Source organism: Hermetia illucens, chromosome 6 (assembly GCF_905115235.1).
Source record: "Hermetia illucens chromosome 6, iHerIll2.2.curated.20191125, whole genome shotgun sequence".
In the NCBI taxonomy this organism is placed as follows: domain Eukaryota; kingdom Metazoa; phylum Arthropoda; class Insecta; order Diptera; family Stratiomyidae; genus Hermetia; species Hermetia illucens.
In genome coordinates, this window is record NC_051854.1 from 77946161 (window position 1) to 78189953 (window position 243793).

General features: G+C 42.7%; 3 protein-coding genes across 3 annotated transcripts; 2 read left to right on the plus strand and 1 right to left on the minus strand.

The window, feature by feature from the left end:
* Nucleotides 1–72305: 72305 nt before the first annotated feature.
* On the plus strand, nt 72306–85062 carry LOC119659563 (E3 ubiquitin-protein ligase RNF169-like). Its single transcript, XM_038067713.1, has 4 exons — nt 72306–73258; nt 82312–82464; nt 82529–83168; nt 83240–85062. The coding sequence occupies exons 1-4, from the start codon at nt 72823–72825 to the stop codon at nt 84021–84023; spliced, it is 2013 nt and encodes a 670-aa protein (XP_037923641.1). The 5' UTR covers nt 72306–72822; the 3' UTR covers nt 84024–85062.
* A 4857-nt stretch (nt 85063–89919) lies between these two features.
* LOC119659730 (coiled-coil domain-containing protein 39) lies at nt 89920–104151 on the plus strand. Its single transcript, XM_038067986.1, has 10 exons — nt 89920–90165; nt 90235–90382; nt 90436–91007; nt 91071–91400; nt 91460–91561; nt 91621–91842; nt 96873–97443; nt 97503–97668; nt 103529–103920; nt 103975–104151. The coding sequence occupies exons 1-10, from the start codon at nt 89944–89946 to the stop codon at nt 104127–104129; spliced, it is 2880 nt and encodes a 959-aa protein (XP_037923914.1). The 5' UTR covers nt 89920–89943; the 3' UTR covers nt 104130–104151.
* A 4774-nt stretch (nt 104152–108925) lies between these two features.
* Nucleotides 108926–224016, minus strand: LOC119659157 (fibroblast growth factor receptor 3-like). The gene is made up of 4 exons (XM_038067107.1): nt 223097–224016; nt 124880–125061; nt 110758–110953; nt 108926–110639 (listed from the first exon to the last, which is right to left on the minus strand). The coding sequence occupies exons 1-4, from the start codon at nt 223342–223344 to the stop codon at nt 110270–110272; spliced, it is 996 nt and encodes a 331-aa protein (XP_037923035.1). The 5' UTR covers nt 223345–224016; the 3' UTR covers nt 108926–110269.
* Between the last annotated feature and the right edge of the window lie 19777 nt (nt 224017–243793).

Here is a 243793-nt window from a genome sequence, read left to right on the forward strand (position 1 = left end):
GAAGGAAATTTTTATTTCCAAACCGGGAAAACCACCTACACAGACGTAAAAAGCTTCCGACCAATCAGTCCAACTTCCTTTCTGCTAAAAGGCCTGGAAAGACTAGTAAATCGGTTTATAACGGCTACGATGACATGCTTACCAGAGTGGCAAATCCACAAAAATAGCAGTCCATGGCTAACGCTTAAAATTGAGAAGCCAATGTGCGATAAACAATATCCCTTAGGCGCATTCATGGACATCGAAGGTGCCGCGCATTCGCGGCGATTCGTAACGCGGCAGAACCACTGTTAATCAGTTGGAGAAAGATCCGCATGTTAATCGAACAGAAGTCTATTAAGGCAGGGTGTCTTAGTGGTTGCCCACAGGGAGGAGTTCTCTCTCCTCTGTTATCGCTGCTGGTTTTCAGATTGCTCTGGTGATGCAACCAACAACATCAAACCGCACTGGTCAGACGGGAAGAGTATAGATAGGAGAATACAACTTTAAGACCGTTGGTAATTTCTCCTATCTGGGGTCGAAAATAACAACCGATAACAGCTACGATGACGAAATCCGCACATGGTTGTTGGCAGCCAACAGAGCCTATTTCAACTTACAAAAACTGTTCCGCTCGAAACTTCTTACCATAGGGTCAAAGCTCTTACTGTACAAGACAATGATCTTGCCAGTTCTCATGTATTCCCCGGAGACTTGGGTTCTTAGCCGCGTTCGAGAGAAGAATCCTGCGAAGAATTTTTGGCCCCCTATATGAGGATGGACGATTCCGTAGCCTACATAACGACGAAATCTATGAGCGATACCATGACCGTTAGGATGTGGATAAAATCCAGTGGACGGGTCACTTAATCCGTATGGATGATGATGATCCAGCCCGCAACGTTTATAAGGACAATATCTATGGTAGAAAAAGAGGACGAGGCAGACCCTGCCTGAGATGGAACGATGGCGTAGGTCAGGATGCCAGACAGCTTTTAGAGATATCGAATTGGTGGACCTCTTTGCAAAACCGGGATGTTTGGAGTTCCTTATTAAGGTAGGCCTAGACCGAATACCGGTTGTTGCGCCGTTGATGATGATGATGATGCAGGACTGCGCTATGTAAGACCCGGGGACTTTCACCAAAATGGAATCATTGGATGTATACATCTATAATGAAACCCGTTTTGATGTACACATGCATCTTCTAGTGGCCGAGACTGAATTTTGCTAACAGAGGGAAGCTGCTAACGCAGATTCAGAGGCTCAGTTTCCTTAGTATTACTGGAGCAATGAGTAGTCCGCCGACCGTAGCACTCGAAGCTATTCTAAATTTATCCCCAATTCATTTGGAGGTGAAACGAAAAGCAGCAAACGACGCATATGGGGTTGATAATATTGGCCCGTGGAAAGGCGGCCAATCATGCGGTCATGCATCCATCTGGAAATTTCTTGGCAAACATCAGGTGGTTCTGTTGCCCGCCGTTCATATGGTTTACAGATTTGTCTTCGAAAAGACATACTCCGTCGTAATCGCCAAAAGAGAGAATGTTCGATAAATGGCCACGAGTCTTTTGGGATTACAGACTTAATAATCTTCGCCAACGGGTCAGTCATGGAAAACGGATAGGGGGCAGGGGTATTCTGGGGGAATCCGATTATGGAGCTGGCTCGACCCTTCACAAAAATGACGATCATATTCCAGGCAGAGATATATACCAGTGTATTGGCAGCAGAAGAATGTTTGCGACAAAAATGGAGGGTTCGCATCATTCAAATCTGTTCCGACAGTCAGGCAGCATTTTCGGTACTAAACAGCAACGATATATCGAGCCAGTTGATATGAAGTTGTCATCAGGTGCTGCTGAAACTTGGCAGACGAAACGAAACATTCCTGGGTGTCAGGTACTCAAACATCGTTGGTAACGAGGAACAGACTGGCTAGCCAAGGTTCTGAATCCACAATGGTGAGGCCAGAACCAACTTTTGGCATCCGAACATCTACTGTTAAGTTTACTCTGAAGGGGAAAATGGCAAGGATTTACGCACCCGAGTGGAGAAATTTGAACTTCTGTTGGCAGGCGAAAATCTTGGTGAAAGAACCCGGGGCTGCAAGAACAGCATTTTGGCTCTGCCTTAAGAAGTTGGACATAAAAACCCTATTAGTGCTTTTAACGGTTTTGGGGTATCGACTTTTTGCAGCTGAAACTAGCACACCTAGCATTTCTTCGCATTGAGTTATTGTAGCGCTTGGAGGGCATGGTAATTGTATATGTAAATCCAACCTCCGGAAACTTAATCGCTCGTTGAATGACTTGATTTCCGCACGTCACCTTGCCAATTACATTTGAAGCCTAGGGACCACTCTTACTGTTGTGACACCGATTATGGCCACTTCGGCTCCTCAATCTCATTTCTTAATCGCATCAAAGACTTTCCTATATGCTGAGCATCTACGGCTACCTACGAAGTGCCGACAGTCGACGCCCTTGTCCCTCTTGCAAAGCATACATTTAGTGTTAGCCTTGCATTCCCTCAATATATGACCCTCTCCCCTACACTTTCTGCCCCACTTGGCATCTAAAGCAGCGCTTAAGGGACACCTGCTCCCTAAGTCGACAAGCAACCCAACCTATTTTTAATTTACCAAACGCCAGCAGTATGCAAATATCATCAGCCGGTATGCTTATAATTGCCCTTTGCGTGCCCCAATACGTCTTCCTGAGTCCACTAATGGCGTTCTCTTGCCAACCGTGTGGTCCGAAGTATTTTGCTAGGGTTCCAGGAATATTCTCCTTCGTCGTGACTTCATCATATGCCATATGTCATTATATGACAATCTCCTCCTTTTTGGCCCGTACTCCTTACGCCTAAGGACTTCCACCCCTTTCCGAGAAATTTGCGGCCGGCTCCAGCATCAAATCTCCTTTTTGGGAACGCCTGATTCGGTTGACGCTTTCTCCAAGGTCCATCAATTCCGCATCGGATTTGACCTTCCTTAGAATATCGGCGTATGTACTTATCAGCTCAGAGTTAATGATTAATTCAGTCCAGCGCCCTACACACTGCTTTATGCAGATGATGTTGATGCTGTTTTCTTAGCATCTGATAGCAAAAATGGTTCCGAGCAGCTTTTCCAAAAATGGAACGATCGCCTCATGCAACCCGGTCTCAGATTGAATCTAAACAAAACTGAATTTTTGACGACCGATCCCCATGAAACAGGCACAATCATTGTCAGGGGTAGTGATCTGCCCAGAACTGAGCAATTTAAATAACACGGATCAACGCTATCAGCAAATAGGGAACTGTGGGCTGAAATTGCTTCACGCATTAACGCAACCTGGATGAAGTGGTATTAAACTACTGGTGTTCTTTGTGATGGACGTATCAACGAACGTCTCAAATCTAAAATTTACCGCAATGTCCACCGTCCTATCGCTCTCTATGGTTCTGAGTGTTGCCAACTATAAAAGACAATGAACGACGTCTTCCGGTAATAGGGACGAGGACGTTGCGTTGGGCTAGTGGCGTGACACGGTTTGATCACGTCCGAAACGAGGATATCCGCGATCGTTGTGGGGTTGCATCGATCGTGGAAAAATTGCGAGAAAGGCGTCTTCGATAGTGTGGTCACGTAACTCGTGCTAACGAGAATTCACTTGTCAAGATTGGTCTGAACATTGAAGTCGATGGTAAACGACCAAAGGGCAGGTTGAAACAACAGTGGCTTGATACGCTGGATGAGGATTCAAAAGCCTCGAGATTGCACCCAGATCAGGCCTTCGATAGAGCCAAATGGCGAGACCGATCATGGCGAGCCGACCCCACTTGTGAACGGGACAAAGGTTGGAGAAAAAAGAAGACTTTTGCTTGTCGCGTTTTTCTTTCCACCAACCTTGATCCGTGCTTCGTCGGTTCCTTTTCATGGCGCTGCGGTTTCCACACTTTTGGTAATTTCGGTGACCTTTCACTTCCCGTTGACAGGCCTTTTGGTCCTGCAAGGATCTAAAAGAATCATTCAGTTACTCTCTACTCCTCTTTTCTGACACCTAAAGTCTAACAAATGCATAAACCCAGGATGGAGTCCTGTCCCCAAGGAAGTAGTGAGCCTTATGCAGTCTCAGCCTTCAGTCTCAGAAGACAAGGATAATATTGCAGATAGTACCACTTCGGATTGGCTATCCTGAGATTATAGTTGAGCAAAATTCCTATGTCAAAGGAACAAATGCGTTAAGCTAGCATTGGTAATGTAATGTTGAAATCATATGGATGTTGGGTCATGACGAACTCTTACCAGTTAAACAACGTGAGGTATGGACGATGTCAGTACCGTCAGAAGTCATATATATACGGTTATAGTCTCATATCAGGCTGACATTCACAAGGAAAATGTTCCCCAGTTATGCGCATAAATTATGTTCATATGCACATTTGATTTTGCGAAAATTTAATAGAAACATTTAATTACCAACAAGTTATGTGACAAATTGCCTTTTCAGGAATAATTTGCGTGTTTGCTTTTAATTAAATTTCAATATTTGCTATCACGACCAGGATAAAGTGACGCCACCACACTGTTAAGCTACATATAATTTTGCGTAGGCGCACATTTAAACGTTTCACATTAATCGTATCGTCATAAAAAATGTGTTTTGTGTCGATTTCTTGAGTGGCTACATCTTCGGACAAGCTCCTTGCAGATGTAGAAACAAGCCTGGACGTAAATGACGACATCTTCGATTGAAGACGTACGATGTTGCTAAAAGACGCGTCGCCATTCTCGCGTCCTAGCCCCTTCCCATTCGATTTTCCATGCCAGTCAGCCAATATTCCTGCAAAATATAATAAACGCATGTATACGAGCGCGCGAAAATTAATTTTCATAATTAATGGCACTGAATTAATTTTATTACAAACCGTGCAGTGCGCTAGTGCGAGAACAAGCGCGAAAGCGAGTGTTGAGACTGAATGGCGATGCGGGGTTCAGTTGGTAATCTGAATATCGGAAGATGGGAATCTGAGTATTGCTAGGAAGTGTCATTCTTTCGAAAACACTGAGGCTAACATAAGACCGAGATCCAAACTAGGTTCTTGCAGCTTTTCACATCCGTAGAGATGTATCGACGGCTTTACTCAATCGAAGCCCTCCCCTGACAACCAACGCTGTAGCCACTCACCTCCATCCTATTTGTGATATAATGTATGACCAGAATTTTCCATAAATTTTCCCTCGCCAGTGAACGTCTTCCCCTTCTCCGCCTAACTCGCCAACCAATATGCACTTGGCTTTCCTCAACCCGCTTCACCCCTTCTTCATTATGAAAATTTATGAACAGCCATTCCTGATTTCTGCTGTAATTTACACAAATTCACGTTCTTGCCTCTCCGCGCCAATGTTTTTATTTATCAAATGTTTTTTAATTACTACACGGCGACGAAGAAATACCAATAATAACGATAACAGTGCCAGCAACAAGAATAAGACGACACAACCAAAAAGGCTATTATAGGAAAAGGAGCACAGAAAAAATGCAGAAAGTTTTGCTGAGGATTCCTCTTTAGCAGGGCATAATTAAAATTTTGTAACCCGGCGCAGCGGGTGGACTACTACGGTCGAATAAAATGTACGATAATAGATTGTAAGTCACTCTTGCTTTTATTTATGTCACGGGGCACGAAATAGAAGTTAAGACAAGGAGGAAGGGAGCAAGTGGCAGGAGGCGCAGCGGGCTGCAATGTTAGCAATTACAACCACAGCATTTCCCGCTTCGAATGCGAGATCTCAAAACTTTCAACGACATTAGCAGCTAACTCGGTGCTCTAAACAAATTTTAGGGTCTATTAATCTTTATATGGAGAAGTCCAAAATGATTTGCAATGACTACGAAGAAAGAGAAGAAAGACGTACGATTAAGTGCAACAGTTGGATGCGCGCCTAAGACGGGACAAAATGTACTAACTGGTCCTCCAAGTTGGGGGTTGGGTAGGGCTGACAACCCTACACGGAAAACCGATGTTACGAAGCCACGAAAGGAGCCTCGGCAGGATGGATTTTACAGCGACGAACGCGGCAACGACAACGGATTAACGATTTGCGCATTTTCTCATGGAACGTGCACTCCCTGTACAGACCGAATGCTGCTGAGCAGCTAGCCGATACCCTGTCACAATATAAGGCTGATCTAACAGCACTAGAACAGATGCGATGGACAGGAGAAGAACCGCTACACCATATATTATAGCGGTCATCCAGTAAACCATGTGCTCGGAATAGGTTTCTGAGTCAGTCAAAAAATGAAACCTGCTGTTATCGGCTTTGAAAACATAAGGGAACGGCTATGCACTCTGCGTTTGCGAGGCAAGTTTAGAAATTATATGCCTCATAAACGTTCACGCCCCTACAGAGAAGACTGCGAATCGGATAAGGATACCTTCTACGAGGCAGTTGAGCGGACCCACGAAGCCTGTGCCAAGTCCGATATCAAAATCATACTTGGGGATTTCAACAGTCAAGTAGGGACGGAGCCCGTATTCAGGCGATACGTTGGTTCCCATAGCTTACATAGGGTATCACGCGAAATGTTTGCTAGAAGTACCTTGTTTGCGCGGTCCACAAACATACTTGGGTCTCTCCAGACGGGACTACTTTCAACCAAATTGACCACGTGCTGATTGAACGCGCCACTTATCAGCCTTGATGAATGTCAGAACACATAGAGGGGTCAATATAGACTCGGATCACTATCTCGTTGGCATAGTGCTCCGAGTTTGAATTACGACACCACCTACAATCCCCTCTAACGATCAGGTGAGAGTGAATACCGAAGTCATTCACAACACAGCCCTCCGCAACACCTATAAGGGCGAAACCGATGCCGTAATAACCGCAGTGAACAGAGCTCCTGAGTAATGTTGCATTCTCGAAGAACGCGGGCACGCGCAGTGACTTATCACGAACTCCGTCGAACGGAGAAGCGACGTCACAGACGGAAAAGGAAGCTTCGGGGAACGGGGGGAGCGATGGGTTGAGTAGTTTGATGAGCTACTGAACAACCAGAACATCGGCGAGTTGGAGGTCCCGCCAACTGAAGACGACGGACAAATACTGTCACCACCAAACATAGAAGAAACAGTCCGTTCAATTCATCGGCTTAAAAATCATAAGTAGCCAGGAGCCGATGGAATTACAGCCGAATTAGTTAAATATGGGGGCGACCAATTACACCAAGTGGTTCATCAACTGACGCTGAAAGTATGGGACCGGGAATCAATGCCTGACGAGGCAACGAGGCATTATCTGTCTCATACATAAAAAAGAGGATATCACACAACGCAGCAATTATAGAGGTATCACTTTTCTGAGTACCATCTATAAGATATTCTCCGCTATCCTGCTAGGCCGGATAGCCCCATACGTCCAGAATATCATTGGCCCATAATTAAGAGGCTTCACTCCAGGCAAATCAGCAACAGATCCGATTTTCTCTCTGCGGCAAACGATGGAAAAACTCTTGGAATATGGACAACAGTTGCACCATCTATCCACCGACTTTAAAGCCACCTATGATAGCGCAGCCAGGGTAAAACTGTGCACGGCCATGAGAGAATTCGGTATCCCGACGAAATTAATAAGACTGACTAGGCTGACCCTGACCAATGTGCGAGGCCAAACAAAAGCAGCAGAATCACTCTCAAGACCATTCGACATCAACAACGGTCTACGACAAGGGGATGCCCTATCATGAGTCCTCTTTAACCTGGCCCTCGAGAAAGTGATCCGTGATGCTGAGGTAAATGCAAGAGGTACGATCCTCTTTAAGTTCACCCAAATACTGATCTATGCTGACTATATCGACATAATGGGAAGAACCACCCGAGATGTAGAAACATCAATGAAGGCAACACAAAGTATACGGTGGGAACGTCAGCACCAAAAACCAACCAACAACATCAAACCGCACTAGTCAAACAGGAAGAATAAGGATAAGAGAATACAACTTTGAGACCATGGGTAATTTCTCCTATCTAGGGTCGAAAATCACAACCGATAACAGCTACGATGATGAAATCCGCGCACGGTTGTTGTCAGCCAACAGAGCCTATTTCGGATTACAAAAATTGTTCCGCTCGAATCGTCTCACCATAGGGTCAAAGCTCTTACTGTACAAGACAATGATCTTGCCAGTCCTCATGTATTCCTCGGAAACTTGGGTTCTTAGCAAGAAAAATTGCGAACTCTTGGCCGCGTTCGAGAGAAGAATCCTCCGAAAAATGTTTGGCCCCCTACATAACGACGAAATCTATGAGCGATACCATGACCGTCCGGTTGTGGATAAAATCCGGCTCAATACGTTACGGTGGGCGGGTCACATAATCCGTATGGATGAGGATGATCCCACCCGGAAAATCTCTAAGGGCAATATCTATGGTAGAGAAAGAGGACGAGGCAGACCCTGCCTAAGATGGAGCGATGGCGTAGGTCAGGATGCCAAATAGCTTTTAAAGATATCGAATTGGTGGACCTCGATGCAAAACCGGGATGTCTAGAGTTCCTTATTAAGGCAGGCTTAGACCGAATACCGACTGTTGCGCCGTTGATGATGATGAGTTGGATGATACTGCCAGAGCGCTTTCAAATGAAGGGAAACTCAAACCATCTGGTTACAAAAATCTATTGTCCTGCAAAAAGGTAATACCTCACAGCCCATAGTATCCTACAGCTTCTTCCTTGTGAAAGCAACATGAAAAGGTCGCTTAAGGTTAACAACATGGAATATAAAAAGGTGGCGAATACGTAGGAAAGGCATAAGCTTTGGGGCAGCTCCGAAATCAACGAAAGAGGTGAGTCATTCTTTGATTTTATTATTACTTCAAATCTATCGGTGTGTAACAGGGGCAGTACACCAACCTTTCATTTCCCCTGCTCGGAGAACTGTAGCGGTTGGGAGGAGGTCCTTGATATCACCCTAATAACCGACGACGGGATTCTTAGGGTGGAGGACTGGAGAGTGTCTGACCAGAGATCCTTCTCTGACCACAGTTGGATACTCTTCAGTCTAGATCTAGCCGCAGAGGTCTCCAAGCCCTTTAGAGACCCCAGGAGGATCGACTGGAGAAAGTTTGGTCAGGTAATTAAGAACAAACTCTCCGGTGCGCAAATTGGTAGGATTGGCACGACAGAGGAACTGGAGTCAAAGGTCGGGGCTCTGGAGAAGGCTTTTGATACCGCCTTCAAAGTCTCGTACCCTGCTAAGTACAGCAAAAAGACCCTGCCACCGTGGTGGAACGAAGATCTCTCTAGTCTCAGGAAGCTGAGCAGAGAAATCTTCAACATCTGCTACAGGCAAAAATACTGGCAGCCATACAAGGACTGCCTAAAGAAGTACAAGTCGGCCATCAGGACCGCCAAGAGGCGGTCTTGGCTAGACTATTGTCAGAAAATTGAAAGCACTAGTGAATCTGCGAGACTCAATAAGATTCTGTCCAAGGAACATAAGAGTCCATCCTTCCTTAAAAAGTCGGAAGGCTCCTGGACGGAATCTTCTAGTGGAACCTTGGAGCTGCTGGTGCAAACGCACTTTCCCTCCAGCGAGGAGGACTGTGAGTCAGAACCTCGCTTGGAGGGTTTGCGGCAACCCCAGCTGTGCGAGACTATCAAATCGGTAATTACCGGGGATAGGATCGGCTGGGCTATAAACAGCTTCTCCGCATACAAATCTCCAGGCCCAGATCGCATAATGCCAGTCATGCTACAGCAGCAGGAAAGGGTTGTGCCGTGGCTTGTTGAGATTTACCGGAGCTGCATCACTTTAGGATACGTACCGCAGTTCTGGAGGCGCGCACGGGTGGTTTTCATACCGAAAGCGGGCAGGCGAGGTCATGAGTCCGCGAAGGACTTTCGGCCAATCAGCCTGACCTCTTTCGTGCTGAAGACCCTAGAACGCGTCCTGGACATTCACTTAAGGCCGATTATGGAGAGAACGCATTTCTCTAAGTCCCAGCATGCCTACTTCAAAGGAAAAACCACAGAAACCGCCCTCCACGAGGTAACTGGCACGGTTGAGCGGTCGCTGCAGTACAAGCAGTATACCCTTGCTGCCTTCTTGGATATATAAGCTTTCAACAACGTCAGTACCAACACCATCAAGGAAGCCTTGACCGGTATTGGATTGGAGGGGTATCTCACGCATTGGATTATATCCATGCTGAGTACCAGGATAATCCAGTCCGATCTGGGAGGCAACCACTTGACCAGAGCTGTGAACAGAGGCACGCCCCAGGGTGGTGCCATCTCACCAGTGCTCTGGTTAATAGTAATGGACAAAATTTTACGTACATTGGACAGCAGCGGGGTGAAGGTGGTGGCGTATGCCGACGACTTGGTGATATTAGTATCAGGGATGTTTCTGTCCATTATGAGCGACATCATGGAAGGAGCGTTGCGAAAGGTGTGCCTGTGGGCCGCAAGATGCGGACTCAGCATAAACCCAACCAAAACGCAACTGATGCTATTCACCACCAAGACAAGGATACCTGAATTCCATCTACCACGGCTGAATGAACAAAGATTGTTTCTTTCCTCTAATGTAAAGTATCTGGGTGTAATCCTGGATCCTAAGCTAAATTGGAGGTTGAACATAGAACTGAGGGTTAAGAAGGCCTGTATAGCCTTCTATGCCTATAAGAGAACCTTTGCCAAGAAATGGGGTCTCCGGCCGAGGATGGTTCTCTGGATGTACACCGCTGTAGTGCGTCCGATCCTAACGTACGGATCTATTGTATGATGGCAGGCTTTGAAGAAGAAATACAATAGAACGAAGCTTAATAGGATTCAAAAAACCGCGTGTGCAGGTGCTACGGGGGCTCTGCAGTCCTGCCCGGTAGATGCTCTCAATGTAGTCCTGCATCTCCTCCCCCTAGACCTCCACATCAAATATGTTCCAGCGTGCAGTGCCATCAGACTACGTAAGTCCGGATGCTGGGCAGCGAAGTCCTACGGCCACAGCAACATTCTAGATGAAATACCTCGAGAAATCTGGGCATCCCCCACGGACTATGTCACACGCAAGCTGAACTTCACGAGAAACTTTGCTGTGGACCTTCCAACCAGGGCAAAGTGGAAGACCGGCGGCGTGTTGCAAGACTATGACACGGTATTCTTTACGGACGGATCAAAGATGGCCTATGGAGTCGGCGCGGGGGTTTTCTCGAATACACACGGTGTATCCAAGTCGTATGGTCTCCCAGGTTTCACCAGTGTATTCCAGGCGGAAGTACTGGCGATATTGGAAGTCTGTCGATGGTTGGAGCGTGATTCGAGCCCCAAGCGTAACATAGCCATTCTGACCGACAGCCAAGCGGCCATCAAGGCCTTGTACTCAACGACGACATCTTCCCGGTTGGTGGGGCAGTGCAGAGACACGCTCAACCATCTGGGCGGCACGCTCAAGATCACTCTCCTCTGGGTTCCTGGGCATAGGAACATAGAGGGGAATGAGCGGGCTGACGGATTGGCCAGGCAAGGCTCTGCTCTTGGCAGTCCCTCGGAGAATACAGTCGGTGTTCCGCTGGCGGCTGTCGGGGGCCGAGTCTACTCGCACTACCTAGCAGCCGCGAGCCTGAGATGGCGAAGGCTTACAAGCTGTGCCAAATCAAGGAGAATTTGGCCCGCTTATAACATAGCCCGATCACGAGAGCTCCTGTGCCAGACGCGTGCAAATGCATTCAAGATTACGGCGGTCTGCACGGGGACCATGCCGCTAGGCTCGGCTTACCCTACAACTCGCATTGCCGAAGCTGCGGAGAAGGAAGGGAAACCCTCATGCACTTTCTCTGCGATTGCCCAGCTCTGGCTCGAGTCAGGCTGCGGACACTGGGTAAACCATTCTTTGGGGACCTCAGTAAGATTTCTAGCTGCAGGGTCGGAGAGCTGCTTTCCATCGTGAATGCTACGGGCTGGCTCTGAAGATCCGAGCCAACTGGACTCTGCTTCCCTGTTCCTATAACAACAGTCACGGTCTTAGGAGTTTGTGGCATCAAAACGGTGCACCAAAGCGCTAATTGGGCTCCTCGGAGCGGCCACTGATACCTACCTAGCTACCTACGTAGGAACGATGGGACCTAACCCACGTGAGGTGAGTTTCATCTCAATTCAAAATAAAGAAAACTTGCACGCATTTCTGTCCATCAACATTCTCCCATTATTCGTGCACAACATAATTTTACAAGTGTGATGTGCTGGATAGTGCAGCCTTAATGTGGAGAAGAATCGAAGGCCGTTCCTGACAATCTCACCCCACTAAAGCGACCTTTCTTCTTCAACGATAAGTGGGAGGTTGCACGACTGACCCGGAACATGGTGCTTTCTCTGGTTTCCAAAAGAGCGGCGTAATGTTCAATTCCTGGAACAACTTAGTGTCCAGAAGAACCTCAACGCCTCCATCTTTAAGCTTTTAGGCAACAATCAGAAAAAAGGGCTGATGCACTGGGAGCTTTCGTCACTATCGACGTTCCTGAACTGGATATTAAGAAGGTTCGGGAGCAAACAAGCTGAAGGGTGGAAACTGTCACATTACAAGTATTGGTTCCTAAAACCATCGCAGGAGACGTGCAGGCATCTTGATCTGAATTGTAGATTAGGTGCCACATTTCCCAAATAAATTTGCAGTATTGTAAAGCAGTGACTGCACTTATCATTCTGTATGTACCTCATACAACAATCACGGGTTATTGGTGGGGAAATTAAGGGATTAAATTTTCGAAATGCTGATCTGATGTATGTCAACCGAAGGGATAGACCTCCATAACGGTTAATATATATATATATGGTTGCCATTCAAACTTCAGCTCCCCCCACGACTTTCCGAGACGGTTGCCCTCTTCCTCTACTGTTTTGCGACAAGTGCCCTTGGGAGGCCCATTCGTCGACCATCCTGGGAGAGTGGCTTGCACTGCATAGGTTAGTTCGCAATGCAATTGTGACTCCTCTTTAATGTGTAACCTATCCTCTGCCATTTCCATCTTCCTATCACATCTCGTCAAACCTGTGCGCCGACCAAGTTGTTCGTTTCAGTTAGTGCCTGGTCAGCAAACTTAGATGATAAAACGCAGACAAGTATTGACAAAAGCTTGGAGGTTTGAAGTAAGACTTGAGTTCACTTTCCATGTGCCACTCCCATACAGCAACACAGAAAAAACACTAGCACAGAACAGTCTCAACTTGATACTTACGATGGAATAACTTCATTTCTGGATTTTAACAGAGCAGCGAAAGCGGATCTAGCGCTATTATTGCGTCGGGCAACACCTTGTTCGGTGTCCGCAGAAACCACGCTTCCTAGATATACAAATTGATCGTCCCCTTCGATGCTGTGCCCATTAATTGCGATGGTCCGTTAGATTGAGAACCTTGTTTTCATTGATGTTTAACTCCAGTCCAACTCTACTTACCTCTCTTTTCAAATCCAAAGCCATTTGGCCAAGGTCCATGACCCGGTGAGAGAGCAAACAGATATCATCAACGCAGTCGAGGTTTTTAAAGAAAGATGACATCGTCCATTGAATTCCTCTATGTCCTCCGGAAAACGAAGCATGAAGCACTTCACCGATGACAAGAAGAAATACCTCCGGTGACAGGATGCAACTCTGGTAGACTCCGCTTTGGACCTCGAAATCCTCCGAGATTTTAGCTCTGATAGTAGCTATTAGCTCCGCAGATACACCCCTGTTCCCGCTATCGAAAGTTTAATTCCGCGCAAACCGCGCACTGCAAAGTGATCCGCAGGGTGTTGATGTGGTCAATGCTAGAAAATCCACTGCGGAAACCACCCTACTCTCCGTCGATCAAACTTTGGAGATGTTCTTTAATGCGTTCCAAAGTAATTACTGAGAAGACAGAGAGCACGTAGATACCCGTCCAATTGCCACAATCAAAACGGGTCCCCTTCTTTGGTATCTTGACGATCACCACTTCTTCTACTCTCTGGGAAAAGTCTCGGATTCCCAAGATTCCTTATTCTCGTGCTGGTTATTTAGACTTTGTGTCGTTTACGGATTCAAAAAGCCTTCCCACAGGTGGACGAAAGAATTGAATTTGGGGAGTGACGCTCTGTCCCCTACAAGTAGGGAAATATAGCAGTAGCAATATCCAAACGAAGAAAAGTGACGTTCGAGACTGAAGTTAGTAGCACATTTGTTACGCACATTCAGAAGAGAACTCCTAAATCCATACCTAATAGAAGTCGATCTGATTAGATGTTCCAGAGTAACCTCTGCAGTAGCTGTCAGCAATAACCCGGCGCGTCTACTTCCACTAGGCTTTCTAGAATACAAAAACACAGTGCCACAAGAGCGAAGGAGTACTTCTTAATTAAAAATTATGCAGCTGTAAGAACAATCCACCGCATATTGTCTGTGTGAAGGATGTTGGGCAATCCCGAGTATAACAGCTTTTATAATTCAGTCTGCAAAATTATCTATTGAAACCTTGAATTAAAGTACTACTACGTAGCAGACTACCGGTCTTATTCTACAGAGAATCTAGGAGGATGATCGAGTTAAAATACTGTGGGTGATGTAGCAATGCACACACTCTGCAATTAAACGTATCAACGCTGAGAAGCGGGCCTGAGATATTGCTTTCAGCCTTGGTCGTCTTTCGGTCCGGTTGGATAAGAGGAGTAATCGTGGGGTTTTTTCTATATATAATTGCCATAAACTGTTATATGAAGCATGGCGCGTCAACCGTCACCATTCACCGCCGCTATCAAATCCTGGCAATCTACTTCAGCTCCCTCCACACTTTTCCGAGATGCTTCCAGGCTTCCCCTACTGTTTACCCCACATAACTCAGAACGGGGGTCAAATTGATAATTTTTAACTCTAGTTGACTACCGTGGACACATTCTCAAGGTAACTAACATAGCAATTATGATTCTAAAGTTCAAGTTACGCTCAAATCCACTACAAAAGTAACCAATTAGTTTTACTAATTAATTACTCTCTTGAATCGGATGCCCAGCAGCAATTACACTTTCTTCGATCATTAACAAATGCATGATTTTCAGCTCCCATAAACGTGCACAAATGAGGCATGTGGACCACAACTACGTACTAACATTTGCTTTGCTCAGTAGTAACCCGAAAACTAACTTACATTTCAAATCAAAATAATTTGTTTCAATGTAAATTACATTCCAGGTGTTTTTCTAGGCTTTTGTGTTTTTTTCACCAAGTAACTGGACGAATATTAGCTTGAATCCACAATATCTACTAATATTAATGGACTCCTAGCCACATTTTTTCAATCCAATCAATATCCATTTGCCTGCATAGTTTTACCAGTTTCTCTATTGCTCGGCCAACCTGTCCAACATTAAAATAAGAAATAGTTGCTCCTTTCCTTCTTTTTGTGTTGGCTGGTCGTGGCTTCCACAATAACATCGTGGCCTTAACAGGTGATTTATTTTCTCATAATTTCTTAGTACAGGTCATTTATCATCCAACGGCCAGATAGAACCTTAGAGGATCGTCGAATTGACATCGAACATAATTGTGTAGCCTCTGAGCCCCAATGCGTGCACAGTGCTTATGGTCAAAAGTTTCTGGACATCTCAGACGTTGAAACAAGAAGTATTAGAAGAATTGCACAGGTAGTCCACTAGCGAGCACTGGATCTGACCTTACATGCGGTGTGAGCATTCTAAAAGCACATTCGCTTTCTACTCCTCAGCGTATTTTTTCCCAGGAAAGGTCACCAAATCTATCCTTTCCCAGAAGCTATTTCGGGACTTTTTTTAGAAATAGGGCGCGAACTATTAACATGCTTCGGTAAGATATTCCCAGCAAAATATTCAATAGAGAAGAATCGACGATTCTAACCTGATAAACACTCGATCATAGCTTCAAAGATTAACTATATAAAGCGATCCATCTCAGAATCAATCCGGGAAAGGAATTCGAGAGATGGCATGTGTTCGATCATTATTCATAACGCGTTTAACTGCCTACCAGCCCACAGACAAGAAGTAACCAAGGTTTAGCGAGTGTCCTAATCCGAAAGCGTTGGCCAGATCTCGCTCTGATTGATTCTGGGTGATCCATGACATCTCGGCAAAGAATGATGACCATTTGTATGACTAATGTAATGCGATCTTGGATAAGTCAAATATGTTGCCGGTAACAAATGATCCCTCATTAAAGACTAATCGATGGACCGAAGCATGTGTACGTTTTAATTGTTTCATTCGTGCAGAAAAAAAAAAGAAATAGCGATTACCTAGGTCAACCACACATCGAGTGATGTTCTCCGGAGAATACACAAACGTTTTTTACTCCTGAAACAGTCAATCAGAAAAGGCGTCCGTACCAATTAGGGTACTTTGTTATTCACTAGTAGCAGAATCGATTATAGCATGCTATACATATGTACATTTGTGATAAATCCTTTTCAAAAACTGGGGAGAAGGTAGACCTACTGAGTTAACTGGCAGCAAAAGAGGCAGTAACATAGATAGCATCCATGTTTAAATTTGAACAGAAATTAAGATGTCCTGAAGAGATCATAAAGTGTATTATGGTGCTTAGAGCCAGCAGGCTAGCGTATCTTGCTTCACAATTACCTGACGCGAATTTTAAATATCAGTCAAGAAGGCAAAACCAGCAAGACCTATTTCACAGCGAAGATTTAAAATACGTGACACTAAACAGCGCAGCAATCATCAGAAGATGATAAAAGAAGTGATGATGGTCTTGTAATGACTATGGGTATTAAAAGGCCCACTGTTGTCAACCAAGAAGGCACGCTTGTAATGCCGTACGCATAATAAAAACTGATGGAATAACTATGAAAGTCCGCTTGTAAATAATGAAGTTCCACTAAAGTGTACCATCGACACGCGCTTTCACGCCTCTCACGTCACACACAAAAACTTCACGCGTCCTTAACTTGGTATATTGAGACCGTATCCGAATTTGAAGAACCTAAATGAGAAGAGAAATATCACGACATTTACCGAAACAAGACGACACAACCTTGGCAATAATAATGTAACCAACCCTGTACCAGCGCGTGGAGCACACATACATTGCATCCTTCACTTGACTTCATTCCTCTTCCAGCCTCAGCTGTTAATGCGGCGTCCCCTTTGAGGCTCGCATCTATCCCTGACGCCTCTGGACCGCATTTTTGCAAGATGTCTCAGCGAAATGACAAAGGATCTCTTCCCTTCCTCAATTCTCCAATAATTAGCAGAAACTCAGCATTATTTTTACGTTAGAGCATCTCTGAATAATGCGACTTCGACCAACTCCGATGGTCTCTTGGCCGTCGCACAACCTAATATTCGCTGCGTTCCATATAATTGAACCTGTCCAAGATAGCCGGCTCCCAACTTCGTTTTGGTATATCGGATACAGATACATCAGTGTCTCATTTTTATTCCTGGCTAGACTCCATGCCCACTTTTCTTCTTTGTTACACGGCCTTTCACCATAAAGTAAGTGTTCCCAAGTCTCATTCTTATCTTCCCTAGTAGAGTAGAGTTTTTCTTCCGTAATTTCGTTAGCATACCTCAAGAGCTTTGTCAATTTTGTGTACATCCCTAAGATTGCCTTCTAGAAGTCTCTGCATCTGCGGGTCTCTGCGCCTATACGCTGAAATGCATTGCCGTCCGAGCTTCTGAGAAGTGTCCCTCTCTATCTGTGTTTTAAAAGATAATCTCTTTATAAATAAATGTGTTCTTTTTAAATAATAAATGTATTATTTGAAGAAATATTCTTTCGTTCTCCACTTCACGCTGTGAGTTGGGGATAAGCGGCGACTAAAGGGGGTAAAATTTGTGGGGTAGCAACCTAAAAATTTTGAAATACCTCGGATTAGGAATACCCTCACGACTACGATCTTTGGCTATGGAAACAGTCGGTCCACAGAATGCTCGCTTTTCCAACTCGAACGAGAATCTGGACGATATGAGCTAGATATTCTGTGGTTAAGCGAGATAAGACAGTACTCATCTCCCTTTTGTGGCAATGAAAAGTCGACTGATACGCGAATCCGGAGTCGAGTTGTTTCTGATGATTACGCAGGGCGCTCTTTTAAACTGGAAACCAGTTTCTGGCAGGATTTTGACTGCAAGATTTCGGTCCAGGTTAAAGAATATCACAATTATACAGTGCTACGCACCAACGGAAACGTCCGATATAGTGGAGAAGGATACTTTCAACGAGCAATTACACACAGTTTAGGAAAGGCTTCCTAAAAGTGATACTCTGATCGTGATGAGTGATCTGAACACGAGTTGGATTTCAATTGACTGACACCGTACAAGCAATCAGATTGACCACTTTGCGATCGGTAGAAGATTTAGGAGTTGTCTCCTGAATATACATAACAAGGAAAGCGCTAACATCGCTCTCGAAAGGGATCACCCTCTCGGCCATGAGTTCGCAATTTTCCTTGCTAAGAACCGAAGCTTCCGAGGAATACATGAAGACTGGCAAGATTTTAGTCTTGTAAAGTAAGCGCTTTGACCTTATGGTGAGACGTTTTGAGCAGAACAGTCTTTGTAATCTGAAATAGGCTCTGTTCGCAGTCAACAACCATGCGTAGATTTCATCGTCGTAGCTCTTATCAGTTATGAATTTCGACCCTAGATAGGAGAAATTATCAACGGTCTCAAAGCCAGCACCATAAAGCTGGCGTTATATCACTCTCTGGTGGCCGCTTACTTGGTCCCTTGTGTGTGGCGTCCGCCACTTCTAGCAGGGTTTGAATTTGTGGCCCCCTAAGTTCAATGTCAACTGTTTGTATGATCCAACTGTTGCTTGACAGTGGAAGAGTCATCTTGCTGATCTCACGGCAGATAGACTAAGTAGTCCGCCTGAGAATTACGTCAAGCATTGGGCCGCTATGAAAAATTATCTTTTCTCGGGTGCTACACAAGTCATTCACCACGTTCTGAAATGGCATCGGCAGGGGTGAAAGCTCCTATTAGCCACTGCGCTCCCAAGAAATTCAGCGTAGTATACGCCGTGACAAGACAGATGCCGCAGATCGTAATAATATCACACATATGTACCGCATCACGAAAGAGCTTGCATGTAGTCTTTCTTCTGAAACGGCTAGTCACCGTAACATCCGGAGACGGACTGTTAAAAGTAGAAAAGAAATTATTTCGGCCATCAATACCCTCAAACGGAATGCGGACGGTCTCCCCGCAGAATGATTTATCGCTGCACGCGCAGTTAGATCTGCTACTTCCGCTCGTACCGAAATCTTGGGAGTCCGAGACGTCTACCAAACAGTGGAAGAAGGAAATGAGCTTCAAAGTCCCAAAGAAGGGGACTCCTTTTCAGTGTAACCATTGTGTGTTCCCTGACGTTGCAAAGATAACCTCTGCAAATAATCCTGTAACTTCTCATCGATAGCCACATTCCAAAAGACGTCATAAGATCTAACTGCTAAAACTTGAAAATGGATTAAGAAGCGTAAGGAACTGATAATCCGCAGATCTTCCCAGTCTAGCTCTCATCTTGAATGCGACAATTCAAAGGGTATTTGCGTACTCCCTGTCGTGAAAAAGATAATAGCTAAAATTATCCTGCTTGTGAACGAGACAAAGCCTAAGCACATCATCAAAACAGCACGAGAGCTTTACCAACAGAGGACCGACCGGTTTTCCTTCTAAATCCTCCAGTACCGACTGCATTAATAACCTTCAAAGAATTATGCAAAATGTCACGTGATGAATCGAAGAAAAATCTCAGACAAATTTGAGGCGATATGGGAGAGTCCACCAGGATTGCATCTTTCCACGAATAATTTTTATTCTCGCTGCGACACATCGTTCATACTGGAATGGACCGTAACATCCTTCCTGAAACACCTCGGCAACGATGACGCAATTTGCAAGCTCTTTCATGGAGTCATGAAGTTGTCCAAATAGCTCTGAATTTAGAAGAGATGGCAGACTGAATCGGACTGAAGACAAACACCAAAAAATCAGGGTTCTCAATCTAACATGTCATCACGCTATACTTGTCTACAAGCGCTTTAAGCGGAACAGTTTTTGTAAGGTGAAATAGGTTCTATTGGCAGCCAGCAACCGTGCGAAGATTCTATCGTCATAACTGTTATCGGTTGTGAATTTCGACCCTAGATATCTCCTATCTCAGTATCTCGAGTTTTTTCTTGCCGTAATGTCAATATCGTCAGCATAGGCCAATAATTGGATAGACTTTAAGAAGATGGTACCTCTCACATTTACATCTGCATTGCGAAACACTTTTCCCAGGACCAGGTTAAAGAGGACGCATGACAGAGCATCACCTTGTCTTAGACCGTTGTAGCTGCTAAATGGTCTCCAGAGTGATCCTGTTGCTTTTATCTAGCCTCGCACATTGGTCAGGATCAACCTAGTCAGTCTTACTAATTTCGCCAGGATACCGAATTCTCTCATGCCTATGTTGCATTGGAGTCGATGAAAAGATGGTGCAACTGATGCCTCTATTGCAACAGTTTTTCCATCGCTTGCCGCAAAGAGAAAATTTGATCTGTTGCTGATTTGCCTGTAGTGAAGCCTTTTTGTTATGGGCCAATGATGTTCTGGGCGTATGGGGCTATCTGACCTAGCAAAATAGTGGAAAATAACTTATAGATGGTATTCAGCAACGTGATACCTGAATAATTGCTGCACTGCGTGATATCCCCGTTTCTATGTACGGGATAGATAATGCCTCGTTGCCAATCGTCAGGCATTGATTCACTGTCCCACGCTTTCAGCATAGGTTGATGAACCGATTGGTGTAGTTGGTCGCCTCCATATTTAACTAGTTCGACTGTAATTACATCGGATCCTGGCGATTTATGATTTTTAGGCCGATGGATTGCACGGATTGTCTTTGCCATGCTTGGTGGTGGTAACATTTGTCCGTCGTATTCAATTGGTGAGACCTCCAACTCACTAATATCTCGGTTATTGAGCGGATCATCAAAATACTCAACCCATCGCTCCTATATGCCCATTCTGTCGGAAATCAGATTTTCCTCTTTGTTTCGGCAAGATGCCTGCTGACTTGTTGGTAAAACCTCCGAAACTGGTACGACCACCCTCTGCACTTTTTGAGTTCGCAGACATGTTGATTCTCCCAGACTTCCTTTCTCGTTCTCTGAAGTCGCTTCTACACTCGACTGCCGAAATGAGGGATGTTTCCCCACAGAGTGGAAATTACAAAAGCTTATATTGATCCTGAAGCCACGTATGCCAATAGGTGAGCCAACATGCTATAGACCTGTCTTCAGAATACAAAAAGGTTCCTGGGCGGATAATCTATAACTGGATATATACAATAATTGATAGAAACGTTTGTTTTTCAAATGGACTGTTGGAATGCTACTAAAATAGTTAGTCAATTTCTCAATAAATTCTTTAACGAAATACTACGCACTGGTGACTCTCAACATCAAAAACAAGTTCAATTCTGCCAGGTGGACCTATATAATCGAAGTCCTCATTGCAGCGGAAACGTCAAACGATATATAAAGTATAATCTTCGACTATTTCCGCAAGGGAAAGCTACTTTACAATTCGGAGGAAGCGTCGAAGACGTACAATATAACGGCAAGTGTTCCACAGGGGTCTCCTCTGCTACGAAACATAATGTATAATGGCGTTCGATGACCTTGTTGTCGTCGGATACGCAAACGATCTGCACGATCAAGCCTTGGGTTGAAGACTTCGGGTTGAAACTTGCCGCTGCCCCTACCAGATGGCGTTGTAAGAGGCAACATGTGAAATTGCCGGGATGATCACACCACATATTTTAACCGGGAACCCGCTTGAACGAGACGTAGGAAGTAGGCCCAACCAAATAAACTGTGCGAATGAATTCATTGACTGGATGGCAAATAGCATTGGGGGCGTGTGCTGGTGCGTTTTCGTGATGGAAAAGGAGTTTTTCCAGAACCAATCGTGGGGATTTTTCTTGCAGCTTGGTTTCCAAACGGTCTAATAACGATGAATAATATGCACATGTAATAGTTGCACCTTTTTCCAGATAGTCGATGGGAATTATTCCTTGCGAATCCCAAAAAAAGCCACCATAATCTGTCTTCGCCTTTTTTGATGCGGATTCCCCCTTGAAAACCCATTGTTTAGATTGTTTCTTGATCTCAGGAGTCTACTGGCGGATCGAAGTTTCATCCACAATGACGGAACGACTTTTAAAGTCCTGCGGATTTTTCTGAAACAGCTCCAAGCCATCCTCGCACCACTTCATACGATTTCGTTTTTGGTTAAGCGTGATGAACGATTTCTTGAGTATGAACCTCAACAGGGCGTCCAGAACGTTTAGCGTCAATTCTGCCCACATGGCCACTCGGAAAATTTTGAAACCACTTATAAACTGTTCTAATCGGAGATGCAGAGTCACTATAATACTTATCTAGCTGAAGAGTCTCCTGAGGCGTTTTGCCTTCTTTTTTCTTCTTCTTCTTCTTCTTTTTCGTCCATTTTTTGAAAATCACATCGCACATAGAAGGAAAGCTATTGCAATTAACACCACCATTTTTCCTAAGGTGAACAGCGCCAGGAAGCAATGTCAGAACAGTGATGCCGCGAATAGAGTGTGGAGAAAGTATGGAAGGTTTTAGTCGGTAAGAGTTCGGCATTCACGTGCAGGTGCGAATTCTTGTTGGATTTCCCCCAGTCAAAAAAACCAGGCAGACAGGCAAATAGACACTCCGTGCACCAGTTTTCCACAAAACCTTAAAAAAGAAATTATAAAAAAAACTTGTTTAACAGCTTTCTCACAATAGATTTGGGTGATCAAAGTAGCCTTAAAGAATATTCTTAAATTTGCTGCTGACAAAAGTTAGATAAACCTGTTGTGCAGTGGGTTGGAGATCCGTAGGAGAAAATATCTGGTACAAAGATTCTGCCTGCATTATTGATTAGAAATGTGCAATTCCATAGCCGATTCCGCCGAATTCCATAATCAATGTTGAAAAACCTTTTTTAGTGTAAATTTCTTTTCAACGTTGACGCAAATAACTAGATTTATAGATGTCTAACATAGCAATGAGTTGGCAATTTTTAATTAATATCTTTTCTCAGGTCGTAATCTGAAATAAATGATATTTTCGTTTGGACACAAACACCTTGACGACGCCCCCATCACTGCAGTAATAAAAATGTGAAACTGCATCCCTCATGTATTGAAAGGGCGTAAGATATAGATATAATAGAATCAGGACATAACAAACTGAAAAACCTTCAGACACTCGTGCCATAAAAGGACACTAACCTGGAAAATCCTCATAGATGAATAATGGCAACAATATGCTCCTTTTCTGTTTTTATCCGGGAGATGAAAAAAACGCCCGCTGGGTAATAAATATGTCGTTTCGTTCTAATAAAGAGATTTATCTGTCGAGGGCCAGGAGGTTCTGAATAAGTGCCATGATGTTTTTATATTAGTTTTTCCTAACAATGGCCACCCTATTGCGTTTTCTCTTGGATTCTCGCAGAGCAACGATGTACTTCCAGGCAATACCTCGTCTTTACAGATGTATCTAATGTCGTTTGCCTTGTTCTCGATTATTTCCGGTTTCCGTGTGTTTGGCACGCGGTCCGAAATAACAAAACCCGGAATTGCGTAGGTGTGAGGGGTTGTGAAAATAAGGAAAATTGATACTGAAATGCGAAATAATATTTATTGTTTCCGGTTGTTTACTTCTGTTATGTGCCATTGTGCAAAAATACGATTGGTCTACAACCATCACATATAAGGAAAATACCCTAAGATGGGGAGCTAGAAAAAAGCGAGCAGTTACAAAACATCTTTAGGTTTATATACAAATTACTCACCACTCTATATTTGGAAAGCTACAATAGCATTTACGACACCTGTTTCCAGATTTTTTATAGAGAAGCTCACTATAATTTCGAAGGAAAACATATCGAATCTGCCTGAACGTCCTCAACTGTTTGCGTCCTGCTTAATATATTTATACATCTGAATGGGGGGCACTTGAAACTCAGCAAGTTGTGATAACCAAGCGACAATTTTGGCTGTTAAAATGGCTGTCGCACGCGTCTCCTGGCGGGTGGCCACGCTCAATTCTGTTTCACTCCTATTGATATATACTCTGTGGCAAATTTTCATCTGTCGCACCTTTTATTGATCATTCTTACCACCGCCATTGAGATGATCCCCGAATAAATTTTTCAACGATGTCCGACTGTGCCCATTTGATTTAGCCTATTAGCGGTTGGGTGTCATATCCTGGTTTCCTCTTTTTTTCCGGCAATTAGGATACCCTCAGAAACCACTCGTTAAATTGTGCTCTGGAAAATTTTAAATTGACCGGAAAACGAGGACAAATAGAACAGAACAGCAGTGTCCTTTTCATAGAATGTTTGTAAAAGGAGACCCAAGAGTTTCGGTTACGGTATTTATCATCGGGAGTACCCATGTGAAGTTTTTCAAATATTACCACACAGTTTCCTAGGCATTGAGACTCTATACAGGGTTGAGGACAAGGTGAAACAAAGTCATAAAAGGGACATAAATTAACGCGACAGTGCCTTATATATAATAAGGTTTTATGCTATAACTTAATTAAAAATGAACTTTCCCTGAGGGTTGTTTGTTTTGGAGGCATAATTCAATTAGAGGACGCATAAGCTAGCGCTGGGACGCCACGTTGCTTTCATGGTGGAAATTGATGTTATTTATGACTAGAGTTCTATCTTTTTGTTTCCCATTCTTCATAGCTATTTTGTGCTTGGTTAGAATGATTAAGGAATTGTGGTTTGGTAATTAGTTTTTTATTAGATTGTAATAAATAAAATTTTAATCAGAGAGATAGAATTTCATTTATTTCCTGCCATTAATTCCACAAAATATAATAGACTCGTTTATGTCTATGCATGGTTGGGAAATTCCAGACGCCTTTTAGCTATTTTAGAAAGGAAAAAATACTACAAGTCTAAGTTACACAGATTTCACTTCTTTGTTGACAGTAAATGACATATCTGAATTCCAAGGTGGAGGCTCTTTGCTAAAGGAAACAAAAGCCCACTAAATCGATGGAACTAATAGATAAATGCATATAATCAATTTTACAGCATGTTAAATATAAATAATGAACTCGGGTCATTTTATGGTGAAAGAATGCTAACATTTAAAGCCTCATTGGCCACCCGTAAGAAGTGATTTGAATTTGACGCAGTCAATAAAGTTGGTTTATGTAGAAAAATAATAGAAGCGTCTTCTGTTTTCAAATAAAACCTTACTTTTACCAACATGTGACAAAATAAAATCAAACTTTTTAATCTCTATAAATACATATCTAATGATGAAATAAATCTTAAACGATATGTTTACTATCAAAATTTTTTTAGTACAGTTTTACTAAAGCTAGAATTGATAGGATCATTATTCTCAATAAATTGAAAATAAATAAAAAACCAATTAATGTTTATTAGAGAATAATTGACAAGCATTCGATTTATATGGACCACCAACATACTTCTATGCGAGGTCAATTCAAACATTAAGATTGGTTCAGGTCCTACCTAAACTTTCAGCGTTTCTTTCTTAGATACAAGTAGAAATCTTTGAAAGATGAAATGGGGTTCATATTCAATAAAACCACCCCTACTCTTCTGCCTCTAACACGGGACCACTTTGAAGTATTATTTCGCCGGGAGAGCCAGAGAGCGTACACCAGCACAACCTTATCGGGAAGTCGGCACGCTTTCGAGGCCCAATTTAGCTCCAGAAACATCTCTATATTATGCCATTTACCATGTTCTAATTCCCAACTATTATTTCATTTACCATGCTACACGTGTGCAACCTAGCATCTTTCTTTCAAAGCGTCGATCAAAATGTTTCCCTCTGAAATCATCGCCGTTGATTGCTGTCTTGCAAATCATGTCATAGTGGAACCAAGGGGAGGAGAGCACCAACCAATCGTGAATAAAATAGTGACGATTTCGTGAAAAAAGGGAAAACATGATCCACTTCACACGACTACCAACCATTACGCATATACGACGTGGAGTCGAACTAAACAAAGGTCAATAAAATGGAGTCAGCAAACCTAGTAAGCGGTTCATAAAAGACAAAACACTGAGTAATTGGTAAATTTATAAGAATACCATCCTGGAAGCAAGGGGGCTGATCGCTGTTACTGCCCCTCCCCCACCCAAAAGAAATCTTTATAATACACTGGACATTCGAGGAGACATACTGCAGTACTCCTCCCCACCCACTCCTTTCTCCTACTCTCTTAAGGCAAATTCCTTATCATCACCCAAAACCTGAGAATCACTTTCGACAATAAGCTCCGCTTTGACACCCATTGCCTGGACGTTACCAATCGAGCAGCAAAATTGTCAGGCTTCATACTTCGCTTCTCCTCTGATTTTGACTCCATCCAATTCTCCTTAGCTCTGTTCAATTCCCTCGTGAGGAATACCCTCGAGTACTACTCTGTGATCTGGTCACCTTCGCGTAATTGTGATCATCTCGCCCTTGAAAACATAAATTCACCCGCTTCCTCTTCTATAAGAAAAGCTTCCCTCGTGTGGGCTACCCCTCCCGCCCCCGATTTCTGAACCTTCCCTTCCTACAACAGCATATACCCTATCTGGATTTATGCACATTTTTTAAGTTTACCTTGGTGCTGATGGACTACTCTCCCGCTGCCATCCTACGTCTTATAACACACGAAACGCGGACATTTTCAACGTGCCTATTCAGAGCTCGAAGTCTACTTCCATTCCCCGATTCCTAGGCTTTACCGAAATGACAACGCACAACAGCTTCGTCTTTTTAACTTCTCCTCTTTAAGTAGTTTTAGGCGCTCCCTTTGCTTGTTTAGGCTCGCTTCCTGATTTTCGTACAGACGACTTACCTCATCGGTTAGAATATCTACTCGAATCATCCCCGCAATCACGCATGTTGCCTCATAAGATGTTGTTCTGTAGGGGCAACATGTTCGGAGAGCGCTTAATCGATATGCAATTTGAAGCTGTCTGCGATTTTCTCCGATTTTTATCGCCGACGCCCACACTGGTGCCGCGTATAAAAGGGGGGTCTGACGGTCTGGCGGTCTGTCTGTCTGTCTGTCTATCTGCCCGTCACACGCATTTTTCTCGTAGACTGTAGCAGCGATTAATACCAAATTTGGTGGAAAGATGGGAACTGTGAACACTCACGCATACAGTGAGTTACATCCTGTTACGTCGAATGTAAGGGGAGATCCCCATACATGCAAAAGAGGGGTGCACATTTTTTTTCCACCAAATATAGTCATGTGGGGTATCAAATAAAAAGTCTCGGTTAGTACTTTCCGAAGCTGGCCCTAGTTTTGACATTTTTTTGGAAAGGCGGGGAGTTCGAGAGGTCGAAAGTGATTATTTATTTAACGGGGCCATTCTCAGAAACTGCCCAACCGAAAAATCTGAAAAAAAAATCAAGAGTCTGCCACTATATGGTGGCTAGGTTCCGAAATACCTTTCATACCGATATCCCTTCAAATAAAGTTAATAATAGCATATTATTAAAATTTTTAGTAACTGGCTGCGGAACGCCTTATGTTCATCCTAGCACCACGAAATTTGCAACAATGTAGACTATAATATAGAGCTTGATGATTGGTGGAAATCGCACTATCACTAACAAAGTTATAATGGGTCAAATTTGTCACTTTTTGGAAATTCAAGATTCACCCGAAAGCACCCGAAAGTACACATTCTCAGATAATATATGAATATGTTACATACTAATGGGACAAATTCATACTCAAATGCCCTTATGAAAGAAATGCACAAAACCTTTCATGCCTGAAGCGTCCAGCTTCCGGTTTCCCGACTTCTTATTAGAATCGAGTCCATGTCTATCTGCTCGTCTGCTTGTCTGTCACCCGATTTATTCGGACACGGGTGGAGAAAAGTGAGATTAGACAGGAGAAAGGAGAGGGCGGCATACCGTTGTGGGAGTCAAACACTTACTGCATAAAAGCATTCACTTTCCCCCTCCCCCCCCGTTCGCGGGTCTTGTCCTACAGGTAGAAATACTGCATCTAGTTTTAAATAGTCTCCACCATTGGGTTAGTTGTAAGAAATGTCCTGGAGGAGGGTGAAGTTCCGGGAATTGAATGTGAAAGTGTTGGCACAAGTTCTTTGCATATTTCCTAAAATGAATGAAGAGCTGTGCACTCGATGCATGATGACTTTAAGGAAGTTGGATTTACGAAAGTCTGGTTGTAAAAAATTATTTAATGATCCACTAATCAGCATTCCTGAAGTCAGGTACCATTAACGATGGTAGCGTATGAGTGAATCCATGTGTTGTCTGTTGCCAATGCTGAAATGGGAGCATCTGATATTGACGCTCGGGACGTGGTAAAAGTAATAGTGGCAACCCCTTACATTGTAGGTAGGGATACTGGCCTAAAGTGGGAAGCTCTTCTGGTTATCAGCTAACAGTGAAGCATCTGATGGTAGAGAGGTCATTCGTCAAATATTTCTTTGAAACAATAAGCAGAGACAAATATACCAAACCTATCTGTCTGAGGGTTTGGAGGTGGTTAATGGATAAAAAGAGCGTTGCAGTGAAAAACTTGTCGGGGAAGATAATAACGGAGCTTGCGACAAAGGATATTGGTGATTGATTTTAATGGTATCTATCGGTCCGGATATTCAAATTGGAAAATTATGGCCTAAAGTAGTTGTGCAGTCTATGTCAAATAGAAGCACTATTGACAGATTGTATCCACGAAGAAGCAATTCCAACTGGTGTCTGTATGTCTGTTTCTCAATGCACACATACGACCTAGGAAACTTTCCGATATTATATACTGTACTTTAGACGGACCAATTAGGTGACCCAATGGAAAAAGGAGTAAAAGAAAACTTTGCTTTTCGCTTCATAAACGACAAATCGTAGCTCTTCCTTCTGGTGTATTCACCTCCAGTATTCCTCAATTCTTTCAAGTTTGATATCCTAGCCGATTCAAAAGCATTTCAAATTCAACTGGGAAAAGTGTCATACTCGGGAATGCAATAGAAAGATATCCATTTGATGCCCCATCAATACAAATCTCACAATTTCGCCCCCCTCCCTTTCACCCATGGATTCTGACAAATTTGCTCATGTTACGTAAAAGGAATTCCATCAATCGCAGACTATGCATTCCAGCCTGTCCAAATAACACGATGTCCTTGTTGTTCGGTCGTCTCTTTAGTTGCTTCCAATCTTTCAAATATCTTTTGTTGCTCCAATTCCCTCCATACGTGACATAGTGTAGGAACAGCGAACGGTTCCATGTTGGTATTCATGCGGCCAGTTCCAAGTTTCGCAGGCCCAGAGCAATAGAGGATGGATGTGCTTGTTCCCATGCTGTGCGTGAAATTGATCAGAGGAGTCCCTGCCGTTTGAACTATGACGCGATATGTCATCATATTTTTGTGTGTTTTGTACTTGAGCATCCTCTAACATTATGAACGCTATCAGCTATTAAACAAGAGATACTGCACCGGCCCTTGGGAGGAAGCCAGTCGACGAAAGGCAGTAGAAGCATCTCCTTGGGCTGCAAAGAAGAAAAAGAAAACTAATCTTGGCGTGGCTACTATTTGGATATGTATCATTCGTTGGGGTTGGAACTTGATGTAAAATAAGTTTCATTTCTGATTTCTTGTAGTAAGTGTTACTAACTCTCCAAAAGTCATACACAACAAATGTAGAGGGAAATAAATGTTGACTCAAAACTAAAATGAAACAGTCTCCCGGACTACCAACTGTTTAGAGAAATATAGAATCAACTTCAAATACTATAAAATTGAGTGGATTGATTGTTTTCACAGTCATTGGATATCAAATGTTTCTTTTGGTAACCCTTAAGCTAAATAGTTTGCCCACGCAAAACTCCTCGCCATATCCAGAAGTCCGACTGGAGCGACCGGTGATGAATGGCATCGATGCAATGCTGAGAAAAAATTTATCTATAATTTCCACGCTCCTTGAAATGGTGACGACAGAAATAATAAATAAAAATTGCAATCGATTTGAAGTAATTTAAAAGGATGATAAAAATTGCCAGTCAGACGGGCAGCGCAGGAATAGCTACAAAATGTTCAAACTGTGAAAGAATTTCATTTTTCTTGACCTCAAAACCAGATTGGCATCTTGCTATGGAATAAAGTGAATGGAAATACTCAAACATTGATCTGGTCATCATCATTAAATAGTGTTCTTAGACAAAGTGGAAAAGAGATGGTGGGAGCTCTCTTCCGAAAACTAATAGTGAAAAGAAGATACGAGGCTAGACTATGCATAGTATAGCCATAAGTTCTGTCAGTCAAACAAATCTTTATTTCTCACGAAGTAATAAATCAAACCACCATTAGAAAAGGAAAACATAGAACCTTCAAGCGAAATTTATTCAAAATGGCCACTGCTAGCAGCTATACAGTCCCAAAGTCTGTGAGGCCATGCATCGATCGCTTCACGCACGATGCTAGCCTTCAAACTCTCCAAACCGTGTAAGTTCGATCGCAGGCAGTCTCCTCTAACTTAACCCAAAGACTGTAGTCCCGAGGTTTCAAATCTGGGTGGTTATGAAATCAGGAACATGCGCCGCTAACCACTGCTGAATTATCTTAGGTTTGTGAGCAGGGCCGAGTCCTGCTGGAAGCAGCACGGCTTTCCAGCGAACAGAGATTCGCTTAATGGCTCGACTATATCCTCTGACATCTTTTCTTACACACTCGCATTGGTTTTGACACCGGCCTCGCAGAAATGAATATCAGTTACTCTGTGATATGAGACACCCCACCATACCATGCCAGAAGTCTGATGGTGACGACGTTGGACTCGCGAAGCATTTTTGTTTGGCTTCATAACAATTGTGAGCATATACTCGATAACTTTGTCGGATGAATTATTCTCGATGATAAAAAATTGTTCATTAGAAAATAGAATTTTGCAATATTTTTTACCGGGAAATCGTTGCAGAAGGGCAGTACACCGAGTTCGCCGTATTTCCTACAGTTTTGGCGTTAATATATGGCTAACATGCCGCCGGTACGCACCGAGACAGAGATCTTCTCGCAAAATACGGCTCATACTTCGAATTGAAACTCCCCCCCCACCAGTAACTTACTCCAAACTCCAATTTTATTTTATTTTGTATATATATATTTCGGGAGCAACTTACTCCCTTCATCAGTTCAAAGCTACTGAAAACAATTGCGATTGTACGTTTCTATTTATACTAAAAACACTAATTACCTAAATTACTTTTTAACAAAAAAAAACAACCTTAAATTATTAACCTAATTACCTGTTAATTACAGCGGCGAGTCTTATTAATTTTGAGGGACAATTACCGGAATCTGTGTTTAGTAACCGCGTCGCGTCTTCTCTCAAAATTTCTAAACTTTCCCAAGGGTCCAAGGTTGTCGTTCGGTTTGTATGCCGCAAGAGTTCAAGATTTTCGCATTGAATGGTATAGGCTTTCTCGACTATGTGCGTTGCCACTGATTTTGTTTGTTTCCGAACACTGCTTACCACTTCCATTGATGTGTTCATTAAATCTAGTCGTTATCAGGCGTTTCGTCTGTTCTATGTATATTTTATTACAGTCGCTACACATTATTCGGTAAATCCCGCTTTTTTCCTCCGCTTCCAAAGGATCCTTGACGCTTCCCAGGAAATTCCGTAAGGTAGACGATCGACTCGAACCTACGATTTTCAGTTGGTACTTTTCTTTCCGTTTCTGTTTCTGCTTGCGAAGAGGATTTCGACGAACACGCTCAAGCACAGCATGCACGACATTCGGGCGACGTACGGAGCGCGGGTGCCCCTACCGCGGCCTGTCAACCACATCAGCTGTTTCATGGTATCAAGCTAATCTCCTAAAACGAATCGTTCGTTTACTGGCAACTTTTTTAACAAACTATGAATCTTTCTCGACGTATTCCCACATTGGTGCAACGCAATATTCGCGATTCTTTTTTCGTAGTTACCAAACTTCATCGTGTTGTCGTTCACGCGCTACTAATCTTCGCAACCTGAAAGTTTGACGAACGTGGGGTATGGTTAGGTACTCACCGTGCGCAGTGTTACCAGTTTCGGTGGTCTAACGTTTCTCGCTATACGCATCGACTGACAGAACTTATGGCTATACTATGTAGTTCGGAACAACACCGATGAATACAATTGAACTCGCTACGAAGCTGCCTCGGAGATATTAGAATCAAAAACTGATCAGCATAGCCAGTTTTTACAGGGTTTTCCGCTTATAAGATTTCAACGAGTGTTAAGAATATAGCCGCGCAAACTCAACAACACAACAATTCAGGATGTCAAATTAATATTTCTTCCTAAACGAAAGCAAAGGGTCCGGAATGATTAGCGGATCGACTCATCAGGAGGCTAAGTTCGCTTCATTCATGGCATGGAATTGTCAGCATCCCTAAAGGAAGGGGAAATTGATGGTAATAGAGTTGACTGCAAAAGTTAAAAAGACGATTTCCTAGAAGACCTTGCTTTAATGTGTTTGTTTCGCATCCAGTTGATGTGCGGAAAGACGAATAAATTAATTTCCCTATTAAGGTTTTGTGGGAAACAAAACCTTGTTAAAGTCGATTCAGTATACGAGTATGTCTGCCTGTCTGTTTACCTGTCACACCCGATTTACTCGAAAATGGCTGAACCAATTACCACAAAATTTGCTGAGAAGATGTTGTCTGCGAATCCCTTTACATAACATGTTGCAAGTGTCACCATTTTGTGTTAAGTTCGAGGAAGCTCGCCATACATGCGAAAGGGGAGTGTAAGATTTTATTTCACAGAAGATAGTCATGTGGGTATTATATGAAAAGTTTCAATACAAACCTAAAGGCTCGATTGTTTAAGTATTAGGGTCGCGGCACCTAAAGCAATCCTAGATATAATATACCCCCTTTCTATTTGGAAGTAAAACGGAAAACAGCTAACGATGCACATTATAATTTAACTTGAATCCATTTACAAAAGCATTGGCAAGCATCAAGGGGTTGTGTTCTTTCCATAATCAGGAGAAGATACACCCAGTCATAATCACCGCAAGAAAACGATGGTCATCAGACGGCAAAGCATCTCATGGGATTACAAACATGGTAAACTTCACTTAGGACAACGGACTGCGCAAAGTTCAATGAACTTCTTGATAATAAAGTGAAGTTCCCTTGGTAACTAATAACTCCTTCGGTGATTGAAGCTCATTTGCAAAATCTAAACCACCGGCTTTTAGAAGAGGCTATTACATGAACAAACAAGATAAAACTGATCCTTAATGGAATCGAAAGCCGCAGACGAATTCTCAAATACGCTGGTGTAATGTGAATAAAGACCGGTGAAACTTCAGGAGGCGAGAATATAAGAAACTTGTAAGCAGTTTGAAGAAAGACTTAAGTGTACTATAAGGAACTGAAGGCGAAGGGAAGCTTCAAGGCTTGCAGGGCCCTTAAATGGGATGAGTCAGCCAAGCTTGGCTCTCTAAGGAAACCGGATAGGAGTTTCATCTACTAAAAAGTTAAGTCAGGGCAGACTCTCTTCAAAAACATCATCCGGAAGAATTGAATAAACTAGCGTTTTCTCCAGCAGCAAAATATTGCGAAAGAAGCTGTAAGATCGGTGGTTATCATGAAAAGACTAGGTATGGTTGCCATTCGCCTCTTGGTAAAGTATAGCGCTACTTTGGTGTGAAGCTCGGACGAATCTCCGCTAAGCGAGTCCACAATATGACGCAAAAAAGTGTTGGTGAAAACTTGGGTCTTTCGAGTACCAGTGCTCATCACTTTCCATGTGCTACTCCCATATAAGTATGTAGTAACACAAAAAAAAACATTAGCACAGAACAATCTCAACTTGATGTCGCTGTTGAGATAACTGCATTTTCAGATTTTAGACAAGGCAGCGAAAATGAACCTAGCGCTCTTAATGCGTCAGGCGACATCCAGTTCGTTCAACACGTGACATTTTGGGCCATTGTATGTCGCCCTGATTACAACTATTGGTTTCTCAGGAATTCCCTGCTGACTAGAACACACAGGACTTACTCCCTGTTCACATTGTCGAAAGCTTTCTCTAAATCGATGAAGAGCTAAACGCCTCGCTGATATAGGGAGAGTCCAGAAGGGAAGCCAGCCTGCTCCCTGTCGATCAAACTTTCGAAATGTTCTTTGATGCGTTCCAGCATTATTCCTGTCAAGATACACGAACGCTTCAGGAGGAATGAAGCCTGTCGTAAGAGTTTTCTCGAAATACCCATCATTTGGGTAGAATACGAAACCCAAGGGTTCTCGCCATGCGAAACAGATCGCACTGTATGATTTCGAGTCAATCTAATGATAACTGTGTCGATTCTCGGCACAACAGCAGCTGCATACATCACCTCATTAGTTACATAATGCAAGGCAACCAACGATCTTTTAGAAGATTTATTAAACTCGAAAGAGTTGAGTAATTCGCCGGCAAATACTGCGGCAAGAAGTGTAGACGCTGTCACTGTCCTTTGCTGTAATCCATTCAGAACATGAAATTGTCTGCTTGTAGTGACACTTGCGTCCGTGATGACAAAGCACTTGCCATACAGCATACTACACATCATCGCTACGAGGTGGCTGGGAAGCTCGTTCTTCAAGAGCCTGAAAATCAGTCCATCCAACCAGACGGTATCAAAGGCCTTCTCCATGTCTATAAGGCAAGCGCCTATGCACTCACCATTGTTAATCCGCCAGCAAATATCAGACGTTACCTTCGTTATTGCATGTATTGTGGAATGCCCGGATCGAAATCCGAATTGCGCATTCGACAATAATTCCTTCTTCTTGATATGTCCGTTCAAGGCTTTCAATACCAAAACCTCAAATACCTTGCTAATGTTAGTCAGCAAACTGATTGGGTGGTAGCTCTTCGCACTGATGGATCCTTCCCTCTCTTTAAAATCGAGAACACTTGGGCTTTCTTCCATTGTCCTGGAAAGAAAGAATTGTTCAATAAATTATTGAACAAAACGCAAAAATTACAAAAGGCGATGTCTGGTAAATGCCTGAGGACCACGTTGGGAATGCCATCCATACCGGATGATCTCTTATTGTTTACCCTTCTAAATATGGAAGTTAACTCCACAAATGAGACAAAGTAATCAAGCAGATTATCACTCGGTATGAAATCAGCCTGCAACGCAGAGCTAAACTGGAGAACTGTGGTGCCGTTCAGGCTATATTTGAAATTGTGGACATCCCGTTCAACAATTTCCGAAAGTCGCGTTGGCTCTAAGCCCGTTTTGGGCCGATGTACCGACTCAAAGTGCTCCCCTATAAGTTCGAGTTTCAGAGCACCATCTATCACGATGTAATTGCCTTGCGCCTCAGTAGTTACACTATTCGTGTCTATACCTGAGTCAATAAGATGTTGTATCTCGCTACCACCGACTTTAATTCACGGCACAGTTACTCGTGACTTTTTCCGGAATAAACATGGAATCTGAATCGCTTGGTGAAATACCCTGTAACTTCTCCCGCCATTGGGAGTTCACTTCATTCATATAATATTGACGGATAACATCCCGCGGGATCTTAAGAAGTGATTTGAACTCAACCAATATGGGATGATGACAGTCCCCATATCTCCGATAGATTTTGTTGACGCGAGTGAGCAGAAGGCTTTTCACTTTTTTCAACCGTTTTATGGCTGCAGGTTCATATCCTTCCATATTATTGCGAGGTTTAATCTTAGGGACGACTTGTTCAATTATATCCAACATCAAGTTCTCCAGCTTGAGAAGATACTTCCTCATTGCTCAAGTTCCTGTTACCTGTCTTCGTCCATCAAACAGAACTTCAATAAGAATAGCGTTATGGTCGCTATCGTAAGGAAGAGTCTGTAGTTTCCGTTGAGGATTCTTAAAATTAAAGTTCAGCCGCGCATTAGCGATGCACAAATCCAGATAGGAATTTGCCCTGGGCCAGGTTGGACTCTCTGACCCATATAATTCGCATTTATACTTAATCTGGTATTGCTCTACCCAAGATTTGAGGAATACCCCTCTGGGATTGTTTGTGGCGTTTAGCCACGAGGTAAGCTTAGCATTCAAGTCACCAGCTATAATATAATAATTATGCAGCCTGTTCAGTTCGAGTATCGTAAACAGAGAATCGAATTCCTCCTTGAACTTGGCTCGATTGTTTCCCACTGCATGAACTGACAGAATGTATAAATTCCCTCCTCTAGGCAGTGAAAACAGAATACAAGAGACTTCTTTACATTCAAAGGCCTCGGACTGAGGTGGCTTTCTGAAATCAAGACAATGTCAGGCTGTTGCCTGGCAGTGAAATCAAAGAGCTCCGCTCTTCGGTGGATTCCTATGATTGAATTCACATTAATCACGATAATCCGGAGACCATTCAGTAGTACCGCTGTGACTGCAGACCTAGCAGCAGGCATGCTGTTTGTGTAAGTATTCTGTTATACTGTTTATTTTTGTATTGTGTACGTGCAGTGTATGCTGCATGTTTTCACACATGGTTAATATTTTATTGAAGACGGTGTTCATCCCGCCACTTGCGCCTTTTTGGGACTTCTTAGCTCCCCCTTGTCAGAATATTTCTGCAACGGGATCCCCGAGACAATTGGTGCCGAAGGGACGGTACCGTTCAACGCTGCTGACACCTTCGTCCTTTGGGCCGATCTTGACGCCTGCTGCCTTGTGACCTTAATATTGCGGTATGCATGACATCCACGGTACGAAACCGGATGCCCTCGGCTTCCGCAGTTGACACAGAGAGTTTTTTCGTTGAACTCTGCTTTAGTCAGCGAACATTCGGCTGCGGTATAGCCTTTCCCGCACTTTACACATCGCAAGGTCATTTGACAGTTCACAGCCGAGTGACCATAGCACTGGCATCTTCGGCACTGGGCTTTTTCGCCCCTCAACAGGCGCTCAAAACGAATTGCCTGGTAATTAAGCGACCTGATTCCGATCAGATTGCTTCCCCGGCTCTCCAGGCTTATCTACACGCGGAAGTGCGGTAGGATTCGTTTTTCCTAAACGGATCTCCTCATACTAAAGCGTGACACTGAGAAGAACTTGATCTCAGTTCCCGTCTCCCGGAGCATTTTGAGCACCTCATCGGGCTCTTCTTCCACATCCAAGCCTTTCAGAAGGAAGGTTTGCACCTTCTCTTCCTTTGGAGTGTAGGTGAAGTGAGGAGCCTTCACTCGCTCGAGGACCTCCCGTGCTTTTTTATAATCTGTAATTTTACATTTGACATTGTTACATTTGACTTGGACTCTCTCGGCTCCCGTCTTTTTAATAACAAAATTCGAGAGCCCCGCGCTCCCATTAAGTAGAGTGGTTAAATCTCTACGACCTAATCCATAAATATTAATGGGGGGCACCCTTCCCCCCTTTTCTTTATTTCGACTAATTGTATCCCCAGTCGGACCATTTTTTAAATTGTCAATCCTACTTGCATTATTCTTTACATTAGTTAGCATTTTTTCTTCAATTTTGTTTTTCTTTTTTAATTTTTTAGAAACATAGAGCAAAAGCTCACCCAGTTTTTTTCTGGGGCATTTCCACCGCCACCATTGTCGGTGTCTTTCGTATCGTCAGCTTGATTGTTTTCTATCTCCTCCATGCGGACAGATTCCCTGCCGACAACTTGTTCGTCCTGAAGGCTGCCCGGCTCTTCCATGGCTGTAGGAGTTTTTGAAGAAAGCTTCACTTTTTTCCTGGCTACCTTTGGAGACGGCGGGCCCACCCCCCCAGCCATTAGCTGCTCCGTAAGCTTTCCATTTTTTTTTATCAATAATGTCATTTGATTTTTAAAATCTTCGAGTGTCTTGGCCAGCTCACCATTTCTTCTTTCAAGATTGGCTATCCTTACTTTGCCTCAAGACTCCTTGCCCATTTCTCGCGTCGACTGAGGTGGATGCCCTAGTATTTTTCCGAGACTTGTGACTCAATCCGATTGTCTTGTTTCTAACGACATTGTATACATTTTTTGGTCAGCCTGCCGTGGAACCTGTCACCAAAGAGGGCAGGTAGGATTTAGCATAGTAGAATAACTCCAACTCTACTCTATTTATCTCTTTCCCTGATCTCGGTAGACGTCTATTGAAGCAGAATGTCTTAGGGGCTGCCCATAGGGAGAAATTCTCTCTCCACTGTTATGGCTCTTGATAATGGGTACCCTTCGATAAGTCTTCGCGCAAGCATTTGCGGACGACCTAGCCGTAATAATTATCGGCAAGTTTGCGGACACAGTATGTGACCGCTTGAATGCAACTCTGCATGAAATTCACAGCTGGTGCCTCCGCAATGGACTCACGGTGAACGCTAGGAAGACTGGACTATTTATGTTCTTTAGAAACGTCAAGTGGGGCAGCTATACGCTACCCACCATAGCAGGGGCGGAAATCCAGCTGGCACAAACAGTCAAGTACTTAGGAGTACATTTCGACTCCAAGTTAAGGTGGAAGCATCATATCCATGAACAATATCAGAAATCCTCCAGATTGCTCTGGTGCTGTAGGAATGCGATAGGTAAGACCTGAGGACTTTCACCCAAACGGATATTCTGCATATGTGCATCCATAATAAAACCCCATGCATGCATCGTCTGGTGGCCAAGACTGAATTTTGCTAACAACAGGAAACTGCTAACGCAGATTCAGAGACTTGGTAGCCTAAGTATTACTGGAACAATGAGCACTACGCCGACTACGGCACTTGAAGCTATCCTAAATTTACTTGGAAGTGAAACGGAAAGCAGCCAACGACGCATATAGGCTCGATACCATTGTGGTGTGGAAAGGCGGCCAATCACACGGTCATGCGTCTATCTAGAAATTCCTTGAAGAACATCCGGTAGCCCTCATGCCGACCGATCATATGGTTTTCAGCTTCGTCTTTGAAAAGAAATACACTGTCGTAATCACCGAAAGAGAAGAATGGTTGAAAAGTGGCCATGAGTCTTTTCAGATTACAGACCTAATAATCTTCACCAACGGGTCAGTCATGGAGAATAGATCGGGCGCAGGGGTGTTCTCGGAGAATCCGATTATAGAACCGACCCCTCGAAAAAATGAAATGAAATGAATGATATATGCCATTTCATTAGCAGCAGAAGAATGTCTGCGACAAAAGTGGAGGGGTCGCACCATTCAAATCTGTTCCGACAGTCGGGGGCATTATCAGCACTAAATGGCAACGACATATCAAGCCAGTTGGTGTGAAATTGTCATCAGGTGCTGCTGAAACTTGGCCGACTGAATGAAACATTCCTGATGTGGGTGCGGGGGCACTTTTACATCGCTGGTAATGGGGAGACTGACAGACTGGCTCGCAGAGGGTCTGGATTCACAATGGTGGGGCCAGAACTAGCTCTTGGAATCCGACCATCTACTGTCAAGTCTATTCTGAAGGGTCAAATTGCAAGGATTCGCGCAAACGAGTGGAGAAATTTAGACTCTTGCCGGTGGACGAAACTCCTTGTGAAAGAGCCTAGGGTCGTTAGAGCGGTATTTTTGTTGTCCCTTAAGAAGTGGGGTGTCCGGATAGCTGAATGGTTAGAGCACAAGGCTGTCGTACGGGAGGTCGTGGTTCAAATCTCACTGGTGGCAGTGGGATTTGTATCGTAATTTGACGTCGGATACCAGTCGACTCAGCTGTGAATGAGTACCTGAGTCAAATCAGGATAATAATCTCGGGCGGGCGCAATGCTGACCACATTACCTCCTACAGTGCACTGTAGTGTCCCGTTACGGTCTTGAATGAAGTGCTCTAACACACTTCAAGGCCCTGATCCAATTGGATTGTTGCGCCAACGATTATTATTATTAAGAAGTGGGACATGAAAACCCTTCTAGGGCTTTTAACGGGACACTGCTCTTTAAACTACCATATGGAAAAGATTAGGGTAATGGTTTCGGCTATGTACAGCCAATGTGAGGAGGAGGAGGAGGAGACGGCCCTGTACTTTTTATGAATCTGCACACTCTCTGCCTCTGGTGAATGTTCTCAGGTTCGCTAAAGCCTGCGAACACCGTAGGCGGGAGGCCATTGAATAGGCAATTTACAGGGATTATACAACGGGCCTAACAATGGCCTGAGTGCTCGGAGCTGCGGCTTCCTCCAGTAAACTAAACTAACTAACTATCTTCACTGATCTCAGCATTTTATTTGTTGTTTTACTGAGAATAGTACAAAGTATGTTGCTTCAAACCCTCGTCCTTTGTCTGGGCTTAGGACCAGCATACTATGTTAATAGCATGGCGGAGTTAAAATCTTTTTTTCCATTACACTATTATTTGTAAAAAACTTTGCCATGCTAATCAGGCAAATATCGACGTTTCCTGAATTTTCATACTGAACGACTTACAAGCCAAGATATTCTTGGGGGTTTCTACCCGGAAAAACTGCGAAACTTTTATAAGGGAGGGAATTGCAAATATTAGTAAAAGTGAGTTGCAGACTCACAGAAATAAGGCAGTATGCGAGTGGCTCAAATACTGTCTCTCAAAAACGAAAGGCCAACTGAGGGTCGTCTATATTATGTCTACAATGTTTTGTCTATGCACTATATAATAAGATCATTAGTCAATTTTGTGGCCAAGTTCTACCCTCAACATATCAAATAGACCGACTCACTTATTCTACCATTAAATTTATTGTTCATACTCTACAATGGTAACAATGACTTTGAAAAGACATCGAATACGAAGAAAAAATAGTTGAAAAGCTTCTCGAATGGAAGCAATTTGTTGCCTTGGTGGTCTTTGCCCCAACCCCAACACCAGCATCGGCGATTCAGAAAAAAGTAACAAATTTATCACAAATCGACGTTCAATAGCCCTATAAATGATGGATCTGTAAAAAACCGGCCGCGCACTCCATAATCAAAGGTGAGAATCTTTTTACGCCGCATTCAAGGAGTTCTCGGATCGTTACGAGAAAGAACCAGAGAAGAATCAAATATGAATGCTATTTTGTCGATCAAAATTTCATCTATCCGTCCATATGAGGTTCGATGTCAATACAAAACATTAGGATAATGACGATGGCAGTCATCGTGATGATGTTGATGAACATGACGATGATGAAGGTGATGATGGCCGGGGCGATGACGAGAAGATGCTGGCGAGGAGGAAAGATCATCAATTCGCGCCAGAGATCAATCGCGGCGATCTTTACGAATCAGATTCGACTCGGATTCGAATCGATTGTAGCCTGAAAATGAATGATAATGGAGAAAAGAGAGGGTTCACTTCACTTTAATCCAATGAATGGCAACAGAAAAATCCGAAAAAATGGCTTGAAAATTGTGGAACTGAGGGTGTGTACATTTGGAATAAGATTACGAAGATGTGCCTAAGATATTATAAAGTGGCTTACAGTAAGGCTGTATCTGATTTTAGAAGCAAACAATTCTAGAAAAGTTAGAGACCTTCCTTCTTGCTCGAAAGATGCACAAATATAGATACATTTTCAATTGATAGTGCTCATACCATTTGAAAAAAGTAAAAGAATTCAAATCGAGTAAAGACCGCAAGATTGCTTACCCTAATCCCACCCTAAACCCTAACCATCTGCAACCTGAGCCTATCCTATCCGCGTGATGACTTCTCTTATGTAACAATCACAAATAATAATAGCACCAACAAAATACTCTTTGTCCGTTCAATCAATAAATTTTTAGTGAAGTTAATGAGTTTTGATCAAAATACAAATTAACAAAGATGATCTATAAATAAGTTACCCCGCCGTGAGTAGCACAGGTGTGAACTTTCCATCCAAGTCGGGCCAACAATGATGGTTTGATTCTTCAAAGAACCAGACACAGAGCAGAAGTTCTTATTCAACCAAAATTATTTAATTTCCTTTGAAGTTAGCCGCTCTTGACTACTAGTCTCGATTGTTGATTGGTCAATGTACGATCGAATCCTTTATGTAGAAAGTCGGTATCTTATCTAAGAACGCCGCAAGTGCCGCAAATATAGTAGCTCCTACCATTTTACAAATAGGGTTAATTATGGAAGTATTGAATGTTTTTCAGTAATTTTAATAATTTGAACATTAAGAGCTCTCCTAATGATATGAATAATTGCAGAAAAAACAGCTTCCCAATGCGGGAAGTAGTAATGGACATATACATACATGGACAACAGTACTACCCGGCAATAAGCCATCTTCAAAATTTTCAGTAAATTAGTTCATAAAAAATTGCATGAATTCTACTTTTTCTCACTTTAAAACTATTTTGAAATAAATATTCAATTTGCACCAATTCTGTTAAATTATTCAATTTGAATCAATTTACGGGATTGCGGCACATTTGATCTGCGAAGTTCGATGAACAAAGTGGATATGGTCATTAACTAAAGTTATTTACTTTCCCCAAATTGACCTTTCTTTATAGAACCAATTGAGAGTAAGTAAAAGCAAAGTGTGAAGTTAAGGTAGCTATCCCTAGCCATGGTTTCCAGTTATCTGCCTTCACTGTTTCCAACTGCATTGACTCAAGGACTATGCCCTCTTCCTCACATCGCCTGCAGCTAGCCGACCTCACCGACACAACTTTCTCTAAGTAATAGTTTTAGCCCAACAGTGCCAAGTTCAGCACTATTAAGGTTTTATGCTCTCTGTCACCTTGTTACAACTCTGCCATAGATTGTCAAGTCTATTTGAGGAACGAGTCACTATGTATAGTCTGAATGTAACCTCTTGGTGTTTCAGGGAATAATTTGTGTAAATTCGTTGTTGGAGGAACAGCATTTTTTTTTGGAGAAGGGTAGGTGAAAGCGTTTACGCACAGAGCTTTTGACCCCTGCAACAGTTCGCTGTAGGACTGCCAACTGAACACCTCCCTGTCATCAAAGAACTAGCCTGAAACCGTTTGACACATTACTTCGGGCTAGCCCTTCCGTTCTCCCGGTTTTGGAAGCCTTCAAGCCAGGGAATTCCTTTCGCCAACGGGGAGGGAGGGAGGCGAGTTGTCAATTCGGGGAACTCCTTACCCTTCAATCCCTCCACCGGTCGAGTTCAATCTTCTTTGCAATAAGAAGAGCCCGAACATAATGCGCTATACGATTCTATCTGACAATGTTGTCTGGAAAGAGCTCCCCTGTGTCTGCATAAAGCTGCTGACGAAAGCCGTCCCACATCTCGCAAGGGAAAAAGGTGTGTTCAGCGTCGTCCGCCACTCCATTGCAGAGTACACAATCAGAAGATCGCGCATTCCCAATCCTGTGCAGGCAACACTGAAAACCTCCATGCCCACTTAGAAGTTGGATAAGGAAGTAATCAATCTCACCGTGCATTCGGTTCAACCACGGGTCTAAATTGTCGACGAGCCACGCAGTCCATCTGCCCCTTGGCTCATTTTGCAAAGAAAGTTGCCACTCGGTAAAGGTTCGATGACGTTCTTCACGGAAAACCACCTCTCTTAAGTTCTCGCCCTTACGGAGACGTATCCTAGTAGATATAAGGCCCCCGACATTCGTCATTAGCCGACTCCAGAGCGCGACTCCAGCTGCAGCCCTGTCCGCTGCTGTTTTGATTTGCTAGAAGAAGCTCATCTTCGAGTCGAGCATTAAATCAATGTATTTAACCGCTGCTTTTGACTCTATAGTCAACTCGCCGATCGATATGGGACGCAGGATTCGGATTCTTCTTCCGGTCAAGACGACTACTTCGTTTTTTTCCAGCGAAAGACAGAAACCCTGAGCAGTCATCCATCCGCTTACCCGTCGCATCAATATGCCAAGGCTGCTTTGCGCCTGTTCAACAGTGCATTCGACAGCAAGTGCCGCAGCGTCGTCTGCATAACCGACCAGGTGCGACTCTTCGGGCATATCGAGTCTCAGCAAACTATCGTAGGAAGCGTTCCAGAGGTCCCCTCTAGGATGGATCCCTGTGCTACTCCGGACGTGATTTGCATCCTCCTTTGGTTCTCTAGCGTCTCATAGACCAGGGAGCGGCCTTTTAGCAAATCCCCCAATATCAAGCGTTATGTGGAGCCCTATCCGTCTAGATCGGCGGCTATGTGCCTCGACTCGATGGACTGCATCCCCGGCACCGCGGATCGCTTCAACGAGTCTACTCCTGATGAGCTCCTCGAGCACGTTCCCGGCCGTGTCAAGCATACACAGTGGTCGGTATGCAGACGGGAGCTCTAGGTCCCCTTTACCTTTGCTGATCAGCGCGAGTCTGGTCACTTTCCAGTGACAAGGAAAAATGCCCTCCTTCAATCAAGCATTGAACACTTCAAGCATCAATTCTGGCCGTTGGCGGAACACCAGTTTGTAAACTTCCACCGGGATGCCATCAGGACCTGGCGCCTTCTTGTTTTTCATATTGAGAACCGCTTCTTTGAGCTCTCTTATTGTGAAAAAGGGGCAATCCCCAACGTTTTCCGCGCAATTTACATTAACCCGTACAACATGTCTGAGGAACAATGCCCGCACAATGCGGTCCATCTGGCCGGTACTTAGTATACAGGGCCCCGCAGAGCTCCCATTTTCCGGGTAACAAGCTTATAGTCAAGTCCCCAGGGGTCCTCATTCACCTCGTGGACAAGGTTCTGCCTGCCGCAAGCTTTGCTTTTATTTAAACGCTGCGGAGTCTCCTTTTTGCTGATCTATACTGTGCCTTTATGGTGCATGCCTCCTCGTTGGCGTGCAAACCTTGTGCCAAACGGCGGAGCTTATGACACACCCTTCGTAGGCCGGCAATTTCGGCCGTCGACCAGCACATAGAAGGCTTATCGCGCCTGAGGCCCTTCCGGGGCATGGAAGCCTCACACGCCATCGTTATCAGGTTTATCACTTGTTGTTCATGTTCACCCTCGCGACATTCCACAGGCAGAGGGAACATCGCGTTGGTGCTCGCCGGCACGTAGCGTCAACCATTTCGAACGCGATATACTGGTGATCACTTGCCGAGAAGTCTTCTAGAAGTCACCACCAGTCCAGCGATGATGCCAGAAATTCCGACACAAAAGTGATGTCAGGAATGCTTCCTTCACAGCCTGGGCGCCGAAACGTTGACGTGGATCCCGTGTTTAAAACTATGAGCCCGTTCCTCGCCGCCACTTCCAGAATCCGTTTCCCTCTGGAGTCTAACTGAGGCATGCCCCATTCAGGAGCCCTGGCATTAAAATCATCGCCTACTAGGATTCGTTTCTCCGTGCTCGAAACGGTGTCCTCCAGAGCATCAAGTCGGCGCCGAAAGTCCGGCATCATCTCGTTCAGCGTCAGGTAAACCTTAAAAAAGTTATCCCTAAACACCGGATCCAGACAAACCCGTTCCCGCGGCCTTTGGCAAGAACACGAAGTCGAACGTCGTCCCGAACCCAGATGGCAGCCATGCCCGATAAGTCGAGATGCCATGAGGATGGGTCCTTGTTTCGATATTGCTCGCTAATCAGCACTAGATCAGTATTTATTTCCACAGCGAACTGTGCTAGCAACTAGTGAGGGGTTGCATTCCGGTGCATGTTAATTTATAAAATGCGGATCATGCCGTTCGAACCCTAGCCCTCTCCAGTTCCGCCCTGAAGATCGGACACCGTCCCGAGTGTGTGCGACGCTCTCACCAAACGCGCTACGATCGCTGCAGAGAACGCCACTCTCACTTTCATTGCAGGTCTTCGCTTGATGACCCATTTGGCCGTATCTCCGGCATACTGTCCTCCTGTCCGGTCCCTTACAAGCTGCTGACGTGTGTCCATAGTCTAGACACCTGTAGCACTTGATGCGGACTATCCGCATTCGCATCGTGCATACTGCCCATCCGATTTTGATTCTCCCGTTGCTAAGGAGTTTCCTTGCGTATTGCTCGGGAACTTCCACCACGAGCTTTTGGCCTCGAGCATTTACAGAGGTGATACCTACCCGGGCATTGGTTACCTCTGGGCATTCACGCTTTATCGTCTCCTCCACTTCGACCTTTTCTGTGAGGCAGTCAATATCCCGAATTTCTAGAGAGCACATGGGCTTTAGGCTGGAAACAAGAGCCTTCTCCCCCCAATAACCCCTTGACCGCTTCGCAGAACGTATTCTTGTGAGTCGTCCTTGGGCCCAGTTCGACGAGATCTCCGCCACTCCTCGTTTTCTATATGGAAGACACCTCTGCTCCGTTCTCTTCGGGTTTCATCCTGTAGCGGATTTCACTAAGGACTTCCGCAAATGTCTTGCCTTCCGTCGACTTAATGAGGAGAGACAGCGGTCTAATCCTTCTTCGCTTCCTCGTCTCTTCTGCTCCTGACTTTTGGTTGGTAGGCTCCTGGTCTTTGAACAGACATGTCTCTGGCGGCGTCCACTTTCCGCTTTTTCCCCAGTTCGCTTTGCAATGGGCTATCTACGGTCCGTTTGACGCAAGCAGCGTTCTCAGCGAGGAATGCGGCTGTTTCTGCTCTCCAATCGTCTTCCGCTACTATCCACGTTCGCCTATAGAAGGAGATGCGGTCCAATAGTTTCTCCAGTTCCATTAGCCCGTTTTTAACGCCTTTGCTGACGTTCCTTTAGAGGAACGTTGCCGACCGCATACGCTTCACTGCTACCGCGCATTTTCTGATGAGCCTTTCCTCTTCAGCTTTAGCTAGAACAGTCGACTGCACTTGCACTCGGTTCGTGTCCGAATCCATCTGCTCAGGACTAGTTATTCTGACTTAGCTTTCTTCCGGAACAGGGGCACTACAAAGTATTGGAGTTCCCATCCCCGCACGGTCAGTCGTGCTACTTGATAAGGCTTCCTCTTTATTTGGACGTCCCGGTGTCACATCGGGTATGTCAGTACTCGCTGCCTCTTTCACTGATCGCCGCAGTGAACGACACATTTCTGTGCTTCCCTGTTGTTTCGTCGATTTTTTTTATGAATTTATGTATATTTTCCATGGAAAACTAACCAGCGCATCGTGTGCAAGGGAGCGGGCCTCAATAGTCAGGAGCGGGTGTACTCTCGGGGAGACAGCGCCTACCCCAGGAATTCACGGACGAATCAGCGCTCGCTCAGGGCAACGCAGTCTACTAACACCAGAGCTACGTTCACTTCACCCCGTCGATGCCGGCAGAGAGTTGTCGACGGCTCCGGAGTCCCCCAGTGTGTCTACTGCCTGGGACGTAGGCATACTACCAGCTAGGGGGCAAGGACGTCACACCCCGCTGGAATTGCGAACAGTACTTGTGCAGGTTTAAATCGGACACCTCATCCCATGTCATGCCCGAACTGCGATAGAGCAATAGCCTAATGACAAATATTTGGGGGTCCTATATCTAGCAGACGGCAAATTCAAACCAATCTGTCCTGCTCTACGGTACAGAGGTATGGGCTGACGCTCTTGGCAACGAGGTATATCGTAAGCGTGTTGCGCTGGTACAGAGACTGGGAGCTTTACGGGTGGCGTCTACGTACCGCACTGTCTCTGAACGGGCCGTGATGGTGATCGCGGAAATGATGCCCTTGTCTCTTCTTGCTAAGCTCTCTGACGATGGGGATTTAGTTGGTACCGTTGCGGGAGTCCAACACTCTGTGCGTAAATGCAGTCCCAGAAGATTCCCGGAAGAAATAGAAGCTTAAAGGACACTCTAGCAGAGGTGCTAATACCAGAAAATTTTGCGACAAGAACGCTACCAAGTGAAGAGAATTGGGATATCAACAATTCCATGATGGGATCTATCCAGTTCAAACTAGGAAAGGCAGGTGAAGAAACCAGATGACGTTAGAGTGAGGTAACTCCTTGCCGTGATGTAGCAAGTTTAGTGACCCCAGTGAGACCACGGGGTTTAAAATTTACAGAAAGGAGTACTTGCCAATCGTAAAAGGTGACGAAAAGGGGTAAAGATTTGTGGGCTGGCAACCAACAAATCTCGAACCCCATCATAGTTTGGAAACGATTATTACACCTCGGAAGGTTGCTTCCATCAACGGTTTATGAATAGATTCTGGAATAGGATATAGGTGCTTCTCAGAATATTTACTGTGATTTATCCCTTAGTGGGACATTGCCCTCACGGCTACTTAAAATGTACTTCTGCTCCATACAGAACTGCCTGAGATGCTCGCAATCCTACTGTACCGTTTTTCGCCAAATGCCCTTGGTCCAACCCACAGGTCCTCGGGTGGGCATAACCAGGAATTTGTGGCCGAAAGTGGCAGTACTTCCGCATTCCGATCACACCGCGTACGGGTGCCAAATATTGCACCGACCAAGTTATTCATTTGTAATTGTATCAGGCCAGCGTACTTCGTGAGTGTGAGGATTACTTTCTATGTGGTACTCCAATATAGCAATATAGAAAGAACCCGAAGGACATTCCAAACTTCGTGTTGTCGCTCTTGGGGTTACGATAACTTCATTTCAACACTTTATACAAGGCAGTGAAAGCGAATCTTGCGCTGTTAATGCGGCGGACGAAATCTCTTTCGGTACCACCACCAAAAACCACGCTTACTAGATATATAAATTGATCAACTTTTCCGATGCTCTGCCCATTGCATATAGAAAGCGTGCGATGACCCGTCAGACTGAGAATCTTAATTTGGTTGGTGTTTATCTTGAGTCCAACTTTACTTGCCTCTCTTTCCAAATCCAGAGCGATTTAGCCAGAGTTCATGACACACTGAGAGAGCAAACAAATGTCATCAGCGTAATAGACGTGTTTGAGAAAATATATTAAAGTCCATTGAACTACTATTCCCCCGGACGAGGCAGCTCGAAGAACGCCATTGATAAAAGGGAAACGTAATATCGGTGACAAGATGCAACCCTGGCGGATTCCGCTTTACACCTCAATATTTTTCATATTTAGCTCTGATAATAGCTGTTAGTTTCTCCGAAATGCTCCTCCTCCGTAGAGAACTCCAAATACACTCTCTGTTCACACTATCACAAGTTTTCCTGAAGTCAATGAAGAACAGGAGAAGCGAAGATTAAAACTCAGCCAACTGATGTCCATATTCCAGCAGTTTTGCCGTCACTTATCGCAGAGAGAAAATCTGATCTGTTGCTGATTTGCCAGAAATCAAGCCTCTTTGGTATGAGCCAATAATGTTCTGAGCATATGGAGCTATCCGACCTAGCAAGATAGCGGAGAATATCTTATAGATGGTACTCAGCGAAGTGATACCTCTATACTTGCTGCACTGTATGATATCTCAATTTTTATGTATGGGGCAGATAATGCCTATTTGCCAATCGCCAAGCATTGATTCGCTGTCCCACATCTTGAGCATAAGCTGGTGTAATAGATCACTACCATATTTAACCAATTCGGCTGTAATTCCATCGGATCCTGGCAACTTATGGTTACTAAGCAGGTGGATTGCACGGACTGTTTCTTCTATACTTAGTAGTGGCAGTATTTGTCCGTCGTCTTGAATTGGCGGGAACTCCAACTCGTCGATGTTTTGGTTGTTGAGCAGTTCATCAAAATACTCAACGCATCACTCCAATATGCCCATTCTGTCGGAAATCAGATTTCCCTTTTTGTATCGAAAGGATGAGCATCGAGGTGTATAGGGCTTAATCCTGCTGACTTGTTGGTAAAACTTCCGCACCTGGTGCGTTTGCTCCCTGTACTCTTCGAGTGCACAGACCTGTTGGTTCTCCCAGGTCTTCTTCTTCCGTCTGTGAAGTCGCTTCTCCGCTAGACAGAGTTCTTGGTAGTTTACATCCATCATCAAACCAGCCGTTCGGACTTTTCTTGCGGTTGGGGCCAATTATGTTTGTGGCCGTATCAATGATAACGTTCGATTGTAACGATTGTGAAGATCATTTGTTAATGCTTCATCTCCAGGATCGCTGTTGACTGCGGTTATTGCGGCATCTATTTCCCCCTTATAGATGTTACGGAGAGCTGTGTTGTAAATGACTTCAGTATTCGCTCTCATTTGATTGTCAGAGGGGATTGTAGGTCGTGTTGTAATTCAAGCCCGGAGCACTATGCCAACGAGATGGTGATCCGAGTCTATATTGGCCCCCCTCTATGTTCTGACATCAAGGCTGAGAGGCGACGGCGTTCAAGCAGTACATGTTCGATTTGGTTGAAAGTGGTCCCGTCTGGAGAGGCCCATATATGTTTGTGGATCGGATCAAAACCAGGTACTTCCAACAACCATTTCGTGCGATATTGCTAACTGAATAATCCGCAGTCCGTTATCATTGGTATCTCTATGTAAGCTATGGTAGCCGATAAATCGCCTGAATACGGGCTCCGTCCCTACCCAAAAAATGGCAGCCTATAATTGCGTGATTCACCGACAGATCACATACCTTCTTTTGGAATGCGGCTTCAATAAGGAACGACAGCATGTTATTGACACCACTATTAGGAATGGATATAATCCTCAGACTATTGAGAAGCTGATCGTAAGGAGAATAAAGCAAAACAATAGGCATGCCTTACAACACTATTCTCGCAGCATAAAGAGGCCACCACGAAGCGGATCAGCATCTCATATTCCTATCTATTTAACAACATCAGGAATTGTATAAAAAGTTTCAACTGGAAGTTATAGGCTCAAATTAATCGTCCACCTTGCGGAATTTACTTAGAAACATCGAGGATCTTTGGCAGCGGAGGAAAAAGCGGGATCTGCCGAATAGCGTGCAGCGATTTTAATAAGATATACGTTTAGTCTGTCCTATACGCCTGATAACGAGTAGATTTAATGAACACATCAAAGAAGCGGTAAGTAATACCCGGAAACAAAAGTCGTGCATAAAATCATCAGTTACAGCGTACATAGAAGAAGGTCAAACCATTCAACGGAAAAGAGCTCTTGCATCATGCAGACACTTTTTTTTAAGAATTTAGGAGTCCTAAATCCGCATCTATTTGATACCGGACTGGACCAAATTGGTCTAGTGTCTCGCTCCGGCCAAGCTTTGGTGTGAACTGTGGGCGGATTTACGTTGAATATAATTCGCACCCTTGTCGTGTTTTGCGAATTATAAAAGGGAGTATAAAACATTTGCGAACAGCTTCGGTCACTATGCTTCCAAAGCAGAAGTGAGGCAGCGTCTGATGAATTGCCTCTGCCCTGGTACGAAATCGTAGCCGTCTTTTACTACAAAAGTTGTAGTTTGGAGAAAGCTACCCCTTATCAATTAATTTCAACTTGTTTTAAGTTAATCATAAAATAGATACGTAACAGTGGATACAATAATGCAAAGTTATGTGAAAGTCCTTCTATTATTGACGAAGATAAAAACCGTGCAAAGCTGAATTTTTAGCAACCTACAAATAAAATAATTTTAAAGTTGCTCACATAAGAAATACATAACAAAATAATTTAATAGTTCCCACAGTCGGTTCGGAAACTATTTCAATAATTTCGACGACGTAAATCCAACTACCACCTCAACACTTTATTGACAATTAATAGAAATAAACTCCAAACACGGCATGGCATCCTTTTTCTGCGTAGGTAGTTCTAATAAGACACAAAGCTTCTTAAATTCATATCAATTCACATCCACCGGGCTCAGTTAACTTTGAAAAGTCTACGAAAACGCACGACTGTAGCAATGTTCACATAACGGCCGCCATGTTGCCCAGCTGGCGTCCCCCGTTATTGAGCAGTTAATTAATTCCCCAAATATTATAAGAATTTCATTCATAAAATCCATGAAAAGCTGCTTTTAGACCCTGCGATTCGGATCGGAACCGCCTTAACAGCTAATATCATAAACAACACGCACCCAAAAGCAGTCTAGGAGCTTCACAGAACCATTAAAATAACAAACAAACAAGCCAAGATTATTGTATTATTCGGAATAATATTTGGGCTTCTACGGACCAATTTGGAAATTAGTTATTATTCATTTATGTGGAGACACCATGTTGAGTTGGTCGCAACGGGTTAAATTTCTTGTACGGAAAAGCGACAATTTGACGAGTTGAACAGGCCCCTAAAACATGAATTTCTATCATGGTTGGGGTAGCAATGGAATGAGGTTGGAGTGGCGCCAGACTTACATGATATAGTACCTTAATAGGGTTGTTTTGACAACTTTCTAATCATTGAAGTACTCTCGAGAAAGACTTCCTACCACAAAGAGACATAAATTTTCTTAGATAATAGAATAGATAATAGAGGCTATTCTTCAATTATGATAAACGTGTGATAAAATCAATTGATAACGAACCTGCTTTAAGGGGACGAAAAAATTGATTTCTATTTTGTCACGTCAATCAATTTCTGATATATTTATGAATACACACAGAAACTTACGCTGCTGCAACTATAATCTCATATGTATGTGGTGCAGTTACGGCTGTCAGATTGCATGGTCAGAAGATTCGCTTTCGCGTTATTGGCTTGAGTGAACAAAGAAATCCACCATGGAAAATTCCTCTAGAACGTCGGTGGGAGTCACTAAGGCAGGACATTGCTAGGCTGACTCAACTCAGCTCTGGCAATGCCAGCAGACGGGTGAAGAATAAAGTGCAGGGGGTTTACAGGAACTATGCCATCCCCAGTGAGTTACTCGTAGTTGAAATTCAGGACACACTAAAGCAGAAACTTTCGTATGCAGTCGGTATGGCGAAAGTCTGTCCAGACGCGTCCAGAATTCGACATACGCGAGAAACCAGCGGAGTTTTCAGATCTCTCAATGAATCCCAACAGAACGTCAAGAAAGCATAGTTTTTGGTAACGGAAGCAAAAAAATACTGGGATAGATTACCCGCCCAGCATGCGGAGTGGATGACAGCCGAAGGCACCTGCCATGCCAATATGCCTGGGATGAATTTTGCAGATTTTACCGAAGAGGAAGTTCGACGAGCCATAAACAGCTCGAATAACTGGAAAGGCCCAGGTCTAGATCGGGTGCAGAACCTCTGGTACAAAAAGTTCACCAGTATACATGGTCGATTGGCACAAAGCACAAACCAGGTCATTAGTCGGCCAAAAAAATTTCCACCCTTCCTCACTGCGAGGATTACCCCGAAGATACAAGACCGATTACTTGCTTATCAACCCTCTACAAATTCATAACGGCCATTATTAGTGGGATGGTCAATCTGCGCCTCAAGACCAACAACATTCTGTCCGAGGAGCAGAAGGGCTGCCGAGTCGGGTCAAGGGGTTGCAAAAAGCAACTCATTATATATCGATTATGCCAAGGCTTTCGATAGCGTCCCGCATACCTGGCTAATCGTTGTCCTTCATCTGTATCGCATTGATGCGAAACTAACAAAGTTTCTGGCGATAGTCATGGAAGGGTGGCATGCAACCTTATCAGTGCCTTCATCTGAGGGTGCTAATACCACAGAGCCCATCAATATATGGAGGAGCATCTTCCAGGGGAATTCATTGAGTCCCCTTTGGTTTTGCATGGCACTGAACCCCCTTTCGTGGCTACTGAATGATTCTGGAGGGCATGATTTTCCAATAAAGTATGGCGTACGTGCGAAGTGACGCACTTGATGTACTCAAATGACATCAAGTTGTATGCTGGTACTGATGACCATAATCGTGACATTCGGATGGAGTTTGGATTAGACAAATGTCGAATCCAAGCCATCCGCAAAGGTCATCACGAGCCGCATGCCGGACAGAGCATTGGTGACCTCAATACCGAAGCTATGTCCGAGACAGACTTTTACATGTACCTAAGAGTTCTGCAAGAAACCCATGCTCGAGTTGGTGATCTGAAGGATGCTCTTCTGTCTGAATTCCTGCGACGTGTAAAGCTGGTACTGAAATCGCATCTCTCGGGTAAGAATAAAATAAACGCATTGGATTTATTCGCTATCCCTTCACTGGCTTATGCATTCGGAATATTGCCGTGGACGAAGACCGACTTACGAAGGCCGATTTGGAAAACGTCCAGCGGCGGATACAGATAACTATGTCCAAATTCCGAATGCATACCGTGGAGCGTATGAACTTACCTCGTGCCGTCGGAAATAGGGGCGTGGTTGGCGTGGCGACACAACTTCATCGCCAAGTCGGCTCGCTGCACGCTTGTTTTTTTTGCAGCAAGGAGCAGGCGGGTCCCTTGCATGTGGCTGTCTGTGGGCTGACTCCACTTAACTTTAAGGATCGATCTTTCAATCCTCTGCGTGGGGTGAAGCCGGACCAAGACCGGATTGATGAATGGAAGAGGAAAGCAATGCACGGTAAACACGTCAATTGTCTTTGGCAGCCATTTGCCGAACAGATGGCTGTGTGCTGGGGGGCTCTTTGCTGAGACGGAGGAGTTCCATTCAGAACGGCGTGGTCCCCACCCGAGCTATACACCAAAGAACGGGTGGAGAACGACCAATACACAATGTGTGGTTCTGCGTTAAAGACATTGGATCATCTCATTTTTGGCTGCACTGTTATGGCACCGGTGCAATACATTGCCAGGCATAATGCTATACGTAAGGTGATCCATCAAAACCTTGCATTCAAGCATGGGCTGATCACGGGAACCTGCCCGGTTTAGCAATATGAGCCACAAGCAGTACTTGTTAGTTCTGCTTACAGCATGTATTGGGACCGGCAAGTTCTAAATGATCGCCATATTCCACACAACAAGCCTGGCGTACTGTTAGTTGACAAGACGGGTCGCTCCGTGTATATTATTGATGTTGCTATCTCCATAATAGCAACATCGAACGAAAGTACGTGTAGAAGAAGGTGAACTGTGAGCCACTTGCTCGGGAAATCAAAGAAATTTGGCGAATCGAGCAGGTGGTTGTAATTCCCATAATATTGTCAACCACAAGTATTGTACCTAAATCCCTCACGGCATCCCTTGGTGTCCTGGGACTCTCACAAAGTATGGTTCAAACCATGCAGAAGTACACCATTCTGCATACGTGCTCGATGTTGCGTGGAGTTGTCGACTGATTCTCCCATTGACCTACCACTGCCAACGCCCCTTATAATTTAAGTAGGTAGGATCTTCCGAGCCTAAATGCTGCTTAGTGCTAGTATTAGGTAAAATCCGGCATCTGCCGAGATTCTGACGGCCCACTTTGCGCAAGTGCCGAACACTGTCCCAGAACGTCTATAGAGGTTTCAGCACACTCCGCAAAGCACCTGCAAACAGTGTCCATAGATATCCCTAGCTTCCCTAGGTGATAGTTTAGTCGGCAGTGATTCACTATGATTCAGAGGCTCTTCTTGGTGAGGTTTTAACAGTCCTTTGTGCGCTTTGGTTCGTATCCCCCAATAAGCACCCTGGACTACTCCATTCCTGGTAGGCTCGCCCAGTATATTTCCCTCAGCCGTTCCTCTTCATATTATAATGTCACTAGCCATGAACCCAATTCTGATACCACAGAAGGTTCCTGGTCGGTATAAAAGCGTCCCTGCTCCCTTCTTGGCTAATTCGTCCCCTATCTCAGTGCCTTCCAATCCAACATGGCCTAGAACCCAGAGTATCCAAACCTTATTGAGCAACACGAGCGTATACAGTCTCTCAAAACATTCTCATACCATTTTAGTGCCTTGATCGCTACTTGGCTGTCAGTCAGAATAGCAATGTTCTGCCCCCTGTAGTTCCTTTGGAAATTAAAGGCGGCACATCTGTCTATTGGGTGTGTTTCCACCTGGAATATGCTAATGTGCTTACCCATTGAATCCATGTACATTTTCTTTGGACCAATTACCCCGGCATCCGCTCGCTGAGCTATGAAGGATCCGCAAACCAGGCCGTGCAGTTTTTGTAACTCTCTGATTTATGTGCTGAGTTCAGTTTTTTCTTCCTTGATCACCACCCTATAGGTAACCCTCGGCCTTACTATTGCAGTGTATATCCAAAGTAGTATCAAGTCATCAGAACCCTCGTGCCTTTCCGACCAGGGTTTCCGGCATGGATCCCCAGAGTTATTTTTAGTCTAGCGTAATTTCCAAATATTTGACCTGTGTTTTCATTTCACGTTCCTGTCATGTAACCTTGTTGTTCTCAAATGATCAAGCTTACGTTTCCTAGTGAATGGTACTATGGTGATTTTGGCTGGATCGATACACAGCCGTATTTGCCCCTACAGTTTAAAACAATGTCGTCCGCGTAACCCTGGACCATTTGTTAGCTCGTTCAAGAGTTAGTGCACTACCATACTCCAGATAAGCGATGATAGTACCCCGTCCTGTAGACAACCTTGAGTAGTATTCATGACAATAGAATGTACCTGTCGGGACTTCTATTTGTCTACTCCCTAACATTCAGCCCATCTTCGATATCCAAAAACACACACAGTGCTATTTCTTTTGTTTCTATGGCATTCCGTAATACATCCGTCAACGTCCCGGTATGCTTGTTGAAGCTGATGTAGGGGATTACGGTAGTGTTAACTCCCCACCTGAAGTCTCAGGTTCTCTCCGTATACCAGCTCCACAAGACTTACAGCAAGTTCTTCTCGATTATCTGTCCCGAGGCTAACTAGAACGAGTGACAGGACATGCGATTAAGAAAGGTCATCTTGGGCCTTATAGCGGCCTTCAGCGATGCCATAGAAACAAGAGAAATACCACTGTGTGCGTTTGTGGATCTCGAAAGAGCATTTGACAGCACATCGCACACAGAAATAGAAGATCCCCTGAGTCGCAAGAGAATGGGAAACACCTTGGCTTTCTGGATGGTCAAAATGCTATAAAGTAGGCATATAGAAGTGCCGACAGGTACAAATTCTATTGTCGTGAACACTACTCAAGGTTGTCTACAGGGCGGGTACTATCGCCGCTTATATGGAGTGTGAAAGTGGATGAACTCCTGGACGTGCTAACAAATACTGGAATACAAGTCCAAGATTACGTGGACGACATTGTTTTAATCTGTAGAGGCAAATATGAGGGTACGCTATGTGATAGAATCCAAACTAAACTAAGAGTTACTAGTGCCTGGTGCAGGCAGGAAGGTAGGACTGCGGATCTATCTAGCCAAAACCACCATAGTACAATTCGCTAGGAAATGTAAACTTGATCACCTGAGAGCCATAAGATTACATGACATGGAGGTGAAACGAGAAACACAGGTCAAATATTTGGGAATTACCCTCTAGAGTAAACTACCAAAAATTGCTCTGGAAAACACATATCGCACATTTGTCGGAAAGCCACGAGGGCTCTGATAACTTGTAGGTCCATAGCAGGAAAAAAATGGGGTTGCAGCTCGAAGATTTAGTATCTTTGGATATATACTGCAACAGTAAGGCCAATGATTACACATGGAGCACACAAGCCAGGGAATTACATAAACTCGAAAGACTGGCTTGCGTGTGTACCAGTAGGGCCATGAGGATATACCCAACGGCATCCCTGGAGATCCTTGTGGGATTAACCACTCTCCATCTGCACATACAGATGCAGGCAAGGAGGGCAATATTCAGGATGGCCGGGAGTATCAGTGAGGACGGGAGCTGTCTAAACCGAAAGAAGATGAATATTCTTTCTAGGCGGTACCCGAATTACTGATACCAAGGGATAACATGACAACGAGGTTTCACTTTGATAAGAAGTTTGAAACACGTTGGAGTAACAAGGCAAACTGGGAGAGCGTGGCTGGGACATACAGCTTAAACCAGCAACTGATTACTTGGTACACTGACGGATCCATCACAGCACAGGGAGCGGATGCCGGTGTCATTGGCTGAACGAAAATGTGCTTGCAGCCAATGGGTAGGTACACTAGCATATTACAGGCGGAAATATACGCCATAGACAGATCTACCGCCTTTAATCTCCAAAGGAACTACACGGGGCAGAACAGTGCTATTCTCACATACAGCCAAGCAGCGATCAAGACATTTAGGTCCAACCCGATGAACTCTAAACCGCTATGGGAATGCCTTGAGAGACTGAATACGCTTCGGTTTCATGACTATGACATTAAAAAATGAAGAAGAACGGTTGAGGGAACTATACTGGGCGGGCCTACCAGGGATGGAGCAGTCCAGGGTGCTTATTGGAGAATATGAACCCATGCGCACAAAGGATTGCTTAGACCTCTCAAAAAAGAACCTCCGAATCATAGTGTGAACTCTCACTGGACACTGTCCACTAAACTATCACCTAGGGAAGCCAGGTATATCTACGGACACTGCATGCAGGTTTTGTGCGGAGTGTGATGAAACCTCTATACACATTCTAGCACAGTGTCCGGCACTTGTGAAAAGTAAGTCGAAGCATCTGGGAGAACACATAATAAAGGGTGCAAAATTAAAAGATCTGAAAGTAGAGGATATACTGAGTTCATGACGGTTATAGGGTTGCTTGAGATATTATGATTAATAGGTACACTATACCAGCAAAAGGGGCACAATAGTTCTTTAAGGACGCGGTGCGACTTTCCCTTATCAGAATAATAACAATAGCACTTTCGACTCCAAGCAGAACTTTAAACCCCACTTAAAGTTACTCAGATGAACACAACGTTAGCAAGGATGCTTCCAAATACAACCCGAAACACAGTCGACGATTACCTTTGTCGCGAATCGTCAGCTCTGTTCTTTTAAACGCAGCACCAATGTGGGTATCAGCGATAAAAATCGTAGAAAATCACAGAAGAAAACTTGATCTCGGTTAAACACTCTATCAACGTGGTGCACCTACTGGACAGAATCTTATGAGGACAGGCTTATGAACTAAGAATGGCCGGTGGACAAATAGGCTTATACCAAACATAAATATGAGGCCTATGCGAAACCATGGTGAGATCAGTTACGATTTAACTCAGTTCTTAATAGGGGACGATGAATACAGGAAGTACCTCTCGGTTTCGATGAATCGACCTACGTGTGAAGGGGCAGTCGAAAATACAGAGCACGTACTCTTTACCTGACCAGGATTTGAAAACTCAAGGAGAAACCGCGAAACCGAAAATCTGGTAAGGTGCAATAAAATTCGCCATGGGAGTTGGCAATAGGTTGCAATAGGAAACGGATCCACCAGCGACCAAAAGAAGTAGAACAGGAGAGAAGGCATAAGAAGGAAGTGACTGCAATTAACGCCACCAGGCCCGTAGAGGGAAAACACCAGCCCGAGGAGAAAAGAAAATTATACGGAAAAACAGGTCTCGGAAAAATACGTGTGCCCCCATTACTCCCTTTTTTCATCGAAATTTCTATTCCGGGCCCCCGGGGAACTTCTAGTTAGCCCCCCCCCCCCCCCTTCTGGCAGCTCATGTAGAGTGAACAGTTAACGACCGGACAATCCCACCAAGCAATACCAGAACAGTAGTCCCGCTTGGAGATTGTGGCGAAACTATGGGAGGTTGTTTTTAAAAACAAAAGAATGTTTTTGTTTTCCTTTAAACGTTAAGTATCCCGTCTTTCCCTACTCACCCTAATAAATGCTTTACTTAACCATTTGCGCATTGCTACTGTTGTTCTATGAACTCATTACGGAATGCCAAGAATAAGTCAAACAATACCAAATCCTTCACCTGCAGCATTTGAGATTAGAAGGCAAAGGACCAGAACCTCCTAATGCTGCCCTTGCCTCTTGGCATTGAACACTCTCCCTATCAAAATGTACACATTTCGCCCCAAACTAAAATTATGTTCAATCCAACATTATGCGTTTCCAATGTATCAAACAATTTTATTGACAAATAATAAACCAATAAAACTTCCGGGGCAGTGAATTTGTGGACAATTTATAGCTCGCCAGGGATTGGGAAATAAAAATTTCATAACGACCGCAAAACTATTCTGACCTCCCAGCCATAAATTTTCACGTCGTCATCGGAATCGAATGTGCACTAAAAGGTGGGCGAGATGGTCACTCACTCCGCTTAGATTCAATTATGCTCATTAATATCATAAGCGGTACATACGCACCACGGACGACGCCATCTTGCAATTTTCAAAAGAAAGAAAACAAACACACGTGTCCGCAGCAACAAATATACCAAAGCATCAACATCTCCCGACACGTGTGCGTCGTGAGGATTCCGAGTCAGCACAAAAGCCAGACGCGGATTGCGAGATGTCGGGATTCTGGGCGGACCGGAATCAACACGGCCTTCGGACCAATCCAATCACTTCCGTAGGCACATGCTCGAGTTTAGTTCGCTGGCGAACCACATTTTCCTGTGTTTTGAGTGTAGTTTTGTTGCTCTCAAGACAGCTCAGCGGCATTTGTCGGGCGACGAGCATCTTGTCCGCGCAGTCGGAGGTGGGCGAATAACAACCTGACTTGCTGGGATCAGGGCGCTTCAAATTACGCGCGCAGTTCCCCGGGCGCAAACCGCTGGGAAGCTGAATGACTGGGCGGGCAATGCAGTTTGATGCCAAAGCGTACCATTGGGAGTACACGCCGAGCAGCGGTCGTCTATTGGGTTCGTGTTTCTTCCTTTTTCCCACAACTGTTAAGGAAATAGGAATTTCACTTTGTAGTCAATCAGGCCATCGCCCTTAGGCGATGTGCTTGGTGATGTGTAGGAAGTTATCACATAAATTCAACTTTGCTTTTGTTTACAGGAACTTTGTTTAACTATTTCAAGTTTGCATTGGGAGTATAATGGATGGTGCACCAGAAACATTTATTGAATATTAATGCCGGAAATATAGACTCACACCATTCATAAGTTCACAAAGAGACGCTTTTGCGCTTCCTCAATTACAGAATGATGAATGGCTAATTGCATACGAACTCATTCACCAGTGGAGTGCTGCGAGTACGTTCAAAATTCGGTTGAGACGGCAGCCTTGGATACAGGGCCGTGGAAAGTAAATCTACGCCCGAGGTGAAAATTAAGCGACCCCTCTATTCTCCCTTTAGCGTAAGTGCATCTTTATGTGTCGTTACTCCGAGGTCATGTCCAAGGGTAATCACCTTCTTTCCTCCCCCTTTCATCAGACCTGGCAAATCTACTTGCAAGTATACTGGACATCGCCTACGTTCGGTATTCGATGTTTACGCCTTTTGCCCCGTTAATTTCTATATTCACTTGAACATAACTCGAGATCCTTGAGACGTTTTATCATCATCATCAACGGTGCAACCACCGGTATTCAGTCTAGTCCTGCCTTACTCCTACTGGTCCACCAATTCGATATCCCTAAAAGCTGTCTAGCGTCCTGCCATACTCCATTGCTGCATCTCAGACAGGGTCTGCCTGGTCTTCTTTTTCTACCATAGATACTGTCCTTATAGACTTTCCGAGGAATACATAAGGTCTGGCAAGATCATAGTCTCGGACGGTCAGATCTTTGACCCTGAGTGAGACATTTCGAGCGAAACAGTTTTTGTAAGTTGATATACATAAGCTCTATTGGCTGCCAACAACCGTACGTGGATTTCATCATCGTAGCTGTTATCGGTTTGAGTTTCCACCGTAGATAGGAGAAATTTTCAACAGTTTCAAAGTTGAAGTCCCCCATCGTTATTGTTTTCGTTTGACCAGTGCGATTCGATGTTGTTCGTTCTTTTTTCTTTGACACTGACGTTGCCACCATGTACTTCTTCTTGCCTTCATTAATGTGCAGCCCGGGATCTCGCGCCGGCTGCTCGATCTGGATGAAGGTAGACTGTACATCTCCGGTTGTTGTTCCCATAATATCAATATCGTCAGCATAGGTCAACAGTTTGGTGGACTTAAAGAGGATCGTACCCCTCACATTTACCCCAGCATTACGAATCACTTTCTCCAGGGCCAGGTTAAAGAGGACACATGATAGGGCATCCCTTTGTCGCAGACCGTTGTTGATGCCGAATGGTCTTGAGAGTGATCCTGTTGCTTTAATCTGGCCTCGTACATTGGTCAGGGTCAGTCTAGTCAGTATTATCAATTAGAGAGAAAATCTGATCTGTTGCTGATTTGCCTGGAGTGAAGCCTCTTTGGTATGGGCCAATGATGTTGTGAGCGTTGAACATAAGTTGATGAACCACTTGGTGTAATTGGTCGTCTCCATATTTAACTAATCCGGCTGTAATTCCATCGGCTCCTGGCGACTTATGATTTTTAAGCCGATGAATTGCACGGACTGTTTCTTCTATACTTGGTGGTGGCAGTATTTATCCGTCATCTTCAGTTGGCGAGACCTCCAACTCGCCGATGTTCCGGTTGTTCAGTTGTTCATCAAAGTACTCAACCCATCGCTCCGATATGCCCACTTTATCATTTCGTGCGATACTACTAACTGAATAATCCGCAGTCCGTTATCATTGGTACCCTTATGTAAGCTATCGAAGCGACGTATCGCCTGAATACGGGCTCCGTCCCTACTTGACTGTTGAAACCTGCAAGAGTGATTTTAATATCATACTTGGGACAGACTTCAACAGTCTGCTCATCTACTTCATAAAAGGTATGCTTCTCCGACTCTGCAGTCTTCTCTGTGGGGGCGTGAACGTTAATGAGGCTTAAATTTCTAAATTTGTCTCGCAAACGAAGAGTGCACAGCCTTTCGCTTATGTTTTCAAAGCCGATAAGAGCAGGTTTCATCCTTTGGCTGACTAGAAAACCTGTACCTGAACAGCCTCCAGTTTGTACAGGGAGCGCACGGTCCATGAGAAAATGCGCAAAATCATTATTACTTTGTGGTTGCCGGGTTTGTCGTTGTAAAATCCATCCGAGGCTCCTTCTGTGGCTTCGTAACTTCAGTTTTCCGTGTAGGGTTGTTACCCAACCCTCAACCTCGAGGACCAGTTGGTATAATTTGTCCCGTTTTTAGGCGCTGAAGATTCGCCTTCATCCCTCTCCATCTGCAGTTTTTCATTAAGAAAGAACTCCCAGCAATCACCATGTGAAAGAGAAGATAGGGTTTGGGAGTGGAGCTGTTGGTGTTATTTCAGCGGGCGTTTCCTAGGTTTTGTGCTCCATCGTGGGTACCAATCCACTTTTCGCCCTGGGGCATATCATCATCATCATCATCAACGGCGCAAAAACCGGTATCCGGTCTAGGCCTGCCTTAATAAGGAACTCCAGACATCCCGGTTTTGCGCCGAGGTCCACCAATTTGATATCCCTAAAAGCTGTTTGGAGTCCTGGCCTACGCCATCGCTCCATCTTAGGCAGGGTCTGCCTCGTCTTCTTTTTCTACCATAGATATTGCCCTTATAGACTTTCCGGGTGGGATCATCCTCCTCCATACGGATATATACATATACTAACCTTTAACCGTCGACATTTTATCACCACAACTAATGCTACCTTGCTTCTCGTATATGACGTTCTACAATAGTGAGATACTTGTGGAGGCAATACTATTTGAGCCCACCATGATTGTCGTACCAAAGCCGAGTTTCATCTGGATCTCGGTTGTCGTCACCAAGAGACGAGAATATCAATCGTCATTAGGGAACACACAATTTGATTCTTTGTAGTGGCCCAAATTCAATGCATTTCTCAAATCTACAATTTGATGATTTCGAAAGTTAGATCGATTTATGAAGACCAAATCGCCAATCTCAAAGGTATCTAGGCGATTGGCAACCCAGAACTGCCATTATATGTATATGGGTCAACAAGACAGTGCTCGCCTGGAGGTTTACGAAGGTTGGATACCAACTGAAATTACATCCACTACTATAATGTAGCAAAGATATTCCCTACAATGCATACTTCGGACAACTCAGCAAATGTATCCGGCCCTGTCTTTACAACGAGCTGGAATAAAATTTGCCTTTGGGTCTGCATATCGTACGGTAAATTTCCAGTAGCCTTTCTCTGATTCCTGTGGGTAGTACCCATCTTCCAAGGCTCTGATGACAACTACGATTTGCTCTCTGCTGAAGGAAAAATCCTTAAATAATTTTCATAATTAGTTCAAATGGTCAACGAGCACATGGCTTTTAAGTGCCTTATGCCTTCGTGAACTATTCATGGACGATAAGGACTGTACAGAGAAAATGGAAGCAAGTGCGGACTCCTCTGCATTTTCAAACAAACCTAATTGTTTTAAAATCTCTTTTCCGTACCTTTGACGAATCTCCAGCCCGAGAGAGAATCAATCCTTTCGCATCCCGCTTCATCATCCCTCAAGTTTTAGCTATTTTGTTGTGTTTCTCTTTTCTACGTCGCTGAAAAAATCCAGCATATATGGAAAATCGCCCCCTTCTCCCCCGCTCTCCTGAGGCCTAAGCAACCTAAAAGTGTACCGCATACGTCTTGTGTTCGGCATCATCCTCATCTGAACCAATGTTCTGTGGGAGCAGATTGAAAATTATTATCGCATACCACTTCCGCATACATATGTGCTTCAAAGCTGTCAACAGAGAAGTGGAAAAATAGGGATTCCTCGGGGACCGGAATAAAAAGGTTGATGAGAAAATGGAATAATAGACCGAATCCGGATAATTTTCACATGTACATTTTTTACCACAGGTTCCGTTCTTCAACATAACTTTTACCCCAGGCCAGAATTTTCTCTCTACTTGGTGCTTTCCAACGGTAATGAAATCATCATCATAAGTTTGTCTTGCAATTGTATCAGGTGCCAGTCAGAAAGGAGGAACTGTTGCATCGTTAACTCAGTACTCAGCGAAGGAGGCAACAAGGACTGAAACGAGACACCGAGACGCGCACGGCCAAATAAACAAGAAGTGTTGCAAACTGATGCGGCTGCCAGTGCGGGGATGGTAACCCCACTACTCTGGATTGCTCCTCTTCTAGAAAAAAAAAAACGAGAGAAAATCGCTAAAACTGAATAGTTGATTCGGACATAAACCGAGTGGGAAGGCAGTTGAGTGTCCTTACTAGAGCCAAAGAAAGATTTATCAGGAAATGTGTGTGAAGTTCGTGCAATCTGCACCCTTTCTGCAGAAAAACGTCAGCAAAGGCCAGCAAAAGGGGCTGATGAAACTGGAAGAGCCGCACCTCTTTCTACAAGTGGACGTAGGCAGTAACCGAAAACGCATCAAAAGTAGAAAGAACCACGGTCCCCAATGAGAAAACAGAACACAACTGTATATGTATGTCTATGAATTGGGGCAGAGGCAAAGTCTCTTAACACCTAGAACCTAATAGTCCATTTTACATGATGCTTCCGTCTAACGAAGTGTATAGATACGTTTATGAATCGCAGGATTTCGGGTAGTGGATGTGAAGCTGACCGTTGCAACTGAAGCACATCGGCATGAAAGATTTAATGTCTCCTCCTCCATATTCGAGGCATTCACATACAAAATGCTCATTACAATTGTACAATTCCTATTCTGGACATTTGTCCAACTAGTGAATTATGGCCTGTTAGGATGCCTACAATATTTCTCCAAGTCTTCCTGCATTTCGACAGGATAAACTCTGTCGCATGGCAGCATTACCCAAAGCCACTGACACTTCAATTGCTGATTCCGGTCCGGATATGGGGCAAAATTGAACCCTCTTTTGTAAGGCATCCGAAGTTTCACTTCGCTCTACATCACAGTGACCACATACCCAGAGTAGTTCTATTCAATCTAAAAGTTTCTATATTCCTGAGCGATTTTTGAAATGATCAAAGGACTACTCAACGCCCTTAACGCTGCATGCCTATCGTTGCGGATGCTATTCAACAGCTCAGGATGCTGCCCTTTACATACACTTCAGCCTGAAAGACCGTTGCATATTTTCCCAAGAGAAAAGACCACTTCTCCCTTATATTCAGCAGCTAGATTCCTACTCTAGAACCCTATTCTATTTTGGACACATCGGTGTAGAAAATCTTATTGTATCCCGCCCGTTCATTCTAATTTTCACTGAGGATGGCTTACATTTCCTACCAAACTAATGTATCATCATCATCAACGGCGCAACAATCGGTATATGGTCTTGGCCTGCCTTAATAAGGAACTCTAGACATCCCGGTTTTACGCCGAGGTCGACCAATTCGATATACCTAAAAGCTATCTGGCGTCCTGACCTACGCCATCGCTCCATCTCAGAACGCTTCAAATCTACAATTTACCACATGTCGCCCGTCCTATCGCTCTCTGTGGTTCTGAGTGTTTGCCAACTATAAAAGACAATAAACAGCGTCTTGCGGTAATGGAGACAAAGATGTTGCGTTGGACTAGTGGCGTGAAACGTTTTGGTCACATCCAAAATGAGGATATCCGCGATCGACATGGGGTTGCACCGATTGTGGAAAAACTGCGAGAGAGGCGAATTCGATGGTATGGTCACATAATTCGCGCTAACAAGAATTCGCTTGCCAAGATTAGTGTGAACATGGAAATCGATGGTAAGCGGACAAAAGGCCGGCCGAACCAACGGCTTGATATTCTGGATGGGAATTTGAAATCCTCCCGATTGCATCCAGATCAGGCATTTGATAGAACCAAATGGCGAAACCAATCACGACAAGCCGACCCCGCTTGTGAACGGGACAAAGCCTGAAGCAAAAAAAAAGACTTTTGAATGTAATTAATTTGAAGGAGTTAGTTTTGAGAGTTGCGGAAGGCAATATTTGAGCTGCAAATCATAATTATTGATGTCCTTTGCATTAGTTCCGTCGATTCCATCCATAAAAATTGAATTTAATGCGGAGGCACACACTCTTAATTTCATGATTTTCATTGCATAAAATGCATCTTCCTAGAATACGCTAATTGCATAAACTTGAAGGTTATGTGTAATGCCGTGATTTTGTGTGTGAAATTATTGAATCAAATCTACATAGTTTCTAAGGCAAATTAATTTTCATCATAAAACAATTATCTAAACCCAAATTTCTCGGGGATTTCCCGTTCTTGGGAATTATTCTTGTCCGAAATCTAGGACATTGCGTAAATTTCATGTGCAAACCAACAGGGAATTTACCCCAGCAGATATCCAAACCTAGTACCTAATAGATGTACTTGGATGATATCAACGGGAAATTAGTAATGTTAAATCTGTGCTAAACGGAATGTCCCTAAATTTGTGAAATTATTTTGTTGAAAATAATGACAAATGATTTGAAGCCACTACAAACCTCCAGGACATTTTACAATTAATATTACGAAAGGATCCCATTCCCCATGGGAAACAGTTGTTGAAAATTGAGCTTATTAGCGCTAGGTATCAGGAGTCACTTTCCAAAGATAATATGGAATTTGCATTTGCATGGGTCTAGTTACCTTCTTGAATTTATTCTAAGCAATAAGTTGGAAATATATAACATAGGAGACACCCCAACATTCATGGCTAGCACTAGACAAAAGGTACTAGACGTAACTCTAGGGAATACGGGACGGGCTGGTCGGGAATTGGAGGGTGTCGGATGAACTCGCCATGTCGGATCACAGAATGATCAGATTTAACATTGAGGGCAACTCCGAAATAAAAAGAATAATAAGGAATCCGACGAGAGCGGATTGAGGTATGCAACGCACCTAACCGGGACGGTGGCATCAAGTCGTCATTGACGCATATGAGGTCAGCTGTCCAGCTAAGACAGTTAAGTCATCAAGGAATGTACCCTGGTAGAATAGGAACTTAGTCGGAATGAGAACAGAGGTACAAAAACTCTTCAACCAGGCAAAACAAACAGAGGACAAAAAAGACCGAGGTACAAAAATGCACTGACTACGTATAGCAACGCGATCAGGGAAGCAAAACGGAACAGCTTCAGGGAATTCTGTGAAGGGATCGAACAAACCACAGCACCAACCAGGCTTTAAAAACTGAAGCCAAAGACGGGGCAATATTTTCTGTCTGTTTGAAGAAGTAGGATGGGATATTTACCGAGAATGAAGAGGACAGAGAATATCTACTTCGCAGAACTCATTTCTTGGGATCCTACCCCACGACGGAAGGCGACAAGATTCTGCCTAACACCCCAACAACGAATAAAAGGGGAAGAAAGGAGAACCGGAAACTAACAAAAGAGGTATGCTCAGAAGTTAGGGTAAGGTGGGCAGTGGGTACTTTTAAACCACTGAAATCACCCGGATTAGAAGGCATCTTCCTAGTACTAATCCAGAGGGGCCTAGAAATCATCTTAGAATCTCTTCGAAGGGCGATAAGGGGCAGTATAGCCCTGGGATATATACCAAGGGCATGGAGGCGGGCAAAAATGATCTTTATTCCGAAAGCGGAGGCTCCTTTTCACCCTAAATCTGTGAGACCAATTTTCCTGACATTGTTCGTACTTAAAACGGTGAGGAAGGTCATAGACAACTATATTAGACCTAACTTTCTAAAGTGTAATTCCCTACATCAGTGTCAACACGCTTACCGGGCAGGACGGTCAACCGAAACTGCTCTGTATTAGTTGACGGATATATGTCATGAATACTACTCAAGGTTGTCAGCGCGGGGTACTTGGAATGTGGTAGTGGTTGAACTCCTGGACGAGCTAACAAATATTGGAATACAGGTCCAGAGTTACGGACGACATTGTTTTAACCAGTAGGGGCAAATATGAGGCTACCGTATGTGATAGAATCCAAACTTGATTAAGGGTTACTAGTGCTTGGTGCAGGAAGGCGGGGCTACATATCAGTCCAGTCATAACTATTATACCATAGTACCATTTACTAGGAAACGTAAGCTGAATCACCTGAGAGCCTTAAGGTTACATGACATGGAGGTGAAACAAGAAACAGAGGTCAAACAATTGGGGATTACGCTAGACCAAAAATTGCTTTGGAAGACTCATGCCGGAAACATTTGCCGGAAAGCTATAAGGGCTCTGATGACTGACAGAAAAAAAATGGGGTTGCATGGAGTATCAGTGAGGAGGGGAGCTGCCTAAATCGAAGGAAGATTGATATTCTTTCTAGGCGGTACCCCGAATTATTGATACCAAGGGATAACATGACAACAAGGTTTCACTTCGATAAGAAGTTTGAAACAGGTTGGAGAAACATAAGGGTTAAACCAGCAACTGACGGATCCCTCACAACAGAGGGAGCAGGTGCCGAGCTCATTGGTCTAAGGAAAGTGAACTTGGAGCCAATGATTAAGCACACTAGCATATACTAGGCGGAAACTACGGGGGGCAGAACATTGCTATTCTGACTGATGGCCAACCGGTGATCAAAGCATCATTCTCTTCAAGTCCACCCAACTACTGGCCTACGCTGACGACATCGACATCATGGGAAGAACAGCCCGAGATGTACAGTCTACCTTCATCTAGATCCAGCAGGCGGCGCGAGATTTTGGGGTGCACATTAATGAAGGCACATTAATGGTGGCAACGTCAGCTCCAAAATCAAAAGAACGAACAACATCGAATCGCACTGATCAAAACGAAAACAATGAAGATAGGATACTACCATTTTGAGACCGTTGAAAATTTCTCCTATCTAGAGTCGAAAATCACAACCGATAACAGCTATGACTATGATATCGGCCCATAGTTGTTGGCAGCTAACAGCTTTTCAGCTTGCAAAAACTGTTCCGCTCGAAACGTCTCACCATAGGGTCAAAGCTCTTGCTGTACAAGACTATGATCTTGCCAGTCCTTATGTATTCCTCGGAGACTTGGGTTCTTAGCAACAAGAATTGCGAACTCTTGGCCGCGTTCGAGAGAAGAATCCTTCGAAAAATTTTTGGCCCCCTACATGAGGAGGGACGATACCGTAGTCTACATAACGACGATATCTATGAGGGATACTATGACCGTCTGGTTGTGGATAAAATCCGGCTCAACAGGTTGCGGTGGGTGGATCATTTAATCCGCATGGATGTTGATGATCCCGCCCGGAAAGTCTATAAGGGCAATATCTATGGGAACAAAAGAAGACGAGACAAACCCTGCCTGAGATGGAGCGATGGCGTAGGTCAGGACGATAGACAGCTTTTCGGGATATCGAATTGGTGGACCTCTTTGCGAAACTGGGATGTCTGGAGTTCCTTATTAAGGCAGGCCTAGACCCGATACGATGATGATAAAGCAGGCGCCTCTACCGAAAGAGCCGTCCATCTGGCTCAATGCATCCTCAAAGCATGTGACGCGTCCATGCCTAGGAGGTGCTCATTCCCCAGTAGAAGACCAAACTACTGGTGGAATGATGAACTGACCGGTCTCCGATCAGCCTGCCACCGAGCGAGAAAAACGGCTCAGAGGGTGGTAGGTAGAGCCGATCAGGGGCAGAAAGAGTGCGCCTATAAGGCAGCCCGTAAACCCCTCAAGCTAGTTATCCAGCGAAGCAAGAGGAAATGCTTGAAGGAGCTCTGTTCGGAAGCCCGTGGGGGAGTGCTCATAGAATCGTGGTGGGATGATTCGGATCTCCGTAGACCACGTCTCCCACCCTCTTGCTGAAAATCATCCAGGGGTTAATCCCCCAGCAAGAGAAGAACTCCGACACATTCCAACCCCCTCTGAATGTAACGGTAATTCCGGCAGTCACCAGAGACGAGCTGCTGGAGATCTGCGGTAGAGTAGGAGACAATAAAGCGCCAGGCCTGGACGGAGTACCGAATAAGGCCCTTAAGCTTGCCGTGAAGTCCTAGCCGGACATGCTTGCTGAGTTGCGCGAAGCGTGCATGTCCGAGGAAATATTTCCAGCTGCATGGAAGCGGCAGAAGTTGGTACTTCAGCTCCGTATTGGGCCCACTACTGTGGAACATCATGTACAACGATGTACTTAATCTTCCCCTTCTGGATGAAGCCACAGTGGTGGGTGACGCTGAGGACATAGCGTTGGTTTTTGTCACAAAGCATTTCGAAGCGAGGCAATTAGTGTTGTTAAATGTAGGCTAGAGAGCTCTGGTCTGACACTTGTGGAAGAAAAAACAGAAGCGGTTCTCATCATAAGCGCGTTCTCATTATAGAAATTAGGCCTGTATTATAATTGGGAATCATATCATCACTTCCAAGTCAATCATCAAATACTTGGGGGTGGTGATAAGCAGGAAGCTCAACTATAAGCAGCACGTAAAGTATGTTTGCAATAAATTATCCACTGCTAGTATGGTCCTGGCGAGGACGATGCCGAACGTGGGAAGGCCACGGCATACCTCTCAGTTGCTTATAGCCAGGGTGGTGATCTCAATCATATGCGACCCCAGTTTGAAGGGAGGTGTTGCGGATGTCAGTTAACACTAACCAACTGAGTGCAGTCTACAGGAGGACAGCCCTGAGGGTATGCTTTGCCTTCAGGACTGTCTCAGATGATGCCGATATCTTGGCAGATGAGATGGTGAATATATATAATGCGAAGCCAATCGCTCCCTTATCGCAGACTAAAAACGCTGAGAGGGAGAGATCCATAAATAGATGGCAAGAGCATTGGAAACGCTCGGGAAAGGGTCGGTGGACTCACAGACTCATTCCTGCTATCAAGAAGCGGTTGGAAAGAAAGAAAGAAAGGAGAAATTTAGAAAAGACTCTAGGGGAGGTGCTGGTACCAGAAAATCATGTGCCGAAAATGCTAGCACATCAAGAAAAGTGGGATGCGGTCAACTCTACGATTGCATCTACCCAAGCCAAACTGCGAAAGGCAGAGGATAGGAGAAAATCGCGGTCACGTGCGCAGCGTATAGAAGAAAGGTTTAATCTAGAATGAACTGACTCCGCCCCGCGATGTAATACCTTAAGGTGGTTCTGCGGGGCAGGGAGGGAGTCGTGGATGGTTTTAGTGGGTAAAAATCCCACACGCTGGTGTCCATACCAATGTCTTTTGAAGATTTCCACATCCTAAAAAAAAAGACAGACAGACAGACAGACAGACGTTTCACACAAAACCTTCAAAAGACAAAATTTTATTTTTTAATGCGGAATAGTGAGTCTTTTATTCCTCATATACCGGTATTTCGAGGAACAGTTGTCCCACTCCTCAGTGAATTTTTGTTTGTCAGACACCCACTATTCGCCATTAAAAAACAAAATTTTGTCTTTTTTTTCATTATAAAATAAGCTGAAGAAACGACACGCACAACCGAAGAAATTTCAAAAATATCCGGAAAATTAACTGATCCGACTCCCACATTGAATTAATTCGAAAAATATAAATTCATAATTTTCAGTTGCCCCTTAAAGTATGTTATTTTGGAGCAAATAGTACTTTTCCAGAATCGTAGTAAAGCGCGTGCGTTGTTTACCGGCAAATTGACTGGTGTAAACAGCGTACGTTACATCGGACGTACGCGACAGCGTACACCGTAGTACCTCGTACTCTTTACGTGTGGAACTCGTCCTAATGCAACAGCATTACCAGCCCGGAAAGAGTTGAAACAAAACTGGAAAATTAGCGTAAATTGCAAGCGAGGATTTTTCGCAATGAGCAACTACAGATAATATAAAGGTTAAGGAAATGGCAATTTACAGATATCTGCTTTGATATTCGAATCACGAATTAAATCGAATTAATTAGCAAAAGCGCAAACCGTTAATCCAAGACTAACCGTTGATCCGTTCCGCCGCTGCGGCTCCGAAGAGTTGTGGCGAATTTCGCAATCGTGTAAAATCGCGCGGTCGCAAGAGTGTTATCTCCTGAAATATTCATTTTATACCTAGTCAGCCAGCGAAAAATGTCGAGAAGGGGGCTTGTCTGTGGCGTGTTGTTTGCAGAAATGTGAGAATCAGTGTCGAGTTTCTCCCAAAAGACAGTGTTGAATCCGGGAAGCGGTAGCGCAACCGGTGGTCGCTGCGCAGTTCGGTGTAGGAAGAAGAACCTTGTGGACAGGGAGACGACTTTGCTCCTAAATCGCGGGAATTTGGATACAAAACATTGACGTGAAGTTCCCCCATCCAAACAAAAGCAATTGAAAAACATAAACAGCTGCCGGCGATCGTGACTCGATGCCGAGCTCAACTGTCATTCGCCAAGTCGGAATTGTGTCTCAGCTAAATGCCAAGCACGCCGGCAGTGACCTTGTCCCAAGCCAGCGAAAGTGAGTTTGAAAAGACGCCGCGGGATCGAGTACCGGAAAATTTACTATCGCAACTGTCAACTCGCAACAATAGTCCCGACGGCCGATGTTTCCGCGTGAACCGGAATTGTTCGGCCAAGTTTCTGCCGACGACCTAACTTGCAACATTTGTCAGTCGATTTTCGTGGAGCCTGTGCTGCTGCCGTGCGGACATGGATTCTGCCTGAGCTGCTTCAACGGCGTCCTGCGGTTCAACGCGCTGACCTGTCCTTGCTGCCGAAAGCGATTCGGGACTTGGCTGCGGAAGGCGAACAAGGGCCAGACGCTCGTCGACCAGGCTCTCTGGCGATTCATCCAGACCAACTTCGCGGAGGAACTCGGGAAGGAGAACCTGCAACCGCGGTCCGGAGATCGAGCGGACTGCAGTGCACCCGAAGCGGAGACCCAGTCCCGGTGCATCGATGCACCTGGCGCACCAGCCGATGCAACAACCTCATCCAGCCCAACTGGAACGGCTGCCACTGCAGCGGCGCGGACAGCAGGTGATTTTGACAGGACTCAATTCAAATTTTCTCTCGTCCGAGTGTCCTGACACTGACACAGCGTAAAAGTGAAGGTTTTTACTCGAGCAAAATTGTCGCGTTCCTTTTGAAAGTTAGTGCATTGAGTGCGTGAATCTGGACGTAGAAAATGTAAAAATGTAAGGTCGCTACGATGCTGTTGCTGTGCGTTAACATCAATTTCGTCAGGATCCGACGAAGCGTGCCGGCTCCCAATTTGACCTTCCATTCATGAGAATTTTTACAATCGCTTCCTGGTTGTAGGTGGCGTACGCTGGGGTCAATAATTGACATGGGGACAAAAGTCGAGTCCCTTTACTGTACAGCATTTGCACGTAATTAATCGTGCGCCACGAAGTACTTCCTGAAAATCCGAGTTTCTTTTGAATATGGATAAACTGCAGTCATAAAACCAATTAATGCATTTACGCCAATGTTTGTAAACAAAATTGATGGGAGATGCTGTCGAGTTCTTCCGCTGCCGTTTTATTTTAAGAATTCTTCCAGTTGTATATGAACGAGCTAGAAATATCCTTTGACTGTTTACCTAAGGCAACCAATTAATCTCCAAATCTGAGCTGCCACGAATATTCTCATTGATTTTTTGCAACTGCGCTCGAATGTACATTGAGACACCTTATGGCATAGGAAAACTAAAAGCTTTCCCTTCGAAAGGAGGAACAAGTAAAATTACGTCGCTTCATACAGGGATTATCCATTCGCCTTATCGAAATTCTACTATGTTGACATGGTCCCAAAGGTTCTACAGCAACAATGTTATGCTTCCTTTTTGTTCTTAAAATTTTTTTTCTTTAGTCTTTGCCCCGTTCACAAAGGCTTGATCTGGATGCAGTCGCGAGGCTTTCAAATTCTCATCCAGTGTATAAAGCCACCGTCGTTTCGGCCAGCCTTTTGGTCGTTTGTCATCGACTTCGATGTTCAGACCAATCTTGGCAAGTGAATCCTCGTTAACGCAAATTATGTGACCATACCATCCAAGATGCCTCACGGTACAGCCTCGTATCGATCGCCGATATCCTCATTTCGGTTGTGATCATAACGCGCAATACACTACTAGTCCACTATTATTATTATTCCCTTTTACTGATTATAATGCTCCTGTTAACTATAGTATCTCAAGTAAGCCTACAACCGTTAGGAATTTTAGTATATTTCCAACTTCCAAATCTTTCAGTATCTAGTATTAAGTGTTCTTCCAGATGCCTCGACCCACTTTGCCCAAGTGGCAGACACTGTCCCAGAGCATGTGAGATTTCAACGCTCCGCATCGTAGACATCCCTAGCTTCCCTAAGTGATTGGTTAGCCGACCAGTGAGAATTCCCACTATAATTCGGAAGTTCTTCTTGGGAAGATTTAAGCAGTCCTTTGTGCACTCCCCCAATAAGCACCCTGGACTGCTCTATTCCTGGTAGAGCCGCCCAGTGGTCCCATTCACTTTTGAATGTCATAACCATGAATTCGATTCCGATTTCACAGAAAGGTTCTAGCCAATGTAAGAGCGTCCCTGCTACCTTCCTAGCTAGTTCATCCGCTGCGTCATTGCCTTCCAACCCAACATGGCCTGGAACCCAGAATATCCACCCCTTATTGAGCGAGCCGAACGTATTCAGTCTCTCAAGACATTCTCATACCGGTTTAGAGTTCATCTGGTTAGACATAAGTGCCTTGATCGCCTCAATGTTCTGCCCCCTGTTTAGTTAGGTTACTTTACTAGGGGGAGCCGCAGCTCCGAGCACTCACTCAATCAACGTAAATCGCCTATTCAGTGGCTTCCCGCCTACGGCGTTCGCAAGCTTTAGCGAATCTGAGCAGATTCTCCAGAGGCAGAGAGTGTGCAGATTCTTCATTGACGAAAACCTTGCCAAGGTGTCTTCATCTGAGATCTGAGGAGGCCGGGCAGCTGCATAAAAAGTGCAAGGCCGCCTCCTCACATTGGCTGCACATAGCCGAAACCACTACCCCATTCTTTTCCATATGGTCGTTTAAGGAGCAGTGTCCCATTAAAAGCCCTACTAGGGTTTTCATGTCCCACTTCTTAACGGACAACAAAAATGCCGCTCTAGTGACCCTAGGCTCTTTCATAAGGATTTTTGCCTGCCGGCAAGAGTCCAAATTTCTCCACTCGGCTGGGTAAATCGTTGCAATTTCACCCTTCAGAGTAGACTTGACAGTAGATGGTCGGATTCCAACAGCTGGTTCTGGCCCCACCATTGTGGATCCAGACCCTCGAAAAGCCAGTCTGTCAGCCTCCTCATTACCAGCGATGTTAGAGTGCCCCGGCACCCATATCAGGAATGTTTTGTTCAGTCGGCCAAGTTTCAGCAACACTTGATGACAACTCCACACCAACTGGCTTGATATGTCGTTGCTGTTTAGTGCTGATAATGCCGCCCGACTGTCGGAACAGATTCGAATGGTCCGACCCCTCCATTTTTGTCGCAGATATTTTTCTGCTTCCCATGAAATGGCATCTATCTCCGCCTGGAATATGGTCGACACTTTTCCGAGGGGTCGGGCCAGTTCCACAATCGGCTTCCCCGAGAACACCCTGCGCCCGATCCGCCCTCTATGACTGACCGTTTGGTGAAGATTATTAAGTCTGCAATCTGAAAAGACGGCAATTTGTCGACCATTCTTCTCTTTCAGTGATATCGACAGTGTATGTCTTTTCAAAGACGAATCTGGAAACCATATGATCGGTCGGCATCAGCTACCGGATGTTTGTCAAGGAATTTCCAGATAGACGCATGACCGTGTCATTGGCCGCCTTTTCACGCTCCAATGGTATTCAGCCTATATGCGTCATTGGCTGCTTTCCGTTTCACCTCCAAGTGAATGAGGGGTAAATTTAGAATAGCTTCAAGTGCCGCAATCGGCGTAGTACTCATTGCTCCAGTAATACCTAGGCTTCCTCTAAATTTGCGTTAGTAGCTTAATGCTGTTAGCAAAGTTCAGTCTCGGCCACCAGACGATGAATGCACACATCAAAATGGGTTTTATTATGGATGTATACATCCAGTGTATTCGTTTTGGTAAAATTCCCCAGGTCTTACCTATCGCATCTGCAGGATTTCTGATATTGTTGGTGGGTATGGTGCTTCCACGTTAACTTGGAGTCGAAATGTACTCCTAAATACTTGACGGCCAGCTGGATTTCCGCCCCTGCTAAGGTGGGTAGCATATACTTGCCCCACCTAACTTTCCTTGTGAACATAATTAGTCCAGTCTTCCTAGAGTTCACCGTGAGTCCATTGCAAAGGCACCTGTGGACTGTGGATTTCATGCAGAGTTCCGTTCAAGCGGTCACATACTGTGTCCGCAAACTTGCTGGTAATTATTCTGACTAGGTCGTCCGCAAATGCTTGTGCGAAGATTTTTTTGTCCTCCAGGAGCCACAGCAAGGTATCCATTACCAAGAGCCATAACAGTGCAGAGAAAACCCAGCCCCTGAGATATCCTGCTTCAATAGACTTCTGGCCGACCGATATGTGGATTTTTCTCCACTCTAACATGTGAAGGATCTAACTGATTAGCAGCGGTTCGATTTCACGCTGTCTTGCCGCGAATGAGGCATAATGAAGGCACCTTCGATGTCCATGAATGCGCATCCCCTTTTCAATGTTTGCTGTAAGTTCATGGAGCACTGCTGTCTTCGTGGATGTGCCTTTCTGGTAGGCGTGTTGCCTATGGTAAAGTGAACACTTAGAAATGTGTGTATCCCTTATGAACCGATCTACTAGTCATTTTAGCAGAAAACACATAGACTGATCGGTCGGAAGCTTTTCACGTCTGCGTAGGTGGGTTTGCCTGGTTTGGGAATGAATAAAACCTTCACATCAGGCCAGTTAATTGGAATATAAGCGTGTGCTAGGCATGCGTGATATATATTCCGAATATGTAGACCCAGGGCATCCATTCCCTCTATTACTAGCGCAGGAGAGATGCCATCCGGACCTACAGACTTGTATCAATGGAACGAGTTAAATGCCCATTTTACTCGCTCCAGTGATACTACTTTGCATGCCAGATTCTAGTCTCTCGGTTGAGGGCTGTATGCACCTGTTGGCCCCGAGATTAGATTTTGGATTCTGCCACTTCAAGCAAATGGTTTGTCGTTTCTTCAACGCTTTCTGTGTACCTTCCGTTCTGTAAATGTAAATAACACAATTTCTGGCTACTTTCTTTAACCAGAATCCGCTTCAGCTTTGAGGTTTCCTCATGAGAGTTATTCTCTTCGCAAAAGCGTCTCCGTGATGATCGTTTAGCCGATCTTAGAACCTTCTGTGCCTCTTTATAGCGATTCCAGCTAGCGTCTGAATCACACTTCAGAGCACGATTAAGAAGCATCCTTGCGGTTCTCTTCTGTTTTGCCAAATCCAAGTTCCATCATGGTGTTTTACTCTTCTTTGGTATCTTGAGCGGACATCTTTCTTGGAAAGCGTCTCTCATGCTAGTTGTCATTATCTGGGTTGTCTTCTCAATTCAAGCAATGCATTTGATGGGCTTCCCAGGGATCGTGGGGCGCTCCATTTTACCTTATATGTCACCCAATCTATCTTCCGCGGATTCCGAAATAGAGTGGGTGGAGGTGAATCCATGTCCATTATGAAATCAATGCGTCTGCGATCCGAGAGTGGGATATCGTTTGATACTCTCCGACCAGAGCCGCTGTGTCAGAGGATGCCACCGTGATGTCGATGACCTCTCGCCTGACCACGTTGAAGAAGATACCCTAGTAGTCTCGATCCTCTTGCATTGATGTTGGAACTTCCCCAACATATGCGGTGAGCGTTGACATCACATCCTCCACCCCCATGCCTCTACTTTTGGCATATTAGATAGCTCTGATCTCTTCTCCGTCATAGGGGAAATATGCAGAGCACCACAGTATCTCTTTATCTCCCTGCTAACTTTTTATGGTTAGTTTAGCCGATGTGGTGTCACTATCACATAAGTCGTCAACCAAATTAGCCTGGAAGTCTTTTGAGCCTGCAGGCGTAAGAGCGGCGTCGATCACTTCCATTGGCATACAACAGGTCAGCATGTTGGAAGTTTAGGCCTCTGCCCCATGTAGTTCTTTTGGGGACTAAACGAGGCACATCTGTCTATTGTGTACATTTCCGCCTGGAATATGCTAGTGTGCTTACCAATTGGCTTCACGCTTTTCCAGTTTGCCGTGTTACTCCAACGTATTTCAAACTATCGAACTGAAAGCTCGTTGTCATGTTATCCCTTGATATCATTTTTTTCGGGGCACCGCCTAGAGAGAATATTAATCTTCCTTCGATGTAGGCAGCTTCCCGCCGCACTGATACTTCCAGCCATCCTGAAAATTGCCGTTCTTGCCTGCATCTGTACGTGCAGATGGAGAGGGGTTAGTCCCATGAGGACCTTCAAAGATGGTGTTGGGCATGTTCTCATTGCCCCACTGCCAGTCTTTGTTGTTTGTTTAATTCCCTAACTTGTGTGCTGAGTTTAGTTCTTTCTGCTCAGATTATAATAATAATAATAGTCGTTGGCGCAACAATCCATATTGGATCAGGGCCTTGAAGTGTGTTAGAGCACATTCAAGACCGTAACGTAACACCAACAATGTGGTTAGCATTGCGCTCGTCCGAGATTTTTCCCTGATTTGACTCAGGTACTCATTCACAGCTGAGTTGAGTGGTTTCCGACGTCAAATCACGATACAAATCCTACTGCCACCAGTGAGATTTGAACCGCGACCTTCCGTACGATAGCCTTTTGCTCTAACCACTCACCTATCCGGACTCAGATTACCGCCCCATAGGTAATCATTGATCTTACTGTTGCAGTATATATCCAAAGTATTATATTCGGGGTGCAATCTCATTTTTTCCTGCTATGGGCCTGCAAGTCATCAGAGCCCTTGTAGTTTTCTGACATACGTCTTCCAGAGTAATTTTTGGTCTAGCGTAATTCCCAAATTTTTTATCTGTTTCTCCTTCATGTCATGCAACCTTATGACTCTCAGGTAATCAAGCTTACGTTTCCTAGTGAATGGTACTATTGTGGTTTCGGCTGGGCGGAGACGCAATCCCGCCATCCTGCACCAGGCACTAGTAACCTTTAATCCAGTTCGGATTCTATCACATAAGAGTAACCTAATATTTGCCCCTATGGACCTGTATTTCAATATTTGTTAGTTCGTCCAGGAGTTCGTCCACTACCACATTCCAAATAAGCGGCAATAGTACCCCACCCTGTGGACAACATTAAGTAGTACTCAATACACAATAGAATTTGTACCTGTCGGTACCTCTAATTGTTTGCTCTCTAGCATTTTGCCCATTCAGAAAGCTAGAGTTTTTCTCACTCCCTTGCGGCTCAGGGCATCTTGTATCCCTGTGTGCGATGTGCTGTCGAATGCTCCTTCGATATCTAAAAATGTACACAGTGCTATTTCTTTTGCTTCTATGGCATCCCGTAGTACATAGTTACCTGGACCCGCATATGGGCGACGCTTATGTTTTCTTGTGGGGTTCTTCATAAGCACTTTTATCACCGACTAAGAATTTAACCGGACGTAAGTTTCAGTCGTAGTATTGTTTAGATTTTGTTTTTGATATATTTAAATTTCTCTTAATTAAGTCTCGTGTGATATTTGCTCAAACCTATATCTGAATAGAGATGTAAGTGGCACTTGTTTTGTCGAGGTATGTACGGAACAGTTGTGAACGCGTATCACCAATTAGACAGCCATTATCGTTACGATCGATCAGGTCCGTGTTTCTCCATCCCATGTCCGAACAAGGTGTGGTCAGAGCCCATCTTGGCATTCAGATTATCGATCACTATCACAATGTCACGCTTAGGAAGCCTCTCCTGAACTGCTAAATCATAGTCAATCTCCAAGCTCCAACGCGTGTGTGGCTGTGAAATTTTGGATATAGTGGATGTAGAAGGGTCAGAATCTGAAGAATTTGCTCATCCTCCACTTCCACAATCATTGCCGACATTTACTAGTTTCACCAGTCAGCGCAACTGAAGTCGAGGGGGCAATAAAACGAATGAAATCGGGGAAAGCCACAGGACCTGATGACATCGCATCTGAGTTCTGGAAAGTGAAGAGCTGGGACCCAACATTATGGTTCAGTGAATTCCTTAATCGGGTTGTTCAGGAAGAAAGAACACCATCTGACTGGCAAGAAAGTATCACTGTTCCAATATGGAAAAAGAAAGGTAGTCCAGGAGAATGTTCAAACTACCGTCCGATCCGGTTACTTTCGTATACCATGAAGATTTTTGAACGCATTCTTGACAACCGTATTCGCGAAATCGTTGAAATAACCGTGAATCAAACCGGATCTGTCAAAAACTGCGGAACTATTGACGCAATACATGCTGCACGGTTACTCATGGAGAAAAATCGCCCTCTTTACATTGCACTTCTGGATCTAGAGAAAGCGTTTGACTCTATGCCACACGAAATCATCTGGTATGCTTTACGACAACACTTAGTACTAGAAGAACTCGTGCGCTGAGTTCAATTGTTCTACCACGATCCGAAAAGTAAACATCAAAGTCGATGAAGTATGGCGGGTGTATCAAAACCACTTCGTGTCTCTGTTTGTGTTCATCAAGGAAGTGCCCTCTCACCACTCCTCTTTGTTCTTATTAAGGATACCGTCAAACGGGACATCCAACGTCCAGCGCTCTACATACTGCTTTATGCAGATGATGTTTTCCTAGCATCTGATAGCAAAAATGATCTCGAGTAACTTGTCCAAAAATGGAATGATCGCCTCATGCAACACGGTCTCAAATTGAATCTGAATAGAACTGAATTTTTGACGACCGTTCCCAATGAAACAGGTGCAATCACTGTCAGCGGCAGTGATCTGCCCAGAACTGAGCGATTTAAATAACTCAGGTCAACGCTATCAGCCAATGGAGAACCTGGATGAAGTGGCGTTCTACAACTGGTATTCTTTGTGATGGACGTACCAACGAACGTCTCAAATCTAAAATTTACCGCAATGTCGTCCCTCCAGTCGCTCTCTATGGTTCTGAGTGTTGGCCGACTATAAAAGACAATGAACAGCGTCTTGCGGTAATGGAGGCGAAGATGTTACGTTGGACTAGTGACGTAACATGGTTTGATCGCATCCGAAATGAGGATATCCGTGATCGTTATGGGGTTGCAACGATCGTGAAAAAATTGCGACAGAGGCGTGTTCGATGGGTCGCGCAATTCGTGCTAACGAGAATTCACTTGCCAAAAATGGTCTGAACATCAAAGTCGATGGTAAACGACCAAAAGGCAGGCCGAAACAACAGTGGCTTGATACGCTGGATGGGGATTTAAAAGCCTCGAGATTGGATCCATATCAGGCATTCGATAGAGCCAAATGGCGAAACCAATCACGACGAGCCGACCCCGTTTGTGAACGGGACAAAGGCTGAAGAAAAAGAAGAAGAAGACAAGGCGACGCTGGAGTGTGTAGAAATCCACAAACCTCTCACCATTATCGTTACGATCGCCAGGACCGTGTTTCTCCATCACATGACATGGACAAGGTGTTGTCAGAGCCCATCTTGGCATTCAGATTATCCATTACGGTCACAATGTCACGCTTAGGAAGCCTCTTCGGAACTGCTAGACCATAGTCAATCTCCAAGCATCAATGTGTGTTTAGTTGTGAAATTTTGGATATAGTGGATGTAGAAGGGTCAGAATCTGTTTTGAAACCTTTTGACGTCGCTTACAAATATAACTGCTTCTACTTCAATCATTTTTCTCAAAGTTCGTACAAAGCTTGCCAGGAAGAGATCTTCTGTCGTCTGTTGGCATACGTCTTCTACATAACCTGCCACTGTTTAAAAACTCGTTTCCAGCTTCTTCATTCAAGAAACTCGTTCATAATAAATAGTATAAAATCGTCAACCAAGTTTCAAATTTGTTAATTTGTTAAGCTCGTCTCTGTTCAGATGTCTCATCCCTTTATTTTTGGATCTGCTCCAAGGTGTCCTGAATATGTTTCCTTTCCAGGGTTTCGGAGCATCAAACCACAGTTGAGTCAACCTGGCGAAATCCGTAAGGAATATGAAACTCAACTAGATGTCTTCCGAAAAGAATTGGAAATTGAACGGCAAAATGAGCTAAAAGCAACTTCTGCTTATATAGCGAAGATAATCGCAGAAGGTATACGAAAGCACTTTGGAGTGCCTGCTTAAAACAATACCTTTACATGTCGTTTTCGTTTCAGAACTAAATACATTACAACCTACTCCAAATCCCGGAAATCTACCTGAAACATCGAGCGAAACTATGCTAGTCGCGAATCCCGGTCATTCCTCATATGCCCTAAGTTCCACAAAAAAATCCAATAATTTATCCAGCATACAAGCAGAATCAAAAAAGAATGTAATTGGAGCCGCATCTTCAACCTCAATTTCGAATTCAGGAGCAAGTTCGTTTCATCAAAATAACGGAGAGGTCGCCAGTACGCAATCGGCAGCGCCATCAACAGCTACATTCCTAGCGCAATCAACAAAAAGCAACTTAATTAAAACGTTAGCCGTTCGACTTAACCGAGGGACAGATATTCTTAAGCAATCCGTACATAAGGCGATAATCGCGAAAATCCCGCAAAATTTCTTGACTAGGCCAAGGAACCGTGAAGTTTTAACCGTCCCTCCTACGAATACTCACCGCTTTCCTAGCAGAGACGCGAATAGTGCTGACAGTCTTAGATTAGAGATGTGCCATTTCAAACCAATAAGGACGGTGCCAACAACACCTAACAAGCAAAATAATAAGGAAATTCTACTTACGCCGAAGGCGAAGCGCGCCTTGGAGTCAAGATTCGATGATTGTGAACGGCGCTCGACCGATGTGAAACCTAGGTAAGAGCAATTTCAACGTATAAACTCACCCCTTTGAAGTGTTTTTATTCTCAACCCTTTTATTTTTGCAGTTTATTGCAACAACTTCTTTTGCAAAGCCCACGCAAGTCTGCGTTTTGTGTAGTTGGTGCTGCCACAACTTTGCAAAGTTCTAGCGGCATTTGCTTACTTCGGTCCTCGCGCTTTTCCAATCGGCAGAATAGAAACTTCCATGTGATTTCAGAAAGCCTTAAATCTGAAATTATTCGCAGAAATCCCGTAGTCCTCTTGAAACGTGTCGAATTAAGTATTTCTAAAGCCAAAAAATCACAAAGAACAAAGTCGAAACAATCAAAACTCGAAAGAAACTCAGATGTAGGGAGTAGCAGGCGTAGTGATGTCTTTAGAAAAAGCAAAACTCAATATAGATACCGCAACCATCGAATCGACAATAGCAATGTAGTTAATTTGGAGGCACTGGAGAAACTGATCAGTGAGCAAAAGCGCTGTGAGGAATTGATTGAACAGGAAAGGCGAGATTTTGAGTTAGCCAAGAAACTACAAGCGGAACTAGACGTGCATTCCCAACGATCCCCCGATCGCACAAATTCTCAGAAAAGGAAACGTGAATCGATGAATGGAAAGCTAAAATCGGAGTGCCCCAACCAGAATGGGAGTACGGAAGCGGGCCCTTCAGCGTCGGCTAAGCGCTGTCGACGAACTTGCGGCCGAACAGTAACATTTAGGGAGGTTGACGGGACGGGAAAAACCCAACACAAAAAGTCCAGTGCAGTGGACGTAGACAAAACTTGTACTACTTCTAATCTAAGACGATCAACACGGCGAATTAAGCCAACCAGAAGATATTTCCAATAAAGTACAGCGTCCGATTATCTCTCTCAACTTTGAATTGGAGGCATGAATAGGCTCCGGCAGTACGCCATTAAGTTTATGGTTTACGGCAAAGAAACAAAAGATGATGTTATTCATTTGAAACTCTGGATTCGTTTATTTGTTTAAAGGATTTTTGAGAGTGAGAAGCGTTATTTCCCTTCTTTAATTTCAATATGCCAAATTTAATTTCCGTATTGACACATTTACCACGCGTTAGCCAACACAGCCAATACAACAATCAGCTAACTTATGGCTAGCGTACTGTTGGGAACCCTCCTAAAGATGGCACAGCATCGACCGTTGCCTACGTTGTGAATTTTTGTGATATAATCGACTATCTTAGTTCAGTGAGTTCTACAGAAATTATCAGAACTAAAACGGAAGCGTCTGTGTCCCTTCATGACTAGATTGGACCCAAAGAAGCTTTGATTTTGTTCAGGCGGAAGGTTTTCTTTTAAACGGGCAGCCCTCGATTGGTCTACATCACGTCAATCCAACAATAACAAACAGCCAATTACTCTACAGAGATATTATAAGAGTGTGATATTGTCAAGATTGATATCTTTCTCATGTTTTAGTTTGTAGTAACACTTTGTGACTTACGTTCCTTTGAATTTTTTAGGATTTATATTTATTGATTGTAAGCCTTTGAGATTCGATCAATGGCAGCTGGGGCAATGACGCCTTGACATTTCAAGGAAACATGGTGGAATCTAGAACATTTAAATATATTAACCAATATATGAAAGAAACAACATTCCTCTAAGCACAGTAATTATTGTGAATTGAAACGTAGTGGTGTATCGATAATATACATTTGGTTTTTTATCCTATTCGAGTTATTTTTGGTGTCACACGATACGTGTCTAATGCTCATCGGTTTTGTGAGTGTACAGTCAAAAGAATTTTTTAAACGTAATCAGAATTGGAAAGCTACATCAGACACGATAAGTTTTCGTTTCTAAGTTTAGAATAAAGAATGAGAAATAAAGAATTAACTTATCATATATTTAAATTTGAACTTTGAGCATTTTTATTTTAGTTTTGTGATCAAAGGATAGTATAGGTCCCAGGGCGAAACGTGGATTGGTACCCACGATGGAGCATAATACCTAGGAAACGCCTGCTGAACCAACACCAACAGCTCTACTACCAAACCCTATCACCACCTCTACGTGACGATCACTGGGAGTTCTTTCTTCATGAAAAAGTGCAGACGGAGAACGATGAAGGCGAAACTCCCGCGCCTAAAAACGGAACAAAATGTGCCAACTGCTCCTCCAGGTTGGGGGTCGGGCAGGGTTGACAACCCTACATGGAAAACAACATGTTACGAAGCCACCGAAGGAGCCTCGGACAGGATGGATTTCAAAACGACGAACCCGGCAACGATAACGGATTAACGATTTGCGCATTTTTTCATGGAACGTGCGCTCCCTGTACAGACCGAATGCTGCTGAGCAGCTAGCCGTTACCCTGTCCCAATATAAGGCTGAGGTAACAGCATTGCTAGAGATGCGACGAACCACCATATATTATAGTGACCATCCAGTAAACCATGTGTCGGAGTAGGTTTCTTAGTCAGTCAAAAAATCGAACCTGCTGCTATCGCTTTTGAAAATATAAGCGAAAGGCTATGCAATTTGCGCTTGCGAGGCAAATTTAGAAATATAAGCCTCATTAACGTTCACGCCCCTACAGAGGAGATTACAGAGCCGGAGAAGGATACCTTCTACGAGGCAATAGAACGAACCCTCGAAGCCTGTCCCAGTTATGATATCAAAATCATACTTGGGGATTTTAACAGCCAAGTAGGGAAGGAGCCTGTATTCAGGCGATACGTTGGCTCCTCCAGTCTGCGTTTACGAGGCAAGTTCAGAAATATAAGCTTCATAAACGTTCACGCCCCTATAGAGGAGACTCCAGAGTCGGAGAAGGATACCTTCCACGAAACAGTTGAGCAGACCCTCGAAGCTTGTCCCAAGTATGATATAAAAATCATACTTGGAGATTTCAACAGTCAAGTAGGGGCGGAGCCCGTATTCAGGCGATACGTCGGCTCCCATAACTTACTCAGGGATAAAAATGATAACGAACTGCGGATTATTCAGTATCGCACGAAATGGTTGTTGGAAGTACCTGGCTTGTGCGGAAAGCGGTCCACAAACATACATGGGCCTCTCCAGATGGGACCACTTTCAATCAAGTTGGCCACGTGCTGATTGAATGCCGCCACCTCTTAGTCTTGATGAATGATAGAACTTATAGGGAGGCCAATAAAGACTTAGATCACTATCTCGTTGGCATAGTGCTCCGGGCTCGAATAACAACATCACCCAGAATCCCCTCTGACAATCAGGTGAGAGTTAACACTGAAGCCATCCACAATACAGCTCTATAAGAGGGAAATGGATGTCGCAATAACCGCAGCCAACAGAGATCCTGGAGATGAAGCATCAACAAATGATCTTCACAACCACCTGAAGAACGTTATCATTGATACGGCCACAAAGATAATTGGCCCCAGCCGAAAGAAAAGTCGGACCGGCTGATTTGACGATGAATATAAGCGAGGAACTGAAGAATGCCGCATACCGAGTAATGTTGCATTCTCAAAAAACGCGGACACGCAGAGAATTATCACGAACTCCGTCGAACGGAGAAGCGAATTCATCATCATCATCAACGGCGCAGCAACCGGTATCCGGTCTAGGCCTGCCTTAATAAGGAACTCCATACATCCCGGTTTTGCTCCGAGGTCCACTAATTTGATATCTCTAAAAACTGTCTGGCGTCTTGACTTACGCCATCGCTCGATCTCAGGCAGGGTCTGCCTCGTCATCTTTTTCTACTATAGATATGGCCCTTATAGACTTTCCGGGTTGGATCATCCTCATCCACACGGATTAAGTGACCCGCCCACCGCACCCTGTTGAGCCGGACTTTATTCACAACCTGACGGTCATGGTATCGCTCATAGATTTCGTCGTTGTGTAGACTACGGAATAGTCCAGCCCTATATTGGGGGCCAAAAATTCTTCGTAGGATTCTTCTCTCGAATGCGGCCAAGAGTTCCCAATTTTTCTTGCTAAGATCCCAAGTTTCCGAGGAATACATGAGGACTGGCAAGATCATTGTCTTGTACAGTAAGAGCTTTGACCCTATGGTGAAACGTTTCGAGCGAAGCAGTTTTTGTAAACTGAAATAGGTTCTGTTGGCTGCCAACAACGGTGTACGGATTTCATCATCGTAGCTATTATCGGTTGTGATTTGCGACCCTAGATAAGAGAAATTATCAACGGTCTCATAGTTGTAGCCTCTCGTCTTTATTCTTCTCGTTTGACCAGTGCGGTTTGATGTTGTTGGTTGGTTGGTTTTTGGTGTTGACGTTGCCACCATATACTTCGTCTTGCTTTCAATGATGTGCAGCCCAAGATCTCGCGTCGATTACCGCCTGCTCAATCTGGATGAAGGCAGTTTGTATGTCTCGGGTCGTTCTTCCCATGATATCGATATCGCCAGCATAGGCTGATAGGATCGTATCCTTTGCATTTACCTCAGCATCACGAATCACCTTTTCCAGGACCAGGTTAAAGACGACACACGATAGGACATCCCTTTGTCTTAGACCGTTGTTGGTTTTGAATGGTCTCGAGAGTGATCCTGGTGTTTTTATCTGGTCTTGCACGTGTACAGTTTTACCCCGACTATGCTATCGTAGGCGGCTTTAAAGTCAATGAAGAGATGGTGCAACAGTTTTTCCAACGCTTGCCGCACAGAGAACATCTAATCTGTTGCTGATTTGCCTGGAGTGAAGCCTCTTTGATATGGGCCAATGATCCACCGTCGGGCATTGATTCGCTGTCCCACACGTTGAGCACAAGTTGATGAACCACTTGGTTTAATTGGTCGCCTCCATATTTAACCAATTCGACTGTAATTCCATTGGCGCCTGGCGACTTATGATTTTTAAGCCGATGAATTCTACGGACTGTTTCTTCTACACTTGGCGGTGGCATTATTTGTCCGTCGTCTTCAATTGGCAGGACCTAAAACTCGCCGATGTTCTGTTTGTTCAGTACTTCAACAAAGTAATCAACCCATCGCTTCACTATGCCCATTCTGTCGGAAATCAGATTTCCATCTTTGTCTTGGCAGGATCAACATCGAGGTGTGTAAGGCTTCATCCTGCTGATTTTTTGGTAAAACTTCCACTTTCTGTGCCTGGTGCGATTGCTCCCTGTACTTTTCCAATTCACAGACCGGTTGGTTCTCGAAGGCTTCCTTTTTCCGTCTGTGAAGTCGCTTCTCCGCTCGACGAAGTTCGTGATAAGTCTCTGCGCGTGCCCACGTTCTTTGAGAATGCAGCATTCTTCCGTTCCGTTGCTAGCTGACATTCATCGCCAAACCAGGCGTTCCGACTCTTTTTGCGGCTGGAGTTTGTGGCCGTATGATAACGTTCTTCAGGTGATTGTGAAAATCATTGGTTGATGCTTCATCTCCAGGATCTGTGTTGACTGTGGTTATTGCGGCATCCATTTCCCTCTTATAGGTGTTGTGGTGGGCTGTGTTGTGGATGACTTCAGTGTTAGCTCTCACCTGATTGTCTGGGTGGTGTTGTTATTCGAGCCCAGAGCACTATGCACTATGTTCTGACATTCATCAAGGCTGAGAGGTGACGGCGTTCGATCAACACGTGGTCAATTTGGTTGAAAGTGATCCCGTCTGGAGAGGCCTACGTATGTTTGTGAACCGCTTTCCACGCAAACCAGGTACTTCCAACAACCATTTCGTGTGACATTGCTAATTGAATTATCCGCAGTCCGCTATCATTTGTATTATATTTTGATGTAAGCTATGGGAGCCAACGTATCACCTGAATACAGGCTCCCTTCCTTCCTTCCCTACTTGCCTGTTGAAACCCCCATGTATGATTTTGATATCATAACTGGGACAGGCTTCGAGGGTTCGTTCTATTGCCCCGTCGAAGGTATCCTTTTTCGGCTCTGCAATCTCCTCTGTAGGGGCGTGAGGCTTATATTTCTAAATTTGCCCCGCAAGCGCAAAGTGCATAGCCTTTCGCTTATGTTTTCAGAGCCGATAACAGCAGGTTTCGTTTTTTGGTTGACTAAGAAACCTATTCCGAGCACATGGTTTACTGGATGGCCACTATAATATAGGGTGTAGCGACTCTTCTCCAGGAAACCGGTCCCTGTCCAATGCATCTCCTGAAACGCAGTTACATCAGTCCTATATTGGGATAGGGTATCGGCTAGCTGCTCAGCAGCTTCATCTCTGTACAGGGAGCGGGATCGACTAGATCTTATATGACTATTCAAACTATTACATCCTTTGGTTCAGGTTTAAGATTATTCTAAAGTTTGTTAAACTTCGATTACATCACTGTTAATGTTACCAATCTCATCGTTACATATGTGGTTTGATGCCCCATTGCTTAGAAACTGACACTTATTGAACTTGATTTGAATGAATTGTTATTCGTCCTTGTTTTTGTCGAAATTTCGCCTGAAATCCTGGCCTCGGCGGCGGTCATTCAGGCATTATTATACTATTTATGAAGCTGACAAAACATTCGAGTTTCATATTATAAATGCCGAAGCACAACAGGATTTTCTATTGTAAATAAGACTGGAATCAAATCTGTAGACAACAAGGATATAACCATAGCAACTAAATGGTTTACATTTAGTTAGCGCCGCCATTTCAGCTACATATGTTCGTGTGCAATATCGATCAAATAACTTCGGGAAACATCAATATAACAGGCAATTCATAAATACGTCAACTTTTGTCAAGCAATAACTTAATTTCTATTTTTAAAAAAAATATCTTTGTTATCTTTATATAGAGAGAAGAAGCTACGGCCAAAAGAGAAGCAAATATGGCGCAAACCTACATTAAACAGGTGATGGAATCCATGGGGTGGACTGACGGGAATATGGTACCCGTAGCCAACGAGGAAAACCGGGGTCTATTGAATGCTATCAACGAACTCCTTAAGGACAAGGCTGAGAAAGCTGCTGCACTTGAAATCGTCCAATCGAGAGTTGGCAATTTAGCAGCTCATTTCAGCAATGCTGAGAGCAATATCGGTCAAAATGTGGTATGTTGCGGAACTCGTCAGTTTAGGTTTTCGTTTTAAGGATAATTAGTTTGTTTCCTTAAAATCCAGAAATTAGTGAACGCGCACCGGTCGCAACTCACAACGGAGTCTCATCTCTCAAAGCTGGCGGAGTACGATGATAACAAATACGTGAGTTTGTTGATGGACTTGGAAAAGGAGCACGAAGAGATCAAACAGTACGAGAGCACTACCGCATGTAGGAGCATTTTATTCAAATTAATTTCCAGCGGATGACATTTCTATTCCTAGCTCATATCAAACGGATTCGCAAAAATATCGAGAAACTCTCTGAGAAACTCGACTGGGCTAGGCAAACTCAAGCCGAATGGCAACAGGCCATGACCAAAGGAGATGAAGCCAATAAACTCATTGAACGTTATTGCAAGGAAGATGAAAGCAACGCTAAAAAGCTGGAAAACAAACGTCGGCTCATCCAGGATAATGTCAATAAACAGAAGAAGACCCTGATTGATTTATATGAAGAGCAGAAATCAGTGGAACAAGTCCTGCAACGTACGGCGCAGCTGTATCGTCAAGCGCACATGGAACGGCGTCAACTGATTCAAACCTGGAAGGACGCTGTGCAACAGATGTCTCAGCGTGAAAGTGATATAGAACAATGCGAAAAAGACTTGGAGGAAGCGAAAGCTTACTCAAAGGAAAAGCAGGCGGAACTGAAAGAACAGGAGCATTTTTTGAATCAGCAAGTCGCTGATAACAAAGAGGTCGAAAAAGCAATTGACGAATTGAACGACGAAATTTCCGATGCCAAAAACCGTCTAGCCGATGCTGTCGATCTAAATACTTTAAAGGCGAATGAAGTTAGATTATCATCTTTTCCAACGAGCATAACTATTGACTTGAACTTTCAACCTCAATTTTAGGTGCAAATTATTCAGAAGGAGCTCAGCGCTATGATGCAAAAGTTGCAGCAACAACGGCGCCAGAATAATAAAACGGTCACCGACAAGATGCGTATAGACCAAACTATGAAGGAAGTTGAAAAGCAAATCGATGAACTGGGACAGCGTTACAAGAAGTTCCAAAACGAGACCACTAGCTCCTCGGAACGCTTAGCACAACTGGACGAACTGCTGGAGGCGGAGGAGAAGATTAAATACCACTTAAGTCAGGAGACGGTTCGGCTCAACAACGTCTTCTATAGATCCCAGCAACAACTTGCAAACTTGAGGAGTGAAGAAAAGATCCTTAATGTACCAATGCTCTATATACTGCCTTCTATATTTTTAATTTCTGAACTTCTGATGTTTAGATTCAAAACCGTGGAGCTGAGGCATCCTTGGTAAATACGCGGAAATCATTAAAGGACGATGAAAAGGAGTTATCCCGGAAAATTGAACATTCATACAATATGGTAAGAACACTGTCAGATCTCAGGGGAAGCAGAGTTACACGTATCCTTTTCATTTTCAGGGATTTAAAGTGCAGCAACTGGAAATGAAAATCAGTAAGTTGATGGGTGTGCAAAAGGACATTGATCCAGAGAAGGAGGCTCGTATCACTGCGCTGGAGAAACATAATGATCGTGCCACCCAACAGCTGGATTTGCTACAGCTTCAAGTGAAACAAGTAGAAGATGACATGAGAAACCTGACTAGCAACTACAATCATGACATGCATGAAATGGAAAGGATGGTATGTTTCCTAGAGATAGATTCGATGACATTGCGTATATATAGGAATTGCGTTCAAATCTCACTGATTGCAGAGAAATTTGTAGCGTGATTGGATATCGGATAATAGTATACACAGTTGCGAATAAGCACCTGAATTTAAACAGGGTAGATTCCTGGGTGGGCGCAATTCTGGCCATATTGCCGCCTGATGTATAGAAACGAGGTGTTCTAGCTCGCTTCGGAAAGCACCTTTCCCTTGTTGTACTATGCTTTTATATTCCACCAAGCTTACCAGATGCAAGCAAGGCGTTGATGTTTACGCACGTAGGGTTCGACTCCCCAAATGGCACGACATCGAACTACCAAATAAACATCTTCCATTATCAGAGAACTAGCCTGGAATCGTTTGACACATTACCTCGTGGTTGCTCCCTCTCTCCCCCGGTCTAGTTAGCCTTCAAATTAAGGAATTCAGGAATGGAGAAAAAGATTTGTTAGTTCAAGGAAACCCTTGCCATCCGATATAACCACTGATCGAGCCCAATTTTCTTCGCGATAAGAAGAATGTAGTGCGCAACACGGTTCCGTAGTATATCTCTGAGAGCCTTATCTGCAGAGAGCTCCCCAGTGTCTGCATAAAGTCGTTGACGAAGTCGCTTTCGCAATATTTCACAAGAGGAAACTTGTGATCATTGCCGTCCCCCACTACATTGAACAACACATAGTTAAAAGATCATCCCTTTCCAACCTCGTGGAGATAAGACCAAAAACCTTCATGCCCGCTTAGAAGCTGTGTAAGAACGAATCTAACTTGCCGGTGAACCATATGGTCCACCTGCTTGTGTGTTGCGACAATAAGAAGACGTCTCTTGGTAGGTGTAGGATCTTCAACTCAACCCTACCCCCAAACTTCAGTTGCAACCTTGTCCCCTGCTACTGTGATTTGCTCGAAATAGTTCATCTTCGAATCAAACGTAACCTGTTACTTGACCATTGGTTTTAATTCAATAATCAACTTACCTACCGATATGGAACGCATTGTCGAAATTCTCGTTTTGATTAAGCTGAGGCTACTTCCATTTTATTTTCAGCGCAATACTGAAACCATGAGCATCCATCCGCTTACCCGCGGGATGAGCATGTCCCCTGAGCAGGAAACGGTCTCTCAGATAATACTTCAATATCCGCAAAAGATAGCTCGACACATGGAATGAATTCGTGTGCGCCCGTCCTCGATGAACCGCACCCACAACCTCCATAACAGCGTCTACCGTGGATACCTCTGCTCTAAAACTGGACTGTCTTGGGGGTAGGTTCTCTGCAGCACGTATCGTTTCAACTAGTTTACTCCTGATGAGCTTTTCGAGGATTTTCTCGAACTTGTCAAAATTACACAGTGGTCAGTATGCAAACTGTAGCTCAAGCGCTCAAGAGCCTTATCACTTAAGCGGCAAGAAAAAATGCCCTCTTTCAGGCGCCGAAAAAGGCTAGGCCAATGGTGGAACACCAGTTTATGTACTTCTGCTGATATACCATCAAGACTTGGCGCCTTCTTTTTTTTCATAGTGAGAACTAGCTCCAAAAACTCCTTCATGGTGAAAAGTGGACAATCTTCGACGCCTGCCGCGCCGTTATCATCAACCAATGTGGAATGGTTTTGGGAATAATATCTATATAGTGTGGTCCATCTGTTCGCTATAAAGTGAGCAAGGTTTCCGCGGAGCTCTAATTTTCTGGGTGAAAAATTCATAACCAAGTCCCCACAGATTCCCATTCATTTCGTCGACTAGGTTCTGCCAGACCAGAAGGCTTCTCGCGTTACATAGTCTCCCTTTAGCGGTATTCTGTTACTCTGATTCGTGCCTCCTCCCAGGGGTTTAAACGTTATGCCAAAAGCGGAGCTTATGATACTCCTGCAGATCGGTAATTTCGGCGTCTAGCTGCCACGCCACTAACCCTGAAATGTCAGTCAGAGCGACTTTGTCTATTCCAAGAACTTTGACGAGCGCCGCGCTGGTACGTCCGTGATGCTTCTCTCTCAGCCTAGGCACTGGAACATTGGCGTATATTTTGCATTTAAAACTACGTGCCCACGTTTCGCCACCATTTCGAGGATCCGTTTTTCGCTAGAGTCTGGGTGAGACATGCCCTATTCGAGTATCTTGGCATTGAAGACACCCCAGCCAGGATCCGGTTCCTCCGTGTTCAAAGCGGCGTCCTACAAAACCTTAAGCCTGCTTCGGTTTATTCGGTTTTAGATACACGCTAAAGCATGTTATCTGATCGAGTCCAAACAAAAGCATTCTTTCAACCTTGGGCAAGAAGCCGACGTCGGCTGCCATCCCGAATCTAGATGGTGGTGATACCCATTATCATCATCAACGGCGCAACAACCGGTATCCGGTCTAGGCCTGCCTTAATAGGGAACTCCAGACATCCCGGTTTTGCGCCGAGGTACACCAATTCGATATCCCTAAAAGCTGTCTGGCATCCTGGCCTACGCCATCGCTCCATCTTAGGCAGGGTCTGCCTCGCCTTCTTTTTCTACCATAGATATTGCCCTTATAGACTTTCCGGGTGGGATCATGCTCATCCATACGGATTAAGTGACCCGCCCACCGTAACCTATTGAGCCTGATTTTATCCACAACCGGACGGTCGGGGTATCGCTCATAGATTTCGTCATTGTGTAGGCTACGGAATCGTTCATCCTCATGTAGGGGGCAAAAATTCTACGGAGGATTCTTCTCTCGAACGCGGCCAAGAGTTCGCAATTTTTCTTGCTAAGAACCCAAGTTTCCGAGGAATACATGAGGATTGGCAAAATCATTGCCTTATACAGTAAAAGTTTTGACCCTATGGTGAGACGTTTCGAGGGGAACAATTTTTGTAATCTGAAATAGGCTCTGTTGGCTTACAACAACCGTGCGCGGATTTCATCATCGTAGCTATTAACGGTTGTGATTTTCGACCCTAGATAGGAGAAATTATCAACGGTCTCAAAGTTGTATTCTCCTATCCTTATTCTTCCTGTTTGACCAGTGCGGTTTGATGTTGTTGGTTGTTTGGTCTTCGGTGCTATCGTTGCCACCATATATTTTGTCTTGCCTTCATTGATGTGCAGCCCAAGATCTCGCGCCGCCTGCTCGATCTGGATGAAGGCAGTTTGTACGTCTCGGGTGGTTTTTCCCCATGATGTCGATATCGTCAACATAGGCCAGTAGTTGGGTGGACTTAAAGAGGATCGTACCGCTTGCATTTACATCAGCATCACGGATCACTTTCTCAACAAGGGGACGGCAAGGGGATGCCCTGTTCACACTATCGAAAACTTTTTTGAAATCAACGAAGGTCTAAACTTCGCATATTATTCCGAAACGATCCGTAAGGTGTTGGTACGATGAATGCGGGAGGATCCGGAGTGAAAACCAGCCTGCTCCTTGTCAACCAACTTTTCGAAATGTTTTTTGATGCGCTCCAGCATTATTGTAGCTATTATCTTCGCGACGACAGAGAGCACGCGGATAAACCTCCAATTGTCACACTCAGAATGAGTACCCTTCTTTGAAATCTTAGTGATTACCGCCTTCTTCCAGTCTCGTGGAGAGGTGTATTCCCAAGATTTCGGTACAAATTGAAGTGGTAGATATACAGTAACTCTGCTTTATAGCGTCTGAGTGCGTTGATGGTTGGAATGCTTTTTCTTGTGCTTGGAGGAACAGTCTGTATCCGAATGTTATAATGACTGGCCATTTCATCCACAAGAGGTGGAACCTCACCGGATGTGATACGATTAAGAACCGTGGTAAAGTGTTCTATCTACTTCCTCAGTTTCTCGTTATAGTGAATAAGAAATCGACTATTAACATCGTTCGCATTCGCCCATCTAAATATTTGCAACCAAATGCAAGCTCTTTTGTGATGCGATATACACTTCTGAAATCATTGCCTTCTGCACTATCTTCCGCTTCCTTAACCAGGGCAATTGCAAATTCCCTTTTGTCACAGCACACACTACATTGAACTTCCTTTCCTCCGGTATCGGAGTTCAAGTACATCACGCTCGTCACCACTCACAGCAGTCAGTAAAGCCTTTAACCACTTCCGTTCATCGATCCGCTTCTTCAATTCCGCAGTCAGCCAAATCTGATGACTCCCCTGTGTAACACCCGAGAAACGAGCATTTTTGATGACGTGCCCATGCTCATCGATATTCCGTTGATAATTTCTCCTATCTAGGGTCGCAAATCACAACCGATAATAGCTACGATGATGAAATCCGTACACCGGCCTATTTCAGCTTACAAAAACTGTTCCGCTCGAGACGTTTCACCATAGGGTCAAAGCTCTTACTGTACAAGACAATGATCTTGCCAATCCTCATGTATTCCTCGGAGACTTAGGTTCTTAGCAAGAAGAATTGCGAACTCTTAGCCGCGTTCGAGAGAAGAATCCTCGAAGAATTTTTGCCCCCTACATGAGGATGGACGATTCCGTAGCCTACACAATGACGAAATCTATGAGCGACACCATGACCGTCCGGTTGTAGATAAAATCCGGCTCAATAGGTTACGGTGGGCGGGTCACTTAATCCGTATGAATGAGCATGATCCCACCCGGAAAGTCTATAAGGGCAATATCTATGGTAGAAAAAGAAGACGAGGCAGACCCTGCCTAAGATGGAGCGATGGCGTAGGCCAGGATGCCAGACAGCTTTTAGGGATATCGAATTGGTGGACCTCGGCGCAAAACCGGGATGTCTGGAGTTCCTTGTTAAGGCAGGCCTAGACCGGATACCGGTTGTTGCGCCGTTGATGATGATACTTCTCCGCTATATGGGACGCCTCCGTTGGTGCATAGCACGGAACAATTGTGATTCTCCGTGACCAGAATCTTCCAGTCAGAAGCCTATCACAGATTGTCATGAACTGGAGCGATGGATCTAGGGATTTTCAATTCCGGATCACCCTCCTCTGATTTTTATAGCAACATTTTGACTCACTTCAGAGCACATGAGTGGAAACCCTAAATTTTCCAATTTTTCTCCAGGCTTTCATGATCAAGGAAAAAGAGACGTTCTATGAAGGGGGCAACAAGAAACTTAGAGATCTTACTGCTTCAAATCAAGAGAGGCTTGTCGAGCATAGTGTCCTTAAAATGCGTGTCAATCAAATGGAAAATCAAATTGCAAAGCATAACAACAAACTCTTCAATATTGAGAAACACCGCATGGAACTCGAGAAAACGGTAAATGAACGCGTAATCGACTTGAAGAGCCAGTTAAACTTGCTGAACATGAAACGGAAACACCTAATTGAGGAGCGAACCACTCTTAAAGCAGACATAGTCGAACGTCGTACCAGAATTGAAGCAATGAAGACTCGTTACAATCTAGCTATAGATCTGCTTGGGAAAAATGATGATGGAAGCACAGTGACGGTTACCCAGCTTCGTATCGAGACAGCTCAGGAGAAACAACTCCTACTACAAGAGGGCAACGAATTGAACGAGAAAGTGATAAAAGCCGAGAAGGACATAAAGGCAATGGAGAACACACTTTGTCTTATCAACTATTCGAACGATGCCTACAGGAAGAGTTTCGGACAAGCGGATGAGGACAGTAAGTTTTCTATAATATTTCTCAGAGAAAACATGGATTCAATATTTTTGGTTTTTTAGACCCACAGTTGATTGAGCTAAATGAGCTGAAGAAAACTTATTGCGAGATGCTCAGCAAGTTAAGATGCATGCACAATGAAATCAGCTCGAAGGAAGCTGAACTGGAAAACGCTTGTCAAAAACGAGAGAACGCTGAAAGGGAGTTGGATGAATTGAATCGTAACAGGCAAGTTACTTTGGCTACTTTCATTAACTAAGTTTTTGTGGGATCAGAAATTTCAAATAGTTAAAAAGGTCTGAGTAAATCTATTAGCTGGAATTTCTTTGGAAGGAATCACTTTCATCGAGGTACCGCCCATTATAGTTTGAACTAAAAAACTAGGGGATCAGCTTATCCTGGTTGCAAGTTTTATATGTCTTATCTGATCGTGTCCTTCTTCTAGGTAGTAGAAATTTCAAAATCAGTGACCTTAAGCTCCTGCTTAAGATCATCGTTGTTGCCAAATTCGGAATCCTCTACTCGACAATATAAAGGTTTGGTATGAGGAAGTACGGTATCTTCATCTAAAGTACTGTCCTGATTAGTCTTCAGATCAACTGCATTTACATACAAGAGCCATCTGTTGATGAGGATTTAGGAACACCAAATAAAGGTGAAACACCATAGTATAACACAGATTAGGCAAAACGAGGACACTCCTCAGCCAAGCTTTGAAAACCTATTCAGCTCTAGACTGAAATTCGTACAAAGATTATTATGGAAACATTCTTGCGAAGAGACTATCTTTGTCAACACGACCTCGAAGTTAAAATCGACTCCTGTCAAGGAACCCAGCCTGGAGCAGGATAATCTACTTTCACAGAACGGGAAGTATACAGTATACAGAAAGCAATGAGGAAACAATAAACCAGTTATGTAGTTGAAGCGAACTTCCCAAGCAGCATCCAAAACTACCGGTAAGCGCCGAAATTCATCCGAGTAAACAGGCCTCAACACAAAGACTGTCATTTGAGAAAACATCTGCAGGCCAAGATGACATCGTTTCTGCCCTAGTAACTGAGGAAGTGAAAGCTCTGGGTCTACACATTCAGAACATATAAATGCTTGGCGCACAGGTAGCATGTCTGTCCGAAAAGCCAATCCCCCGAGACGGCACTCAAGGAGCTTGCGGCAAAAAATGGAAAAGGCTATTCGAAAAGAAATACTCATAAAACCCATTTATGGACATCGAGGGTACTATGTCTTAGCGGCTAGGAACGATATCCAGAAATAAAACAAAACATGAAGGAGCAGAAGGAGAATAAAGTCACGGTGCAGGGCTTCGGAAACCCAATACCAGCGGTTTTTGGAAATGGTCAGGCGTCCTCCCGGTCGCCGATATCAGTGCTTCAGTAGCACTTTGGCTACTGTTGCATCTAATGATGCAAGCATGCAGGAGGAATTGGAACTAGCTCCATCGATAGACCCGTTCAAAAGAAGCTCATTCTTTGCAGATCCCCACCCACACGGGCTCAGTGGGAAGTGTGTAGCGGGAGTTTTCGATGAGGGGAATCATTAGTACCGAATCACCCGAGCGGTATTGGAGGCAACGATTAATCAGGAGCTGTCTTTATTGCCGTGGGCAAATAAAGAAGCTGTGTGAGTTCATAAAGCAGCGCAGGAATAATTATTAAAATATAAGCGCCATGACAAGAGGCATTCGTTCGGGGTACGACAAGACCCAGTTCGAAAGAGAGGGAGAGTTGTCGAAGGAAAAACTAAGCGAGACGATACAAATAACGCCTGTTCAAAATACGAAAGGGGATAAATCGGGGAAGAGGCTACAGAATAGGCTGAGAGAATCAACAGGGAAGCAACCCTCCAAAATAAAAAAGGACTGAAATCTAAAAAAAGTGGAGCACATGAGGACGATGTCAGAAGTTGTCGACGAAATTGCTGCAACCACGACTTCGGGAGAAGGGAGCGGATCTCTAAAACCGGATGCGGAAGCCGGGAGAAAAGCACCATTCCTAAAAAGCAGCGATCGGATGAAGATAAGACCGGAGGTAATTATAATTTTCAAACGAGGTGAAGGAACATATGCTGGCATTCTCAGAAGAGTGAAGACAGACTCGAAACTCACCAACTTTGGAGGTAATATCAGTCGCATTAGACGATCCCAAAAAGGAGACCTTCGCTGGACGGAAAATCAGTAGTGCAGGAAACCGCCACATGGGCTAGCAGACCGAGACCACTATGATCTGCAAAAGATATAGATGAGATTACCAGGAAGGAGCAGGTCCACGATGCCTTGAAGAAGTACATAGTTCGACCTTATCGAACTACAAGAGTAAGCGGTGAAAACGCTGTGGAAAGACTACGGGGCAACACAAACCGCCATCATCAGCCTACAGTAGAGATAGCACTCAACTGTTAATAACAGGGAGAGTGAGAATAGACTGGGCTATATGTTGGCTTAAGAAGTGAATGGCACAGACGCGATGCTTTAGATGCTTTGGTTTAAGTTACATTGCGAAGGCATGCACCAGTTCAAATGACAGGTCGAAGCAATGTAGGAGATGTGGAGTAGAAGGACATATCAGGAAGAACTGCGGAACTGCTACTGTGCAAAGGGAAAGAGGGTGTCTTCCATCGGCACATTGCCGGCAGGAGCAGGTGCCCGGAATACAGAAGAGCCCTGCACACAAATCGCTGATTAGCACACAGGTGGCGCGGGACCTACTCTCGCAAACCATCCTCGAGAAACACATCGATGTGACCATGATTAGTGAACCATATCAAAACCACGGTGGTGGCATTTGGGTCAAAGATTAAACGGGCCAAGCAGCGCTATGGGCTTGTGGAGAACAAGCTTTCTAGGAAATAATGGAGTACACGGAAAAAGGTTTCATCAGAACGAAGGTGAAAGGAATCCACATATACAGCTCCTATGCTCTGCCTAGCGCTCTGGTTTCGGATGCAAGAGGGTAGCAGGTGATTTTAATTCGGGGACTCTTGAATGGGGCAGTTAGACAACGAATGTGAGAGGATGTCTTCTTCTCGAAGCATTCTTGGAGTTAGACGTGGTACTCGCGAATATTGGGTCCTAATACACTTTCCGGGGAAGGGACCTATAGTGAACCTGAAAAACGTGAGATCCGCTTTAGTCAGTAGAATCGCTTGGCATGTCAGTGAGGATTATACTTATAGCGACCACCAGGCAATCTTCATAGAAATCAAGGGCGAATCGCCCAGAAGGCAATTGCTTCTCAGTAAGTAACCCAACTGCTAGTGGTACAACGAAATTACAAGTTTGCGATCCATATGTTCCCGTGGCCGTAGCCGCTTAAGAGAAGCCATTCGGAGGAGTAAAAAGAACTGCCCCAAACAGCTGTGTGTCAATATAAACCCTTGTGGGCCTACAAAGCCCCCTACAGAGTGGTAATGAAACGGTGGCAGAGATCACCCCATGTGACCTGCCTGCACCTCCTAAAAGGGATTGTTACCACTCTGTTCCCTCACCACGAAAATAATGGATAACCGTTTATCCAGCTAAATGTGGGCATGATACCTCCAATAATTGTGGAGGTGTGGCAGGAAATATGTGATAGAATCGGCGACAACAAGGCCCCAGGTTTGGATTCCTAACCGGGCTTTCAAACTGGCAGCGAAGATTAGGCGCAACCTTTTTTGTCAACACTTTTGAAGCATGCCTAAAAAAAGTAATATTCCCTGTCCAGTGGAAAAAGTAAAAGTTAGTATTGCTTCCCAAGTCCAGCTCGCCATCTGGAGACCCCGCACCATATAGTCTCATCTGCTGCTGGATACAATGGGGAAGATGAAGGAGATGCTCATTTACAACAGAATCCTACCCATCCTCGTTGGTTTTCGGTGTGCCCAATTTACGGTGGATGCAACAAGCAACTTGAACATAACTAAAGAGGCGTTGACTGCCATAGGTGTCTCCGAGTATCTAGTGAATCTAGTAAAAAATGACCTTTCAGAGAGGGCTCTCCGGTACGGCACGAATAAAAGAGTACATTGTCACAGCAGGGGTACACAGGGATCGGTGCTGGGCATCCTGTTGTGAAATATCATGTAGAATAGGGTACTTGCTCCTCCGATCTCTGGGGGAATGCGATTGTCGGCTTTGCAAATGATCTAGCTGTTGCTTTTACAGCAAAACACCCAAACTATGTGGAGGACGCGGAGGAAGCGGTCAGAACACTGTGAAAGTGCAAGTCGGTGAATATACAGTCGTATCAAAGACGGCTATCAAATATCTGAGCATGTGATGCTTCACTGCTCAAGCTTCGCAATGGAGAGGAGGAACCCGTTGGACGAGACCGTGAGTCCGGAGAAATTGATTGCGGAGATTCAGAGGTTGAAGGAGAACTGCCTTACATTTCCTCCGCAATCGGGACAATACAGAAGGAGTTGCTGAAGCAGGAAATTTTAAAGAAGGAGAACGAGTACCTAAAAGCAAACCCAGCCCACGAAGTAATACCTAAATGGCGGTCGCGGGACCGCGAGTTAGGGCTGAAGAGACCGGGATTGATTTTTAGTGGGTGCCCACACCCGCCCCTCTACTTCCGGCGTTTCTGCGGCGGAACTGGAGCCGATGAGCCTTTTTTAGATTTTTCACCTTCATATACGCACAAAAAAATATTATGTGAGGTCTACATATGTATATAGCTGCCACCAGTTTTTGCTGAAACTTCGCTGGCCAAACAAAACATTCCAGATGTGGTTACCAAGGTTCTCGTACAGTGTTGATAATGAAGAGGCTTACAAACCTACAACGCAACTCGGTCAAGCTCCATAATGATGGGATCAGAGCCAGTATTTGGCGTTAGGCCATCCACTGCCGAACGGTGAAGCTGCAAGACTTAGCAGAACGGTCAAATTTAACGTGCCAATTTTTTCGGTAGAAAGCCGAAGCTCTAGAGAGTCATTAGAACCTCAGTAAGTTTTTCTGTTTTTGTTTAGGGATTGCGGCTCATGGACTCGTCTTTTCAGGCTAAGGTTTATGGATTCGTCTAGTCGCTCCTTTTTATAATTAGTAATACACAACGTGGGTGCGAATTATATCGAATTTGCCATACTTCAGTCCAAAGCTTGGCAACAACTAGATTGTTTTGTTTAGGGATTGAGGGATTCTAAACCCGCATCAACTCGACCACGGTGCTCTCAGAGCAGAGATAAGGCAGCGCCTGATGGGCTCCCTCTGCCCTGAACGAAACCGTAAGCTGTCTTTGTCTGTGTGTCTCTTATTTTTTATTACTTGGATACGCGGTTTTTGAATGGGGCAATACTAATTCAAGTATCATATGACGAGAATCGCGGTAGTAATTTCGGCCATATGTATTCTATATTTTGTATGCGTCTGCCTCATATCCTCAGACCTTAGTCGAAGATTGGTTGGAACGGTTTAGTTTAACCTTTAAATTTGCCCTGGAAAGCACGCTTTAATTTATAAAAGCCTGCGTAAGCCACAGGCAAGAACTTGAATAGATAGTTTTAGGGTATAATACAATAATCCTAAGAAAAGACCTAACTGCTTGGAACTCTGCCATCACCATCCGAAGCAATTAATGCGATTCAATGGGCATTATACCAGAAGCAGCAGTACCCCTTAAGTACTTTCCTGGCGACATTGTTGGTCAAAGCTGTACATGAGGCTCTACGCTTTTGGTAGTACCTATATCAGATTTGGGAGTCACTTAACAAGGACCGTAAACAGAGGGATATCCTAGGGCAGTGCCATTTTAGGGAGACGCGACACAGGCGAAATGGAGGCGGAAATGTATGCCGAAAACGTGGACGAGACGTTTTCCACTGCTACTAGCAAAAAATTGAAAAAAGGCTACAAAACTCAGCATACCACCTGCACTATACCTAGGATAGCTCAAATTGCAGAGGAGGGGAGCGGAGTTTTCTCGAATAAACACAACATGTCTGAATTTTCAAGTCTTTCGCCGAAGTGAAGTCCGACTCCTCAGTGAAATATACGACGAATTAGCTAGAGTTGGTTTCTATTTCGCAACTAAGCATTTAACGGTAAGAAAGTCCAATAAAATCATCTTTTTCTTCTTTCTACTTCCAGAATGGATAATAATGATATTCTCATCAAAATACACAAAGAACTCACCGATCAAAAACAAAAAATCCAACGCGCCGAAAGAGAATTGAAAGCTGCTCATAAGGTCGCTCGTCAAAGATGTTGTGAAGGTGACAACTTCGTCCAATTCGAACGTGAATTAGACCTACGTGAACTAGAAGAAAAGAATACAACTGGCCTCCAACTTCTAGCTGATCTCGTAGAAATGAGCCCAGATTTAGCACCGGTCGTTTCCACATTGCTATACGAGAAGGGCATGAAAATCCCCCAAGTGAAACGGGTGAAACATATGTCTTCATATCAGAGCGACTACTCGGAAAGGACTATTCGCTCCGTTAGCCAAGCTAGCTTGGAAATCTTCAGTGCTTCATCGAGAGGTGAGGATGTTGTAAATTTATCCTGAATAATTATGTTGCCATTATTTACTTCAGCTTCAGTTTCAACGATTTCGACTTCCTCCAAAAGTGTATTGAGAAGATGTGCTATCGGCTCCGCCCAACCCAGTGTTGTGTCATTAGAATTTCCTGTGTTCTCAGGCAAGCTGTGTTCAGAAAAATCTGCTGGTTCAACGAAGAAATACCTTTAGATTGATCATTTCCAGGACTCTTTTCAACTGACTTAAATTGTGTTTGTGTTTGAAAATATAAATAAAATTATTAATTTACGAATACTTCTTTAGTTTTCGTCCTTAATAGGAGTTGTTCGAAAGAAATTGTACTTAAAATTTATTCAGCCAACCTTCGGGTTGAGTTTACCTCAACAGTATTACGTGCCGGTGGTTTAAAGTGAGTTCCCGGCGTTTAAGTTTAACTGCGCTGTCTTCTTAAAACACGGATTTCGTGACCATAATCAGGGCCCGGCTTTGACAAGCAACAACGCTAATAGTCTATACTGAGTGTATGGCTGAGCACTCATACTGGTGGATGCAAGACATACCTAAATCTCTACCGAATCAAGGAATATGGCACTCGGAGTCATAAGCGCAACTTCATGCTTCAAGCCCAAAGGTCTCTGTCCGCCATGTGGATGTAGCCACAACCCCTACGAAACTGTGAACAATGCATGTACATTACGAGCCATGTATTATACACATGGGACCCTCGTGCGCCCAAATATTCTTTAGCGGGCACCTGCTGTTACCTGCAAGTGTCGATGGTTCACACCCTCTTTCTCTTGGCACAGTAAGCAATAGATCAGCTCCACAGGTTTTGTTGATATGATTTTGGAACTGGTGAATGTATCCGCAATGTGATCAAATTCAATTCATCTAAAGCGCCACTTCAGTGTCACCTGCTCCCAATGCCGTTACAGAACTCAGCCTATTCTCACTCTCCCTACTTCGCGGTTATCTCCTTTATATCCTTGCGGACTATAGTGATCTCCAGCCTGCTAACCCCTATATCGGTTTTCTGTTCTAAGGACTTTCTAATTTGACTCAACAATTTGTCCGTCTACAGGCTTGCCGCTGGAAGGAAACTGCAAACCTTCAACGAATATTTACCTTGATTTTGCGTTGTCATCGTGTACAATTGCATTACATTAGCCACAGCCATGCAGCCAAGTTGTTGGTTGGCGTGAGATTGAACGTGTGTGGGCAAGTTGAGGTTGCCACAACCTGATCAACTTGTCCACACAGGTGCAATCTCGCTGCAACCGCAATTTGCCACCAAACGTGTAATCTCTCAAAGGCAGAGTTTAATTAAAGATTCATTTAGAATTGATCTTAATGGAACCTGTGAGCGAATGATGCTTCAAAGCTTCTCTGTAGAAAACTTGGTGGAAATACGCGCGTATGAGCTTTCTGGAAAATGTTTAATTCTTCTAAGCCACTTTCTCAAGGGCAGTGAAACGAATAAAAATATTACACAGGATGGACCAAAAGTCTTTTTACTTTTCACACTAGATAAATCGTGATGCTGAGGTAAATGCGAGAGGTACGATCGTCTTTAAGTCCACCCAACTACTGACCTATGCTGACGATATCGACATCATGGGAAGAACGACCCGAGATGTACAAACTGCCTTCATCCAGATCGAGCAGGCGGCGATTGATGCGAGATCTTGGGGTGCACATCAATGAAGGCAAGACAAAATATATGGTGGCAACATCAAACCGCACTGGTCAAATGGGAAGAATAAAGATAGGAGACTACAACTTTGAGACCGTTGATAATTTCTCCTATCTAGGGTCGAAAATCACAACCGATAACAGCTACGGCGATGAAATCCGCGCACGGTTGTTGGCAGCCAACAGACCCTATTTCAACTTACAAAAACTGTTCCTCTCGAAACATCTCACCATAGGGTCAAAACTTTTACTGTATAAGGCAATGATTTTGCCAAACCTCATGTATTCTTCGGAGACTTGAGTTCTTAGCAAGAAAAATTGCGAAGTCTTGGCTGCGTTCGAGAGAAGAATCCTCCGAAGAATTTTTGACCCCTTACATGAGGATAGATGATTCTGTAGCCTACATAACGATGAAATTTATAAGCGATATCATGACCGTCAGGTTGTGGATAAAATCCAGCTCAATAGGTTGCGGTGGGCAGGTCACTTAATCCGTATGGATGAGGATAATCCAGCCCGGAAAGTCTATAAGGGTAATATCTATAGTAGAAAAAGAAGACGAGGCAGACTCTGCCTGAGATGAAACGATGGCATAGGTCAGGACGTCAGACAGCTTTTAGGGATATCGACGTCTGGAGTTCCTTATTAAGGCAGGCCAAGACCGAATACCGGTTGTTGCACCGTTGATGATGATCTCGAGCAACTTGTCCAAAAATGGGAGGATAGCCACATGGAGAAGGGTCTCAGATTGAATCTAAACAAAACTGAATTTTTGACGACCGATCCCCATGAAACAGACTTAATCACACCTATCGCCCTCTATGGTTCTGAGTGTAGACCGACTATAAAAGACAATGAACGGTGTCTTGCGGTAATGAACGTCGGACTAGTGGCGTGGCACGTTTTGACCACACCCGAAATGAGGATATCCGCGATTGTTATGAGGTTGCATCGATCGTGGAAAAATTGCAAGAGAGGCATCTTCGACGGTATGGTCACGCGGTTCGCGCTAACGAGAATTCATTTGCCAAAATTGATCTGAACATCGACAACTATGACTTGATACGCTATAAGAGGATTTAAAAGCCTCGAAAGAGCATCCAGATCAGGCTTGATACTAGCCACATACGTGCAATAAAGTCTATATTGGTCCCCCTATATGTTCTGACATTCATCAAGGCTGAGAGGTGGCGGTGTTCGATCAACACGTGATCAATTTGGTTGAAAGTGATTCCATCTGGAGAGGCCCACGTATGTTTGTGGACCGCTTTCCGCGCAAACCAGGTACTTCCACCAACCATTTCGCATGACGCTGCTAATTGAATGATCCGCACTCCGTTATCATTGGTATTTTGGTGTAAGCTGTGGGAGCCAACGTATCGCCTGAATACGGGCTCCTTTCCTATTTGGCTGTTAAAATTCCCAAGTATGATTTTGATATCATATCTGGGACAGGTTTCGAGGGTTCGTTCTACTGCCTCGTAGAAGGTAGCTTCCTCCGAATCTGCAATCTCCTCTGTAGAGGCTTGAACCTTTATGAGGCTTATATTTTTAAACTCGCCTCGCAAACGCAAAGTGCATAGCCTTTCGCTTATATTTTCAAAGGCGATAACAGCAGGTTTCATTTTTGGCTGACTGAAATTTACTCCGAGCACATGGTTTACTGGATGGCCGCTATAATATATGGTGTAGCGGTTCTTCTCCAGGAAACCGGTCCCTGTCCATCGCATCTCTTGCAACGCTGTTACATCAGCCTTATATTGGGACAGAGTATCGGCTAGCTGCTCAGCAGCGTTCGGTCTGTACAGGGAGCGCATGTTCCACGAAAAAATGCGCAAATCGTTAATATGTTGTCATTGCCTGGTTCGTCGTTGTAAGATCCATCCTGTCTGAGGCTCCTTTCGTGGCTTGGTAATATCGGTTTTCCGTGTAGAGTTGTAAGCCCTACCCAACCCCCAAACTGGAGGACCAGTTGATACATTTTATTTTTTTACCTTTTAATAAACATGTAGAAATCTTTAATAATTTTTTTTAAATTTTACCCTATTTTGGTGTTTGTAGATAGTCTGCAAATATCCAGGTAAAAAATTTTAAGGGCAATAATTCGCGTTTCCGATCCTTGCCTTGCTTCTTAAGGGATCCGAGGAATTGAATTTTTTTGGCATCAATTTGATTGATCTACGTATAGTGTCGAATATATAGACAAAGTGATTTTTTGATATTCGGAGTCATTCGGAAATTATAGTGTTAAACAAGTGATAAGTCCCATGCCAGATTTATGTCGATTACCATAATAGAGCTCGTATTTATCGCTTCAAATGACGTTCGAATGACATCGCTAAAAAAGCAAAAATTGAAGCCAAGGCTGTACATGTGTTCCTTGAAGAAACCTATGGTTTATGGACTAGGTATAGCTGACTAATGATCAGTTAAGATTTTATGGCTGAAAATCGCATTCTACTTTTTAACTGCGTTTTTCTGGAAACTGCATGTTGAAAATCGGCCGCCACTATAGCCCAAAATCTATCCAATGAAATTCTTTGAAATTTTCAGAACTTATTCAGAACATATTTCTACGGTCCACAAACTAGGATAATTGCGATTTATGTGATAGTTTTTTTCTATTCACTAAAGAAACCTTGAAAAAACACCAAAATTCGCAAAAAAAGTTTAACAACGCAACGCAAAAATTTAGCTTTTAATATTTTTTAATAATCCTATTTTGCGGACTGTAGTTAAGTTCGTACGTTAAAATGCCGTTTACTTTTTTCTTTAAGATGATCACAGCGCCTTCTAGCGTGGCAGCAGCAAAACACCTTTTTTTGGAGATGGGTGTATAAATTGCTTTGTATTTCAATACTATATTTCAAACTATGCGATCTAGCTGGAAAAATTACTATGCATGCTCAAGATATTACTAAATCTATGGTGAAAAATGCGTATTTGTATCTTTATCCAGTTCTTCACAAAAAAATTCTAAAAAAAGCCAAGAAAATGTCCCTCACACGGGATGACTCCCTTAAATGTGGCTGAAAATTTCGGTCATAAATGGATGTAATTTAAATTTTTCAACTTGTCCACATTGGCCGCGACTGAATATTTTATAGATAAACGGTACCATATTCCCCCAGAATGGATACAAATTTTGCTTGCACTATTCCTCTGCAATGATATGCTGACGAAAGATTCGGATTCCTAAATTTTACAAGCCTCCAAGCCTGAAGTACTAGACATAGATAACACAGTCTCTGAAATAAACCGTATTGTTAATGAAATTTTCTGAACTAGAATCAAATATTTCCTTTTTATTTTCATTCTTTATTCAATAGCAAAAAATATAATTCCTGTCTTTATAATGGGTAGATATTTTCCTGTATCTTCTACGACTAAGTACAACAAAAAGAACGTTATCTTATGACATGTCGACTCTATCAAAATATAATGTACTTTACTATATAAGAGTATAAAAAATTGAATATCATAGACGTTAGTTTATAAACAGCGGAGTTATATGTATTTTACAAAACTTTCCATCGTGTAGGCGATTATGTCTCACTTTACTCACTTTACTAATTAAATGTTTAGAACAAAAAAGACGAAAACACCACTTTTACCTCCCAATGTTTTCTTGAAATTAAAATGATATTCGAACAAGAATAAAATACAATATTGAAATTAGTCAAATTCTCGAAAGCAAAAACTATGTATTTACAATTTTCATTTCAATAAGAAAATATATTCTCGTATATCGCGTTCCTAGCTCGGCAGTTCACTGAAATTAGTTTGCCCCTGAGTTTGTCGACAACAAATACAAGTGCAGGGTCCTTCGGAGTTGATAAAGATGAGGTCCTTCAATATAAATTACAATGAGATATGAAGTTACATAAATAAAGGCGTGATTGAAAATCAGTTATCCTTGCAAACTGATTCCCGTGACACTTTCATAATTCGGGTCAAGGGGGTGAAGCCACCTTCTGTATATGAAAGGAGGAAAAGCTACTTCTGCAGACGTAGGAAGGTTTTATACAATATTTAAATCGATACTTGTTGCCAAGCTCAGCACTTTCAACAATATTCGCAATCATGGCACATACTAATAACGCAGTTTTATAGAGTAAAATTATTTTTTCCGAATTTTGATAATTTTGGTTCGAATCTAGGTACGGGGGGTCGAAGACATCATTAAATATACAAATATCACAAGTCATCATGAATTAAAACTGACCCCCGTACAGAGCATCGTCTAACTTCAGTGAATTGGAATAACCGATTTGATTTAAATCTAAATTTTTAAATAAATAGCGCTTAGAAACTAATAGAGTAGCGTTTCAATAATAAAATAATAAACAATACTTAGACACATTCTCTCGTTTCATAACATTTAATAATACTTTCCGGGAAATTCAGGAGACTTTCTTTTATCTTTACACGTCTCCTTTTGCCGCTATATTTCCCTACATCCGCTACGCACTAAGATTATTATTAAATTCAATGTTATTACATAGCATAGTCTTTCTAAATGTTTTTAAACATACATATCAAAACAAATCATGTCTAATTACGCGATTTTCAGTTCTAGGTTTTTTTAGCTGAGTTTTCTTTTAAATTAAAAATTTGGTTTCCAAAATGCCTGGGGCTGTTTGCAGCTGAAAAAATTATCACACTTGACGTGGGCCCATCGAGTTTTGTCGCCCATAGTTCTCATTGGCGCAACCGTTGTTAACCATATTATTTTCTATTTGGCACTGATTCTTGCAACCATTCCTCCTCAAGCACCATGGCCTAATTAGACACCAAATACTTAGAACTACAATGGCTGCTGCGGCAGCTGACAGAACGGCGGCCAACGTATGATATAATGTTAGGGTTCTATCAATTTCTGTTGCTATTGGAGCGTTGAACAGACCAGCGTACATTTCCAAGTGATGTGCTGCTCCATTGAATTGTACGCGACATAAGTAGCGTCCATAGTTGTGGATTTGAACGTGTGATATTTTCAGGTAGGAACCGATGTTTTGCCCGTTTTCTCTGTAAAGATGGGAAATAATAGAATATTAGATGAATTGAAGACAAGAAATCAGAAAAGAGTCATTGACACTTAAACCAGGAATTACTGGAAATATTCACATTATCTTTACTTTATTACCTGAGAACTGTAATTTGTTCACCATCAATTTGTTCTTCAAGTCCATCCTTGATTTGAAACCACGAAATTTCACTTTTAGCGTCAGGAAGTCCAAGTTTTCCAACGAAAGCCTCACAATAGAATCGGACCGAATTTCCCAACTCGGCAACTTGATCATGGGGACGATATGTTGCCAACGGTATGTCTGGTAGGTTACCTGAAATGAATTCAATGGATTAATAAGATGATTCTGAACGAAAATGCATCTATCGATGGAAGAAAACGTAATACACACGTTTGCACTGGTAAAAAGTTCTTAGTCAAGAGTTACCGAGAACAAATGGAATAACAGGAAAACTCGATTCAAGAGAGAATACCCGCCTGACCTCCGAAAATTGATCAGAGACACCCTCAATATCTATTACAAGGACTGCTTGGAAATCTTTTAAACAAGAAGGCCATTAAGAATGTCAAGAAGAGATCCTGATTGCATTTTTGTCAATTCATCGTAAACATCTTTTCTAAGGAGATCGGACCGGGCCCGAACAGTGAGATACCAGAACTTTTAATGAACACGTATTTCTTCTTTAATACAGGCTATGTAGTAGCTGGAAAGGAAGCGTGTATTGTAAGTAACAATATGGTTGTCATTCAGCCATTGGTGGGGTATAGGGCCTCAACCATACCCACAGGCCATCATACACGGTCCGCTGAAATGCGCTACAACTCCTCCTCCGCCTGTATTCCACCTCAACTGTTCTGCGCCAATTACTCTTGGGGCGACCCACTCGTCGGCCATGTTGGGAGAGGGGATTCCCGTCCTTTCTGATTACATTGCCCATAGGTAGCTCGCTTGAGCGCCAACCAAATTCTTTGTTCGAAATAATATCAAACCAGAGTACCCCGATGAGGCTTGGAGCTTTTGAGTATCGGTGTGGGTAACTTTTTTATGCTACTTTCATATAGCAACACGGAAAGAGCGCAGAACAGCCCCAACTTGAACTTGATATTGACATAATTGCTTTTTCAGATTTTACACAAGGTAGCAAAGTGGATCTAGCGCTGTTAACGCGCCGAGCGACATTCAGTTCAATGCCACCGTTGACAGATATACAAATTGACCAACACTTTCGATGCTCTGTCCATTAACGTTGATGGGGAGAATGCAATGAACCGTCAGACTGAGAACCTTGATTTTGTCGGTCTTTATCTTCAGTCCGTCTACTCTACTTGTCTATCTTTCCAAATCCAGTGCCATTCAGCCAAGATACATGGCCCGGTGTGAGAACAAACGGATGTCATCAGCGTAGTCGCGATGACTGAGGAAATATGTTCTGTTTCATTCAACTCCTTCACTTCCTCTGGACAAGGCATCATGAAGACCGCCACCGATAACAAGAAGAAATAATATAGGTGACAAAATGCTACCCTGGCAGGCTCCGCTTTCGACCTCAAATTACTCTCAAATTCTATTTCGATGCAAAATCTGACATTTTGCGTCATCATATGATAATAGCTACTAATTTCCCAACACGCCAGATACACAAATACCAGATCTGTGGCAACTGCAGGGGCGGCGATGAATAACTCTGTGGGGAGGCCGTCCAGTCCAGCAGCTTGACTCCGTTTGAGTACATTAATGGCCGAGATGATTTCATTTTCATTTAGAAGCCATTTCATCCATAAGAGGCAAAGCATCACCGAATGTGACGCGGTTAAGAATCGTAATGAAGTGCTTCTTCCAACTCTACGACTATTAACGTCTTTCACAAGGCTATCGAATGGTTTGTGACCAAATGCAGGCTCTTGCGTGATGCCATATACCCTTCTGAAACTATTGCGTTCTCCTTACCCTCACCTTTTGTCACATCGAACACTACGATGAAGTCCCCGGGTTTTAACATGGTATCGAATTTCGCACGTCATCCGTGCCATTGCTCGCAGCAGTCAACAAAGCTTCCACGATTCCGCAGTCAGCCAGATCATGTGACGAGGGACGTAATCGAAGACCGAGCACCGGAAAGAAGACCGTTTTTTATGGCGGCTCAATGTTCATCATTACTCTTAAGCAACAAAGTAGCTTTCAGATTATCGATGTTGAACTTAATGGGTCGGTGGTTCTCCCGCCCTGCGAGAAGACACAACGCGCAATCAGAGCTAAGCGTCCATCAGATGGTGATTTCTTTCGAGGCCAGTATTAACGCTTCTCTTTATTACACATATTCAGAAAACAACTCCTAAATCTATTGCTGATGGAAAAGTGGTCAAACTGACTGCTCGAATAGTCTCCGTGAATTGGAACCCAATTGACTTTATGACAAGCTTGAACAATGTGCCACCAAAGATGAGGTGGTGGAAGTTTCAGAAATCCACAAACTTCCCACGATTACCGTTGCTGTCACCAAGACAGTGTTTCCCCATCATATGTCCGAGCAAGGTGTGGTCAGATCCCACTTTGGCATTCAGATCACATATCGCAATAACAATGTCACCTTTAGGAAGCTTCCGCTGAACTGTGTTTAATTGCTTGCAGAAAGCATCCTCTATATCGGAAGTCGTCGTTGGTGCGTAGCAATGTACAATTGTGATGCTTCATAACCTGAACTGGAATCTTGCAGTTAGAAGTCTGTGAGAAACCAGCTCCCAGGTCAGGAACCGCCGGATTCATGTCTGTTACTTTGGCTTTTCACAGTATAAAAGCACATTGCCGCAAGAGGGAGAAGAGTACTCTCCAGAGTCCCACCATTTTATTTCGCTTAGACCTAGAATGTCCAGTTTTTATCGATGGAAACCATGCCCAAGTTGGGGAGAGCGAACATTCTGAGGACCCTCACTATCGTTGTCGGGGAGCGTGTGCACATTCCAAAAACCAATCATAGTCCGTTTTCAGTAGCTAGAGCTCGAAGCCGCGAATTGAGTCCCCATCTGAGGCGTTGTTCACCCTTCTGTAGCCATAAAGTTTCAAAATTTGCAGGTTGCTAGCCAAAAAATGTCTACCCTGTTTAGTCGCCTTTTACGACAAGCAGGGAAGACTTTGAGTGTATGCTTAAGTCCCAACTCATAGCCGATTTAGCAAGGAGTCTTTTTGCTCTATTCTCCGGGTATTAATTAAAGATAAAATCCTAGATAAACTTCTAAAAAAAATGGGTTAAAGTAGTTATGTGTGCGGACAATGTGGCGAAATTGGTCCTCGAGGTTATCAGTGAGGTAATAAAGGATGCACTATAGTCATAGGTTGTAAGCTGCGGCCTCAATTTAATCCAAGAAAAATTAAAATTACGTACCCGGTTAAACGACCAGAAACTGACATTACTCACTAGTACGAAGTATCTTCGCGTAGTCCTGGATATGAAATCTAAGCGGAAACAAAACAAAGAACTGTGGACCAAGAAAGCCAATATACATAACATATACAAACCTGGAAAACTACTTTCAGCAGAAAAGGAGCGTACAATTAAAGATGGTTTTTTGAATGTGCATAGCCATAGTACATATAAAGAGCAGAATATGCCGGCATGTTTATAGAGGCTTTGAACGCTTACTGCAGCTCCTATGTCAACTATTATATTAAATATATCGCAGCATACATGAATGCTGGACAGTCAAATCTTACGAACCCAGCAATATTTAGGAACGGGGATCAACTCTAATATATATACCAGAAGTAGACTCAGTCTTACTAAAAGCTGTATCGCGAAACTTCAATTTTGACATTGTGTTCTCAGTGATGGATTGAAAAAGGCGCGCGCGGTCAAAACGAGGGCCTTTTCAGAGTCACTTAGCCTTTTGACTCACGTCAGCATTTTTCAAGCAGAGCTATTGCGGAAGTAGTATCTGAACGCTACCGTTTAGATATGACCTTCAGAGTCATACGTTATCATTGTATACAAAAATGTAACGAGTTTGTGACTTTAAGCCAACGCAACTAGACGGAGACGGAGAAGCATACTGCGGAATGGCAATGGAGGAGGAATGACTTGGCATAACCAAGAAGGAAGAATAGATATAGTGAAGTTTGACAGTTACTGCAGCTTATCACAGCAGCAATTATCGCGTGCAAACATGTCATACGTCAATCGAAAGGGGGGCTTGGAAGTACATTCCCCCAAAGACAATAGAGAAGCATGAAAGAGTGGATCCGACAGGAGGTGGATGAAATTCCTCTAGCAATGCTGCAAAAAGCAACAAATAACTTCAAAGCTCGGCTCAAGGCAGAGACGAGTGGTATTTGCTGACATTTAGTGCCAACTCATTAACAAACAAGTTGAAAACCGGGAGCGGGAGGCTTGAGAGGTTTTGTTGATTTTATATGATGTTCCCTACTAAAGCCTATGCTTCTGCGGATCAAGGGAGGTTCGCAGTTAACTTTTAAGTTGTAATAATATTCTCTTATTAACTTTATTTGATCAGGTATCGCAACGGAAAGTATTTTGAGGCTTAGATACGAATTGCGATTTTTTTCAGATTTTTCGGTTGGGTAGTTTCTGAGAATGCATACTTCAAATAATTGAGCCTTTCGGACCCCCGCACCCCTCGCCTTTGTAACCAATGTTAAAACTAATATTTGCTTTGAAAGTACTAATCGAGATCTTTCATGTGATGCTCCACATGACCATATTCGGTGAAACAAAATTTTGCATGCATCTTTTAGGTATACCCCTTTAAGTTGAATGCAGCAATGTACCAAATTTGTTACCAAATTTCGTGTCAACCGGTACAGTCGTTTCTAAGAAAAGTGCGTGTGATGGGCAGACGGACAGACAGATAGTGAATGGATTTTAATTAATTTTTGAATAAAAACCAGTGAACCAGAGTGTTTAGGTTCGATTATAGAAACACACAGTCTGTTGGGGCGGCTACAGAGGAAATCATCCTGGTAAAGCAAGGAAGCGCTAATGAAGAGCGAAGGAAAGTTGTTAATGAAGAATAAAAATAATAATGGACCCAGAATAGATCCTTAAAGTGCATCAGAGTCAAAGAAAACCGAGCGAGATAGGCAGCACCAAAAGAAACGCTGGAGAAATCATCGAGAGGGAGGAAGCGAGCCGAGGGATAGGGGAATGTTAGGTGAATCGAGTATGGATAAAAGTGTCATATGATTAGCATAGTCAAAGGATTTAGAGAAACCCGTATAGATAGCGTGTACTTCACACTGAAAACTTAGATATTTGGACACGAACTCGTTCAAATCTAGTAGTTTGGCACCAGTTGACCAACGTTTCACAAAGCCACGCAGCTCTTTAGCTAAAGTGAGTGGTTAGCCGATGGAGAACATATCTCTCAATGATTTTTGCGTAGCAGTAGAAGATGAAACTTGACAGTAATTCTCGACAAGAATACGATCGACACTTTTGTGTGTAGAAATAACGAGGACCTCTTTCCTTAGGCCAGGCAACCATCGAGGCTCTTGTTAAAAATAATACAGACATTGATGAGAGAGATTACCAATGAGGTACTTAAATCAAGAAGAAGTAAGAAGGGGTATTATTAAGAAAAGATCCAGTTGGAGTGGAAAAGAGGAAGAGGAATTATATTTTGAGCAAAAGTAATTAAAGACAGGAGCTCGCGAATACGATGAAAGCGGGAGAAGAACGGATGTGAGACTTGGAGGGCTTGCAATTTCCAGATGCCTTGACATTATTCCGTCCTGGGTTGTTATCGGTGACTTTACTAACGTTCGAAGAGTTTGAAAATGAGATGAGATCAGTGTGGATTCCAGAAGATTTGTTTTTCTTTTTGAGATGTAGTCTTTTTATGAATCACAATGGTGAGTCAGGATAGGTGCGAAAACAAGGATCTGGAGGACAAACGATAAAAACAAGTTAAATAGACTTGAATACATGGATTGCAAGGCTCGGTTGTGTGTTAAGATGGCAAAGATGAAATAAAGGACAAGATCAAGAGTCTGATTTAAGTGATTTCTAGTTGGGGTGAACTGAAGAGCTACACAGATGAAGGTGCATAGAGGACGAGAAGGATGGAACGAGCTGTCAGGAAGGGGGAGACGCGGGAATAATTGGCGAGGCGAGCACAGGGAGGTTAAAGGCACCACAAACTAGGAAGAGAGAGAGGGGAAAAGCAGAATTAGGATATCTGATAATCTGTCGAAGAATTTCGTGTAGAGATGAGAGGAGCTAAAACAAGGGCAATACACACAGGACTTGCGTTGGGCGAAGAAATGGGTAGGACATCGCAGTGGGTCTCTTCAACAAAATACAGAAATAGTTTCCACTAGCTTACTGCTGAGTTAACGTCGTGTTGTCGCGGTAAACTGAACAATATGGGAAATTTATTTAAAGCCACTATTATTTGAGTCGCCTTTCCCAGAGATACAGCCGAAAATAAGTGCTTTGACGAGCTGCTCAGAAAGCGGGTCAGCGAGTCAAGATACGATTCGCGTGCAATTTGAACCGTGGTTCAATGCCGTAAGGAGTGAAACATTCTTCAACTTCCTTACTGTAGCCACCGCCAGATAGCAAGGGCTGGCTACTTATACCACATCGAGGCAGATGTGAGTACCGTAAAACTCATCAAAAATTAACGAAGTTTTACTGCGCTTATCATGGAAAAATATTTATATGCCATAAATATAGGCTATGCCATTAGACGCACAACCCCTTGCACATTTTGTTTGGAAACGCGAAGCTTCAAGAAGAACTCCATGAATTCTGCCAATTGAATCTGAAAGTCAGAACCATGGAAACATTTCGCATAGAATTCAAGCCACCATATCACATTGTACATAAAATTCTAATGAGTTTGTTTCTAAGAAGGAAAAGCAGAGTTATTGTTATTTGAATGAACTATCAAACCTAGGCTTATCAGGAAAGATAAAAGAGATTAAAATGAATAGTTGAATTGGTTTATTAAAACTATTAAGAACCCCTTTATAGAGTTCCATATTGCCCATGTCTCAGCGATTAAGAAAACTACATTCTAATATTTTCATATGAATTCGTCACTCTTAACTAATGGGGCCAAAAAATGTCACCATTCCAGCTTTTCAAATTCACTTTTCCTTTAAACTTGATACGGCAAATAAACATTGGCGAGAAGAAAGAACGAAAAAAAACTGAAAAGGAGAACAATTTTTTCTAGTAACTGCCGACCATGGAAGCGGCACAAAGCTGTTTTGCTGGAATTTCTACAAAGTTAAAGCGTAAATGGAAATGACTCGTTGAATGTTTGGGTGAAATCCTGCAATTCAAAAACAAAGCATGATAAACTATATATGCACCGTAAAAACTTTCTAGGAGCTAAAGTGAGCAGAGCAGCGAAGAAATTAAACAAGAACTAAACGAAGCAAATCAACGTTTCTAACACAAGGATAATTGCATCCTTTCTCAAAATTTTCTAGAAATTCTATTTCAAGCTATAGCCATCAAAAGGAGAACAGCAAACGGCGCAATTTGTTCATTTGGGGCTGAGAAACACGCTTACAGGTTTCACTTTAACGATGTGGGAAGAAGCAGAGGATTTCCCGGAAACGAGAAATATCTTTTAGCACAGCAACTTCGATGAAACACAATTATAGAGCCATTCTCAGAATCCATGATTCTCTCTTGTTTCGTACAAACTAGAACGAATCCAAAGGTCATGTAATTTCCTCCAAAGTAGAAGGACGAAGTAAATGTAAAGAGAAGATATATGAGGGGCAAGAAGCAATACGACGCCCAACACAATCTGATGTACCTTTCGCGGAAAATGGAAAAATTCTTCTTGTATCCTTCTTTACGTAACGACAGCAAGAGAATATTCCCAGTATGTTGAACAAAGTTTGCCCCAGCTGAAAATTTCCCAGAATCGGAGCTATTTCAGTGGAAGAAACAGACGGGAAGGAAATCAGGAGCTTTCGTTTCTACTACAGCCTCTTTAGTGGAATAGAGTTCCTCGTAAAGCCAATGTAGAGGCAGCTGGGCGAAGTAATGATCACAGTTTAGGAGAATTCAGGTTAGTAGGCAATCCTGTCCTTCAGGGCTTTATCCCGGGGGTAACGCGCTTTACATGTTATTCAAACCACGACTTCCACAAATTTTCCTAATATTATTCGCTTTCTACTGATGACCGATTAATTTGAAACCAGAATATTTTAAAGATGAAAACTTGATTGTAGTTACGCTGGGGAATGCCTTTATATCATGGAAACGAATACCATATCCCAGCGAACAACTTCAAAAGTTTCTTATGCTAGGTTCCATTAGATCTGGGATCCTTCGGGGAACTTTGAAATAGCAGGCGAAGAATCCCAGTTATGAGAATCCTTCCATACTTCCAAACTTAATTATACTATTATGCGTCGCGATATCCAGAATTAAGGGTCGGGAACAGCAATCGTTTAAGTTGCCAGTTTCTTCCTGATGGAGTGTTGAAAACCCAGAAGTTGTACAATTATAACTTATGTTAATTATGGAAGGACAAAATCTAAAGCAAGAGGACCTTGCGCTAGAAAATTGCTGGAACATAGCAACGACATCAATACTATTATGTGATATCTGCAGACTGTGACGAATTCATGGTAACTAACTACCCCTAAGCTACTACACCCAACATTTCCTGGTATCAATCAATTCTCAGAGAAATTCCGATTGTGCGCAATAAAACACATTCCTGCTGCCGGCATGCAATATTCGCTATATCGCGGTTGATATTTCTTTCTGCGTAGAGAGGTGTGTGTATACTCTTTTAACGAACACAGGACATTTTGCGACTTCGGGGAACTGCTCATTATATGCGAAAGCAAGGAGCACCGAAGGAGGCTAGTTCTGCGAATTGTCGACACAAATGCTATTTGGGAGAGCGCAGATTGCCAATAAAACACATAGCTTGGGAAAAGCCTGAATTCGAGGAAAAGCAATTTCACAGCAAAATTTCCAACATGTATACATTTACAATACAAAAAACAAAGCTCTTTCATAGTGGGGTGTTCAGCCAAAGCTTTACGAAGAATTTCTCGGTCCCTAGAGTGGAAGTTTCGATGATCACAAAAGAAAATCTCTTAGAAATGCTTCATATGAACATAGGTATGTGAACGTACACATTTCAAGTCGACATCAACGTTATATTTTGTTAGCGTAGCATTCAGGGTATTTAAATCGATTTTGGGGAAAAAGCATATTTCAAGGCAAAACAAGTCCCAAGTTTTTAAATATGGAAAATATAGAGAAATGTTTAAGTAATCCCCAGCAGGTTTTAGTGTGGGATTAATGTTATAGTAGGACAAGGAGTGCGGAAGTTGTAAGGGTGTTCGTGCGCTTCCTGCTGTCACGAAGATAATAACTAAAATAATCCCGGGACGCATCAAAGATATTTTCATTCTGTATCCTTGTAGCGGGTAGAACGCTAGTCTCTTGATCTCGTTGCTCCGATTTCGAGTTGTCATGGATGTGCTGCCTTCGCTGAAACACGCATCTAAAGAAAGATGATAAAAAAGTTCACAGCTAGGTGATTGCACAACATATCGCAAGTGACATATCTCTCGAAGTACCACTTGTCATGTAATTCCTTGATAGACCAGTAGGTTCCTCCAAACTACAAACTTACCCCCTTCATCTGTACAAACCTAAGTAGCATTGAAAAATAAAAATTGTAGTATGGAGGAAGCTACTGGTCTATCAATTTTAGGCTAGACTACAAATTAGCAGACAATATCTAATCCCTTATGTAACTACTTCCTTAAAAAAGCAAAGACACTGTCTCGAAAATGTGGTAGAATACTATAGAGGCAAACAATTCATACCAGCGAAGGGCTATCAAACTAAGGCAGATAACTCCGTCAACTACGGCTAAAATATAAATATGGAATCTGTGAACCTTTCAAGTGGAAACAAACCACACACTTGGATTCAAATCACGGCTTTGAGCAATCAGTATATGATGTGGAATGAGCGTTAATGTAGAGGACCATAAAAAATCTATAGTATCTTACTATAGTCCTTTGTTTCCAACCGTATGTCCTAAGAAGAGGCAGTTTCCACAGGCTTGGACCGTACAACTTTTCAGACTCCAGCTGACAAGGCCCGTATTCCAGAAACTTAAGAGAAGCTCCCTTTCGAGACCTAAACCTTCAAATGAAACACAAAAAAGGTAAGGACAAGCCAGTTTCCAGCGCCTAAACCTATCTTCGGAGACATCTGGGAAGCTTAATTTGTGAAACCCACATTTAAACATACACTCACAAGAGCGACAAAACTTTTATGGAATGTTACTCAGGAAAGGATTGGATACTCTATTCTTCAAAGTGGGATGCGAATAAGGCATAGCAACACTTGGTTCACAAGAAGAAGGCATGTAACCTTAAACCTAAAGCCGAGGAACAAACTTGAAAAATCGATGTTATTTCTATTCACCAAAAAAAAACAGGTTTCTTTTGTAAAATCTTCAGCTCCAAGTTCAGAATGAGTATCCTGATTTACTAGCAGAGCAGACAAATTCGAAAAATGGCGAAAATTAGTCGTGCAGGCCTACCAGAATCTAAATGCAGTTAAACAGAAGTGTCCCACCAACACACGCTCCAATGCTTTTGTACCAGACAGATTCAGCAATATGAGAAGGTCAACTTTTTCTTGGAAAAAACAAGCATATTAGAAAACTGTAAGTGTCTTTGCAGCTTACAAAGCTTACAAAAACTGTTCTTATGTATTTCTCAGAAACTTTGGTTCTTAGGAACAAAAACAAATTGCGAACTCTTGGCTTCGTTCGAGAAAAGGATACTCCGAAGAATTTTTGACCCCCTACGTGAGGATGGACGATGCTGTAGCCTACATAACGACGAAATCTACGAGCAATACCACGACCGTCTGGTTGTGGATAAAATCCGGCTCAACATGAAGGATGATAATAATAATAATAATAATCGTTGGCGCAACAATCCATGTTGGATCAGGGCCTTGAAGTGTGTTAGAGCACTTCATTCAAGACCATAACGGTACACTAGGAGGCAATGTGGTCAGCATTGCGCTCGCCCGAGATTATTACCCTGATTTGACTCAGGTACTCATTCACAGCTGAGTCGACTGGTATCCGACGTCAAATCACGATACAAATTCCACTGCCACCAGTGAGATTTGAACCGCGACCTTCCGTACGACAGCCTTGCGCTCTAACCACTCAGCTATCCGGACACATGAAGGATGATCCAGCCCAGAAAGTCTGTAAGGGCAATATCTATGGTAGAAAAAGAAGACGAGGTAGACCCTGCCCGAGATGGATCGATAGCGTAGGTCACCAGACAGCTTTTAGGGATATCGAATTGGTGGACCTCGGCGCAAAACCGGGGTCTCTGCAGTTCCTTAGGCCTAGACTGAATGCGCCGTTGATGATAATGATGAAGTATCATTTCTACAGGGTGACAAATCGTAATAGGTTTCGACTTCAAAGAAAAAAAGCAGATTGCAACAAATTAAGTGGGCTTCTCCGTGGAAGCATGCATTGGCTAAACTCAGTTTGCTCAGGTGGAAGAACTAAGAGTTAAAACCTATCTGATATAACTTTCTTCAAAATCTTGTAAGGAGAAGAGGAGAGGGAAGCTGGAACTGGAGACGTGAACGGAACTCGCTTCATGCCAGCTTGTAAGATCAGATTTATGCTGGTCAAACACCGAACACTATACAAAGCGCTTAACCGAAAACAGAAAAACGTTTTTCACGAAAAACGACACTTTTTGCAGACATAGGCAATGCTGCACATCAAATGTAACTATTCTCAAATAAATTGAACGTACTTCAGTGGGATCCACACTGATAAATTGCTATGCGAACGCTCAAAATATCGGTTGAGAAAGTTAAAACTTGCAGTGAGTCTGGCATTTGAGTATATTTGGGCCTGGAACTGCTCGAACCAATTGTTCAATTCATGAAACGATAATAAGGTGTTTTTTTTAGAATTATGTGGTCCTAAGTCCGCATCAACTTAATGCTGGACCGAACCAAATGGGAAGCAACTTATTCCCTCTTTTTTTTTGGTCCACGGACCCCTCGTTTAGGGCTTAGCACTCAAACTTTCTAAAAATTAGGCGATGACACGGCTAGACAGATCGTCAGACGCTGCCTCACGATGCAGCGTGACCGTACGGCTCGCAGATGTTGACTACGAATTATATTGAGCGAAAATCCGCCTTATTGACCAAAGTTTGGCCAGAGCTGAAAATATTTTTTTTGTGAGAATCGTGGGGTCCAACTTACTCTCTCTCAGGGCAGAGATCAGATCAGGCAGCGTCTGACGATTTGCCTCTGCCTTGGTAAGAAACCTTTAAAGCCGTCATCGCCTGATTTTTAGATAAGAGGGTTCTTTGCTACTGCATCCTATACGGAATGATAACCCTAACTCGCAAGGTAGTTTCCGGTTGAATTTGGTCGGCGTCGATCAAATTAGATTTGATTATCTGTGCGTAAGGCCTGGATGAGGTGGTGTGTAAGAGAATGAAGATATAAAAAGTACTAAGAACTGTAAGCACTAATAGATCTTCTTCTGAAGCCTTTGTTTCATTCGATAGAGGAATCGGTTGATCTAGATCGGATTCGCGATTTTTTTCTATCACAGCCTTGGTGCGGGTTAAGTCAAAATACTCTCTTATCAGTATATAGCGTGGTGGTTTGTTACCATCGCCGTTTCGATCTTCCGTTGTATTAATCCACTAAACGCAATTTAAACGAATCAAAACTCCATGTTACTAAAATAATAGTTGAATAGATTACTTTTACTTTCGGTCACGCTGCTCCCAAGGCAGGGGTGAGACAGCGGCTGATGAATTGTCTCTGCCCTGGACGAAACCGTTATTCAACTTTTTCGTTCTTTTTTGAAAAACTTGTGTATTTAACTCAAAAAAGAGGAGTCCGTGGACTACAAAAGAGGAATCAAGTTGCTTCCCAAGTGGTCCTTTCCGTCACTAAGTGGGTGCGGACTCAGGACTCCCAGCATTCTCAACAAAAAAGTTGAATAGATATTTTGGACACTAAATTCCTATAAACGCTACTATCCGAATTTGCCTCAGTAATCTGTTGTTTGTAATCTGAAAATTAAACGATGGAATATCATCATTTTGAAAGTGGAGCATTATTCGATTACCTCCGTAATCCTAGGAATACCCATCATCCATTCGTTGTTTCGACCCGACAGAGAAGGGAAGAAAACAACAAATTTCACACATAATTGAACGCTTTCGGATACTCAAACTAAGAAAACCTTTGAACATGTACCATAGCCTTAAAAATTCCTATTTTCAGAGGCAAAATTGCCAAGCTTTTGTTCTATTCTACCGACGAGAAGAACAGGAAACCGTCCCCACATTTCAAATGGGACTTGCAGTAATGAACATTTACTTCATGTGAGAAGTCTATCCATGATTAGAGCTATTACACTGAAGATGAAAACATTTACATGGAGCTATGTGCGGAGCAGTCTTGAAAGATTTAGGTTATTTCTATACGAATGACCCAGAGCAAAACTTGTCATCAGAGTAGGACCCCCTGTTGGAAGTCCTATATTGAACATAGACACTCAGGATGGTTTTGTGACCACCTCAACACTTCATGTTCATTACAGACTGAATTCCAGTTCATGACAGAATAAATGTGTATGATCTAATGGTGTGTAATATATTTCTAAAGCTGTGCAAACAGAGCAGAAGATACAAGTTTGGTCAATAATAACATACAAGTGTTTTCAGTACGTATAGGTACCCATATAGAGATTCTCTATGTTTTTTTTAAATTTTCTTAGAAAATATGAGTGCAAAAACTGAAGACAATAAGCCTAAAAATCTCATGTTAAGTGCATGACAAACTAAAGTAATCTAAAAGAAGAAAGAAAAATACATTTTTCGTGTGAAAAACCTAGCAAAGACCGTTCTAATAACATAAAATACTTCCTGCCAAATATTTTAAATTGAGGGGCAAATTTTACAACCGGAATTATTCTTGAGGATTTCAAGAAACCAATCAAGAAATTCTACGAAAGATTCAAGTAGCTTCAGTTCAGCTTAAAACAAATCTCCAAGGAATATTCCCAAAGCAACAAGGATTGAAATTCGGAGTAAAAACTAATTTTGAAAGTTCGGTATTATATTCTGCCACGCGTGTTACGTTTTTTTCCCAAAGTTTCGCTGGAAATGTTCCCTTAGTCTCGTCATCTATTCTAATAAACTCACCTTGTACGTTAAGCAAGATGTGATGTGCTATCTTGTGTGTATCATTTCGTAAGACACATGTATAATTGCCAGCGTCAGCAGCTTGAACTTGTCTTGTATAAATTGTTTGATTAGATGCTTCTGGGTATAATATTAATGAAGATATTTCTGAGGTCCAGGGATACGCCTTGCCATCTTTGAGCCTGTAAAAAAATGAAAAAAATATATTAAAGTTAAGAATTTTAATTCAAACTAGAACTGGAGGAAAATATTGGGTTGGGGAAAAAGTAATGCCGTATTTGTGATCGAATTTTAACGCTTTATTTAACTTACTTAGAATTATCCGATTTAAGTCAAATATGCGCCGTTTTGTTCGCAAACTTGTTGCCATTTAGAAGACAACTCCGTTATCCCCCTCTTATAAAACTCCCCTCCTTATTTGCAAAAAACTCAGGCAGCCAGTTTTCGCAAGCCTCTTTTGCGGCGAACTTAGTAGCACCAAAAGCGTTTCGCATAGACCGGAAGAGATGGTAATCACTTGGTGCCAGGTCCGGACTATACGATAGGTGCGACAGGACATCCCATCCGAGCTTCCGTAGCTTCTGGCGGGTCATCAACGATGTGTGAGGCCGAGCGTTGTCCTGGTCGAACAGAACACCATTCCTATTGACCAATCCTGACCGCTTTTGGTCAATCGCCTGCTTAAAACGGTAGAGTTGCTCACAGTAGAGGACCGAATTGAGGGCCTGGCCATAGTTGAGCAGCTCATAGTGGATGATTCCCTTCCAATCCCACCAAACACACAGCAAAACCTTCCTGGCCGTCAATCCGGGCTTGCGATGATCTGGGCCGGCTTGCGCGTTTCGGCCACGATCTTTTTCGCTTGAGATTTTCGTACGTGATCCACTTTTCATCACCAGTCACCATCCGCTTCAAAAATGGGTCGAATTCGTTCGGTTTCAGCAGTGCATCGTAGGCGTTGATTCGGTCCAAGAGATTTTTTTCCGTCAACTCGTGTGGCACCCAAACATCCAGCTTTTTTTGGAATCCGATCTTCTGCAAATGGTTCCAAACGGTTTTATGGTCCTTACCCAATTCCTGGCCAGTCGAGCGAATGCTCACATGCCGCTCTATTTGGATGATTTCGACGATTTTATCGGTTTCTACGACGATTGGCCTACCAGTACGGGTTGTATCCTCGACATCCACTACACCAGAACGAAATCGATTGAACCGACGCTGTGCTGTGCGAATCGTTACAGTATCGAACTCATAAACTTCACAAATTTTTTTGGCCGCCTTCGTTGCATTTTTACCTCTCAGGTGGCAAAAACGTAAAATATGACGGATTTCTTCGTTGGTGGACTTCATTTTGACGCGCTATAATTTGAGACTGAAACGTACGATCATAAAACTGTCAAAGAGACACCTGTAGCCCAAATTGTCGTCTTCAAATCGCCGTATAGTATGACCCGATGTGATAAGTACGACACAAGATATGTTTAAGTGTCGCTATCTATTGACAAAATACGACATTACTTTTTCATCCTCTTAATATTTTAAATTGTTATCGGTACATCCTCTTTAACTTTTTGAATGCGAAATCTGAAAATCTGATTGTAGCACAGAAAACCTGATTATGGCACGGAAAACCCGCCTACATACTAAACATTTCCACGCGAAATGAGTGTTAGTCACGAAAGAAGAATTTTAAAGTCTCTTAATTTTTCAAGAAATTCATTGAAGTTCCCACATGAAGCTAGTTAGGAGCCTAAATTTGTCAATTATTCAATTCAAAATTGCATCTCATCTGAAGAATTAGTATTTAGACCGGCTATCCGATAACTAGTATTTTTTCTTAGCAATCTTCCTTGGCGAAATCTGTTTACTCAGGTGTAACATTATCGACGACCATTTTCACCGCTTGGAAATGTAATGCAAGATTGCGAGCGGCGATATCGAATAGCATGTCTGTTGCCGTTTGGACAGCTTTTACAAAATTATTACGAGCAGAAAACAACTCCCAAGACATGCTAACAAGTGTTTCTTCGGAAATGCGAAAACCCCATACACCCTTTTCAAAGCGAGGATTAGACACTTTAGGTAAGAAATTTTTTGAAAACGATAAAAATCGCCAGGTAATGCGATATGTTGAATGCGAGTTACGTGTACATTCGTTAACCCATTGAATAACACCGTTCCTATCTACACCCTTTCCGTACGTAAGAGGGTCTTATGGAAGAGCCACTTTGATAGCGTGCATTGGCGTGGTTAATAATAAGGAAATCCGAGAATTACTATCATAATAATGACATCAGCGTAACAAGATACGAATTCGCTTTTCAAAGAGGGCTTCACTTCTGTAGGGTGGCAAAACTCGTGAATTGACACCTCCAATATGGAAGATAATTGTTCACACGTTTTTTAATGTTAATTAATGGACAGCTCGATGGGTACATTTCACGTGCTTAACGATGAATTAATGAAATGAGTTATCCTTTCGTTTCCATTGTAAAATTTGAAAACCACGTGCTGGCTTGATAATGTTTTGCGAGAAATTCTTCGGAGGTTTATTTGATCGAATTAAACATTGTATGGGATCCAATTTAGCCGTTCCTGGATTGTAAAAACGCAGACATCATATCATTGTTGTTTTCATCGAATATAGTTATGTGGGATATCAAATGAAATGATTAGCACTTTCCAAATTAGGTCTTCGTTTTGAAACCAATTGCAAAACGGGAGAGTGAGGGGGTCATAAATGGGTCAAATTAAGGAGACATTCCTAGAAACTTCCCACCAGAAAAAATCTAAAAAAAAAATCATTATGACGTCTCTAAATGACATCTAGGCTCCGAACTACTCTCCATATATCCATGATATCTGCTAAAATAAAGTTAATAATAGTATACTAATCTATTTTTAAAATTTACTGAGAACCCTCTTTAACACCGCCATGCAATTAACATACATAGTATGCTGGTCCCAAGCCCAGGTAAAGGAGGAGGGTTTGAGACAACGTACTCTGTACTATCCTCAGTAAAACAAAAATAAAATACTGAGATCATGGAATGAGATAAATATAGTGTAGTTGGAGTTATTCCACTATGCTAAATCCTACCTGATCTCTCTTGGTGACAGGTTCCGCGACAGGCCGACCAAGCCGAGTCAGAAGCCTCGGAGAAATGCTAGGGCGTCCACCTCAGTCGATGTGGCAGGACGGGCCCCGGTCCTGTCGAGAAATGGGCAAAGGTTCTTGACGCATGGACGGCGTCAGGACGTAAGCAAGTTAGTCCGAACAAAATGAACAAAGCAAATACGTGTCTGCACGTTAAATGTCGGTACCCTAACGGCAAAGACCGAGGAAATCACAGGAGCCCTTCAGAAAAGGCGCATTGATATCTGCGCTCTGCAAGAAACCCGATGGTGTAGTGCCAAAAGCTGCGACATTGAACGCGAACGCGGTAAAAATGGTTATCTCTATTTTGGTAGCCCACACACTCAATATGGTGTTGGCATTTCCATCTCAGAGGGGTTCCGTGATGCCATTAAAGAAGTCGAATGATTTGATGATCGGCTGATGAAACTCACCATTATATCAGCTGATCACACTATTCACTTCTTCACTGCGTACGCACCACAGACAGGTCGGCCAGATGCAGAAAAAAATGTCTTCTGGCAACTTTTCGATGAAAAGACTTGCCACGTGCCTGCTGACGACTATATTATCATTGCTGGCGATCTTAATGGTCATGTGGGTGAAAAGGCAGGCGGTAGCAGGTGCCATGGGGGAAAGAGGTTCGGAGCGGGCAATGAGGGTGGCGAGCGTATAATCGATTTTACGGACACCCATGAACTTGTACTTATGAATACATAGTTCATCAAACAATTGTCTCATCTTCCTACATTTTATACTGGGAACAGTAAAACGCAAATCGAATTATATTCTCAAAAGACGTCGACATTTTACCGCTGTCACTGATTGCAAAGCCGTTCGCTATGAGAACATCGCTCCTCAACATCGTCCATTGATTGCCGTCCTGCGAATCAAGCCACAAATAAAACAGCATCAGGAACGCACTGGCCCGCGGCGCATTAAATTGTGGCGATTTGGCGAGAAGAAAGAAGAAACGATCTCACTCACACGATTAGCGAGCATTACGAATGTGGAAGAATCGTGGAATCAAATGAAAGACACGATCCACAAAGCAGCCTCTGAAGCCTTCGAGGTCACCAAGCCGAGTAAACGGTACATCAACCGAGATACTTGGCTTTAGAATGATGATGTGGAAATGAAGATCCGTGAAAAAAAACACCACTACCACAAACTTCTCGACGATGAAACGCTTGCAAATTGGCAAATTTATAAAAATGCCAACCGGGAAGGAAAGAAAGCAGTCGCTGCCACCCGAGCGAACCATTACAAAAATCTTTACGATAAACTGGACACTCGAGACAGGACTCATTTTCGGAAACTACCCAACCCAAAAATGTGAAAAAAATTCACAGCAGTTCGCTTATATGAAATCTAGAAATTGGCGCAAGTTTATTCTAAAAGTACCAAATTGCGCTAGCATAGAGGACAGTATCACGTATATGCATGCCATGTTTTATGGAAATCCGGTTATAATAGCAGTTCAAAATTATCAATTTTGGGCAAATAAGATAATAGATAATAATATATAATTGACATTCGAGTGAAATATTAATATTCCATTCCTGAAGAATCTACTTCTCTTCAACCTATTTTAAGGTTTTGTTGAAAACAAAACCTTATTAGAATCGATTCGATGTCCGTCTGTCTGTCACACCCGATTTACTTGGAAACCTACCAATTGTCAGGAAATTTGGTGACAATGTGTGGTCTATGAAACCCTTTACATACATGGGGTGGCATTACTTTGCACTGGGTTTAAGGGGGCTCCCCATACTTGTGAAAAGGGGGGTGTATTTTTTTTTCACAGAATATGGTCGTATTTGGTTTCAAATGAAAGGGCTCGATTAGTACTTTTCGAAACTGAGTGAAACATAACACGGCCTGAGTGCTCAGAAGCTGTAGCTTCTCCCCCACCATACACACACATACACGAGTGAAACATAGAGAAGTGAGGGCTCAAAATGTGTGCCTCAAAAAGTGTAACAGGTCTTGTTCTCAGAACCAATCCAATCGAAAAATCTGAAAAAAATCAGAATGACGCATCCATATGAAATCTAGGCTTCAAAATACATCTGCTCAAATAAAGATAATAATAGTATATTACCATATTTTAGAAATTCACCTCAAAATATGATACGGTTATAACTAATAACATAATGCATAGTTTTGGAAAGTTTGATAAAAATCCAACTATTATTAACACTTTACCGACCGGCGTCGACTCTCTTTTGGTTTAGATTTTGTATGATCAGACCAAATTGTCCGCTTTCTATTATACGATAATTAAACTTAAAATGCAATTGAATTTTTAACTATGTACACATGGAACTGTCAGGTACTCATCGTTCTTCACATAGGTAAACAAAAACCTTTTGTACTTGACTTGTCTAGCTTCCAGTTTCCCGACTTGTTACCTTGTTAACGTTAAAATCTTTTTCCCCCCAATATTAGCTAATAGTTCATCGTTGCTATTTAAAACTGATATCCAACCATTTCCTTAATCCTAACCATCGATATCGAACCACCCACTCACTTTGCAGTCAAAGCAGGCTCATTTCTATGACGTTATCGGTTATCCTAACTCGTTCTTTGAAGTATCATGACTTTTTGAATATTTTAATTAAATGGATAATATGTTAATCAAATGATTGATATTTTGCTAATATTGGTTTACCTATTTTAAGCATTTTTTGGATTTGTATTCACCAGACATGGTTGCAAATCCAGCCCTAATTATTACATTTGTATTTAAATTGAAAATTCCAAATGATTTCATTAATTAACGACTAAATAAATAGGAAAAACAGTACGATTTGAATTTTTAATTAAGCATGAAGAGTGTTTTGTAAACGCTTAGATAATAAGTTGGGATTTGTTTTTTACTTATTTCTAATCTCTCTCCCTCTATGGATTTTCGGTTATTACTCTTCCTGTTGGATACCAAAGACGAAGCGAACCTCTCCTTCCTCCTGGACAATTAGGTGAGGTGTCCAATTTAAACCTGTACAGGTATTGACGGTATCCTCCATGGTCGGTGAAAAACTGGGTGAGATTATAATTGATATCCCCATGCTTTCTCTCCAAACACTCCCCGATGGAAGGGATCAACTTGTGAGTCCAACGACCCTTTTCTGACTGGTCCCATCGCTGTTGCCATCTCCTTGAGGATCTCTCCCTTTCGGCTTTTTTCACCTGCGATAAGGGAAAGACGGACCTAGTGTTATAAATGTTCATCATTTCGGTTGCTAGGATGTCAATCGGCATCATTCCCGAGATGACGAACGTTGCATCGTCTGAGACGCTCCTGAAGGCAGAACACACCCTTAAGGCTGTTCTTCTGTAAACCGTACTCAGCTTATGTGTATTACCTAAAACCTGCAACGCTTTTCCCGAAACTGGGATTGCATACAGCATGATATGCTATGAGCGGCCTGCAAGTATGCCGCGGTCCTCCTACGATCGGCATCATCTTTGCCAGAGCCATACTCATGGTGGAAGCGTTTTCGCAAGTATGCTCTATGTGCTGCTTAAAATTGAGTTTTCCGTTTATCATCACCCCCAAGTATTTGATGGCCGGCTTGGAAGTGATGATACGATTCCTGATTCTAATGCATGCGTAATTTCTTTTGTGGCGTTTAGTGATGAAGACCGCTTCCGTCTTTTTCTCCGCGAGTGCCAGCCCAGCACTCTCTAACCAAGTCTTAACAACACCGATTGCTTCACTTGAGTACAACTCAGTATCCTCGAGATGTTTTGCGACCACAACCAGTGCTATATCATCGGCGTAACTCCCCCACCGTGGCTTCCTCCAGAACCGGAAGGTTAAGAGGCCCTGTGGGACACCTGCTAAGACAACGTACTCCTTGGGTTCATCATCGGATGCCATTTTGATGGACGGTTCCCCTGGAGGTTTGCCAGCCTTAAGCAGCAGTACCAGCTTCTGCCGACAAGTTTGAGGACGATATACCGAGTCCAGATCCGTCGCTTTGCTATCGACTATTCGACTGCAGATCTCCAGCAGATCGATCGGCGTCATATTTAGGGGACATTGGAAGTTGTCAGTTCCCCCGCTCGCTGGGGAAATAACCCTTGGATTATTTTCAACAAAAGCATAGGGCAGGTGATCGGCCTCTGAATCGTCCGGTCACGATTTTATAGGCGCTACCCCACGGATTTATGTCCGCTTCTAAACAAAGCTCCTTAAAACACTCTCTCTTACTCCACTGGATGACGAACTTGAGGTTCTCGCGAGCTTCCCTATAGGCATGCTCCTTTCGCCCTTGATCGATCCTACCTATTGCCCACTGAGCCGGTCGTCTGGCTCTGCGGCAAATCGATCGAAGTCACTATTCCATCAATAATTGGGTCTTCTAGTGGGGAATAAGCATCCCCTGGCCATCGACGCGACAAATGCTTTAGAGATGCTTTGTGTAATATGGAGAGCTCTATTCATGGAGGTGCCTGCTTTGCTAGGCAGGTCTAGCCACACTTCCATGAATGTTTGCTCATCCATCGCTTTTGCAGACCATCCTGGTGTTCTTTTGGATTTCGGTTTCTGGAATGCGGATCTCCTGCCTTGTGGTTCCGTCCTTCAAAGGCGATAGCCTGGTGGTCGCTGTACGAGAAGTCTTCGCTAACTTGCCAAGACATGTCACGTGCTAGTACAGGGCCGATAAAAGTCAGATCCCCTTGCGTCGTGAACAAGGTCGTCTAGCAGGTCTTCAAACTCAGGCAGTGTGAGGCTCGGTGAGGCGTAGCAGCTGTATATGAATGTACCGCTTACTTTCGCCCACACAAAGCTACTAGCCGCCTGACTTATGCTATATTGTATGGCTTGAACGACCGCACGTCCATATCGCCGCACCACCGTCAAAATTTCTGAATGGTTCACTAATGATAGCAATCTCCATCGCGAGTTTTTAAGTGGTCTATGCAAGCAAATCTTGTGCGACCCTGCAATGATTGAGGTTCATTTGTATTAACCTCTTTTTTCATTGCAGTTAACGCCATCCTAAATTCCGGGCATTTGCCACTTCCGGCAATAGCCCGGTTATCCCATCCTCTCTTTCTTTCACACAAAATGCAGTTGGCGTCTCTATTGCACTCCTTAGCAATATGTCCTTTCGCCCCACACCTTCGACATCAATCGGACCGATCGATGCCGCTGGTGCATGCCTTTGTGAAGTGTCCAAACATTAGGCATTTGAAGCACCTCTTTAAAAAGATCTGTTCCTTTAATCGGCAAACAACCCATCCAATCCGAACCTTTCCCACGGCCAGTAACTTCTGAGCTAACTCCACTGGCAGTCACATTGTGGCCGATTGAGTACCGCCGTAACCTTTTCTTAGGCTCACGATAGATTCTTCACTGAATTCTTCCAACTTGAATTGTTGCTTCAAGCCAGTGCAGATCTCTTCTCTGGATATTACCTCATCGAGATCCTTGCACTGGATAGAGATCTCGTGTTTTTCGGAACGAACCGCGACATTCTCCCCAAGGTGAGTTTATAACTTGGTTACGAAAGTCTCAGCTTTCCCTACCCCGACCTTAGTCCAACCATCGTTCTTATTTTCTTTAAATTTCGCTTCGCTAGCCGGCATTCCTTCTTTGGGCACTTTGGGCCCTTCTGAACTTTTAGTTCCGTTTGTTGGACTGGTCAAGACCTCTTTTTTCCTTTTGGTGCCTGTTGATTCCCCAAAGCTTCCCCCTCTTTGTCTCGCACTCGCTTACATGATCGAAGGTCGATGACCTTGTGCTTTGAGGGGGGGGGGGGATGGCTTTCCTTCAGGCTTTTTTACTTCTTCCTGCGACCTATTGTAAAGTATCCTGATGGCTTGGTGCACGTTGTGCTTGTCCTTGATGACTTCGGACAGCTCAACTATTTCAACTATTTTAGTCTCAAGCTGCATAAAACGTAGTTCCTCTGGGTCAGGGCTGAGGCACGTAGGGAAAACAGGTTACTAGGGAAACTTCCTGTCATATCTGTTTTAACAAGATTATCCAACTAGACCATCTCCATAGAAGCTGAGAGACTTCAAATGCAACGGTGATATTCAATACAGGGGAACGGCCATATGCATCTTTCCTTTTGAATTGGTCATCATTTATCAGCCATTACGATCTAAGTGTACTTCCCAGTTCACTTGAAAATCCCACACCACATCTCCAATTACATCATCCAATTTGTACGTAATTATAGACTATCTTACCTCCAACTTCTATATATAAAATAAATTATCGAACAACGAAATTCCCCAAAAATTTAATTAACGTCATGTTCAAACCAGTTTTCTTGGTTTCTTCTCGAGAATCAAGAGCCATTGCTCAGACCTCATGAAACTATTAAAATTTGGCCAATTGAAAAAAAAATGCCCATTACACTCTTCATTTAACAATTAATTTTAGCAAACGTACCTACGAGCTCGGCAACTCCTCTACAGCGATCTTACCACGCACGTAAGTTACCATTCGTTAATTTCGCTAGTGCAAAAGATGAAGATACGTATCTTAAGATGTTTGTTTCGATTTTTTTATTCGTCGCGGCAACCTAAAGTGCCAAAAATTTATAACTAGAAACTCTTCAAAGAATTTTGGCTTAGTCTTCTGATATACTTGATTCTCTCCGCTAGTATGTAATTTGAAGCCTTTCATTCTTGAAAAAAAATTCTCAAGAATTTGAATGGTTTCGTACGGCAAATTGGGGAGAACGGAAGGAGAGTGAAACGAAAGAATAATGACTTTCCGGGAAATTTAGGAGTCCATACACCCCTTTTAATCTCAACAATCTATCTGAGCACAAGCGTCAACCACAAAGACTGACTGCTTGGATTTTTTGTTGGATTTGCTGAAATGCCAAAAAGACACTGGCAAAAAGACAATCTTCTCTCTTGGATGGTTAGGATCATATTTTATTGGTTCTAGGTATAGGAAGATGTGGACCTGAAGCTGCAAGTCATTGGGTGAATGAGAAAAAAGGAGTAAATATTTTGATGATGAGTTCGAGGAGCTGGCATCAATTCAAATTCAGAACAGTAACGACCCTTGAGAGGAGAAAACTACTCTTGAAATTTAAGGACTTCTGGGAAAGGGGCAAAAAGATCCAGTGGTTTGCGGAAATGCCCCATAAAACTTTGGCAAATAAATTGAGATATAAGGAAAAATTGAAACTCACAAAGCATACAGAGTCGTATTACAAGCCTACTCAATGTAAGTCCTACAAAATGAATGGGGAAACCTGACAAATGACGCATCGCATTCACACCAACATAAATTGCATGTTATCAATTGAAAATTATATAAAATAATCGGTTACTAACGCACGTCAACAGCGGAAGCGTTTTAATTTTACGTTCCCGCAATATCCGTCAATAAATTTAATGCGTAGGGGGCGACGGCTATGTTACCTTTACAATCAAACTTTATTGATTGCTGGAACTTGTTTGCGGCCACACCGTCCACCTGGTCTAAGGTATTCGGAATAGCAGCGGTTAAGTTCCTGCCTAGGCATTCTTGGAAAACGCTTCATGCTCAATTCTAATTTTCTGCTTGACTGTTTTTCCAGGTGTTAGAGGAAATGACATGCAAAGATACCATACGACCATGAATTCACCGGTGTCCCACAAGAGTACGACTTGGCCCCCTTACTTGTTTGGTAAAATGGTTTTTTATTTGCTCTCTGGCAGTCACATTTGAAGTGATCTAGTTATATTAAACGTACACATATCCATATCATAGCTTTTGTATACACATTGGAACGAATGAAATTACTTTGCAGAAATTGTCGATTGTTATGTAATTATTTTCCGAGAAAAATTACTGTTTACATTCTGCGCGGTTTCACTACAGTACCTGACGGGGTGACTGTTTGTCGGTGGGAAGGTGTTGGCGGTGACACAGCCAACTTGGCATTATGTTTCCGATATTGGTATAGTAACTTACAGGCGACATGATAAATTAGAAATACATTTTATAATTCCGATGATTTCCAAAATGCAATGATTTATGAAATAATTACACCTTTGTATGTTACGCAACAACACCATATCTCTCACCATTATAGCTTTCCGGAGGGCTACGCTATTCAGCTGCAATATAACAAGCTTCAATTCTCGGAAAAATCATGAGAACCTTGGCCTAGATTACAAAATCAGATAGAGGCAACAGTACAGTACCACTCCGCAGCGCAAAAAGCAATTCTGAATAAACCAATAATTACATCTAGCATATGAAAATTTGAGATCAATAACTGAAATTGCATATCGGGGAAGCTTTTTGTGCTCTTGAAATTGTTCTGGGAATTATATTATGCATAGGATTGTATATTGTTAGTGGCAAATAAACCACACGTCATCAACATAAAGGAGCCGACAAAAAACTAGCCATATATCTATAGATGTATGTAGATGGAAATCTAACTACTATATCTATCTATCTTCAGTCGGTCGGCAGCGATTGATCTTAGTAATGTGGACATCAAAAAAATTTACTGGCTAGAGTAATTTCAGCTAATGATGGATGAATAATTGAAAATTTTAGTGCTTATTTTTACGGCAAAGGATTCCCTAATATTTTAATATTATTTTCATAATCCATTCTCAAATGTACAGCTCGTATCCCGGGAAATAGATAATCAAAGTATGGAAGGTTTTATTGCTGACAAATTTAAGGGGGTTACCCCGTGTGAAGGCCGTTTTTTTAGCTTTTTTTAGAATTTTTTGTGGAGAACTGAATAAAGATACAGATACAAATTTTTCACCATATATTTATTAATACCTTGAGCATGCGCAATAATTTTCCAGCCCGATACCATAATTCATTATTGAAATACAGAGCAATTTATACACCCATCTCCAAAAAAGGTTTTTTTCTGCTGCCACGCTACACGGCGTGGCGATCATATTAAAGAAAACAAGTCGGAATACCGGAAGCTCGCGCTTCAGGTATCAAGGTTTTGTGTTCATCTTATGTAAGAAACTTCAACGCACATTTTTCTATCCGTATATAGCTACAAATCCAACCTATTTCTACATATTTTTCCAAAACAAAACATATACCCTAAACAAACAAACTGCCTATTTCCGAATACTGTACAGGGAGAAAACCCGGGCAGATCAGGGGTGAAGGCAGGATTCAGGAAGCTATGCTAGTGCGGTCAAGGACATTCGACTGGCCATACTGCCAAAAATGTTTCCCGAGCAAATACTCACTCGTGAGGAGCAGGAAACCATTGAAGACCATGTCGTCAGGCAGATGTGCAAGGGATGGACTTCGAAACTTGTGTTCACCGGGATACGCTTTCGACCAGGCCTTAAACAGGTGGACTGTGCGACGGAAGACACTGCAGAGTGGATTAGAACCATAGTTCCTAAATTGCCAGGGATAGAACTGTCAACATGTGTTGGGGATGATACACTAGGAGCACACATGGTGACAGTTTTTCTGCCAAAAGCCGCGACAAAGAAACGGAAGATCTTATGGGCCTCCTAATTGCTCAGAATGAGGATCTCCATTCGTGACTCCTCACGACCGGGATAGATGATCGATCCCTGGAGGCAATCAAACGTCGGAGTTGCCATATCAACTACCGATTGGGCAACATACCCGTTCATGTGCACAGGGAAAAGCCGAGGAAAGACACCTCGGAGGAGACACCGGATGAAAAGCATACCGAGGTCCCCGAAGAAGTCTCGAAAGCCATACAGACGGAAAGGACTGAATAAATTAGGGAAATATACATGCTGCCCAATGAAGAGCAGAAGCTGGACGACTTGGGCCTAGAACTCCTAGGGCTCAGGGTCGACAGCGACGCACAGGAAAGCGCCATGTCAGAGGAGGAGGACGATACTCCAACAGTGGAGAAGAGCTCCAAACAATAACGGAGCCAATGGTCAGCACTAAGGTAGCCCAGATAAACCTCCACCATGCGAAAGCTGCATCTGCGGTAATTGCAAGGGCAAGTTCCAAGGAGAAGATTCGAATAGTACTGACTCAGGACCCCTGGGTATACCGGGGGCAGATTCGCGGCCTGCAAGGAGGAAGCATGCAGGTAATTTGGGACTCCTCTTGTGAAAAACAAAGCGTTTGTATAATTCTTAAGCGTAATTTAAAATATGCCTTTCAGAGTTCCTAACCGGGGACCTTGTGGCTATCCAAGTGTTATTGTAAGCCGGAGGGAGCACTCAAGAGGCAGTTGTGGCAATGGGATACTTGCCAGGAGACGAAATCCGGGCTGCACCGGAACAAGTCGCAAAACTGGTGAAGTATTGTCAGAGCAGGGCGTTACCACTTCTCCTCATGAAGTCTGGAGAAGCAGCGACATCAATCGAAAAAGTCGGTGCCTTCTTGAATTTATTCTTAGCGATAAGTTAGAAATATATAACTTAGGGAACAATAGACAGAAGGTACCAGACATAACTCTAGGAAATACTCTAATGAACGGGATGGTCAGGAATTGGAGGGTGTCGGATGAACCCCTCTGAATCTGATTATCCTGTGATCAGACATACACAAGATAATCAGATTCGACATTGAGGGTAACTTCGAAATAGAAAGAATAATAAGGAATCCCAGGAGAACGAATTGGGAATCCCATGCAACGCACTTGAGCAACAACATTGTCCATTTTCAAGGGAGCGGTGACATCAGGAGCGAACTGAAGCTGGAAACTGTGGTGGAAAACCTCAATACAGTCGTCAGCTGTCCGGCTGAGAGAGTTAAGTCATCAAGGATGTACCATGGTGGAACAAAAACCTGGCCAGAATGAGACCAGAGGTACGAAAACTCTTCAACCGGGCAAAACAAACTAAGGATTGGCAGAGGTACAAAAAGGCAATGACTGCGTATAGCAACGCGACCAGGGAAGCAAAACGGAACAGCTTCAGGGAATTTTGTGAAGGAATAGAACAGAACACAGGCTGTAGCCAAAGACGGGGGAATATCCTCTGTCTGTTTGAAGAAGGAAGCTGGGACATTTACCGTGAATGAGGAGGACAGGGTACACCTGCTTCTCAGAACTCATTTCCCGGGGTCCTACCCCATGGTGGCAGGCTACAACATCCTGCCTGACACCCCAACAACGAATAAAAGGAGCAGAGAGGAGAACTGGAAACTAGCAAAAGAGGTATGCTCAGAAGCTAGGCTAAGGTGGACAGTGGGAACTTTTAAACCACTGAAATCAGCCGGAGTAGATGGCATTTTCCCAGCACTAATCCAGAGAGGCCAAGGAATCATCTTAGAGTCTCTTTTGAGGGTGGTAGGGGGGAGTATAGCACTGGGATACACACCAAGGGCATGCAGACGGACAAAAGTGGTCTTTAATTCGGAAGCGGGTAAAAAGGATCCTTTTCACCCTATATTACGTATATTACGTGTTACGTACTATAGAAAATCTTACATACCTGAAGCGTCCAGCTTCTGGTTTCCTGACTTGTTGATTACTGGAGTTTATTTACCTTTTTATATAAACTCCTAAATTTAATGCTTGTTGCTATGGTAATATATTGAGTTCTAATGAGCACTTTCTATCAGAGATTCGTTGGTGTAACTTGGAGTAATTATGTCTGGCTCCACTTCCCCGTTAAATTTATCTTTATAGCCTGGACTATGGCTATTTATTCTTCTTATTTTCGAATAAGACGATTATGGTTCAAGTTTCATTTGCGGTAAAATTTTAATGTAATCCCACTAAAGAGCAGAAGTAAAGTGTTCTTCGGACTAATCCTTGCTGATACCAAAGCGAAGGATTCATAAACAAAGTATAATACAATTTAAAATAAAGAGGAAACTTTTGGCTTAATCTTCCCAACGGTTCTTTGAGAAAATTAACCAAACCTACTATCATTAATGCATAAAATGAAGACATACATATGTACATATATGTTACAGCTAAATTTGTTCCTGCATTAGATTTATCATGCAATAGTGCTTCCTTTCGCACGTTTGTCTATTCGGCTGAGTAACTAAGCATAGATATGCATCTACCAATTTAATATGTAAATTGTTTAACAAGTTCTGAAACCACTGCATCTGCACACATATCTCAGTTAAAGTCCAATTGAAGGTAAAATTCATAAAGCCATTATATTGTTTACAATACCATTAATGGACTGTCACGTTTTCATTACGATCAATACTAAATTGTAATAAGTGTGTGATTCTCATATGTGCGAGAGTTCAATGCGTGGCGCATCGTTCTCCTAACAAAAGACGCATTGGATGTAGGTTAAAGCATAAACATCATTACGGGAGTGAATTGGATCATGAGTGTTGAATGGTATGGTAGATCGTACGTAGGGGTAAGGCTGATCATACCGAATTGTTTTGCTAGAATAATAACCTTCGCAAGGCAAGAAGGTGTTATCCTACAACTTTTCATATATTTTCACAACCGCGAAGGGAAAATCCCAGCTGTAATGGACTAGAGTTCAAACAAATGAACTTGAGTCTTTATTTTGATCCTTAAATTTACCGCCTTCTTTCGCCCTTCTTTTTTTCTGAAAATCTCCTTTTCTGATGGTAGGAACTAAGCTGCCCCTCCTAGAAATTTTGAGGTATGGGAAACATTGATTGAGGGTATAATCCGTCGTGGATCTTCTTCCTTTTGAATTATGGCATTTGGGCCGTCCAATTTCTTTTTCTTTTCCATTTTCAGGTTCGCGTCTGCCTCAACTTAGTGTGATTTCTGATTTTGATATTGTCCCAGCGCACCGGATTAACGATATGCAAATGGCGTAAGAGGGACTGAAGTATCCAAAAGAATCCCCTTGCCTACATTGCTAAGCCTAGCTGGTCAACAAGGGTGCAAGCGTGTGGCTACAGGGCATTTGAGTTGAGCTGCAGTATTTGCCGGCGGTCCTCCACTTCAATTTCACAATTTCCTTAGGTTTTTGGGATAACTGCCCTCTAAGTTGACCTTGGTTAACTCTGATGGTCGTTTGATAATCGCTCAATCGCATAAGTCATTACGAATTCATATGTGCGCACTTTGCCGTCACGGAGCTTTTTATTTGGGCAAATTTCTCGATTAGCCTTTTATAGTGGCCGCGGCTTCGCGACAGGAGCGGAATTTCATTCGCCTTTTTCGGGATTGATTTGCTCAAATAATGCCCCCATCTATCCTTTTTCTTTGTAAAATAAGATTCACACTAAATTTGGTGAAAAGGTGGGAACTGTGAACGCTGACGCATACAGTAAGTTACATCGTTCTACGTCGAATTTAGGGAGGGTTTCCCATACCTGTAAAAGGGCGTGCAATTTTTTCCCACCAAATATAGTCAAGTGAGATATTAAATGAAAGGTCTCGCTTAGTACTTTCCGAAGCGGGTCTTAGTTTTGACATCTGCTGGAAAGGTCGAAAGTGATCATTTCTTTCACGGACCTCTTCTCAGAAACTACCCAATCCAAAAATCAGAAAAAAAATAGGAGGCTGGCACTATATGGTGCCTAGGCTCCGAAATACCTTCCATACCGATATCTGTTTAAATAAAGTTAATAATAGTATTAATAATATATTACTATAATTTTGAGTAATTAACCGCAAAATCCCCTTTAAGTTAAGTAACATAGAGCATGATCCTACCAAGTTCGGTAGAAAACGGGTTGTTATTAACCAAGTTGTGGCTTCAGTACAAATCCAAGACTTTGGATGTCAGTATCACCCGAAGGTGATTAATATGGAGCCAGCGGTGAGAGGCTCCAGTTGATTTTTGGATAAGATATGAAAGTTCGGATGAGGAAGAGTCTTCGGAAGACAAAGAAAAAGTATCAACCGGTCCGACGAAAGCGGAAGAATAGCGACGTGAGGATTGCAGTTTCGAATATGGAAAAGATGCTTTCATCAGCGCCGTTTCTGATGGACGGGCTGGTGGAAACAGCGGCTCGCTATCGGAAGTGAAATTCAGGTGAGCTTTTCAAGTTGGGGCTTCTTATGGAGCCATATCTAATCCAACCGCCAAATAGCTTTAGTTGTGCAAATTTGTAATCAGCCCGGTATTTTTGGTTGTGTGCCCAGACTGAGAATTAATAAGGGCAAATGAGAAAGACAGTTGAAAAGACTGATAATTAAAGATCACATGAATCATTTACCTATAGAAGTAAGCTGTTCTAATTGACGATCCAAGAGTGGAGTGTACATATGGGAACTGAAATTCCACGCATACAATGAGTGACATAAATTTACGTGTGGTTTAAAGGGGGGCTCCCCATACATATAAAGGGGGGATGTAAAATTTTTTTTCATCAAATATAGTCATGTGAAGTATCGAATGAAAGGTCTCAATTAGTACTTTCGGAATCTGATATTAGTTTTGCCGTGAACTGTAAAGCGCGCCAGTAAGGAGTCCAAATGTGCACAGTTAAAGTGAGACAGAAATCATTTTCGGAAATTACCCCACCCAAAAATCAGGGTGGTGCGCTTAGATAAAACCTAGACCTCAAAATATATCCCATGCCGATATCTGCTCAAATAAATTTACTATTAGTATATTATCAACTTTTAGAAATTGACTAGAAAACCCTCCTTTTTCTAGGACGGTCACGCTGCTCCCAGGGCAGAGGTGAGGCAGCGTCTGAAGAGTTGCCTCGGCCCTGGACGAAACCCTTAGTCCTTGCTTAGGCGCTTTGCCCCAAACGAGGGGTTGGTGCACCAAAAAACGTGGAAGCAAAATGCTCTCCATCTGGTCCGGTCCAACATCATGTGGATGTGGACTTAGGATCCCCCATATCCCAAACAATAACCTAGCTTTAGCCTAGCTTATTCTCAAACAATTGGTGGTTTAACTTGGATATAATTCGCCCCCTTGTCGTGTTTTTGCGATTATATAGCAGAGAGCAGAGGTGAGGCAGTATCTGAGGAGTTATTATTATTATTAAATGTTAAAATGCGATCAGGAAGAAATTGAAAGAAAAGACATAACTCATCTATATTGGAAATATTGCTTGGTACATAATTTTGTATGAGATTTTTTAGTTCAACTTTCCATTCGGAACATACATCCTCATTGACACTCGCTCTTTCGCCGCATAATTTTTTTTATAGAAATGCCGTATCGTGTTTGAAAACTCGTCAGGCATCCTTCGTTTGATTTGAAGTCAGAAATGCCCAATTATGAAGCGTATTTAGAGCTTTTATCCGGCTAGGGGAATGGGTAGAGCAAAAGGCTGCGTATGGAAGGTCGCAATTCAAATCTCACTGGTGACAGTGGGCGGGCGCAATGCTGATCACATTGCCTCCTATGGAGTACTGTAATCCTGTAATGTACCGTTATGATCTTGAATGAAATGCTCTGACATACTTCAAGGTCCTGATCAAATTGGATTGTTGCGCCAACGATTATTATTATTATTATTCAAGAGCTTTTGACTTTAATAAAACCCTCCAACAGGTCAATTTTGATATCTACATTGTCTAAACTACTTGATTATGGTGTCCTCTAAAAGCGGAAACTGACTGTCTCTGGTTCATTTGTGCTCGCCATGCAGTCTGCTTCCCAAAATGGTCGCTTAGTTTTTGAGGATTGTAGACAGTGAAATTTTTTTTTCATCCCCCTTCTATGGGCGCAATAATTTTCTTTTTTTGGAAACACTGAAACTAGCAGGCATTCATTTTGACGGGAAACTACGGACGGACCGGCAGAAAAATGACTTGTCTAATAGGATAAACAATTCGCGGAACCCGGGGGTGAGTAGGGGCCGGTTCTTCATGGAGTGGTCTCAAACCCTCTTCGCCGAGAAAACTTCGAGTTAACAAGTGGTCCCTATACAGAATTTATTTGAATTATCAAAGTTATGAGCTGAGGAGTTCGAATTATCGAGGTCCGAACTATCGAGAGTCAGCGACAGATTCATCAACGGCGCAACAACCGGTATCCCGTCTAGCCCTGCTTTAATAAGGAACTCCAGACATCGCGTTGCCGATGTTCTGGTTGTTCAGTAGCTCATCAAAGTACCCATCGCTCCAATATGCCCATACTGTCGGAAATGAGATTTCCCTCTTTGCCTCGGCAGGATGCTCATCCTGCGATCGAGGTGTATAAAGCTTCATCCTGCTGACTTGTTGATAAAACTTGCGCGCCTGGTGCGGTTGCTCCCTGTACTTTTCTAGTTCACAGACTTGTTGGTTCTCCCAGGGTTCCTTTTTCCGTCTGTGAAGTTGCTTCTCCGCATGAATGTCGCTAAAATTAATGTGGACTTTAGAAGAGAAAGATAAAGCAATGCTCCTTTTGTTTGACATGTTTTTATTAGGAAACTTGTTCGGTCTGAAAAGCAAAGTACTTTGAGTACCATAATATCAAAGCATTTGACCACATTGTGAGAGTCACTGTTATTTGGTCACAAAACCTGAGGAGTCTGTCTTTACGTAAAGGGTGAGTAGCGCCTCAATAAAAAACAACACAGAAATTTAGAAGTCCCAATTTGCAGCTCGCGTGAGTCTGCTCCCAGAGATAATCAAACTTTTGGCTGAGTTTCAAACTGTCCCGTCTGTCGCTCTCAGCTAGACCATCCTAGAGATCCTATTTAACAAAATCTTAAAACAGAAAAGACTCCATCTAGGATAGAGGAAGCTATTTTTTAGAGGAAATATGGGATCAATATTTCATCTATAAAAGTTCACCGAAAGCGCAAAAAATATAAATATAAAACATTGGAAAGTAATTAAGGAGGTCTCAATTCCATGCATAATAAAATAATTTTACACCTGTAGTGAATTGCCCAGTGGAGGTTGTAATCCCTTAAGAGACTATAATACCACCCCTTTGTCTGGTGTTTCTCCACATAAATATCAACCGGAGAAACAACAGGTTTAAAACGCAAAAAGTCAGCACGACCAACTGTAGCAAAGTATCTTTATTGCGCCTTGTTGTCTTCATTTAACCTTTCTTAGTTTACCCCGAGCACCTACTTACATCTCTTCATCTTAAGTATTATTTCTAAATTTCATTCTTTCAAGGATTTTCGGTGACTTTGAAAGACCTTATGGGCTAATGAATACATCGTTTTACGATCTGCTCAAATTTATGATTCTCACACAGAAAATCCAGGAAATTTTCCTTTTCCCTAAATTCTTATTTAAATTCATTACCTTTCCTGTTGCTCTTCATTCCTCTCGTTCTCTCACGAGGACCAAACCTGTAGTCCGTAATTGATTGCCGCTCCTGAATCCCAGGAATAGGAAGCATCGTATCAATGCATCTTGAGTGCATACTGAAGAAGTGTAGATAAATCCCTTGGGCTGCATTATGTTCACATTTAAATTTAGCAGCTCACAGGTAAATATTATATGAAAGGGCAAAGGGATGGTAACATGCTGTACTGTTCCCGAAACCAGGCCAGCTGACCAACCATAGAGGTAGCCTTTTGGAACGTCTCAGATATTTTTCCTTGAATTCGTTGTTGTTCGTTTTGTATTGTATCTTTGGAAAATAGCTGAGGTGTTACAATACAAATGAACAACGCGCTTAGGGTGGTATTGAGTTGTAAAACAAAGTTAGACAACACAAACTCAAGTAGTGACTTGTGACAAGATTGCGAAAGGTGTTTATGAGATTGTAAGTAATCTTGAAAGGAGTTGTCTTGATTGGGACGACTGTGTGATTTGCTCTATCAATGCAAAAATCAGAGAACTCGGCTACAAAGTTTCGATTGGGAGCGCATTATCGCATCTAACGTGGGATGAAAATGCATTGAATCTTTGAGTTGGTAATATAGTCACGAAATTTCGCACGTAAATTCCTAGCTTCCTAACCAATCGGTAACTCTGCTTGCAGGTCTTATTATCTCACATTCCTTCTCATGAAAAGATATGTATGCACTCCTGGGCCCATGCATTTTCCAGCCATGAGGGCGAAATGGAATGAAACGTCCAATGTTTGTCTCTGCATATTTGAAACCTCAACAGATCCCACCCAAGTCATTATTATATGAAGAATCTGTATGTTTGAGTTTACCAGGACAGCCTGTCTCTGACCGCTCGGAACATTTTCAGGTGGTTGGTCTTCTGCTTGTATATGTATTTGTTCGCTATGTAACCATCACCTTACTGAGTCAATATGTGCGTTTGAATGTTTATCATCAAACAATGAAAACATACCGATTTCAAGGGAGACTATTATTTTTCCTAAGTAAGATCTTTGTTTACTCCTGCACGGTGCATTATCTTAAAGTGATGACCATTGTTGCTGGAATCAAACCTTTTGTACAAACGAAAGATTTGGGATTGGCCCGGGAAGATCGATTTGTCACTTTTGGGCGAAAAGTAGATAATGCTCGTTAGGTTCAAACAAGGCCCTAAACCATGTTTGATCAGTTTTTAGATAAGCGATTCTGTCGGAAGTGTACAGTTACATAATCGTGAGAAAATATTGGAACTCATCCATTACTAATCGTTGCGAAGGTGATTGCTTAACCCATGAGTAATGTGAAAATGTTAATGCAAGAAAATATCAAGGGATCTTCACCTAGGCTCACTTTCTTATCATAACAATTGAACTTCCTTTTTTTGGAACGTTTGTAGCACAGATCATTTATCCATATGCCGGCTGGGTTGAGTCAACAGCAGATGGTATTAAACTGGAGGACTCAATACACATGGCGCCTGCAGATGATGACAGAACGTGACCCTCAAAAGGAATCATCATCGCGGAGTAGATCTATTTTTTGTTCACGTCTTTGGTTTTCATTTTTTTCCGTTTTCTCTTCTTGGCACAGAAAGCGTTTTCCTGTCTTCTGTGCCATGACTTGAGCGTTGTTTATTTACCGGAAAATTTTGCAACTATATCAACCTTTGGAAATTCTATCAAGAATATTTCACGTAACGTCGATTGAATATAAATGGCTGCTGAAAATCAACTAGAAAATAAGGCCAAATTAAAAAGGCGACCCCTTTTAAATGGCACACTTACTCTTCAATCAAAATGTGAACTATTATGAATCACATTCTCTGAAATTTACGAAAAGCTAATTTAGTCATTGAAGTTTTCCTTTAGATCGCTAAAAGCCAATTAGTATTGCGAACAGCATGTGATGATTTGCCACTTTCAAAGAAATGCTGTCAAAAGCAAACACAGACTGCAATACTCTTATAATGAAAACAACTTCCAAGAATTATCCATTTTTCGCGTGACATTGGGGCCTGAGCCATCTCTTTTCACATAACACCGACATTCCGCATCAATGCCTGCCCTGCATTTGTATCAGAGATAGTGACATTTCTTAGAAAACTTCGGCTCAACTTCTCCTTCCTGGGAAGTGTAAACCGTTGAAAATAAAGTATTTTTGAAGAAAAGTAGGAAGAGCTTATTTGTAGATGTGATCTGTTGGAAAACAAGAAAGAATTTTTCATGGATCTAAATTTAAATTTTTGAATGTGTAATTTGTCGCAGAAATCTATAAATCATTGCCTTAATCATTTTCACTTCGCAGTTGATTTTCATGGGCGGTGTTGATGTTAGTCACAATCATCGGGTTTTCTGACAATTTTATAGAGACGGCTGGATGAAAAACAAACATCAATTGTTCAATAAGCAAAAATTAAGTCGGAATAAAGTGTCATCATTTTTTTTATTGAGAATATTCTTTGATTCTTTTTTATGTAACAGCTGCACAGTTGGAAGTTGGGCAACATGTGATTATTTGAAGTCAGCAGAATGGGCCAATATGGTCCCAAATCCTGCCAATGACAACAGTTGAAGGTGAATCTGAATCAGCCACCAGCTGGAACTGTAAGCTGTCACAGTGATCCTGATTAAATATCTTTTAATAGAGGATGACAGACTACAACTGACAATAACATTTAAGAAGTAATTCGAAATTTACTGGTGACCGCGGACTATAGTATGGAATAAGAAACGTTGGAGAATTGTAGCGACCTGCTCCCCTTAAAAAGTTATAACACCTTAATTGGGGAGGACTATATTGAGATAAAAACAGTTGGCTTTAATTTTCAATCCCATCCCCTTCAAGTTTAGTTTATTTAGGTGGCCGTAGCTCCAAGCACTCAGGCCCACAGTATATCTAATAGGCAGTACCCACGCTCAATGGATCGAACTTGCGAATGTATTGGGGAAGCTTATCCCTTTAACATTTGGCTGCATTCACATGTGGTTTTGTGGCGCAGCAGGGTTGGAAATCAATTTCGAAGGTTGTTAATGCGACAGACAGATACCACCACCGGTGCTCTCCGTCACGTATTCGAACTCGCCACGAGGCCAATTCAAAAGAGTACCGGTGGTAGCATCTGTCTGTCGCATTAAGAACACTGGACCCTGCTGCGCCACATCTAGTGACCTCGACGTGATAAAGCTTCCATCGATAATACACCTCGTCCAGTTGCTGATTAACGACAAAGGCCATTTAATCTTCCTGGACGTCGTAAAGAAACAGTGAAGACTTCAGAACTACTGGCACAAAGGCATATTGCATCCGGTCGTAGTTCTTTCGACTAGAATATACTAAGGAATATACCACCCACCATCCGCTACAAGCAACATTCGAAGAGATGACAATGAAATATCCTTATGGTCTTTTGTAGCCAATACACCCCAATGCAAATCACGGCTCCATCCAAAATGACGGACGTAGTTTCATTAATTAATCCATTCAGTACTGATGTGAGTACAGCATGTCATAAGCCGACGTCTCGTTTGAAGTCTAAAACAAAAACGATCGTCTCGCCTTCTGTATAGTGGCAAGTCATGGTTAGAGCTCGGCAATGATTCATCATCGCTTAACGCCTCACAGTCACTCCCATGCCACTGCCTTCCTTATCGCTTGTATATTCGATATTAATTCATACATTGTTTACGTTGAAATCCTTCGTAGGTCTGGGCAAGTGTTCGGTAACGCACCGATGCAGACGTAGCCATACTTTTATTTTTGCTATTTCACCAGTAGTCGATTTTGGCAATCCTTTCAAGCATGCTTCAGATGTTAGCGCCACATGAATGCCACAAGAGTTGAGCAAGAATCCGACTTGTTGAGGTGGTGAATCCTGCTCAACGGAACTACAGCACTTACGATCGAGAGCTACCCGCCGCGTACTTAAGTATTAAATACTTCCGTTTCTCCCTAGAAGGCAGGCCGTTCACAGTGCTCACTGACCATAAGCCTCTCACGTATGCTTTAAAACAAAAGCCCGACAAAGCGTCCCCTCGTCAGGTTCGACACCTGAGCTTTATAACCCAGTTCACGTCCGACATATAGCATGTTTCCGGCAAGGACAACATAGTTGCTGACGCTTTCTCACGTGTCTCCGAGGTAAACATCCCCGCCTCACTCCACTTCTCCACTATGGTCAAGGCGCAGGGGGATGACGCAGTGCTCCAGAGCCTCAAATCTAACCCCAAATAGAAATTTCGAGAGTTGCCGATCTTCGGCTCGAACCTGTCTCTCTGAAAAGGGACTCCGGCCATACATTCCGGCCACCTTTGACAAAGAAATGTTCCACACAGTTCACGACTTAGCGCATGCAGGCATCAGGACAACAAATCGGCTAGTCACCGAAAAATACTTCTGGCCCTCCATGAATAAGGACATCAACTCCTGGGCCCTTTGCGAGACTCTCACGGTTTCAAGTATTGTCTCACAATCATCGACAGGTTTACGCGGTGGCCTGAAGCAATACCTCTGAAGGACATTACGGCGCAATCTTGTGCCGAATTCCTCAGTCGAGAGTGGATCGCTCCCTTTGGTGTTCTTGCAATGATTATTACTGACCAGGGAATGCAATTTGAGTCCACCCTTTTTTCGGAGTTAGGCAAACTCCTGGGATTCAAACGTCAGCGGATTACTGCATACTACCCGCAATCCAATGGGATGCTAGAGCGTCGGCACCGGACGCTGAAATTCGCCATTATGGCACGCGACGATCCGTCCTCGACTCAAGTCTTACTTCTCGTCTTACTTGGCCTCTGAACAAATCCGAGAGGAATTTGCTGCCAGTCCCGAGGAGCTGGTATACGGGAGAACCCAAAGCTCCCAAGTGACTCGCTCTTCGACAAGAGATCGGATCTCACAGACACTGGATTGCTGCGTCTGCTGAGAGGCAACCTCCACCGCCTTAAACCCACACTTCCCACCCGACACACATCCGCGCCTGCCTGCGATCCCAAGGAACTGGACTGGAAAGACTGTCTCCTTGTCCAGGCTGAAGCCCGTTTGCGTCCCAAAGCGACATCGCGTTCGCTTCGCCGAATGATGGGGACCGCAATTCTGGGTTCGGTCGCTGAAACCCTTAGGTTTCATCTGGGGGCGGAGTGATGTGGCGTAACAGGGTTGGAAATAAATTTCGAATGTTGTTAATGCGACAGACAGATACCACCACCGGTGCTCTCCGTGGCGTATTCGAACTGGCCATGAGGCCGATTCAAAAGTTTAGTGTCTAAGGACAAGCTTCTTCAATACATTGGCAAGTCTAGTGAATTAAGTGTAGTAATACTTATTAGACGTACTGTACTCAAACCTTTGTTAGGCCCATTATCTGAGCACATCTTCCAGAGGTAGAGAGTGCGCAGATTCTTCATTCATCCATTTATCTTACTTATGTAATACTCCAATGTGATCAAATTTGTGACTTTACATGGCTATGTAGAAAAATTGAAGCTAATATTTTGTATTGCCTTCTTTTGCATCTAGTACGGCGTAATTCTCCTAGGTAATCCCGAAACTAGGTTTTCCCAAGTTTCCTGCGGTATTTAATTCCATGCACCCAGCCCTTTTGGCCAAAATTCGGTTGGTGTCCCCCGCCCCCCAGTCGTTTTAAAGCAGTCAACAGTAATCAAGTGGTCGATGGGGTTTAGGTCTGGAGATTGGGGAAGCTAGTATAACATTGTTATTTGGCATTCCTAGAGCCATTTGGATGTCGATTTTGCTGCGTGCTACGGATCTTTCTCCTGTTTAAACACAATATTTAGAGCCTTAACTCTTAAATCTTCAATGGTGTCAAGTAAATGATCTTGTAGAATGTTAATATAAGAGCCTGTTATCATTCTTCCTGCAATCTTCTCCAATCTCCCAATTCCGTTTCTTGTCATGTATGTAGAAAGCGACCGCTACTCCTACTCCACTTGTCTCCGAGTGTCATCAGTGTATTTTGGCCCGACACAAACGTGAGTGACGTCGGATCAGGTACCGGTGGACGTGTTGATTGGAAGGTAAAATGACTCTGGGTAGATCATCCTTTAGGAAAATATGGAAACTCCACTACTGGATATTTCATGCAATGGTATTCATTACTCTAGAGTGAAACACGTGGCCCAGAACAGTAGGATGTGGAATGAACTGAAACGCATTTCGGCAAACCATGTTGCTCCTCTTGGATGATACACCCCGAAAAGTCTATAAGGGCAATATCTTGGGTAGAAAAAGAAGACAAGGAAGGCCCTGCCTTAGATGGAGCGATGGCGTAGGCCGGGAGTTCCTTATTAAGGCAGGCCTAGACCGCATATCGGTTTTTGCGCCGTTGATGATGATATTGCTCCTCATATCTACAACACAAATTCAATTTGATAAATTCGTTCCAAATGCAATTATCTGTTCAGTCTATACCAGCCAAGCGTTAGTAGGGTAAGTAAGACTAGCAGAAACACTTTGTGATAGCATTCAATGCCCTACAGGCGAGCACTGAAATAAAAGCGTTTTTAGTCTCGTTTTTAATAATATCTTTAGTTTTCTCTACCCAGAGTTAGAACATTTATGGCATCGTTGTCTAGGAATGGAATAACCTGCCTTCCAACATCTACATACATTTAAGTGATTCGATTTACGGCTATCTAGCAGAAATTTCTTATTTCGTCGCCTAAGGATTCGAAACTTGAAAACTTTCACTTTTGTTAGATGAGGTTAAGCAGACACAGCATCCTGCACGAAATATCTGCAAATACTTTTGATTCAAACTTTAATAATTAATCGTGCTTGTCATCACTATTTTCGTAGCATCTTAATTTTACTGCCACAAGCAGTTATCTGATCTATTAATATGAAAAAGATATAATATGAGAAGCTCAAGGATTCCAATTTTGCCGAGACTAATAATTGCTCTCTGAACCCGACGTATCATATATCATAATCAATATGCGTCCTTATAATTTTTTCAGAATATAGAAAAATATCTCCCATATCTGAAGCATTTCCGTACAAGCGATTTTCTTCTACCGGAAGGTGTTGAAATAAGTTTCATATCTCACTGGAAACATTTTTTGTCAGCATCTTAACAGAGCATTATAACTTCAGGTTTCCCAATTGGGTCATATGTTTGCTTACGAATGGAACAGAAACAGAATATATGTATTCTGTTTGTATGTAGCACTTGAATGTGGACTACTTCATCCTAGCAAAGCGTATGCCCAAAAATAATTTCAGATATTCAATATCCTTGCAGAAGGAAAATGGTAAAAGCCTGACAAAAATAGCTTAAATTGGGTATCGATTGAAAATCTTGAACAGGACAAGGATATGTTTTGATCTAGTGGTAGGAGATGAGGAAACATCTTACGTTATCCCCCCCTTGTTTTTTCAAATAAAAATAAAACAGAAATTAGGATAGCGAACACAATGTTTATACAACAACAACGCAGGCAAGTCCGCTTAATCCAGTTCAATAAATTATATTATTATATTATATTAAGATAAAAAGACCTGAAAGTTAAAGGGAATTATGAAAAAAAACCTTTTTCCGGACATTTGATGTGAAAATAGGTTCGAAAATTCGATAACCAATGGCAAAATAATAGCTGCTTCATCTTCACGATGTTCGAACCTGAAACATGCTGCACTGTCAATTACACTTTTATTGACAGGGAATAAGAATCACAAGGACGAACGCGTAAAACCCGGATTCGAACCCGCCCCATGAGCTGATAGTCAACCAACTCAGCCATCACACTATTGAAAACATAGACACCTCTTTTAGAAAAATGACACTTCAGGGATTTTAGGACAGATTTTAAATTCGAAAATGGAGTAGTCGGCTATAGTCGGTTTACTAGTTTCTCAATAAAGTATTAAACACAGACAGCTCTTCTATCAAATTCTTCAAGCATGTCCTTATGGGGGTCAATCCTTCGTGCCTTCGGGCAATTAGCATCAAAATGAGTTTGTTGATAATTTGGTTAATAAACATAGATTGGATGTGAAGCACGCATTTTGCCTTCGCCTGAAGAGGTCATAGGCTCAAGAAAAACAATTATAGGTGATTTCAAAGTTAAAGCTGGCATTAAAGAAATCCATCAGCGGAGGTTGGATGGGTTTGCGGAGATCCTAGAAAATTGCTGATCTGTTTTTTAGATGATGGATGGTCAAAGCGTAGTATAAGTTCCAGGGCAAAACGCGGATTGGTACCCACGATGGAGCATAAAACCTGGGAAACGTCTGCTGAACCAACACCAACAGCTCTACTACTTGGGTAGGGCTCGGAGTAGGTTCCTTAGTCAGCCAAAAAATGATAACTGCTGTTATCGGCTTGGAAAACATAACCGAACGGCTATGCACTCTGCGCTTGCGAGGCAAATGTAGAAACATAAGCACCGAAAATCAACCAACCAACAACATCAAACCGCACTGGTCAAACGGGAAGAATAAAGATAGGAGACTACAACTTTGAGACCGTTGATAATTTCTCCTATCTAGGGTTGAAAATCACAACCGACAACAGCTACGATGATGAAATCCGCGCACGGTTGTTGGGAGTCAACAAAGCATGTTTCAGCTTACAAAAGCTGTTTCGCTTGAAAGGTCAAGCTCTTACTATACAAGACAATGATCTTGCCAGTCCTCATGTATTCCTCGGAAACCTGGGTTCTTAGTAAGAAAAATTGCGAACTCTTGGCCGCGTTCGAGAGAAGAATCCTCCGATGAATTTTTGGCCCCCTACATGAGGATGGACGATTCCGTAATCTACATAACGACAAAATCTATGAGTGATACCATGACCATCCGGTTGTGGATAAAATCCGGCTCAATAGTTTACGGTGGGCAGGTCACTTAATCAGTATAGATGAGAATAATTCAGCCCGGAAAGTCTATAAGGTCAATATCTATGGTAGAAAAAGAAGACGAGGCAGACCCTGTCTGCGATGTGGACAGTCCTTAATGAATATAAAGAAATAATTGTGAAGCCTCAGAGTTCCTGCCTAGCAAGACTAAACTGTCTGACTAAGATCCAAAAAAAGCTAATAGGTTTAGGGAAATAATCATCACATTTATAAATTACCGACCGAAAAAAACCGTGAAATGGCCTTTCAAAGAAGTTAAAAGACTAACTTTACATACTGGAAAGCATGCAATGAAAATAGCAAAGAAGTCATAGACACAGCGAACGGAATAGAAAATGCTAGTCCTAATTGGTGTGAAAGTTGTCTTTCCAACAATTAGCAGGAACACATACTAACAAGTCCAAAATCGGAAGTTCAGCATCGAGAATGAAACCGGTGAATTTGAAATAAATAAATTACAGCAAAATAGTCAGATAAAAGATTATCGTGCGTAATCTTCTCATCCACGTGAACATTAAAAATATCAAAAAATCCCAAACAACTTGTTCGGCGGTTTGCTGGGTGTAAAGAGCAAACAAACCACAATGTTGATCAACACCTGCATAGTAGGTCTATTGCTTTTATTGAGATTTTTTCAAAATATTTGGAATTGTGTCCATTGTTGTCAGAATTATTCCACAAATGAAATTAAATGACAGCTTTCATGCATTTTCAAAAAAGTGAATTAAAAAAATTTAAAAATCAATTCACTGTCTGTCTTTTACACGCATTTTTCTCCAAAACGACTAAATCGATCCGAGCAAAATTTGTTGGAAATATGGGGATGGGAGGGGGGAAGTATAATTTTTTTTCATTGAATATAGTGATGTGGGGTATCAACTTAAAGGTCTCAATTAGTACTTTCCGAATCTGATATTAGTTCTGATGTGAATTGTAAAGTGCGGGAGTAAGGAGTCAAAATGTATACAATTAAAATAAGACAGGAATCATTTCCGGAAACTAGCCGACTCAAAAATCCGAAAAAAATTACGAAGGTGCGCTTAGATGAAATCTAGGTCTCAAAATAAGTCCCATTTCGATATCTGCTCAAATAAACTTAGTAATAGTATATTACCAACTTTTAGAACTTGATTCGAAAATCCCCCTTAAGTTCATCCTAGGTGTACCAAATTTTGGACCAGCATAGAGGACAATGTCTCGCATACGCATGCCAATCATGGAAATCTGGTCATTACTGCCAGAGTTATAGCAGTTCAAACTTATCAATCACACTTACTGCGTCCAAAGCCATGCAAATAAGATGCTGCTATTAGGTGAGCCTTAAATCTGTTTTTGGTGAACTTCTTCATATTTGCTAATAATGTTGAACTCCTAGTGTGGAACGTATGGAATTAGCTTTAATCGACAGAGTCCTCTGTAGAGCAAATTATTTTTATAAATAGCTGTTGGCGCAGTTGAATTTTAAATTATTACGCAAGTGGAACTGCCACGCACTCAAAGTTCCTCATGTAAGGAAAAACAAAACTTTTTATACCTGAAGCGTCCAGCTTCCGGTTTCCCCACTTGCTATATGTATCAATTAAAATTTGAGACTGCTAAAATTAAATTATTCGAATCTTGCAGAGTTAAATTGACGTAATTCATTTCATTTCTGAAAATTTGCATCCAGAGAAAATTCCCAATTGATTGAATTGGAAGGCTTGTGAAAAATGGTCTGGAAACGGAGAACCACCACCCGTCTCTTCATTATTGGCATTAATCACAGAACGACTAATTGCGGTCATAATTGTTGAAATTACATCGTTTTTAATTATAATCCTATGTAATTGGAAGTTGTTCTGCAATTTTATCTCTTTGGACACTTTGGGCATATTCATCTGAAAATCGATAGTAGTTAATTCCATACAGGGGGGTTGTGATTCCTGGAAGTTATGAAACTGTCATGAATGAACACATAAAAACGCCCTTCATCAGCACTTCCTATAGATTTTCTCCATGCATAGCGAGAAACGTTCAATGCTTTTTATAACAAGGAAGGATTGATTGCCTTTAATACTTATCAAGAGCCAGTCAGATGGTGAGCGAACGACTTTTAATCTTAACAAATTTGTACGACTCTTCTTTCCACGAAGTTTCAATCAACTTTTTTTTTGCCTTTATGAATTATGCCCTCCAGATTTAACCGCGAACTCTGCGATAATCTGGTCCAAACGTTATGCAAAGGGAGGTAAATGCAAAAATTTGAATAGAGGCATTATCCTACTGGAGGGTTGTTAGGAGCCTGAGTTCTTTTATATTATTTTCATACGATATCAGAAGGGAAAATAAAAATGACTCTCCTTACATGCAGCTTCAAATACAAATTTAACACGGATATCACAGGATGGGCCATATGTTGGTTCTTTCAAAAGGAACCAACTGACGTTTGGATAACTTTAGAGAAAGCTCATGGGAATGGTTTGGTGTTTGACAACGCAAGTTGTCCTTGCGTTCGCCTTGTGTACTCGTCGATATTGCCGATTGTCGTCGTCTACAGTCCGCCGACTCGCTCAGTCTGCATCTGAATGTGGTACACCGATATCAATAAAGATTCACTGTGGTTCCAGTCAAAAGTCCGCACTTTTATTCAACTTCCTCTAGTCTTGACTCGTCGCTTTTTTCAGTTTACCCGTAAACATTTCTGCAGAAACTTCTATTTTAATTACTTACATATCCAATTCAACTTACCTGAAATTAAAAAAGAAAATAGTAATTTATTATTTAAATTTTAATTAATTTAATTTAATTATTTAATTATTAATTTTATGTTTTTTTTTAATATTTAAAACTAAAAGAAGTAAAAAACCGGAAGTTCGGTGCTTCAGGTATGAAAGGTTTTGTTGACTATTTATGTCAGAATCTTTCGATACAAGGTAGTTCCATTTTTGCATAGCTCGCGGTGTATATACCTTAGATATACTCGATATTCAATTCGATGATCCCTTAGGGGGTATAAATTTGAAGTCAAAAATGGGATTCTAACCTAATATAACTTTATTAATAATAGCAGGATTTAAACAAAACTTTCCAGTATGATGCTTCATGTTAGAATGTTGGATTTACGAATCTAGGGCGGTTTACAGCAAATTTTCAGAATGTATTAATACAGCGAAATTCCGATAATTCCTATTTCCCCTAATTTCAAAATTTTCCGTTTGGGTATTCTCTAAGAACTGGTTCTTGAAGTAACTGCCCAAATTCGAACCCCCGCATTCCTTCCCTTTGCAACCAATGTCCTAACCCACATCTACTCCGGAAAGTACTGCCCGAGACCTTACGTTTGATATCCCAACAAATTTGAACTCTCCTTTTACGTATCTGTTGACCTCTCCCTCTTAAGTTCAACGTGCAGCAATATGATTCACCATATGTGTGGGGTTCACAATTGCAACCTTTCTACCAAATTTCGAGTTGAGAAACGATCTAAAGCTAACCAAAATAACGATGGCTTCATATGCTGGATGGTGATTTGGGAGCGTCTCAACTCCAACCAGGTCAGGCCTTTGACCGAACAAAATGATGCAACCATTCCAATGCTCCCATATAGAATCCTTTCTATTCAGTCCCGAAGCAACTTATTGTATACTTATGACCATAAAATCGCGTTTGTATTAAATGCCTAAATACAAGCTAAAGACATCTTTCAAGTAAAGTTGTTTCCACTGTAAACATCGATATGGTTATTATAATCTTCCTTTCTTAGATATATTTATTATTTTTAGACATATAAGATAATAGAAAGATTGGAAAAGGATATTCCAGGGAAAGTTCAGCTGGAGTAGAGTAGAGATATTTAATTCGCTTAGTTCTGGTCAGGCTACTGCAGCTGACAAAACTGAGCAATTTAAATATCTCGAGTCAATGCTATCGGCCAATGGAGAACTGCAGTATGCTCCTCACAAAGGGAAACACAAAACCTTTTATATCTGAAGCGTGAAGCTTCCGGTTCCCCGACCTGTTTTCAGTAACTTCAGTGTCTAAGCTCAAAAAGAAGATTCCGTGGACTACATGTGAGGAAGTAAGTTACTTTCCAAGTGGCCCGGTCCATCATCAAGCCGGTGTGGACTCAGGAATCCCTCAATCCTCAAACAAAAAGTTAATGTACAGTGCTTAATAAATGTTGATTTAAATTTTAATTATTTTCCATTGCGAAATCGAAAAAGGACACATTCAATTGATTACTTTACTTCTGTGAATTCAGCAGTAAAAATTTTGTTCGATATCTATAAGAAAATATTGTTTCCAAATGAAAAATCTACTCAGATTGCAGCAAAACAAAGGAAGACCTCATTAAAAACAAACAATCCAGATTAAAACCATTTTAATTAGTCAATGTTAAAAGTAGGCATCGAATTTCATTCGAACCACGGGAAAATTCGCGTTTCCACTTCAATCCAGTGAAAGGGGCTTTCACATTTATAAATATCGCCTCATCCCCATAGCTTCTGTTTCATGGTTGATAATGTAAAGGTAAATAGTTACGATATATCCTTGTATATCGTGCTTTATCGATTTCTCTCGTATACTAGATTTATACTCATAATTGTAGGAAGGGAGAAACAAATCCGTACATGATCTAGATACAGGTACAGATTCAGCAATGTGCAATATTGTTTTCTGCTAGGGTTCAAGCTTCCTGATGAGATAAATCCTTGAAATTTGATATTTAAGATGGTCCTGAAATAGCAGAATAAGAAATGGAGATGTATCATTTTAACGAAGGAGAGAAGTAACGTACCATTTAAGCATCAGATGGGGAAAATAATGATACCTTGAATGACGGAGATTTGAGTAACAACTTAAGAGAGTAGATCTAAGGGAATGTAAGTGGCAATTAGACAGGTAAGATCAACCATTGAATATTGTCACACCATGACAACCCGCAACGATAGTAACTCAGAAGCATATTAATTGGCGCTAATCCAGATTTACCCTCCTGCACAGTAACGTAAACCATCTTTCCTTATATTAGAGAAACCTATGTTAAGGAAAGTGGCATAGTTTCTGAGATTAGGTCCGTTAAAAGAATCATCACTTTCCAACAAATCTCAAAACTCAGACCGGCTTCGAAAAGTACTAATCGAGACCTTTCATTTGATACCCAACATGACTACATTCGACGAAAAAAAAACTTTACACATCCCTTTTGCATGTATGGGGACCCCCTTAACATCAACGTAGAAGAATATCACTCACTGTACGTCTGGGCGTTCTCATCAAATTTCGTGTCAATCAGTAAAGCCATTTCTGAGAAAAGTGCGTGTGACAGACAGACAGACAGTTAGACAGGCCCGAAACCGAGAAAGATGTCAGGCTGGTCCGCTAAAGCTTTGGATGAACAGACCTTCATAGAGGTGTGGTAAGAGCAACCTAATAAAGCAGGCGCCTCTACGGAAAGAGCTGTCCATGTGGCCCACTGCATCGCCAAAGCGTGCGACGCGTCCATGCCTAAGAGGTACTCATTCCTCAGTAGAAGACCAAACTACTGGTGGAATACTGAATGGCCAGCCTTCGATCAGCCTGTCACCGAGCCAGAAGAGCGGCTCAGAGGCGGGTAGGCAGAATCGACCAAGGGCAAAAAGAGCGCGCCTATAAGCCCGCAAAACCCTCAAGCTCTCCATTCAACGGAGCAAGAGTGAAAGCTTTAAAGAGCTCTGTTCAGAAGCGGACGTAAACCCGTGCCTATAGAATTGTGATGGGACGATTCAGAGGACGATCATCTCCGCAGATCACGTGCCCTTCACTCTTGTTCAAAATTATCCAGGGGTTATTCCCCCAGCAAGAGGAGGGCATAGACAGCTTCCAGTGACCTCTGAACGACATGACAATACCGCCAGTCACCAGTGACGAGCTGCTGGAGGTCTGCGCTAAGATAGGAAATAACAAAGCTCCAGGCCTGGATGGCGTGCCGAATAGGGCCCTTAAGCTTATTCTGAAATCCAGACCAGACATGTTCGCTGAGTTGTTCGAAGCGTGCATGGCCGAGGGGATATTTCCTGCATCATGGAAACAACCGAAGTTGGTGCTATTGCCTAAGGCTGGCAGACCTCCAGGTGAGCAAACCTCCTACAGATCTATTTGTCTTTTGGACATTGTAGGCAAAATGCCAGAACGAGTAATCTATAATAGTTTACTCCCGGATGTTGAGAGCCAGGGAGGTGTCTCAGATCGGTAGTATGGGTTCCGTAAAGCCAGATCAACCATTGATGCCATCAACACGTGAAGTATGTCTAAGCATCCACTGCAAGTGTGGCCCTGGCAAGGATGATGTCGAACGTGGGAAATAAATTTCGAATGTTGTTAATGCGAACGGATAGATGACGCCGCCGTTGCTCTCCGTGGCTTATTCGAACTTGCCACGAGAGGGGAAAGCCAGCGGTGAAAGTTTCGTTGGTTGGGAACAAACAGACCTCAAGAAAAACCAACCGGTCTTTTCTGCCACGACCTGCGGGAAGTGAACACGTTTTTCTGTGATAGAAACCAAAAAGTTAAAAAAATAAAATAAAGTTTTTATCAGTTACCTAAGCAGCTCTTTGGTTTGAAAAATGTTTTCAGCTCTTGCGGTCAGAGCTGTGAAGCGCAGTTTCATGTTCAGAATAACGGCGGACGCGATGAAATTTAACTACGCGATTGTAGGTCCATCCTCCTGGTGGCCAACGTAGTAAAGTCGGCCTCCGACACTCTGTTCAAGACCGAGTTGATCAAGCGCCTGTCGGTAAGCGAGTCAGCTAAGCTGGATCACTTTCTGATAGGCTTGGCGTTAGGCGATCGAACTCCCAGCCAATAGCTTCGCAAAATGAGGCAATTAGGTGGGAGCAAGGTCGACGACAACTTGCTGAAATCGCTCTGGCTGCCTTGACTCCCGGAGGGCACCCAGACGGACCTCGCGTGCGTCTTCGGTTCTTTGGAGGCACTGGCAGCTGCGGTCGATAAGGTGCACGAGATGCACGCGCGTCCGACCATAGCGGCCGTTCAGCAACCTTCTGACGAAGTTAGCGAACTGAACCGCGAGATGGCCGCGTTAGTGCCCAGTATGACAGAAATGAGGGCGACGCTGCAGGCTCAGCGGATCGGGGTAATAAGTCGTCAGGACAACCTACGGACCGAGGCATTTGTTGGTACCATCGTAGATTCGGCGGTAAAACTACCAGATGTACGCTCCCATGTAAATTCGCGCCTACCTCAAAAAACAAGATCCGCGGGGGGTCCTGGCGACGGCCACTCTGAACGCAGCGCTACGTCCCCTAACGATTTTTGATCCTCTCAGCAGACGCAATTACCTTGGAGATACTGGTGCGGAGGTTTCGGTTCTTCCTGTACCCCGGCACCATCGACTATTTCCTCAGCCATTGAAACTTGCGGCAGCAAAAGCCTCCCGAATAAACACCTACGGGTATAGGTAAGTGGACGTGAGTCTTGACTTGCGTAGGATGTTTTCATGGCAATTCATCCTGGCGGATGTCAGCTTCCCCATACTAGGCGCAGACTTCTTGTGTCACTATGGGTTCTTGGTGGACTTGCAGAACAAGTCTCTTATAGATCCCACGACGACGACGACCAGTCTTAATTCGTCGGGCCAAATTACGCCTCACCCAAATAACAACCTTTCTGTACTTTTAGAGGACATTACCGACCTTCGTGTTCGAGCACTCCTAGAAAAGTTCAGCCAGATTACTACCGAATGTAGTCTCCCAAAACCAGTGAAGCACAATGTGCAGCACCACATTAACACCACTGGTTCCCCGATCTTCTCGAAGCTGCATCCTCTACCACCCCAGAAGCTGGCTATTGTGCGGAAAGAATTTGAGCAACTTGTTCACCTTCGAACAGCTGTTGGTCTTCCCCACTACATATGGTCCCTAAGCCAAACGGCGAATGGCGCCCCTGAGGGGATTATAGAAGGCTAAATGCACAGACTGTTCCCACTAAGACCACCCCCACTTCTTCGTCCATATCCCCGCGTGACTACCGGGAAATATTACTTCACGAGGAGCGCTCTGGTTTACACCAGGACAATAAGTCACACGTCCGTCGTGCTTTCCAGGCTCGTTCCAGTTCCTGCAGCTTTTCCTGTATCGCATACCTAATAGTAACGTTTATCGCAATCCAATTTGCTGCGGACCTCAGCATCTCTTCCACGAAATTATCCGGGTCCGGTAAATCCGTTCAACACCTGCTGTCACAACATATTCCTTCGGCCCGTCGTTCGCCCCGTAGAAGTCTCTCCGAGACATAACTTTCGATTATCCAAGTAACCAGAGACACCCAGTTTAGCTAGGGTGCATTTAATTCCACCCCAGTTGGCTGAGTTAAAGGCATTCCTGACACCCAGCGTCACCATCACGCAGCATTTACCGCCGATCGCATTTACCTCCTGCGCTACGTCTACGGCCGTTGCAATGGCACTGGCCGTGGATCGCTAGCTCCACAAACGGAAGCGGCCCGTTGTATATCACTCTCTCCAGCATCTTTCCTATAGTGTATAAAGGACAGATAGGGCGATATGAAGAGGGTGCACCAGGTGGGGGGCTTCGGTAGCAGAACCAACTTCTGCCTTTTCCACTGAGCGGGAAACACCCGTTCGACCATGCACGATTCAAATGTATTTATGAACCATGCAGGCCTGATTTTAGTAGCCAATTTCAGCGCTTTGCTCGGAATTCCGTCCAATCCCGGAGCATTATTGTCTTCAATCCGTCCTCGGTCACCCCGGAAATTAAGAAAACATCCTGTTGAACCATTGGATGCGGTCCACTTTCTTCCTGTTGTAGGAAAAAAATTGCGATTATTTTGAACAAAAATCGCGGGCACGTCACTTGGGGTGATTTTTGTCCACGAATCTTGTTCATTACAACATTGTAAGCAGCGCTTGATGAGTTCGTATTTGCCTCAAAGCACAATTGTTTGTAGCAGTTCCACTTACTTTCCAGGCTATAAGGCTTAAGGCTACTTCGAAGATCACGGAATTCCTTTTACGACTGCCGATGTGCTGGCTTCCCTCTGGTCCTTTGACAAAGCCTTCTCGCTCGCAGACGCGATACTCTCAACTATTCTTAGTTCCACCAGTAGTTTGGTTTCCTACTGAGATGGAACTTGCGTCGCGGCATTGTAGAGTCGCAATACTCAGTTATCCGTTGACGTAACCGGGTCACTTTTTCCAGTGCGGTTCCTTTCGGGTCGTAACCTCCTCCTAAAGCTGCCAGGAACGTCTCTAGTTGTCCTGGTTTTTCCGCTTTTGATGCTCGCTCGACTGTCGCCTCCCCCGTTCCTGATACCGAGAAAGATGGCCTGATGGTCACTGTGCCTTGGAAGGTGGGAACTCATCCTACGTTGACTAATACGATTTCCAGCTCCGCGAAGGTTTCAAGCAAGATTTGGTCCCACTCAACTCCCCCAGTCTAAGGCCCACGCGTTGAAATGGCTGGCAATGATTTCCTATATGGAATGTGGAATGATAGGTAAGGTATACTGTTTTGACTCGGAAAGGCCTATTAAAAAACCATGACCCAACGCTGTATAATTGCTGGGAAAGTTGTCAATTGTCCCGTCACTTAACCTGGCGACAATGGTCTTGATGATGAAGCGTTAGCCTCCCGATCTCGATGCACCGGATTTGAATTCTGATCGGATGTTTGTATGCATCTTGAATGCTTTGCATCTGGTGATTTTTCATTCAAATAAGACCTTTTCTTTTTAGAATTAATTATTCACCAAATATTGATCGGCATGGTGGTCGTATTGGTTCATCAGGCTCCCGACCTTGTTGTCCCGAATTCGAATCCTGTTTGATCATGGATTATCATTGTGCCGTTCCGTTGCGGTAGGGTTGCAATTTGCACGGTATTAGACATGGTGACAATGAAACTGGAGCAGGCCTTAACAGGATACAGAGAGTATCTACTCTACAAAAGACTGAACAGGAAACATGCAAACTCGTATAGCTAGAATACTCATTTCTGTTGGAGAAAATGAGCGGCATTGGGCAAAAGATTTAGTGACAAATATAGACCAGCCTATTGAAAACGTAAATTACAAAAATTCAGCAAAGTCCAAACGATTAAAATTTCATGAAGAGCTTCAAAACATTCTGAGCTGGAAAGTTGCTCTTTGAAGTCATTGAAGATTAAAATATACCTCATAACAATACGCCATCAAAAAGTTCCTGTGGTTGAAATTGAAAGATAGACTTCTCGCCTGTAATGTATGTTAACGTCTGGAATAATCTTGTTATATTTGTCTGAAAGTTTCAAGTTGGATATAATGCTTTGTGGAGTTGTTTTGCAGTTGTATCACTTTTATTGGTGTATTCCCGCTGGGACTGGGACATTCATCATGGCAGCGACGCCCAAAGATGAAGCAAAAAATGACCGACGACCTAACTACAATGGTGTATAGTTGAGATGAAATGGGTTGATTCATCTTGTGATGCCGCCACCGCACTTCGATGAGTTAGCTTTGTCTGGACCTAGTGCACACATGCTCGCATATACTGAATGTAAATATATCTAAGAACACTACTTCTACTAGCAAATTAATTGGAATTAAGAATTGACTCATATGAACATATCCGTATCTATCTAGCCTTCTCTAGCTTCCACACAGCTACATATATTTATTTTCTGAAAAATCATGTAAATTTTAACCACTGCAATTTTCACGACAACAGTGGTGAACGAAAGGAGTGGAATCACAAATCAGAAAGTTGAACTTGGAAATATGTGTAAACACAAAACCTTATTAAAATCGGTATACTATCTGCCTGTCTGTCCGTCACACGCATTCTTCTCGGAGATGGTTGTAGCGATTGATAACAAATTTGGTAGAAATGTGGGAACTGTGAACGCTCACGCATATAGTGAGTTACATTCTTTTAGGTCGAATTTAGAGGAGGGGAGGGGGGGGTTCCCCCATACATGCAAAAGGGGGGTGTAACATTTTTTTCCACCAAATATAGTCATGTGGGGTATCAAATTAAAGGTCTCGGTTAGTACTTTTCGACGCCGGTTTTAGTTTTGACATTTGTTTGAAAGGTGGGTTGAAAGTGATCTTTTTTTTAAAAAACCCATTCTCAGAAACTACTCAACCGAAATATCAGAAAAAAATCAGGGGGCTGTCACCATATGGTGCCTAAGATCCGAAATGCCCGATACTTGTTCAAATAAAGTTTATAATAGTATATTACTATAACTTTTAGTAATTGACAGGAAAACCCCCTAGAATCACAACAATGTAGAATCGCAACAATGTAGGCTACAGCATAGAGCATAATCCTGACAAATTTTGTGAAAATCGCACTATTACTAACAAAATTATAGTAGGTCAAAGCTGTCGCTTCCCTGCAAATTCAAGACTATGAATGTCAATATCACTTGAAAGTGGATATTTTCCCATAATATATGCATACATTACGTGCTACATACTAATGGGACAAATGCACACTCGAAACTCCTTATAAAAGAAATGCCCAAAACCTTTGATGCTTGAAGCGTTTAACTTCCGGTTTCCCGACTTGTTATTGTATCTTACAGCTAACGCACAACGTTCGTTTCCTAGCTGCTTTTATCAAATACTTACCTTTACTCTTCAGACGTCTTCCTTACAATCTTTCGATCGAATTTTACGCTATAAGAGAAAGGGAAAAATATAGACTGCGCTTTCGTTGTCTAGAATACCCTAGCTTTGTCCTATATAACATAACACGGAAACGAAAATTAAACAAGAGGATCAAATGTCATGGTTGTTAATTTCGACAATGCGATGACTAAATTGGTTTAATGTTAATCTCTTTATTTCGAGTTCGAATCTCGTTGGTCACAGATGGAATCCTTCAACTACACTGGACCACAACATATCTACCAAACTCGTAAAAGAATCTTCTTTTGTGAATTATCACTCTTAAGGCCAAAAGTGAGAAAGTAAAAAAAAGATGGATTCCATTGTTTATTAAAATCGGTTCAATATTTGTCTGTCTGTCTGTCACACCCGATTTACTCAGAAACGACTGAACCGATTGTTACGAAATTTAGTCAGAACATGTTGTCTGTGTGTCCCTTTAGATGCAGCGAGTGGCACCATTTTGTGTTGAATTTTAAGAAGGGTGTAAATTTTTTCAGAGAACGTGGTCATGTCACTTTTCGGAGCTGATCTTTTTCCTAATATCGGGTGAAACCTATGCGATGTAGGAGTGAAAGAGAGTGGAACAGGCCTCGTTCTCAGAACCTACCCGACAAAAAAATCTGAAGCGCCTGGCTTCCGGTATTCCGACTTGTTTAATTTTGTACTTATTATGCGCCAATAGTCTTTTTTTATTTAATAATAATAATTGTTAGCGCAACAATCCAATTGGATCAGAACCTTGAAGTGTGTTAGAGTACTTCATTCCAGACCATAACGGTACACTACAGGATTGCAGTACCCTGTAGGAGACAATGTGGTCAGCATTGTGTTCGCCCGAGATTATTACCTGATCGATCCGAGTCGACTGCTATCCGACGTCAAATCACGATACAAATCCCACTGCCACCGGTGAGATTTGAACCGCGACCTTCTATACGACAGCCTCGTGCTCTATGCAACAAAGGTTTTGTGTGTTTCTTATATAAAGACATTTGAGTGGGCATTTATGTCATTAGTACGTAGCACGTACTATATGCATATATTATGTGAGATTATCCACTCTAGGGTGATATTGACATTCATAGTCTTGAATTTGCAAAGAAGCGATAATTTTGACTTATTATAACTTTGTTAGTAATAGTGCGATTTCCACCGAACTTGGCAGAATCATGCTCTATGTTATAGCCTACATCACTGCAAATGGTACTAAGATGAACTTAAGGGGGATTTTGCAGTCAATTACTAAAAATTATAGTAATACGCTATTATTAACTTTATTTGAACAGATATCGGTATGGAGGTATTTCGGAGTCTAGATTTTTCCGTTGGGTAGTTTCTAAGAATGCATCCGTTAAAGGAAGGATCACCTTCGACCGCTCGCACTCCCCCCCCTTTCCAACAAATGTCAAAACTGGGACAGACTTCGAAAAGTGAAACCTTTCATTTAATACTCCACATGATTATATTTGATGAAAAAAAACGTACACCCCTCTTTTATATATATATGGGGACCACCCCTTAAATTTGACGTAACAGGATGTAACACACTGTATGCAGGACCGTTTACAGTTCCCTCCTCTTTAAGTGCACCAAACTACTGGCATATGCTGACAATATCGACATCATGGGAAGAACCACCCGAAACGTACAAACTGCCTTCATCCAGATCGAGCAGGCGGCAATTGATCCGAGATCTTGGGCTGCACATCAATGAAGGCAAGACAAAATATATGGTGGCAACGTCAGTACCAGAAACCAACCAACAACATCAAACCGCACTGGTCAAACGGGAAGAATAAAGATAGGAGAATACAACTTTGAGACCGTTGATAATTTCAGCTTAGATAGAGGTCGAAAATCACAACCGATAACAGCTACGATGATGAAATCCGCGTACGGTTAGTGGCAACCAACAGAGCTTATTTCAGCTTAGAAAAACTGTTCCACTCGAAACGTCTCACCAAAGGGTCAAAGCTCTTAATGTACAAGACAATGATTTTGCCAATCCTCATGTATTCCTCGGAGACTTGGGTTATTAGCAAGAAAAATTGAGAACTCTTGACCGCGTTCGAGAGAAGAATCCTCCGAAGAATTTTTGGTTCCCTACGTGAGGATGGACGATTCCGTAGCCTACATAACGACGACCGTGAGATTGAGTAAAATCTGGATTAATAGGTTACGGTGGGCGGGTCACTTAATCCGTACGGATGAGGATGATCCAGCCCCGAAAGTCTATAAGGGCAATATCTATGGTAGAAAAAGAAGACGAGGCAGACCCTGCCTGAGATAGAGCGATGGCGTAGGTCAGTCCGCCAGACAGCTTTTAGGGATATCGAATTGGTGGAGTTCACCGCAAAACTGGGATTTCTGGAGTCCCTTATTAAGGCAGGCCTAGACCGGATACCGGTTGTTGCGCCGTTGATGATGATGATGAAAAATAACGCCACAGATTCTAATATTTTTCACTGAAATTTCGACTGATATATGGTACAAAAAAAAAAACAGAAAACACTGTGTAAAAATCCAACCCCACCACCACGATGTTGTCAACCTATTCGAATCAGATTCGTAAAAAAAACCCTGGATAAAACCCAAGGAGAAATTGAGTGTGTGCAAAATACCATCAAAACTTTATAAGATACATTTTTACTGGAAGAAAAGTTGTTTTCCATAAAGCATACAATGGTAGATGCAAAAGTGAGCTATGCCGCTACACAAACTATGCCAACAATGAGGTACTGTGGGACTACTCTGAAAGAATTTAGCAGTTTGAACATCAAAAGAGATGTTAACGTGGATGAATTTTCTTTTGGATTATTTACTTTGCACACCAGAATCAATGTCAATTTGTCGTCTATATTGCACCTGCCACATAAATTCAGAGTGAAAAGGTGGCAGTTAAGATCTATTGATGATAAAGCTATTGTTATGGAGAGGAAAAAAGCTTCCAACAAAAATTTAGAAGTGAGACAGACAGAGCTAATATTAGGTGTACCGAAAACTGGATTTGCAAACACTAATGATAGAAACACCAGCGGAAGATTTCTTCCAATCCCCAATTAACTGCGCAAATAATTGGAGCTAATTTCATCCCCGAATTGAAATGAAGTGGTCACAGAGTTCATCTGGACAAGTTTGCAGGTTATTGGATAGAGATGCAAAACTTTATACAACTGTATATGTGTGGCATGCTATGACACCTACGATGCACAGCATTCTATTGCATAGTACTACTGTCATAGGCGACTGTTGTCTTTGACAGCCGCCCCATGCAATAGAATCTTGTGCCCATTGGTCTACTATCGGTAGAAATCGCTGCGACACGGAACGGTATTATGCAAGAAAGTTGTCAAGGATTATGTGTAATATTATTAATAGGCTCCTACTCAGTTCGGACTCCCTGGGCATGAGACCAACTCCTAAGAGACCGCTCACGAGCCCGGGAAATTAACTTATGTACTTGATTCTGAAAATGATTCAGATTTCGATTTGGGAAAGGCGTTTAGGGACACAGATAATGATCAAGGACATTGGAGAAACATGACACTCACCTTCATCTCAGTACAGACATGAAGTCAATCTAGATGTATTAAGAAATAATTACAAGTCGGGAAACTGGAAGCTTGACGCTTCAGATATAAAAGGTTCTGTTTCCCTATGTGAGAAGCATAACACAGTTCTCCATTGGCTGATAGCATTGACTCGAGATATTTAAATTTTATTATTTAAATTGACGTCTCAAATCTAAAATTTACCGCAATGTCGTCCGTCTGCCGCTCTCTTTAGTTCTGAGTGATGGCTGAATATAGAAGACAATGAACAGCATCTTGCAGTAATGGAGATGAAGATGTCCCATTGGACTGGTGGCGTGACATGTTTTGATTACATCCGAAATGAGGATATCCGCGATCGATATGGGGTTGCACCGATCATGGAGAAACTCCGAGGAAGGCGTCTTCGATGGTATGGTCACGTAATTCGCGTTAACAAAAATTCACTTACCAAGATTGTTCTGAACTTCGAAGTCGATGGTAAGCAAACAAAACGCCGGTCGAAGCAACGGTGGCTTGATACGCTGTTGGGACAAAGGCAAAAGAAAAAGAAGAAGATGTGAGGAGCGACGAGTGCATGACAGCTCCGTGTCACATAGTTTAAAATTCCATTGTCCTCTAGTTTTTAGAAAGCGATTTAAATAAATCATTTGATGGAAAGCGTTGTATTGATAATAGTCAACATCAAACGCTTCACACTCTGAGTTTAATATTATTAGCAAATGCGAAGAATTTAACCTACAACAGATATAAGAAAGGGCTGGGGGTAAGTAGATTCTTCATGAATGGAATTTTAATATTTCATTTGAATGTCAATTATTCTCGTTAATTATGACGCATTATGATACAGTAAATTCGCACGAAATTGATAAGTTTGACACTCATAGTCGCATTTTCATGAGTTGATATGTGTATGCACGAGACTCTCCTCTATGTCGGTGCAAAATTTAGTACTCCTAGAATGAACTTAAGGGGAGTTTTTCAGTCAATTTCTGAAAGTTTATTTGAGCAGATATCGACATCTCTCGAAGCTTAGATTTCACATTTGTTTTACACAAAACCTTAAAAGGGGCTGGGGAGAAGTAGATTCTTCACAAATGTGAGTTTAATATTTTACATCAATGCCAATTATTCCCGTTAATTATGACATCAACATCTTATTTATATGGCTTTGCAGTTAATTCGCGCGAAGTTGCTAAGTTTGAACTGCTATAACTTTGGCGTTAATGGCCAGATTTCCATGAAATTCGGCACGTGTATACAAAATATTGTCCTTTGGAAGCCCTAGGATGCATTTAAGGGGGATTTTTCAGTAAATTTCTAAAAGTTGGTAATATACTATAAGTAAGTTTATTTGAGCAGATATCGGATTGGGACATATTTTGAGGCCTTGATTTCATCTAAGTGCACGACCCTGATTTTTTTCGGATTTCTAGGTTGGCTAGTTTCCGCAAATGAGTCCTGTCTCACTTTAACTGCGTACATTTTGACTCCTCACTCGCGCACTTTGCAATTCACGAAAAAACTAATATCAATTGTGGAAAGTACTAATCGAGACTATATCCGGTGAAAAAAATTTTTGAATCCCCCCTTTGCATGTATGGGGAGCCGCCCTTTAAACTCCACCTAAATTTATTTATGGGATTTCATAGTTCCCATCTGTCCACCAAATTTCGTTCGGGTCGGTTTAGCCGCTTTGAAGAAAAGTGCGTGTGTCAGACAGACAGTGAATCGATTTTAATAAGGTTCTGTTTTACACAAAACCTTAAAAACTAAATAAATAATTTTGACCGGATAAATGAGCAAAATACCCCTATGTGCGATGTATCGATCAAATGAGGGAAGTTCTTTCAAAGTGTATTTAGTCCTTAAATTTTTTAAATCAACTTTGTAATAAATTTATCTAGCGAAATGATAATAAAATTGGTTCTGGAACTCTGAAGCGTGCAGTGATGTACTGTTTTACAAAACAGAAGTATTCAGGATACTTCACTCCCTACAAAACCTATAAACGGCACATCCTTTATGATTTATTAATTCACAACTCCAGTTGTAGGTTATACAATTGTGAAGAGGAGACACCCCAGCATCGATACAGCAGCCATCATAATCCTCTCTGAAAGGTTTTTCATTCAAACTCCAGATTGACAAATCAAGTATATTCCAGAGAGAATCTTGTAGAATGATCGAGACAAACTATTGTGGGATAATAGTACCATTGTGAATTTGCCTCTGCCGCTGCATTCAAAGGTCGTAGAAACAGCTGAGGGCCTGGCACGATACTGGGGTGACAAATGTTATTCTTGACATTTGTCAACTTTCTAGCCTCGTCCGCCGACCAGTTAAGCTCTCGCTCTGACAGCATTTAAAGAAGTTCAAGTATAGTTTGAATAATTTTTAATAAGCCTCGTTAAGCGGACAAAGATTTAAATTTGAAACCAAACTACTTGGAACAAAAGACTTAATAGTTTGGGTGATATATTGGTTTTTAATTTATTGGGGAAACTGCCCCCAAAATAGCATGATCGCTTAACATAGAATTCTTCACACTAGGCTTGATGACGAAATAGAATTCGAACCCGGAGTAACGAAGTTAAACACTGACGTTGAAACAATGTGATCTTTCTTAACGCAAAATCCTGCCACAAAATCAAAACCAATGCTATCACATGTGTAAGATAAAACAAGTCGGGAAACCGGAAGCTGGACGCTTCAGGTATGAAAGGTTTTGTTTGCTTCTCTTGTGAGTATATTTAAGTGTACAACTATCCCATTTGTACGTAGCCCGTTATGTATATGCATTTAACATGTCTGACTACCCACTTTAGTGTCATATTGATATTCAGTTGCAGTAAATTTACACGGCAAAGTCAACTTTGAGCTATTGTAACTTTGTTACTAATAGTATGATTTTGATCAAACTTGAAGATAATATGCTTCATATAAAATAATACTACTACCAACTTTTATAACTCTGGGATAAACTTAAGGGGGGTACTACTGAATTTTCCCAAAAATATGATAATATACTATTATTAACTTAATTTGAGCAGATATCAATATGGAGAGTATTTTGAGGCCTGGGTGACATATGGAGGCAGTTTTATGATTTTTCTCAGATTTTTCGGTTGGGTAGTTTCTGAGAATGGGTCCGTTAAAGAAATCATCGCTTTCCACCCCTCCCACTCCCTGCCTTTCTAATAAATCTCAAAACCAAGACTGGCTTCGAAAAGTACTAATCGAGACCTTTCATTTGATACCCAACATGACTATCTTTGGTGAAAAAAATTTTTTACACTCCCCTTTTACATGTATGGGGACCCCCCTAAATCTCAACGCAGGAGGATATTACTCACTGCATGTCTGGGGGTCCACAGTTCCCACCTTCTCACCAAACTTCGTGCCAATCGGTATAGCCGTTTCTGAGAAAAGTGCTTGTGACAGGCAGTTAGACAGATATTGAACCGATTTTAATAAGGTTTTGTTTTGCAAACAAAACCTTAAAAACCATGATTATTGCAGAAGGTTTCTAATCACCAATTTGAACCTAATTGGAATGTATGGAGTTACCTAAGACTATTCAATTGAAAATTGAGATTTGAAGTCAAACAATTCTCAGAAATTGTTGTGTATTACATGGCGCTTGTGGTACACATTAAGCAAATTGAGGGAGCATTTACAATAATATCATAATCGCCCTTAACGGTTCGAAAGTTTAGAGAACTGAAATCTGAACGTGTGTAATCGTCCTTGATACTCTCTCAGATCTCATTAAAATATCCTATCTCAAGGAAACCGATTTCCTAGAAAAAAAATAATTCCTCTGTATTTCCTTCGTATTTTACAGTGGTTTTTTGCCTGTTCTGGGAGTAAATGAAAGCCTTGGCATGATTTGCGGCAAAGCATATACGCATTATGTAAAGATTAAATTTCACCGGAAACCTGGGATGTAGATGAATAAATTTGTGCTTCCATTCGCTTGGGATAAATATTCCCGGAAACTTCTGAAATTTACTTCTATCAATCCACGTTATCGTTTTCTACCTGGTCACCCACACCTAAATCGTTTGTTCTCGTGCAAGGCTCGAATGAGAACACAGATTCCTTGTCGCTCCTGTTCCAGGCTCAACGTTGTTATATTTCAGCGATGTTTAGAATCAGTTTTATGCTAGCATATACCTTCCATATCCTTCAGTAGCTCTACTTCTCTTTATTCTGCTTGTTAGATGTTCTATACCTTCCAGGAAGTTTCCCAACAAGCTCTGAATGATGAAGCCCTGGGAAAAAAGTCAGGTTCTTTGTGTTTTAATTGAAAAATTTAATTTTCTGGGAATACAGGAATGCACTAGAAAATTAATTTGTTGCCGGTTCAGCTGAATGGGACTCCTGCGTCTGGATCCATTATGGTTCTTGATAGGCAATAACTGCCCCTTGGTGGTTTGTCAGCAAAGCTATCTCGGGTGTTCAACAGACTCTTGGATTTTATAATTAGTATCCATTAACGGGGTATATTTGTAAAGGGGATGAATACATTACAAGTATTCAAAAACTTTGGGGTTATGCATGGAGATTGTTTGGTACAGATATACGATTTTAGGTAATTTAGCACACTTAAAATAGAAAATGTGATTCTGGAAACTATGAAAAGTTTCAAAGTTAAATGAATAATACTTCTCTGGGTCTTGCTCCAAACATTATTTCGTTTGGCGGAACATTTCGCCTCTAAGAAAGGTCTTGTTTAAAAGTCCCTTCTTTACCCTCATAACATGGTTCAACAGAGCAACGATGTTCTACTTTCCCGGGAGAAAATTTAAATTCCAAGAAGTCCTTTTGATTAGTAGAGTTCCAGTAAATGCAATTAACTTTACGGTCAGAAATGATCACGTCATTCAAGTATGGGAAAAATAACTCATCTCCGCTTCAGAGTCCGCGACCATGACTACAGTCCTATCTTTTGGTTAGTTTTTTACGACTTTTCCTGGTTCAAGTAATAAAATTCCGTACGAGCGTTTAAATGAAAGAAAAAAGGCCAAATTTCCACGGACTTTAATACGTATGTGCATATGTCATGATGACTTCATGTGATTCTATTAGGATGGGAAAATACGTACACCTAGGAGTGAACATGATACCACATAAATACGCTTCCATTTTATGCTGCAAGTTAGGGAATCGATTTAGCAGATTTGCAGCTTTTCTGGAAAATTCGCTCTCCACATTGAATACATTCGTGCACAGTAGGCAAATGCTTTTATTCCATGTCTGTTTTGGATAGCTCCAAAATTGATTGTTTCATTGTCCTGCGCGAAAATAAAAAAAAAGTCCTAAATAACAAATGCATATACATCGTCCTTTCGAGATTTCGAATCAAATTCCATATGGAAACATTTTGAACCACTGAGTGTCCACTGTACATGGGGAACACCAACAGATGCTCTAACGTATATTTTAATTGCCCATTAAAGTGCAGTGTGCGGTCATTTTCAAGTACCCCGCCCCGCCGTTTTCGTTGACGTGCACATACCTCTTCCCTTCCAGCAATTAAATTACATACGGTATGACCACAAAATTACACAAAACCAGGAGAAACATATACGGCATTTTCTCGTTAACAGTAATAGTTCATAGTTTCCTGGTAATGTAGCTTTAATGGCCACGTACATGAAGTGCGATTCAATTCAGAGATGCATACGATGCTGGTACTGAAGATACATCGTCAGCAATTTCCAAGAAATATTCATAGTTTTGAGGAGAGTAAGGCAAAAACAGATACAAATTGTGACTCAGACAGAGACTCAGTAAAAAGATTGAAGGTGGATAATTTCGACATGTCCAAGGTTTTTATTTTACGAATGAATTTTTAATGAACAAATATTTAGATAGATTGTTTCCGAGGAACACATTTAGTGCTTGTTACAAGCGTCACTGCTTTTATCTACTCATATTACTCATTTAAACTGAAAGTCAGTAAAATATTAGAAAGCCCCACTCGGTAGTAATAACGACGCGTTTTGTATGTTTTTAAAATTCTATCGATGTTCCGATCCTATTTCCTGGCAGCTATGAAGTTTTCCTATCTATCAACTGGAAAACTGGAACTCAAGTTGGATGTATTATAGATGAATGACCAGCTAAATGCATTGACCGGAACGCTGAACTCTTTGGCTATAAAATAATCTCTCAATCTCAATCAGAACCTCTTACCTCGTCTGGTTCAAAAAGAGACTGCGAGGAAGAAGTTCCTGCCTTCTAGAAACGATGCTGACTTAGTTTTTTTCAAATCTCTATGTTCCTCGGTCGAATCCATAATACGTAAGTCCAAAAAACGAATATTTGACCAGTGTGGAAGAATCACTAAAACACAGAAACCTGAAACCTTTCTGGTCCCACATTTGCAACTCTCACTGCTCTCGCGCTACTTTTCGTCAGCCTACGTTCCCCCTTCTTCCTCCGAATCCCTCCCGATAGTGGATGCAGCCTGCCCCGCATCGCCTACCATTCCCCTTCTTACCCCTATCCTTGTCCAGTACCTCATTGGCAAACTTGATGCCAATGTCGGACCTGCCTACGATGGTCTTCCAAACCTCTTTTTGCTCAAAAATTGTAAGTCCATCTCCCTTCCCCTATCTCTTATTTTCGACAAAAGCCTCGAAGAGAATCATTTCGTGGAAAGAGGCTATCATCATCCCCATACACAAAAGTGGCGATCGTACGCTTGCCGAGAATTACCGTCTCATTTCCCTCCTCTCTTCCTCTACCGAAATTCTGGAAAGATATGTCAGCGACTGTTTGTCCGGCCACTTTGGCCAACACATAGTGAAAGAACAACACGGCTTCGTTAAACGTAGGTCCACTGCCTCCAACCTGCTTGACTTTACCAAGTTTGTCGGCAAATGTCTAAATTGACGGCAAACACTTCTATCCAAACTCTCCTCTCTAAACGTTCCCATACCACCTGTTTTATGGCTTCCTTCTTCCCTTTCCAACCGGTCCTACCGCGTCTCTTTTGACGGCTGAACTTCCCGCTCCTTCTCCCCCTCCTCTGGCGTCCCACAGGGATATATTCTGGGTACTTTGTTATTTTTATTTTTTATTTACGATCTTACTCCCCTCCTTGCCTGTTTTCCGCTATATCGTCGCCTATGGACTGTGTTTCCCTTCAATCTAACCTGGACACTCTGGTTCGTTGGTGCTCGACTAATGGTTTAGCGCTAAACGTTAGAAAGTGTCACTCTATTTGCTACTCCCTAAAATCCTCACCCATTTCTTTCCTCTACTCTCTTAACGGACATTCCTTATCCTGCTTAAATTCGGAATCACTTTCGACCTCGACACCTCGATGTCATCAATCGAGTAGCAAATTTGTCAGGCTTTATACTTCGCCTTCTCTGATTTTGACTCAATCCAACCCTCCTTAGTTCTCTTCAATTCAAAAGACTTTTTGTTTCTTTTTCGTTGGTGTAGATATAGATATAGATAACAAGTCCTTTAATTGAGAGAGGTATTTTATATGCGAAATGTGTGTACACAGTCTTCCACTTTGCCCTGGTTGGAAAATCTACAGCAAATTCTCTCATGAAGTTCAGCTTGCGTGTGGCATAGTCCGTGGGGAATGCCCAGATCTCCCGCGGTACTTCATCTAGGATGTTGCTGCGGCTGTAGGACTTCGCTGCCTAGCATTCAGACTCAGGAAGTCTGACGACACTACACACTGCAACGTATTTAATGTGGAGGTCTATGGGGATGAGATGCAGGAGCACATTAAGAGCATCTGCCGGGCAAGTCTGCAGAGCCCCAGTAGCACCTGCACATGCAGTTTTTTGAATCCTATTAAACTTCATCCTATTGTATTTTTTGCTCAAAGCCTGCCATCATACAATAAAGCCGTACGTTAGGATCGAACGCACTACAGTGATGTACATCCAGAGAACCATCCTCGGCCGGACACCCCATATCTTTGCAAAGGTTCTCTTGCAGGCATAGAAGGGTATACAAGCCTTCTTAACCCTCAGTTCTATGTTCAATCTCCAATTTAGCTTTAGATCCAGGATTACACCCAGATACTTTACATTAAAGGAAAGAACCAATCTTTGTTCATTTGGCCGTGGTAGGTGGAATTCAGGGATCCTTGCTTGGTGGTGAATAGCATCAGTTCCGTTTGATTGGGTTTATGCTGAGTCCGCATCTTGCGGCCACAGGCACACCTTTCCCACTGTTCCTTCCATGATGTATATCTCCAAGTCGTCGGCATATGTCAAATTTTCGTCCATTACTAATAACCGGAGCACCGGTGAGATGGCGCCACCTTGGTTTGTAGACCTTTGTGGCGAGATCTAGACTGAGAAGTATCCAACTGTGATCAGAGAAGGATCTCTGGTCAAACACTCCCCAGTCCTCCACCCTAAGAATCCCATTGTCGGTTATTAGGGTGATATCAAGATAATAATAATCCAATCCCCTCCAATCCAATACTGTTCAAGGCTTCCTTAATGGGGTTGGTACTAACGTTGTTGAAAGCCCCCTCTATATCCAAGAAGGTAGCTGTTTGTACTGCAGCGGCCGCTCAACCGTGCCAATTACCTCGTGGAGGGCGGTTTGTGTGGATTTTCCTTTGAGGGAGACATGTTGGGACTTAGAGAAAGGCGTTACCTCCATAATCGTCCTTAAATGGATGACTAGGACGCGTTCTAGGCTCTTCAGCACAAAAGAGGTCAGGCTGATTGGTCGAAAGTTCTTCGCGAACTCATGACCGCGCCTGTCCGCTTTTTCTATGAAAACCACTCGTGCACGTCTCCAGGACTGTGGTACGTATCCCAAAAAGATGCAGCTTCGGTAAATCTCAACTAGCCACGGCAAAAACCTTTCTTGCTGCTTCTGTAGCATGACAGACATTATGCTATCTGGGCCTGGAGATTTATATGCGGAGAAGCTGTTTATAGCCCAGCCAATCTTATCCTCGGTAATTACCAATTTGATAGTCTCGCACAGCTGGGGTGACCGCAAACCCTCCAAGAAAGGTTCTAACTCACAGTCCTCCTCGCTGGCGGGAGAGTGCGTTTGAACCAGCAGCTCCAAGGTTTCACTAGGAGATTCCGTCCAGGAGCCTTTCGAACTTTTAAGAAAGAATGGGCTCTTATGTTTCTTCGACAGAATCTTACTGAACATCGCGGATTCAGTGGTGCTTTCGATGTTTTGAAAATAGTTCAACCAAGACCGCCTCTTGACGGTCCTGATGGTTGACTTCTTCAGGCAGTCCTTGTATGGCTGCCAATATTTATGTCTGTAGCAGAAGATGAAGATTTCTCTAGTCAGCTTCCTGAGACTGGAGAGATCTTCATTCCACCACAGTGGCAGTATCTTTTTGCTGTACTTAGTAGGGCACGAGACTTTAAAAGCGGTATCGAATGCCTTTCCAGAGCCCTGGCCTTTGACTCCCGTTCGTCTGTCGTGCCAATCTTACCAATTTGAGCACCAGAGACTGAAGAGTTTGGAGACTTCTGAGGCAAGATCTAGACTGAGAAGTATCCAATTGTGATCAGAGAAGGATCTCTGGTCAAACACTCTCCAATCCTCTACCCTAAGAATCCCATTGTCGGTTATTAGGGTGATATCAAGGGCCTCCTCCCAACCGTCACAGTTCTCTGAGCTGGGGAAATGGAAGGTTGCTGTACTGCCCTTGTTACATGCCGATAGGTTTGAAATAATAATAAAATCAGAGAATGACACACCTCTCTTGTTGATTTCCGAGCAGCCCCAAAGCGTATGCCTTGTATTGGCGTCGCAGCCTATCAACAGGTTGGCTTTCTTTGTTGCAGAGTTGTTCCTCAGATGTTGTGGTTCTTCTGGCGGAGCTGATCGGTCGTGCACCATGTAAGCCGAGGAAATATACACGTTCTCCGCTCCCGCCTGCTCTAGCTTGACCACGACTAGGTCGCTGGAACTCAGGTCCGGACACAGAAAAGCGTGCAGGCTCCTTGATAACAACCAGTCGTCCATGGAAATCCTGTGGTTTTAAAGGCGCAGGATTTGGACGATTTTGACCTTATCCATGCGGATTTTCGGCAACCAGATGCGTGCGACCGGTCTCCTGGAAAACTCGTCGTAAGGGATGACATTGAGTTTTACCCCCTCCTAGGCGTCGCTGATCGTTTAGCGACACACGAACCGAGAAAGTCTCTATAGAATTGGGCCTCACCAGCTATAACGTGAAACCCACGGACCACTTGAGAGGAATCAAAGCAGAGAATGAGTCTCGTGTGTTTGCCTTCGGTGTCCAGGAGATTCTCAAAGACCATCCCCGACAGCCTCGCCTCAATACTGGTCCACACCTCCGTTTGCCGCTAGCAGAATAACCATCCACCAGCGGCACACGTAAGTGGCTCCTGGCCATGTCGTTGAAGGGTTTGGCAGTTCATGGCCCGTCGGCTGACTGTTGCTGCGCACTTTTCTTCGGATGTTGCTTAGCGTCTGAACTCTTGCACACTCTGCTCCGCTTCTGATCTTGCTCGACCTCGTCTTGAGATAGATTGTGTTTCAGAGCAATGGGCTTCATCTTCTGCTCGTCTGCCAGGTGTTTGCTATTGTATTCCTCAACAATCGCCTGGTATTTATCGAAGCCTTTTCATTCCGCTCATCGACAGTATCGGCCACCTTATTCCCACCCCTCCCCCCCCTCCCCCCCCCCCCCCCCACCAATCTTGCTGAGAAGATGCATGGCCTTCTGGTACTGGCTCTTGAGCAGGACACCAGTGGACCTTTGCTTCTTAGTCGATATCCAGCGTCCGACGTTCTTGCCGGTTTTCACTTTCGAGGGATCCCCCGACGTCGAGGGTACTACAACTATTGTATTTTCAGAGAGGCTTCAAAATGCCCCTTGCTGGTCTTGAAAATGAAATCTTGAACTGCATCAAAAGTGAAAATGAACTTTCTTAGGAGTGTATCTGACTAGCAAAACTACCAAAAATTAGTTTATCATTCAATATACTTTCCTGAGAGCTGATTAGAACTTGTCTATAAAGTCCAGGAGAAGCTGTGTTGATACGAGAGCTATATTCGGTGATACAAATAGACAGAATTCCATCTAAATTAAATCAAAAATATATTTTTTTTCTTTAATTTTTAAACAATAAAACAGCAACAATTTAAGGGGAATAGTAACAGTAGACCAAAGTACGTCTCAAATCAAGGAACCGGGCAGAATTCTCTAATTAAATATAATTCCATCTGAAATTTAATGCTAGTCATTTCATGGAAGATAATTCTCAATGTCACCGAAAATTCATTACAAAGGTCATGTTGCGTTCAATTCCCGGGAAAGTTTACACTAATTACCAAATTCGGTGTCCATCATCATTGCAAGCAATAGCACGTTAACTTCAGTGCGCATCCAAAATAGAGCCCAAAGCGATTTTACAGGGTAATAGCATCAATGCCAAGCCTCGTTTGTGCAGACTTTAAAAATGTTTTCCATGAAACGTTATCTTAAACGTTTCCAATTAACCTCTAAGCACCAAAAAGATGCGAAACCAGTTTCGGGGTACAACTCGGTCCACAAATACAACGTGTAATCAAAATGTCTCCTGTGCGAATGTGCACGTAGCCTGAATTGCAAACCCAAGTCACGGCTTGGGCTGTAAATTGAAGAAGGTATCTGAGAGGTACTCTTGGTTGCAAAACTCGGATGTATCTAAGAATGAAATTTCATCATCGAAATCGTTCTAAATTGCTTTCAAATTGCAATAAAATTACATCTAATCATCAACTTGTTGGTCTTCGTCGGGGCTCAGTGCGATGCAGCTAACTAGACTCTATTAGAAAAAAAACGTTGACAAGACAGAATCTGTGCAAATCTGCTTCTTGCGCCATGTTCGCTTGGCAATCTTCAGCAAAGACTTGCGCCAGCCGCATACTACTGGACTCGTACAATCAGCAGCAATGCATCTACAGTTGTTGTAAACATTTACCGCTACAGGTGTTTTAGATGTTCTTTTACGGTAGGTTGACTGGTATAATGGCGCAAGCAACGTAACTTCGAAGTGGACTGTATCTACTGAACTAAATGAATCAAACCTTATCTAGAGGTTTACTGGAATATTGTGGCTCAGCACAGCACTGTTAGGAGAAGCGTCAACTGAAAAACACTGGCCCAGTGCAGAATTTAACCCTTGGTACTCTCTACCTTAAGTTGGAAATCTCATTTTATTGAAGCTCTGGATGGATGAGTTGTACCTCAAGAAATCGATAAATGATGAGATGTTTTAATCATGGATTCAGGGGCCGAGTTGGCGACACTGCTTTTTCGCAATCATGGCTGAGAGGGGTTAACTGAGGTATGGACAAAGTTGCCACTCTTTGAGACTCATCCGACTGAACGGCTGATTGCAAAAGAATAGCCCGACTGCCTGGAGGCACGCTGGAATCTTTTCCGAAGCCTTTACTAGAGAGTCAACAACAATTGTTGGCGAGAAAAAAACATGTGCAAACAACAGATGAGCTACTCAACAATGCCAGCCTTGCTGGCCGTACAGACCATGCAGAACAGTGAACTATTTTACGAGTTTATGTAGAAAAATTAATTGCAGGAGAATGTGTTCTTGTTAGTAGTTTGACATCTAGGCTCCTACTTCGGACCAGACAACGATTATAAACAGCGCAAACTATCGAGCCAAAACGTAAAGTTGGTTTTCATTCGTCCGTCTACATGTCTGTCCGCATGTCGATTAGTCCCCATGAATACATTGTGTGTCTGTCGTCAATCAACTGGTCCTGGTCAGGTTAATTGACCAAGTAGAAAAGTGAAACCGAGCAAGCAACCTTATTGCCATGGAAGGGAAAACGAAAGAGTCGATGGACATAAAATTGCAGACAGTAACACAAGTTTAACCAGGTAACGCGACAGTTGACACCGCCGTTTGTTCGTTCCAAAGCAATATTTAGATGGCTATACTCTGGCGGCAATTGCTCAAGCAAAAAGCACACACGAGAAATAGCTACAACGTGGAGTCCTTAATTGAAAAGGGTTGAAACTATGCCGCAGAAAATATCAATAAGCTGCGGAGATTTGAAATGAGAAGACGATGTCATGTGAGGTTAGAAAACAAAGAGTATTTGTTGCGAACAATGAATGAGAAACTATTTAGGTTGCAGAAATCTCAACCATTGAAATCGTAAGTTTGTTAAGCGCGAAATGTAGTACTAATTTAGCAAGACATGCAAATCAATTGATTTTGACATAAATCCCAATTATGTATCCCAAATGATCTTCCTATCCCGATCTAAGATAGTGTAGCTGATTTGCTGCAACCATTACATAGGTGCAAGGTTCAACGAATGCAAAATATACGTCGATCTTTCTCATTCCAATACTTCAGGAAATCGAGGACATTCACTGAATGGGAGAATGGGGCAAATTTTACAGTGCCGTTCTAGAAAATTTAAGTGGCTTACATCAATCAGTTAGGTTAGCTTCACTTTTCTCTTGGCTAACCCAGAAAGAATTTTGCGGAGAACTTGCCGAGGACCACTCACTGGTTGCCCTACCTTAATAAATGCTCTACTGCATAACCTAGCCAGCAGTGAAATTATTATCCTTTCTTATAGTGCGGCCTATTTTAGCTTACAAAAACTGCTTTGCTGGAAGCATCTCACAATAGGCTCAAAGCTCGTACTATACGAAAGAATGATCAGCATCTATTCCTCGGAAACTTTGATTCTTACTAAACAAAATCGCGAACTCCTAGATGCGCTCAAGAGGATCCCTCCGAAGATTGTTAGATCCCTAGCGGAGAATTGACGATTCCGCAGCTTACACCATGAAGAAATGGGTAAGCGATGTCGCAACCGTTTGAGTATGGGTAAACACCAGTTCAATAGACTGCGTTGGGCAGATCATATAATCTGTTTGGGTTAAGTTGATCCAGCCTGGGAAGAAAGGCAATATCTATGGCTTAAAAAGACATAACAGATAGATGCCAAAAATTATGCAACTCAGCATAAAACCGAGATATTGTGAATTCCTTAATTAGGCTGGTCTAGATTATTCAAGAATTGTCGCGGTGTTGACGATTATTATTCCTCCTCAACCTTAAATACAACTGTAGACCCGCAAATAGCTTCCTGACAACTGGAATAGCATCTAAGAGAAGTGGAAACCTGACTTTGGATCTGAACGGTGGTGGTAAATGATCCGAAGTTTGCGCAAACAACTTAAAGATAGCTGTCCTCAAGTGAAAATTGGCGGAATCCCCATAAGTTCCATCAAATGATGGGAAACATCTGAGAATACACCTCAATAAAAGGCTCACTTGGCAGAGGCACATCGAAATTTGGAACTAGCAGCTCAAACTTAAGTTCAAAAAATTTCCGTGGTTGATCAACGAAAAAACACCACTGCCTTTGAATTCTAAATTATGAAATCATAAATCAATGATTAAGCTTATATGGACAACTGCTATCTAATATCAATTTGCCACAGTGGCCCTAGTCTGAAATCCTGAGAAATATCTCAGGCACTCCATGGTGGACAAGTTGCGAGCAAATCGTCCCAAAATATGGTCATGTAATCCGCCTTGAGCATAATCTAATACGATTGGCCTGGACATCCACGTTAGTGGGAAGTAAGCCAAAGACCCTCCAAAACATTAATGACTTGATACGCTAAATTGTAATTGGAAGACCTCACGACTTCAACAGGACCAAGCTTACGATCGAGAGAACATAATCCAGACGAGTGGAACATGGTCCAACGGAACAAACACTAAAGTAGAGCAAAAAGAAGGTTGTATTTCGCTGTAAAGATTAGATCAAAATTATTTTTTGACTATTAGTTGCTGCTCTATTATTTTTTTGCCTTTACTAGATGGCGAAAACACTAATGGGTGTGATTGTATCAAGACTCCCGTGCGAGGGAAGTCGGGATCGTCTACTACAAACACCAAGCCCATTTGGAAAAGCTGTTTATCAACAATCCTTTTTGTACGCAGTATTTAGTCTTCTCACCCGACCTTGTCAGGATCTTTTGACCGCATATTGCCTTAACGCTAGATCATGGTATGCAATAATTGAGGGTGAGGTACTTTGAATAGAACTCCGCCATGTTATGTGAATAGCATGCTCGTCCAAAGCCTAGGTAAAGGAGAAGGGTTTGAGGCAACGTGCTTAGTGCTATCCTCGATCGATCGAGGATAATGAGAAAAAATGTTAGAGGTAGACACTCAGCTTAGAAGTGGTTGCGAGATAACGTGAATTTCTAGTCGCTGTCATCGTGACTAGGGATTTTGAAACAAATGTTGTTGATTTCAAATCAACACACGAAAGATTGTGTGGGCTTCGCGACAAAGTAAAGCTTGCCCCAACTTAAGAAAAGGATGACGAAATCAGAAAGTAATTTTACTATAGCCTAAGAGACTACATAAACGACTCAGTGCCTCCGAATGGCGTCAAGATATTGATCAATGATTTCAATGCCAAGGTTAGGAACGAGGGGCACTTGGAGAAACGACATGGAAGCACAACCTCCATGATATATCAAATGACAATTGGCCAACGCCTCATTGATTTTACAAGCAGCAGAAATTCAATTATAAAATCCTCATATTTTCCATACATGTGCATTCATAAAAGCTGACATTACCTTCAGCCAGATAGACCACGCTCTGATCACCTAATGATGGTCATCCAACTTCTACGACGTTATCGAGAAGCAAACTGTAACTCCAACCACTACATAATGAAAAGCGTGTACAGGTGCCGAATCTCAAAAACCAGCCCACTTTGAAAATTTGAGGTTGGAAAATTAAAAAAATATTCCATAGCGGAAGAACACAAGGCAAAACTGAGATGGCGATTAGGCCTTATTTTTCATAAATTCACGAGGAAGGCCATAGATGACCTGAAGTGCACTATCAAAATAACACTGGAAGAATTGGCTGAATATGAATCCCGGCGTCGGAGAAATGATTGGTTTGATGAATACCAGGAAAGGTTTGACAAGAAAAACCAAGCATATAGACAACATAGCATATAGAGCGAAACATAAGGACGAAAGGAAATTACGATAACCTCCGACGAGCAGCTAATAAAATATTAAGATGTTGAAAGAAATGAAGTCAGCCATCAAACGCCCTGCACGTCCTATAAAATTGACCAGATATTTACAGTCAAACTGGTACTAGAAACATTGGGGGGGGTGGTCCAAGATCGACGTCCATCAAATATTTGTTGACTTCAAGCAAGCATAGGACAGTATTAACTGAAATGTACTGTACAAAGCAGTATTTGGTTTGGGGAATTCCAACAAAACTGGTAAACCTTAACATTATTACAATATCTTACATAACAGTGCAGGTCAGAATAAATAACAGCCTGACAGATGCGTTTGAGACAAACGTCAGGTTAAAGTAAGGAGATGGGCGCGCACCCTCATTCATCAGTCTGGCAAAGGAGCAAGTTACCTATGGACACAAACGGTACGCTTCTTCCTGTCCTGTTAAATCGTCGCATATGCTATGATATAGACATCATGGTGCAATCTCTCAAATTAGCAAACGAGATTTTTATAAACCTCGACAAAACAGTAAACGAAGTTGGTCTAGGAATTAACGAGAGCAAGGCGAAAATTATAATGCAAATGAGAAAAATCACTCCCACTAGACAAAATATAACTATGGACGAGGACATTTTGAAAAATGTAGCCAAATTTATATACTCAGGTGTGCAACTGACGGAAGGAAGAAATGAATTGGACGAAATAAAACACTGAATTCAGCTTTCATACTTTTAGGTTCTGCCAATATTAAAAGCTAACAATACACACAGGAAAGCAAAGTTCTTAGTAAACAAATCGATGATAAGTGCTGTGTTATTCGACTGATGTGAAACATAGATCATAACACAAATTTCCAAAAAATTGAATAAACGAGGGACGACCTAGGGCGAATCAGATACCCAGAAGTCTCCAGAATAATCATACTTCGCAAACTCCAATAGGCTAGTCACGTCCACCGTACGACGATACCGGGCGACATTCGGATACTTAAAAGGATATTCGGAAGGAGAACAGAAAGACGAAGAGCCGTGAAAAACCTCAAAAGCCCTGGGCAGACTCTGTGGTGTTAATCATAACATGTCATGCGTTTTTCACGTGACAGCACTCTTTCCTACTATTTCGGTGGAAGAGCCGCGGTACCATCTAGAAGAAGTGCTGCTAAAGAAAATTAACCAGAGTGAAAGAAGAATGTTCGACAATATATGGAGATTACCTTCTCTCTCTACTTTGCTTTTAGAGTAGAGTTCTTGAAGAAGGCTTCAGGAGTGGTATTACCATGAAAATTTTTCAATTCTCTGGGGTACAGATTTCATGTCACTGAAAGTTTTAATGTTAAGCACATACAAATCACGACTGGTTACTTCCAAAAGAAGGGTGCGCTAGCTTGATATCCCAGGCTAGACATCTTCCCTACTAGGCAACCCACTTGCTAACCAGCAGATCGACAATAATGACATGTTGACAATCTTCGAAACTCAAATAAAATGTCAAGTCTACAACGGAACGGCAAATGAATAGATCTGTAGGCCTGAAAGATAGTTAGCTGGAGCAAATTTATCGCTCCTTGAAGCCCTTAAAGTTCACTGAGAAAAACAATTTCATATCTACATCAAGTAACTGTTTTTTGTGGAAAGCTAACAGAAAAATTAAAACAACTGTTCATAGCGAATCGCCCATAAGATCGAAGGACGGCAGCTTGGCATGAGGTGATACCGAAAAAAGGAACGACAAATAGCTTAGACAATTCATTCTTTCCTCCCCAGATAGAGGTAATCCTTGCAAAAAGTATCTTTCATATAACACCAAAGGGTAGTTTCTATTTTCGAACAGAGAAAGTTGCTCAAACCATTAAAGATCCAGTGCACTCAAAAAGGACGTCTGAGATAGTCCTCTTCACAGGGAAAATATTGTTACGGTCTAAGTGATCCCCCATTTTCGACAATGATTCCTAAATTCGGGAAGAATCACACCCACGTGACATTCTACAGATCAATAAATGCGTTCATCATCTTATTTCAAGTGAAAAACAAAGTAATTCCTTAGCACAAATTTGGCTTTCGAGGGAAGCTCGGGCAGATAGAAATTACACAGGAGAAAATGAGAAATGAAATGAGCTTAAGCCACTCAATTGAAGTGCTGAAAACAGCAAAAAATTTCCGGGCACCTACTCGAGAGCAACACGTAAAATGCAACAAGTGATGCACAAAACCAACCTGGATCCCTCTTCTCTCCCCTCTAAGCAAACATTGCTGTAGACTCCTAGGTAACGAATAAATACTTTCTAAGTACAAATCCAGGAAATGCAATCACTTACATAAATATTTATTCTGTTCAATATATTCTGTTAGAAGATGGAACGATGTTGCAGTGAAATGGGGTCCTGCGAACTTCCTGTCTCAACAATACTTTCAAAGATGTTCCCTTCTTTATCGTTGTAACGTTTGAACAGATAAAGATATGTTTTCTATCAACAGCCAAGTAGGGGCGGAGCCCGTCTTCAGGCGATACGTTGGCTCTGATAGCTTATATCAAAATACAGATATTTACAGTGTCACACGAAATGGTTGTTGGAAGTACCTGGTTTGCGCGAAAAACGGTCCACAAACATACGTGGGCTTCTCCAGACGGGACCACTTTCAAACAAATTGTTGTGTTCATCGAACGCCCCCGCCTCTAAGCCTTAATGAATGTCAGAACATATAGGGGGCCAATATAGATTCGGATCACTATCTCGTTGGCATGGTGCTCCGAGCTCGAATAACAACACCACCCAGAATTCCCTCTGACAATCAGGTGAGAGTTAACACTGAAGCCATTCACAACACAGCCCTCCGCAACACCTATAAGAGGGAAATGGATGCCGCAATAACCGCAGTCAACAGAGATCCTGGAGATGAAGCATCAACGAATGAGCTTCACAATCACCTGAAGAACGTTATCATAAATACGGCCACAAACATACTTGGCTCCAGCCGCAAAAAGAGTCGGAATGGCTGATTTGACGATGAATGTAAGCTAACAACGAGCAACGGAACGGAAGAATGCTGCATACCGAGAGCGGAAACTTATCACGAACTCTGGCGAGCGGATAAGCGACTTCACAGATGGAAGCCTGGGAGAACCAACAAGTCTGTGATCTCGAAAAGTACAGGTAGCAACCGCACCAGGTACAGAAGGCGAAAGTTTCACCAACAAGCCTTACATAAATCGATGTTCATCCTGCCGAGACTGGAGGGAAATCTGATTTCCGACAGAATAGGCATATTGAAGCGGTGGGTTGAATACTTTGTTGAACTACTGAACAACCAGAACATCGACGAGTTTGAGGTCCCGCCAACTGAAGGTGACGGACAAATAATGCTACCACCAAGTTTAGAAGAAACAGTCCGTGCAATTCATCGGCTTAAAAATCATAAGCCTCCAGGAGCCGATGGAATTACAGCCAAATTGGTTAAATATGGAGGCGACCAATTACACCAAGTGGTTCATTAACTTGTGCTCAAGGTCTGGGACCTGCCTGACGACTGGCAAAAAGGCATTATCTGTCTCATACATAAAAAGGGAGATATCATACAGTGCAGCAATTATAGAGGTATCATGTTGCTGAGAACCATCTATAAGATATTCTCCGCTATCTTGTTAGGCCGGATAGCTTCATACGCCCATACGAAAGAGGCCTCACTCCAGGCAAATCAGCAACAGATCAGACTTTCTCTTTGCGGCAAGCGATGGAAAAACTGTTGGAGTATGGATATCAGTTGCACCATCTCTTCATTGACTTCAAAGGCGCCTATGATAGCATAGTCAGAGAGAATTCGGTATCCCGACGAAATTAATAAGACTGACTAGGCTGACCCGGACCAATGTGCGAAGTCAGGTAAAAGCAGCATAATCACTCTCAAGACCATTCGACATCAACTACGGTCTACGAGAAGAGGATGCTCTATCATGTGTCCTCTTTAACCTGGCCCTCGAGAAAGTGATCCGTGATGTTGAGGTAAATGCGAGGGGTACAATCCTCTTTAAGTCCACCCAGCTATTGGCCTATGCTGACGATATCAACATCATGGGAAGAACGACCCGAGACGTACAAACTGCCTCCATCCAGTTCGAGCAGGCGGCGATCTCAGCGAGATTTGGGGCTGCACATCAATGAAGGCAACACAAAGTATATGGTGGCAACGTCAGCACCAAAAACCAACCAACCAATAACCAACCGATAACAACTACGATGATGAAATCCGCGCACAGTTCTTGTCAGCCAACAGAGCCTATTTCAGCTTACAAAAACTGTTCCGCTCGAAACGTCTCACCATAGGGTCGAACCTCTCACTGTACAAGACAATGATCTTGCCAGTCCTCATGTATTCCAAGAGCAAGAAAAATTGCGGGCTCTTCGCCACGTTCGGGAGAAGAATCCTCCGAAGAATTGTCGGCCCCCTACATGAGAATGGACGATTCTGTAGCCTGAGGATAATCCAGCCCGAAAAGTCTATAAGGGGAATATCTATGGTAGAAAAAGAAAACGAGGCAGACCCTAAGATGGAGCGATGGCGTAGATCAGGACGCCAGGCAGCTTTTAGGGATATCGAATTGGTGGACCTCGGCGCAAAACCGGGATGTCTAGAGTCCCTTAGTAAGGCAGGCCTAGAAAGGATACCAGTTGTTGGGCCGTCGTCACTTTTGAACAGATACAATAGCATCTTGCTCTCGCATTGCAGAAAGAAAATTCTTAACCAACTTGAGGCATGTTACGCTATAGTTTACGGTTGAGCAATTCAATTGCCACTCTTGACTTTCTGTTTTCCATCTATGGAGAGACACTAAAGTTCTCACGCTTCAATTTTCAATAATATCGATGGGATTTTATTGTAGCTTACACTTTCCAGGGTATCTCTATAGAAATCAGATGTTATTTCATGCAGCTTTTACCATATTAAGAGATTATTCAATCTCAAATCGGGAAGGATCTTTTTAAGGTTTTGTTTGTAAAACAAAACCTTATTAAAATCGGTGTACTGTCTGTCTGTCTGTCCGTCACACGCATTTTTCTCGAAGACGGTTACAGCGATTGACACCAATTTGGTAGAAAGGTGGGAACTGTGAACGCTCACGCATATAGTGAGTTACATCCTTTTACGATGAATTTAAGGGGGGATCCCCATACATGCAAAAGGGGGGTGTAAATTTTTTTTCATCAAATATAGTCATGTGGGGTATCAAATTAAAAGTCTGGGTTAGTACTTTTCGAAGTCGGTCTTAGTTTTGACTTTTGTTGAAAAGGTGGGGAGTGCGGGGGGTTGAAAGTGGTCATTTTTTTAACGAACCCATTCTCAGGAACTGTCAAACCGAAAAATCTGAAAAAAAATCAGGGGGCTGCTACTATATGGTGCCTAGGCTCCGAAATACCCTCCATACCGATACCTGTTCAAATAAAGTTAATAATAGTATATTACTATAATTTTTAGTAATTGACAGGAAAACCCACCTTAAGTTCACCCTAGAATCACAACAATTGCAACAATGTAGGCTACAGTATGGAGCATGATCCTGCCAAATTTGGTGAAAATCGCAGTATTACTAACAAAGTTACACTAGATCAAAACTGTCGCTCCTCTGCAAATTCAAGACTATGAATGTCAATATCACTTGAAAGTGGCTATTTTCACATAATATATGCATATTTTACGTGCTACATGCTAATGGGACAAATCTCTTTATAAAAGAAATACACAAAACCTTTCATACCTGAAGCGTCTAGCGTGTAAACACACTGAGTAATTCGCAAAAGCGCGTAATGCAGTGTAAGGGGTTTATATTTTGCTCCAGGAAGATACAACACATGGGTATAATCTACCTAACGTCGAAAATATCCGTCAAGCACTAGACTATATACTACTGCTATATATGCAAACAGTAATCAACTTTGATTGAAAATTCAATCATAATCTTCCACAGAATGTTTAACTCTGATTCTATCTTTATTCAGAAACATACAAGTGCGTAGATGGTGTCCATTATTTTCACCTGGAGCGTTGCGTTGTGGACTTAAATAGTGCCTTGCATGGAATCCATGTTCACGGAAGATAAAATAAAAACCAATAACTCTGGGAAATCTGTATGGGAATTTCGAATATTGCCATTAACTTGTTACTAGCATGCATGGATCATGAATTGTATGAAATAAATTCTTCCGAGAACTTCGGGATGTTGTTAATAAACGAAATGTATAAAATGCACATAGGTACAAGGGCAGAATACATACATCCATACGCCCAATAACAGGACCACCCCATGGATGCAATGATTTTATTTGTCGTCAATGATGCAACGAGACTTTGTGAAATCAATTTCATTTCGCTCTGATTCGGAAACGAGCCAAGCATAAGCAAGTGGAACTTTTGTACAGTTTTTCAGTGGAAAATTGTGGAGCTGCAATGCTTTCGGGAATCAAACAAATATATGCTAAAATTTTTTTACAGATTTTTGTTTCTGGAAACGACGTCATTTAAAATATTTTTTCCTCTTATTTTTCGACATAGTTTATTTTCGCTGCCATATATAGAATCACCGTGGAAAGGTTGGGAACAAAACCTTCGACCCTCCTGGATGGAGATTTGTTGGTGACATCCGCCTTGTAAAAAGAGTTCGAATAGAATCAGAACAATATCAATGACCTCGGCAAAAAAAATCTACTATTCTAGTGGATCTTGGAGCGTTTAAACGATCAATAGAAAAGTTTTGTTAAAAGAACTTCTTCAGGAAGCTTCAACAACTTGGCGGCTTTTTTCTGTTTTTTGTTTTAAATAATTTTTTATTTTGAAGAAATAGGTAACAATAATATATAGATTGGAAAAAAGAACAGAAAAAAAGCAATCTTTTAAACTAACAAAAATAACTTAAATTTAATGGCCACTGCGGATAACGGTTTATAGACAGAGAAGGGAAACAGAAATAAAAATCTAATTTTACAATAAGTTGTCGGGAAATAGTCAAAAAACCCGACAGAATTCTCTTGGCCTTACTGGCAAATAAAGAAATATGATCAAAAAAAATAAAGAAAGAAATATTAATAAATGTTTAATCGGCATCGGAAAGTACTAATCAAAACCTGTCATTTGATACCCAACATGATTATATTTGGTGAAAAAATGTTGTACCCCTCTTTTGCATGTACGGGGACCCCCCCCCCCTTAATCTCAACGTAGGATATCACTCACTGCATGTCTGGGCGTTCACAGTTTCCACCTTTTCAAATTTCGTGTCAACCGGTATAGCCGTTTCTGAGAAAAGTGCGTGTGACAGACAGACAGACACTGAACCAATTTTAATAAGGTTTTGTTTTGCAAACAATACTTTACTAAGTAATAATAATAGTTGTAATATTAATAAACATACAAAGAATAATAACATATGAACTGCGCCGTAGCCGGTCCCACACCCGGTTGTGAAAGGAGGGGGGATGGATAGCTTCAATCCGAATGGCTGTACGTCACTGCAGCGTCTCAGAGAGAAGGTGAGTAAAGTTGCAAGAACTTTACAATCTTGCAGATTACTCACTGAGGAAGCTATCCCCACACCTGGCAGCTAGGAATAAAATGCACCACCAAAAATGACAAGAAGAAGAAATTTGAGTATAGATCGTAACATTCTGTATAAAATACCTCTCATCTTTGAAATCCCCTCGAAACTGGTGAGAATGACGAAGCTGACTATGGACAAAACAGAGCCCTTGGACTAGATTGTACGAGAATTGACGCAGAGTTTTAGCACAAACTCGGGTTGAAAGAAAGGAGGAGATCACGCTCCCATTCTCTTCAATATAGCTCTGGAGCATATCTGAAGAATTTCTATTGACAGAATAGGGTTACAGTTAGTAAAATCAATCCCCTAGTAGCACACGCAGATATTAAAACCCGGAAACGCTCAATATCTGAAACTAAAACATTATCGTCGAAAAAGATAAGTTGTTCTATGAGGGGCGAGGCGCCATCTTGAAGATCTCACTTAACCTATGTTGGTATTATATTTCTAACAAAAGAATCTTTATGTAAGGAATTTAAATCCATTGCGTTAATTTGCCATACTAGGTAGAAGCAGCAAGAACAAGAAAAGAATCTGGAAATGCTACTAATAATTTTCAGCGTCAAATCCTTTGAAGCATACATGGTCCGAGAGAGGAGAGATTCAACTGGACAATCAGGTACAACACAGAGTTGTACGAAATCTTTGACGATTTAACATATTCACTCTAATCAAACTTCCTAAGCTGCAGTGGACAGGGAAAGTAGAGCGTATGGATTACGACTCAGACGAATTTCATGGAAAAACGGTCAGTCACCTGATGAGGTAATGAGGCTTGATAACAAAAGAAATCGTTTACAGCTGACTGACCCTCGTATGAACTATAATACTTTGCCTACAGGCGTAGTGGCCTCAGAATCTCACACACTAAGGACTAACTTATTATTAATGTTTAAGATTGCAAAAAATACATTGCTCTGCATGGAATTCCCGATTTCTTAATCACATCATCGATGAATAAGTGCGAAATCAAACTAATGAATTGGCTCCCACACGACTGATATTCACTGCTAATTTACAAGGGAAGGGAATCATCAATTCTAACCAACAACACGAAGCACATATAAACCCGTAATGCCTCTTACGTTGATGATGTTCCACCAGTGAATTATCTGTCTTCATTCGTATTTATCTGATATCATATATTTCCATAAATTGTTAACATTACGTCGTCAAATCTTCAATTAGTCATTGGAAAAGTGCGATATCTTACTTTTATTGCACAATCTACAGCGAGAGTCAGTTAGTCAGAAAGATTGCAGTGAGTCTTGCTAAGTCAATAGTGAACATGTACATAAAGTTTAACAACTTGTCGAGGAGTGACCTCATCAGAAGTATCTTTCGATTTTCGTGCACCGTTAAATATCTCAAAGTTTTATGGTTTGTTTATAATCAGAAAGTAGCAACTGTTAGACTGAAAATTCCGCTAGATGTCGAAGGCATTCAAGACATTCAAGAAGAGAGACATCATCACCAGTGAATGGGGGGATGCCAAAGAATTAGTCATGAGTGATTCACTACATTTTGCAACAAAAGGTGGATTAGTGACGAAATCTTAAATAAATTTAGACGAGTTGGGATAAATTTTTTGGTATTTTTAAAAAGTGTTTCTTGGAAACCAACAAAGAAGATCAGATACAAACGATACTCATTGTTTATTTTTAAATGTCAATTCTTTGATTTAAATCTCTTCGAATTCACTTGAAGAAACCATCAAAACTATTTTAAGGAAAGGTCGCACCTACCTATATCCTGACATAAGTCAATCCGTGTAGAAATAATTCTTTGAAAACCCAGGCGCAGGATTGTCTTGATCCTCGTTTTTTGTGGAACGATTTTAGATGCTTACGTATGGATTGTAGATCGCTGAGTTTAAAGTGACCGATTTTCTTATAGAAAAAAAAAGTCCCTTATTTCGTCGGGTAATTTAGTCTTTGAAGAAAGTCATTATTTTTTATTCAGCGGAGAAAGCAAAGAGATTGTTATGTAAGTCATATAGGAACATCTTCATGATTTTTTTTCAATTTTTGTATTAGGAAGTTTCCGAAATAGGGCTCTTGAGTTAAATATCCACTTTCCCTACTACCTTTATAACTACTGTTAAAACCGAACCATAATTTCTAAACTTCCATTCGGTATCCTACCACGTGATTACATTTGATGAAAAAAAATTACAGAATTGTATGGGGGGCCTCCCCTCTCAAACTCAACGTTGAATGATGTCACCCACCACCTGCACGGGGAATCACACTTCCAACCATTCCAAAATAGGAATAATCGTTTTCGAACGAAATTTATATAGATATATATTTATAAGGTGTTGTTTTCTACAAAGACCTTAAGAGAGATTATTATATGTTAAATAATTTCTGCAAACAATTTTAGTCATTATAAACCAGGTTTTATGTTATTTTCTCACCAAGTAGCTCCGTAAATATACATCGGTCAATGTTCAAAACTTCCAACTTACCTGAAAAGGGAAAAACAAATGGTATTTATGATTGATATAGATTACAATTGAAAATTCGCTCACAGAACCAACGGATAACAAACAAGAATCAACAGATTAGGTACTAGGCACTGAGGAAGGAGGCACGTGGTCTCCGAAACGATAGTACGCGAGGGAAAAAATAAAAATATTTACAGGATAAGGAAAAAAACCTAGTTCTCTTTTTTCAACTTAAGAATCAACAACTCACTGCACTGTGGCTGGCTATAGCGTCAAGAAATATTTGCATCATATCCTGAAGAACCATTGTGCCCCTTCAAAGGTTATAGTGTGCCAACATCAATTTTAGGATGTTGCCTACTTCTTAGCGCTTCGCTTTTCTCCTAGTAGCAGATGTTCTTCCAGGTGTATTTCTCATTGCGCATTAATAACGAATATTGCCGCAGAATATATGCAAAGGTTCCAAACCTCCACCCCCTTTCTCAAAGAATCTGTAGGTACTGTATTCCATGTGAGGATACGTTTCAGGAGCCTAAGGCATAAGTATTCTGGACTGTTCACTTCCTGGTAAGCTTGTTTCAATTTTACTTCCTCCTTTACGAGTCTCATGACCAGTAAACCCACCCTAGTTCACAGAGAAGTGTCCTGGTCCATGTCCCAATATGCTTTTGCTATGGTTTTGTGTGAAACAAAACCTTACTAAAATCGGTTCTATGTATGTCTCTCTGTGTATCCGTCTGTCACACGATATTTACCCCGAAAGAGCTGGAGCTATCGTCAAGAAATTTGGTGAGAATATGTGGCCTGGGAATCGCAACGTGCAACGAGTCATGGGGTTTAAGAAGGGTTCTCCATATCTGCTAGAGGAGGGAGCAAATTTTTTCCACAGAATATGTATCAAACGAAAGGGTTCAATTATTACTTTTCGTACTTTCTTATATTGACTGAAAAACGGGGCGGGGGGCGGTGAGGACTCAAAACGTGTACCCCAAAAAGTGGAGCAGGTCTCGTTCTCAGAACCTAGCCAACCGAAGAACCTGAAAAAAATCACAGCAATGCATCTCTAGAAAATCTGGGCCCCAAAATAAATCCCATATTATATGAAATGAAGTTAATACTAGCATATAACTATATTTTAAAAATTTACCCGAAAACCCTCCTTAAGTTTATGCTAGAAGTATCAGCATCAACATTAGCTGGAAAGTTTGAAGCCAAGCTAAGTCATTGTTGTTTGGTTTTATTTGTCCCCTGGGACTGGGTAGGCTAGCAGTCCAAAAAGGACCTGATACTACGCACGAAGTAGACCAACAGGACTGATGGCAGGCACTTAGCCCATGTTGCCAGAAGCACACTGTCGTTTATGGCCAAAAAAGAGATTACCCGGTGCACTTACGCGACTCTACTTATCACTTACTTACTTATGTTGGCCGAAAATGTCGCGCCGCGAGACAATAGAAAAAGTATCATAATCCGACTCTAGCCTCCTTAAAAAAACTATAAAAGATCATCAATCATGCAAAGATCCCTACTCAATAGGATTTGTCTAAGGTTAAAATACTTGTTGTACCATCTACACTTTACCCGAAACCTGGTACACTCCTTACACCAGAAGATTATGGGTTCATTAGTTTCCCTAACTTTACAAGTGTTACATATGTCCGAAGCTATGTGTCCAAACCTCTTCAGAAAGCCTTTGGTATATGTGTGATTGGTTTGAAGACGATTTAGTAATTTTCATCCGGAAGCTGTAAATACACACATGGCCTCCAGTTTAATTATTGGTACAGTCGCATAAATGTTGGCGAAAAAATGTCCTTTCATCCCTGCCAAAAAGTCATCCTCCTACTCCTCTGAGGACCATGGGTTGTTATATAACTTGTCATGGTAAGCTCGAGGTATCAGTAATTTTTGGACGTGGTCTTGCTGCGAAACTTCAATTGCTGTGCAGAAATTGTGCAAAATTTGACAATTTTTGGAACTGTTCTTAAATTACTTATGACCCGGGAGAAGGTAAATATCATGTTATTGTGGAAATGTCGCTTTTTCTTTGACTTTGTTTTTTATGGTATTTATATATACTTTTAGGTGATCAAACCGACTTTGACACTTTGAATGTCAGGTTCGCCTATGCCCTCAGGGCAATCGGTAAAAGCCTTACTTCAGGCAAAATTTTATGCGGCCTTATGAACCTGCCTCCTCCCATCACCAGATATCCTGCATACGACAGCATCTTGCCTTCTGCTGCCAAAAAAGGTGACCAAGAGAAACGAACGACAATTGTAGGGACATAAGTGTGGCTCTTAATGGCACATGGCAAAAGAGAGGCCACTTTTTCCCTGAATGTTGTTATCAGTGCGACCTCCATTGATACTTGTAAGGCAAGGGAATCACAAAACCAGTTATTTGAGTCAAAATAGTATACTGTATTTTATTTCAGGTCATTGACTTTGCATTGGTGTCAACGTTTTGCCATCGCTTTGGCAAACTGAAAAATGAGCATGATGTCGGCTACCAGGCAAATTTCATTGACTCCAGTGGGACGATGGAAGTTGCTGGGGCCAAACAGATATTTGAGAGGTCACAACAGAACTACGATGTGCGGTATAAGGAGTACCTTGGTGATGGAGACTCGAAAGGCTTTCTTTCTGTTGTTGAGAGTAAACGGTATGGGCCAGATTTCGAAATACGCAAGTTGGAATGCATAGACCATGTCTTCGCAATTTAAAATCAAAGTTGGGGAAAAAAACTCCAAGATGCAGCCATTACCAAAATTCAAATTTTTTATGGTAATATTATCCGTCAACCTCAAAACAATACAGTTGAGAGTATAAAAAAGGCAATTTGAGCAATATTTTTCCACATTGTATCGTCTAATGAACACCCCATTCATGGTCTATGCAAATCATTTTGGTGCAAATTTCTGAAATGTCAAAATGAAAATACTGTGTATGATCATTCAAAACATTTTCACCTGAGCAGGCAGTGATGGATGAAATAAGGCCTGTATTTCGACAACTGGCCCACCTTGTCTTGAAAGGGTGCTCATGGCCGAACCCAAAACCCGAACGAAAGTTTCAATAATGTCATTTGGGCTCGCGTTCCAAAGACCACCTTCGTAACAAGGAAAACTCTTGAGTTTGCGGTTTATGATGCGGTATCTACGTTCCTTCCTTAATCACCTAGGTATTGAATCAGGGAAGCTCTGTTGTGACGCTCTCGAGAAATCTGACATCGAGAGAATTCAGAAGGGGAAATAAAAAAAAGTGTAGACGCCACAAAAAGCGAGCCGAGAAATGTTAAAAGGAAATTGGAAAAATCATATTTTGGAAGAGGAAGTTGGCACTTCCTATAGCAAGGGAAAATTCTGATGTATCGAAAGTTGTGAATACTTTTTATACCTCTCTTCATATGATGTAATATATCATCATATATTCATATTGTTTCACCACATGTCATCTCTTAATATGAAATAGTCTTAGTTTTGACTGATTTCATGGTCGCCTAGCTCACACCTTTTTAAGGTTTTGTGTAAAACAAAACCTTATTAAAATCGATTCAATATCTGTCTGTCTGTCTGTCACACGCATTTTTCTCCAAAAGGGCTAAACCGATCCAAACGAAATTTGGTGGACAGATGGGAACTATGAAATCCCACGCATACAGTGAGTGGCATAAATTTAGGTGGAGTTTAAAGGGGGGCTCCCCATACATGCAAAGGGGAGATTCAGCAATTTTTTTCACCGGATATAGTTGTGTAGGGTATCAAATGAAAGGTCTCGATTTGTACTTTCCGAAACTGATATTAGTTTTGGCATAAATTGCAAAGTGCGTGAGTAATGAGTCAAAATGTACGCACTTGAAGTGAGACAGGACTCATTTTCGGAAACTGCCCAACCTAAAAATCCGAAAAAAATCAGGGTGGTGCATCTAGATGAATTCTAGGCCTCAAAATATGTCCCATTCCGATATCTGCTCAAATAAACTTACTAATAGTATATTACTACTTTTTAGAAATTTACTGAAAAACTGAAACAAACTGAAAACTGAAAATTCATCTTAGGACTTTCGAATTTTATGCCAGCATAGAGGACAATATTTCGTATATACGTGCTAAATTTCGTGGAAATGTGGCAATTAACGCCGAAGTTATACCAGTTCAAACTTAGCAGTTTCGCGCGAATTTACCGCTTCCAAAGCCATGCAAATCAGATGCTGACGTCATAATTACCCGGAATAATTGACATTCGCCTGAAATATTAAAGTCGCATTTATGAAGAATCTACTTATCTCCAGCACTTTTTAAGATTTTGTGTAAAACACTTATGTGAAATCTAATCTTCGAGAGATGTCCCATTCCGGTGTCTGCTCAAAAAACTTACTAATAGTATATTATCAACTTTTAGAAATTGACTAAAAACTCCCCTTAAGTTCATCCTAACTGTACTAAATTTTGCACCGATATAGAGGACAGCCTCTATCTCGGGTCAATGCTACAAGCCAATGGGGAACTACGTTATGCTCCTCACATAGGGAAACACAAAACCTTTTATACCTGAAGCGTCAAGCTTCCGGTTTCCCGACTTGTTTTGAAGTACTTCTAGTTGTCGGTTTTGATTTTTAGACTTATCAATAGATTCAGAACAGTCTGAAGAATTTTTCAAGCTAATAAAATTTTTTTGATTTTTCTGATTTCTGCTACCCACTCCACCTAAGCGAAACAAATTAGTACAAAACCAGCACTAAAGAAGGACACATGCTGTCCCCGAAACACGTATCTGCATTTTTAAGAAATCACAATAAATCTATAGTAAAACCGGAAACTTTTTCATTTAATAGTTTTACTTAATACGAGATTGCTTGGGAAAATTACGAAATTGTTTGGGGAAAATTTCCCAGTTTTGGAAAACTACGAATTTGGTTTAAAAAAATTATAAAGATCAATTCATTTCGAACGGCAATGGTACTAATTTTCGCAGCGTAGAATAATTTAGTGTCAAAATTGTATTTAATTTGAAGAGAATTCAACAGACGGTAGGAATTCACTTAACATTACTGCGTTCAATAGATAAAGAAAAAAATTATCTAATAATTAGATTTCATTTTCCTTCCAATCAAATAGTGAGACCACTATCTTAGTCCAGAAATACAGATCAAGTTTGCTTACGTATTTATCTTCCAATTGGCTTTGCTTATCAAAAGTTCACTGTATTGTCCTCAGTTTCATTAAGATAATCTGCATTTTTTCGTGCGACATTTTTACCATTTTATCAGTCCAAGCAATTATCTGAGGAATCGTTTAGAATGATTCACACACTATCAGACGGCTCGATATCTAATCATTATAGTTTTCAAATTGTTAACTTCCACTTGGTTGTTTTCCATTACAAACAGAAAAATATTTTTTCTCGTTGCTTATTGAACAAGTACTTGACAGAAGACATAAAATCCGATCAGTAAATTATCCAATCCTTCGACATAGTTGGTGGAACTACCTGACAAGAGCACCCTTTCGTCTTTAAACTATGTATGCATGCGTGTACCCTGATGTAATCGTTCTAAAAACACAATTCTCTTTCACTTCAGGAATACGTTTTTAGATTCACACGTTCCGACCATAAATCCGTCAAAAGAAAGTTGTGATGGGTTCAAGTGGATCACGCTGAAGTGGCCTCTAACTTGGCATGAATTTGGTTTTGAATGAACAAATAAGGAAGGTCCCAATAACGAACCTTGCGTTATGCGCTCTAACGCCACGTCTATGTGGTCTGAAAACGAAAACGAGGTCCGTATCAGGGAAAAAGCCGACCACCGTGTCGATAGGGTCCATAATTGAACGATAAGGAAAGGGCAGTGTTATACAGTTCGAAAACTAGCCTCCGTTTATTAATTTCAGATAGTTCTAGGTAGGAATGCCGTCTTCAAAGCCTATATTAAATCGGTTGTATTTGTTTATATGATTACGAGTAGATAGAATTCATCAGGATTTGAAATGCCTTCTGCACAATGACATAATTATGCGGTTGACATGAACTCTTTCAATGTGTTTCCTGTCACATGGAATCCAGGTACTTACGCTCAGTGGGGCGACCTTTACATCTCAACATCGAACCTACTCCTCTCGAGCAACCATTCCACTACTTTCGAGTTTTCAAATTCGCAACAGGAGAAGATTCCTGTCTCTATAGGCAATATCGATTTTTTCGTAAAGTAATACCTCTCCATTTTACAGACGAATTATTATGGAAATTTGATGCAAATTTAATTGCCTGTACATATTGTATTTGTAATACTTACATTGTTATTGTCATGTCAATGGAAACAGATAACAGAATTTAATTCTTCTGAAATCATTAATCTGTGCGCAATGGAAAATGATTTTATTGCTGTGTTATACAAGCAACTTCCAGTTGAACTTGCTGATATGCTCAAGAGATTTAAAATAATCAGGAAAACCTTTTCGATGAAATTAATTTTCCCTCAAAAGTTTAAGAAATTTTGCTCAAGGGGGATCAATTGATTTATATTTATAAAATAACGAGTTGAAACTTCAGGGATAAAAATGGTATGAAGTATCATTATTATTTTTTTTCAAAGGATCTAGAAAGCTCGAGCCTCACTCATTAACTCAAAAAAACGAAAGTTTTAACTTTTGCAATTCTTCAGGTAGAAAAACTGAAAACGAACACTCGCATTACAAAGATTAAGTTTTGAAATGTAAAGAGTTATCCCGTTTTGCTCTTATTGGCTTGGCTTTGCTAGATAATAATCAACCTTATTTCGATAACACAAATCAGAAAATGAATAATATTATTGGACTCTAGTCAAATGAAGAAAGGACTGGGGTGAGGCTGAGAGGAAAATTCAACATGTCGGGAAACCGGATGCTGAACACTTCAGCTATGAAAGGTTTTGTGTATTTCTTTTATATAAGGCATTTGAGCGTGTATTTGTCCTATTAGTACCTAACACGTAATGTGTGCATATATTATGTGAGAATATCCTCTTTCGAGTGATATTGACATTCAAAATCTTGAATTTCAAAAGAAGTGATGACTTTGACCTATTATAACTTTGTTAGTAATAGTGCGATTTCCACCAAACTTGGTAGGATCTATATTATAACCTACATTCCTGCAAAATTTCGTGGTGCTAGGATGGACTTAAGGGGGATTCTGCAGCCAATTATTGAAGATTATAGTAATATACTATTATTAACTTTATTTGAAGGGATATCGGTATGGAAGGTATTTCGGGGCCTAGCCATATAGTGCAAGCCTCTTGATTTTTTTCGGATTTTTCGATTGGGCAGTTACTGAGAATGGCCCCATTTAATAAATCATCACTTTCGACCCCCGAACTCCCCGCCTTTTCAAGAAGTGTCAAAACTAAGACCAGCTTCGGAAAGTACTAACCGAGACCTTTCATTTGATATCCCACATGGCTATATTTGGCGTAACAGGATGGAGCTTACTCTATGCGTTCACAGTTCCCACTTTTCCAATCAAATTTGGTGTCAATCACTGCTAGAGTCTCCGACAGACGTGTGACGGATAGACAGACGTCAACCATCAATAGTGGCAGGTGCGTTTTTCATATCGCTCCGCGAATAATTTCGTGAAATTGATATAATCGAAGAGGACAACATAAAAAAAACTATAAAAGACTGTGCGGATTGATGAATTACTGCAAGTACTGCGGTATCTGCAGTGGATAATTTTATAAATTGTCAATTCTTAATTTAAAATTATAAAGATAATTAGAAGATGGATCAGAAGAGTCAGCACGAACGAGATATCTGTTCCCCTTTGCCGAAAGACATCGCGACAGGTGGCGTGCTATCCACTAGCGAATGTGCTAAAGAGGAGGCGTTTAAAAATGTAAACGATCCCTTCGTGAAAAAGAAATAGCAGAGCCCCGCGAACGCGAGCAACAGGTGCAATCAGCAAACTTTCCCGGTGAAAGTCTACCAAACCATCAGGAGATACGCGTCAGTGACTCTACTTGGACTAAAGTAGAGCGAAAAAGTAGACCACGAAAGAGGTCGCGGCCCGATGCGCTGATTATAAAATCAACAAGCAACCCGAGATATGTGGAAATCTTGCGGAAAGTGAAAACAGACAGTTTCCTCTTGGACCAGGGTGAAACACGTGAACCGTGTAAGACGCACGCAGAAAGGCGATTTGCTCCTTGCGCTTAAGCCCTGGGAGAGAAAGCCCGACGATCTACATAAAAAAATCGAGTCGTCACAGGGCAAAGTAGCGGAGGTAAAGGCGAGCCAGGATCCAATGCTGATTGAATGCAAGGACAGGGATGAGATCACCACAAAAGCGGAGATCTGCGAGGCCTTAAAGACTCAACTCGAGCTAGATTCGATCCTTGACTCCAATATAATAAGGTTCCGTAATGCATACGGTGGTACTCAGACGGCCACAACAACCTTACTATTCGAGACAGCAAAAAAGGCTATTACTGTTTGCAAAATAACCGTCGGCTGGGTCAGCTGTCAACTGCGAGAACAGATATCGCTAAAGGGATGTTTCAAATGCCTGGAATTTGGACACATCTCGAGAAACTGTTCGAGAAAGAACAATGTAATTTGTGCCGAAGAAGAAGGGCATTTTGCCAAAGAGTGCAATGCTAATTCTAAATGTCTGCTCTGCAGAGAAACACAGGAGGGTCACGTCGATCATATCACAGGCAGTTACAGATGTCCCGCGTTCAAAAAGATGATTTCAGCTTTTCGTAGATAAAGTTCCTATAGCTGTATTTAAATCATTGCCAGGCAGCTCAGGAGCTGCTCTCTCAAAGGGTACTGGAGAACGAAATTGACATTGTCATTATATGCGAATATTGCAAAGACTTTCACAGTAGTGTCTTTGTATCAGACAGAAGCGGCAAAGCGGTAATCTGGACTTCACACGAGCTAAGGTAGGCGGCATTCATATGTTCAGCTGCTACGCTGCGCCGATGAATTCGTAGTGATGGTAGAAAAAAATAGAGAAGAGTTGCAAGGAGCAAGCTCAGCGGCCTTATTTGGCTTTATAGCATTAATAGCCGACGTTATTTTACTTCTGTTTGGAGGATCAAGCCAATATATTCTGTTCGAATTAGTTTCACTGGATATTATTTTGTTTTGAGCTTATTCCTCTACCTGTCATACTTTTTATGACCTCAATCAATGCGAATTTGTCAGAGAAGCTCTTTAATTTAAAACGTGGACATGCATTCCGCCTCAACGTCGGAAAGTTGAGGCCACATAACTAAACTTAACACGCTGTTTAAATTCTCTTGGAACCGTTTACACTTTGCATGTTACTTTAATATTTGTAATTGCAACCATCACTTCCTAAATAGTAATACGCTTTTGAAATCTATAAAAGGCAAACCCCTTAGTAAGCCAACGTATGCAAGTTATACAGTACCGAATGAGGACTATTACCCAACCGAAACCCCAGTAAGTGGAAGGGCAACAACTCCGACCAAGAGCAAAGACTAGAGTCCATGAAGAGAGCAGCGTGAAGGACGAGAAGTTATGGCTCCATAATTTCACTGACGTGGAAGGAAATCCGGACGATGGGAAAGAGAAGGCAGTAATGGAGTGCTATTAGACATCACATATATTCTTGATTGTTTAAAAACTCCGATCGTTCCGTTTCATTATTTGTATTTACTTGCGATATTTCATTCCAAAAAGGACATTTTTAAACGAATTGTACAATACTTTCTGTATGAGCATTTTTATATTTAACAATCGTATCCTAAAATATTTAATGCTTTCATCTATGTTACATTCTGCCCTAATCACAAAATTAACTGCTGTCTTAATTATCTTAATTATTAATTTTATCGCTAGTATTTATCTTGTTGGATTGACAATAGTGAGGCCCATATCGAGATTTCCTAAGGTTACCCATCCAATCTGTTATTAACATCCTTCTACTCCAACAACTATAGACGTCTTCCGTAAATCCACCATCTCAATTGTTCCGTATTAATGGCATCTGTAGTGGCCAGAATAGCGTAGACCGTATTTCATGCTTTTCGCACCTTCCAGCAACCTTTGAGATATGGTAGTTTGACTCAACCGTTTTGGACATCACATTTTTTCTTTGCCCTTACCCCAAGCAACCGTTTTAATTTCTTTTCTTTCCGTACATGTGATGATTTTGACGATGTGACCATTTTGGGCGATTTTCACCGTTCGCAACTTACTCCCACCCTTTTTGGTCCAAGGACTACTCTTTTTGGATTGTTCAAAGTGTGTGATTTCGTGCCAAGGGAAGGACAACTCATCAGACGTTGTCTCGCCTTTGCCCGAAGCGGTTTGCAGGTGTTATACCCTCCAAAGATCGATCAATAATATATTTTCCGTTTTGTCTGATGATATTTTGCTATCTTTCCGTAAGTTCCATAATTCGTTCATAAAAGGACCTATCTTTAATGGCGGAAAACTGACTAAAATGTCCATCTGCCTGAGTATAACATTATTTCACACAAGGAGCTCGGAAGATGGCGAAAATAGTGGAAATCTGACGGCGCCAATTCAGGCGAGTAAACTGGATGAGGTAATACATCCCATCCAAGTTTCAATAATTTTCAACGGGTCGGGACAAATGTGTCGTGCATTGTCTTACTGGAGCACAATTTCTTTGCAATTGGCGAGCTGCGGATCTTTCTCAATGGCAGATTCGTTGAACCTGCCAAATCAGCGATAGTACTTTTGAGAATCAATTGCTCGGTTCCTTGGTAGCAGCTCAAAAACATTCTCCCAACCTCACCACAGTAAGAGCATACATAGCCTTCTTTTGATGAAGCGCTACCTAAGTCATTTGAGAGGAATCATCACGCCTGGACAAAGATCGGCTCATCACCAGTTATGGTTCTTTTCAAAAATGATCGTTTTCCTTTCAAAAATGGTCGCCGAATGGAGTTCACGAGGAATCCAGAAATACACCATATGAAGAATTTTGTGAAATACACTTTCCTTCGTAAGTATGTGACGCCCATTTTAGATACTTTTTCAAATATCCCATACAGATTTAACTCTCAATTGTTGAAAAACCAGGAGGAGGAGGAATAGTGCCTGTCATTGACGATCAGGCCAGTTACACCAGAAAAATCTACAGTTAACCGACACCAGCTCCGGATCCGACTTGCCTGTTCAGTTCGGTGATAGATTGACAAATCGGCCGGCCGGCCGGCCGGAAAAGAGATCAGGCAAACGTGTACGTTAGCATGCCCGACAAACAGCCACCGCACAGGCCATCTAGGCAATTCATCGCTTGGAAACATTTCTTATAAGTGCTCCAACATAAAAATATCTCATATTGCCTCTCAAAGGCGCAGGCAAACGAAAACTGTCATGAGAAAACAGTCAACGTAGCACTAATGAAGCAGGTTTCATTTTTTAATTGAGATAGGTCAGACAAAGTCTTACCCCATTTAAAGATCGCAGGAGTGAATATCATTTCTCAATTGTGTACGATACTTTCTTGGCAAAAATTCTTCAAAAAATTTTAAACTTTTGATTTGAAAGTAGACGACGTAGGAACCTGATCAACATTTTTTTCAAGACTTGACATAATCTTTAATGAAAATTGAAGTTTATTCAAGTTTATTACATTCAAGGATCTGTAATACTAAATAACTCCTTTTTTAAGAAAGTCCTTGATTACTGTTCAGTTAATTGATCTCTTTCTTTCACATACATGATTTTCACAAGTTTACTTGTCCATGTTCGTTTTTACAAGGAACTTTCCTCTAGTTAGCTTTTTTACCTGCACCATTATAAGGCTTTTCTTGATATATAATCTTCGTTTAACCAGGGTAGTGGCTTGATATGGATTTGTTTCCATGGAAGTAACTTTCAGCCCGGCGATGCGCACGAGACGAAATTTCTTCGCGGAATTTGGACTATATTTCAGAATTTTGGTAAATTTATAATCGGCTTTTTGCTCCTTTCGAATATCCAAATTGCTCCTTTCGAATATCCAAATTTTAAGCAGAATTTGTTGCTCGCTTTCTTTTCTTCCTGAGGATAATGATTAACTGAAAAATGCTCTCAAAACTTAATTTATTTTTTCCTCTTCGTAAATATACATACAAAGACTCGATATTCCATTTTCTTTGCTTTCTCTCCGCGAGGCTTCATCTTTGCAAACCTTCATGTAAGACTTCCATCACTTCTCATCAACATGAACTTTTAAACATTCTCAAAATTAAAGGACACACCACCAATTTACTGGAAAAAACGTCACTGTCCAAAATCAAGTGATTGTGAACGTCGTCTCAGATTACAATACACGATACGAAAGCAATGGATACAAGTGGAGAGAAAAAAAAACTAACACGAGTCTGAGACAAAACGTTACAATCAAGATCTTCAAATTGAAGACCTCTTTGGTGGACCACGCCGCCACCAACCACTAGAACACCTCAATCTTCAAGTCGGATAAATTGTGATTCCTTCGTGCGGTAACGATGTGAAAATATTCAAGCAGAAAACGAAACCCCGAAAACAACAAACCCATCCTCGGACATAAAACCCTTTGAGAGGGTACTGAAACAAGGCAAAGAAGGATGACTGTGGAGAAGTTCTTGTGATATCTTTTTTGACATCTCATTGTTTGTTGTCTACTTGCATCCATGCTATCCATGATTTGAAGCTGTTGGATGGCTTTAACATGAGTTGGAGTCAGTCACCATTGAGATTTGTTCGAAGAGATATGATACTGCAGCCGCATCCGAGCCCTAACTAGGTTCAGGTAGAATTCTCCTCTTGGAATTCTCGTGAATTCTGGTGGTGTTGGCTCTTGAAGTTATGGTGCGGCTACATTAAATGGGGCCCGCATGGTATTTTCATGGGTTTCAACTTATAAAGGTGCTCCTCTTTCAAAGGCGAGTGTTACGACTTTCCATGCTGCAAAGTTCAAGGTTAGATACTGTGGCGAACTCGAGACTTGAATTTCTGAGCACTTTGTGGAAGGTTTTTATGTAGAAAGTGATCCATCATTGGCATCAAAGCTCTTTGGAAATAAAAAAAATATATCGGAGTTCCACACATGAAACGTTGAATCTATCATAGACGATGGTTGGTTATGGTAAATCACCCAAAAAGACCAAAGAAATAGTGAGTAACGCTGCCTGAAATTCCTTAGTTGTGTATCATCGACTATTCTGGGGTTTTCAAGGTTTTGTTTGTAAAACAAAACCTTATTAAAATCGGTTCAATGTCTGTCTGTCCGTCTGTCTGACATAGGCACTTTTCTCAGAAATGGCTATACCGATTGAGACGAAATTTTGTGAGGAGGTGGGACCTGTGGACCTCCAGACATGCAGTGAGTGATATCCTTCTACGTTGAGATTTAGGGGGTCCCCATACATGTAAAAGGGGGGGGGTGTAAAATTTTTTTCCTCCAAATATAGTCATGTGGGGTATCAAATGAAAGGTCTCGATTAGTACTTTTCGAAGCCGGTCTTAGTTTTGAGATTTGTTAAGATGGCGGGTAGTGGGAGGGGTGCAAAATGATGATTGATTGATGAAAAATCTGAAAAATATCAGGAAGCTGCCTGTATATGGTGCCCAGCCCTCAAAATACTCTCAATATCGATATCTGTTCAAATTAAGTTAATAATAGTATATTACTATATTTTTGGGAAAATTGAGTAAAACCCCCCTTAAGTTAATCTCAGAGTTGTAAAAGTTAGTAGTACTATAAAATATAATATGAGGCATATTATCTCCAAGTTTGATCAAAATCATACTATTAGTAACAAAGTTACAGTAGCTCGAAGTTGTCTTTACCGAGTAAATTTACAACCCGAAGTACTAAATCTGACATGGTAAATGCATATTCTTAACGGGCTACCTACAAATGGGGTACTTCTACACTCAAATATACTCACACAAGAAGCAAACAAAACCTTTCATACCGGAAGCGCCCAGCTTCCGGTTTCCCGACTTGTTTGTTTGGGGTTAATGTAAACTACATATAATAAGATTATTTCAAAATTGGCATCCAAGTTCCGTGAAATAATATCACTGCTTGTCTTAAAGTTGTCAGTCCATTCAACGATTTGCCCTAATCAGAGGCGCATCTCAATAGTAGAGATGACTGTTATTGATACTGTGGACCCAAATCTGATCCGTTAGACTCGCTCCCCAGGGGTAGGTCGATGTTAGTACAGGGGATGGACCCTTGTTAAACTTTAATATGCTAGCTAATGGGATTATGATTCCTAGTGAACTGGTTGCCTTCAAAGTCATCAAAAGGTAGCCAAATCTTTCAGTCACTCGCCCAAAAACAATACCTAGGGATTCGCCGGCCAGCATATGTCCAAGACTAATTTTTAGAATGTCCCTAGCCCGGAAGCAAACATTAAATCCTACAAAACATATTATTTGCTGTGGTCAGGAACACTTTTCTCTGTTTCTTTCAAGCGTTACTAGGCCACTCTAGTTTGGTAAGCCTTGCCTCAGGCTTTCAAACCTACTTGCTTGTCAATATGACTTCGAATTGAAAAGTGACTTTGGGAAACAGTCATCGCCATCAAAAATTATTTAGTCAAACGCTGAGGACGTCTTCTATGATGAGATATGTGTAAGTACTTCGCCATGAAATCAGAAACTCAACGATTCGCAGGCAAAAGAAATCAACATCAGACCTCAATGCTAAAACATACCCTGACCAAGAATCTCATTCCTTAATATCCACAATAACAATCACGAATGGTATGTTGCGTTTCACCAGCTTAACCTTGAGGTTTACCTGGACAAATCTCAAGACGGGTAGATCGTTTTACAATCAGCAAAAAATTCATGAAATGCTCTCTGGTTGTAAGCAATGAAGATCCAAAGGGTTTTGTGTAAGTACTTGTCATGTAAGCATAAAACTACGCTCTGCTTAGGACACGAATTCAATGATTACCCCAGCAGAACCGGCCTATACTGAGTGCAGGCCCAACATGCAGACTAGTGCTGCAGAAGTTATCTTACATCATGAATCTTTCACCTTATCGATATGATAAAGTAGTGGCCTTTGCAAAAAGATGTAGTACAAGAAATACTCAACCATGTTCCTCATTTTCATCACTTTCGATAGGAATTTATTTAGGCAAATCCTGAGCAAATTTCTTTTGCAAGATTTCCCAATAAAGGAGATGTTCAAATCGAATAAAATAATGCGATAATGTGTTTACTAATGAAATTCTCTTTTCATTCGAAAGGCCTATGTATGCCAATAGATATAAAACAGGACATCTTTCAAATGTCGTCTGACTCTGCGACATAGATCCAGCTGAGTTTGAGCAGTCACGTGGGCTTTATTCTCTTCGTATATCAGTTGATTGCTGTTTATTGACATAAACTTATAATAAAAATTAAACCGGACGTCACCTCGCCGAGAGACCATCAAGGAACGCTAATCGCGATTTGATGAAGCCTTTCTGCTGGAGCCGCAAAAAATTGGTTGTCACCGTAACGCTCACCGTTCACGTTTTTGAAGAGTCGGAATATAACTGTACACGGACATAAAAGAATTCGGTATCCCAACGAAATTGATAAGAGTGACTAGGATAACCCTGACCAATGTGCGAGGTCAGGTAAAAGCAGCAGGATCACTCTCAAGATCATTCGACATCAACAACGGTCTACGACAAGGGGATAGATACCCTATCATGCGTCCTCTATAACCTGGCCCTAGAGAAAGTGATTCGCGATGCTGAGGTAAATGCGAGGGGTGCGATCCTCTTTAAGTCCACCCAACTACTGGCCTATGCTGACCATGCATACGATATCGACATCAGGGGAAGAACAACCCGAGATGTACAAACTGGCTTCATCCAGATCGAGCAGCCTTGGGTTGCACATCAATTAAGGTAAGACAAAATATACGGTGGCAATGTCAGCACCGAAAACCAACCAACCAACATCAATTCGCACTGGTCAAACGAGAAGAATAAAGATAGGAGGCTACAACTTTGAGACCGTCAATAATTTCTCCTATATACGGTCGAAAATCACAACCGATAACAGTTACGACGATGAAATCCGCGCACGGTTTTTGGCAGCCAACAAAGCCTATTTAAGCTTTCAAAACTGTTCCGCTCGAAACGTCACACCATAGGGTCAATGTTCTTACTGTACAAGACTATGATCTTACCATTCCTCATGTATTCCTCGGAGATTTGGGTTGGACCTCGGCGCAAAACCGGGATGTCTGGAGTTCCTTGTTAAGGCAGGCCTAGACTGGACACCGGTTGTTGCACCGTTGATGATGATGATCACTAGAAGATCTGCATGTGCTTCAAACACAAACGATCTCACAAAATATCTTGTGGGCTATCCGGATAACGACCGACGACCGACGGCACGACATATTCCTGAATGATATGACCACATAATAGATCAACCAGAAAATTCAATAGCTCAGCGAAGCATGTAAGTCTATCACGACTAAAGGGCGGCTGTATCCAACTGTAGAGCTGTAGAGAAGCAAATTACGAGCGGGACATGCCAAAGCGACTTCAGCGGTACCTTATAAGATAATAGTGAGCAAAGATCAAAAGGAAAGAAGCTATCCAAAGAAACGAAAGAAACTGCTATAAACAGCTGTGCGAGGATGCTGATAGAAGCCCTAAGATGGAGCTGATAGAATGGTAATGGAAGGACTTCGAGAACAAAAGTCGCCTGTCCCCCGCTTTATTACTCTGTTTCCTCACCACAAAAGGGGATGAAAAGCGACAGGTTATCAATTCCAATGACTACGCAGATCTCCAGTTACCGATAAATAACTGCGAGAAGTAGGTGAAGGGATAGGAAATAATACGGACCCACAATCCATAGTAAGTCTTTCAACTAAAGCTTTAAAGCTGATAATGAAGACGGCCGCTTTCCAAGTGTGTCTTAAAGCGTGTCCTGTCCAGTGTAAGAAGCAAAAGTTGGTATCGTAGACCCAGCATCTTATCGAAAGACTTTCTTGTTGAATGTAATGGAAAGAATGAGATATACATATCGTCAACGGTGATAATGGCCTGCCCCAGAAGAGATTACAATTGGCGGCTTTGCAGATGACTTAGCAATGAAGCAATAAGGAAATGTGGAACTACACGGGACTAATGCATTAAGGACGGTGGAATTTTGGCTGATGACATTGTGGCGGGCATGAACCCAATCGATGTACTCACGAGAGAAATGAGTTTGTCGTGCTTTTCAGGCAGCGAAATTATATAAATGCTGGCAACGAGATAATCGGTCGAGTAGTGGGTGGATGCGTAAGCACATTCAGAAGACTGAAGAATAATGCGGCCGGAGACAAATTTTAATGTCCGAATCTCTGACGATTACGTTTTCGTTTGGACTATTCCCATCGTTCGCTGTTTAGCCCACCGAGGTAATTGTAATAAAAAGGACATTTGACAATGATTTTTAATCATTTTGCATTGAAGTTCCACTTCAGCAACGGTCAGTTGTGGCCTAAATCTCTTCATAAAAAGGGGTCATCACTTTTGATCCTCTCAATGGCTCCCATGCACAGTCACTCGGCTTGGCAACCTAAAGTCCGGCTATTCATAGAAACATCATTGCCGATAGAATGAAAGAAATCGTAGGTTTCTTAAACTTCTAAACAAAGACGATTGTTTCAGGCGACCATAGCCAAACTAATCCTGGCACACATGGAGAAACATTCATACGAAATTGGTGATTTTTTTTTTGCATTTTCAAAAAGAATTTTCACACGGCATGCACTCTTGTGATGAGGTTATCCATATGCATTCAATTTCACGCTATATCACTTCATTTAATTGGGGTTTTTCCAGAGCCTCCGACAAATATTTGGTTTCACTCTCTGATGAAACTCATTAGATTCTCATCATTCATTCCTGCTCGGTGATCTCACTTCAAGCCATCACTTCATAATTTCAAAATCATCTTCGTCAAAAAAGCGAGTTGAACCACCGAAATATTGTTAGTCCCAAAATTATGAACTAACGAAAAAGTTCCCTCTTTCATATTCAGAACATGAAACTTCTTATTCATGATCTTATCGAAATTCGCAATCTAGATTCAAGAGGATGATGATCTCTCCCCGTTTCGCTTTACCTGCTATCACCCTTTTTGCTTGCCTCATTATTGCTGTGATCAAAATGGACACCGGGCGAATGTTGCTGGTGGAAATGAAAGGAAAATCGTAGTGAATCATAAAGTAAAGAGACAATATTTAGCTAGTTGTTAGCTTGTTTGCTTGTCGTTGCCGGGCCGGTCTTCCGTCTAAAGCTGACGTTTCCAACCCACAGAACACTCTCAGAACCACCTCAGTGGCGAGGCTACACACCTGAGCGGCCAAATGAATATAATCATCGTTGCTGCGATCGTCATGATCATGATTGCTGCGACGTTGTGTCGTGTCTTATTGCTTCAACATCAATCTTGGGAGTTCGGTTGGTGTTATCTTATCCAAGCCATCGCTAAGCTCGAAGCTAAGGTAGGCAACTGCCTCATCATAATATCATCAATGGCGAATGATAGAATGAGTTGTGACCGGCGGAATATTCCGGTTTGCTCAAACGAGATGTTTTCTTGTTGCTAATTTGCAATCAGTAATTTACTGAACAAAGGATGAATAAACCTTTAAAAATAGTACTCTGATCGTATCGTGGAGGAAGTCGACTCTAGTGGTTGAATCTGTTGCTGGAGTCTCATTACCTGCTCCCATCAAGACAAAAGACTAGAGGAAAGTTCAAGGGCTCTGAGATGAACGTGTTATTGAAAATACATTTTCCGAATTTGCCAACTGTTCCCATTTCTTTCCAAGTGGTAATCCCCAGACCTTTTGATAATGCCCAGACTCGGCATATCTGCAGTGGAATATGCAAAACTTCTCCATGAATATTCAACTGGTTGCTGTGCTACTTAGCATCCCAATGACAACTTCTCTGTAAAAATGCTCCGCTGATTCAACTCGATACGAGAATCAAAGCAATGACTCCCATTTACACCTACTTATGAATTTTCATAGTCATGAGACCCTACAAGCAGACTCCATGCACTAAGCTAGCTCCACTGGAGAATCCGACTTAGCAACGTGTTCGTCATAAGATACAGGAGCGAATGAGGTTCTTGTGACCACCTAGACACCCTGCCTTCTCCCCATCTCTTGACAATCCACATGTGACCTAAACAACGACACCAATAATTGCTTTTCTGCGGAATCGCGCCGCGATCACGACTCTGTTATTTCGTTTCCGCGGAATGATAGTGGCCGTCCTAAATTTGAATGGCAATCAAAACACAAATTTTCACAGAAATTATTAATTGAATTCGCGAAATTTTTTTAGGCCTTTAGGGTTGGTTTGTTTTGCAAAAACGCTCTCAGTGATGATGCCCTGGAACGATAGCAAAACAATATGCTTGCAAGCATTTTTTTCTGGTTGTCTTCCAGCTTTCAGAATAGTAGCCCGTGAGCCGATGGTGTCGTTGTTATCATATAAAACACATTTTGATTATATGCGATTCGGGTCCAGACAAAAAAGCGAAAACGTTTATTTCTTCTGAGAATTGAGTCGCGTTTATCTGATAATGGCGTTTGCAATTTATAGGAGCCGATAAGTAAGTAGGAAAGCAAACACAGAAAACGTTGATAGTGATAAAAACTTTTAATCAATATTTATTGGGGAAACATGTTAAAGGTAGAATGTCGATGACATTTTGATAAAATTTCCGTACGCATTATATTATATTTTGATATTGTATTGAATGCGATAACAATTTCCGGGGTTTTAGGAAAGGGTTGGAATTTTATCTCTTATGTATCTGCAAAAGATGGAGTACGCTCCTTTTTCTCGTTTAAAATTCATAATGAACTGAATATCAAAAAAAGAAGTCTCCCGCAGGTTTAAAGTGTACAGAAGTGCGATATTATCAGAGTAAAGTACTCCTTCTCTTGAGAACTTTCGAAGGCTAAGAAATAGAAGCCAAGCTAAGTCTCCTTCAGATGTCTCTTCCTCCTTTCGTTTTTTCCCCAGTTCGGGAGGCGCGGTTGTTTCTGCCTCCCGCAGGTTTTCTCTTACTCTCCATGTAATACGAAATTCTGTCCAGGAGCTCCTTCAATTCCATTAGCCCGTTTTTCACCTTTTGGCTGACGTTTTTCTGAACGAACGTCGCAGATCGCATGCGCTTCACAATTGCCGCGCATTTCTTAATAACCGTTTCATATTCAGCTTACACCAGAGTAGTTGACAGCCCTTCAACTCGGCTTATATTCGAAACCATTTGGTTAGTTTCGGCAATTTCCACTGTGTCTCTTTCCGCAATTATAGCATTACGTGGTAAGTTCTGGGTTCCGGTCTCCATTGCAGGTGCCGCATCACTTTGCGAGTCCTTCTCTCCGTCTGCGCGTCCCGATGTCTCGTCGGGTATTTCAGCCCTTGTTGTGTCATTATCTGGACACTGGGACGAGCGGCGCATCATCGTGCTGCATATGAACGTAGCCAGCTCACTCTCCATTTCCACTATCTCCTCGTTTGATTTGTTTTTGTTCGCCATGTAAGTTGTTTACCAGCGCATCTTGTGCAAGGAAGTGGGCCGCAATAGTCAGGAACAGGTATACCCTCGAGGACAAAGCCCCTACCCAAGTTCCCTGAGGCCTAACCTACGATTAACTGATCCCGGAACTCACGGACGGATCAGCGCGCGGTCTACTAATACCGGTTCAATGCACACTACTCGACCAGGGTCCCGAAAATGCTGGCTCCTGATACGCGTCGCTACTACTACCTTGACAGAGCTAGGCTCACAACACCCCATCGATGTCGACAAGGAGTTGTCGACGGCTCCGGGGACTCCCAGTGTGCCCCGGTGTGAATCGGTCATTAGTAGTTCGCCCTTCACCGAGAAACTTTCTCGAGGCTACTATAGGGCACAGGTATTATACCAGCTAGGTGGTCAGAACTGCTTGCTCGGGCACCTTAGGGACGCCACTCTCCGTATCGTAAGCGACCCGTTAAGGATCGTTGATAACTCCTGAGTGGCTAATACTTTAGGACAGTTGTAAAGGAGCCATACCCGCGTTGCATACGCTTTATGTTTCAGATCGTTATCCTGGTAAAGCTGGAACAAGTCTAAGATGCCTAGCCTCTCAGCACTCTGGCGCAGATTTTCTTTTAAAATTTTGATGTAGTCTTTGAAAGTCATCGTTTCCTCAATAAACTGCAGTGCGCCTACCCTTGACGCCATAACATTTCCGCCACCATGTTTACTGTTCACATTACCCGACCAAGTCTTAATTTTGACATTTGTTGGAAAGGCGGGAAGTTCGAGGGGTCAAAAGTGATCATTTATCTAACGGGGCCATTCTCGGAAACTGCTCAACCGAAAAATCAGAAAAAAATCAAGAGGCTGACGCTATATGGTGACTATGACTTTCCATACCGATATCCCTTCAAATAAAGTTAATATGCAGAACCCCCCACCTAGCACCATAGCAATATAGACTATAAAAGTGGATATTCTCATCAAACCACGCGGTCCATGAAAGCTATCCACAATTGGGTTCTCTCCATTTGGAATTAAGAACAGATTCCGCAAGAATGGTGAAAAAGTGACATAAAAGTTATAGAGCAATCTCACTACTGTGTACGTTCTATAAAATTGTCAAGAAAATACAAAAGAATTAGACTGCAGACCGATTGGTGGATATCAAAGAGGTATTTCGGCTGGAAGATCGACAGATATCCGGCTATTTACGGTCAAACAGGTGCAAGAGAAATGTTGCGAATTCAACATGGACGTCCATTAATATCCGTTGACTTCAAGCAGGCATTGATCGAGACGTACTATACAAAGTAATGCTTGACTTTGGCCTTCTAGCAAAACAGATAAATCTTACCAGAATGGCAATGTGCTACTCAACAGACCAGCTCAGAATCAACAATAGTCTGACAGATGCGTTTGAGACAAACGTCGGATTAAAGGAAAGAGATGGACTAGCACCTCTACGGTTTAATCTGGCACTGGGACAGGTTACACAAAACGCATGCTGCTCTATAGTCCCGTCACAGCGTCATATATGCGGACGATATACCTAGTCTGGTCAGACGTTTTGTCAGTAGAAACTACCTGTATGTAAGGAATAGAAATTCGTACTCGAGCCAGCAAATTTACTATAAAAGAGGGGACAATTCTAAACATAAGCCGCAGCATTTCATTTAAAAAGAATTGCAGAGTCCTGTTGGAAGGCCCATTCGATGCCGGCAGACAGAGTATCCCTCAAGGGCTTTACAACTAGTTCTAATACGGTATTTCGGTAAACAGCACCTCGTGTCGTCACTCCCTTCTTGCAGAAATGGATAAGACAAGCACCACACCATAATATCCCCCATCAAATCATCACAAACAAACAGTGATGACCGCGCTGCATCCTTTGAATTTCAGGGGTTTGGGCAGACGTTTTCGCGATATAATTTCTGTTCTATCATAGAAACCTTTTCGTCATCTTCATCATCTTTTAATGCACGCCAGGGAGTTCTCGGTGCGATATTCAATTCTTTAGCCATCGTTTTCTGCGAACGCACAGATGTAAATTATGACTCGAAAGTTGATAAATATAGAAAACTTTATATATTCAGGTGTATCGCTAACGAAAGATGGAAATGAAGCAGACCTAATAAAACGCTGCAAGCAGACCCTTTTATTCGGTCCCACCGATTTTAAAAACCAGCTACATACACAGGAAAGCAATGCCCTGGGGTATGTGTTATTCCGAAAACCTGTTCAATATTTTCGAGAGGGGGCTGTTGAGGAGAATAATAGGAGCCAAACGAGAGGAGGAAGAAGAACCTTAAAGGGCTAAACAGATCCTGTTGACGAAGGCCGCATAACACACTCGACATAGTTCGAGAAAGAACAATCTATAGCCAAGACTTGAAATAGGGTGTCGAGCTCTGATAACGACGACGAACACATGATGAATACCGTCCGTCAATGTATTCCGGTGCTTCTCAGGCGATTTTGCATCTTCCATTTGGTATTTTTTTGCAAGCCCTTGTAGAGTAACGCTTCCTCTTTTCTGATTCCGATATCAGTTGATCGCTATCTACCCCTATCTCTGCTGACTAGTACGGTTGTGGAAGAATTAGTGAAGTTGTAGAAAGATCATTTTAGAAAGCTTAAAACAAAACCAATGTCCGGATGGCTCAAGTGGTTAGAGCGCTGAGCTGTCGTAGCAGAACGTCGCGGTTCAAATCTCCCTGGTGGAAGAAGGATTTGTTATCATGTCTAGATGTCGCATACGAGTCGACTCAGCTGTCAATAACTACCTGACTCAAATCACGATAATAATCTCAAGCGAGCGCAATGCTGACCACATTGCCTCCCCCCTCCCCAAACGACATTTGTTCGCTTGGTGTCATATTAAAGCCAGATTTCGGCAGTGGCATGAAAATACTTTATTCCTTATTGAACTGTATAGTCTAGTTTACGACTTTTTCAATTGCGTCTCACTCATTTCTCATTTATGCTGTTTGGGTGAGCAAGCCCAAGTTTAGTAGCTCCCACATGTACAATTTTCCCTTCATGTATCCCTTCCTGCTGGAATAGGTGCAATAACACATTGGAAAACGTCAATAATTCCGTTTTTTTCAGTAGATTTTGCAATACAAAATCCACATTCAATGCGAACGCTGTTTATGTTGTGACTTCGCTAAAGACGATCCTTACCTGTTTAAAAAAGACGGAGGCCAAATTAACCTTCGTTTAAATGGTTGAAGATCATTCAGGATAATTCCGGGGGCAGGTGGGATACATCTCATGTATTGTTGAGCTGCTACTAAAACTATCCAAAAAATACCACATTAAGATGGTGACTTCTTAGGAACTGACACTTGGTCGTTAAGACTCACGCATTCATGTTTGGTGTAAAAAATTGAATTTCTGAGACAGTAACCTGTAATTTTGTGCGAGCATTATTGCTAACAAACCTTTTCCACTCTTCTGACTTTTTGGTGATAATTGGCCTCAGAGGATACCATGACTTGATAGTCGCACTATTTGACGGGAATTTTTTCTCGAAACTCCTATCGTTTCTACATAACTGTCATTCGTTTTCTATGGCGCTCCAGCCTAAAGTCGGGTCGCGGGCTCTGGGAGCCTTCCTCCTCATTTGACCGCGCTCTGTGAATGGTGAAGCCGAGTAGCGTGTGGCTCGTGATTTCAGAAGATACCATGATTTAGTTGTACGGACTTGACTAAGCAACTTTTCCTTGAAGCCACTTCCGTTTCTTCATAACTATCATCGCTCTCTGGAAGCCTTCCTCCTCATTTGACCGTGCCATGTGAATGGTTAAGCCGAGTAGCGTGTGGCTCGTGACCTTAAATAAATCCTCCCACTGCTCCGGGCATTTCCAGGTGATCGTTTACTTTAGAATTAGCGTTTTGGAATTCCTCCGTTACCCATTCGCTCTACACCCCATGTTCACTGCTTTAAAATTTAGTCATGGGTGGCGGTCCAATCTTCCGGCACTGAGGAAAGTCACAAGTGCGTGCTGTTATTCGTCAACAAGTCACTTTGCGACTATCTCAATCCTATTTTTTGGATAGCTGGACTTGATTGCTCTTCCAAACAAAGGGAATATCATACAATTACATGTCAAGAATCCTATTTAAGTTGGTCATTGATGCTAAACGAACTTCATTCAGGGTTATAGGACAGTTCAATGGAAAATAAAATGATTCCCCGATGAGGATGCCTCCTCACTCTTCCATCGTGTCCAGAAGCTTGGCCGAAAGAAATGTCGAACTTAAGACAATACCAGCAACACCGAGAATCAAAATCGCTGAATCAATCTGATAGCACACTTTCTGCCGATAATGGCATGAAGCTCGCTGACAGATTTGCACTTGTTGCCTTGTTCCAAAGTCTAAAAGTGTGCATCAACACTAACATTAAATAGAAGTTGTTCTGCACCAATGATACTTCTGTATCGTTAACTGATAGCAGTGAGCGGTAGGTGACCGTTATTTTCATTTGAAAATACGAAAGCACTGATGATCTGACACAAACGTCAACGAAACTAGTTGCTTATATGCTTCCCCTAGACTGTTGCTGACTTGTTTTCGATTATCACTATTATCAATGGCGCAACAATCGGTATACGGAATAGGACTTGCTTAGTGAAATCGGCCACCCACAGTCAGCCAGGCTTGCCTGCCACATCTGAACAAACCACAGTCCATCCGGCCGTCTGTTGGACTAAAAGCACCCACCACCACGGCAATCCGGACAACACCATTTGTTCAATTCCGGGCGTGAAAGGCGTTGAGAGGCAAGTCAAAGATACCTTTCTGCTTGTGCATTTATTAAAAATGGCAACCGTGGACTGGACGCATCAACGCACACAAATACCGACTGGCCTTATTTTCTCCGCCACCGGCTGGGCGGCTAAATCGTTATTCATTCAATCACTGGCCGCTTGAACAATCCAAACTGACAGATGAACCGGATTATATCAATCTTCTGTCCGTTTTTTTACTGCAAAGTGTTCAGATAAAAATGACAGGTCAGCCAGGATGTGAGTGAGTGCCTGAATAAAGTCCAGACTTTCCGGTTTTGTGCCGAGGTCCACCAATTTGAGACCCCTAAAAGCTTTCTGGTGCCCTTGCCTACGCCATCGCTCCATCTTATGCAGGGCCACGTCTTCTTTTTCTATCATAGACATTGCCCTTATAGACTCCCACATAAGAACTAAGTGACTTGCCCACCGCAATCCGTTCAGCGGGATTTTATCCAGAACCAGACAGCCATGGAATCACGCCCAAATTTCGTCATTATATAGGTTACTAAATCATCCATCCTTATGCAGGGGACCAAAAATTCTTCTCCTGGACGCGGCTAACAGTTCGCAATTTTGCTTGCTAAGATTCCAAGTCTCGGAGGAATACATGAGAACTGGCAAGATCATTGTCTTGCACAGTGAGAACTTTGACCCTATCGTGAGATGTTTTCCCTTTGCCTCTGATAAAGTAGCCTTGTCGGAAAGCATGCATCCTACACCATGGGATTGCCTAGTATAGAGCATTCGCCTTCTAGGTATAATAACATTGCATGCTTTCGTGATTCATTAGGTAATCTTGGCGACCTTTTCTGTTTTCACAATATTCAGGGATATATATTGTTGCCCTGGAACACACTCCGACAGTCCACGTAGGGAAAATATTATTGTCCAATTTCTTTTAAGATCAAAGTCCTTTTGGTATCTATGTAGATTTCCTGTTGGTTACTGTAAATATGCCAAACGAGTCTTCTGGCTAATATGGCACTCTTATAAGTCAGACCAACATTAGTGAGTACCGCATTCAGCTTCGCAAATACTTCGAGTACAACCCATCCGCTGACATTCGGTGTGCTTAAGGGCACACCTTAAATCCTATGATTTTCGTAGGTCGCCCTAAAAACCAAACCGCTCAGCAGCAAGCAAGTGTAATTTTCGGAGGATTGTAACAGCAATGTCCATTATGTTCCATTGCTTTTCAAACAATTTTATTTCCACAAGCCTCTCTAGCCTAAATGTCAACATGACGATTCTGTATAATTCGCTAAATAAGGCCCCATCAAGAACCTTCATGTGGTTGGACTGCTAGAGTTAGTCTTGCCCCATCTTCTGGTGTTGAGATTAATTTGAACCAACCCCATCTACAGTTGGATTTGTATTCCGGGTAGCATTTCTTCCCGTATAATTTGGGTTGACTTCGCGCAATCTTCCTCGTAGTTGTCTCATTTATATGTATCCCGTCTGCCAGCACTTATGTCTGCCTTTTACTGTAAGAGTGTAGTCAGTGGATATGTCAAGCACTTGTCAAAAGCGGAAGATCCGTAGTTGGTTGAGCCTTGTAAAACTCATTTTTTAGGATGAACAACTAATGGGCCGCTATGCCTTTCATAGGGGTCCATCCCAACTACATCCCTCTTTCCTGGAGATTAAGTTTTCCTGACTTGAAATTTATACACGTGAAAATCTCATAAGACAGGCAGACTGGAAGACATATTCAGGTGTCAGTTCCTCAAAGCAGAAATACATCGTGTTCACAATGCCTCATTTGCGGCCCACATAGTAACATAATTGGTTGAACATTTCGTCATTAATTAAAATGTGCAGGATTCACTTCTAAATAAAACTCATAAAAATGTCCCTTTCCACCCACCTTCCTAGTCTCCCTGCACTATACACAGGATGGGCTCTGTTAGGTTGTTAGGTACCTATGAGGCGCAGAAACACATTTTCACCATGGCAATTTCCAAAATAAATATTCGCACAAATGTCTGGAAACTTGGTCTGGAAAAAATATCTAAATGTGTCTCGTTTGAAATGACACGGAAAAAAATCCATAAAGCATTGTCAACATTGAATCAATGTATTTTCTCGGAAGAATAAGAGGGTCCCTCCCCCGTTTGCATCCCAGGCTTGCCGCAATTGACTCTCGTCAAGTAGCTGCCAGCAAACGACGACGAACAAAAGAAAAACAACAGATTCGCGTCTGTTTCCCCAAATGATCCGATTGCGAGGAGCAAGGATGTGATGCAGGAGCCGAGAGCCCTTTTCCCATCCTTTCGTTGGTTCCTATTCAAATGCAAATATTTTCCCATTCAAACTTCAGATATTGGAATATCTGGTAGGCGTCCAACCAACTCAAGTATAACGTCAGGAATTTCCCAAGGCGCACAGGACCTCCTAGTTTCAGAATAGCCTGGACTTTAATCCGCAGTTGACTCCCGGGGGACCTTCATCCTCTTAGTCTTCAAACGAACAGCAAAGCGCTACTCACCATTCAATGCTCCTATAACCCTTGGCGCAACAGTGCAGGCTCTTGAACGACCCCTGAACTCCGTAATCCATCGAAATCGCCTCCTTGGTGAACTGCATGAACGTGGAATTCCCTAGGCCGTCATAAAGGTTGCGGAAGCAATGGTCGGTCGATGACTGGTCCTCACTCGCCCCGACCGAGGTGGCCAATAGACCGCATACCGCGGCAAATACCAGCGTGGAACCCGACAATGCTGTTGGTTTTGCCATTTTCGCTATTGAATTGAAACTCGCCGCCTCGAAACGTTAATTGATCATCGACATCCACTCGCGGACTATTGGAGCGGAACAAATATTTCGTAAACGCGGAAACTGAAGACTTCCAAGAACTGGAGGACTTGGCACGACGCTGGGCTGCCAAACCAATGCGAGCCTCTACGCTTCCCCGACGCCCTCGACTTTACAGGAATCCACTTGTTGGGTTTCGATTTATTTTTCACTTCGCTATGACGACAGTTTGCTGACACATTTTCCTCTCCGCGTCGAAAAGTTTATTCTTGGAATTGCTTTCCCCGCACGAAACTTTTCGACTTTGTTTTGTCCGCGAATGATTTTGCCGAGATTTTTTTTCAAGCGGTCAAGTGGACCGGACCGCGCTGCACGGGTGACCACGGGAAACTTTCACTTCACTTTCAGAGGCCAACGCTTTTCGCCGGACCAGGCGCAAATCACGGAAAACGACAGAAACAGTTGATTCACTCAGGCGATTCGCTAATCCTGGTTGGAGGGTTTACACGGGAAGGACGCGGTCACACGTGAATGAACTCCGAACCACTCGTCGTTGACAATCGCACACACGTGAACTCACCTCCTCAACAAAGTTGCGGACAAACCAAACAGCACAGATGCCAAGTACCGACTGACAGATGTGCTCCGGTACTGAGCGGCACGAATCGAATGCGAGCGCGTTCTCTTCTCGGTTGCCGGAAATTTACGCGAGGCGGCACTGCAGGGCCGGTAAATTCCCAGAAATGTGTTTATATACAAAAGTGGTCCGGCGTGGATTGGGCTGCCGTCTTCAATATTTTAATCTCATTTAGTATTTTTCTTTGGAAGAAATTAACAAGTCGAAATACCGAAAGTTGGGCGCTTCGTGTATAAAGGTTTTGTGTTCATCTTATGTGAGAAACTTTCTATAGACGTTTTTCAGCTCATACAAAGCTGAGATATACTTATATACATACTAAAGACATAAATATTGCTTTCATCCTAAACAAACAGACATTGCATATTACCGCATATTGATGAATATACAGGGTTTTTTTTGGGGTAGGGTAGGTGAATGCATTGACGCACACAGTGTTGGACTCCCGATTCGGTACGTCGTCGGACTACCAACTAAACACCTCCCCATCGTCAGAGAGCTAGCCTGGAACCGTTTGTCACATTACTTCGGGCTAGTCCCCGAACTCTCCCGCCTTGCGGAGCCTTCAAATCAGGGAATTCCTTTCACCAAAGGGAGGGGAGAGGAGGAAGGGAACTGTCAGTTCAAGGAACCTCCTGCCATCCGACTTCTTCACTGGTCGAGTTCTATCTTCTTAGCAACGAGAAGGGCCCACGGCTCCACCTGTCAGCAGTCCTCAGCATCTCTTCGACAATGTTGTCTGGAGAGAGATCCTCTGTATTTAAATAGAGCTGCTGACGAACCCCATCCCACCTTCCACAAGAAAGGAAAGTGTGGTGGGCGTCGTCCAAAACTCCATTGTAAAACACACAATCCGAAGAACGCGTCTTTCCAATCGTGTGCAGGTAAGACTGAAAACTTCCATGCCCACTTAAAAATTGGATAAGGAAATAGTCAGTCTCACCATGTTTCCGATTCAGCCACGCACCTAAGTTGCCAATGAGTCGCGCAGTCCATCTGCCTCTAGTTTCATTTTGCCATGAGAGCTGCACTCGTCTAGAGTGCGTTGCCATTCTTTGCGAGCAACCACCTCCCTTGGCTCATCTCCCTTGCGCTTGTATATCGCCTGACGCTCCTTAGCAAGAAGGGCAACGGGGATCACTCCCGCGATCACCATCACGGCCGGTTCAGAGACAGTGCGGTACGCAGACGCCACCAGCAAAGCTCCCCGTCTCTGTACTTGCGCGAGGCGTTTACGATATACCTCCTTGTTAAGAGGGCCAGCCCATACTTCTGTGCCGTAGAGCAGGGCAGACTGCGTTGATCTCATCAGGAGACGTCGCCTGCTAGACGTAGGACGCCCAATGTTTGTCATTAGCCTACTTAACGCCGAAACTCCAGTTGCAGCCTTGTTCGCTGCTGCTTTGATTTGCTCAGAAAAGCTCATCTTTAAGTCAAAAGTCAACCCAAGGCACTTTACCGCTGATTTTGACTCGATTATCGACTCGCCGAACGATATGGGACGCAGGGTTGGAATTCTCTTTTTAGTCAGGATGACTACTTCGGTTTTTTCCAGTGCAAGGTTGAAACCATGAGTAGTCATCCATCCGCTTACCCGTCGCATCAATATGCTGAGTCTGCTTTGCGCCTGTTCGACAGTTCGTCCAGCAGCAAGCGCTGCGACATCATCTGCATAGCCGACTAGGCGCGACTCTTCTGGCATGTCGAGTTTAAGTAGACTGTCATAGGTAGCGTTCCAGAGGTCCGACCCTAGGATGGATCCCTGTGCTACCCCCGACGTAACCTGCATCCACCTTTGTGTTTCATAGAGCAGGGAGCAAAGTATTGTCTAGTGTGCCTAGAATGTCTTTCTATCTTACGGAATTAAAGGCGTTTCTGACGTCAAGCGTTACGAGGAGCACCACCCTATGTGCTATGTGCTTCCGCTTGTTGAACGGCATTCACAATTTGCATGACAGCATCTACTGTGAATCTCCCTGCTCTAAAACCAAACTGCCCGGGGAGATAAATCTCCGGCAGCGCATATCGCTTCAGCGAGTCTACTTCTAATGAGCTTTTCGAGCACTTTCCTAGCAGTGATGAATATACAGGGTGTCTCGTTTATGATGGTACAAATTTTAATGGTGCATATTACCACTTGTTTGAGGAAAATTGGCCCAGAGAATGGATACTCTATCTTTTACCGGTAAATTTTCCCAAAAAATTGCAATTTTCCACTCCCTCAATAATTTAGTCCCAGCTTTGATACCATTTTCGAAAACTACACAAGATTTCATATAAATGGATATTTCCCCAATTGGGAAAGTCATCATCCCTTCGAAGATATTACTGTTTAAATTTTAGGGAAATTTCAAAATCGATTTTTTATCTAAATTTGAAAATGCATTATTGTGACGGTACTTTCAACTTACAAATCTGCAAAGTTAGTAATAGTTGCCTTATCATGTTAGCTTTCAAATGACATGTAAAAATGATGGGATTAATTATGGAAAATTTGGGAATATTACGCATTAAATGCGAAAAACGTATAATGGAATCGACGGGACTAATGCAAGTGACATTAATATAATAATTAGCACTTGCAACGCAAATAGTGTCTTCCGCAGTTCTCAAAACGAATTCATTCAAACGTATCAGCTGAAAACGAAAGCGCCGCCAAATTGCAAATGACGTGAAGAGTCAACAAACTAATATCTGCCCCGCATCGCAGAAGTTCAATTTTCCGAACTTTTTGCGTGCCGCACTGCACATCGAACTTGTTGTATATTGCTTCATACAAATCCGTGTAATGAACTTCATTTGACAGGTCTCTCGCTGTTGCGTTTCCCCCTTTAACATACGCATCTTCATTTTCGTCAGCCTTTGTCCCGTTCAAAAGCGAGGTGGGCTCGTCGTGATCGGTTTCGCCATTTATTTTATCAAATGCCTGATCTGGATGCATTCTCGAGACTTTTTAATCCCCATCCAGCGTATCAAGCCTTTTGGTCGTTTACCATCGACTTCGATGTTCAGACCAATCTTGACAAGTGAATTCTCGTTAACACGAATTACTTGCCCAAACCATCGAAGACGCCTCTCTCGTAGTTTTCCCACGATCGGTGCAACACCATATCGATTGCGGATATCGTCATTTCGGATGTTATCAAAACGTGTCACGCCACTAGTCCAACGCAACATCTTCGTCTCCATTACCGAAAGACGCCGTTGATCTTCTTTTATACAACACTCAGAACCATAGAGAGCGACAGGACGGACAACATTGCTGTAAATTGCCGTAGATTTGAGACGTTCGTTGATACGTCGATCACGAAGAATCATCCAGATTGCGTTAATGCGTGAAACTATTTCATAACGCAGTCCTCCATTGGCTAATAGCATTAACCCAAGCTATTTAAATCGCTCAGTTTTGGGCAGGTCACTGCCGCTGACAATGATTCTACATATTTCATGGGGATCGGTCGTCAAAAACTCAGTTTTATTGAGATTCAATCTAAGACCGTGTTGCATGAGGCGATAATTCCATTTTTGGATAAGTTGCTCGAGATCATTTTTGCTATTAGACGCTATGAAAACATCATCTGCATAAAGCAGTGTATAGGAGGCAGGACGTTGGATGTCCGGTGTAACGGTGTTCATGACAAGAACAAAGAGGAGTGGTGAGAGGCGCTTCCTTGATGAACACCAACAGAGACACGAAGCGGTTTTGATACACCCGCCGTACTTTGAACTTTACTTTTCGGATCATGGTAAAGCAATTGAACCCAGCGCACGAGTTCTTCTAGAACTAGGTGTTGTCGTAGAGCATACCTGATGAGTTGGTGTGGTACACGGTCAAATGCTTTCTCTAGATCCAGAAATGCAATGTAAAGAGATGCTTCTCACGGTGTTTTTGCATGAGTAACCGAGCAGCGTATATTGTTACAGTAGTTCCGCAATTTTTGGCAAACAAGACTGAATCAATGCGTTCAAAAATCTTCATGTTATGGGAAAGTAACCGGATCGGACGGTTATTTGAACATTCTGCTGGACTATCTTTCTTTTTCCATATTGGAACAGTGGTACTTTCTTGCCAGTGAGATGTTGTTTTTCCTTCCTGAATAACCTGATTAAAGAATTCACTGAGCCACAGTGTTGGGTCCCAGCTCTTCGCTTGCCAGAGCTCAGATGCGATGTCGTCAGGTCCTATGGCTGTCCCCGATTTCCTTCGTTTTATTGCTCCCTCGACTTCAGTTACGCTGAGAGGTGGAACTGCTTCAAATGTCGGCAATGATTGCCGATCATGCTGAATAAACAACCCTTCCGTTAAAATCTGCTCGAAATATTCTCGCCATCTATCCGTTGCGGCTCGACGACTGGTAGGCAAAGTACCGTTCTTGTCATTAACACAATATCCTGTGTACGTTCGTTTTTAATTTGGTTCTACGATTCTTCCACATTCGTAACGGTTGGTAATCGCGTAAGTGAGATCATTTCTTCTTTCTTCTCACGAAATCGCCACGATTTATTGCACGACCGGCCAGTGCGTTCCTCACGCTGTCTTATCGGTGGCTTGGTTCTCAGGACGACAATCAACACCGATGTTGAGGTCCGATGGTCTCATAGGAAACGCTCTATGCTGTCCCAATAGATGGCCCGCGCATTAACGTCAAAGGCTTTGGACCTCGTCCCCTTGCGTCGCGAACAAGATTGTCTAACAAGTCTTCAAACTCAGGCAGTGTGAGGCTCGGTAGGGCGTAGCAGCTGTATACGAATATACCGCTTATTTTTGCCCGCACAAAACCACTAGTTGCCTGATCCATGCTATATTGTATGGCTTGACGACCACACGCTCATATCGTCACTCTACGAGTCGAATTTATTACCCATACACCACCCTCAAGATTTCTGTATGGTTCACTAATGATAGCAATATCCATCGCGGATTCGTAAGTAGTCTGCGCAAGCAAATCCTGCACGAGCATGCAATGATTGAGGTTTATTTGTATTAACCTTATTTTTTCATTACAGTCAATGCCTCTCTAAATTTCGGGCATCTACTACTTCCGGTAATATACTGGTCATCCTGTCCCTCGTTTTCTTCACACAAAATGCATTTGTACTCCTTGGCAAAATGCCCTTTTTCTCCACACCTTCGACATCGATCAGCCCGATCGATACCGGTAGTGCATGCTTTCGCGAAGTGTTCAAACATTAGGCACTTGAAGCATCTCTTTAGAGAGATTTGCTCCCTTAGTCGGCAAACGACCTATCCAATTTGCACCTTCCTTACGGCCAAGACCTCCTGCGCTGCTTCCACTGGCCATTGGAGTGTGGCCATTTGAGTACCGCCATAAGCTTTTCTTAGGCTCACGATAGATTCCTCCTCGAATTCAATGCAGTGTAGATCTCTTCTCTCCATGTTACCTCATCGAGATCCTTGCACTGTATATAGACCTCATGTTTTTGGGAACGAATCGCGACATTCTCCCCAAGTGAGTTTATAACTAGGTTACGAAAGCCGTCAGTTTTTCTGATGCTGGATTTTTTCATCCGGATTTTGCTGACATTTCCGCCTAAGTCTTTCAGGTCGGGGTCAGATTTCACCTTTTCCAGTATCTCCGCATACATTAGATTTCCTTTGCTGGAGATTACAATTGCCTCTGAGCGAATTCGCACCTCTGGTTTCTTATTCTTTTTTTTTGTTTAAGACTTTAGTCCATTCATCGTTTTTAGTTTCTTTTGGTTTTGCTTCGCTAGCCGGCATTCCCACTTTGGGCACATGTTTTCCCCCTTCTGAACTTTTATCATAGTTCCGCAGTACCTCAACACGCCTTTTTTCCTTTTTGGCGCCTCTTGACTCCATAAAGCTTCCCCTTTTTCTCGCTCTTTCTTACTCGATCGAACGTCGATGACCTTGTGCTTTGGTGTCACTTGGGACACCTGTGACACTGTTGGGGCCGGGGGTTCGGCTTTTCCTTGGGTTTTCTTTTTTCTTCTTGTGACATATTATAAAACACTTTGATGGCTCTTACCATGTTCTTAATGGCTTGGTGCACGTTGTGTTTGTCCTTGATGAATTCGTTACTCCTTTACAAGCTCTTTCACTTTTTTTAATTGCTGTGTTAACATGAGCTTTCTCTTTTGCTGTGTTTGTTGAAGGAGATTGTGAAATTGAACTTTTCCTGAATGGATCTATTTGCTGCTCCTGGAGTACCTCTTGATCAGATGCGATGGGTGTCGAAATAGCCTTCTTTGGCCAATTGGTGTTCTTGGCAAAATTTTGCTTGGTTTGAATACCTCCATCTCCAAATCTAAAGCACTTGGTAGCCAAGTTGTCCACCACCGAGGTACTGTAGTTGAGGGATATCGACAGCCGGGAGCCCGCTGGCTCACTCACCAAAACCACCGGCACTGGGGTTCCGGCCTCTGCACCGTAGCTTTACTCCTTCTCAACTCGTCCACTTTGGTTTTATTTTCTGGGTATCCTTCCTATAGCCATTTTGGTCCACGTACCAGAGATGAGGAAAAACTAGCCTATGTACAGCCAGAAAAGAAAAGTGCATGAACACATATTTCCACATCAATAGGTATGCCCCTATTCACCACCTGGGGTTGCGCCTGATAGTGTTCTAGCGACTCCACACAGGTCTGTCTCTCTGTCTGTCACACCCTATTTGATCGGAAATCATCATCATTATCAACGGCGCAATAACCGGTATCCGGTGTAGGCTTACCTTAATAAGGAACGCCAGACATCCCGGTTTTGGGTCAAGGTCCACCAATTCGATATCCCTAAAAGCTGTCTGGCGTCCTGACCTACGCTATCGCTTCATTTCAGGCAGAGTCTGCCTCGTCTTCTTTTTCTACCATAGATATTGCCCTTATAGACTTTTCGGGCTGATCATCCTCATCCATACGGATTAGATGTTGAGCCGGATTTGATCCACAACCGGTTGTGGTATCGCTCATAGATTTCGTCGTTATATAGGCTACGGAATCGTCCTCTTGAACATGGCCAACAGTTCGCAATTCTCCTTGTTAAGAACTCAAGTCCCCGAGGAATACATGAGGACTAGCAGATCATAGTCTTGTACGGTAAGAGCTTTTTTGTAAGCTGAAATAGGCTTTGTTGGCTGCCAACAACCGTGCGGGGATTTCATCGTCATAGCTGCTATCGGTTGTGATTTTCGACCCCCAAAGTTGTAGTCTTCTATCTTTATTATTCTCGTTTGACGAGTGCGATTTGATGTTGTTTGCTGGTTGGTTTTTGGTGCTGACACTGCCACCATATATTTTGTTTTGCCTTCATTGATGTGCAGCCCAAGATCTTGCGCCGCCTACTCAATCTGAATAAAGGCAGTTTATACGTCTCAGGTCGTTTCATCCATTATGTCGATATCGTCAGCATAGGCCAGTATTTGGGTAGACTTAAAGATGATGGTGCCATTCGCATTTTCCTCAACATCATGGATCACTTTTTCCAGGGCCAGGTTAAAGAGGATTGATGCTAGATGGTCTCAAGAGTGATCCCGCTACTTTTGTCTGGCCTCGTAGATTGGTCAGGATTAGCCTAGTCAGTGTTATCAATTTCGTCGGAACCGTGTATAGTTTTACCCTAGCTACGCTGTCATAGGACCTTAAAGTCGCTGGAAGATGGTGCAACTGATGTCTATATTCCAACAGTTTTTTCCATCCGTTGTTGTTTAGACAAAAAATTGCCTAGAGTGAAACCCCTTTGGTATGGGCCAACGATGTTCTGGGCATACGGGGCTATCTGACCTAGCTAGATAGAGGAGAATACCTTATAGACGGTACTCGGAAACATGATACTTCTATAATTGCTGCAATGCGTGATATCTCCCTTTTTATCTGTCTCATACAGATAATGCCTCTTTGTCAATCGTCAGGCATTGATTCGCTGTCCTACATCTTGAGCACAAGTCGTAATTGGTCGCCTCCATATTTAATTAATTCGGCTGTAAAAACGGGATAAAATGTAGTAAACTGGTCCTCTAGGTTGGGGGTAGTGTAGGTCTGACAACCTTACACGGAAAACTGATGCTATGAAGCCACGGAAGGAGCCTCGGAGAGGATGAATTTTACAACGACGAACCCGGCAATGACAACGGATAAACGATTTGCGCATTTTCTTATGGAACGTGCGCTCCCTGTAAAGACTGAATGCTGCTGAGCAGTCAGCCGATACCCGGTCCCAATATAAGGCCGATGTAACAGCGTTGCAAGAGATGCGATAGACAGGGACCTGTTTCCTGGAGAAGAGCCACTATACCATATATTATAGTGCCCAGGTAGTAAACCATGTGCATGGAGTAGGTTTCTTAGTCAGCCAGAAAATGAAACCTGTTCTTATCGGCTTTGAAAATATAAGCGAAAGGCTATGCTTCTGCGTTTGCGAGGCAAGTTTAGAAATATAGGCCTCATAAACGTTCACGCCCCTACAGAGGAGACTGCAGAGTTGGAGAAGGATACTTTCTACGAGGGAGTTGAGCGGATCTTCGAAGCCTGTGCCAAGTATGATATCAAAATCATTCTTGGAGATTTCAACAGTCAAGGACGGAGCCCGTATCCAGGCGATACGGCAGCTCCCAAAGCTTACAATGATAACGGACTGCGGATTATTCAGTTAGCAGTGTCGCAAGAAATGGTTGTTGTAAGTACCTGGTTTGCGCGTAAAGTGGTCCACAAACATACGTGGGCCTCTCCAGATGGGACCACTTTCAATCAAATTGACCACGTGCTGATTGAACGCCGCCACCTCTCAGCCTTGATGAATGTCAGAACCTACAGGGGTCAATATAGACTCGGACCACCACCTCGTTGGGATAGTGCTCCGAGCTCGAATTACGACACCACCTACAATCCCCTCTGAACATCAGGTGAGAGTGAATACCGAAGCCATTCACAACACAGCCCTCCGCAACACCTATAAAGGCGAAACACCTCGATGCTCATCCTGCCGAGGCAAAGCGGGAAATCTAATATCCGACAGAATGGGCATATTAGAGCGATGGGTTGAGCATGTTGATAAACTGCTCAACAACCAAAATATCGGCGAGTTGGAGGTCCCACCAACTGAAGACGACGGACAATTGCTGCCACCACCAAGCATATAAGAAACAGTCCGTGCGAGCCGAATTAGTTAAATATGGAGGCGACCAATTACACCAAGTGGTTCATCAGCTGATGCTCAAAGTATGGGACAGCGAATCAATGCCTGACGACTGGCAACGAGGCATTATCTGTCTCATACCTAAAAAGGGGGATATCACACAATGCAGCAATTATAGAGGTATCACGTTGCTGAATACCATCTATAAGGTATTCTCCGCTATCTTGCTAGGCCGGATAGCCCCATACGCCCAGAACGCCATTGGCTCATACCAATGAGGCTTCACTCCTGAGAGATCACTCTCGAGACCATTCAATATCGACAACGGTCTACGACAAAGGGATCCCCTATCCTGTGTCCTCTTCAACCTGGCCCTGGAGAAAGTGATTTGCGATGCCGGTGTAAATGCGAAAGACACCATCTTCTTCAAGTCCACCCAACTACTGGCCTATGCTGACGATATCGACATCATCGGAAGAACAACCCGAGATGTACAGTCTACCTTCATCTAGATCGGGCAGTAGGGGCGAGATCTTGGGCTGGACATTAATGAAGGCAAGACGAAGTACATGGTGGCAACTTCAGCGCCAAAACCAAAAGAACGAACAACATCGAATCGCACTGGTCAACGAAGACAATGAAGATAGGAAATACAACTTTGAGACCGTCGAAAATTTTTCCGATCTAGAGTCGAAAATCACAACCGATAGCAGCTTTGACGATGCAATCCGCGCACGGTTGTTGTCAGCCAACAGAGCTTATTTCAGCTTACAAAAACTGTTCCGCTCGAAACGTCTCACCATAGAGTCAAAGCTCTTATTGTAGAAGACTGTGATCTTGCCTGTCCTCATGTATTCCTCGGAGACTTCGGTTATTAGCAAAAAAAACTGCGAACTTTTGGCCGCGTTCAAGTGAAGAATCCTCCGAAGAATTTTTGGCCCCCTACATGAGAATGGACGATTCCGTAGCCTACATAACGACGAAATCTATGAGCGATACCACGACCGTCTGGTTGTGGATAAAATTCGGCTCAACAGGTTACGGTGGGAGGGTCACTTAATCCGTATGTATGAGGATGATTGAGCCCGGAAAGTCTATAAGGGCAATATCTATGGTAGAAAAAGAAGACGAGGCAGAACCTGTCTGAGATGGAGCGATGACGTAGGTCGGGATGCCAGACAGCTTTTAGGGATTTCGACGTGGTGGACCTCGGGGCAAAACCGGGGTGTCTGGAGTTCCTTATAAAGGCAGGCCTAGACCGGATACCGGTTGTTGCGCCGTTGATGATGATTTCCTCTATACTTTGTTGTGGTAGTATTTGTCCATCGTCTTCAGTTGGCGGGACCTCCAACTCACCGATGTTCTGTTGTGGAGCAGCTCATCAAAATACTCGACCCATCGCTCCAAAATGCGCATTCTGTAGGAATCAGATTTCCCTCTTTGTGGCGGTAGAATGAACATCGAAGTGTATAAGACTTCATCCTGCTGACTTATTGCTAAAACTTCCGCCTTCTGTGCCTGGTGCGGTTGCTTCTTGTACTTTTTCGAGTTCACAGGCCTGTTGGTTCTCCTAGGCTTCCTTTCTCCATCTGTGAAGTCGCTTCTCCGCTCGATAGAGTTCGTGATAAGTCTCCGTGCGTGCCCGCGTCATTTGAGAATGCACCCTTATTCGGTCTGCAGCATTTTTCCATTCCATTGCTAGCTTACATTCATTGTCGAACCAACCGTTCTGACTTTTTTGCGGCTGGGACCAAGTATGTTTGTGATGTTTTTTCAGGTGATTGTGAAGACCATTTGTTGATGCTTCATCTCCAGGATCTCTGTTGTCTGTGGTTATTGCGGCATTCATTTCCCTCTTATAGGTGTTACGGAGGATTGCGCTGTGCGGTTTCCGTGTTAACTCGCACCTGGTTGTCAGAGGGGATTCTAGGAGGTGTTGTTTTTCGAGCCCGGAGCACCATGCGAACGAGGTAGTGATCCGAGTCTATATTGGTCTCCCTATAGGTTCTGACACCCATCAAGCTTGAAAGGAGGCGGCGCTCAATATCCATGTGTTCAATATGGTGGAAAGTAGTTCCGTTTGGAGAAGCCCACGTTTGTTTGTGGACCGCTTTCCATGCAAACCAGGTACTTCCAAGTATGATTTTAATACCATACTTGGGGCAGCCTTCAAGGGTTCTCTCAACTGCCTCGTAGAAGGTATCTTTCTCCGACTCTGCGGTCTCCTCTGTAGGGAGTGAATGTTAATAAGACTTAAATTCCTAAATTTACCTCTCAAGCGCAGAGTGCATGCTGTTCGCTTATGTTTTCAAAGCCGATAATAGCAAGTTTCATTTTTTGGCTTATTAAGAACTACTACTCTACTCCGAGGTATAGTGGGTCTTCTCTAGAAAACCGATCCCTGGCCAACGTTTTTCCTGCATCGCTGTTACATCAGCCCTATATTGAGACAGTGTATCGGCTAGCTAATTGGCACCTCCTTCTTTGTACAGGTAGTGCAAGTTCCATAAGAAAATGCGCAAATCGTTATTCCGTTTTCGTTGCTGATTTCGTCGTTGTGTTGTCAATCTAGTCCGAGGCTCTTTTTGTGCCTTTGTAACGAGTTGTTTTCGGTGTACTGTTGTCAGCCCTACCCAACCCCCAACCTGAAGGACCAGTTGATACAATTTGTCCCGTTTTTAGGCGCGGGAGACTCGCCCTCATCCTTCTTCGTTTGCAGCTTTTCGTTAAGAAAGAGCTCTCAGTGGTCATCACATGAAGGTGGAGATAGGGTTTGGTAGTAGAGCTGTTGTTGTCGGTTCAGCAGACTTTTCCCAGGTTTTATGTTCCATCGTGGGTACCAACCCACGTTTCGCCCTGGGACCCATACTACTCTTTGACCACCACCACTCGGAAATTGCTAAATCAGTTGTCACGAAATTTTGGTGAGAACATGTGGTCTATGAATCTTTTTACATACAGGAAGTGACGTCATTTTCTGTAGTACATGTGTAGGAGGGGTGTAAATCTTTTTTTCACTGAATATGGTCGTATGGGGTATGAAATGAAAGGACTCAATTAGCACTTTTCGAAACGAATGGTATTTTTGATACCGGCTGAAACTTAGGGGAGTGGGGGTTCAAAATGCGTGCCCCAAAAAGTGTAACAGGTCTCGTACTCAGACCCTATCCAACCGAAAAATGTGAATGGGAAAACGTGAATAGGGTATTTCTCACACAAGGTGAACACAAAACCCTGATGCCTGAAACGTCCAGCTTCCGGTATAGCGACTTGTTTTGTACTGTATTTATCCATTCAAATTCTAGTTGTGCTCCTAGAACAAAAACAGGACCATTAAGTCTTAATCAGTCACTTAACAGGGTCTATAAATTCATCGCAAAGTATTCACAGGTTAAATGGCATTTAACGTCGATATAAAAAGTTATTGCTTCTGTCGAAATTCCTCTACATTTCGCCATTGAGTAGTAGATTTATGACCAACCGGTTTGCAGATCGCGCCGCGGGAAATTCAGATGCTAACAGTTTCAATTTCGCTGACGTCCCAAGCCAAAATATTCATGAGGAAATCGAGAATTTGAAATTCAACCCCTACGCAACTCGCATGAAAAGTGAAATATCTTTTATCCACTTATTAGAGAGGGCTGTGATTGGGGATGTACTTGATTTATGGACATTGGCCTCCCGGTCACACCTGCATATGAATGGTAATAAATCTGGAGGCAGATTATCGGAAACATGGATAATAACATCTTCGGAACCATCATGATCGCTAAAGTGAGAAATTTATTGCTGTGATAATCACGGGGAGATCATTCAACGACTCCATATTCAGATTGGGAATAATGTAAATTGGATTCAGTCGTCATAAACAGATCGTTAATCGCCTCGTTTACATACGGAGCGTGTGGCTTGTTTGATGCCTTTGTCGCTTGAATTTATGATTGTCTATTTTGTTTTATGGAGTCCGAATAAATTTACTTCAATAGGCATTGGAGAGACTTCCGAAAGAGGAGGCTCGCCGGTAAGTGAGGTGGCTGCCCGCTATCCATCGTCAAGAGGAAATGACAGAAAGAAAACTTAAAAGTGAATGCATGCCCGGATGGCAATATTATACCGAAAATGTTTTCCTACTTGGAATCGGTATAGGAAGCCGTAGTCTGATTGCTTCAATGGCCACTGGCCGCCCGGCTGGGTACGTGGGGTTGCTACAGACCCCCAATTGGCCTGTCCGATCCGAATCTCGAAGTGAGTTCCTCAGAAATTCATTATGAGGTTCGTATTCAAATCACTCGCCAAGTTCGTGCTATGATGCCGCGATGGACTAGGAGCGGATGTCCCCATATGTCCCATCGTGTGCGGTTTTATGATTTATTGTTCTGCACTCGTACTGAAGAAGGCTCCCAAGTGCACTGAACCTCTTCGCCTCCTCTATGGACATACTCATGCATAACTTAGCGACTTGGAATGGTTGGTTGGCCATTGGCGATGGACACTCGGACAGCGCGAATTGATAGCCAGTAAAGCAACGAGCACTGTAGGCAATCCGCAGCGACAAGGGCTATTCATTCTGGTCACGATGTATTTCATCAATTTTTAAGTCGCGAATCTGCCGCTTGATGATTTCTGCAAATCATTAAGCAATCAATTCCGCGAATACCCACTAAATACCACCTTCACTATCGAGAAGCGTGATACTGCGCATTCCAAAGGCGTTAGTGAATTTTAATTGGAAACTTTTTGAACTCTTCCACGAATGTCTCCAATTTTAAAATTCCTTTTAATTCTAATTCAAGAATCACTTGAGATTCGAATGGATATTTTTCTTTTACTTTACCATTTAAGGAAAGCAAGTCATAATGATCCAATAGCCCGGATAAAAATTGATCATTGTCCTTGAGTCAATTAAAAAATTTATGCTTTTATTATTAATTTCAGGGTAAAGATTGAATTGTCAATCTCATATCCCGGGGCATAGGAAGGGGGGAGGGGCTCGGAAGGTGAAGGAGGAAGTTGCCCTCTTCAACTCCAATGAAAATTCGTGGCACCCGACTTGAAAAGTAATGGCACTTCAAAGTGGTTTTTGTCTTTTTAAGGTTTTGTTTGCAAAACAAGACCTTATTAAAATCGGTTCAATGTCTGTCTGTCCGTCTGTCTGTCTTTTTTTTAAGTAGGTGGAAATCTTCAAAAGACTCTGGCCTGGACACGCCAGGGTGTGGTATTCTTATCTACAGCATAGCACTTCACCTAGAGTTTCCTCTAGGTTCCTTCTTTCTTCCACGAACCTAGGACATTGGAAGAATACGTGGGCTGGGTCCTCTGGAACCCCGTCGCAGTTTGGACAATTAGGTGAGGTGTCCAATTTAAACCTGTACAGGTATTGCCGGTATCCTCCATGGCCGGTGAGAAACTGGGTGAGATTATAATTGATCTCCCGGAAGCTTTATCTCCAGCCATTCCCTGATGGAAGGGATCAACCTGTAAGTCCAACGACCCTTTTCTGACTGGTCCCATCGTTGTTGCCATCTGCTTATGGGTCTCTCCCTTTTCTCTTTTTTCACCTGCGATAAGGGAGAGATGGACCTGGTGTTATAAATGTTCATTATTTCGGTTGCCTGGAGGTCAATCGGCATCATTCCCGAGATGACGAACGCTGCATCGTCTGAGACGCTCCTGAAGGCAGAACACACCCTTAAGGCTGTTCTTCAGTAAACCGTACTCAGTTTATATGCATTGCTTAAAACCTGCAGCGCGTTTCCCCAAAACTGGGACTGCATACAGCATGATAGAACTCACCACCCTGGCTATGAGCAGCCTGCAAGTATACTTGTGGTAGATGCTTTTTCGCAAGTATGCTCTATGTGCTGCTTAAAATTGAGTTTTCCGTCTATCATCACCCCCAAGTATTTGATGGCCGGCTTGGAAGTGATGATACGATTCCTGATTCTAATGCAGGCGTAATTTCTTTTGGGGCGTTTAGTGATGAAGACCGCTTCCGTCTTTTTCTCCGCGAGTGCCAGCCCAGCACTCTCTAACCAAGTCTTAACAACACCGATTGCTTCGCTTGGGTACAACTCAGTATCCTCGAGATGCTTTGCGACCACAACCAGTGCTATATCATCGGCGTAGCCCACCACCGTGGTCTCCTCCGGAACCGGAAGGTTAAGCACATCATTATACATGATGTTCCACAGTAGTGGGCTCAGTACAGAGCCCTGTGGGACACCCGCGGAGACAACGTACTCCTTGGGTCCATCATCGGTATTTTACCAGAGTTTTCGCTCATGCAAATAGCTATCTATAATAGCGGCAAGGTAGGTGGGAACACCAATCGTCGCCAGAGACTTTCGTATAAGGTTCCAATTGGCCGAGTTGAATGTATTCCTCACATCCAGGGTGACCACCATACAATATTTGCTGGTACAAACCCTTTCGTGAATTGCATTTTCGGCCAAGCCAGCAACCATTTTGATGGCATCAATGGTTGATCTGGCTTTACGGAACCCATACTGCCTATCTGAAAGGCCCCTTTGGCTCTCGACGACTGGGAGTAGTCTATTATAAATAACCCGCTCCAACATTTTCCCCATAGTGTCTAGAAGACATATGGGTCTATAGGAGGACGGTTCCCCAGGCACCAGCTTCTGCCGCTTCCATGGTGCTGGAAAGATACCCTCGGACATGCACGTTTCGAACAGCTCCGCGAACATATCCGGTCTACATTTGACGGCGAGTTTGAGGGCCTTATTCGGTATGCCGTCCTGACTTCCATCAGCTTGTCCCTGGTGACTGATGGAATCGGCGTCACATTCAGGGGACGCTGGAAAGTGTTAGTACCCCGCTCTTGCTGGGGAAATAACCCCTGGATTATTTTCAACAAGAGCGTAGGGATCTGCGGAGATGATCGGTCTCTGAATCGCCCTGTCACGATTTTATAGGCGCTACCTCACGGATTTATGTCAGCTTCCAAACAGAGCTCCTTAAAACATTCCCTCTTACTCCGCTGGATGGCGAGCTTGAGGTTCTTGCTTCCCTATTGCCTCCTGAGCCGTTCGTCTGGCTTTGTGGCAAATCGATCGAAGACTGGCAAGTTCACTATTCCATCAATAATTGGGTCTTCTAGTGGAGAATGAGCATCTCCTAGGCATCGACGCGTCACCTGCCTTAGAGATGCTTTATGTAACATGGAGAGCTCTATCCGTGGAAGTGCCTGCTTTGCTAGGCAGGTCTAGCCAAACTTCCATGAATGTTTGCTCATCCATCGCTTTTGCAGACCATCCTGGTGTTCTTTTGGATTTCGGCTTCCGGGGTGCGGGTATCCTGCCTTGTGGCTCCGTCCTTAGTTCAAAGGTGATTGCCTGGTGGTCGCTGTACGTGAAGTCCTCGCTAACTTGCCAGGACATGTCACGTGCCAGAGCAGGGCTGACAAAAGTCAGATCTACAATTGAATCAGTTCCCCCTTTCCGATGAGTGTTTACATCGCCTTTCTTGGCCAGAACTACATCTAACTGGGCAAACGCTTCTAATAAGCACCGTCCCCTTGCGTTAGTCTCTTTGCTGCCCCACTCGATAGCCCACGCATTAAAGTCACCGGCTTTCACCTTTGCGTCGTGAATAAGATCGTCTAACAGTTCTTCAAGCTCAGGAAGTGTGAGGCTCGGTTAAGCGTAGCAGCTGCATATGAATATACCGTTTATTTTTGCCCACATAAAGCCACTAGCCGCCTGGCCCATGCTATATTGTATGGCTTGACGACCGCACGTCCATATCGCCGCTCCACTAGTCGAATCTGTGACCCATACCCCACCGTAGAGATTTCTGTACGGTTCACTAATGATAGCAACCTCCATGGCGGATTCGTAAGTGGTCTGCGCAAACAAATCATGTGCGACCCTGCAATGATTAAGGTTTATTTGCATTAACCTCATTTTCCACAGCAGTTAACGCCTTTCTAAATTCCGGGCATTTACCACTTTCGGCAATATGTCGGTTATCCGGTCCCTCCTTTCCTTCGCACAAAATTCATTTGGGGTCTCTACTGCACTCCTTGGCAATATGTCCTTTCTCCCCACACCACCGACATCGATCGGACCGATTGATGCCGCTAGTGCATGCCCTCGCAAAGTTCCAAACATTAGGCATTTGAAGCACCTCTTTAAAGAGATCTGTTCCCTTAGCCGGCAAACGACCCATCCAATTCGAACCTTCCCCACGGCCAACAACTTCTGCGCTGACTCCACTGGCAGTCGAATTGTGGCCGTTTGAGTACCACCATACGCTTTTCTTAGGCTCACGATAGATCCTTCGCTGAATTCCTCCAACTTGAATTGTTGCTTCAAGGCAGTGCAGATCTCTTCTCTGTCTGTCTGTTTACCTGTCACAAGCACTTTTCTCAGAAACGGCTATACCAATTGACAAGAAAATGGTGAGAAGGTGAGAACTGTGGACGCCCATACATGTAGTGAGTGATATCCTTCTACGTTGAGATTTAGGGGGGGGAGGGGCCCATACATCTAAAAGGGGGGTGTAAAATCTTTTTTCACCGAATATAGTCATGTGGGGTATCAAATGAAAGGTCTCGATTAGTACTTTTCGAAGCCGAAGCTTAACTTTGAGATTTGTTAGAAAGGCGGGGAGTGGGAGGGGTGGAAAGTGACGATTTCTTTAACGGATCCATTCTCAGAAACTACCCAACCCAAAAATCTGGAAAAATTCATGAAGCTGCTATGGTGCCCAGGCCTCAAAATACTCTCCATATCGATATCTGTTCAAATAATAATAGTATAATATACTAAGTAAAACCCCCCTTAAGTTTATCTCAGAGCTATAAAAGTTGGTAGTAATATAAAATATAAAGTTAAGCATATTATCCCCAAGTTTGATCAAAATCAGACTATTAGTAACAAAGTTACAAGAGTACCGAAAGACTGTTACTTGGGTGGGTGGAGATTCTCCCTCACGAAATGATGGTGGTTGTGGGGTTGATAAGTGAGCTGTTCTGGAGGTCCACTAGCAACCCATAGTGACACGAAGTCAAGAAGTCTGCGCCTAAAATGGGGAAGAAGATATCCGCTAGGATGAACCGCCACGAAAACGTCCTACGCAGGCCAAGACTTACGTCCACTTGCATGTACCCGTAGGTATTCATTTGGGAGGAGTTTGCTGCTGCGAGTTTCAAATTTTGTGGTATTAATCGGTGGTGCCGGGGCACGGGAAGAACCGAAACCTCCGAGCCGGTATCCACAATATCATTGCGTCTACGGAGAGGGTCTTGGATCTTGGTTGGCCGTCGAAAGGACCCCCCGCGGACCTAGTTTGTAGAGGTCGCGAAGTTACACGGCAGTGTATATCTTGTAGCTTTATCCCCGAATCTACGATGGTACCAACATATGTCTGGGTCCGTTGGGTGTCCAAAAGACCGGCTACCCAATCGCCCTTTTCGGGTGGTGGATTGTGAGCGCTTAGCGTTCCACATCGCTCTCATTTCGGATATGCTTGCAACAAAAGCGGCGATTTCACGTTTTAATGAAGTCAATTCCTCGGTGAGCTGCTCTATGACAGATAATGTCGGACGCACGTGCACTTTGTCAGCGTCGACAGCCAGAGCGTCCAAAGAGCCTGTAACGCACGCGAGGACCGCCTGGGTGCCTGTCGCGGCCAGAGTGATTTCAGCAAGTCGCCGTCAATCTTGCTCCCGCCCAAATGCCTCATTTCAGGAAGCAATTGGCTGGGGGTTCGATCGCCAACGTTAAGCCTGCCAGCAAGTGATCTAGCTCTTCTGACTCACTTACTAACAGGCGTTTGATCGATTCGCTCTTGAGTTTAATATACGAGGCATTTTTGACTATGTCGGAGACGAGGACAATGATCTCCTCATCTAAGTCCACCACTGCGTAGTTATACCGTGTCACGTCTGCCGTAATTCCCGACATTTGAAATTGTGTTTCCAAGTGGATGAATCATAAAACCGGGGTCCGCCGCTAGAATGGAGAAGGACCCACAGTCAGTCGTCGTTATGTAGGCTACGGAATCGTCCATACTCATGTAGGGGGCCAAAAATTCTTTCGAGGATTCTTCTCTCGGGCGCGGCCAAGACTTCGCAATTTTTCTTGCTAAGAACCCAAGTCTATGCGGAATACCTGAGGACTAGCAAGATCATTGTCTTGTACAGAGCTTTGACCCTATGGTGAGACGTTTCGAGCGAAACAGTTTTTGTAAGCTGAAATAGGCTCTGTTGGCTGCCAACAACCGTGCGCGGATTTCATCATCGTAGCTGTTATCGGTTGTGATTTTAGACCCTAGATAGGAGAAATTATCAACGGTCTCAAAGTTGTAGTCTCCTATCTTTATTCTTCCCATTTCATCAGTGCGGTTTGTTGGTTGCTCATTGGTTGGTTTTCAGTGCTGACGTTGCCTCCATGTATTTTGTCTTGCCTTCATTGATGTGCAGTCCAAAGTCAAGCGCCGCCTGCTCGACCTGGATGAAGGCAGTTTGTACGTCTCGGGTCGTTGTTCCCATGATGTCCATATCGTTAGCATAGGCCAGCAATTAGGTGGACTTAAAGAGGATCGTACCCCTTGTATATACCTCAGCATCATGGATCACTTTTTACAGGGCCAGGTTAAAGAGGACGCATGATAGGGTATCCCATTGTCATAGCCCATTGTTGATGTCGAATGGTGTTGAG

Bases quoted from the DNA above. Each gene is read 5' to 3' on its own strand.
- LOC119659563 (XM_038067713.1), top strand. From the start codon at position 72,823: ATGTTTCCGCGTGAACCGGAATTGTTCGGCCAAGTTTCTGCCGACGAC. The intron at 73,259-82,311 runs GTGATTTTGACA...TTTCCTTTCCAG, and splicing joins TGCAGCGGCGCGGACAGCAG to GGTTTCGGAGCATCAAACCA. The intron at 83,169-83,239 runs GTAAGAGCAATT...TTATTTTTGCAG, and splicing joins TCGACCGATGTGAAACCTAG to TTTATTGCAACAACTTCTTT.
- LOC119659157 (XM_038067107.1), bottom strand. From the start codon at position 223,344: ATGGCAAAACCAACAGCATTGTCGGGTTCCACGCTGGTATTTGCCGCG. The intron at 125,062-223,096 runs GTGAGTAGCGCT...ATTTTTTTACAG, and splicing joins GGTTATAGGAGCATTGAATG to GCTCAAAGATGGCAAGGCGT. The intron at 110,640-110,757 runs GTAATAAAGTAA...CCATCTTTACAG, and splicing joins GAACAAATTACAGTTCTCAG to AGAAAACGGGCAAAACATCG.
- LOC119659730 (XM_038067986.1), top strand. From the start codon at position 89,944: ATGGCGCAAACCTACATTAAACAGGTGATGGAATCCATGGGGTGGACT. The intron at 97,444-97,502 runs GTAAGTTTTCTA...TTGGTTTTTTAG, and splicing joins CGGACAAGCGGATGAGGACA to ACCCACAGTTGATTGAGCTA. The intron at 97,669-103,528 runs GCAAGTTACTTT...TTCTACTTCCAG, and splicing joins GATGAATTGAATCGTAACAG to AATGGATAATAATGATATTC.